We start from the raw sequence: 288358 nt of genomic DNA, 5'->3' as shown, positions 1-288358 counted from the left end.
TGCGATGATCTATTCCATGATTCAACATACTTTTGTAAAACATTGAGCCACACATGAGTAATCAGGAGAGGTGACTGACATAACTTGCCTTGTTGGTGTTCAAACTAGCAAGCAGCACTCTCCAACTTCACTTTTTTGTCATTGACTTAAATTAGTGCAGGAGAAAGTGAGGACTGCAGATGCTGGAGATCAGAGCTGAAAAATGTGTTACTGGAAAAGCGCAGCAGGTCAGGCAGCATCCAAGGAGCAGGAGGATCGACGTTTCGGGCATGAGCCCTTCAAGAATGAGGACAATGTGTCCAGCAGGCTGAGATAAAAGGTAGGGAGGAGGGACTTGGAGGAGAGGCGTTGGAAATGCGATAGGCGGAAGGAGGTCAAGGTGAGGGTTATAGGCCGGAGTGGGGGTGGGGGTGGAGAGGTCAGGAAGAAGATTGTAGGTTAGGAAGGTGGTGCTGAGTTCGAGGAATTTGACTGAGACAAGGTGGGGGGAGGGGAAATGAGGAAACTGGAGAAATCTGAGTTCATCCCTTGTGGTTGGAGGGTTCCTAGGTGGAAGGTTTCAGAACGTTTGCGGAACGTTTCAGAGAACACCTCTGGGACACCTGGACTAACCAACCCAACCACCCCGTGGCTCAACACTTCAACTCCCCCTCCCACTCCACCAAGGACATGCAGGTCCTTGGACTCCTCCGTCGCCAGACCATAGTAACACGGCGTGGAGGAAGAGTACCCCAATTTCCGCCTAGGAACTCCAACCACAAGGGATGAACTCAGATTTCTCCAGTTTCTTCATTTTCCCCTCCCCCCACCTTGTCTCAGTCAAATCCCTCAAACTCAGCACCGCCTTCCTAACCTGCAATCTTCTTCCTGACCTCTCCGCCCCCACCCCCATTCCGGCCTATCACTCTCACCTTGATCTCCTTCCACCTATCGCATTTCCAACGCCCCTCCCCCAAGTCCCTCCTCCCTACCTTTTATCTTAGCCTGCTGGACACACTTTCCTCATTCCTGAAGAAGGGCTCACGCTCGAAACGTCGATTCTCCTGTTCCTTGGATGCTGCCTGACCTGCTGCGCTTTTCCAGCAACACATTTTCAGCTTAAATTAGTGCAGCCCATGTTCACCCTATTGCAAACATTAATCAGTATAAAGGCAGGTTACTCCAGTTTTCTCCTCTTTCATTTTACAGAAATCTGAAATAACTCAGCACACCATAATAATTCAACTGCTTGTATAATAATCTTGGTCCTTCAGACAATACTAGTAAAGGGGAATGAGGAGAATTTTTCAACCCCCTGAACAACAAAGCAAAGACAAGGAAAGTCAGGCAAATCTATTAAAATAGATAAATCCGTTTCTCGATGATAGAAATATTCCAATTATCCCCCTGGGTTTAAACACGTTAAACATGAATCTCGTTAGTGAGTGGTAACTACCTTACTACTTTCTATGCATTTGTATATTATATTAGCTAATCTCGACTAATTTCAATAAAATTCCCAATTCTCCTCCCCTTCCCCAAGAAATGTCAATATTCACTTCACTTCTGGGATGTGGGTATTGCTTGGCTGGGCCAACATTTATTGCCCATCTCTAGTTTCCCTTCAGAAGATGGTGGTGAGCTTCCTTCTTGAATCACTGCAACCCAAGTGCTGTAGGTAGACCCACAATGTCCTTAGAGAGGGAATTCCTGGATTTTGACTCAGTGAAAGAATGGCATTATATTTCCAAGCCAGCATGGTGAGTGGTTTGGAGGGGAACTTTGCATATTCCCATGTATCTGCTCCCCTTGTCCTTCTAAATGGTAGTGCTCATGGGTTTGGAAGGTACTGAGTGCCAATGGTGGAGGGTTTGAATGTAGATGTGGTGCCAATCAAGCCGGCTGTGTTATCCTGAATGGTGTCAAGTTTCTTGTGTTGTTGGAGTTGCACTCATTCAGTCAATTCCATCACATTCCTGAGTCGTGCCTTGCAGATGGTGGATAGGCTTTGGTGAGTCAGGAGGTGAGTTTCTTCTGCTAGCTTCTGACCTGCTCTTGGAGGCACGGTGTTTATGTGGTGAACCCAAATGAGTTTCTGGTCAATGGTAATCTCCAGGGTGTTGATAGTCAGGGATTCAGTGGTTATACCATTGAATGTAAAGGAATGGAGGTTAGTTCATCTCTTACTGGAGATTTGTGTGGTGTGAAATAGCTTGCCAATTGTCAGCCCAAGTCTAGATATTGCCCAGATCTTGTTGCATTTGAACATGGACTGCTTCAGTGTCTGTGGAGTTATGAATGGTGCTGAACATTGTCCAATCATCAGTGAATATCCCCACTTCTGACCTTATGATGGAGGGAAGGTTATTGATGAAGCAGCTGAAGACAGTTAGACCTCAGACACTAACCAGACGAACACTTGGAGCTGAGATGACTGACTTCCAACAACCACAACCATCTTCCTATGTACCAGGTATGACTCCAATCTTGGAGAATTTGCCCTTGATACTCATTGATTCCAGTATTTCTTGGGCTCCTTGATGCCACACTCAGCTGAATTGGCTTTGATATCAAGGGCTATTACTCCCACCTCACCTCTGGAATTTGTCCATGTTTGAACCAAGGCTGTAATAAGATCAGCAGCTGAATGGCCCTAGTGGAAGCCAAACTGGGCATCACTGAGCAGATTACTGCTGAGCAGGTGCTGCTTGGGAGCACCGTTGATAACACCTTCCATCACTTTCCTGATGATCAAGTTGATAATGTGGGAATTGGCTGTATTGGATTTGTCTTGTGTACAGGACATATTGAGTAGTGGAGCAGGCTCAGAGTTGAATGGCCCACTCCTGATCGTATTCTTTGTTTCTATGTGATAATAAGGGCATCAAAGAGAATATTTGCATAATTAAGGACATGGAGTGATGAAGATTTGTGTGAGAAAAGTCATTATGGGTTACTGTGGACTAGGGCCCATGAATCTCCCTAAAAAAAAACCACATGGCCAAAATAATAAAATAGGAAAAATTCAGTTTAACGTTTTTAAAATCATAACAAACTAAGAGTGCCGTTAAAATGCAATTCTGATTATCTATTTTCCCCTACAATAGCTCCTGCTTTAGCTGACTATTTGTGACAGACAAAACATCAGTAAGTAGTCACATTCCAATATCCAAGAGTTTGAGTCAAGGTGCCCAAGTTTGAGTAGAATGTGGAACTAGGGAATAGACCACCTAATTTTGTATTGATGTTTGGAAAGTCACATTTGCTTGTCTTTTTACCTGCAGCTTTTTTTTTTCTTAATTGTCACAGCTTAGAGCAGAGTATGGGAAAATTAAGGCAAAATAGTGCAGATGCTGCAAGTCTGAAACAATCAAATGCTGGAGAAACTCTGCATCTATGGAGACAGAAATAGATTTAACTTTTCTACATGACTCTGAGAGTCAAACCTTAACTCTTTCTCTCTCCACAGATTCCGCCAGACTTGCTGAGTTTCTCCAGAATTCTGAGTCTGTTATGGAAACGTTAAGATCTTAAACAAATCAAACAAGTATATTTTAGAGTGTGTTATTTTAACAGATTTTTAAAATTTTTAAATGCATTGCACACATAAACAACCATTGTTCCTTCTTACATCTTCATTTTTTCAAACAACTGAGGAAGGATGAACACGATATAGAAAAACATGTTGGTTGATTCTTAAGCACACACTGCCATAGGCCATACCCTAAAATTGAATTTTCAGCCAGCAAATTGTCAATGTACACTGTAAAAATACTTGTGAAATAAATCTAGGTTATATTTTAACTAAATTCTGTGATAAGCATGTGGACCAAAAGGGGTGAAAAAGCACAGCCGATCAAACAACAAACAAGGTGCAGGAGAGTCGACGTTTCGAGCATAATATCTTCATCCTGATAAGCATGTGGGTCAGAGTAATGTCAACAACGGGTTAGATTCCATTCTGGTTGAGGTTAGACAAGTTGGGGCCAACTAACCTCCCCAACCCAGTCAGTAGAAAGCAAGGCCGAGCAACCAATATTTCTTAAACAAAATGCCAACTAGTACAGCTCACGACAGAGCTGCACAATGAAGCCAACAAATTAATATAAATTCTTCCAGTCAGAGAGCGGCAGAGCAGGGTTTCTTATCCCAAGGTTCATCTGCTCCATCCACTTTTCTCTTTTCTTGTTTCTCTCTTTTATTTTACTTACTTACCTGTTGAAGAACTTGGTTATGGCGATGACCTCAAAGGCAGCAAATGAGCCTAGCTCGGGACCTGAGTGGGCTCAGCAGCATCGTCGAACCCGTGGCAGCGGCGTCGGTGGTGGGTTTGGATTCCTGGTGGCAACTGTGTCTGGCACAGCTTCATGGAGACAGCAGCGGAGGCAGATTTGGGCCCAGTATGAGACCCAGCAACATCAGGAGAAGCTGCATTGGCAAGGTGGGCCCGAAGTGGATTTATGGCGACAGTAGAGCTGAGTTTGGGCCAGTGTGGTATCTGGCAGCATCGGTAGTGCTTGCATTGGTGAGGTGAGATGGCGCTGAAGAGTGGGTGACTTTCATTCCAGCAGCGATGGCATGGCAACGGGGACTCGTGCCTGGCCACCAGGCCCATGGTGGAGCATTTAACAAGAAGGACTGTAAAACTGAACACTTTTTCTGCCTTTATAATCAATGTTTTGGTTTATTTATCCATTTTAAGAAGGTGCCTGAGAATGGTGGCACTATACAAAACTTTGCACTTATATTTTGTAAGGAAATATATGTGATAATCAATAAATCAAATCATCAGGAACCTATCTTGACGCTAATTTGGTTCAACATTCTCATTTTAACATTTCCTGTGTAACTAGCAGCAATGTACCTGTACTAGCACTGTAAATATTTATTCAGTCAATGTTTTATATTATTCTTCTAACTTGCTTCAGGATAGCAAAAGGCTGGCTGTGAATTAACGTCCAGACCCACTCATGGAAGCAGAAGGAAGAATGGAAGCTCTAACTGAATATCTTGTAGCTGCCTTCACCAAAGAAAACAATGTTGCCAAAGTCACAGTGAAAAAGAGTGGTGGTTGGGCTAAATAGTAACAAAGAGGAGGGCCAAGGGTGCTTTTGAAGTTGCTAAATCTCTGGAATGGTATAGGTTGTGCCAAAATAGCTCCGTTGACATTGCATAAAAACAGGAATTGCTGGAAAAGCTCAACAGTCTGGCAGAGAAATCGGGATCTAGTGACCCTTTACTCAGTTGAGCTTTTCCAGCAATTTCTGTTTTTATTTCTGATTCACCAACATCGGTCTTTATTCAGTTGGGAGTGTGTTAGACTGATGGGTCTAAAGTTTCCTGGTTCAATTCTGGGTTCTGACAGCAAATGCATTTAAACAGTATGTTTTTCCAATACAGTGGTAGGGCCCCCATCATTGGACCAAGAGACTTGGGTTCAAATACCACCTGCTCCTGCTATGTGTAATGACATCTCTGAACATCTCTGAACATGTCGCTGGGAAAAATAGGTTAAACAAAGTTTTTTTTAAAAAAAACAAAATATAGGATGTGCCCAAGAATGCTGATGGAAGAACAGCTGAAAGTTACAGATGTATGGGCTGCAATTTCCCAAACTTCTTAATTAATAGGAAGGTTCCAGAAGATTGAAGAATTGCAAGTATTCACAGCTTTTGTTCAGATGATGTATGAGCTGGTTAGTGAACAGGCTTCAAGCAGAATTGTAGGAATGGGAAGGTGCATAAAACAGGCATTTTATTAATGGAAAGTGGGGACGAAGAATGAGAAGTAACAATACAAAATAATGGTCAGAATTCTAGAGGGATGCATGAATTACTGAACTGAATTTATTGTCATGTGTACTGAGGCACTGTGAAAAACTTTGTCTTGCGAGCAATACAGGTAGATCACATACTTACTTATCTATGCTAGTTAATTAATAGATAAACAGCAGTAAAAACAAAAACACAGGTACAGAGGTAAGAGTTTATAAGTCCATTCAGTATTCTAACAACAGAGTAGAAACTGTTTCGAAACCGGCTGGTGCGTGTGTTCAGGCTTCTGTACCTTCTCCCCATTTGGTAGAGGTTGTAGAAAAACATTCCCAGGGTGGGATGGCTCTTTGAGAATGCTGGCGGCCTTTCCTTGACAGCGGGCCTGGCAGATGGATTCTATAGATGGGAGGTTAGCCTTTGTGATTGTCCGGACAGAATTCACCACTGTCTGTAGGTGAAGGTGGCAGGCAAGGTCAGAAAGTGGTTCAGAAGGTAAATGTGGTCCTGAGGTTAATAAGGAATACATGAACATGGAAATTATAAAACCCTATTCGGCCCTTCCTGAAGTATCGTGTCTAATTCTGTCCACCACACGTGGTACTAGGGATCAGTACTTAAAGTTACTTGAATAGATTGGAGAGGTTGATGCTGTTCTCCTTAGAGAAGGATGGGGGAAAACTTTGAAAGAAAAGTTTGATGTTTCAAAAATCACAGCCAGAGCTAATGGAAAGAGAGAATTCTAATTGACAGAATTGAGAGAATTCTCATTGTCAGAGAACCAGAGGACACAAGTCACACTGAATGGCAAAACAGCCAAAGGTACAAGAATATTTTACAGAGTGAATGATGATAATCTGGATAGCACGACTTGAAAGTGCTTCAGAGGCAGATTGAATCATAGCTTTCCAGAACAAGTTCAAGACAAAGAGAGAGAGCAGCTAAATTGCTCAAATAGGGAGCAAATATCACTTGGTAGGTCAACTAGCCTCTTCCTTCTGTACTGTAACTACACAATGGATTCTATAATAAAATGAGAATATCTGTGTTTATAATCTGTACAATGCAGGTCTTACCCCACCCCCTTCTGAGACTGAGATTAACAGAAGTAGTTGAGTTAGTTGGTTCCCTGATGGCTGGGGTGAGGTCAGTTCCGGAGCAGGGGAGGTCAAGCCCTTGTGAGGACTGTGAGCCCAGTATGGCCGGGTGCTTATGAACTGTGGTGTTAAACAATTAACGTCGCCTCTTTTCCACCTTTTAGCAAGAAGGACTGTAATGTTCAGCTTCTTAACTTTGTTTTCCTTTCATTCATTTTTAAAATTACATATAAATACACACACAGACACAGACAGACACACAATATATATAGACTGTGTCACAGTCACAAATGCAGTTCAGTTCTGTGCATGTGATGCAAATATGTTTTTTTGAGGAATTAAGCCATATGTTTAGAGGTAAAGGTTCAGTTTTGACCCACATCATATTTCCTGGCATTTGAGCTGTCACAAACTTCAAACTGGAATGCAAACCATTGTAGACAGCAAGAAAAGTTAGGACCAGAATCCAATCAGAATGCACTCGAAATAAATGGCAAGGAATCGCAATTTAATGAGCTTGTTAAAATAAAACAACAGGATTACAATTTTTGAAATACATTTTCTTCTATATTTGCTGTTTGCTTGCAATTACATCTGTAGAGTTATGATTTATTTTTAAAATTTATTCATGGAATACCAGCATTACTGGCTAGCCCATTTTTTTTTGCCCAACCCTTGTTGCTCTAGAGAATCACAGAATCACCAGAGTCCATACTGATCCACTGAAGAACATCTCTTTTTTTTCCCCCCAGATTCATTCCCCATCTTATCCCTGTAATCCTGTAGTCCCTATGCCTAATCCACCTAGACTGCATATCCCTGGACAATTTAGCTTGGCCAATTTATCTAAGGTGCACATTTTTGGACTGTGGGTGGAAACCCACGCAGACACCAGGCGAATGTATAAATTCCACATAGACAGTCGCTCGAGGCTGGAATCAAACATGGGTCCCTAGCACTGTGAGGCAGCAGTGCTAACCACTGAGCCACTGTGCCAACCAGAAGGTGATGGTCATCGAATCCCTACAGTGTGGAAACAGGCCATTTGGCCCAACAAGTCCACACCGACCCTCCGAACAGTGTCCCACCCAAAAAGACACCCTGTTTACATTGTCTCTGGCTGATGCACCTAACCTGCACATCTTTGGACTGTGTGAGGAAACCGGAGCACCTGCAGGAAACCCATGCAGACACAAGGAGGACATGCAAACTCCACACTGACAGTTGCCTGAGGGTGAAATTGAACCTGGGTGCCTGGCATTGTGAGGTAGCGGTGCTAACCACTGAGCCACCATGCCATCCAGTAGAAGGTGAGCTATCTTCTTAAACCACTTTAGCTGCCTCTCTACGGTACGTGGGCTGTAGTGCTGTTGGTGAGGGAGGTCCAGGATTTTGATCCGGCGACAATAAAGGATCAGCGATATAATTTCAAATCAGGATGACTGTACCTTGGAGGGAAACTTGCAGGTGACGGTGCAACCGTGTATTTGCTGCCCTTGTCCTTCTAAGTACTACAGGCTCTTGAAGGAGTCTTGATGAGTTTCTGCAGTGTGCCATGTAGATGGCATAGAGCTGTCACAGGGCACAGATACTGGAGGAAGTGAATGTTGAAAGTGGTGGATGAACTTTGAGCCTTTTTCTGAATAGTGCTGATCTTCTTCATTATTGTTGGAGCCACACTAATCCCAGAGAGATCTTCCTCACATTCCTGACTTGTGCCTTGCAGATTATGCCTATACAACACTTCTCACTGTATTTTGGAACAATAATACACATGACAATAAATAAATCAAGTAACATTCTAAACTAATTTTATACCTCGCAGTCGTAACACTTTCATCAAGAAGACATTTTTAATTCTGACTGTATAGAAGCACAAAGAAAGCACTTTAATCTCAGCACATACTTTGTAAAAGAAGCAAAATAAACTCACAGACAATGACAGAGAAATGCTAGAAATGTTGTGGAACTGCTTTGCCTTGGATTTTACTCAGTCGCTACAAAATGGATCCTTCATGAGAGGCTGAGTTTATAAAGAATATCAATACAGCTCTAAGTCAAAGCTGCTCAATTGATTGAAATCTCTTTCCACCAGTGACACACTGTGGCAACAGTGTGTATTACATACGACATGCACTGTAGGAAATCATCAAATCATCTTATATAGCAATGACCTCCACCACTTAGAAGGACAAGGTGAGCTGAATGTTGGGCTCACAACTCGAGGAGGGGTAGGGGGTGAGACCCCCTCCAAGCCATTCATTATACTGTCTTGGGACTACATTGTTTCACTGGCGCTGGGATCAAATTCCTTGCAGACACTTTCTAACAGCACCTACACTAAATGGGCGGCAGTGATTCAAGGCAGTGGCTCACCACGACCTTTTCAAGGGCAATTTTAGATGAAAAACAAATGCTGGCCCAGCCAACAACACATCTCGTCAACAAATTTTTAATAATACTCCTTTTGAGACAGAGAGTAACCTTAAGAAATTCAATAATTAGACAATAGGTTAGGTGAATTGGCCGTGCTAAATTGCCCGTAGTGTTAGGTGAAGGGATAAATGTAGGGGAATGGGTCTGGGTGGGTTGCGCTTCGGTGGGTTGGTGTGGACTTGTTGGGCCAAAGGGCCTGTTTCCACACTGTAAGTAATCTAATCTAAACATAATCTATTCTTTGCAAGTTCATGGCACAATGTTCTTTGACCAGCTTATACAGTTTGAGTGCTTAGTTATTGTAATTTAATTATAAATTCAAGTATCTTCCCCACGGCTAATGTTAATTGTTGTTTACGTTAGAGGTCTGGAGTTCTCTGGAATCCCCTCATGCATGACAGCAAGTCACTGCAATCTATCTTGGAATATGTGATTACAGGTTTCCCCCACTATGCGAAAGTATTCTTATGAAATATTCCGTAAGCCAAAATGGTGTAAAGTGAAGAAGCGTTCATTTACATGGGAAAAACTTTGCTGTTTTTCACAAAAGCAAAAATCCTCTTCGGATTTGTGAAAACAGGTACTAACGTAGGTCTTTCATAAAAGCAAAATGGCATAATGCGAACTTTTGAAAAACGGGGGATATCTGTTTGTCTGCCAAATACAGTTCAGGTTGAGAGAATTCTGAAGCTAACATTGCCAGGGACTGCTTATGTAGGGGAACCAGGAAATCAGCAGCTAGTGTTTCACAATAGGCTATCACAGAAGAACACTTGCAGCTTGAGAGATAGATACGCCTTGCCCTTCATCATCTTCCATCAGTTCCTCAATGGTTTCGGTGTTTCTAGTTGGTAAAGTTGCGGAACAAAAATTGTGGCAAAAAATAATCTTGCCCGCTCCCTTGAAGTTGCACTACAGGAAATCTTCACCAGCAACTTGTTAATTATTAATCACTTTGTCTACATGGATGATTTAGTTGTATTGAGCTAAAACTGAGAATATTTGCATCTCTAGAACAAACTCCTCAATCACCCACAAGGAGATAATTTGGTCATACGTTTGGCTAAATGTGGATTTTTGCCAAAGCAAAGGTGACTTATTTTGGCCACACTGTAGGACAGGGCAAAGTAACAGATGGAGAAGTAGGAAGAAGAGCTACTTTGAATTTTACCTTACATGAGAAGACTCAAATTTCTGCGATATATTGACATGAGTCGATTGCACCAGAAGCTTATTCTGGATTTCAACACTGCAGTGGTTCCTTTTAAAAATTTATTGAAAAATAGCAAAAATAAAAATGTGAATGGACATAGGACCAACCGATTACCCTCCACAAACTTGAAAGCTGTGCTGAGTCACACTGGGTTTACCATCACCAAATCATTCAGACAGGCTGTTGATGCCAGTGAAACTGGTGGTGGGTGCCTTTTTACATTTGAGACAAAATGGAGATTAAATAGACTGTCAGTTATTTTGCGAAGAAACTGAATGCCTGTCAACAGAAATTATCAACAGTTGGAAGAGACAGTGAATCTTGTGTTGATACAGTTACTTTGCAAATTAAATCTCCAACAACTGTGAAGAAGCTGCTATTCATACATAATTTCACTTTATTAGAAAGGTTCAGGGCAAATACTTAGTTGTTTTGTTGCAGTTTAATATTCTAGCCACACTATTTTTAAAAATATTCATTTACCTGGAAAAGGTGAATGTGTAGCAGATATTTTGTTATGATGACATGTGAATTAAGGTGAATAGCATTAATCAAATAGATTTATGTAAAATGAAGTTACAACAAAACTTATTGTGCATTAAAGTAAATATATAATTGTTGTTAATCTAATATAGAAATAGTGTTAAGAAGAACTCTTTAATGGGAATTTAAAATGCCTCTTAAGGATACGGGTGGCACGGTGGCACAGTGGTTAGTACTGCTGCCTCACAGCGCCAGAGACCCGGGTTCAATTCCCGCCTCAGGTGACTGACTGTGTGGAGTTTGCACATTCTCCCCGTGTCTGCGTGGGTTTCCTCCGGGTGCTCCGGTTTCCTCCCACAGTCCAAAGATGTGCAGGTCAGGTGAATTGGCCATGCTAAATTGCCCGTAGTGTTAGGTAAGGAGTCAATGTCGATGTAGATGTAGGGGTATGGGTGGGTTACGCTTCGGCGGGGCGGTGTCGACTTGTTGGGCCGAAGGGCCTGTTTCCGCACTGTAAGTAATCTAATGATACACTTCTGTTTTTCTTGGGGATGGTGAAAGGAAATGCAAATTTATTTATACATATATATGATAATAACATTTTTGGAAATGGATTTTAAAATAAAAATAGATGAGTGACAGTTATTTCTGTGAAGGGTGTTCTTTACAAATAACTAGGTCAGAAATGCCTTCCCGGATTATGGTTGAAATCTAACGTGTGTTCAGTGAGTAAGTAATTGCAGATGCCAGTGGTGTTAATAGAAAGATACTGTTAGATTTTTAACTGCGAGAGTAAATATTTGAATCCAGGACGAAACAAGTTTACAAATAGAATCGAGAAGACACTAGTGTGGAGGCCATAATTGAGGTTAATTTCTCTTTTAGAAAAGATTCATGGTAGTTATACCGTAAGATGCAGGCGCAGAATTTGGGCATTAGGCCCATCAAAACTCTGCCTTTCCCCATAAACTATGATTCCCTTGCTGATAAAAGGATCTATCTCAGCCTTGAATATACTTAACCCATACTCAACAGCCCTCTGCAGTACAGAACTTTACAGATTCACTCCCCTCTACCACTTCTGCACTGCAAACATTCACTAAAGAAACTTAGACAGCACCTTCCAAACTCATGACCACTTCCATCGAGAAGGACACAGGCAGCAGATCTGTGGGAACACCACTACAATCAAGTTCCCCTCCAACTCATTCATCACCTTGACTTGAAAATATATTGTTTCGTCACAGTCATTGGGGCAAACTCCTGGAGTTCCCTCCCGAAGGGTCAATCTACAGCATCGTGGACTGCGGCAGTTAAAGATGGCAGCTCACTACCAACTTCTCAAGGGCAATGAGGGATGGGCACTAAATGCAGGTCTGCCAGCGATGGTCCCGTCCCATGAGTGACTGAAAAGGAAATTCCTCCCCATCTCTGTCGTAAATGGGCATCCGTACTCTCAGATAACACACTCTGGTTCTAGAACTCTCCCACAAGAGGAAATAATCTCTCTGCATTTACTCTGTCAAGCACACTAAGAATCTTAACATGTTTCAATAAGGTCACCTCTCATTCTTTTAAACTTCAATGGGCATAAGCCAACTTATTCAACCTGGAACCGTTAACCTACTCACAGCAAGGAGATGAATGGTAGGACCCTGGGAAGTACTGATGATTGGAGTAAATGTACACTAGCCCATTAAGGTATCAGGATTAATGGCTAAAGTGATTAAGAAGGCATATAGTACATAAACCTTTATTAGCTGAGGCATAGAGTTTAAAAGCAGGGAGGTTATGCTGTAACTGTCTAAAACGTTGGTTAGGCTTTAACTATAGTACTGCATGTAGTTCTGGAATCCACATTATAGGAGGGATGTGAGGAGATTTACCAGAACGTTGTTTGGACTGGAGTATTTTAGTTATGAAGAGAGATTGGACACACTTAGTTTCTGAAAGCAGAGGGGACACGATTGAGATGCATACAATTATATGGGGCATAGATAGGGTAGACAGGAGTAAACTTCTCTCCCCTTGATGGAGGGATCAATGAACAGGGGCATAGATTTAAGGTCAGGGGCAGAAGTTTAAGTGAAGAGATAACAACAAACTTTTTCACCCAAGAGGGTGGCGGGAATTTGGAACTCACTGCCTATAAGGGTGGGAGAGGTAGAAACCTTCATGACATTTGAGAAGTATTTGGATGTACACTTGGGATGCCAGGGCATACAAGGCTATGGCCAAGTGTTGAACAATGAAATTAGAATAGCTAGGGGGTTGTTTTGACAGTGTGGATGCAATGGGCCTTTTTCTGTGCTGTAAATCTCTTTGACTTTATAACCTCCCCTTCTAAGACAGTACCTTCATACCTGGAATCTGCCTTGTTAACTCTCTCTGAACTGTTAGTATATCTTTCATTAAGTAAGGAACCCCAAAAAAGGAACACTTCATAAGGCTTTTGATTGCCTGCAGTGCCAGTATATCTTTTAGAACATAGAACAGTATAGCACAGTACAGGCCCTTCGGCCCTCTGTTGTGCTGACTTTTTATCCTACTCGAAAATCAAACTAACCTACATATCCTTCCTTTTACTATTATCCATGTGCCTATGCAAGAGTGGCTTAAATGTCCCTAACGTATCTGACTCTACTCCCACTGCTGCCAGTGCATTCCACACACCCACCACTCTCTGTGTAAAAACTCTACCTCTGATATCTTCCTTAAACCTTCCTTCAATCACCTTAAAATTATGCCCCCTCGTGATTGCCATTTCCATCCTGGGGAAAAAGTCTCTGGTTATCCACTCTATGTAGCTTAACATCGTGTACATCTCTATCAAGTTACCTCTCATCCTTCTTCGCTTCAATGAGAAAAGCCCTAGCTCCCTCAACCTGTCTTCCTAAGACATGCCCTCCAGTTCAGGCAGCATCCTGGTAAATCTTCTCTGCACCCTCTCTAAAGCTTCCACATCCTTCCTACAATGAAGCGACCAGAACCAAACACAATATTCCAAGTGTGGTCTAACTAGGGCTCTATAGAGCTGTAACATAACCTCACAGCTCTTAAACTCAATTCCTCTGCTAATGGAAAGCCAACACACCATACTCCTTCATTACAACCCTATCAACTTGGGGGGTAACTTTGAGGGATCTATGGACGTGGACCCCAGGATCCCTCTGTTTCTCCACGCTGCCAAGAATCCTGCCTTTAACCCTGTATTCTGCATTCAAATTTGACCTTCCAAAGTGAATCACTTCACACTTTTCCAGGTTGAACTCCATCCGTGACATCTCAGCCTAACTCCTGCATCCTGTCAATATCCTGTTGCAGTCAAGATTAGAGTGGTGCTGGAAAAGCACAGCAGGTCAGGCAGAGCCGAGGAGCAGGAAAATCAATGTTCCGGGCAGACTCATTCCTGATGAAGAGCTCCTGCCCGAAACGTCGATTTTCCTGCTCCTCAGATGCTGCCTGACCTGCTGTGCTTTTCCAGCACCACTCTAATCTTGACTCTGATCTCCAGCCATCTGCAGTCTTCACTTTCGCCTAATGTCCTGTTGCAACCTACAACAGCCCTCCACGATTTCCTCAACTCCACCAACCTTCATGCCATCAGCAAATTTAGTAACCCACCCTTCCACTTCCTCATCTAAGTCATTTACACATATCACAAAGAGCAGAGGTTCCAGAACATATCACTGTAGAACACCACTGGTCACCAAGCTCTAGGCTGAATACTTTCCATAAACTACAACCTTAGCTAACAGGACCAAAACTGTTCACTGTATTGTAAATCTTGTCTAAATAGTCTTCTACATTTTTAGCAGAACTCTCCTATTTATATACTGCTTTCTTTAAACTAAAGCTGAATATGCCATTGGCTTGCTCTATTATCTGCTGAACTTGGATGCTAGCCTTTTCTGATTGGTGCACATGGACTTCTAAATCCTGACGTGCTATAGCTTTCTGCAGTCTTGCTCCATTTAAATAAGATCTCATTCCTGCCAAAGTGCTTAACCTCACATTTTCCCATATTATATGCTATCTGCCAAGTTCTTGCCCATTCACTTAACCCATCTATATCCCTCCATTGAATCTTTGTGTTAGCCTCATCATCTGTCTTCTCATCTATTGTTGTATCATCTGCAAACTTGGTGCATTAATTTCCTTTATCCAAGTCATTAATAGAACATAGAAAAATACAGCGCAGTACAGGCCCTTTGGCCCTCGTTGCGCTGATCCAAGCCCACCTAACCTACACTAGCCCACTATCCTCCATGTGCCTATCCAATGCCCGTTTAAATGCCCATAAAGAGGGAGAGTCCACCACTGCTACTGGCAAGGCATTCCATAAACTCACGAGTCGCTGAGTAAAGAATCTACCCCTAACATCTGTCCTATACCTACCACCCCTTAATTTAAAGCTATGCCCCCTCGTAATAGCTGACTCCATACATGGAAAAAGGTTCTTATGGTCAACCCTATCTAAACCCCTAATGTAAATAGAAAGCAAATAAATATGGGCCTGTGCCACCCCACTAATTACAGATTGCCATCCTGATAATTCTCCCACTTCTCCTAAATCTTGGCTTCTATTTGTTAGGCAATCTTATGTCCATGGTAATATAATACCATAAGGTCAGAGTTTAAAATGCAATATCTTATCAAGCAACATTTGGAAATCCAAATATATTGCATCCATTGGTTTCCCATTATCTATCCTATTTCTTACCACCTCAAATAATTCTAATGAATTTGTCAGGCATGATTTCCCCCTTCATGTAGCTATGCTAACTCTACTGGATTATTTTATGTATTTATAAATGCTGTGCTCTTAGATCCTTTATAATATATACAAATATTTCCCAGGATAGGTGTTAATCAAACTGGCCAATAATTATCTGTTGTTTTTTTCTTGCTCATTTTTAAAAAATATATCAGCATTACATTAACATTATCAAATCTTCAGGGATTTCCCCAGAATAAAATGGATTCACTATTTTGATGTGTATTTCATTAATATCCTCTGGATTCAACTCAACAGACCCAGAGGGCTTATCTGCCTTTAGCCCCTTTAGTTTCCATAATACTTCTTCTTTAGTGATATTCATCTACGTTCACTGTAATTTTTGTTCCCACTGTGTAGACATCCATGTGCAGCAATAACTTCTGCAACTGGGTGCCGATGTCTTGACATGCACAGGACCTCCACATTGCCATATAGCTTAGCAGGATAAGTGGATATTGCATTTATTCCCCCTCCCACTTTTGACCCTTGATTAAGTATTTTTGGAATGTCAGGAGTGCTCTTCTACTGTGAAGACTGATGGAAAGTACTTATTCAACTCCTCTGCCATCTTCAGGTTCTGCACCTCATTCTCCAAGGGGCCTCTGCTCACTTAAGCCTCTCTTCACTCCCTCCCTGTCTACATAGGAGCTCTTGGTGTTCATTTTGACATTACTTCCTCATTTACCCTCAAAGTTTTTTTTTTGGGGGGGGGGGGGGCATCTTTGTTGCTTTTAAAACTTGCCCAATCCTCTGTATTACTCCTATATATATGCTTGTCACAATATATGCTTGTTCTTTCAACTGATTGCATTTTCCTTGGTTTGGCTTCTCTCCTTAGAATCTTTCTTTCTCACTGGATATATCGTGCTGTGAACAATTAACGTTTTGCTTTAAATTTGTCACATGTTCCTCAACTGCTTTTTTTGCTAAACTTTTTCAACTCTTAAACCATTCCAGTCGAGGTAATCACTTATAAAGACTATCAAATAATTCAGAAATAGCATATTTCTGAACTACTCGAAATAGCCCTACAAACCTTAAACCTTATTTAGTTGAGCATTAATTATCTAAGATGCAGTTGTGACAGAAACCTATGAAATTCAATCCTGACAGTGACAGGCAGGCAGATAACCACTTGGATATCCACAAGGAGATTGAACGATAGAAAACCTGCAGGTGGAACAGGTGCTGATTTTAGGAAATAAAGAGATGTACAAAAATGAATAAAGCAAAAAAGGTTAGAAACAAAAAAAAGGCTTCCACTGCAATAAGACCAAACATACCAAAGCCCATTGCTGCATGCGCAATGTTCAAGGAATCCTCAGGGGAAAAAAAAAGGACAGAAGAAAGGGAATAGGAATTGAAACTGCAACTATTTTACAAAAAGAACGTATTTACTTTTGAAAAGTGAGAAATTTCTCAAGACAACAAAGAAAATCCCTCCAGAAGTAATGAGAATCAGATCACTACAGGTTCAGAATATTTTATTTCAAGAGGAGAGGTATTTTTATGTGCTTCAACTCAAGGAAGTGCACCAATAAAGTTATGGAGAAACATTGGAGCAGGTTAGTCACGAATGCTGACTGGTAATACTACATCGCCAGGAGGAGTTAGGATGAAATAATAATGAGGTATATTTGGAGATTACAAATCAACCCCATTGTACAGAGTTGGACTACAGAGTGACGTAGTAAACAGAATTGTAACAGGAATAGTTAAACAAACCTTTATAAAAGGAATTGAGTTTATTTGTGGAATTGGTCTTGCTGGTTCAAAACTCAGCTTCAGTAGGTGGTGTTAAAAATAAGTGGAGGTGAAAGAAACTGATGTCACATTCTGGAACATTTGGATTATTTATTGACTGTGTTCCATAGAATTAGACAGGAAAAGGAGCTAAAGTTACAGCACAGGGGAATGCAGATGCTTCAGCCAAAGTAAGCAGCAACAGGAAAAGAAAAACGCAAAGCTACACTCTTCCAAGATAGATGGTACAAATAGAAATAAATTAACATAATTTGATAGCTATTACATACAAGTGGTTTAAGGGTTACCAAGTCTGGGAATTCAAAGATCATTGATGTACTGGAGGAATAGGCAAAAAGGTAAAGGAGTCAGGGTGGTTTAGTTAATAAAGGGTGCTATTGGTACAGCAGTGAGTAGTGATATAGGTGTAGGAGATTGTGACGTGAAACCAGAACAGGGAAAGGGTTAGTATTGATGGGGAAAAGGCAAGAAAGTAGAATAAAGGATTAACGGACCAGGCATGATCTCAGTGAATGGAGAAGACTCAATGAGCTGAATAGCCCCTACTTCTGTTCCTACCTCTTATGGTCTTATACTTTGGGTGGAAATAAGGAACAGCAAAGTAAACGAGTCACAGGTGGTAGTCACCTTTCGGCCAAAGAGTTGCCTCACAAAGTATAATTGGGAAATAATGCAAGTGTATGAAAAGGGCACTGTAATTCTCATGGGCTACTTTCATCTTCACAGTGACTGGACAAATCAGATTGTCAAGGGCAACATGGAAGATGAACATGTAGAGTCGACTATGGATTATTTTTTAGAAGCAATTTGTTACAGAATCTATGCATTTCTGGCGATTTTAGATCTAGTAAATGTTTAAATGATATAGGATTCATAAAAGATCTCACAGTTAAGGATCATCTGGGGTAAGTGATCATAAGGTAGAATTTCAAATTCAGTTGGTGAGAAAAATCAACGGTCTCAACTTTTAAATTAGGGCAATTAGTTCTTAAAATCGAAACAGACCGCTTGGTCAAACAAGTCCACGCTGAACATAATCCCAAACTAAACTAGTCCCAACTACCTCCTCTTGGCCCATATCCCTCCAAACCTCACCTATTCATATATCCATCCAAACGTATTAAACGTTGTAATTGTACCTATATCCACCACTTCCTCAGGAAGCTCATTCCACATTTGAACCACCCTCTGTATAAAAAAAAACTTGTCTTTGGTGTCATTTTAAATCTCTCGCCCTCACCTTAAAAATGTGCCCTGACTCTTTGAATCTGAGAAAGAATAGTCTAAGATGGGCTGCAAAAATAGACTAAGGGGAAAGTCAGTGGATGAGCAGTGACAAACATTTATACAGTTATTTTGTCACACTCAGCAAAAATCTATTCTGGTCAAAAAGGATTCGAGGAGAAGATGAACTATCTGTGATTAACAAGAATAGTCAAGAGCATCCAATTAAAAGCTAAGGTTATACAAAGCAGTGAAAATTAGTGGGAGGCCAGAGAATTGGGAACATTTTAGAAATCAGCAGTGGATGACTAAAAGTTACAAATGGAGCAGAAAGTAGAGTATGAAATTAAACTGGCAAAAAACAGAAACAAGAGTTTCTACAGGTACATAAAGAGAATACTAAACTAAATGTGGGACCCTGTAGGATGCAACCAGGAAATCACAGATCTTAAACCAATTTTTTGTACTGATCTTGATATTTGAAGACACTATAAATATTCTAAAGATAACAGATAAGCAAGATGCTATTAGAAAGAGTCTTTATCACGAGGGACAATGTATTTGATAAACTAATGAGACTAAAGACAGGCAAATTGCCAAGACCTAATAATCTGTATCTATGAGTTTTAAAGGAATTGGTTCAGAGACAATAGTCATTGTTTAAAATATTCCTGAACTCAATGGATTCCAGGAATGTTCCAGCACTTTGGAAAACTGTTAAGATGATACTTCTGTTCAGCAAGGGGATGGAGACAGACTCTAGCCAGTTAACATCTATCATTGAGAAAATGCTAAAGCTCAGCAGAATTCTCACTCCTCATTCTTATGTTCTAATGGTCGTGTTCAGCCAATCTGGGAAAAGTGTTTGCAACACTTCACTGAACGTTTTGATAGGCCATTTAAAAACAGTCATAATTTGGTTAAAATCAATTTGTCAACGTGAAAGCGACTAATTGCAGGGCAAAACAAAATAGCAAATTAGCCCACATCTAAGACAAGATTCTGTGATATAATTTTTTTTTGGGGGGGGGGGGGGGGTGGAGAGGAAGGAGGAAGAGAGAAAGAGAGGAAAGTAAAGACATGACGTATATGTATCAGTTATGTACCATACATGTTTTAATATCACTTTTGGAATTTGTATTTCAAAATATAAGCTGGTGGATGTTGGGTTATGACTTTAAAAATTCTGGTCAAACAGCAATACCAGGACAATGATTGAAATCAAATATTTCATTAGAAAGCAGGTAACTGCAGAAACCAATTAATAGAAAGACATATACACTTAGATTTACAACAGCTTTTCAAACGCACAAGGCCATTTGATTTGTTTTCAGAATCTAAAGCTGAACAAGTTTTCTTTGTAGGCTTAGTTCAGAAGACACCAGTGTCGAGTTTAAAAGGTTTAGTTTATCTCCTAGGAATAGGATTTAGGGTAATACATGAGCAAGTTACCTCAACAGAAATCTTTGTGGTATGTCTAATCCAAGAGAGTTTCATTAGAAACAGAAAACATTCAGAATCTCAGATTTGTGAAAAGTTATCAGCCGATTTGGAAGACTCATTCACGTTCTCCAGCAATAAATTGTCAGTTAAGCAGAACACAACCGGAGCTCTGAATAAGTCATAACAGACTTTACAGCATCTCTCTCCAAATGTCCCAATGTGCCCTTGCACTTTTTAAAATTTCAGATTTCACATATCTGCAGTGCTTTGCTTTTATATGTTCTATCAAGCTAGATTTCATTTTGGGATTGGAGTTGGTTAATTATTAGTGTCATCAGTGGGAATCAAAAATAAATAAGGGATAACTTGAGCACTCTAATTTAATTGAGATGGGGAACTGAAAAATGGCTTATCAGGATTATTGCACTAAGAGGTTCAGAGGGAAAAAATCTTCCTTTATTGACTAACATTTATTGACAGGTTAACAGAGAGAGTAAACACAGAAATGCAGTAGATGTAATTTATGTAGATTTTCACAAGACCTTTAAGATGTCCCATAATATCCTAAAGACTAAGGTCAGAGAAAATTAGTGATTAAATGTCAAGATTGCCATGTCTTAATGACAGCCAGCAATGTAAAGGGTGGGAGTTCAGAATATTTAAAGTGGATGTAGGTTTGCTCGCTAAGCTGGAAAGTTTGTTTTCAGACGTTTTGTCACCATACTAGGTAACTTCATCAGTGAGCCTCTGGATGAAGTGCTGGTGGCGTGGCCCACTTTCTATATGCTTAGGTTTCCTTGGGTTGGTGACATAATTTTCTGTGGTGACGTCATTTCCTGTTCTTTTCTCAGGGGGTAGTAAATGGGATCCAAGTCAATGTGTTTGTTGATAGAGTTCCGGTTGGAATGCCATGCATCTAGGAATTCTCACGTATGTCTCTGCTTAGCTTGTCCACTAGATTGACAATATTGTCCTTGATGTTTGGTGTATGAGTCTTTAGGTCTTTTAATAGTGTAGTCAAGTGTTTATTAGAAGAACCAATGATACATACACCAAACACCACTAACTTCATCACCAAGGACAATATTGTCAATCTAGTGGAACTATGCCTAATCACCCACTGGGAGCTCTGATATCAGGGTTCTTAGCAGAGGCAATAATGCAGAGACTCTAACAAACAGCTCTGCCAAACATCCAAACCAAACTCTGGGTCCGCTATGTGGATGACACCTTTGGCATTCTAAACAAAACAAATTAGAGGAAACCTTCAAGACCATCAATAATACCCTTACTGGCATAAAATTCACTAAAGAGGAGGGAAACAACAACAAACTGCCATTCCTAGATGTCGCAGTAGAGCGAACAGCCAATGGGGATCTTCAAACCAACGTCTACAGGAAAACAACACATATGGACCAAATACTGAACTACAGAAGCAATCATCCCAAACCCACAAACGAAGCTGCATTAGAACATTATTTCAACGAGCCACCACACACTGTAGCACAGATGAACTACCAAGAGCAGAGGAAAATCACTTATACTGTGTATTCAAAAAGAACAGGTACCCAATGAACACAGTCCGTCGATTTCTCAGCAACAAATCCAAACAAGCAGACAAAACATGTCCACAAACCCTGGCCACTCTCCTCTACATCAAAGGCATCTCGGAATGACTGCCAGACTATTTAGACCCCTTGGCATCATGGTAGCCTACAAACCCACCAACACACTAAATGATGTGTGAACTTGAAAGAACCTATACAGATAACAAGCTAAACTAATGTCATTTACAAAATACCTTTCAAGAACTATAACAAACACTACACATTGGACAACCAGGCAGAAAGCTAGCTACCAGGATACATGAACATCAACTAGCCACAAAAAGACATGACCCACTCTTACTAGTATCCTTACATACAGATGAGGAAGGACACCACGTTGACTGGGATAATACGTCCATCCTAGGACAAGCCCAAACATAAACACTCACGAGAATTCCCAGAAGAATGGCATTCGATCCTGAACTCTATCAACAACCACATTGATTTGGATCCCACTCACCACCGAGAAAAAGAACAGGAAATGACATCATCAACCCAAGGAAACCTAAACACAAATAGAAAGCGGGCTATACCACCAGTACTTCATCTGGAGGCTCACTGATGAAGTTACCCAGTATGGTGACGGAACGTCTGAAAATGAACCTTCCAGCTCAGCAAGCAAACCTCATCCAGAACCTTAACCTGAGCTACAAATCTTGAGGGTTCTCAAAACTTGCTAACAATGATCAGTGCTAGTACCACCGCTTTCACAAGCTATCACAACCATTTGGACTCTGAAACGAAAGCACCATTTCTAACATTCTGAATTACACCAATTTGGGAAAACTGAATGAGGGCTCAACTAGATAGTGATGGACATTAATAAACTTAGAGAATGGATAAATAATTGGTAAATTAAGTTCAATACTGATAAGTGACAGGCATTAAGCTCTGGTTAGAAAAGGCGAAGTCACAGGTTGTATGGTCTAAATAATTTGTGTGATGGGGTAGAAAGGATTCAGGGTACAAACTGACCAATCCCTAAAATGATGCACCACATGTTAACAAGGCCATTTATGACAGATTGGACAGACTGGGGTTATTTGCCTTGGAACAGCTGACACTGAGGGGGGACATGATAGAGATGTATAAAACGGGGGAGGGAGGCATAAATAGGGTAAACAGGAAAAGGCCTTTCCCCTTATTGGAGGGATCAATGGCCAAGTGGCACAGATTTAAGGAGTACGAAGTTTACAGGGGATATATACTGCAACAGTCATAACATTAAATAGTATTTAGATGTGCATTTGCAATGTCAACTCGGTAAAAACAATGACTGCAGATGCTGGAAACTAGATTCCAGATTAGAGTGGTGCTGGAAAAGCACAGCAGTTCAGGCAGCATTCGAGGGAGCGGTGGTGAAGGAGGCCCAGGACCTCCATGTCCTCGGCAGAGTGGGAGGGGGAGTTGAAATTTTGGGCCATAGGGCGGTGTGGTTGATTGGTGCGTGTGTCCCAGAGATGTCCCCTAAAGCACTCTGTTAGGAGGCGTCCAGTCTCCCCAATGTAGAGGAGATCGCATCGGGAGCGACAGATACAATAAATGATATTGGTGCATGTGCAGGTAAAACTTTGATGGATGTGGAAGGCTCCTTTAGGGCCTTGGATGGAGGTGAGGGAGGTGGTGTGGGCGCAGGTTTTGCAATTCCTGCGGTGGCTGGGGAAGGTGCCAGGTTGGGAGGGTGGGTTGTAGGGGGGCGTGGACCTGACCAGGTAGTCACAGAGGGAACGGTCTTTGCGGAAGGCGGAAAGGGGTGGGGAGGGAAATATATCCCTGGTGGTGGGGTCCGTTTGGAGGTGGCGGAAATGTCGGCGGATGATTTGGTTTATGCGAAGGTTGGTAGGGTGGAAGGTGAGCACCAGGGGCGTCCAAGGCATGCAAAGCAATGGGCCAAGTGTTGGAAAGTAGGATCAGAACAGTTGAAGGGTGAATCTGTGCGGTAGACCTCTATAGCTCCATAAAACCAAGTGCTACGTTTCATTTACACAGGGACAGAATTGAAATTACTAATTATATACTAAACCTGTGCCAAACATTAATTAAATCACATTTAGCATATTGTGTACAGCTCTGGCCAGCAGATTATAAAAACAAAAAGGTAGAGGGACACTGGACAGTGTGAAGAAAAACTTTATTGGAGCGTACCAGAAATGGCATGGGTATACAGACCAGGAAAATAATAAACAAACTATGTGTATATCCTCTTGGAAAATAAAAAGGGGGGAAGCGAAGGTTCTTTTTAAAAAAACATCCTGGAAGGTTTGAGAACAGTGGATGGAGGGAATGTTTCCTCTTGTGGTGAATAGCACAACTTGAGGCGATTGTCAAAAAGTCACCAAGAAACTGAATTTCTTTGCCCAGAATGCCAAAGAGTATTGAACTTGTAAATAGAATAGACACATTTAAGAGACTGGACAAGTACAAGAACTCCAATTATGCACTGGATGCTTAAAAAGACCTTTTTTTGTAAAGTTAGAATTATTCCTTCTAGTCTTTTATCAAGACTAGCATTTGAACTTGGCACCTTTACTGTTCTGTACACCCAGCTTCCCACTGCTATTATCATTTAGAAACTACAAGCAAGTGTGTGCCTTATGCAGGGCCACTTATGAACAGGTTTCTAGGGAAGAGAACAAGAATTGAACAGCAGATCAATATCTTTCCAGAAAAACATGCAACAAAATTCTTGTGTACATATGCTGCTGACAAAAATGTTCAAAATATAAATAGGATTGGATACAAGTCACATTAGTGCATGGGAATAGCAGAGTAGTGCAAGGTTGAAACTAAAAACACAAGCAGAATGGAATTAAATGAATTAGTTGAAGAACCCTTTCATAAACAAGAGGATTGACAAAGTTAAACAAACTTAAACTCGGAAAAAGATGTGATTCAAACTCATAAATAAGCATTTTTAATTGCTCTCTACCCCACGAACATTGGAGTATTCCACACTCAGATATAGTTAAATGAAATCAACTCAAATTAAATATTCCTCTATGTTTCAGAAATCTGCACTGACATCAGCACATCGTATGCAGCACTGGTGTGAAGCTTCTGTTGGCAAATCTGAAATAGTGACAAATAACAGTGTAATTGTCATTTGACAAATTTCTAAGGATGTGAATTCAAATCAAAGCCACAACCAAACTCCAAAACTTTTATTCTATAGTTTTGGTAACTGCGAAGTGATTTAGCTTCACTAAACACTCCCTCTAAACCAAAAGAAAGGTTGTATTGACAACTGGCGCTAAAGCAATTCGGAACTTGAAGGATGATCAAGTTTTGCTCCTTGGGGATTCAGATCTTCTGTCACAAGTCGGTCTCATTCTTAAGAAAAACTGAATAAAAAATGCAACTGAACAAAGTCCTAAAGACACTGCAAAACAAGGATTATACTCCTTGCTTTGTATCCTGAAGCAAATTCACAAAGCAATTCCAGTGTGCTAGATTGATAGCAGGCATTATTCTACTTTGGAATAGCCTTAAGTCTGACATTTTCAGATATTTTCAAACTGTTTGAATAATTTTATAATATTGAGGCAAGAGTGACATTAACCATTTCCCTTTATTGTTGATGAGAACATAACTTTCACCAAGGGCTTTTTTTTAAAAAAAGGAAAAATGACATTTTTTTTCATCATTCTCAGTATGGAAAATGAAACTGGAATTTTTTTATTGACGTATACAAAGGATGGATTGTTGGAAGAAAATGCATTTCACTATATAACTTTGGAAACGTGTCAAAAAAAAACAAATTGCATGTAGGTTTTATTGATTATTAATGCAATAAGAGCTACTTCCTCTTAATTACTTTCACTAATCAAATCAATTCCATCCTATAAACTTGTTAAAAGTAAAACCTAAAACACAAAAAGCTCACATTTCTAGAGTATGTCAATGAACAAAACCTTGTAAAATAAAACACCAGACCTGTAATGTCTTAAAATTGATATGCACCACAATAAAATGCTGTTAAAATTACCAAATGTTTTTGAACTTGCTTCTACTGTAAGTAGCACAGTAGAATCTGCAATAGTAATTCTATGGTTCTGGCCGCTGATCCTGAACATGCAACAAAATAATTTTACAACTAAAAGCCTTATAAGCATTAGATAACAAATAAAATGCTACCTAGGTTGGAATGCTCTATTTTTACAGTTCATAAATAAAGTCATACTAAATAGTGACATTCAAATGGATTACAATTCATGTTTGCTGCCATTCTATTACATTTAACATTGCATTTAGTCTAGGAATTATGTGCTGCTGGCAGATCCAAGTTATACAGCAAGTTGCATTTTGCTGTGGGTTACACTGAGCCAGGCTCAACTGGTTAAACTTTAATATTGGAAGAGTGTTGACAACAGCTTGGCTTTTTTGATAATTAATGGGATTTTAAATGAATTTATGAAATGTCAGCAAACTGAGGCCATTTCAAATTTGATATGAACAAGGTAAATTAAATTTGATGTGCCCTGGGGTACTTTAACCTTCAGAAGTTAAACATCACATCACAAGAAATGCAAGTGCTATTGTTCTCCTCTCCCTGACTCCCAACTCACATGCATTGATAGCCTGACTTATGTTATCATTCTTGTCACAATACTCACTAGAAACAACCTCAAAGTGATGCAAAAGGATGGTGTAAAAGCAGACTCTGGGGATAACTAGTGTTGATCTCAACTAAAAACTTATTTTAATGGATCAAATGATAATTGTTTTATTTGCAGAAATGTTTATGCCTCAAGAATTATGCATACCCAAACAAACTTAATTGAATTGTTCCTAACAAATTGGACCTCAAAGCAAGTTCACTATCTTTTTGTCTTCAAACTTCAATTGTTGCAAGATTATTGGTCGATGAAAATATTCAGAACCAGGACATGCCAATTAGATTTTAGATTTATGAAGTTCATTTCCCAAAATTATCAAAAGTTTCTTTAAATGAGCATGACGACCAGGAAAATAAACAGGATTTTTGATCACTCCTGGTCTGTTGCAATTTAGGCATAAGAATTGCAGAAAGCCTGAAAGACAGCATAACACTTGTCGTTTCAATAATTCTTCCACTGAAATTGCAACAATCAAGGTGAATTCTTGCTGAAATCAAGGCCTTTATGTAGTCAGGTACCCAGTTACAAAATCCACATACCCCACTGGAGAGACAAATATACAGAGGAAGTTTTGTTAGAGGGTGTTAACTAAACTGCTGAAAGGTACTTACTTAGAAAAGTCTAAAGTTGCTTTGTTCCATGCTAGTTCAAAAGATAACAAATTTAAAAGAAACCATTTGGACTCACTTGTTTTAATATTCATAAATAAACTGAACCAAGTGAAAGGCTGTAACACTACAGGAAAACAATATATATCGGCAGCTATGGAAATCTAATATTTTCTCTGCCAATGAGAAGTTTTTAAATGGCAGAAATCATATATAACATGGGAAAATTCAAAGACGACTGTAAGAATGTTTTCAGGTTTAGAGCTTTACATTAACTATTTAGTTCAGTCATTAATTCAAATTTCACCAGCTTCCCTTTCTTCTGGACTTGTTGCATTAAATTCTGACTTCCCATTTGTACTCTCATGTTTCCTTTCTGAAGAACTCTTCTCCTTTCGATCCTTATCTCTTGATTTTCCCCTAGGAGATCGATCCCTTGAAGACCTTGAAAAACAACACTATTATTTAATACAAACCACCAGCATTTCAGCTTCCAAAACGACCCATAAGGTAAATTCTCCAACATGTGAAGTATGGAGCTACATTAGACGACTCCAGATTCAATTCCAATGCAATCCAGCATCAGTCTAAGTGCTTCTGGGTCCACAGATTAATGATTAAAAAGTGACTCCTGTGTAAGTTTATCAAGGAAGTGGTGAAAAATGCTTGTGGATGTTGGTTAAGTGATTGACTTGGCTTTCATGCCTTATCCACTCATCTTCAGATGGTTGAACAATCTGCCAATACACCACAGGAAAGAAAGGCTCAGAAATAGTATTGATTGGAATAATTAGGGCAAATACCATAAAATTAAAATTTGAAATAAAGAGAGAAGAAAAATGTTTGGAGAGGGGAAAATAAAGTTGACAGAGGGACTGTTCAAGACTGGTTTTAAAGTAAAAATTGTGTTTTTATTTGTTTTAACTCCATGCAGAATATTATTGTAATAAAGCTACTCTCAACATTGATATGGTTATCTATTACACTAAAAACAGCGAGTGGTCCTGGATTTAAAAGGAACTGCACGAGTTAACAGTTTCTAAACAAGGAATGCCCACAGAGGATGTTTTTTTAACCTCTTCAGTGCACTTTGAAAAGATTCAGAAATCCCTCCCTATAAAAAACCGTTGAGACATTGCAAAGCATTGAATAAGCAATTGCTCCCCAACTTGCGTTATTTCTTGCTTGAACACCTTGATTTTGATAGTGAAATAGTGACTCTTTGAGTAGTGCAATTGTTGATGAAGACCTACAGAGTAATGAATACCTGAGTCTGATTACTGAATGGTAGCTTCTGAAAATGCTTAAACTGCACAAAGAGCAGTGAATATAGCTTGAACTCGCTCCCAAACCCTTGCCGCCTCACTACTTCGCTCTACTTGCCTGGTCACCTTTTCTGTATTGCCCTCCAATTAGATTCTTTGACCTCTGTATACATTACCTACGCTCTGGGTCCTCCCCTCTCCCTTCCTATTTTCTCCCCACATCACCTATTCCCCAACTACTCCACTCCTGCTTCTCATTTTCCTTGCCATCTCCTGACTTTTTCCTTTTTCCTCCTTCCATACCACCCTCTTGATTCTTTGCCACCTTTCCTCCATCTCCATCCATTATACCCCATTGTTTGATCTGGGGGGGAAAATAAAAGCCCTCTTCTACTAGTTTGCAAGGCCAATGTTATACCCCAAAATTGATAAAATACAATACCCAAAAGTTACTGTGTCCTGAGCATCCAAGGAACACAATGCAACACCTGGGAAGAATTTTAAATCTATGTCTCATAAAGGAAGATTCTTCTCAATGGAATGTAAGCGCTGAAGCATATCATGGACCAAAGACAACTTGCAATGAAAATCTTGACAAATGAAGTTGAGATCAAAGAGCTAGGCAATCTAATCAGTTTATAAACACATTTGCTTGCTTTAAGTATTGCTGGGCCTCACCCCTTTTTTTTCTCTAAGGAAAATAAACTACCAGTCACCAAACTGTATTCAAGCATTTTAGCACAAGCATCAAGTCTGCCATTTTGAAAAGGTAAGTTTTTCTTGTAAATAATGTTTAGAGACAAGTACAGCTAAATACAAAATATTTCTCAATCACAATAGCCTAATTTAAAACGACCTGTGCTTGTGATAAAACTTTACCCATATTTCTGTAATTACATTTCTTGTAGGCAAGGTTAAAAAAAGACAATCAAAAACGCATGACAATACAAACAAAACCACCACTGTAACATTTTGGCTCTCAGGGGAAAGGAAATTGATTCAAAATACTGCTTTACAATTCCAGGAGTATAGATAGTGTAGTGGAACAGCTGAAGCATTGCAAGAATTACAAATCTCCAAGTGGAAAATACAATGCATCACACATTAAAGATGATCGAACTGATCAGTCTTTCAACTACTTAGATCAGAACAACAATTTTGCCAACATTTTACATATAAAACCAGTGTTCAGGTTCACTGTGTACAGACTCCCAATCTCAACAATAGAAATGAATTCAAATGAACCTGTACCTGTCTGTACAGGTCATAGCAATTTAAAAAAAAGGTGATAACCACTGCAGTCTCAACAGGAGAATTACTAAATTACTATTATAATGATTTATAACAATATTCCAGAAATTTAGTTTGATTCAAAAATTTCACCAGTCTTACTTATGCTTTGAACTCCTCTCCCTGCTTTTGTCTCTTGAGCTGCGACAGTGTCCTCTGCTGCGGCTATGTGAACGGGACCTATGTCTTCGGCGCCTATCACGGTCTCTGGATCTGGATCTTGATTTGCGCCGCTCGTGACTGGGGGAGCCTGAACGTTTCCGCCTATGATCACGTGATCTTGATCTGTGAGCATTTTGAAAGTATAAATTAACTAATAGTTAATTGGTAATGTGGAGACATATGAAAACATTTCCAGCATCACTAGAAGTGATCTTCATTTGTGTAGAGAACAGAAAAACACAACAATAGTGACAAACAGTAAATAGCATTGGGTATCCTCGTACATGAAACAACAATAAAAGTGCAGGTACAACCATTAGAAAGACAAGTGGTGTATCAATCTTTACTACAACGTTAGTCTACAAAATTGCGGAAATCTTTCCGCAATGCAGGATTTTGATCAAACTATGTCTAAAGAAAAGTGCACGTAATTTTGATCTCCATACCTAAAAGGGATGAAGATTCGTTAGATTAATTCCTGGGACGAGGGATGCGGGTACTTTTGTGCGTGTGGCAGTTGGAATGGAGGGGATAGAGACACAAAAATCCAACGAAAGGTGGAGTAGGATAGCTCTCCTTCTCTTCACTTGGATTTCGATGAACAAGCCAACAAGACACACAAGATTCTGACACCGAGTGGATCTGGTAAATGTAGAGTTAGAGTACATAGTTTCAGCCCATTGGCTGTTTCCAGCTGAGCCACGGAGAAACTTCTTCATTTGGTTTAGTATCTTTGGAATTGTCCACTCCAGAGCACAGTGGTCAGGGAAATTATTCAAGACAGGGATCAATAAATTTCTGGACTCAAAAGAAGTAAAGGGACATAGGAATTAAACATGAAAATGAAGATAAAATTGCCAGTAAGGATCTGACTGAAGCGAGGAGCAGATTTGAATGGCCACTTGGTTTGCTCCTATTTCTTTAAGTAGGACAGCTGAACTTGAACTGCAATGTGCTGAGTGTATACTCTAGTATTAAAACTGAATTTGGATCTACACAGTGCTTTCAGATGCAGGAATTTGATGAAGTCTTAATCAAACAAACATCAGATATTAGCTTTTTGCTTTGAAAGAGGAGCTGTAATTATTGAATTCTCAGTGAGACAGTGCGATGGGGTAGGCAGTTGCATAGTGATATTGTCACTGGACTAGGAATCCAAAAAAGACAGGCTAATGTACTGTGGATGCAGGTTTGAACCCCTCCACAGCGGGTTGTGAAATTTCAATTTTAAAAAATTCTGGAATTAAAAACATCTAATGATGCCCGTGAAAATCCATCTGGTTCATTATGTTCTATAGGGATGGAAAAGAGCCACCTTTACTCGGTCAATTACCAGCGTCAGTCAATCCTCGATCATCATTAAGAATAGCGTTAGAAAGTGTCATCAACAGTGCTATCAAGCAACACTCGATTATCAACAATTTGCTCACTGACACTCAGTTTGGCTTTTACCTTGATCACCTGACTGTATAAATAAAACAGCTGAATTTGAGGTGAGGTGAGTGTGATTGTCTGTAACGTCAGGGCCACATTTGATGGAGCAGAGCTTCAAGGAACTCAAGCAAAACTAAAGTCGGGGGAATCAAGGGAAACATTGTGATAGTTGGGAGTCATACCAAGCACAAAAGGAAGATAGTTGTAGTTGCCTGAAGGCGGTCATCTCTGCAGGAATTAATCTAGATCCAATTATCTCAGCTACTTCAATAATGACCAATCCTCCAACATAATTTCAGAGCAGAGATGTTTGCTGATGACTATAAAACATTTACCACTAATCATGACTCCTCAAATGCTGAAGCAGTCCATGTTCAAATGCAACAGGACCAGAACAATGAGAGATTTGGCTGACAAGTAACATTCATACCATACAAGTGTCAGACAATGACAATCTCCAAAGAGAGAATGTAAGCAGAACCTGTTGACATTCAATGGCATTACCAATAATGAATTTCCCACTAACATCACCGTGGGCAGCATGGTGACACAGTGGTGAGCACAGCTGCCTCACAGCGCCAGAGACCCGGGTTCAATTCCCGCCTCAGGCGACTGACTGTGGAGTTTGCACATTCTCCCCATGTCTGCATGGGTTTCGTCCGGGTGCTCCGGTTTCCTCCCACAGTCCAAAGATGTACAGGTCAGGTGAATTGGCCATGCTAAATTGCCTGTAGTGTTAGGTAAGAGGTAGATGGTATGGGTGGGTTGCGCTTCGGTGGGGCGGTGTGGATTTGTTGGGCCAAAGGGCCTGTTTCCACACTAAGTAATCTAATCTAATCTAATTTAGTATGGACCTGAAACACATCTGGACTTGTCATATAAATACTATGGGCACAAAGGGAAGTTCGAGCCTAGAGACCAGAGAGTAACTCACTTCCTCACTCCTCCAGTCCTGGCCATCTTCTACAGAAGGCCAAGTCAGGAGTATCACTGAATACTCCCCAGTAGTCTGGATGAATGCAGCTCCAAAAACAAACAGGAAGCTTCACACCATTCAGGACAAAGTGGCCCACTTCATTGATTCAAATTCAAAGCTGGCAGTTTTGAGACAGTAATGTCAAAGAATACAATTTCCAATATATGTAATCTTTAGGGATACTGGCATTCACTTCAGATCACAGAGCTTGTTTAAAAAATACAGTGCACACCATGAACATGAGATACCTTAAAGAGTTTTACAAGTACATACTTTGAAAAGTAGTTGCTTCCTTAAAATAAGAAACGTGACAGGCAATTCACATATAGCATGTTCTAAGCAATGTGATATGAAAATCATGATAATGTATCACTGTGTCAATTAAGGGATACATATTAGCTAGGACGTTGGAGTTAACTCCTCTGTTCTTTTCCAAGGGTATCAATGGGATTCTTTTTTCTACTTGACGCTAAAGCTGGGCTGTGGTTTAACATTCCATTGATAAAAAAGCACCCCTGACAATACACCACTTGCTCAACACCGCTCTGGAGCGTCAGCATAGATTGTTGAGCTTAAGACTTGCAATGGGACTTGAACACAGCCTTCTCAAAAATTTCACATTACTCCATAAATGCCAATACCATATAATAGACATACCTCCTGCGATCCCTGCTACGTGATCTGGACCTGTAAGGCAATGTTTAATACTTCAATTAGAGAACAATACTGGGCAGTGTAGACAGCCGAATACTTTGCATTGCTTTAGAAAACCATTTCAGAGCGACTGATAATAAGGATTAATCATAGTAAAATCAATGTTTCTTCCATAAAGCATTTTAGCTGTGAACCAAGTGAAGAGCATCCAAAAATGCTTCCCATGTTTAATTCCTATCACAAATCGTAAACAAGTCAGATTTGCATTTCAAATTTAAATGCAATTTAACCTACTTCCTTTTCATCCTTTCTTCTTTTTCCCTTTCTTCTCGCCTCCTTAAGCGTTCCTGATTTCTTTTCTCTTGCTTCTCTGCAACAATTTTCTACAATTGCAAACAAAGGAGGCAATGAGAATCCCAAAATATTTACCTGGTTGGAATTATTATAAAGATAAATGCATCCATATAATGATGATATATGGAAACTTTCTTCAAGCGAAGTAAATAATTACATTACATTACATACTACATTACTACTTTTTGACTTAAAATAAATCACAGATATTGAAGAGAAAATTGCTTTGTTAACGTACATCCCAAAAATACAATTATGCATTTCTACACTTTCCAGCACAAAAAGGGTCTCAAAATTACCTTCAAATGATCTAATTTCTCTCGGATTTGAATAAACCCCAAGTGCAGTTTGCCTCCAAAGTGATCAGCAAGCCGACGATCGTTATCATGAAGACCCAGATATGCAGAACAAATTTCACACACGCGCAATTTCTGTTGCTGGAAGCTAGAAGCAGGCATTGAATTCCTATATTCATCCTACACAAAACAAGAAATAAGGAAAACTTGAATCTGTCCAAACATTTGAAAAAGACCTGTGCCACTGCTCTTCTGAATTTTTAAAAATGTGTTGCCCAAGATGAGAGAAACACCAGCCTGCAACTTTTGGGGAAAAACCAAAAAGCAACCATTTACAGGAACTTTGAAGGAGCACAGCCAAACAATATCCTATTTTACAAAATCACGTTCTTTTAATTGTTGAAACATTCATAGGACAAAAGATTAATTCTGGAAAAATGAATGCCAGTGTCATTTTTTGCAACAAATTACTGATTTTCCAGATTTCTTCTAATAAAAAGTATGTGTGGCTTTACATTGAATTATTTCCAAGTGCAATTTGTGGTTTGTATGGTAAAGCATTACATAAAAGTAAGTAATTTAATGATTTACAATTTAAAATCAAGTGAAAATGCAAAGTCATTTAAAAAGATTTTAAAAATCCTCAGGTACTGAGGGAAGCAGGAGAGGAAATAGGCTTTAACAGATTATCTTTGCAGCATCCTTGACAGGAGAATTGCTAATGTTGTCCCCTTGCTTAAGGAGGGTAACAGGGATACTCCAGATAATTATAGACTGGTAAGCCTGACGTCAGTGATAGGGAAGCTGCTGGAGAAGATACTGAGGGATAGGATCTATTCCCATTTGGAAGAAAATGGGCAAAATAGTTTAATGTAGGGAAGGTCATGTCTTACAAACCTAATAGAATTCTTTGAGGAGGTGACAAAGTTGATTGATGGGGCAAGGGCTGTAGATGTCATATCCATGGACTTTAGGAAGGCTTTTAATAAGGTTCCTCTTGCTAGGGTGATGGAGAAGGTGAAGCCGCACGGGATCCACGGTGTTCTACCTAGATGGATAGAAAACTGGCTGGGCAACAGGAGACAGAGTAGTAGTGGAAGGGAGTTTCTCAAAATGGAGACCTGTGACCAGTGGTGTTCCACAGGGATCTGTGCAAGGACCACTGTTGTTTGTGATAGATATAAATGATTAGGGGGAAGGTATCAGTTGCCCAATTAGCAAGTTTGCAGATGACAGCAAGATTGGTGGAGAAGCAGATAGAGAAGGGGACTGTCAGAGAATACAGCAAAACACAGATAGATTGGAGAGATGGGCAGAGGAGTGGCAGATGGAGTTCAATCCGAGCAAATGTGAGGTGATGCATTTTGGAAGATCCGATTCAAGAGCAAACTATGCAGAAATTGAAAAAGTCCTGGGGAACATTGATGTACAGAGAGATCTGGGTGTTCAGGTTCATTGTTCCCTGAAAGTGCCAATGCAGGTCAATAAAGTGGTCAAGACGGCATATGGCATGCATTCCTCTATTGGACAGGGTATTGAGTACAAGAGTTGGCAGGTCATATAACAGTTGTATAGGACTTTGTTTCGGCCGTATTTGGAATACTGCGTACAGTTCTCGTCGCTACATTACCAAAAGGATGTGGATGCTTTGGAGAGGGTGAAGAGGAGATTCACCAGGATGTTGCCTTGTATGGAGGACATTAGCTATGAAGAGAGGTTGAATAGATACGGATTATTTTCATTAGAAACAGAGAGGTTGAAGGTGGAACCTGATTGAGGTCTACAAAATCATAAGGGGTATAGACAGGGTAGATAGCAAGAAGCTTTTCCCCCCAGACTGTGAAATTCAACTACCAGAGGTCACAAGTTCAAAGTGAGTGGGGGCCTGGAACGTGTTGCCAGTAGAAGTGGGAGAGGCGTATTTGATAGCGTCATTTACGATGTATCTACACAGATACATGAATGAGCAGGGAGCAAAGGGATACAGACCCTTAGAAACTAGGTGGCAAGTTTAGATAGAGGACCTCGATCAGTGGAGGACCGAAGGGTCTGACCAAGTGTTGCAATTTTCTTTGTTCTAAGATGGCGTTTCCATACAACTGGTATTCTGTACAATTAACTTCTAAGTGTTGTAAATGAAAGCACAAAATTACAAAGAGAAATTGACAGATTAAGTGAATGGATGAGAGCATGACAAATAGATTTTGATGCAGGCAAATGATTAGCTTTCCACTTTAGAGCTAAAAAGGATGAAATGGGATACCTTTGGAATGGTGGAAAGCAAGAAACAATACAGGTCGAGAGACACTTGGAGATGGAGTAGATGGGTTAAAATCGGTTAAACAGAATCAGAAAATGATCTAAAATATTAATAGACATTATCCTTTCCAATTAAAGCATCTGTACATCGGGATGTATGAAACTTTGATTAGAGCACACTTGGAGGGAGCATTTCTGGTCACTGCAGCTTAATGCACTAGTTGCTCTGCAACAAAGTGAATCAAAGGTTTACTAGAACAACATCTGGAGTGTATGGGTTCATTATGAGGAGAGGTTGAGCAAACTAGCAATTTAGAAGGTTAAAAGGTGACTTGATAAAAAAACTTCTCTCTGCTACTTGGGTGTACTTGACTAGAAGCACAACCTAAAAAATCAGAAGTCAAACCTTGCTGAGGTAAAGTTAGGAAATACTTCATGCACAAAAGATAGCACAAGCTTCTAATATTTTGACAGTTGTAAAATATTAAACAGGAGATTGATATATTGATAATTATTGAAGGATAGGCTATTCAATTCCAGATCAAATGACATGTTTGAAGGTTTGAAGGACTGTATAGCTTACTTGGAATCCTGAGTTCTAATAGACACAAGCTTAGTTTAAAAATAACTCTAAATTCAGAAAAAAAACTATAAACATACAATTGATTAATTTAAAATCAAACCATTAATCAACTTTGATATAAACCAAACCAACAGACTAAGAAAAAGAAAATCAAATCTTTTTAAAACTAAATCTTTTGTATTTGTCATTTTCTTCAAAATTACATCTTTCATAATCCTCAAAAGTCATGATTCTGAAGGTGCAAATTTATTCTGTTCACGTTTACATAAAAAATTGCCAGTATTAACTTTATCACAAAAATGACAAAAAAAGGACCACAAATTTTCAAGTTCCATAATTTGTTTTGGTCCTGCTGGTGCTGATGTTTATCATAGAATCCACATGAGCATCCTCACCTTCCTATTGTAACTATCTATTCTCTTGCCATTCACATGTCAGTCTAGTTTCCCCTTAAATACTACTGAAATGAATAGTTATACAGATGTTAGTACACTGGTAGGGTGGCCCCAAGCTCTAATCAACACCAATGCAAGTTTTCCACAAGTTCCTTACTTTTCAAGTCTCTCATGCTGGATTTACTTTTTTTTCTGCAAGTGACCTTGCTAACTTGTTCTGCAACTTTTACATTATTTATGCATTTATGTTGCAAAATCCTTTGTTCATTTGCCAAACTAAAGACTTGTGCATGTTCAATAAGTTACTGCCCTGCTCTTCTAGCCCAAGATATATTACTTCATTAATCTGTTTAACTTCATTTGCCAATTTTGATCATCAACTAATTTCATTATTGATTATGCCAGCCCAATTTGATCTCATCTGTAAATTGAGATTTGCACAAAAATTAAGAGTTTGATAGACAAAAAAACAACAATGGGAGTATAAACATCGGCAGTTCTTCAATGCACGAATCCAGACAATCAGGAAGAAATACAGAAGAGAGAATACACATCCCCAACACCAGTTGCAATACAGTAGATTAACTCTCAGCTATCCATTAACAGATCTTTTTAAAGTATTGCGAAATAGTACTTACCTCTGCTTCCCTTTTTTTTGTGCGTACTCTTTCTACTTCTTGCATGACCTTCTGAGATTCTTCCACATTTCCTTCAGCTCCAAGTTGTTCAGCTTTAGCCAAAAGCTTTCCTATTTCTTCATTGAGTTCATGCACTCTTTCTGCCTGTAAAACAAATTCAAAATTCTAGAACTTCAGGCCTTACACTATGGACAAAAGATAGGAGATCATTTGCAACAGCACCTCAAGGCCACATTTTGTGTATAGTTTTATGAAGAAATTTGAAATCTGTGGCTGAATACTTTGAGGAGATTCATGGCAGTTGCTGAACACTGCCTCTTAATGAAGTGCAGTAGCTTGTTGGCTTAAGGTAATGATGAACAAAAATTAAACATGTATTTATTCTACTGCAAGCTCCTTCGGTTTTCAGAGCAGCAACAAATTGAGCAGTGCCAACCTTAAGCACATTGGTTTCAATTTACACAAACTTTTACCAAGTGTATAAGTTTTATATCTGGAACAGATTATACCAAATATGAATAAATGTGCTCGTAATTAAACATTTTGAAGGTATCATAGCCAAATTCTTTTAACATAATTTTGAGTTTACATTTCAACTAACATATTTGGTCCAATATTTAATTTATATTGCACTTTACAGAATGCAAAATTAAGGATAGCCCATGCATGTTACTTGCTCAGCTACACTCTGAGAAACCTTCAACACAAGTGTGCGTACTTTACTTGATGATGTCCAGTTGCTGGACATCTGGAAATTTTCTTAACACAGCTTCACATTCAAACAATATCAGGAAAGGTGAAATTGTGTCTCAGAGATGGTTAAGTCTTTACAGGGAACTTTCTTCTACAGCAGCCGCAGCAAGTACCAGTGACCACAAAATCTCAGCTTTCATGTTTGGCAACATCAGCAATCTTAATGCTTGGAAATAAAACCCTGCCCAGAAAATAGTGGTTGATATTCATAGAATGCTTACACAGTGGCTATAGCACATACAGCCCACCTGATGGCTATGAGGAAAAGCACAAATTCTGCAGAGCTGAGCCAGAGGTTTTAAAAAAAAAACAGTTGAAAGGTACCACAGGAGAGACAAGGAGTGACAAGTAATACCTAGATTATTTTTCTGGGACAGGACAAACCTCAGGAGGTCTTTTGGACACAGCAGGCATTTATTTGTAGCAACTAGAAATGGGCTCTGATTTTAAAATTATTCTCGTTTGGTTCAGGTGAGAGTATGGATCATCCGTATCGATGCAGAGAAATAGATAGCACATCTGCGAAATAAAAATTCTGTTGGCTGCTCTTTTTTTTAAATTGTGGAAATTGGTAGGTAGTAGAAAAATTCATCTTGCAGTATTAAGAACCCCCAGCTTAAACAGATTAAGGAAATCCTATGTAGTTGCAAAATTATGTTTTGAACATGAGAAGTATAACAATTGAACCAGTATGTTATCTTCAGCCACCGAGTTATAGCAATTTTGCACTGTGAAACCATGTTCATTGAGTACTGAGTTAATATATTCCATATAAAACTACAAGTGCATTTTGCCTCACAGCATTTCAGCAGGTACTACAGGACACTCAATTTCTTCATATGTATGTGTGGACACACTAAAGAAAATAGAAAGTTAACTTCAAAATGAGGCAAAGAAAAGTAAGAGATTTTAATCCCATTAGTCAGATGGATTAAAGTTCAAATACAAAAGAGTTGAAACAAAGTACATAGCACACTCCAGTCTCCCATACTAATTTACTAATCAAATCGCACAGGTGAGCATGGAAATACCTATTCAAGTGGAAGCAAATTGGAATATACCTTAGCAGCTACTTCAGCACTTATTTCTTCTTGTGTTTCTGTCAAACGCTTCTTTGCAATGTCTGTTCTTCTGTCACAATCAACGATAAAACTTTCAAGATGTTCCATGGCCTTGGGATTGAAAAAACATTATTTGAACCTATGCAGAGGTCAATACAAAAGCATTTTTATTTTTAGGTTTTGGCATGTAATCCATTCATTACTGAAAGAGTGTATCCCAATGAATACAAATAATAGCAAGAAATATTTAGCAGTCTATCAATGATAACTCAAAATCTCAAAAGTGGATCTGGAACCAGGGTTTCAGGAGCTATGAAAAGAAATAAATTAAACAAGGGATTGTAATTTTGGTCTAACCTTTTGATTTTTGAGAGTTCGAATATTTGAAAATATTTCTGGTCAGACTTGTTGCCTCATTGAAATACCAAAATTAATTAATATCAGCAATAATTAGTGCATACAAGTAAATGAGGACATGGCTTTTTAGTTCATCTTTAGGTTCAAATAGCTGACAAAAACAAAGAAAATTGGACATTCCGACTTTAAGCATCAGGATAGCAAGCTACCAACACAAAAATAAAAACATGTAATGCTCTATATTCAAAAGCGGAGAAATAAATATGGTCCATTTATTATTAGCATTCCTTACACAGCACCTTACGTGGTAGAAAAGCCTAATGTTATGGCACTGGACTTTAAACCTGAAGGTCACAAATAAACTGAACCATTGTAAATTGTGAAACTGAATTCAATAAATTTGATAACTCGTGGGCTGGAAACATGGGCACCCAACTGATTTGCAAATATCCAGAGAAGGAAACCTTTCAGTTCACTTGATCCAGCTTACTTACTGCTCTCAGAACACTTGCTTTTTTAATTCAATTCTCCTTTCCCAATCAGTCCTTTAAAGAGCTGAGGCTGAAGTTTCACAAATTTGGATTTTCAAGGGACAATGAGACAGATTAAAATATCTGAGTGTAGAAGGGCTGCCATTGTGTGTATGGAATTGCTGTCCTGTGGTTGGATTTGTTTCTACAGGGCAATCTGAATTTTCGTTTTTGCACACATTCCTATCTTTGCATTTATGGAGGTCATGCATTTTATTGTGTTGGGGAAATCTTACTTGCAGATGGTGCTGCTCACACAAAATAACAATGCAATTAGTTCCAATTCCCAAGTCTTTCACGATATCTCTGCAAGGTTTTCTTTTAAAAGTGTTTATCAGATTTCATTTTAAAATATATTACTGTTAAGATGGTGGAACCAAATCAGGCAATGCCATTCCAAATCCTAACTACTCATTGCAAAGCAAAGATTTTTTTATCATGTTGCTCTGATTCTCCGGTCAATCACCTCGGAGTTACTATTCCCTCAGTCAGTAGAAACAGTTTATTCTTATTTGTGTTAGTAGAATCCATAACAATTTTAATAATTTCAAACAGATATCCTCCTAGGGCCTTGCTTTCTCCATTCTCTCTGCATAGAAATGATTCCATCACCCAGCACTGTTCGAGCAAATCCATCATCAAAGCTCCAAAGCTTTTTTCCATTCTTTCTGGTGTACAGTGCCCAGAATTAAACAAATCCCTAGCAGGGGCTAAACTACTGCTCTCATGATTTAAGCACAACTTCGTAGTTTTGTAATCTATCTTTATTTATAATGCCCAGAATTGCAGTTATTAACACAAGTAGTGTATTAACCTGCTCAACTACCTTCAAAAGTTTATATTGAAACACCACTAGATATTCCTGTTCTTTCACTCCCTTTGAAATTGCACCATTCAACTTGATTTGCTCTTCGTTATCCTTCCTACCAAAATGCATTACCTCTGTTGGTGCTGAATTGCACCTTCCCACCTGCTCGAAACATGTAATTTTATATTTATTGAGCAGTATTAAATGGAAATAAAAAGAATAGAAAGCTTTATTACTGTAGCTTTTCCCATAGCATTTCAGTTCTAAGGAGTGACTGTTTCAAAGGGTGCTACATCACAGAAGTGTTATGGCTTCCTTCCAAGCCATGTAGTGATCATGTCTGCACCAGCTCTCCAAAGGAACATGACTTAGCACTGTATTACAGCCTTTTACCCCAACACCTTGGCATATCACTTCAACCGAGCAATCATGTTGCAGATCTGCAGTCACACAGGCTGCAAGGGCAGCAGACTCACTCTCATAAGTCATTTGCTTACCAGCGACACTTTCAACAGCCTTAAGGTCATCATTAATGATACAATTTTTATATTCAATATTTAATTAAGCTGAAATAAAATTCACAACAGAAATGAGATTTGAACACATATCTGTAAATTGTTAATCTAGTAGATTGATTCTTTAGTCCCTTTGTAATTCTTTAGATTAAGAGTTCAGTGATTTAAACGTTACACTACCCTGTTAGAAGAAAAGGCGCAGGCTTATAAATTTAAGGTGACCATATTGTTAACGTTATGTTCTGTTTCAGAGATATTTGGTAAAGATGGAAAGGTGCAATATTACTTTTTAAAAACGTATCTCCTGATGGAATTTGGGCCATTCAGCACAGTTGACACATGGTTTAGTGTAGCATGGGTGTGATTCCCATTCTAGGCGGAGGATTCTAGATTCAATACATTCTTCGTCTCCCCAAGTAGGGAAGGCAATGCCAAACCACTAGTGAAAAAATCTATCGAGGAAAAAGGTTAAAGTCGCAGCACCAACAGCCAGTGAGCCAAGGACCTGGCTTCTTGATATTAGTTACAAAACAAAAATGCCAAAATAGAGGGCCAGTGAGGATAGAATTATTCCCATATTGCACAAAAATATTCTGCAATTTTCATGTCTTTGTTAAAATACAGATTCAGTGCTTGCCATTACATCAGAAAAAGCTTAATTAATTCAGAGTCAAATATTTGGTAACTCACATCCAACTCAAAAAATAAATCTCTTTCCTTTGCAGCAATTTCATAATCGGCTCTCAGTGCGAGGTCGTGAATCTTTGTGCATTCTCCCAGGTCCATGCGCTAGGAAACAGAGAATTCTAAAATTAACTATAATGTTTAAAATTCAAGTCCTATGTGTTTACATACAAATGTACAAGGTACGGTACTTTGTAACACTTAATGTAATGCTTGCTATTACAGCATTTATACAATAATCAAAACACCAATTCCACAGACTTCACTAAAATTTCCATATCACATTTTTGTAAGCTTGCTCATTTACAACAAAATGTTCAACATTATACAGTTTGCATAATTTCAACAATTCTTTAAAAAATATTAAGAACAAGCGAGCCGTTTGTAAAAAGAAATGAATATTCTTATTGTAGACTTGTGATGTTATCTATTGAAAATCCATTTAAGAACACCCTATTGCCTGTCCACAATTAGCATTTATATAGACACCTGACAGAAGTATAAATCAGACCAAAATTAACAACCGCCAGAGGAGGGATACGTTCTGAGTGGCAATCAAAGTTTTGGTGAAAGATGCAAACACAACACAAGGGATGAGAATGAGAGCAAGTAGAAAATGTAGAGGTTTGTTGGGGGAATTCCAGAGTTTAAGGCAGCTATAAGTGTAAATTCCAAAATGACACAAAAGAAATGGGTGATTCAAAAAAATCAGAGTTGGTAGAATACCAAGTACTCAGAGGATTCTGGAAATTGAGGCGGCTCGGATTTGGAAACAAGAATAAGTCATTGAGACCCTCAAACCGATATTACAATTCAAGTGGATAATAGATGACCTCCACCTACCAGACCTGGAACTATATCTCTCTAAACCTTTCCACAACCAAAACTCAATGAATGATAGCATTTCAATTTTTTGTTCAGCTAACCAGAATTGCTTTGGAGGGAGATAATAAGGGTAAAGATCATGAAGGAGTGTGAGAATTTTTAAACAGAGGCACATGTGTACTGTGAGACAATGGCATGTCAACAAACAGACATAACAAATAGTCCCTATATGAGCAAGGGCATAGACAGTGCTTGGATGTGCTCGAACTGGTGAAAAGTGAAGCTCAGGTAGGACACCAACAAAATCACTGAATCTGCCGTAACTAAAGCAAGGCAGTGACATATATCACAGAAGTGGAAGTATTTTGTAGGAGATTAGGGCTTAAAACCTCAACTCAGAGTCAAAGGAAAAGCACAATTTTACTCTTAATTGACAATATTCCAATTTTGATGTTAGAGACAAACTGCTTTCATCCTAAATAACTGTACACGTATTACAACTGCAATGTTGCAATATTAGATTCAGCGACTGAAATTATAATGGGGTTAAAAAATAAAGCACCACACATAAAACAAAGCTATTATTTCCATCTTCAAAATTGAAGACACAAAACACATTCCTGAATAATGAGGCAAAAAAGGTCTTATGAGAATGTCTAATGGGATACTAATTTATGAGATTTGATGACTTGTACATAGGATTTAAAACAAAAAGGTCACTGCAGAAGCAATGAGTCCAATGGTTTTGATCTTTCAGAATGACGTTACTTTTTAGAACAGTTTCCAAGGTTTGGAAGGGAACAGACATAATCTGTTGAAAGGAGGTTGGAATTAATATAGGAGAATGAATCAAAGATTGATAAATTAGGCTGAACATAGAATATAAATTGAAGGTTATAGTCTACAATCCTACAAATAAGGGATTATTCATTCATTTCTGGGACATTAATGTTTCTCTTAAGGCCAGTATTTACAATGCATCCCCAAATACCCTCGAGATAGCAGTGGTGGACTGCTGCAGTCAATGTAGGGCGAGGACATCTGCAATGGTGTTGGCATGTTCCAGGATTCGAGTCAGTGACAATGAGCAATGGGAACATAGTATCAAATGGTGATCTGAAGGGGAATTTACGCCTGCCATTGTCATGTGCCTGCTATCTTTATAGGCGGTAAAGTTGAAATTTGAATGATACAGCCAAAGAACTTGGCAGTGGAACATTAAGTTGGTGGGCGGAGTGTTGATCAAGCAGGCAGCTTCATCCTGGTTAGTGTCAAGCTTGAGATGCACTCATCCAGGCAAGTACACAGGATTTCATCACAATATTTGTGCTTTGTGGACAGACTTTGGAATGTCAGAAGGACAATTAAATCACAATAGAATTCCCAATTCTAATGTGTTTTCATACTGCAAGGATCTATTATTTGACCTCAAATGATTCACAATCTGTAATAATGACTTACTTGAGGGGACTGAGTAAAATATATCCAGATTTGCTGACGATAAAAATTTAACTGGGAAGGTAAGTGGTGAGAAGGATTGAGAATGACTACAGAAGAATACAAGACAGTTAGGGAGAGTGAGCACACAACTAGCAGATGACATCTACTGTAGCAGAGCATTACGCTATCCACTTCCTGAGGCAAGTATCAAAAAACAGTTTTTTGAACAGTAGTAGAGAAACGCTTACACTCAAGAAGTCTGTGTGTCATGAATCATGGAAATTACACAAAGGTAGAGCATTTAGTTAGGAGGACAAATGGAAATGTTGCTTTTTTGTTACAAAGGACTTGATAACAAAGTAAAGTTGTCTTACGACATCTATATCCAATTCTTATTATTCATAGGGGATTGGGGCACTTGGTTCCCACAGACAGCAAAACCATGGGTTGCCCCAAAATAGGAATCCTTCATCTACACCGATGAACCCAAAAGTACTGCACAAGTCTGTTGAAACCTGTCCACTGCAGAGAAAAGAAGGAGGAAGAAGAGGAGGAGGAGGAGAATCACATCGGAGAGTACACAGATCAGCAGATTGCAAAGATCAAGTGTATACAGGGCAGTGGTGAGGCCACATCATAAGTAAGTACTGTGCCCACTTCTGGTCTTCTCATGTCAGTCTCAGCATGGAGGGATTGGCCATTAGGACAAGGATGAAGAGAAATTCCTCCAAGAACAGTAAAGCTTTGGAATCTACCCCAAAGAGCTGCAACGTCTCAGTCACTGAGCGTATTCAATTCAGAGGTCAGGAGATTTTGGGTTACTAAGGGCAATGAAAGGACACAAGATACTGAAGATGGAATTGAACAGGGGTGCAAGCTCAAAGGTCCAAATGGTCAACTCCAGCTTCTAATTCTTCTGACTTTATTAAAGATAAAAAAATTACAAGAACATTAGCACATAGCGAGGCATAAATCTGATGGTTAAAACCATTGAGCAGTTATTGGACATTTAATGTAAGTACTTTAGCTCAATTAAACTAGCAAATACTTCCTCCAATGATAGTAATACCACAGCAACATTCAACAGGGATGCCACACTAATTTTGCTTAAAACATACCATTGAAAAGTTGTTAACTGGATGTCAGGGCAGTGATATAACAGCGGTCCCACTGACCTTAAAGGAAACTGCTCACAAAGATTAAGTTATTGCCGCACTGAGAAATTCTATTTTCCTAATGTTAGAAAGCTAACATTCTTAGAGCTGGGAGCAGAAGGAAACCATACACCAGAAGTACTAGATTAAACAGAAACTGCGTATCAAAATATTGCATTATCCACGCTTTTTTGCATTCATCCAAAACAGTAAGAATAATAAGCAAAACTACATACCGTTCCAGAAAGAATATCATGTGGACAGCAACCAAGAAGATGACTCTTGCAAACTCTATCATCTGAGAATTTCACACGCTGTCGTGTTGCATCTCCTGAAACAAGGCAGTTTAAAGTTGATGAGCTCAAGATTGAACAGAAGGGTTTTTGAATAAATGGACTTATCACCAGGCTGCTTTACAGCCAACTTACTGTGCTAATGCCTTCTTGTGTGCAATCATGTGACTACCTCTCCATCTTTACTGCAGAACAGGAACATTCTTCACAGAACATACACAGAATTCATTAAGCATCACCTTGCGAATGTACTCTTCTTAAATCTTGGACCTCTGGAACGTTATACTCTGATCAGACCACACAGAAAATGCCGTAACAGGCATACAATTGTTTCTTCTAAAAACCGCAAAAAAAAATGCCTAAACAGGTTTCAGCACTCTAAGAGAATGATGGGCAGCTTGCTTTACTGACAGCACATAGCAAGCTCAACACTTTCAGAAAAAGAACTCAGGTTAGGGTTTGTATACACACTGTGAGCATCCATAAGGTAGCACCCAGCATCTTCAATCTTTGTGCCTCATCTGCAGAGATTCTGACTGGCTGGAAAAAATTTAAAAGGGGAAGGTTTTCTGGGCCACACCTGTAGTAAGGTAGTTACAGGAATGATACAAAGAATAAAAGTAAAGTTTAACTGTTACGTGACAATTTAATGCCATTGTGTATATAAATGTGTAATATTCAAATATCATTCCTTTATCCTTGCAAGTATTCCAATACCATTGTAGTGTTTCCCACTGTATGCAGTTTATATTTAGTCTCAACTATGTTGTTTATATTAATTACTTCTGAAAGCAAACACTTTTTTGATATTCATAACAGCTTTAAAAATTATTCATGACTCACGGCTCGATGAACATGAGGCTTTTCTGCAACTCCCTTGCAGATTGATGTAGGCAGGCAAAGATACATTGAACCTTTATAAATAAAACAAGGGGCCACAATTGTTCAGTTTGTATGAACAGAGATATGGGAAGCAAATTTCAAATGCAACTAAATCAAACATAACTGAGTTTCCTGCAAGAAAACTGAAGTTAGGTGCAAACCACAAATTTGCACTCAATTGTTTAAAATCAAAAAAAAACCTAAGCAGGAACATACAGGTAACAGCTAGTGACTTTTCAATTTAGAACAGGAAACAGAGGACAAAAGCAAGCACTTTGATATTATGCTTTTGTTTCTTCTACCAAGTAAGAAAACACCATTGTACCTTAAAAACTATTTAAAACAGAATGTTTTGAAAGGAGCTGCAATCTCATTTACCAGAGGTTCAAAATCTACCATGGACCATCCAGCCCACCCGAATATAATTTGCTGAATAAATCTTGCTCTTCTGAGAAGTTCAGTTTTTAAAATTAATCACATAAGTTAGCTATTCTAAGATTGTTTAAAGAAAAACTCAACATTAGACAAAAAAATTTGATCAGTGGATTACAATGGATGGATGTGGTGAAAATAAATCAACAGTACCCAAGTGTAACCATCACTGAGATAAAATTAGTACTAAAATAGGGCTCCTGCATTTTTTGGGGGGATGGGGGAACAGATACAAAAAGCCAACGTGAATTTGTTTGGAAAGGGGTTTCTCCTAACAACTTAAATCAGCTTACTAATTCTTCACTTCTAACGTCAAAAGAACATTCATCAATGGAATCCTCTAGAAGCTGAAACTATAGTGAATCAGTCACATATTGGATTCACAAAAGATGCAACAAACATTCAAACTTCAAAAGGTGACTTTTTATTTTAAAAATGTTATAATTGACAAGGACCATTGGAGTAACTCTTCCTTTCCATGGGAAAATGCAGCATAGAACCAGACATTATAGATCTGTTGTACAGCTTCAAGCTCCGAAGGGTTATACTGGATCTTTCTGCCTGTGTAATACGTATAAGTGTGGGAGTAGGATAGGAAGTTACAGAAATAAACACATTTTGCAAACGTTGAAACTACGCAACCTAATGATATAATACATGAATGTACAACTCAAAAAATTAAATCAGTCTTTCAGAAGCTTAAAAGCACAAAGATTTCAATGCAATCATGTAAAGGACTATGAAATTGATAGGCACAAAACGGTATTGACCCAATAACATCTATCTCAAACAGCTTTCATAGAATCTCTTTTGCACTTCAATTTGTGTTTTCTAGCCCCATTACATTACTCCATCATCTCTTCACTTCATTTATTTTATTGGTTAGAAATAAAGGGAAACATTTTCCAGTCTTGCTGAATACAAGAACTACCAAACACATGGACATCACATAGTGTAAGTGCATTCTCCTTCTTATTGATTCAATTCCATAAAAATGGTATTGCAGCACTTTTAGAATCTATTTAAAATGTTTGGCAAGGAGAAAATCAAACTATAAATGAGCTTTCTCCTTAAAGAGATATAAGCATGAAGCATGACTCACCTCATTGGAACAGATTGCAAGAGGTATTAATTTTCTTCAACCATATTTATGTTTGTTTGCAATTTTTTCCAACAGTAATGCTACTCTTTAGTGAGGAAACAAAAGATCTTGTAAATCAACTAAAACAGAAACTAAAACCTGACTTAACTTTTACTCAGTAGCAACACTCCACGTTTAGAGCAGGTTACTGTGGACCTTATGTAAGCAACTCTGTAGATGTGTGTTACTTTCAATTTTAGTCTGTAGGTGAGCTGGGATGGTGACACTCCAGCTGAATGCCCCAATACTGGGCAGTGTATGAGGCCTACAATGATCCATGTGGCCTAGCCTGGACTGGATTAGTTCCCCCTTTCACAGTGAACCACACCTTGGGTACTATTGCATTTTCTTTTCTTTCGGGTTAGCGGCGAATGGGTGGCTTTGTTAACGAAAACTGATTTCAAAATGAGAACTCGCTCTGGAAAACAGAGGCGACAGGCACCGAAAACATTAAAGACGCACTTACCGTCCCTGGAGGTGCCCATTAACTGGTCCAACATCGCTCTCATTTGAGCCTGAGCAGACATAGTGGTTTGTTTTAAGATCGCAGCTTGCGTTTGGTGATAAATTTTGAAACAAACTATGTCATAGAGATAAGTGACGGAAGACACTCCAGCAAAACCCTGAGGCCTAACTCGGCGCTCTCCCTCAGCAACGCACGGAACTTCCGGTGCCCAGAACCCGCCAGCGCGGTACACGCCGGGAGCTGTAGTCCGAACCTCTTGTTTATTCCGCTATGGAAGGCAATGAAGGACTACAATACCCAGAGAGCATCGCGCCCGGCTCTGCGGCATACTGGGAGGTATAGTCCATGTCTCCTGCTTATCCCGCCATGGAAGGCGGTAGTAGCGTACAATACCCAGAGGGCACCGCGTCTAGCACTTGGGCATTATGGGAGATGTAGTCCATTACCTCCAGTTTATCCCGCTATGGAAGGAGATGAAGGACTACAATACCGAGAGTGCACCGCGCCTAGCGCTCGCGCATAGAGGGAGGTGTAGTCCGTTTCCCAAGTTCATCTCGCTTTGGAAGGCGTGGGCGGACTACAGTACCCAGAGAGCAGAGCGGGGCTCCGCACGAATGCGTCTTTAGCCGGTCGTGAGGCGGCCATGACGATGTGCTGGGTCGGTGTGTGTGTGAGTGAGTGAAGCTAAGAGGAGTTTGTGACTATCTTTCTCTCTCTCTGTGTGGGTTTCTGTCTGATGGTTTTACAACGGCTGCCAATTGTAAGAATTACGTTTCCTGACGTTTATTTTCCATATGTTTTTGTGACTGTTATGTGAACTGGTTGTTTCTATTCGAGGACTCTCTTGTTTACAGCCTGTTTCCATGGGGGCTAAGCTTGTTCTGTATTATTTTGGCTGATCCTCTGTAATTAGATTTATTCCTCAGATGGTCGGGCAGTGAACACTTCCAGCCGCGTAGGTTAAACACCAAGGTATGTCCTGACTGTGCTGATCTCTCCTTGTTCTCACAGGTGAAGTAAGTGCTCACATTGAGGCAGGATTGTGAAATAGACCTGAGAGAGAAGTTGTCAAATGAAACTGGGGCTGTTCTTCAAAAGTTTATTTCGGTCCAAATTTATTTCAGTCGCAGACAAAGTTCTCTGGAATGCAGCACCGATGATCACCTTGATATACTCATTAGCCACTGCCTGTAGGATATGGCAAAAGCTACCAAATGTGCCTACAAGTTTCTTCAGTCGCCTCATGTGGTGTCCATGTTCAGAAATATTGAAATAATAACTTCCTGGTCTCTAAATCTTTGTGTCCAACTCAGAGATACCTGTCTGATATATTTGCCACTACAGGTCTGGGGAAAAATAATTATTTGGAGCAGTTAACCATGCTCACTTGAAAACATTTAAATGCTGTTTCAAAAGTTATACTGAGAGAGAGGGAACAGAAGCTTTAGGTTCCCGGTTTATGCAGGTGAGATTCGGATAGGTGGAGGGTTATGCTACTTAATGTGATGGATAAGAGGCATTGGTGGAAGATAGAGTTACTTTGGTGGGACTGATAAATAAAGGGATGCTCACCTTATTAGGATTGTATTATAGTGCCTCCTATTTGGAAAGACAAGGACTGATTATGGATAGTCAGCATAGCTTTGTGCATGAAATCATATCTCACTAACTTGATTGTCATTTCTTCAACAAACTCAGGAGTGAAGAAAGCAAAGCAGTGGATATTGTTTATATGGACTTCAGTAAGGTGTTTGACAAGGTTTCTCACAGTAGACTGGTTAACAAGGTTATATCTAGGAAGAACTAGCCATTTGTTTTATAAACTTGGCTTGAAGTTAGAAGACAGATGATGGTGGTGTAACATTGCTTTTCAGACTGGAGGCCTGTTAACAGTGGTGTGCCGCAAGGATCAGTGCTGGGTCTACTGCTGTTTGTCACTTATATAATTGATTCTATGTGAAAATAGTATGGTTAGTAAGTTTGGAGGTGTAGTGGGCAGTGAAGAAGGTTACCTCAAGTGAAAAGTGACATTATTGGATGAAGGATGAAGGAAAGGAGGCAGGAGAGAACAGTTCCGGAGGGTCAACTGAAGAAAACAAAATCCCTCTGTTGTACTAGTGTAAGATGAGCTGCAGGGGAATGGGTAAACCACTTGGAGAAACCAGGCATTCCATCAGTTATCAATGTTCCCCAAGGCATGCCGAGTCTTGCCAATATATAGTAACACTATATAGAGTCATGTTAGATTATTGCTGTGACAATTGTGCTATTATGTTTTGTAATATAATATTCTTGTAAAGTCCCAAGACTCACTTTAATCTACTTTGACGTTGACATCAAACATGCTGATCACTGTTTTCTTCCTATAGAGTAATTTCATTTTTCTTCTGCTGCCTATCCTACTAATTGTAGTTACTGTGGGTTGAGTAATTCTATCCCACAGAAGCTCTTTGTTAAGGTGAACACAAGGATGTGAAAATAGCAGATTCCAGTTGCAGCAATTTAGAAATGTTTTTAACTAAACATTCAAAATAACAAAAAGCTTTGTATATTTTGATTTTAAACTATATCCTTAACCTTGCAGGAAGGATAAAGGCATTGATGAAAGAAGAGAGAAGACAGTTTATAAAAGAATTTGTGTCCCCATTGTGATGTAGATTGGGAATATGACGGAAAACCAAGATTCAGAGGGAGAGATACATCCTCTGAAAAATGATGAGGTCAGAAATCAAGACACGAATGACATTTCTAACAGGCACAAAGGAACCAAAATCAAGAAATTTACCAAGTTTGGACAGCTTTCCCATTGGAGAACTGCTGCTTTCTTTGTAGCATTATTTTTATGTCTGATTGTGGTGTTTGCATTTTCCTTCATAATTCCCTGTCCAGTGAGGCCTGTATCACAGAGGGCCTGGAACAAAACATTTGAAAATGCAGGTAATGTTTAATTGAGTAAAGTATGTTCCATGTAATGCAGGCGTCTTTTGTATAATTGAAAGGAAACATGATAATGCAAGCATCCTAATTTTGGTGGCTTTCATTTTAATTCGGGCTCTTTGTTCTGCATTTATTTCAGCATAAATTTTAATTGTTAGCTTCTTGGATAAAGCCATTGTTTACTTCACTATTCAAAGTTATACTAAAAACACTTAAGCTATGACTTGTTTGAGTTCTAAATGTGTTTGATAATTTAATAGGCACAAAGAATTCTCACGAAGTTAATGAAACAGAAGTAACTATATTTGAAACATTGTTAATCTACTGGTATTGTGTAATTTGTTTGTTACAGTGAGTTACCCTTTTTTCACTCTGTGGGATATGAACAGAGACAAAGTTAGTGATGTGATATTTGCGTTGAAGTACTCCAATAACACGATAGTTAATGGATCATGTGCAGCTGAGGGTGAGTGACTGTTACAATCACAAAGGACCTTTTTCTCATTTTTATCCCAATGTTGTTCAGACTCTTGTATTTCATTACCTCACTGTTACATTACCTTCATAACATAACAGTTTTTCAGATCGTGATTCAACAAAGCTTTTAGAATTATATCAATGAATGGCGGTGTCTTAATTATGTATCTCTGAATGGACAGTTCCTTCAATTTTATTGGTACTGACTTCAACGCTGTTCTCTTTCTGTGACAATGTTGCCACTGAAAAGCCTCGCATTCTTAGTTTAACTCCATTCACAGTTTGCAAATTTACTAGTGATCAATATATAGTTTCCCAATGTTGATGAGGAGAAGAAAAATAACCCTTAAGATCGTTGAGACACTTTAACACTGTTTTTTGCAAAATGCTGTGTATTATAAGCTACCACTTATTGCTGTGTAATTTACAATTTTAGAAAATAAGTTTTCATGTTCCTATTGCAAACTTTCCACCAACAATTTCTCCTCACCTTTAGTATATGGAACAGATGGATCAAAATCATGTCAGTACAAGTTAAATTACAGACTAGACAATATGATTTACTGTATCCAGACAAAGAAAAATATTAGTGTGAAAACGTGTATGTAAAGACAGAAACAATGAAGCTACACATAAGGTGCAAGTGTAATCTGAGGGAAATATCTGAGCAAGGAAAAGTGTTGCTGATCATTTTTTCAGATTTGTTTTCACAAGGCATTGCATGTGGTCTCTGTTCATCTCTATGCCGATCACACAGTGCTGAACTCAAGCAGCAAGGAAGTAATTTTTCATACATGCCAAACCATTTAACTTGTCCAACAACATTGTGTCTTTATTCATTAATTTATTTTGCATCCTTTCTTTTTAAGGCCTTACATTTCCCTGTGCCTATGTTACGGTGCTGTCAGGAACAAATGGCAGTCTTCTATGGCAGCGGGCTTTAGCAGAGGATGTTCAGCATGTGCAGTGTGGAATTGAACATCTCAGCGGTAGGGAGACTTCAGGATGCCTCATCATTGGAACCCCTTACCTTCTCACTGCAATCAGTTCTTCAGGTATACATTATCTTTCGGATAGCATTCTCCTAAGACCTTTATTCTCGTAAAGGTTTTAGTCATTTGGAAAGGCAGCACCATAGGTTAGGTGTTTGAGGTGGCATATGAATTTAATGAGAAAGCAAAGTGAGAGACAAGGAGAAGAAGATTAGGTCCCAATGTTGTCGATTTTCAGCTGAAAGTAGCCTAGCAAGCCACTCTGTATTCAAGAATGTGTGTCACCCCCACCTCCTCAAGAGGCAATTCAGAATGGACAATGAATGTTGGCCTTGTTAGTGATGCCAAAATTTCATGAATTAATAAAAAGTTGACTAGGATTTTTTTGTTGCCAGTTGAAATTAGACTAGAAAATCTAGTGAACCTTTGCATTTATGAAATTGGGAGAGTTGGTGCTCATATGAACTTAATTTGCTAAAAATGGTGCTCTGAGGACAACGAATCTGTAGTTTGATCACAGGCTTACTGCCAAACCCCATTCAAGACGAAGAACTGAGAGCCTTGGTCTCCACTTCCTTTAGTTAGAATGGAAGAGAAAGCAGATATCTATGCCGTTGTAAAGTGTTGTGCATTGTTCTAGGCTGAGCAAAGTTAGTGGACAATGTTTCAGGCTGCTGGTACCTTATTAAAATTTGTCTGCGCTGCATCTGAGTGAGCAGTTGTCGAGGCTTAATTGTCTCAAATCCACAGCTAGAGTGTTATCAACAGTCAGTGCATCTGACTGATGGGCCTTTAGGGTCTTGTTTTAGTGCCAATCGTCTGTCTGGGTGTCGAGCTAGTAGTTACAATGCAGGAGGTCATGAGATGCTGTTAGAAGCAGTTTAAGTCCAAAGTCATGCCAGAAAAACTTCAGTCAGTCCATGAAAGAGACAGTATGTCTGGTTTACTAATTCCTTATTTATAAATAAGTGAGAGTGACTCGATAAAGTGTGGTTTACTTTGGCTGTCATTTGTTGTCTGTAAAGCAGCATTATAATGGTTTGCATTCTACCTTGATACTCTGAAATGTTTCTCAACAGCTTCCTGAAACATGCTCTTGCTATTTTGGATTAAGAAAACAAGTGGGTCCTATTGTTAGACTTTCACATTGTGCTGTGATATAGTTGGCAGTTTGGGCACACTGCTAAGAGTCAAATGTTCATACTGCTTGTGGGAGTGTAATTTGAGTGTGCTGAAGACATAATACTGCTTGGGGTTGGCAATGTAAATTGTGGTGAAGAGGAGAAAGGGTAAAATATTTGCATTCTATCATACTTTTCTCAATAGCCAGTCTTCTCAACGTGCTTCCCAGTCACTGAAGCGTAGGCAATTTGTGCAAAGTAATCTTCCACCAACAGTACTGAGAAGACCAGAAGATTTGTTTCTTTGAGATCTCGATTGAGGATTAAATATTGCCCAGGATATTGAGGGGAACTCCCTTGTTCTTAGTCATAGAGTCATAGAGATGTACAGCATGGAAACAGACCCTTCGGTCCAACCTGTCCATGCCGACCAGATATCCCAGTCCAATCTAGTCCCACCTGCCAGCACCCGGCCCATATCCCTTCAAACCCTTCCTATTCATATACCCGTCCAAATGCCTCTTAAATGTTGCAATTGTACCAGCCTCCACCACATTCTCTAGCAGCTCATTCCATACACGTACCACCCTCTGTATGAAAAAGTTGCCCCTTAGATCTCTTTTATATCTTGCCCCTCTCAACCTAAACCTATGCCCTCTAGTTCTGAACTCCCCAACCCCAGGGAAAAGACTTTGCCTATTTATCCTGTCCATGCCCCTCATAATTTTGTAAACCTCTAAGGTCACCCCTCAGCCTCTGATGCTCCAGGGAAAACAGCCCCAGCCTGTTCAGCCTCTCCCTGTAGCTCACATACTCCAACCCTGGCAACATCCTTGTAAATCTTCTCTGAACCCTTTCAAGTATCACAGCATCTTTCCGATAGGAAGGAGACCAGAAGTGTATGCAATACTCCAACAGTGGCCTAACCGATATCCTGTACAGCTGCAACGTGACCTCCGTATTCCTGTACTCAATACTGTGACCAATAAAGGAAAGCATACCAAACGCCGCCTTCACTATCCTATCTACCTGCGACTCCACTTTCAAGGAGCTATGAACCAGCACTCCAAGGTCTCTTTGTTCAGCAACACTCCCTAGAACCTTACCATTAAGTGTATAAGTCCTGCTAAGATTTGCTTTCCCAAAATGCTGCACCGCGCGTTAATATAATACCACAGGATCCTTTACATCCATCAAAACAGGTAAATGAGGGTCTCAATTTAAAGTCTCATCTGAAAGACAGCACCTCCAACAGCATGACCTTCCTTTGGTATTGCATTGGATTGTGAGCCTGGATTTTTCTGGTTGGAGATGTGCCACCCTGGATTAGCTTTTGTGTACGTAATGAGAGACACTCCCAGATGCAGAACACATCTTTCTGTTAGACGAGAGGTGGGGGTGGGGAGCGAGCGAAGGAATTGGGATCAGGAGACAGTGGGAGTGTTCAGCTTCTGGTGGGAGGGAGGAGTAAGTTTGGAGGTGCATTGGTGGTAGTGGGGCTGGCGGAGGTCACTTGCCTGGCAGAGGAATTGGAAAGATGACCCCAATCATGAGCAAGAGCAAGGAGAGGGTATGAGGGTGTAGAAGGCAAAAGGAGTGTCAGAGGCTGAGGGCTGACCTCAAACAGGTTCACTGAATTATGAGGGGCATGGATAGGATAAATAGACAAAGTCTTTTCCCTGGGGTGGGGGGAGCCCAGAACTAGAGTGGCATAGATTTAGGGTGAGAGGAGAAAGATATAAAAGAGACCTAAGGGGCAATTTTTTCACGCAGAGTGTGGTACGTGTATGGAATGAGCTGCAGAGGAAGTGGTGGAGGCTGGTACAATTGCAACATTTAACAGGCATTTGAAAGGGTTTGGAGGGATATGGGCCGGGTACTGGCAAGTGGGACTAGATTGGGTTGGGATATCTGGTCGACATGGACAAGTTGGACCGAAGGGTATGTTTCTGTGCTGTGCATCTCTATGACTCTCTAACTGCTGAGCCAGGCATGCCATACCAGGAGGCAACTGTACAGATACTGTTGGATCTGTCAAGCCCTCTATTGACTGTAGCTTTTGGAAAGTTAAAGTGGAAGAGCTTAGTGGCACTGAAGCTTGCAGTAAGGAACAAGCTACCTGTTTATTGTGGATTAGCCACTTGCTAAACTTGCCGCCTAAGTCAAAGCCATAGGTAAATTAGATAGGCCTTTCCAACAATCAGTTAGTTTCTTGATCACACTGCTGTAAGCAAGTGGATGTTTCTTTGCCTGGGAAGTAAAGCTTGGAGAGATATAGGGAACCAAAACAAAAATTTTGAACAATAAATTAATTGGTGGGAAAGATCAACGACTTGATTATAAATAGCTGAGGAAATGATTGCAATATATCTTGACAATTTTAGATGATAAAACAGTAATTATTAGAAGGTTGCTGATAATACAAAGCTCGATGGAAGGGTAAGCTGTTGGAAGGACTCAGACTGCATAGAGGTGAGAACAACGCATGGAACATGATGGCAAAGGGAGCATAATGTAGCAAAGTACAAAGTTACTCACTTTGATCGAAAGAATAGAAAAGCAGGATTTTTTTTAAAGGTGAAACTTGTAAATCTTGATTTTCAGAGAGAATTGGATGTGTTCAGACAAGGAATGCAGCGTACATCAAACAGTTAGGAAAGCAAATGCACATTAGCCTTTCTTGCCAGGCGATTTGAGAATGGCAGTAAACAAGTCTTGGTCCCGTTGCATAGGGCTTTGATGAGATCACATTTGCAATGCTGTATGTAGGTTGGGTCTCTGTATTTAAGGAAGACAGTTAGCTCAGTTGGCTGATTGGCTGGTTTGTGATACACAATAATGACGATAGTGGAGTTCACTTCCCGTACTGGCTGAGGTCACCATGAAGGTCCCACCTTCTCAACCTTTCCCTTCACCTGAGGCTTGTGACCCTCAGGTTAAAGCAACACCATTTATCTCTGTAATGAGAGAACAGCCTATGGTCCTCTGGGACTATGGTGACTCTACCTTTACCTTTATTTGAGGAAGGCAGTATTTTCATTGGTGGCCATACAACAAGAGTTCACTGAATTGGTCCTTGGGATGTGGAAGTTGTCTTTTAGTGAGAGAATGAGTCCATTGAGTTTATATTGTTTTGAGTTGAAAAGGAGGAGAGGTGATTTTATTGAAGTACACAAGATTCTTATGATCTTGATTTAATGTTTAGACCCAGGTTGATAGAAAGCAAGGACCAATACCCTACATTTACCAACAATCATTCTTTATAATCAGATTAAACTAAGTGAAGTCTGCAAATTAAAACTTCAAACCCCTTATAAACTCCTCCTTACACGCAGATAACAGAAACCAGAAAAAAAAGGGTGAAAGGGCAACAGTTCTGTAAGCTTTGTTCCAAGAACGTTTGGGTTTTTGTTTTGCTGAATTGACTGTTCCTTGTTGTGGTTCTGTTCGCCGAGCTGGGAATTTGTCTTGCAAACGTTTCGTCCCCTGTCTAGGTGACATCCTCAGTGCTTGGGAGCCTCCTGTGAAGCGCTTCTGTGCTGTTTCCTCCGGCATTTATAGTGGCCTGTCTCTGCCGCTTCCGGTTGCCAGTTTGAGCTGTCCGCTGTAGTGGCCGGTATATTGGGTACAGGTCGATGTGTTTGTTGATAGAGTCTGTGGATGAGTGCCATGCCTCTAGGAATTCCCTGGCTGTTCTCTGTTCTACAAACACATCGACCTGGACCCAATATACCAGCCACTACAGCGGACAGCTTGAACTGACAACCGGAAGCGGCAGGGACAGGCCACTACAAATACCGGAGAAAACCGCACAGAAGCGCTTCACAGGAGGCTCCCAAGCACTGAGGATGTCACCTAGACAGGGGACGAAACGTTTGCAAGACAAATTCCCAGCTCGGCGAACAGAACCACAACGAGCACCCGAGCTACAAATCTTCTACCAAACTTTGACTGTTCCTCCTTGAGATAGCTTTCACAGGATGTTTGTTTCACTCAAGAGAAGTCTGTGACCTATTAAATACAAGTCACAACTAGCAGCATCTGTTGAAGTAAAGATAAGCTGGCTTTCTTCTGCTTTAAAATGGATTGTGTAGAGAACTGAGAGTTTGTTTGTTTGCCTGTTGAAACTATGCTGACTCCTGTCCTGGTCTGAACTTCTGTCTACTTTGCTCGCAAACAATCTTTTGTTGGCAGACAGAGGGCCTTTTGTCATTTGGTTTGTGAACTAGGGACCAAATATTAATCAGAATTTTCATTGGTAAACAACCCTTTGACTCTAGTTTGTCTGCAAATTGCTGGAACCCACAATAAACAGAAATGAGTATCAAGTTGATTTTTAAAAACAAAAATCCTATTCTTTACGATCAAAACATTCAGTCATCCTTGTAAATATTTGGGTTTCAAAACAGCTCTTTTTCAATTCAATCCACATTTTCAAAAAAAGGTACACAAATGAAAAGACACGATCTTTACAGCACCTACACGTAATTATAGGAACAGTAATGCTGGCTATGAGTGGCTTGTTTGTCTCCATTTCCCAAATGGAGATGTTAGGGATGTCAGGTAATATAAAGAGATATAATTTAAACTGTAAAATAAAATAAAGAACTGCAGTTACTGGAGATCTGAAATAAACTGGTTGATTAATTCCGAGATAAACTGAAGTTGGGGGTTTAGAAAATGCCTCATTAGTCTTTCTACTTGGTTACATGGTCCATGTGGTTCGGGTTGCTATGGAAGTTATCATTTGAGAGGTGAAAGACAATAGGAAGTTTCATAAATCTACTAAAATTTACTAAAATACTACAACTTCACAGACTGAAAATGCTGACCCTTGAACAAAACACAGGAGGACCTCACCCTCCGATTGAAGAAACAAATTCAAAGGAGGCTGGATGATTTGCCTGCCTTAAGCTAGAGTGAAAGAATTTCCTGTGTAATTTTACAGGTCGTTCTGCTATAAGGTGACAGTTGTGTACCTCTGTAACCTCATGCTATAGAAAATCGTGCTGCATTATCCAAACAGCATCCACAATTCTTCATTCTCGTTCTAGCCAATTTGCACTGACAAAACGCGCATTATAGCAGAGCAACCTGTACTTAGCTGAGAAAGAGCAAAGTAAGTATCTGTTAAGGAGTTTGTTAGTTCCAGAAGAATAAAATGGCCATTTAACAGAAAATGTCCCGTATAACTGTGATGAAGGATTTTTTTTGTTTGTTTTCAAAGTTAGAGAAAATATTTTCTGTAATTTTAAGTATGTTACCTACAAGAATACGGTTGTGTCAATAATGCTTGTCGTTTTCGCAAATTTTAAGAGAAGTCTTAAAAGTTGATATCTTGCTCGCGGGCATTCAGTATTCTTTTTAAAGGTTACTGGTCTTCCTGGGGATTGTAACGTTGCTTCTACTATATTTCCTTTTTTTTTTGCTTCAAATCAGAATCAAATCGTTTGACTGGTAATGTCAAAAGAATGAATAACCCAGAAATCTGAAGCGTTCAAATGTGTCGATTTCTGTCAATATTCTTTGGGTAACGCTGTAGACTTTTGTGGGCACTAAAAATGTCTGGTGTTATTTTTCAGGAGATACGCTGTGGATACTTAATGCTAGTTTTGCAGTGAATCTTTCTGTGATTGGACCTGCATTGATACTTCCAGATCTAGATGGTGATGGTGTTGGAGACCTTTTGATGTTTTTTACACCTAATCAGGTATGGAAAAGAGAGTTTTTCTCCTATTGATCATGTGATTAGTTGTGTTAGTGATTTTAAGGTGAGAGTATTTTTGCTTTCCTGTAATTAAGGCTGGCTATTATGATGCATATTCCTCAGAGGAATACAGAGTCATGCTAATTAGATAGGTCTTTCAGAGTTGGCACTGATACAGTGGATGAAATGGCCTCCTTGACTCCTGTAATTGGATATTGTTATTGCTGTTGTTCAGAAGTCCTAAATGGAAGGATATTGAGACCTGAATTTTATACTCTGTTATTGTCTTTTACAACACAATTGCGCCTCTCATTATGAAAGATAGTAGATTCTAAGCACAAACTAATCATACTTAGCAGGATGAAAAATTACAGTTGGCAATTTATGCTTGTTTCCAAGCACTAAAGAAGGCTTCTGAAAGACTAAGCTGGAAGGTTTGGTTGAAACAACAATAATTGTTTAGTCTCTACACGTTTACATTTGTGATTCTTCTGGGGCCCCAGTAGCACTTCAACAATTTCTTCACTGCTTCACGATGGGCATCCAATCCCTGTACAACTCCATCCTCCATCAGTTTAGTCAGAGGCCTGACCAGTCTCCTCCACTGCTCCCTCAGGCAGAACTTTGATCCCTCATTGAACAATTTCTCCTTTAACTTGTTTCACAAAGCAAAGCAATGCAGATGTAGGCACCTGGATAGGCCCCAGTTATTCCTGTCTTTTGTGGAGTTGGTGCAAGATTCCTTGTTCCAGTTCTACTCCAGGACCTCTCCCACAACTCTCCTTCTGTTACGTTCACTGTATAAGTGGTACAGGTAGTTCTTCTATAACATGATGGTTGCATTCTTGAGGAATCCTGCATTATAGAATAATCACGCTGTAGAAACAGCGCTTAAAGTGTTGGCGAAGGAATCGCATTACAGCCAACACATGTTTCAAAAATTTGCACTTTAGAAATAGTGTCCCCAATTCGTCAATCACATTACAGCGAATTTATGTTAACGAAATGCGCAATTTAGCAGAATGTGTATTCTCTGACTCTTTGCTTCCTTTCCTTGACTTCTGTTTTCAATTCTAATGATCACCTCTCTACCAATAGTCATTATAAACCCATTAACACCTATTGCCGTGACTACACTTTCATGTACCCTGCTCACTTTAAGGACTCCATTCCACTCTTCCAGGTTTTTATAGAATCATAGAGTCCTTACAGTGGGGAAAGAGGCCATTTGGCCTATTGAGTCTGCACTGACCCTCCCAGAGACCCAGCACTCCCCGTGCCCCCATCCTACCCCCAGAACCATGGCTAACCCACTAACCTGTGCATCGTTCGACTGTGGCTGCAGCACACTTCAGAAACCCATGCGAGCAACATGCAAACTTCACACGGATAGTCATTCAAGTCTTACAATGATTCCATGATCCATTTTCTGTCACCCCAACACCTACTTCATTCACCTCAAATAATAACTTCCCTTGCAGCTGCAGGAAATGTAACACTTGGCTATTTGTCTCTTCCTTCCTCACTGTCTGAGGTCCTAACACTATTTCCAGGTCAAGCAACAATTGACTTGAACTTCTTTGAATCTAACCCACTGTATGCACAGTTCACAACATGGCCTTCTCTATGTGGGGGCGGGACCGAACACAAACTGAGGGACTGCTTTGTGGAACCGTCCCCCTCATACAGCAAGTATGACCCCTACTTTCCTGTCGCTCATCTTTTTAGTATAGGGTGGTGCTCTGACACTCACATTTTTACCCTGATCTCCTGCAGTGCTCCACTGAAGCCAAAATCAATCTGGTTATGCATTTTATAGCCTTGTGGATTCAATGTTTAAGTTAAATGACTTCAGAACTCGAGCTCTGAGCCCTGAGTTCTTCTCCATTTTGTGTCTGTTTTTTAATCAAGATTTTCCATTTTGAAATGCATGTGGACTATTTTTAAATATGTTTCTCATTTTATATATTCTATTTTCTTCTTTAGTTCATATTCCATTATTCTACCTATTATGGATATTAAGCTGGTAATATATAATTGCCTAGACCTGTTCTGAATATTTTTCTAAACATTTAAAATACATTATCCATCTTCCAGTCCTCTGACACAACCCATTTTTCTAATAAATTAATAAATATGAATTGAATGCCTTTGCTCTCAGTTTTCTAGCTCTTCTGAAATGCCTTTGTTTATTATTCATTCATGGGATGAGGGCATTGGCTAGGCAGCATTTATTGCCCATCCCTAAATGCCCAGAGGGCAGTTTAGAGTCAACAATGTTGCTGTGTGTCAGGAGTCACATGTAGGCCAGACCAGGTAAGGATGGCAGTTTCCATCCCTGAAGTGAACCAGATGGGACTCTTAATTCCAGATTTTTGAATTCAAATTCCACCATCTGCTGAGGCAGGATTCGAACCCAGGTCCTCAGAACATTAGCTGGGTCTCTGGATTAATAGTCAAGTGATAATACCACCAAGCCATTACTTCCCCAAAGAGGTAAGGGGTTTAGATTTAGGTTCTATCCTTTTTCTAGTTTTTTCAAAGCATCACTTTTGTATTTTGAATGCATTTATATAATTATTCATCATTCAATGTCATGTCTTCCTGTTCCTCTATCATGTCCTGTACCAAAGCAACATAATTATTTAACAAATTTGCCATCCTTCTGATGTTCCTTATCATTATCTTATCTGTCTCCAAGTGATCTTATTTCTATTACAGTCTTCTATTTATTGATGTGCTGTAAAATATTTTAGCTTTTTCATAGTCTTTGATAATTTTTTTTGTTCTACTTTGACTTCTTAATTTTTATCTCTCTCTCCTAATTCTTCTTAATCTGTCTAAGTACAGTGTATATACTTTATGAACAGCTTAGTTGTGTCTTTGTCTTCAGCAATAGGGTGTTTAGTTTAATCTTTCCCTTTTTAATGAAAAATATTTTCCTGTACTTTACCCAATTCTATTCCCACTTTCTAATTTTCCATTATCATTGCCCATTTTATTTTGCTATGTACTATTTTCTGTCCTCACAAAATCAGCTGTTCTCTAGTCTGTTCATGTGGTTTAGATCAAACTCTGTCTCTTTCTTAATCTTAATGTTCACTTCTCTTATTTGAACTGAGTCATAATTATAGAGATGTACAGCACGGAAACAGACCCTTTGGTTTAACTCTTCCATGTCGACCAGATACCCAACCTCATCTAGTCTTCTTTGCCAGCACTTGGCGGCTTCACAAGCATTGAGTTAGAAAAGAGTCCTATACACATTACAGGGACTTCATTCCCATTGCTCTTTACAAACCTATTTGTCCGATTAATATGAAGTAGTTAAACTCCATCATTAATATTATGTTTACTCAATTTGCTAATCTTATTCAAATCTTTCCTTTCACTTTACTTCCAATAAAAGGCAATCTGTGGATTACACCCATTAAAGTGATGGCTCCTCTGGTTTATCTCTGTAGATACTATTTTTGTAAGACTTAGTTTCTCATTTACAATTCTCCCCAGTCAAATCCTTTGTTTCCATTCAGAAAATGTCCTAATTAGGTATGTTGCCATGGGTGATCAGTGTCGTGACGTAAACCTGGATTTGGCAGGCCAAACGTACCCAGCTGACACTTAAATATAAGTAATAAAGGCAACATCATTGTGCTGTCTGTGTCTTCATGCAAGCTCTCTCGCGCTCGCTCTCTCTCTTCACAAGCGCTCTCCCCCTCAATCTGTGTACGAGCTCACTCCCTCCCTCAGTCTGTGCGAGCTCGCGCTCTCTCCCTCTCTCTTTCTCTCCCTTTCTTTTTCTCTTGGTGCAAACTTTCTTTCTCTATCTGTTTTTGCGAGCGCTCTCACTCTGTGTGAGCGCTCTCTCGCTCACTGTGTGTCTCCCTCCAAGCTGTTGCTGTGAAGACGCCTGTGTTCTCTGTCCTCTGTTCTCACACTCAACATTCTTTTGGTTTTGTTTCTCTTGGTCCCTGTACTTTTCGCTATTCTTTTAGACCACAGCACCATTTTGGAAAGGTCCTATTACTTTTATGTACATAACTTCTGCTTCTAAACGTTAGTTTTCTGTGAGCACAGGGAAACAGAGCTAATTTAGCAGCACATGGAACAGGAAAGGGTGTTTTAGCACTTTATAATTATAAGAACTATAAATGTTGGCATTTGATTGATCAAAATTTATGTTTCGAAAACATCTGTTCAAGTCCACATAACCCAGAACACACAAGCACAGATAACAGAGCAGTCTCAAGCTTTGTGGTCATGCTTAAAAGAAGTTTTTTTTTGTTTGGAGATGTCTCTGTCTGTGGTGATATATTGTTTAAGACAATAGCCCACGCCTTGTTCATATGTTTGATCAGAGCTGGAAAAGAAAAGAAAGATTTGCATTTGTATTTCACTGTTCACAACACTGGCTGTCCTGAAATGCTTTACAGCTGATTGATTGGGTGCCTTCATATCGTGTCACTGCAATTATACTGGAGGCATCATTAAAAATCACATGACACCAACTTATAGTCCAACAGGTTTATTTGGAAGTACAAGCTTTTGGAGCGCAACTCCTTCATCAGGTAGCTAATGGAGTAGGATCCTAGGACACAGAATTTATAACAAAAGATCATTGTGTCATACACTGGAATATATCGAACAAACCTACATTGCTGTTAAGTCGTTCACCTTTTAGAAGGGGCTGCAGGTCTCAATTCATTAGTATGTAAATCCCAGAACTTCTTTTAAGTCACATTCCTGAGATAACTTGAGGTTTTATTAAAAAAAAGTGACATCTCCGCTCAGACAATGCATTAAAGGTGTGAGGTTAGAGTCTGTATGTATCATGGCAGCCAATTTGCATGAGTTTTTAATGTTTGCCAAGGCACCAGAGATAACCTACCTGTTTCTTCAAAAAAACGTTTACATCTAGGTGAGCAGGCAGGTTAGAATGTGGTTTAACATTTCATCCTAAAGTTGTTACCTCTGACAGTGCAGCATTCCCTCTGTACTGCATTGGAATGTCAGCCTAGATGTTTGTGCTCCTGTCTTGGAGTGGAATACAGACTTGGTACCTTCCAGTCATTGGTGTTATCAACAGAGTCACTGTAAACACTTTCAGTGTTAGTCAGCTGTTAGGCACAAGGAGGGGAAATATGGCATTTCTTTCTCTCTCTCCATGATCCAGTCCTTAACGAATGTGAGATGAAATATAGAGCTGCCATAATCTTTGCTAAGATTAACATATAACCAGGACTCAAGCGTGGGTTTTTTTATTCAAAATAATTGAGGCCATTTTATCCCTTGAACTAATAGCCTGTTCCCAAAATTGTTAGACACTTGATACTTCTGTATTACTGTTGTTCCAAGCAATTAAAATATTTTTGTCTTATGGAAGATTGTAGTACTTAGTTATGTAAACTAAAACATTGTATGTTTTAACATATTGTACATTTTCTATCAGGTTAGCCCTGTCAGCAAGTTGATTTTGCGACTGTTGTCTGGAAAGAGTGGAGATCCCATTGGTCAAGCGGTGTACCACAACGTTACTGAAAACTTTGAACCTTTAAGCCCATTGATTCATATTACCAACACTGGTGCCTACTACGTTCTCTTTATTGAAGGTAACTGAATAGCAAGTTAATCTCTAGGTTTTTTTGCCCTCTTAAATTCCCCCTCTTCCAAACCTACTTTCTTTACAAGCCTCATTACTGGATATAACCTTAACCTAATCGCCATTCTTCACGTGAGTGGTGTTTGTGAATTATTTTGCAATAATGCCACAGTTGTGAAGCACAGGCAGCCTAGTCGTTGTAATGGATGAAACAAATTAACAACAGTGAGTATAGGGGAAAGTGAGCTCACAAAAAACACATGCAAACTGTATTTTGTAACAGTTTTAAAGCAGCAAAAACTAAAGTGTTCTGTTTGGTTCTTTTCCACATTCCCAATGAAGCGTTACATTTATATATGACATATTGGGGCTGAAAACCTTGGATTAGGGATGTCAGATAGATTTTAATGAAGGAAACCTTGCTTCGATCTAAATTTGATTTAAATTTCCTGGCAAGTATTTAGTACCTAAACTAGGATAATCCTGTATGAAAAGGTCTATAGGTAATATAAAAGGAAATAGGGAAAGGTTTCATAAGAAATATTGCTAGTTAAATAACTAATTGTAGAATGTACAGCCTCTCAAAGAAGAGGATGGAGTAAGGTCATCTGATTTAAAAAGGATGATGGAAAAAAGCTTTATCAACTGTTATGACAGTTTTGAAAGTTCAAGTGAGAATGTGGAGAACATTCTTAAGTAGTTGTGGTAAAGGAATTGGTTCTGATGAAAAGTTGAGTTTAGTGTCTTGTGTGCTGATTTTCATCCTGGTGTTTTAAATGAGAGATGAATGCTTTATCCATCCATAAATATGTAAAATGTACCAGGGTGAATGATTAATAATGTAACATATCTCTATTTGGACAGAGAAGAATGTCAAATAAATCAGTTTGGTTAATGTCAGTGGTAGGGGAATATCCTAAAATCAATAAAATTACTGAGCGCGTAAAAGGCTGTGGGATAATCGATAACAGGCAAAATACCTCCAGTTTCTGTAGCACAATGAAATGTAAGTTCTGTTTGTGAAACTTTAAAAAAATATATAGGGAAGTGTATCACATCATCGATTACTTAATTTTATAAATTTCACTGGATCAACCCTACAAAATCTTTGCATCTCTAAGGTAAGCAGATCAAGGTGTTTGAGCCTAATCTTACAACTGTGATTATTTAAGCTTGGAATTACTCTTGTAGCCTTCTAGGTCTCTAGATCCTTTTCCAAGATTGTTCTATCACCATCATGTGAAGTGCCCACAGCCAGGCACACTGTTATAATCTGTTCAGCAACCTGTATAATGTTCCATGACCAGAAACAGGCCAATTGGCCCAACCAGTGCATGCCTGTGTTTATATGCCATTACTCCACTCATCACTTCTCCTCGAAGTTTATCATCATATCTCTCTGTATCCTTCCCCCAAATAGGCTTGTCTTGCTTCCCTTTGAATTGCATTAATCTTCATTAATCACTTCAGCCACTCCTTATGATAGTGAGTTCCACATTCTAGCTGCTGTTTGATAAAGATGTTTCTTCTGAAATCCTTGCTGATCCTATTGAAAAGATCATGAGTGTACTTAACAGACTGAATGCTGAAATGATGCCCTGGTAGAAGAGACTAGTACGAGGGAATGCACTTTTGAAAATATAGGAATTTCTCATTCTTCTAAACTGTAATGTTTCCAAGTTCACACTGGTCAACCTTCTCTCGTAAGATGACCAGTTCTTGGGAAGGAGACTGTTAAATGGATCTTCCACAAACTGTTTCTAACATATTTACATATTTTCTTAAAGGAGACCAAAACAGTACACAATGCTCCAGATGTGCCCTCAACAGTGTTCTTTATAACTGTTGCAAAGCATCCTATCATTATAACCCATTTCCTGGGTAATAAACACCATTGTTCCATTTGCTTCTATCTATGTTAATATGTTAGCCCCAACACCATGTATTCAAACTATTTGAAGTAACCTTTGATGTGACACCTTCTGGAAATTCAAGTACTGTACACCCATCAGTCCCCCTTTTTTACTGTGTTGCTACTTCTTCAAAAAACTCTGATTGAAATAGTCCGATATTTCCATGTCACAGAACCATGTTGTCTCTGCCTGATTGCTTTAAGATCTCCGAAGTGCCCTGCTATAACCTCATTAATAATAGATTCCAGCATTTTCCTATCACAGACTAAACTCTTTGTAGTTTCCTACATTCAATCACCCTTCTGGAATAAAGGATTTGCTTTTCGAGCTGATAGATCTTTCCAGAGTCGAGGAAATTTTGTAAGAATAGAACCAATGCATTTTCTGTCTGCACAGACAGTTTTTTTTTTATGCTTGCAGCTCAACAAAATAGATTAACACTCACTCTTGATTTGTACAGTAAGTTGTGGGTTCAAACCCACTCCAAAGTACATAATCTTGTCAGTTCTCACAACTTAATTTAAAGCTGATAGCCTTCCTTCAACTCCCATCACTAATATGAATTGAATGGCTGTTTATGTTACTGTTGTTTGCAAAACATTACTTCGACATAAGTGTCAGGCAATGACCATCTCCTGTTGACAGTAAATACATGATCTGTGGTAAATCCACCACTATTAACTTCCTGCAATATAGGGTTAGGCTTGTTATCACTGAATAACTGTTTAGTAACTGAAGTGAGCAAGCTCTATCAGCAGAATGCTGGGAAGTCTGAGTTGATCGGTTCGTCTCCTAATTTCCCAAATCCCCTCCATTGTTGAAGTCAGGAGTGTGATGGAATAATCTCCATGTGTTTGGATGAATGGGGCTTTGACAACACTCCACATACTCAACACCATCCACTTGATCAGAAGCCCACCCACCAACTTAAATATTCCCTTCCTCCACCATCATTGTGCAGCGGTAGCAGTGTGTACTGTTTGCAAGACCCACAGCAGCACTTCAAGGTTCTTTTGATAGCACCTTCCAAATCCTCATCTTGTGCTGCATGTCCTCCTGACTTGGAATAGTATCTTCATTCCTTCACAGTCACAGAATCAGCATTCTGGAACTCCAACCTCAACAGCATTATTGTTTATGCAAACATTGAGAGTTTGAAGTGTTTGGCATGGAGCATGAATAAGAGGGTCATACATTCTTTGAAAGAAAGAGAAGGTAAAATTATGAAGCAATATCTGGAAAGGGCATGGTGATTGGCTGAATGGCTTTTTAAATGATGAATGTATTTATGACAATATTTGAAACTGGTATTTTTTATTTCAGCTCATAGAGATGTACAGCGCAGAAACAGACCCTTTGATCCAACTCGTCCATGCAGACTAGATATCCTAAATTAATCTAGTCTTATTTGCCAGCATTTGGCCCCTATCCCTCTTGAACCCTTCCTATTTATATACCCATCCAGATGCCTTTTAAATATTGTAATTGTACCAGTCTCCACCACTTCCTCTAGCAGCTCATTCCATATACGCACTACCCTTTGCATGAAAATGTTGCCCTTTATGTCCCTTTTAAATCTTTCCTGTTTCACCCAAAACCTATGCAGTCTAGTTCTGGATTCCCCCAAGCCAGCAAAAAGACCTTGCCTATTCACCCAATCTATGCCCCTCGTGATTTTATAAACCTCTGTAAGGTCACCCCTCAACCTCCGATGCTCCAGCCTATTCAGCCTCTCCCATATCTCAAATTCTCCAACCCTGGCAACATCCTTGTAAATCTTTTCTGAACTCTTTTAAGTTTCATAATGTCCTACCAAGAGGAGGGAGACCAGAGTTGCACACTATATTCCAAAAGTGGCCTAACCAATGTTCTGTATCGCTGCAACATGATCTCTCAAATCCTATACTCAATGCTCTGACCAATCAAGAAAAGCATACGAAACACCTACATTATCCTATCTACCTGAGATTCTACTGTCAAGGAGCTACTGCACTCCAAGGTCTCTTTGTTCTGCAACATTCCCCAGGACCTTGCCATTAAGTGTATAAGTCCTGCCCTGATTTGCTTTCCCAAAATGCAGTACCTCACATTTATCTAAATTAAACTCCATCTGCCACTCCTCAGCCCATTGGCCCATCTAATCAAAATCTCGTACTGTGAGCTATCCTCTTCACTGTCCACTATTCCTCCAATTTTGGTGTCATCTGCAAATTTATTAACGATGCCTCCTACGTTCAAATCCAAATCATTTATGTAAATGACGAAAAGTAGTGGACCCAGCATCGATCCTTGTGGCACTCCACTGGTCACAGGCCTCCAGTCTGAAAGGCAGCCCTCCCACCACCACCCACTGTCTTCCACCTTCGAGTCAGTTCTGTATTCAAATGGCTAGTTCTTCCTGTATTCCATGTGCTCTAACCTTGCTAACCAGTCTCCCATGAGGAACCTTGTCGAATGCCTTACTGAAGTCCATATAGATCATGTCCACTGCTCTGCCCTCATCAATCCTCTTTGTTACTTCAAAAAACTCAAGTGACTCATTGAAAGAAGTGGACAACTTACTCTTTGGCATGCTTTTGGTTTCTATGCAGGTAAAGGTCCAATATGGAAAATATAGTAAATAAAATTATTTTCTGAAATCACAGGAACCGTGCAAGGAGTGGCACTGAAAGATATTTATTTGCAAGCCACTGGAATGTTGCAGACAGCAGACAAACTAAATGCAGATGTTCTCAAATCAGATTCTGAGTGGGAGAAAAAGACTGATCCAGTGTTGAAAAAAATTCAAATCCATAAGTAAGTTTGCCTGTATATTTCTCTCATTAAATGACTACATACCTTTTTAAAAAAAATTAAACCTTGAATTTATATCATCAGTTTTTGTTGTGGTTCTGTTCGCCGAGCTGGGAATTTGTGTTGCAGACGTTTCATCCCCTGTCTAGGTGACATCTTCAGTGCTTGGGAGCCTCCTGTGAAGCGCTTCTGTGATCTTCCCTCCCGGCATTTGTAGTGGTTTGACATTTGTAGTGGTTTCACATTGTAGGAATTGATAATATTGGTTAGTAAAATCCAGGGAGGGGGTAGAGAGCACAAAATAGTCTGATTTGTTAATCTTCTGTAATTTTTTTCTCTTGTTATTTCTCCCATGCAGTTCCAGAACAGCTAAATATCTTCAGGTGGTTCATGCACAAGGAGAGAAGGCTGGAAAACTGTTAATCAGCACGGAGGACAGGGTTGAGCTTTTGGATGGTCAAAGCCTGCAGACATATTGGCTCCATAATATATCTCACCTTCAAGGGTGAGATATTATTAAATCATTATCATTATCATTTAATCATTATTAAATCTATGGCTGGGGCAATATTACTTCCTATCTACAGAATTACGAGACACTTAGGGTCAGTAATCTATTCAACTACTATAGGTAGGGCCTTGTCACCTCAAAATCATTGGTATTGTTAAGGGCTCCATGGTTAGCACTGCTGCCTTGCCGAGCCAGGGACCCAGGTTCAATTCTGTCCTCGGGCGACTGTCTGTGTGGACTTTGCACGTTCTCCCTGTGTGGGGCTCCTCCCATAATCCAAAATTGTGCAGGTTAGGTTGATTGGCCATGCTGAATTGCCCATAGTGTTCAGAATGCGCAGGCTAGGTGGATTAGCCATGGGAAATGAAGGGTTACAGGGATACAGTAGTGGGGTGGGTCTGGGTGGGATGCACTTGGTGGGTTGGTGACGACTTGATGGCCAAATGGCCTGCCTCCACACTGTAGTGATTCTGTGATCTTCTATTCAGTGGGCAGCATACACTTTCTGCAAAGAGTAATTTCGTTTCGCAATGGAGATAGGAAGAATATGCGGTTCTTGAGCCTGCACCACCATTCACCTGGCTGGTTCTTGTCTGATCTTCTACCTCAGTCCCATTTTACTGCACTAATATTGAGGAATCTATCAATCTCTGTGTTGAATGGGTTCAATGTTTGAGAATCCACAATTTCTAGGATAGAGAATTCCAAAGATTTAGAACACTTTGTAAAGAAATTCCTCATGGCCTGAGACTGCTTCTCTAGATTCTAGGTCCCGTAACCAGGGCAGCCATTCTTTTGGACTCTATTTTGTTGGTCCCTGTAAGAGTTTTGTACGTTTCATTGTATGGTCCAACAGGTCGTTCTGCTATTGTGTGCGTTTCATTAACGCAAATTTGTTATAATGCGCTTGATGAACTGGGGACACTGTTTCTAAAGTGCGAGCTTTTAAAACGTGTGTTGGCTATAACATGATTACATCGCTAACACTTGAAGTGCTGTTTCTAAAGCATGATTTTTCTACAATGTGGGCTCGCACAAAAATGCAACCATCACGTTATAGAAAAACTACTTGTATACAATGACATAAGACGGGCAAGTATGAGCCTGATAGGCTTGTAAGACAAGACAAAGGTCCTATATTATCTAATTTACCTTCTACCATGCTTCTGGTCACAGATTTAATTCTTCAATGGGATATGAGTGTTGCCAGTAAGGCTAGCATTTGTGACCCAATACAGCTTGCTGTTGCAATTGAATGGTTTAGTAGGCTATTTCAGAGGGCCCACCGTTCAAAGGTATTACCCACCTTCCTTCACACCATTTAAATAAAAATTTTGTTAAAAAAAACACACCCTGCCTATTCTCACCTGTGCCAACTCTTTTATGGTATAAGCGGAGTATTGAGCTCACTTGACCCTTAATTACTTGTTTTCGTCAGCAGCTGATTTTGGCGATTGCCCTCCCTCTAATATGGGATGCGCTCAAGGGAAGGTGGTGAGCTAGTCACCTAACCTATTGTAATATTCAGCTCAAACTTTCAGTTCCAGATTTGATTAATCACATTTACATTCCACAAACTGCCATTGTGCAATCTGAACCCCTGGCCACAGAGCATTAGTTTCAACTCTGGGTTACTAGTCCTGTGACATGTCGTTATACCACCACTTTGGGCTATCCCCACTTGCCCCTGTAATTTCTTTGAAACAGGAATGAGTAAACACATAACGAATTGCTAAGCTGCTTTAGTTCACGATGGGTTAACATACAGAGCAATCATTATCATGAGACATACTCAATGCAACATGTATATCCATATTTGTTATATTTTATGTAAGCTAGCACCTAGCATTCTTCTGATCCTGGTTAAAGTTTGACTTCTCCAGTTTCTGTTTACAAACTCATTTCTTCTTCCTATATTCGTATCGCCATTTACGTCAGTCACCCACTTTGCAATGGCCATGAATAGCAGCCTATCACGATGGCTGGAAGATGTTCACTGATTGCTTTCAACATTCTTTTTTACTGTCTTTGAGAAAGTATCTAATATTAGTTTTATTTGTATTTTAGCTACCCTTTGAATGGTGCATATTTTTCAAAAGGCTATGGATTAATATAAAACCTTTACCCAAACGTTTTTTTGTGTGGAAAATGATACAGTTGTAATTACGTATTATTTTTTATTTTTGTTGAGCTTTCTTGGATTTACTCAAGTAATGAAAATGGGTTGGTTTTACTGAAAATAATTTTAATGTGCAACATTTATTACAATTTTTAAAAAATGTACACGCTGTAACTTTAATTTCAGAGCGCCAGTGTCTGGTTACTTCAACGCTGATGATGTTTTTGATTTCCTAATTGAAGACTTCATTGAAAAGAACAGGAAGAAGGTTTGGTGTCACCAATACTTCTATACAATATCATTTAATTATTTGAATGAATAGACTACTTAATTTGGAATGCAACTGCATATATAAAGTAAACTTATTTTGTCTTGGGAACGCCAAGTAGTTTGATATAAATTGACTCTTCAATGGGTTCTCTGGATGGGCCCTAGGTTTTACCCTATATTGACATATATGAATAAAAGTCAACTGAGCCACAGAGTTACAACTCAACCTGACTGAGTCATGTAGCCATGGCTTGAGAGCGGGTGGTTTACCTTCTGTCTTATTTGAGGAACAAAAATGGATGATACTATGAATTTTAGATGAGAAACTTTATATTTGTTTTCTGAAAAGTAAAGGAACTTATTGGAAAACAGCTACTAGGTAAAATGTATAAGTAATTAATTCAGTGTTAATCTTGTTTCAATCCCATCTGGAGGTAATAATAGACAACGCAAATTCCGTAGTGAAATCTGGCTTGATACATCATAAATTTAATCTTTGCACTGGATTACTGTCTTGGTTAGTTACAGAATGTATTCATAAAAGGCTGCCAGAGTTCTTTAAAAACAAATCACAAAAAAAGGGAAAAGTCAGAAAAGAGTTTAGGAAGAATTTAACATAAACAGCAAAACATAATTTCAAACATTTTCTTAGCAAGATCCTTTATGCCACTCAATCCAAGTGAAGTGGCACTCCTATCTTTACTTTTTTGTTTCTTTCTTAATTGACTCTGTCCGATTTTGATGGCATAGAAACCTCCTTTCTGGTTCTGATGAAATTGATTCCTTTTAACTCTGATAGCTTGAAAAGTTTCAGTTGAAAAGTGTGGTGCTGGAAAAGCACAGCTGGTCAGGCAGCATCTGAGGAACAGGAGAGTCGACGTTTCAGACACAAGCCCTTCATTAGGATGGGCTTGTACCGAAACGTTGATTCTCCTGCTCTTCGGATGCTGCCTCACTGGCTGTGCTTTTTCAGCGCCACACTTTTCAACTCTGACCTCCAGCATCTACTGTCCTCACTTTCTCCAGAACCTCATTTCAGTTTGACAGTTTAAAACCCTTTGCACAATCTCTCACCGTTCAGATACTTCACAACCTAACCTGCCTTTCAGCTGGGTGAAATTATTCTTTTGAGTTGCAACCTGATTCAGAACTGAATTTTTAAAAAGAATCTAGTCTATTCTGCTGAATATTCTCGACTTTGTGAAGACTTCCTCAGTGAATAGATAGCCAGCTTTAAGCACAAGTCATGTGCCTTGTAGATTCATACAGCACAGAAACAGACCCTTAGGCCCTGCTGGAAGTTATGTATTTAGTTCACTATTTCAAATGACTTTCTGACCTCTTTAAAATAAAATATGTTCTTTCTAGAACTGAAGCCACAAATTTATTTTGCCACTACTTTTAAAAAAAAACAAATTTCAGATGATGTACACCTTTTATCACAATGTAAGACCACTTTAACTCAGATTTGTTTTACGCTTTTGCTGTGAATCATAAAAATCTGACACTGATTTGCTCTATAGATTACTATTGTGGATGGTAAAACTGGCAAGATTCTATGGGAAGAGGATTTAATATGCAGAAAAGACTGTCCCAAACCATCCTCTATCAACACTGTATCCCGAACAGCTTTCCTTTTCTGGGGTGAACTTCCAACACATACCAATGGCTCTGTAAGTCCGTTATTCCATAGTAGTAAAAGGAGTATTTATGTGAAGTTTGGATTTATTGCTAAAGCAAAGAATAAATTCAAAGACTTATTAAATGAGTGCTAATGTTGTGAACGGTACAAATTAACACGGCGTTGTTACCCATGATGCTTTTAGTCAAATTTTTAGATACAAATCTGCTGGTGAAATGTTTAAACTAGTTGGCAAGTGTACGTTTTTAATGGAATTGTTGATAGAACATTACTACATAAAGTGTTGCATCAAAGTGCAGTCTTCTGTCTGACCCTTTAGCAAAATGTGTTTCTCATTTAGAGCAGTCTTAGAAAATGGAGACTGAAATAACAAGTCAGCTAGAAATTTCTCATTGTAGAATAACTATTAAGATCAGAATTTATTTCTTGTACTGTATGTGTTTATCATTGGTAATACTTTATTTTATTGGGCACATTACATATAGAATCAGTAATAGTACCAGAAGCTAATATGGTGAATAGTATTCTATGTGAAATGAGCAATATATAAGTAAAGAAACAAAAGAGAAGAAAGAGTTCTCTTTGTTTATTTGTATGTGGGATGTGGGTGTCTCCAACCAGGCCGTTTTATTACCCATCTTTAACTACCTTGTAGAAGGTGAGCTAACTCCTTGAACCATTGAGGTGTTAGTACATCTGCAGTGCTGTGAGGAATTCTCAGCCTCCGACTTGCTCGAGGTGCCACAGTATTTATATGGCCAGTCCGGTTCCATTTCTGGTCAGTGGTGATGCTGCAGGCGGTTGACAATCGTGTGGGGATCATCTGGTGATTATCTAGTGTCAATGCTATTTGTAACTTAGCAGTCCAAACTTGAATATTGACCAGGTCTTGTTGCATATGGGCATCAGCTGCTTCAGTGCTAAACCAATTCTGACCTTATAGTGGCGGGAAGGTTACTGATGAAGCAGCTGAGCACCCATGATCAGATAAGCATCTAATGTCTTCATGAACTGTTTTCACTTTGAGAGCAATTCTTTAGGTTATCCTGCCCTTGTTTAACTTTAGTTTAGACTTTTTAGAGGCATATTTTTTCATCTACTGATGCTTTATATCTAGTACTGACACAGAAACCCCATTGTGTAGATGAGTGCAGCTCCAACAATATACAAGAAGCTTGACACCACCCAGGACATAACAGCTCACTTGACTGGCACCATACCCACAAATATTCGCTCCCTTTGTCACCAATACTCAGTAGCTGCAGTGTGTACTATCTGCACAATGCGCTGCAAACATTCACCAAGTGTCCTTAGACACGGTTTTTCAAAGCCACGATCACTACCATCTAGAAGGACAGATGCAGTAGACACATGGAAAAACCACCATCTGCAACTTACCTTCTAAGCTACTGACCTGCCAAACATGAAAATGTATCACCATTCCTTCATTGTCACTGGGTCCAAATCCTGAAACTCCCTCCTTAACAGCATTGTAGGTCTACCCTTACCAAGTAGACCGCAGCGGTTCATGAAGACAGCTCACCCTCCACTCTTTGTTCTGGAACAGCAGCGAAAACATGAAGCTAATTGGGGATTCTTGGTGGAGTGGGGAATCGACAGGCCTGCACCGTAATATAAATGAGATCACATCTGTAAGACTGACATTGTGGAGGAGAGCTCCTAAATAAAACAGTGCTCTGGCACCTGTGCTTTTGGGAGAGGGGTAATTTAAGGAGGACATCAGCATACCAGCTTCTGCTGGGAACCTGGCTCTAGTCAATGGCCTGGCATAGGATTCACCCCTACTGGAGTGGGAAAATTTCACCAGATTTGTGCTGATGCTTTTCTTCAAATGGGCCACCTGGTCTGCCCTCTCCTTTTCCATATTGATATCTCTCTCAAAATACTTTATGGATGCTGTATGTTTTAATCATTTTTGTATTACTCAGGTGCCAGAAGATTTAACTGAGAATAGACATTATCTCTACATGGCTCATCCATCGCATCCATATGTAATGCTGGAGCTAAAAAACACCACTGAAAATGTGCTTTCCTTTACTAGTAAGTTCTTACACCATATATTGAATAAAATTGCTTACAAGATTGAGTTACAGTTATTTGATATATTATGCGTTTTGTTTGATAACTTATAAAGACCAAGAATAAATAGGATGTGGTCCTAGTGAAGATTGCTTAATCCATATATTAATGTATGTCCTCCAACATATAGTGACTTGACAGTTCCCACAGGAACTACATAGGTAAAGGCATAGCTGAGGTATAACAAACTGAAAGTGTCTGACCAGTTGTCAAAATAATTGAACAGATTAAGCCATAAAAGCAGCAGGAACCATACTATTACCTGCAGTACTTCAAACTAGACAGGAATAAATCTAGTTCCTGTTCCTGATTGCATTCCATTAATATTTACAGTGAAGATCCATATCAGAGGGTCTTTAATATTGTCTGGAGAATGTTTCAAGGTGCTTATATAAATAAAATATAGGATAGTTGGGAGCAATAAGTAGTACTGATACAAGTCAGCATATGAAATCCAGTTCATTTAAATGTTCCCCTTACCCTACAGAATCACATTGGTCAAGTGGAAGAAGTTATAACTCCATCCATTCCTCAAGACATTTTTGTTTCCCCGTACGACCTCTTTGACATTTGTCTATATTTGACCAACTCTGTTCCATGTTCTGGCACAAACAGGCACTGTCCTGTCTGAAAGATTGATTCCAGATCTATTCATTTACTTTAAGCAGAAATGGAAATTGCTGGAGCAATTCAGCAGGTCTGGCAGCATCTGGGGTTCGAAACCAAAGTTAACTAATGCAGTTAACTGGAGTTCTGAAGAAATGTTGATGCTGAGTTTCTCTAGCAATTTCTGTTTTTTGTTTCAAATTTCCAGCATCTGCAGTTCTTTGTTTTGTCACCCATTTACCTTCCCCCTTATGGGATTTGATTGCTGCATTCTCATTTCTGGTGAATGGTGAACATAGTTACAGTCAGTTCCAGGCAAGGTTTTCTAATTTGTTTTGATTTCAGACTGTACACAGCAAGTTGTTAAGCTCCTGAGCGAGGAGGCAGGAACTGATACCCTTCTTTGTTCATTTGCCCCCTCAGTTGGATACAACAAGGTTGATTTATAAAGGGACCCGTCAATTCTCCAAACCTTTCTGAGAGGCAACCTTAGAGAAGTTTATAAAATAATGAGGTGTATAGACACGGTTAATGGTAGTTGTCTTTTCTTGAGGTTAGGGGATTTCAAGACTAGGGGACACATTTTAAGATTAGAGGAGGGAGATTTAAAAATTCATGAGGGACAAATTTTTCACACAGGGTGGTTAGTGTGTGGAATGAACTTCCTGAGGAAATAATGGATGTGGGTACAATTCCAATGTTTAAATGGCATTTAAATGACTAGGAAAAGCTTGGAGGAATATGGGCCCGGTGCAGGCAGGTAGGACCAGTTTAGTTTGGGATTATGTTCGGCATGAACTGGTTGGACCAAAGGATCTGCTTCTATGCTATATCACTCTGAATTGTTTTACCAGGTTTTCTTGAGGTAACAATTGAGTGAGTTTTTAGTTACTAAATACAGGAAGAAATAAAAAACATTCAACCACATTGCAGACTATAGCTCGTTAACTGATAAGAGGGAGTCTCTTCAATCCACCTTAGTCTGAACTTTCACAGGAATACAGTTGTATCCCATATGGCTGTATATTTAAAACGGTATTTTGATGTTTGGTAGGTAGCTGCACTTTTGAAATGGCTTCCTGCTAAGATGGGGAATAGGTGGTTAGCCCCTATTTCCTACTTCCTTTTTTAGGTTTTTCTGTTTGGAGTTTCCTAACTCTATACAAGTGTGACAACAACCATACACACACACGACTTAAGAGTGAGTGTAACCGCTCTGAAGTTCTGCATAATACAACTGTGACTTCCGATTCCGGAAGTTGTTGCTGAATGGAGGTCGATTCAGAAGCAAAACAAAAATTAGCGGGAACGCTGGGCATGACAATCCATGGGTCCACACAGGACTTTATCAGATGGTCACTGAATTTATATCCAAAGTCATCATTTGGTTGTAAGAGTCATTTTTCTTTTAATATGCAAGTGCAATATGTCTGCAAATATTTCAACATCCTGATACCCTATCATGACAACAGTTTGTCTTGTTCAATTTATAAATTGACTTAAAATAACTTCTATACATCAGTGAGTTTGCTTGCCAGAATTCTCTTCACAGTTATGAACAACCTGCTTCTACCTATCTTTTTGTCGGCCAGATGTGTGGCAGTGAATGTCAGTTTGCCAATTTCTGTATCTGTTTTAATACCCTTGTTACTATATTGTCCATGAATGCAAACAAGTCTACAAATAATTGTTGCTCTGTTCAGGTTCAATATCACCTTTTCTGTTTATTTAATGATCAGTGCAACCCAAGAACCTGTTTTCCTTGTTAATCATACATGTTTCAACAAATCACTTCTTGCTTTTTGACAATTCAGTTTTTTCATGAATTGTATCTTCACCAGCTTTTGCAGAGCTCAGCTATCTTACTGTTTCCATTGCAGTTAATCTAATGTTAGCTCAATTGAAACCTGTTTGATGTGTTTTCTTTTTACTGTGAGACTTGACATTTGATTATTGACTTGCATCTGCCAGTTGTGAAACTCTCCTTACTGACGAAATTGAGAACCTGTATAGGAACAGTGTAGAAACCTTCTCATATAATAGAAGGCCCTGATTGAATTTTCTGACTAACATTGATTATATTGCATTCACCTATCATTCATGAGATTTGCCATTGTGAGGGCTGGACCAACAATAAATTTGATTATTAACCCATGAATGTTGTTCAGTTCTTCCCTTGTTAGTGGATGTGACATGTATGTCCAGTAGGGCTGTGAATTGTCTGCCATCCAATGTCCTTGAATGTGAGTTTATGGGAATTCTTGAACTGCCATTTAGGATATTTAAAAGTTTAAATTGAAGAAGGACATTTAAGAGAGCAAAAATAAACAAAGTCTTCCATTTCTTCTTGATATAGTTGCAAATATGATGTATATCAAATGTCTAGTTACAATGATACAAGTCAGAAAGTGGAACAGTCTTGTACATACCTTTTCAGTCTGCCTCCCTTAGCCAACACCCCTTCCCCCGAAACAATCCTCCTTTCTTTTACCATCCTTCCCCAACTTCATTTCTCTCACCTCTCCTCTGTCAGTTTTGAGGTGTCATTGTTACACAGCCCAAACCCTTAAGACTGTTAAAATAACCATTACGAAGGGCGAGGGTTACTTTGCCTTGCTTAAGGGTTAATCCTGGCCTGCAGAAATGTAGAGGGTAGTTCCAATCATGAAACACCTAGAGGGAAGTATTGTAAAACGGAAATCTGCACTTCTTCTGAAGCCAGGTGAGGTTAAAATAACCCTCATGCCTTCTGTCAGCTGCGTTCTGCTGATAATAGATCAGGGAAAAGTCTTTAAAAATAGGATGATAAATCGAGTGAATCTCAACATTCTAAAATGGGACAAAAGGGTGGAGAAATGTGTGAATTTGAAGTAAATGTAATTATCACATGTCTGCCATTGACAACTGTTACTTCAGTGTTATTTTGATAGCACCGAATTATTATTAATGTTCCTGATATAAAAATAAAGCCATATGCTATGTTTTATTTCAGCCGCCTTATTTGAATCAAGTAGACATGCTTGCAATGTCCTGCTGTTAGGGCAGCCTGTAGGAAGCAAACAAGGACCATTGACGATCATCAAACAAAAACTCAAAGAAAGCATCTCTTTCAGCACAGTCAGACGCCTAAACAAGGGGCACGATGTCTTCAGTGATGCTGAAATCAAGGAATACTACTATAGAATAAGATACAGGAACTAATGGTAAATGAAAAACAAATCAATGAAGAAATGCCCTGCTGTCTCATTGCTAGATATATTTATGTACTTTGTTTTGTTCTTCTTGCTGGCAAATAAAAATTTGCCTGCAAAATATTATGTACTTTTAAGATCCATTCATAATGAAGCCTTCTGGTTTCAGAGTTTCATTGGATATTTCGCTTTCAAAAGGTGAAAGTCAAAATTAAATCCTAAAACAAGGTTGTAATTCATAGGCAATTAGGGTAACTGTAATGCCGGTACTCAGTGATGTGTTTCATCAGCTTACTTTTTTAAGAAAATTCTTTGGGGGGATGTGCATGTTACGACAAGGCCTTCCTTAAGTATCCTCGAACTGAATGGCTTGCTAGACCATATGAAAGGGCAGGGAAGTACCAGCTACATTGCGGTCGGTCTGATGTCACCAAAAGAAAGGCCATGAGGCAGATGCAGTGGTATGGCAGTAATGTCACTGGAGCAGTCACTTCAGATTAGTGTTCTGATGACATGGATCCAAATCCCTCCAGAAAATAAAATTTCAATTCAATAAAAATCTGGAATAACAAGCTAGCCTAATAGTGGCCATGTAACCACTGTCAATTGTTATTAAAATCCATGTCATATGCTGTTGCCCTTTCGGGGTGGACATCTGCTGCGCTTGCATACATGTAACTCCAGACCCATTGCAATATGGTTGACTCTTAAATTCCCAATAAGCAGTTAGGGATGGGCAGTAAACCTAGGCTTAGCCCATGACACCCACGTACCTTGGATGAATAGAGAGGTTTTTTCTGAGAATCAATTATTGCTAAAAATGTTAGTGTACTGATTCGCATAAATATAGGGGAAAAAATGACCATATTCTACAATAGTGCAACTTTAAAAGGCTGACTACTGTTTTTTTTTGTATATTCTCAGGTCTATTTAAAAATGCAGGTATTAATTACGATATTGGAACCTGAGTGCAATACTTTAATTAGTGCATCAGCATGAGTCTGGGCGTTCTTTGTCTATAGTCTAAAATCAGTCTAAAATGTTTTTGTCACAGGAACGACACATTGAAGAAAGCCTGAGTACTCCTCTCCTAAGAATGAATAAGTTATTTATTAATGGGCTGCCAAATTACATGCCTCCATTCCAGTCCATGCCTCATCACTGTGCTCAACAGGCTTTTGGCAAGTTCCTCAATTGTGTCCGTTTCCCATTTCTTGCTTTTCTGTTCTCAGCTCTTCCTCTCCTTCCCAACAAAGACAACATTCCCCTTGTCCTCATTTTCAATTATATCAGCTTTTGCATCAAAAAAAAACCCCGGCCTCTGTTGTTTCTGCTATCTCCAGCACAATGATCCACAATCATGGCATTTGGTCATGTAGTCACAGACAGTATGAAGCCTTTTGTTCACATCTTCTCTTACTCTGTCTAACGCCCCAAGCTCTCCTTCCAAGGGAAGCAACAGCTTCACTCAGTTCAGACAACTGCATTTGCTTCTCACAGTGCAGTTCACAATGGCAGGAGTAATCTCCAACTGGGCTGATCATATTGCAGAGCACTTGTTCCTTAAACGTGATCCTGAGCTTCCATAATGGATGCTGACCATTTATCTCACTACTCGCTCCACACAAGTTTGTCCTTGGCCTGCTTCAGTGACACAGTGAAACTTGGTAGAACCTCGAGGGACGGCACCTCATTCTCCACTTAGGAACTTCTGCACACGACATTGAGTTCTGTGATTTCAGACTATTATCTTTGATTCTATTCTTCTGCTACGTGTCATAGAGCCAAAGAGATGCACAGCACTGAAATAGACTGTTCAGTCCAACTCCTCCATGCCGACCAGATATCCTCTAATCTAGTTCCATTTGCCAGCACTTGGCCCAAATCCCTGTAAACCCTTCCTATCCATATACCCATCCAGATACCTTTTAACTGTTGTATTGTACCCGCCTCCACCACTTCCTCTGGCAGCTCATTCCATACACGCACCACCTTCTGTGTGAAAAGTTGCCCCTTAGGCCCTTCTCGCCCTAAACCTAGGTCCTCTAGTTCTGGACTTTCCCACCCCAGGGAAAAGACCTTAACTATTTACCCTATCCATACCGCTTATGGTTTTATAAACCTCTATAAGGTTACCCTTCAACTTCCGATGCTCCAGGGAAAACAGCACCAATCTATACAGCCTCTCCCTATAGCTCAAACCTCCAACCCTTGCAATATCCTTGTCAGTGTGAATCTTTTCATGTTATTGTTTACAAACAGAACTATCCATTATTCTGGAATTTAAACTTACTTTGGACAACTTTTTTTGTTGCCTTCATGTCATTTCCTATGCCTTCTGCTCCACCGCATCTTTGGTATTTAATCTTTCCCAGCCCCGACTCTATGCCAGTCATTCCCTTTTGATCTTCCACCTCCTTCGCTCCTTTCAACGGCATAAATTCCATCACACTTCTACTTGCTGTCAGTTCTAAAGGACGCTCCTATTCACCTCAAAGCATTAACTCTGTTTCTGTGTTCACAAATGCTTCTGGACCTACCAAGTATTTCTAGCATTTATTTATCTTATTTCAGATTTCCAGCGTTTCTTTGGTTTTTTGCTTGATGGGAATTCGATCAATTGTTTGTCTTTCACAATCCTGACTGCCAAATGCTGGGAGCCAAAAGAGTTGCAAAGTTTACAAATGTAGCTTTTTGTTAACATGGGAATACCTTGTATGTTTCTTTGGGGAATCTAGAATGGGCATTGGTAGAAATTGTGAAGTCTGTTGCAGCAACTACAGTAGCGCCTCGACTTACGAACTTAATCCGTTCCGGGACCCAGTTCACGAACCGAAAAGTTTGCGAACTGAATCAATTTTTCCCATTTGAATTAATGTAATTCCAGTTGATCCGTTTCGCCATGTCGCACTGCTTAGCGGGATCAGAAACGTGAGCACCATTCTCCTGTTTAGCTATTATTTCCTTCTTCGTTTCCACAGTAATACGTTTAGGCTTCTTAACACCACTATCGCTACCACTTTTCACTTTCTGGGAGCCATAGTGAGGGCTAATTTAATGCAAAAAACAAAAAAAAAGTGTAAGAATGCTTGGACATAGCAATGAACGATGTTCACAGCGCGCGCACCAAGACGAACTGAATGAGATCACGCGGAACCCGAGAGCTTTTGCGTTCAAAGCGCGCGTAGCAAAGCAGAACAATGAAACCAAAAAACCACAGGCTTTTTGCATTCGTACCTTGAATTTTGTACGTACGATGAAGCAAAATTTTATGTACAATCCTGTACGTAAACAGATTTGTTCGTGAACGGGGTCGTTCGTATGTCGAGGCTCTACTGTCTTTAAGTCTTCCATAGCTGTCGTACAAATGGTTTAAATTGGTCCTCCCTTCAATACTGCAGTTTCTGCTGCTATGCTGGTGGGAAAGCATATCATTTAATCTCCATATGTGAATTATACCAGGCATAACTGATTAAACAAATATGCTGGCATAATTTAGTGATAGCTAATACAAAGACGGATTAGGGGAGGCTTATTTTTTTCACTGCTTCCATATATTCCCACTGCTTGACTGTTCAAAAAATGAATTGATTGAGTGTAAATTAGAAGGATAGAGGGGGAAGCCAAACTTCCGGGGAAGTGGAAGTGCCATTGAATTTAGCTTAATTCTATTTCTTGCGTGACAAGTGGCAGAATTCAGCTGTGGACCACTGGGGCTGCGTGACAGTAAGAAAAGATTGTGAGTTGGAAAGGGAGGTGAGAATTAGACCAACAGTCTGGATGGAGAGAAGAAGGGATTGTGGATCTAACAATGCGGGAGAGGGGCCCTTAAATTGAGGCCAATGGGTGACAGGTCAGTGGAGTCCAACACATCGCAGCAGCAAGGAAAAACTAATTGAAATGTTTTCTTGTGGATCTCTCTTGACTCAAGCAGTGTTCAACAAAACACTGAACTGTAGCGCCAGCTATTTTGATCTCCAGTTAGCTGTGGGGTTTTTTTAACTCCAGGAGCCTTGATCAGCAAAGCCTTTACTAAATTAATCCAAATTTGCAGTGCACCCCTGATGTAAGTATTAGAGTTCTCAACTCTCTAAGACTGCTCAGAACTGACAGTTGTAGAAGCAGCAAGTTGAAATCACATCTTGCAACTTCTCATTTTTAATATTGCCCTCAATCAAGATGGTAGCTGGTATATAAAGACATTTAAAAAGAAATCTATACTTTTTCCCTTTGGCTGTTGGAATTGAAACATAATAAAGATCTTGTGCTAATTAGAATGTCTTTAAATGTTTGTTACCACATTACAATGTGGTTTTGCAGTATATAAGAATGAATGTAAAATAAATGATTTACAATTTTTTTTTGTGTGTACGCTGCACTGGAGAGAGTTCACATTGCACGAATACGTTAACTAAAGGCCTTGTTTTATGAAGCTGTGCCAGAATATTTGCCATGTGCCAATTTTGATCCGTTAACCAGAATTCTACTCGAAATAGTTCAGGAAAACATGCTGTTAGATAAAATGTTGCAATTTATCTTGTACTTGTATGATAAATATTTACGGTCAGTTTGAATTAACCAAAACTGTACAATGTAATTGACCCTGATTTCTTAAAACAATTAAATTTGATCATCGCAAACTTGAAAATAATTGAAATGCAAGTTAATGTAAATACTTTCAACATTCTTTATTGTTTTTGCATTTTTTCAATATTGAGTTTTCTCTCAAAATAATTAATGTTTGTTTATAGTAAGAGTTAATCTTCTCGAGTATTCACTCAATTAACTTTATTCAAAACATTGTGATTGCTGTTGATAGCTGGTTGATGGGCACTGTGCACCTTATTCTGAATCTAATAATGTATTTAGTGCACTGATTAAAATTAAACTTCCTACGACGTAAAATGCAATAGTTCAGTACTGTATTGCTGTTAAATTTTCTTAGGAGAAATGGCTGAAGAATTAAGTGCATTACCAAGTCTGCAAAGTTTTCAAGAGATGGTGAAGTAAAGTAGATAATAATGGGTAGACGAAACTAAGGCTTGTCCTGTTGTACAGAGGGGAAGACTGAAGTAGCTCAGGAGGAGTTCAGATTCCTGAGGTCTTTCTACCTTTTTTGATTATGGCAGACTCAGCTCAACAGTTGAGGTTCTCTTACCAAAAAAATGTGCTGAACAACCTTCAGAAATTTGGTCACTGGTTTCAAACCATTCTAAGAGAATGGAATGGTAACCTATAGTACATAACTGCACTGTATATTGGGCAAACTGGATTAAATAAGAAACTACTTAACTAACTTAATAAATTACTGATTAGCTTAATTAAATTAATTAATTTTAATTAAAATAACTTATTTATAGTGAATAGAACTAACAACTTTCAGAAGCAGTGTGCAGTAAGTTGTCAGCTTTGACTCGGTTGTGCTTTTTCCTCTGAGTCTGCACATAGTCGGTTCAAATCCTATTGCAGAGATGGGAGCAATTTCATTCATGCTGTGACATATCGGTGCAGTGTCACAGGAATCTTGCACGACTAAACTAGCTTTTGGATGACAAGTTAAACCAAGACCCTATCTGTTCTCTCAAGCAATATTTCAAAATTCTCTAGCACTCCTCAAAGAAGAGCTGGGTGGCTCTTCCCAGTAGACTAATTAATATTAATCTTTCAACCAACAGAAGTTGAAAATGCTATGAATACTCAGCAAGCCAGGCAGCAACTATACAGAGGCAAGCTAAGTTAATGTTTTAGGTCGATAACCCTTCTTCAGATTCTGATTCTGGTGAAAGTTCGTTGACCTAAAATATTAACTCTCTTTCATTTTCCACAGATGCCGGAGGTAGTGAGCATTTTGGTGTTCTCTGTTTTTATTTCGGATCTCTGGCTTTTGCAGTGTTTTTGTTGGGATGGCTTAAGATCCCATGGTGATCCGTTTGTGAGCCGTTTGAGGGAAGTTGCTGCATGAAAATGTAACTTTTGTACGTCCTTGACTACAGCAGTAATCACATTTCTAAAGTACTTATTGACTCTAAAGCACTTGAGGCTGTTCTGAAATCACAAAAGGTGCTAAAGAAATGTAAGTATTTGTCTTTTTTAGGAGGGAACGGAATTGAAATTTATGTGGGAAGAATGGAAAGATTGCTTTTGAGGTCATTGAAGAGTGAATTGTTTCTGACTGCTTGAACTTTATGGCAATGATTTCATGTTAATAAATTTTATTTTATCTAAGCTTGGAATTTTATTTGTCTTCAAACAGAAACCAAGGACAAGAGTGTTCATATATTTCTTAAACTTCTCTTAATGTAGTTGGATACTGAGCTTTACGCAACTTATTAAAAATTACATTTTGATAAAACAGTATTTATCTTTACAAGATTGATAGAAATTGCTAAATTTAGGAATTCTCAAGATTTCAGCTTTCTATTTGCCTCACTAAATAAAGCTTGCCAAAAATCAAGTGAAAAAATGAATTAAACCTTATTGTGGAGCAGAGGAATATTAATATATAAAAATAGCAAACCAATTTGAAATTTGTAATATAATTAACATTAATGAACTGCCAAAAATAATTTCCTATTGTATTCTTTGTAGGGGATTTTATATGTAAACACAGTATCAATTGCTTTCGCTGTGTAACTATATTAAATTCTTGGTTTCATGTTTGCTTCAATGTATGTATGTGAAAATATCGGCCTGATTCTAAAGTGAAATATTCCATTTGTTATCAGTACATTTCACAATCAATTTAATAGTTTAATGATGTGCTGACTCTTTAGGTGCCTTGCATTTATAAGATCATGTGTTTATTTGTACAAGTAGTTTGTCATTTTCTTATACTGTACACTGTTTTTCCAACATTTCCAAAGAAGCTTTGTTCAAAAGTTGAATGCAGTAGGAAGTGCTTTGCATGTGGTTGTCATATGACTTATAATAAATACTTCTGTTCCATCGTGCAAAATAATCTGTTGTTTGCTGATGTAACCATGAAGAGATTAAACTTGCTTTGTGTTGTGATTGTGTGGATTTGTGTATGAGTTCAACCTGTATGTAAATAACTAGACTTGCATGGTTCGAGTATAGAGAAACCAATCATCAATTGTGGCTACAAATGTATACCATGAAAGCATGCATATTTATGTTTTATTATCCAAGGTTTAATTACAGAGTAATGACAAAAGCAGGAAGCTGTGGAAATATGAAGTAGAATAGCTTTGGTACTTTGACAGTATCTTCCAACTGCATGACCTCTACCACCTAGAAAGACTAGGGCAGCTGATGCCTGGAATGACATGACTGCAGGTTTCCCCACCAGACCACATAACATCTTGACCTTTGAAATTTTTTTTAGATTACTTAGTGTGGAAACAGGCCCTTCCACCAAACAGGTCCATGCCGACCTTATGAAACGCAACCCACCCAGACCCATTCCCCTACACATAACACTATGGGCAAATTTAGCATGGCCAATTCACCTGACCTGCACACCTTTGGACTGTGGGAGGAAACCAGAGCACCCAGAGGAAACTCACACAGACACGGGCAGAATGTGCAAACTCCACACAGTCAGTCGCCTGAGGTGGGAATTGAACCTGGTTCTCTGGCGCTGTGAGGCCGCAGTGCTAACGACTGCCATCATGCCACCAGTATATACCTAACATACTCGAGTCACAGTTATTTTTGGCCAAATAATCTGGAATTTTCCATAATCTCATGTAAAGATCAACCCTAGTTCTTCACAGATCAACATTTGAATCAGTTTGCCAGCTGTCATGTCCCGCTCCAGTCTGAGAGTTGTTCCACTCCTGTATTCCAGTCCACTGGCTGTTGAGTTCCGCTCCGGCTTTCCAGAATTACCATAACTTTTTTTTCCCTTTATTCATTTAGACATCAGTTGGGCTTCTGTTAATGATATGGTATGAACTTTGACGGGCATGAATTTCAGCCACTCAAAGGTAGCATTCATGTTGTAGTCAATCCCATAAATTTAACCTTAAAAATTAGTCAAAAAAATTAGACTATTACTTGAGTATATGCGGTATCACAATTCTTTCGCTTGCAATGGTCAAAATCTTAGAACTCCACGCCAATGACAGTAGTGGTTCGAGAAGGCAGCACACTGTCACCTTGCAATATGTCTTGGCCAAACCAGGGATGCCATGATCCTTGATTGATTTAGAAAATACAATATATGTAAAGCTACAAGGAAAGAACAGGGGACTGTGGGTGTTTGATAATTGTTTCAAAGAATTTGCACAGACAAAATGACCTTCCTGTGTACTGTAATTTTTTTTCCCACAGTTCTCTCCATTACTTTTTTAAAACAATTTCCATAAAATTAATACATAAATAAAAGATTGCAAAATATCTTGTTTTCCTTTAAGTGTTGGGGAACTAAGTATTCACAAGGTTTCACAGCCAGACCTACGTATTCCGAATTAAGGAACTCGAGAAGGATATTTGAGATGGTTTTCAGAATATGACACATGCAGTATAATACTTGAGGACTGGAAGATAGTTCTACTTCTCCAGAATGGAGAGAAAAGGAATTGAGAGCTGGTTATTTAACACACATACTGGCAATAACATTTACATGTATCTAATTGAATAACATTCATATTGAGCCACGTTGTTTGACAGAATAAGGTTTTAGAACTATTAGTTCTAGGAATGGTGATAACTAGCCACTGTTATAACCATAATGGACCAAAGTTGTCCCTCTGTTAGGATAGGCAAGTAATGATTTAGCATTTTGCACCAATTGTGGGCTAGGCAGGTCTCTCTCAACTGCCATATCGAGTTTGAGGATTCAACCCTCCTCATCGGTATCATTCCACATCACATTTGATCATTTGAACAAGTGAACTAGCCAGCTTTACAGTGTCCACTTTAAACATAAGCAGAAAATAGTGCTCAAATTAGCATTGGTCAGGTTGCAGTGCCGCCAAATTTTAAGTGCACATTTGATTATTGTTGTCATGATGAATAATTGTAACCATTAGGGTAGAAGTTCATCTCGAGCACTGATGTAAAATAAGCCTGAGACCAGCCACTTAGACACTGCTCTGGATATTTAATTCCAGTGGTGTTAACTGGTCAGATACTTCATAAATTCAACCTTTTTAGATTTGAACACATTATTAGAACCTGCCTGTGAGTTTCTATGTATCTAAAAACTATTAAAAATCATATCTCAAAGCAGTGTAGTTGGCAGAATATATCACAATTTTCACCTGAGGCTGCCACCAAATTAATGCATGAGAGACGATTCAACCAAATTGAACCCTGAAAGGTTGTGTGAAATGGTTTTAGTTTTAATTGTCAATGCTTAGAATTTCACATTGGATCTGCAAATTCCTCTCAGTGGTTAGCACTGCTGCCTCACAGCACCAGGGACCTGTGTTTGAATCTAGCCTCATGTGACCGTTTGGGTGGAGTTTGCACATTCTCCCTGTATTTGCGAGTGTTTCCCCTAGCTGCTCTGATTTACCCTCACAGACCAAAGATGTGCAAGTTAGGTGGCTTGGTCATGCTAAATTAGTGATGTGCAGGCTGGGTGGATTAGCCATGGGAAATGTAGGGTTACAGAGATAGGGTAGAGGTGGGGTGGGTCTGGGCGGGACACCCATCAGAGGTTCGGTATGAACTTGATGGACTGAATGGCCTGCTTCTACACTGTAGAGATTCTATGATTCCAACAGCAGAAACTAACATCCCACAAGCATGTCTTATAACCCCAGGGGCTTCTTTGGTGCTCTGGCAGTGTCCTGACCTTTGAGGCAACTGACCTGTGTTCAAGTCCCACCTCCTCTAGAGGTATGTAATTACATTTCCCAGGTTGATTGGGGGAAGAACATCTAGTTTATTGACAGTTTGTAATTCTCTGCAAAGGTAATTAAGTTGCATTTCATATGGACTTACAAAGTGTTTGATAAAGGTTCTGAAGTGAGATTAATAAAGTTGAGTGATCAGATCAGATGGAACAAGAGATGTACATTAATGTCATTAAACTTTTGATGGCATGGAACTCTAGGATTGGAAGGTAAAGAAAGACTGAAATAATTCACAGATGCTGAAGCACAAAGTGAAATATCTAAACAAAAGGGTGACAATAAACAGGGAAGGGTTTTATTAAATAAATGAATCATGAATATGTTAAGATTTGAACTGGAGAGCTATTCTACTGAGTCACCCAGGAAGCAATGAGCTGACCGGTTAATAAATGAAAATAATTTAGCAATTATTATTAATACACTCGTAGACTCTGGTAGGTGGGCACCCAGTCATACTGAGTTCTGCATACATTGGAATAGAAATGAAAATGTTTTACTGATGATGGTTAATGTACTTTTAGAATATCGCATGGTCAACCTCAAACAAAAGATGCAAATGATGAGAAAGGATGGTGACCATTTCATGTCTTGGAGACTAAAGTCAGAGGAAAGGCTCAAGGAGCTAACATTAAGTGGTGAACAAATGTGATTTTTTTAATTACACCCACAGCCAGAGATAAAAATCAAACACTCTGTGATTGTTTTCTTCTTTACCAAAAATATGTAACCCTTGATATTAAAATGTCCATGTTCTTTCTTTTGTCCAGTCTCTTTGTCCCTATTTGTCCTACAATAAACAGCATTAAAACGGATAATTTAACCTTATTTCCAAGCTTTCATTATTTTTAAATAGAATAATTTAAATAAAAACATGCTGCTCTGCACCTTAAAGATGATAAGTCACCAGGACCAGATGAGATGCACTGAAGAGACTGGGTGATGCAAATTAGTAAAGTACTGGCTGCAATCTTACAATCCTCCTGTATTCCAGAGGGTGGTGGAGATCACTGGAGAATGGCAAAAATTACACACCCTGTTCAAAATAAAATGCTCAAAAATACACCCAGCAACAACATGATGGACTTTGGTGATGGGAAAGCTTTCAAAAATGATAATCTTAGAGAAAATTGACAGGACATAAACAAGTTCAAGAAAACTAGTATAGTCTTGTTAAAGACAAATCATGTTTAACTAATTTGAGTTTTCAATAAAATAACAGATGGTTGATGAAGGACAGATTGGGGTTATCAACCTTGTAGCTGAGGAGATTGAGAGGAGACATGATTGAGATGTTAAAAATTTTGGGAGGCATACTGAGAGTAGGTAAGAAAACTGTTTCCCCTTCATGGAGGGATCAATGACCAAGGCATAAACTTAAGATAAGAAGTGAAATGTTTAGCAGAGACGTGAGTAAAAACGCTTTCACCTGTAGGGTAGTGGGAATGTAGAACTTACTGCCTGTAAGTGTGGTAAAAGCTGAAACCCTCATAACATTTCAGGCGTATTTAGATGTGCACTTGGGATGCTGAGACTATGGGCCAAGTGCTGGAAAATGGAATTAAAATAGTTAGGTAGTTCCTTTTGACTACTAGGGAATCAATGGACTGAGGGGCCTATTTTTTCTGTTCTGTAGACCTCTATGGCTCTACCATGTGATGCAAGTGGTGTATGTGGGATCTAAAGCCATTTAATAAAGTGCCACTTAACAGGCTTCTCATAAAAGCAAAAGCTTATGAAATAAAAAGGACAGTGACAGCGTGGCCATCTCAGGGAATGGTTGTGAATATTTGTTCTTCTGAATGGGGTGGGAATGACTAGTAAGGTTCCCTATGGTCTGTATTGGGTCCACTGCTTTTCCTGATCTATTTTACAGCTTAGATTTGTGGGGGTGCAAGGTATAATTTCTATAACCCAGATGAAATAAAATTTGGAAGTATTATGAACTGTGAAAAGAATAGCCATAACCTTCCATAAAATGTCGGCAAAGGTAATGGGTATGTAGCCAATGAAATTTAACGCAGAGAGGACTCAACTCATCATTATGGTAAGAGGAACAAGAAAAGGCAGTCTTAAATAGAATACCAAAGCGGGTGGGGACAAAGGAGCCTAGAGGTAGCAAAGGCAGCAAAGTATCTTGAGAATCTGGTTAATGAAGACATGCAGGATCCTGGGTTTTATAATTGGGGGTGTAGATTATAAAAGGATGGAAACTATGATGAACCTTAACAAAATACAGTTTTGGCCTTGAACAAGTTATTGTGTCATCTCCTTTAGGAAGGATGTGAAGTCATTGCTGGAGAGGTGCAGAAAAAGGATTTATGAGAATGGTTTTTGGGAAGAAATACTTTGCAAAGCATTACAAAGCTGGGGCTGTTTTCATTTGAGAAGAGAACATTGAGGGGAGATTTAATGGTTATGTTCAAAACCATGAGGAGACTAGACAGGTAAGCAGAAACTGTTTCCATTGGCAGAGGATGCACAGGTTAGATGGATTAGCTGTGCTCAATTGCCCCATAGTGTCCAGAGATGTGCAGGTTAGGTGGACTGGCCATGCAAAATTGCCCTGTAGTGTCCAGGGATGTGTAGATTATGTAGATTGACCATGGTTAATGCAGGTTTATAGAGAGAGAGGGTGGGGCTGGATCTGAGTGGAATATTTTTTGAAGGGTTAGTGTGGACTTGATGGACCAAGTGGTCTTTTTCCACAACGTAGGGATTCTGTGATTCCAGAAGAGGTGACAAGCAGAAGACACTGATTTAAGCTGATTGGCAAAAGAACCACAGATGACACAGGAAAATCTTTATTATTGTTCAAAAAGGGACATGTTGAAGCTTTTCCTCATCATCAGGACAAAACACAAGAATACCACATTTCAAACAATCACAATAATTTAGACTGTGGAAAGAAAAATGGACAAAAAGAAAACAAAGAATTGTGGATGCTGGAAATCAGAATCAAGAACAGAACTTGCCGGGATAACTCAGCAGGCCTGGCAGCGTCTGTGGAGAGAAAGCAGAGTTTACATTTCAAGTTTGGAAAGTCAACCCTCATTGGTTGAGGTGATGCCAAGATGGAAACTAAGGTGAAACTACAGATTCCTCAAACTCCTGGGGAATTGAAAAAAAATGCAAACTATTTCCTTAGTTTGAACCAAAAACAGAAGTTGCTGGAAAAGCTCAGCAGGTCAGGATGCACCAGTGGAGAGAAATCAGAGTTAATGTTTCAGGTCCAGTGACTGTTCAGGTCCAGTGACTGTTCCTCAAAACAGGAACCTGAAACATTAACTCTGCTTTCTCTCCACAGTTGCTGCCAGACCTGCTGAGCTTTTCCAGCAATTTCTGTTTTTAGTTCTGATTTGGATAAATGTGAGGTTATTCACTTTGGAAGCAAAAACAAGAAGGCAGATTGGCTGTAAAATGGGAGAGGGGAGTGTGCAATGGGACCAGGTGTCCTTGCGCACCACTCACTGAAAGTTGGTATCCAGGTGCAGCAGGTGATAAGGAAGGCAAATGGTATAGGAGGAAGTGAGGATCGCAGATGCAGCAGGAAGTTAGAGTCGACAGTGTGGTGCTAGAAAAGCACAGCCAGTCAGGCAGCATCCAATGAGCAGGAGAATCGACATTTCTGACAAAAACCCTTCATCAGGAAAGGGGTTGGGAGCCTAGGGGCTGGAGAGATAAATGGGAGAGGGGTGAGGCTGTGGGGGAGGGTAGTTGAGAGTGCAATTGGTGGATGGAGGTGGGGCTAAAGGTGATAAGTCAAAGGGGACGGTGGAGCAGATAGGTGGGAAGGAAGATAGACAGGTAAGACAGGTCAAGAGGGCAGTGTTGAGCTGGAAGGTTGGAAGCGGGATAAGGTGGGAGGAGGGGAAATGAGGAAACTGGTGAAATCCACATTGTTGCTATGAGTTTGGAGGGTCCTGAGGTGGAAGATGAGACGTTCTTCTTCCAGGTGTCGGGTGGTAAAGGAGTGACGATGGAGGAGGCCCAGGACCTGCATGTCCTCAGCAGAGTGGGAGGGGGAGTTAAGTGTTCAGCCACGGGATGGTGGAGTTGGTTGGTGCAGGTGTCCTGGAGATGTTGTCTGAAGCGCTCTGTGAATAGGCGTCTTATCTCCCCAATGTAGAGGACACTGCATCAGGAGCAACGGATACAGTAAATGACATGTGTGGAAGTGCAGGTGAAACTTTGATGGATGTGGAAGGCTCCTTTGGGACCTTGGATGGAGGTGAGGGGGGAGGTGTGGGCATACGTTTTGCAATTCCTGTGGTGGCAGGGGAAGGTGCCAGGACGGGAGGATGGGTTGGTTGGGGGGAGGGAGGATGTGTGTGGACCTGATATGGAAGTCGTGGAAAGAATAGTCTTTACAGAAAGCAGGTAGACGTGGGGAGAGAAATATATATCTCTGGTGGAAGGGTCGTGGAAATGGCAGAGGATGATGTGATGTATATGGAGGTTGGTGGGGTGGAAGGTGAGGACCGGGGGTGGGGGGAGGGGGGGGTGGGTTCTGTCCTTGTTGCGGTTGGAGGGGTAGGATTCCAGGGTGGAGATACGGGAAGTGTTGAAAGGCATCATCAACCACTTGGGAAGGGAAATTGCAGTCTTTAAAGAAGGAGGCCATCTGGTGTGTTCTGTGGTGGAACTGGTATGTGACCTTCATTGCGAGAGGTTTCGAGTACAGGAGTGGGGATGTGTTGTTACATTATACAGATCCCTGGTGAGGCCACACCTAGAATATTGTGCGCAGTTTTGATCTCCTTTTCTTGAGGAAGGATACTCTTGCTCTCGAGGATTCCAGGGATGGTGGGACTGACATAGGAGGAGAGATTGAGTGACTGGGTCAGGATTGTTTTCGCTGGAGTTCAGAGGAATGAGGGAGGATCTCATAGAGACTTTAAAAATTCTAACAGAATGACACAGGGTAGATGCAAGGAGGATGTTCCCAGTGGTGGGTATGTCCAGAACCAGGGATCACTGTCTGATGATTCGGGGTGAGCATTTAGGATGGAGATGAGGAGACATTTCTTCACCCAAAGAGGGGTGGGCCTGTGGAACTCATTACCACAGCAGGTGGCTGATGCCAAAACATCTAATGTATTGAAGAGACGGCTAGATGTAGCACTTGGGAGAAAGCAGAATTAGACTACTGAGTTGGATGATCAGCCATGATGGTGATGAATGGCGGAGCAGGCTCGAAGGGCCGAATGGCCTCCTCCTGCTCCTATCATCAAGGTGTCTATGTTACAACATCTTTCGGGTTTTCTTTAGTTTGAACAGTGGGTCTCTGAATTGACAAAATGATCTCTCATTTGAAGCTTGTTAATTTTGTATTAATATGGTGTCAATCTGCATGCATAAGGACATCTCTAACCAGGCAAGTGCCAAGAATTGTATAAACAATTAAATGTGGTTAATCATTAATCTTTTTCTTGAACTAACGCTCACACTCTTTAGTGAATAGTTGAAATCCTGCGTTCACACATCTGTTTTAACATTCTCCTGTATGTTGCAATCTTGCTTGCAAAGTTCCCTTACATTAATTAACTTGCTGCTTCCCCTCTCTCTAAGTTCCTGTTCCGGGTAAACGCACTTCATTGACGTTCAAATAAAACGTGTTTAAAACGTACAACTGTAGGTTTGTTTCAGGCTACTATCACGTCGGTAAGCGTCTCGATCAGAAATGGCTTATTAAATTAGTGAGTTCTGTAGGAGTGGGGACTGGTGGAATTGGGAGGGTGTTGAATTTCTGCTGTAATGCGCCATGCAGCATTTGTGAGTAGACACAGACCTTATAGTGTCTGAGTCACCGTGTAACTAACACGGAAGTGGAGTGGAGCTGTTTTCTTGTACATTTCACTATCGCTTTGGACTGCAGGTAAGATATGACTTCTCCGCTATAATGGAGCAAGTCAGTCTCAGCGAAGCGGCGATGTGAAACATTAGCAGCCAATTCGGAAAGGCTCCTTGTCTTTTCAAGGTTGCATTGTTTCTGAGTGGATGAGGGAGACTGCTTTCCGTTTGAGGTTGTAATGAGCGCCGAGGCGAGGCGGTTCTCTGCATTGAGCGGGGTTAATGTTGTTTCAGACTCCGAACTCGCTCGCAGTGAAATTTCATACAGAACCACCATTACAGCTCAGCGCCCGCAGCTCATTCGAGACTCGTTAGTAAATTATAGAGGGAATTTGCATCACTATAAAGTGGACCCTGGCTTGCCCTTCTCAATGTCACTGCAGGCCTGGATAGGATTGACCTTGTGAGGGGAGAGGATGGTGTCAGAGGTGAACTATGGGAGCTGTAGGCACTGAGGGGTGGGGAGTTAAGATTGAAACAGAGACTGTGACTCCAACCCAGAATGGGAATTTAAATATGAGCATCGACCTTGCTTCATTTCTGCTATTTCTTCACAGCACAGTTCCTGTTGAGTGTTTTTTGAATTGTTTTTAACTAAAACAGTGCTGAATGGCCTTGCTTAACCAGCTGTGTGCAGAAGGAACTTGTCCTTTGCTGGATCAGAATGGATTAGGATATCTGTCTGGTTAGGCCTTGGCTCCTGTGCTTATTTTCAGCTAGCCTGCCCATCTCTGGAGCAGGTGGCACTAGAACTGACTCCAGGTTAAAGGGTAAAGTCTCCATAGCCTTACCAGACCATCATTAGAGAGAGATGATGGGGTGTGGTTTAACCAAAGGGTCACCGTGCCTCTGGTGAAAGGAAGAGGTTGAAAAGGAAAATCCTTTATAGTAACCTCAGGCTGGTTGGTGTCACTGCATTGCAAACCAGCCATCCAGCCTACTGAGCTTTCTGGCTCAGATGCTACCAGTACACCATAAGAACCTTCATGGGTTCTATTGCACAGTGTCTTTATCTGTTTGCTTTGGCTACAATACAGCTGATGAAGTGTCTGTTTCTGGGCTGTACATCTCTATGAATCAAGTGATGAGTTTGAGATGGCAATCCATGGTTGAGAGACTGGTATGAATGAAGGGACAATAGTGATGAATAGTAATGAACTGTAGACTGGTCATAATGTCATAGAGATGTAATAGTACGGAAACACCCTCTGTCCAACTCTTCCATACCTATCAGATATCCTAGATTAATCTAATCTCATTTGGCCCATATCCCTCGCAACATTTCCTATTCATATACCCATCCAGATGCCTTTTAAATGTTGAAATTGTACCAGCCTCCTCCACTTCCTCTGGCAGCTCATTCTATACACTCACCACTCTCTGTGAAAAAGTTGCTCCGTAGGTCCCCTTTAAATCTTTCCCCTCTCACCTTAAACCTTTAAGTTTAAACATCACACAACATTAGGTCATACTCTGGCATTGAGTTTTAACTTCGTCTAGCCCAGTCCAACACTGACACCTCCACACCTAAACCTTTAGTTTTGGACTCCCCCCACCCTAGGGAAAGACCTTGTCTATTCACCCTATCCATGTCCCTCATGATTTTATAAACCTCTATAAGGTCACCCTTCAGCCTCTGACATTCCAGGGAAATCAGCTCCAGCCTATTTAGCCTCTCCCACCAACCCTAGCAACATCCTTGTAAATGTCTTGTGAACCCTTTCAAGTTTCACAACATCCTCCCTTCAGGAGGGAGACCAGAATTGCATACAGTATTCCAAAAGTGGCCTAATCAATGTCCTGTATAGCTGCAATATAACCTTTCTCTTCAGTGCATCTCATCTGGTCCTGGTGACTTATCATCTTTAAGTGCAGAGCAGCAGTTTTTAATTTAAATTATTCTATTTAAAAATAATGAAAGCTTGTAAATAAGGTATCCATGTACTTGCAGCAGGAATACTGAGTGAAAGATTTGGAGGTGGATGTAGGCCTGGACTTCCATTTAGCGTTTAAGTCTGAGCTGTTTAGGTTTCTCAGCATACAGTGTTGATCCTGATCACATTGAGCCAACATTTTAATCAGTTAAATAAAATAAAGTGTTTAATAGTACCCATATTTAAATAGGGTTGAACTTTCTCAAGTTTTGATGTTACTGGGACAGCGATACCCAATGCAGACTGGGTGACTGTTCAGTTAATAAGCATGGCATGAACCTCTGGCCACTGCTCATTTTAATACAGCACTTCACTCTCCTGCTCCTGTTTCTATCTAGTTGTGCTGCAGTTCCAGTGAAACATGAAACAAGCTGGAGGAACAGCACCTCCTTTTTTCCTTTTGGCTATTTTATAGCCTCTGGATTCACCATCGAGTACAACAACTTCTGATGCTGAACATGTTTCCCCCCTCCATTTTGATTTCTCCCAAACAACTGGTTTTCTGCTTTTAGCAAAACTGAGCTATATTCTACCATTAACACTCACCCAGCACCTCACTCTCTTCTCTACAACCAATACCATATCAATTGCCTTTTGTTCTATGACACCTGTGAACTCTAATCTCACTTGTCCTCTAACCTTCCCCCTTTCCCCCTCCCATGACTTTCCTGTTTGGTCCACTTGCTCTCAGACTTCTTCTCCTAAGATAAAATCCATCACCTTTTTTGTCTCTCTTGAGTTCAAAAGGAATGGGACAGATTTGAAACATGAACTCTGTTTCTCTCTCCACAGATGCAGCCAGACCTGCTGAATTTCTCCAGCACTGCATTTTATACTTCAGATTTCCAGCATCTGCAGTATTTTCCTTTTGTGTTACTACAATGCAATGTTACTCAAAAGCAGGAGTTTAAGTGGAATTAGATTCAAAGTGTGTTTAATACCCTTTTTAATTGCAGTGTTCAGATATTTTATACCAGTGACAGTGAAATTAAGTTTAAAATAAAAAAAAATCTGTATGTGTTTTTTCTTTATTTGTGGGAAGTGGATATTGCTGGCTAGGTTAGCATTTATTTTGTATCTCTAATTGCACTGGAAAAGGTGGTAATGAACCACCTTCATTCAGACCTTGGACTATAGTTACACTATTGTTCGGGAGGATGTTCCAGGAATTTGTATCAGTAACACTGAAGGGACAGTGATACAGTTCCAAGAGAGAATACTGTGTAACTTGGAGGAGAAACTGTTCCCTTTGCTTGCTGTCTTTGATCTTCTAGCTGAAGATATTGTGGGTTTAGAAGGGGCTACTGAGTTACTGCAGGCACATCTTGTAGATGGTATACACAGCTACCGCTGTGTCATCAGTGAAGGGTGAATGCGGTGCCAGTCAAGTGGGCTGCACTATCCTGGTTGGTGTCAAGCTTCTTGCCCATATTTGGAGCTGCACCCACCCAGGCAGGCGAAGAGTATTCCATCTTATTCCTGATTTTTGCCTTGTAGCAGAATTCTATGCTGTTGTTGCCTTCGGTATTGTACATAGTGAGTCCACGTCAGTTTCCGGTCAGTGGAAACACATAGGATGTTGATAGTGTGGGATTCAGTGATGATTATTGAAAGTTGTGGTGCGATTCTGTTGTTGGAGATGTTCATTGCGTGGCCTCTGTATGGCAGGAATGTTAGTTGGTCAGCCGATACCTGGGAATTGTGCAGCACTGGCTGCATAGCGGCATGGACTGCTGCAATATCTGAAGAGTTACCAATGCTGCTGAATGTTGTTCAATCATTGGTGAATGTCCCCAGTGCAGATCTTATGACTGGCAGTCATTGATGGTTTAGGTGATGATTTTGTACCTTGGATAATGTCCTGAGGAGATCTTGTAGTATTGTCCTTAGACTGAGATGACTGACTCCAAAGTGACCCTAACCTTTGTCAGGTATGCATTCAAATGGTAGAGGCATTTTCCCTGAGCTGCAGTTTTGCTAGGGTTCCTTGTTGCTCCAGTCAGTCCAGTGTTGACTTGAGCTCCAGTCTCTCTTATCTCATCTCTGGAATTCAGTTCTTTTGTTCATGTTTGGACCAAAGCTGTATTAAGGTCAGGAGCTGAGTGATCCTGGTGGGACATGAACTGAGCAGGTTATTGCTGAATAAGTGTTGCCTGATAGCACTCTCGATTAATTCCATTGTTTTATTGATGATTGACCAGTTGACTGAGCACTACACAGTGGATTTATTTAGATTTTTTTTAATGGGTAGGAGTAATCATGGGTGATTTTTCCACATTGATGGATAGATGCCAATGTTGTAGCCTGGGGTAACAACTTGACTCGTTCTGGAGCTCACATCTTCAGTACTATTGCTGGAATGTTGTCATTCAGCTTGTGAGTGCTTCTCATTCTGCTGTTGATGTTTGTCCATGGCACCCCATGGGTTGCTGGATCTGAATAGGAGTCCATCCTATTCAGGCACGTAACACGACAGAGACTATCCTCCATGTGAAGCCAGGAATTCAGCTCCACACAAAAAAAAACCTGTTGGAGTTAGTGCTGACACTGTCATGGAGTGATTGGTGAGGATGAGTTTATTCAAGTCATTTTTCCCCACTTGTTTGGTTCTGCAGCTCTGTCTACCAGCACGGTGCCAGACTGCTCCATATTGGTATTATAGAGGCAGTCAAGGTCATTGATATGGAATTATGCCCGTGTAATCCCTCTGTGTTTCCTCCATTTGGTGTTCATCCTGAAGGAGTGCTGATTCATCAGCAGAACGGGGTGTGGTACATGCTAATCCTTACTCGGGTTTGACTTGATGCTGTGAGATCTCATGGGGGTCCAGAATCAATCTAGGATGACTGCCTTCTGGGCCTATTCTGGAATGAGACGTACCCAGGCTTGGTGATGATGGTGACTGGAACATGATCTGTAATTTACGATTCTTGATTATGACCATGCCACGCTTTTGATGATCCACTCATCGGGACAGATCTTTCAGTTTTGGCATGGGCTCCCATACATTATTAAGAAAAACTTTTCAAGGTCACTGGGTTGGCTATGGGCTTATTTTTGATGCAGTCCATCCAGCTCTGCTACTTTCAGACTTTGCAGCAGTTTTGATGCAACTGAATGGTTTTCTAGGCCATATCAGAAGGTAGTTAAGAGTCACTGACATTGCTATGGGTTTGTAGGCCAGACCAGGTAAGGACAGCAGATTTCCTTCCCTGAAGAACATCAGTGAATCAGACTTCTTTGTAAAACAAATCAGTTCGTGATCACTAGCTTTTACTTTACAGGTTTACTAATTGAATTCAAATTTCATCATCATGTTTCCTGAGCATTAACTAGAGTCTCTGGATTAAGTTCCAATGATATTACTATCCCCTCCCCTACACTTCTCGTATTAATCGATTTAGAAGCAAAAACAGCTTGTGTTTTTGTATTGTTTTAATAATTGTATCATTTTAATAATCCTATCGTTTCATAAGATTTTAGTATAATTTTGTCTTGCAAGAAGGATGTTAAACATCAGGACAAAACAACTCAATTGATTAACACCACATCCACAAACACTCACTCCTCAGCAGCGTGTACTAACTCCAAGATGTACTACAGAAATTCACCAAAGATCCTTAGACAACACCTTCCAAAACCATGACCACTACCATCTAGAATGACAAGGGCAGCAGCTATATAGGAATCACCTGCAAGTTATCCTCCAAGCCACTCCTCATCCTGACTTGGAAATATAGGGCGAACCCTGTATCCGTGGAATTGTTTTCCGCAGTTTCAGTTCCTGCACCTCGAACATATTATAGGTGACCAGGAGACGACCGGGAAGGTATATTTCCCATTGAAATTAACGGGTTTGCTTTTATCCGTGGTAGGTCCTGGAATATATTCCCTGCGGGTATGGGGGCGGTTGAGGGGGGGGAACTACTGTATATCACTGTTCTTTCACTGTCACTGGGTCAAAATCCTGCAGTGTCTCTCTAAGGGTATTCTGGGTCTGCCTACAGCTCATGGACTGCAGAGATTCAAGAAAGCAGTTTACCATACCTTCTCCAGGGCAACTAGAGATGAGCAATAAATGCTGGCCCAACCAGCAACATCCACATCCCAGAAATGAGTAACCGAATCACTAACCATAGGTACAGTGATGTCTTTGCCATTTGCAGTTGAGAATTATTGGACATTTCACTTAATTGAGAAACATGTTGAAGTACAATGCCTATGGAGGATTGTAGTTCTGCATAACAAAGATTTTGAGCCCACTACATATATTTAAATGATTACTGTGGAAAGTGATTACCAGAAAAAAACTTATTGAAGCATTTCACGTTGCATTTGGCAGTCATGCCAACTCGAGGGGGAACAAGAGCGGTTCTGTGCTAACAAATGATTAAATGTGGAAATTGACATACTTTCATCAACTGATTTGTGTTTCCATTCTTAGTCCCTAGGTTTCACATTTAAACATACAGCAAAGATCAGGGGAAACTCTGCTGCTTGGAGCTGGTTTTCTGTTTTGGTAACTCATTATTGAACTTTAAGAGTTTCGTGAGTTCAGACTCCATTTTTTGTCTCATTCTGTCTAAGACATTGTTTTTATATTTGTGCTTGTTCCTCAGACACGATGGCAGAGGATATCCAGACCAAGTTGAAGAATTACAAGACGGCACCTTTTGATGCCAGGTTTCCCAACCAAAATCAAACCAGGAACTGCTTTCAAAATTACTTAGGTGAGGAATTATTGTGAGGAGAATTCTCCTTTTGGGCAGAAGCAGAAAACATGGCTCGTAATTTAACCTGGAATTGCTTTGTAGAGTGATAAACCCCCTACAATACTTTAAAAATTGATATTTTCCTTTCAAGGAATGGCAACATTTCTGTGATTATTTTAGTTTTCTCAAATTTGCCGCTTTTTGCTGGAAGTAAATGGGATGTAACCTGTTCACAGAAGGTTTCAAACAGATAAATGAAGCTTAATTCCAATGCCAGCAAGATACTGAAATGTACAGAATCTAATTAAAATGCAGTTGTGAAAGTGGTAATCATACTTGGCTTTTACAGTGATTAAACAAGCAGCTTCCAGCACTTTTTTATTCAAGCAGAATTGACAATAATTTATACCATGGAGAAAGTGAGGACTGCAGATGGTGGAGATCAGAGTAGAGAGTGTGTGGTGCTGGAAAAGCACAGCAAGTCAGGCAGCATCCGAGGAGCAGGAGAATTGACGTTTTGGGCAGGAGCCCTTCATTAGGAATGCCCAAAACGTTGATTCTCCTGCTCCTCTGCTGCATGACCTCCTGTGCTTTCCCAGCACCACACACTCGACAGTAATTTCTACCAAGCATTGGAACAGAATATCCAGCTAATTTTTGTTTAACTGTGATCAGTAGTTTTTGGTTTCATTTGACTGGTGTTGGAGAATGGAACTATTTTCTCCTGTATCAGAAATCACCGCCGTTGTGCTGCATTTGTAATGGCCTGGATGTAAATCAATTTCTGGAGTCAGCGCTGACTTGGAATAAAATGCAAGTTCATAAATCATTGAATCCCTCTACCATGGAAGCAGGGCATTAGGCCCCTTGAGTCCACAGTGACCCTCTGAAGAGCATCGAATGCAGACCCACTCTATTCTCCGTAACCCTGCATTCCATGAATGATCCACCTAGCCTGGACACTACGGGCAATCTAGCATGGCCAACCCACCTAAGTCTCTCAGACACGAGAATGTACAAGCTCCACAAAGACCGAGGCTAGAATCGAACCACTGTACCCGGTGCTCTGAGGCAGTAGTGCTAACCACAGCGCCTCAGTCCTGGTCAGTTAGTGCCAAACAGTGAGGTTTTCTAAATGATTTTAAGAAGGTGTTTCAGTTTGTTGCATCCATTATGACGTCAAACCTTGGTTGTAAAGTGTTTCCTCAAAATGGTCTGGCTGCTGGCTCGAGTAATTATCAAGACTGTGAGATAGACAGTTCTTTTTCTTTTTTCAGCAATTAATGCTATAAAATATCACCAGGTGCTTCATAGGACTTTGAAAAAAAAACAAAATTTGAAATTGTCCCATTATTGGACTTTTGGCTGGTGATTAAAAGATTGATCAGAGAGGTGAAGATTGAAGAAAATGAGGTGATGAAATTTAGGGAAGGCATTCCACAGCACAGTTGTCACTGGTGGAGTGAGCAACTAAAACAGAGCGATACATGGCTAGAAGTGAAGGAATTATTTCTGAGGGTTGTGTGCTGGAGATTAGTGATAGGGAGGAATGCAATTAAGAAAAGGACCAGAACTTTCAATTTGGAGCATTGCTTAACTGAGCCAGAATAGGTCACAGGAGCAATAGGTGAATAGGGCTTTGTTGAGGTCAGGATATGGGAGTCAGGGTTTTGGGTGAGCTGAAGTTTATGAAAATGGAATGTGGGGCATGCACTAAAATTGATAAGGAACTGAGATGCACCAATACCTTATCAATAGTTCTAGTTATGCAGGGAAGAGGCAATGGCTTAGTGATAGTTTAGCAAAAATATCAGTCCAAAAACTCAATGTTCTGGGGATCTGGATTCAAATTCGTGGCAGATGGTGGAATTTGAATTCAGTAAAATCTAGAATGGAGTCTAATGACTGTGAATCCATTATCAATTGTTGGAAAAACCCATCTGGTTCATTAATGTCTTTTTCAAGAAGGAAACTGCCATCCTTACTCCAGAACCACAGTAATGTGGTTGACTCTCTGGGTAATTAGGGTTGGGCAATAAATGCTGGCCTAGCCAGTGGTCCACATCAGTGAGTGAATATATAAAAATTGCCAGAGGACTGGTCTAAGCCTAGTTTAGGTGGAACTAAGTAGAACAACTGCAACCAGTAAAGGTGCCAGTAATTCATTGATATGACAGTGTGGCTTTGATTCAGTGAGCACTCTCCTGAATATTTAATCATCTAAATGGTTCATTGCTATTGCACTCCTGTACATACTAGAGATGGGCCTGAAATCGGTTAACCCCCAGTTGCACTAATAATGAATCATCAGCTTTATACTGCAGTGATTTTCTCTTTAGTTTGAGTGCAGTATATTTGTGGATGGTATTATAATACTGTCCTCCTTGTGATTGTCTTACAGACTTCCATCGTTGTACTAAAGCACTGACTGCAAAAGGAGCTGATACTTCTCCATGTGAGTGGTATCACAGGGTCGCGAAATCAATCTGCCCAATCTCCTGGGTATGTAATGGCACAATGTATAATACTAAAGTTTTTTTTTAGAATAGGTTGTGCTTTTTAAAGTCAAATGTTGATCATCTAAGCTATTTATTTTGGAAGTCTGAACTAACATTGGTTTTGTTTTCCTTTTGTTACATTAACTACAATACAATGTTGCATTGCACTTTATATTAGGAGAAAGTGAGGACTGCAGATGCTGGAGATCAGAGCTGAAAAACGTGTTGCTGGAAAAGCGCAGCAGGTCAGGCAGCATCCAAGGAACAGGAGAATCGATGTTTCGGGCATAAGCCCTTCTTCCAGCAACACATTTTTCAGCTCTTGCATTTTTATATCATTTGTTATATAAGCAAATGAACTGCAATAATCATTCAGGTAGTTTGAAATCTGAAATTCTGCTGATTGTATCATCGTATAACTAAATATTTATTTTCCATCTTAGATAAACAAATGGAATGACCAGTTGGCTGAAGGCACCTTCCCTGGAAAAATCTAAGTTGTGAATGCAACCTGATTGATCGAAACACTTACAATGTTTCCAAAGCTTCCAGCCTTCACCAAAATAAATACTGAATATTAAACTGGTTACTTTCTTACCTTTTTTGTCCTTTTTTATGTTGTGTAAGTCAGGGGTACATGTAGAGTAATGGGGAGGGGAAGGGTCTGCAGGGTGTGGGGGGGTGTGGCATGGCGTGGTGTTACTCTTTGGAGGGTTAGTGTGGACTTGGATCAAAAGGCCTGTTTCCACACTGTAGGGATCTTTTATGTTGTGTGATTCTAATAACAAGGGATGCAATAATTCCACAATCTGTGACTGGGGGAGGTTTCACATGGATGGAAATAATCATGAAAGAATTAGATTAGATTAGATTACTTCCAGTGTGGAAACAGGCCCTTCGGCCCAACAAGTCCACACCGCCCCGCCGAAGCACAACCCACCCATACCCATACATTTACCCCTTACCTAACACTATGGGCAATTTAGCATGGCCAATTCACCTGACCTGCACATCTTTGGACTGTGGGAGGAAACCGGAGCACCCGGAGGAAACCCACGCAGACACAGGGAGAATGTGCAAACTCCACACAGTTAGTCGCCTGAGGCGGGAATTGAACCCGGATCTCTGGCGCTGTGAGGCAGCAGTGCTAACCACTGAGCCACCGCGCCGCCCACTCGCTCTGCAATAGTTTGCAAACCTGTAGAGAAATTTCATTATCTTTCCTGGCTGCACTGACTGGCCAGAAATCCCAGGGCCGTCCCATTGTCACCGTTTCTGCTGAATCTTACCAGAGCTCCCATTGATTCAGGAACCGCTGGCCAAACAAAGGATTAGCTGCTTGATCATACCCAACAGGATGACTGAGGGAAGGCAGAGGCCGCTGCTGCTACAGCAGAAGCTAGAGCAGAGGCAGGTATCTCCTTGCATAATATCTTATTGGTGGGGAGCGGTTCTCTTGAGGGTGACCTCCTGACCCCAATTCCAGGCACTTAGCTTCTTGAGGCGGGGGTGGTGGTGGGGATGCAAATATAGTGAACGTGTACCCTGCCACTTGTAGGATATCAGAGCAAGTGGGATGAAGCCTTTTAAAGGTAACCATTTAACAGTTATCATTAAGGTAGAAGGTTGAAAGGCAATCTGATAAAAGTTTATAAAATAATGAGGGGTATAAAGAGAGTTAATGGTGGTTGTCTCCTCCCCCAGAATGGGGGATTTCAGGACTGGGGAGCATGTTTTTAAGGTGAGAGGAGAGAGACTATATTTTAAAATAAAGACACTAGGAGCAGCATTTGTTTTACAGAGAGGGTGATTTGCCTGTGGAATGAACTTCCTGAGAAAGTGGTGGACGTGGGTACAATTACAATGTTTAAAAGACATTTTGGGTTGATATGTGAACAGGAGAGGTTTGGAGGGATATGGGCCAGGAGCAGGCAGGTGAGACTAGTTTGGGATTCTGGTTGGGCCAAAGAGTCTGTTTCTATGCTGTATGATTATGACTTCAGGCCAATAAGGCTGTCTTCAACCATTCTTACCAACAGCTGTGGATCCACATGCTCCTGTGGAGGAACTAAACTCCATACTAGTTTTGCCTATGGTCCTACAGAGATACATAGCACATCTGCAGTTTCCATCTAGTGATCTTGCTGAATGAGTACATTGAAAGCAAGGAAAGTAAATGGTGGGGTTGCAGTTGTGAGAACTTCTCACTGATCAAGAGGTTGGAACATAGTATTTTATCAATGGGCCTGAGTAAAATTGCAGTCAGTGGGTATGGGGAAATCTATCATCTCTGCAGGAATTTCTCTGGGTAGTGTCTGAGGCCCAACCATCTTCAACTGCTTCCTCAATCCCTTTTCCCTCCATCACAAGGTCAGAAATTTGCTGCTGATTGTACAACATTCAGCACCATCTGTGACTTTAATACTGAAGCAGTCCAAGTTCAAATGGAGCAAGACAATATACAGGTTTTGGCATGTTAATTGGTAATGCACATTTGCATCACAAGGGTCAGGCAACGACCAACTCAATGAGAGAAAGTAAACATTTTCCCAATGCGTTACCATCACTGCATGTCCCACTAACAATATCCTGGTGATCATCATTGATCAGAAACTGAATTAGTCCAGCAATATAAAATACTGTGGTTACAAAACAGGTCACGTACTAGGAATTGTGACTCCCAAAGTCTGTCCATTATCCAAGAGGCACAGCTCAAGATACAAGGGAATTTCTCTGCTTGACTGGCACTCCAATCACCACTTTCAACATTCACTCCCTTCATTACTAACTCTCAGTGACAACACAGTGCAATCTACAAGCAACACTGCAACAGCTCACCGAGAGTACTACCTTTCAAACCTATGACCTCTATCACCTAGAAAGACAGGGGTAGCAAATACATGGGAACCCCATGACCTACAAGTTCCCTGTCAAGGCTCTCACCATCCTTACTTGGAAATATATCTGTTCCTTCAGTGTGGCTGGATCAGAATCCTAGAACTCTTTACCTAAGAACATTGTGGATGCTCCTCTACGACTGTGGCAGTTCATGGCAGCTCACCACCACCTTCACGAGGAGCATTAGAGATGAACAATCAGCAATACCCACATCTTGTCAAAGAATATATTAAATCGAGAATGTAGTGCTGGGAAAGCACAAGTCAGGCAGCATCTCTGTTCAGGAGCAGGAGAATCGACGTTTCAGACATAAGCCTTTCATCAGGAATGAGGCTTGTGGGTTGGGGCTGAGATAAATGGGAGGGGGTTGGGGTTAGGGGAAGGTAGCTGGGAAAGTGATAGGTGGATGAAGGTGAGGGAGAAGGTGATAGGTCAGAGGGGGCAGTGATGGCAAAACTTAATAGTGCTATCAATTTTATGGATACAGAGGTAAGTTCAGCCTTATAACTTGGGTTTATATGGATTAGGAACAAGTCGACTATAGAACACCTCATGCACGGTCCTCCACTGAATGGCTGTTCATTAGCTTCAACTCAATTCTTCTGCCAAACCCTAATATATTTTGACCCCCTGAGACAAAAGAAACTCTCAGCTTTAAATAGATTCCACGATGGGGCATCCACAGCTTCTGAGGTAGAGAATTCCAAAGATTCATAACCTTTAACTAAAGAAATGTATCCCTATCGCAGACTGTGCCCCATTTTCTAGATTTCCCAGTCAGGTGAAACAACTCCTCTGTGTCTGCCCTGTCAATCCGCTTCACAAACGGGCTCTTGTTGCCTGTTGTCTGTGATATAGTAGGTCACGAATGAGCTTAAACCTGAGTGCAGACTCTTAACACATATTTCCTGTGACATTACAGTGCTGTCCTGACAGAATGTTGTCCTCTTGGAAGTGCTGTTTTTCGGATGAGATAGTTCAACTTTGTCCTACCCATTGGGTTGGAAGAGTCTGGTAAAAGATTTCAAAATCTTGGAAAAAATACTGTAAATATCTGAGTTCATGTTCAAGCCAAAACTCCACTGATCTTAAACACCATCTCCTCTGCAGTTGAGTGTTTTGAACTGGCTGGAAGGACATCGGTCATTCGTTGCCTCTCAGTGAAGTTCTCGCAGACATGTGCAAACACTAGGGCAAAATATACTTCTAAAACACTGCAATGGGTTTTCTCCAGTGTTACACACGTAGTGTTCAGGGAATTCCAGGTCAATCCTGGAGTTTGGCTAATCCTATTCTGGAGGTGCAGATGCATTACACCCATTGTTATTGACCTGGACTTAAAGTTAAAAACAAAACCAAACACTGACAGATACGCTGAATAGACTTCAGGTTTTTCATGTGATACTGGACTCCCTCCAACTTGCCTCCCAGCTCAGATCAGAGCTAGTGATTCCCGAACTTCACTTCAGTTCCCTGACTCCGAAAGAATGTTTTGCAGAGGAACTGTTTGAATAGTGTTTGTGGAACACAATACAACTCATTAATATCTGTTTTCTTCTTAACAGTTTCATAACACAGTCTTATAACACACAGAGAGGGTGATATCATGTGCGGCTGCTAGCCAGGGTGGACAATCTACTCAAAGTTTAAAACGGGTGATACTTTCCTCCCTTAAATTAGCTTTGTAAAACTTTTCATTCACTTCAGCTCTTCTCAAGCTAAAAACAACATAAAGCTGTTGAGAAAACAGTAGCAAACCTACTTCTGGAAGAATCACACTGACAGTTTTATTGGAATTTATCCAGTCCCTTTCATGACCTCAGTGCACCTGAAAAGGTTTTTTACGACAAACTAATTATAAACCTTTTGTAATGTAAGAAATACTTACATAGTTATCACCGACTGAAATCCACTCTCATCATGACAGGTTGGAGATGTGAACTGAATTCACCAGATTTCTTAACTTGAAACAATAAATGTTGCATATGGTATATTTTTGCTATCATCAAGGGCCTTATTGTACAGCTATGTTTTAAGAAAAGCTATTAAAACTACAAGCAGGTTTTTCAGAAGGACTATTTTTGCACTATGCCAAAACAGCGAAGTACATGATTGAGAAGGAGGAGGGGCAATGAGTAGACTAAGAGATACTTTAAAAATAGAAATATTTCATTAAATAATTCCTAATAAATCAAATTCAATCGATATATTTAGCATTTTACCAACCTTCTTCCTTCACAAAAGAATGCTCAAGTTTCTTCCCCAAACATTTCCTCTGGTCACGTTGCAATATAACGCTGTACACAGTAAATTCAATATGACGAAGAGTATATTTTGTTTGTTGCACTAACGTCAGAAACGTGGAGCAGAAAGTTGGGTCAATTGACATCTGGGATGCTATGAACGCATGCAGGGCTCTAAGATTTCACCTGTGATGTGTGCATAGTCTGTGGTGTAAATTGTGCTGGGTCTCATATTGGTGAAAGCTTCCGTGCAGTCAGAGTGAACACCTGCCAGAAGAATGCAGACAAGGCAAAGTGTGACATCAGTGAGCATGCAGCAGTGATTTGATGCCAGTGTTGCTATTTTGGAACCTTTCAGAATTTTAGAATTCCAGTTAATGCTCTCACTTAACCTCTGAATATCTGAGCAAAGGTCCAGTTGTCTGATACCACCCCTGCAAGAGTTATTTCAAACTACTTACAGCTTGGTTGTTGTTATTTTCCAATGTTTTTGCTACAGTTTTACAGATAATTATTGTTTCATCCAGGCAATTTGGTTATGACAGAAAGGTTCACATTAGAAACACATTACACACATTAGGAATTCTACTGAGAATAACGCAACATGTGAATGTAATTCTCATAAATGTACCTTTTTCAAATAATGGATTCATAATTAGTTTGCTGCATTAAAATTGTTAAGTTATGGAGGAAAATAGATTTCATTATAATATATATTTGTTGCTTAGAAGTTGATATTCATTTAAACCGGAACATTAAAGCTACTTAAATTGCTCTTTATATTTGAAAATTTTTTATTAATAAGTATTGTCATTCTTTACATATCACATACATATGTACAATTATTACATGGAAAACATTAGAAAGAATAAAGTCTGATATGTGTCCAAGTACAAGACAGTATGGGTATGTTATATATTTCTTCAATGCTACAAAAATTGTCACAGAGTTCGTGAGACATCAGCACTGGTTTTGTGCAATGCATTTAATCACGTTTTGGAGTTAGATTGTATTTGCATTTTGCAATAGTTGTGTTTCCAAGTGAGGCATTACTAAGAGTTCTCAATGTGAGAAGAAGCCATTTTGACTCAGCATAGCTGATGAATATACATAGTTGTATGTTGCTTTTTCATTACTCCACAGAATTGCTGGAAGGGTAGACTCATCAGATTACTTGATAAATAAATTCTTCGGTAGAATATTAGCAGTCAGTTGCTTAAAGGTTATTTAGTGCTCCTTGAGTTTAAAAAGAAATTACTTATTGAAGTAGTGATAATTTGTTTGGATTGATACTGATTATATTCTCATTACAGGAATACAGTTTAACAAAACAGGCACTGGAACTAACAAGTTCAAAAACCTCTTGGAACAGAGTATGCATAATAAACAAACTACAGAATTTCTTAACAAAAATATTCAGCATAGGACTTTTGTCTCAACTGAGCTTGAGTACAGCATGTTGCAAGTGATTGAATATTTGTTTAAACATAACTGTCATTGATTTTATCAAATTGGAGGCAATTTACTTGACAGAGGCACAGACAGATGCATTTAATCTTGACTACATTTCAAAACATTGACTTTTGTCAAATTCCAACCAAATTAAAAAGATGGGACTAATAATTACTTGCTATTTTGTTAAAATTCAATCTTGCAAGGACACAGTTTAATGGCAACAATGTGCAAATAGGCACAAATGTTTGGTAAGACAGGCACACCAAAGCAAGATAGGGGTGGGGAGGGTGCATATATTACTCTTATTAGCTCATTCTGCCACTTCAATTTCTTTCCAGCGGATATTGTGCAGACAGCCCTTGTCAATACAGTAAAGCAGGTTCACTGTGTACTTGACTCGAAGGTGCTGAAATATAATCGTGGGTGACCTAGCACCTTCTTTCCATCTGTTAACAGACTAAACTGCCAAGAAAACGCAAAGGAGAAAATAATCAAATGTATGGGTATTTAAACCAGTGTCAGGTAAATAGTGTTTAAGTTTGGTTAATCTGTAGTTGCTTTGAAGACAAAGTCCTGTCCGCTTTTGTAAAAAGAAAGCAAAACTATGTTTCAAACATAGACAGCACAATCCAAACCAAAAGCAATAATTTGCAGATAATTCACCATGATGAGATCTTTATAAAAACCTTCTTCTCCCAAATGATCCTCTGTCAGTCATACATGTCTTTGGACGTAGAGCTAAAAGAAAACCAAAGATAGAATCTATTGGTAAACAGAGTTTACAAAGAGTAATTGTTAAATTAACATTAACAAAAAGGAAGCTTAAAATCAACTGCTTCCTTGCAATGTTTTTTTTAAATAGAGACTGAAAATATTTCTTTAAATAAAACCCCCAGTAAATGCCATTGCATAAAACGTACAGCACGGAGAAACAATTCAGCCTAACCGGTCTGTCTGTTTACCCCCCATTCTGCAAATCATCCAAAATACATTAACACATGTCTCTTGATTGCATTTTCCCTCATCTACCTATCAAATTCTAATCTCAAACAACTAAACAGATTCTGCCTAGACCAGTAAGTGAATTCTACAGCTTAATAATTGTATGCAAAATGAGCTTTATATGCTCTGCTCCAGACCCTTAACGTCTTGAACCATCTTCTATCGAAGCTGCTCTGTCGATTCACAGTTGTAAACACTTCCACCTTGACAGTATACTGCATTTTCTGTTATCCAGGGCTCCCTGATTGGACCTGATTAACAGCCACAATCAGAGAACTCATATTTTATGAGGTCCACCCAGCTGACCTTGTCACAGTCATTACAGTCACCTCTTCAAAAATCTCAATCAAGCTGGTGAGACACAATTTCTCACACAGAAAGTCATATTGACTATCCCTAACTAGTCCTTGCCTTTATAAGTGCACACAAATCCCGTCCCTCAGATTCCCCTCTATCAACTTACCCACCACTGATGTAAGGCTCGTAAGGTTCAAAAGGCTCACCAGTCTATAGTTCTCTGGCTTTTCCTTAAAGCCTTTCTTAAATAATGCTACCACATTAATCAATATCCAACGTCCTGGTACATCACCCATGGCTGTCAATGATACAAGTATCTAATCAAGGGGCCCAACAATCACTTCTCTAGCTTAATATTTGTTCATGTGATATCAGCCTCATGACGAAGGCCAGCATTGTTGCAGGCCCTCACTGCCTTTGAGACGTTGGTGAGCCACAGTCCGCTTTTGGTGCAAATTTTTCCCAACTGCAAGGGAGGAGAGCCTGCAGTTGGTGGTGTTCCCATGTATCTGCTGCTCGTGTGATATAGATGGTAGAGGTCACAGGTTTGGAAGATGATCTTAGAGGAGCCTGGGTGAGTTGCTGCAGTGTACCCTGTAAAAAGTATACTACGTACGACTTTTGAGAAGATTTGTAGCTCAGGTTGAGGTTGTAAGTTTACTCACTGAGTTCTCAGATGTTTCGTCACCATGCTAGGTAACATCATCAGCGAGTCTCCGTTGAAGCGCTGGTGTTCTGTCCAGCTTTCTATTTATGTGTCTGTTAAGGTGAATGATATCATTTCTGGTCCTTTTTCTCAGAGGTTGGTAAGTGGGAATCAAATCAAGACACATAAATAGCAAGTGGGACAGAACACCAGTGCTTCGATGGAGACTCACTGATGATGTTACCTAGTATGGTGATGAAACGTCTGAGAACAAGTCTACCAGCTCAGTTAGCAAACTTACAATTAGTACATACAATTGCCACTTATGTCAGCGGTGCAGTGAGTGAATGCTTGAAGGTGATGGATGGGTGATGGTCAATTGGACTGTATTCCATTACACCCCTGACTTGTACCGCAGATTGAATGCAGACCAGGGGGAATCAGGAGGCAAGCTACCTGGGGCAGAATTCCCATCCTCTGATCTGCTCTCAGTATAGTATTTATCTGACTAGTCCAGATAAACGTTTTGGAGAAGTCAAAATACAAACGAAAACTGACATTATTTCACACAATGTCCTTGAGGAAAAGCAGATAGAGAATGTTTGGTGGATTGTAAAAGATACTTCCTTTGGAAAGTGCAGAAGACAAGCAAATTGCAAATGATCCTCTGGCCGCATTTTTATAGATCAGATAGAACAAGAATCCGATGAATACAGTACACTCTAATGTCTGTGACCTCTGGTTATCGGCAATGTGGAGGAGCCAGTGTTGGACTGGGGTGGACAAAGTTAGAAATCACACAACACCAGGTTATAGTCGAACAGGTTTATAAGGAAGCGCTAGATCCTTCATCAGGTGGTTGTGGAGTATAAGATCATAAGACACAGAATTAATAGCAAAAGATTACAGTGTCACACATATATTGTATATCTCTGTAATCTGTTGTTCTAAATTCTGTGTCTTATGATCTTATACTCCACAACCACCTGATGAAGGAGCAGCGCTCCAAAAGCTAGTACTTCCAAATAAACCTGTTGGACTACAAACTAGTGTTGTGTGATTTTTAACTTGGTTATCGACCAGTCACACCACTGGCAAGAGTTTCTCCTTATTTACTCCAGTTAAATGATTTGTGATTGTAAACATCTCACTCAAATTTCATCATCTTAGTTCTAAGAAAAATAAATTCAGGTTAATTCAATCCATGACTATAATCTTTATCTGAGGAGCCAGAGTAAACATCTCATCTGTACCTTCACCAATGTCTTCATACTGAGTGTTGCCCAGTTCTTTTTATTGTTGAGCACAAAAGCAGTCAATGACAAAATCCAGAGCATTTTTTTGGCAAAGAATGCTGATACCATACACAATAAACTTAGTGATAATTATAATAGACAAAAATAACACTAGTAGAATTACAACTCAGTGGTGAAATGTATGCTTTCTGATTATAGTTTTCTACTGTCAGCAGAGGTATTGTTCTCTATAATATATACTTACTATATTTAACTCAACTTTTCAACAGTATGTGGAAGGGCCAATTTAAACCTAACAATGGGGCGGGCCAAATTGCATGTTTAAACACTGTAATCTGATATAGGAAATATAAATCTCTTTGGTAGTGATAGGAAAGTTTTGTTCTCAATGATTACCTTCAGCAAACAAACACAAATCTCAAGAAATTAACAATAAAGTAGCACATTTAAAAACCTGACAACCCAAAACTGGATTAGCCAGATGGACCAAACTGATCATTTTGAGCCTCTGGATTTTATGACATTTCTAAATATCACCAAGTCCAAATAAAACAGGGACCAACAGGAAAGAATAGGTTAATGGAAGTAAACTAAAACTGGGTACCACTGGTAGAAAATTAATTTCACCCTTTGGATTACTTGCATTGTGAGTTTCAATAATGATCTCTGAAATAAAATGATGGAACAATTGCTCAAATCTTTTGTTGCATCCTTCCACTCATTGGACATGAAATATAAGTGAGATATTTTTCAGTATTAATTTTATTATAACCATGTACACCAAAAACCAGGACCACTATTCATAAAAAAAAGCATTTTTAAACAAAAGTCTTCATCAGCGAGATGGGAGCATCTCTGCCATTTATTGCCCAGAGGACAGTCAGGGGCCAACCACATTACTGAGAGTCTGGGGTCATGTTTAGACCAGTAAACTGGGCAAGGATAGATTTCCTTCCCTAGTGAACCAGACGGGTTCTTACAGCATGTTCACTCGCGGTCTATTTCAGATATTTTAAAAAATTCAATTCAAAATTCACCGTCTGCCATGGTGGGACTGGAACCCACACCCCCGAACATTAGGCTGGGGTTCTTGATTGAACGTCCAGTGAAATTACCACTATGCCACTGCCTCCCTGCATGTTGTCTACATTGTAATTCTTCTCCCCACTTTGACATTTTGTTGGACACAAGTGGCCAGAGTACATGTGCATGTTACATAAGCTATCATCGAATCCAGCTGTCTAACCCAACTATGCCTCACGAGCAAACTCTAATCACCTTCTTCAGTCTGTACCTCTTGATAAGCACCTACTAATGCTCAACGTTGAATTACCTGTTTCTGTCAAAGGAGCAGCGCAGAACCCATTGTGAATTTTTATAGCTCTATCTGCTGCATTTTGATAAGATGCGTCAGAGCTTCGCAGTGTGAGTTAATCAGAGTATGGGTGAATGTAGGTGTTTAAGTGGCAAGGGAAGAGGGTGAAAGCTGGGTAGAGTTAAAGCTGCAAAAGCCTGGCAGGGTGGTACCTGATATCAACTGGCTGCTGTGATTTCGGAAGGGGTACGGGGATTGGAGGGTTGGGAGGGCAGTGTCAGCAGGAAGACAAAGATAGAGTTGGGAGGGTGTCAGTTGTATCATCAACTAGGAGTTAGATCTGACAGGAGGAGAGGTTACATCACAGCTTTTAAATTCTCTACCCCTATTTGACTGTAAATACAATCCTTGCAGTGTGGAAGCAGGCCATTTGGCCAAAGAGCATCCCACCCAGACCCACCATCTCAGACCTACGTCCCTACCGTATTCCTCTGTAACACTGCATTGTCCATGGCTAATCCAGGAGAAAACGAGGACTGAGGATGCTGGAGATCGCAGTCGAAAAGTGGTGCTGGAAATGCTCAGCAGGTCAGGCAGTATCCGAGGAGCAAGAGAATCGACGTTTTGGGCATACGTTCTTCCTCAGGCTTACATCTGAAAATGCGATTCTCCTGCTCCTCAGATGCTGCCTGCTGTGCTTTTACAGCGCCACACTTTTCGACCATGGCTAATCCACTCAACCTACTCATCCCTGGGCTCTTTGGACAGTAAGAGGAAACCGGAGCACCAGGAGTAAACTCACGCAGACACAGGGAGCATGTGCAGGCTCCACACAACACCCAGGAATTGAACCCAGCTCCCTGGCACTGTGAGGTAGCAGTACTAACCACTGAGCCACCACACCTCTCTGTTGAGGCTGAGATAGATTTGTGATCTCAGGGAATCAAGGTACAGAGGGGAAAATGCAGCTGGAGGTGAAGATCAGTTATGAACGCATTGGGTGTTAATACAGGCTCAAAGGCTTGTTTGGTTCACTGCTGTCCCTGTTTCTTATGTACTCTCCAAACTCCAGTAAGAACTTGGAGCCTGTGTGCACTGGATAACTTTAAGGTTCCCACCCACTTCCAAATGCAGCTATACAAACCAAGTTATAACTCAGGAACTATCACTGATGTTATGATGCCAACTGATAACAACATTGGACAAGTCAAATCCCAGAGTGAAACTTGGCTCGATAGTTTATATGTTTAATTTTTGTAGTTAGTTGCTACCATGGTTAGTTACTGAATATATTCACACAAAGCTGTCAATGTGATTTTTTCTGAAATAAACATGCTTATTACACAAAAGAAAACCAGACACAAATGTAGAAAGGTTTACAGAAATCATAGTTTAACCTTTGCAGATACTAGATCCACTGAAGTATGACTCTGATTTTAACTCCTCAATGTCTTATCTGGCTCTTTTTAGTTTTGTTGCCCTAAGCCTCTTTTTAGTTCTGCAGGTTTGAACACCTATCCCACGCACAGCTTGAAGACTTGGCAAACCCTCACTATCTGGATATTCAAATTAAATTCTCCCAGTCTGGAGATTTCCACACAATGAACAGATTTTCCTTCTGCTGGATATAAACTAATCTCTGAACTAGGCTCAAATCACGAATGGTTGCTGGTCTTTTTTTCCCTGTATGTCATAAAAGTTCCATTTTGTAAAGACAATCAATTAAGCTCCAGGGGGACGTCATAGCCTAGAGGTATTGGCATTAGACTAATAATCCAGAGATCCAGGCAATGTTTTTGAGACCTGGATTTGAATTCCATCACATCAGATGGACGCACTGCCCCACCATGCTCAGCTGATGTATCAGTATCATGTTGAACACACTGAGTGTGAAAACAGCTTAGAATATACTATGGTGGGAACTTCAATGTCCACTACCAATAGTGGCTCAGCAGCTGCACTACTGACTGAGCTGGTTGAATCCTAAAGGACATAGCTAGCAGACTGGTCTGTGGTAGGTGATGGGAAGCCAAGAGGGGAAAACATACTTGACTTCAATCTTCCCAACCTGTCAGATTCAAATGCACCTGTCCATGACAGTATTGATTAGAATGACTTCCACACAGTTCTTGTGAAGATGAAGTCCCATATCTCATTGAGAATATGCTCCATTGTGTTGTGCAGCACAATCACTGTGCTAGACTTCAAACAGCTCCAGCAACTCAAGAATGGATGTCCATAAAGTGCTATAGGTCATTAGCAAGCAGCAGAATTGTACTCTAACACACTTGTAACCTTATGGTAAGGTGTATCCTTCACTCTACCACTACCATCAAGATGGGGGAATCAACTCTGTTGTAATGTAGAGTGCAGGAGACATTCCCAGGAGCAGCACCAGAACCAAAACCGATGGATCAGATCTAAGCTCTGCAGTCCTGCCACATCCAGTCGTGGATGGTGGAAGACAATTAAACAATTCACTGGAGGAGAGGGTTTCACAAATCTCCCCATCAGTGCAAAAGGCCAAACCAATTGCAGCTTGAGGTACCAAGTGGATAATCCTTCTCAGTCTCCACCAGAGGTCACCAGCATTATACATATCAGTCTTCAGCCAATTCAATTTTCTCCATTTGATATCAACAAAAGCTGGCTACTGTAAAAGCTATGGGTCCTAACAATATTCAGGAAATAGTAATGAAGTGCTTCAGAACAGCCACAACATAGCCAACATGGAAAATTGCCCAGGTTTTTCCGAACAGTACAAATCCAAACTAGCCAATTATTGTCCCATCAGTCTATTTATGATCATCAGTCAAAAGTACTATCAACATGGGTTCAAACATTAATAACAGAGCTGACTTTCAGAGATGAAATGGGAATGACTGCCCTTGACACTTAGGCTGCATTTGTGAGAGTATGGCATTAAGGAGTCAGAGCAAAACTGGACTCAATGCAAATCTGGGGAAAACTATCTGCTGGCTAGTCATACTTGACACATAAGAAGATGGTTGTGAATTGTGGAAGTCAGTCATCTAAATCAGACATCGCTGCAGGAGTTCCTTGGGGTAGTGCCGTAGGCCCAGCTATCTTTAGCAGCTTCAGTGATCACCTTCCCTCCAACATAAGGTCAGAAGTGGGGATGTTTGCTGATGATTGCACAATGTTTAGCACCATTCGTGACTCCTCAGATACCGAAGCAGTCCAGGACTAAATGCAGTAGGACCTGAACACAATCCAGGTTTGGGATGACATGTGATATTGTCAAGACACACAAATGCCCAGGCAATGAGCATCTATAACTAGAGACAATCGAGCCATTACCCCTTGACATTCCAGTGGCATTAACACTGTTGAATCCCCAATTATCAGCATCTTGGGGGTTACCATTAGCCAGAAACTGAACTGAATTAACCGTGTAGATACAAGAGCAAGTCAGAGTCCAGGAATCCTGCAGTGAGTAACTCACCTCCTGATTCTGCAAAGTCTGTTCACCATCTACTAGGCATAAAGAAGAGTGATTGAATACTCTCCACTCTCCAACTACACTCAAAATCCAAATCAATTTCCAGGATAAAGTGGGCCACTTGATTGGCCCAAGTTCCCTTCAGGCCTCTCACCGCTTTGACTGGCAAACATAAATGCTGCCTACATCAACTGGACTACAGTGGTTCAAATTAGCTTATCTCTACCACCCTCTTAAGGGCAACTGGGGATAGACAATAAATGCTGACCCAGCCAGTAAATCACACATCCCATGATAAAAAAAGAAATCCTGCAGGCACTTAGCTGAAATCACAACTTTCTTCGAACTGATGCATTAACTTTGCCGTTCCAAATGACTTTCTGAAAAGAAACATTTATATTGACAGAACTGAAAACAAAATCTGCGTCCATTTTAAAAATCTAAATTGTCAAATGATAATGTAGATACTTTGTGCTTTTACCAGAGGAGGCCAGACATCACTGATGGTAAGAAATACATCAAATGTGTCTGATCTCCCCAGTGAGCTCGAGATCTTTTTTCAAATTTGCCTCCAAATTCCTAGAATCTTAGGTCATTGAGACTGCACTTCTACAATGGATCACACGAGATTAAACCAGAAAATTCAAGTGTTACATTGCTGATCTACTTTGAGGCTCATAGATTAAGTAACTTCGATAGGGTTACAGCCCTTCTCCCATCACTGCTGAGTCTGTGACTCTCCAGCTAAATCTGGTTTTCAGACCAGGCCCCAAAATCTCAATAAGTTTCACGGGCCTTGAGAAAGGTGCCTGATGTAGATTGCTGTGGCCTGCTCCTCTCTGAATGGATCATGGAGACAGAGTTGGTTTGGTGCAAATTAGCTGCTGCATGACCAGAGTGGAAATGACCTAAGTTTAGAAAAGTCACTACATAAACCAAGTCTTTCTCTTTCCTTAACCTCCCTTTAACTCGTTGAAACAGAGAAAAGGGTGAAAATCTAACCTGGGTCAGCCGCTTGCTTCTTCTTGGCTCGTTGAATAATTTGGTTTTCATTGGTCATCTTCACATCCTGATCTTCCACTTGGTTACTGTGCAAGAATAATTAAATAAAACATCAATAAACATGTTCAATCGTGTAAGGGAGGTATGCTGCTTTTTGAACTGAAAAATGCTGGAGATCACAGTGGGTCAGGCAGCATCCATGGAGACAGAGCAAGCTAACATTTTGAGTCTAGCTGATTCTTCATCAGAGCTTTCTCAGCTTATGCTAATTTTCACTTGATCTCTTCATAAAAGCCTAAACATATCCAATTGTTGGCATCATAATTGGCACAGAGCCTCAATTTTTAAACAAAATTACAAGGGTCACAGTAGCACCTCATTTTATTTCCCTTTTCATGCAAAGTGAAGTATAAAATCTCTCTGCATATACAACAAATACATACACACATTTAAAACGGGGAAGTATACCTTTGGGATTGTTACAATATCAGGAGATAATGGCTATCCTAAATAAAATAGCTGCCAGCAAATGACTCAGGTTACCAAAAATACTCAAGGTACTGTCAGAACTTTACTGATGAATATTACGCATTTTAATATTTTGCACCTTTTTAAAGATGTGGCATGTACTGCCTGAAAGGGTGATAGAAGCCAATTCTGAAAGAAACTGCATAAATATTTGAAAATGAAAATCTTTACAGGGCTATGGGCAAAGTATACCGGAATTGGTAAAATTGGATAGCTCATTCAAAGATATAGCACAGGCATGATGAGCCAAATCACCTTCAATGTTGTAATATTCTATAAATTTTCAATCTCCCACTGCATGGAATAGATGTTTAGCCAACAAAACAAGAAAAAAAAAGTTTTACCAGTTCGCTTGGCACCTGTTAATGGTTACTAACTATAACCTTCAGGTCTCAGTAATGAGTTTCATCATTTTACAGCATGAACACTTTCTTCCATGTTTATTACCCATCCCTACACCCACGATAGGTCTCGACAGGAGTTGCTTTCAGCATAGCCAACCCACTTACACACATTCATAGCCTCCATATCCAGCTGCTTTTCTTCCCTGGCTTACGATCTCAATGCCTTCGTTTGTCTAACTTTTTTTTCCTCTTTCTCTCTTCACCAAGCTGCTCAGTCCTTCCTCCCCACCTTCCCGATTCCCACACCATCATCATCATACTACCTTCTCCTAGCTGCTCCCTGAAAAAGGATCACTGGACTTGAAACAAACTCTGCTTTCTCTCCACAGATGCTACCAGACCTGCTGAGTTTATGTTTTTTTAAAATATTCTTTTGGGATCAGATAGTCTATGCTAGTGATTTAAAAAAAATTATTCACAGGTTGTCGACATGACTGGCTAGACCAGCATTTATTGCCAGTCCCTATTTGTCCAGGGGACAGTTAAGAGTCAACCACATTGTTGTAGGTCTGGAGTCATTTGTAAGCCAGACCAGGTAAAGATGGCAGTTTCTTTCCTGACAGGACATCAGTGAACCAGATGGATTTTTCCAACAACTGATAATGGATTCATGATTGCCATTAGAGTCTTAATTCCAGTTTTTTTATTGAATTTAAATTCCACCATCTGCTGAGGCAGGATGAAACCCAGGTGCCTAGAACATTACCTGGGTCTCTGGATTAACAGTCCAGCAGTAATACCATTAGACCGTTGCTTACAGCTGAGATACGAGATATCAATGGATGGAAGACTGTGTTAACCAAGTTTGATTTGAAAGTGACATCACCTCATATCAATTCAAACTGGGGCTATGAATTTCAATGAATGGAAAACAAAAGACATGTTGTTTAGTAAAATAAAGCACGAGGTAGCCAACATATTCATGGTATCTAGAGAACAAACTAGTTATCTTTGATGACAATGATAGGATTGAAACACTACAAAAAAAACACAATTAGTTTACGACATACTCAATTGTCTTTATTGTTTTGTGGCTTTAGATTAAAGAAGCAAACATTAATTTTAAGAAGATTGTACTGACAGCTAAAACAATTCATAAGGTCCCCCGAAAATGGCTCTTCCCTTGCAAAGTTTATTAGTTGGCAGTTAATGTAAAAAAGTCTCCTCAGCATTGTTCATTGCACTGTTGAAGTTTTTGCAAAGAATAATTCACTTCCTTCTCTTGTTACTCAAGATACACAGCATTTTCAAAACCCACCCTCTGGTGTTTAGACTCTACTCCCAAAGAATTGCAACTGATTGAATTCCTTTCCCTTAATATAGTGGCTGACTTTCATTAGTCACAATCCCAAATCCTTTAAAAGCAGATGCTATCATCAATTTCTATAAAACTAACCATTGAGCCTTCTGCCATTGAAAACCACTGTTCTCAGTCCTAATTGCCTTTAATAAAAATCGGAAGAACTGCGGATGCTGTAAATCAGAAACCAAAACAAATATTGCTGGGAAGGCTCAGCAGGTCTGGTAGCATCTGTGCAGAGAAATCAGAATTACCATTTCGGCGTCCAGTGACCTTTCCTCAGAACTGATGGTAGATAGGAAATGTCAGTTTATTTGTAGAAGGTGGGGTAGGAGGGGGAGGGGTGAGGAGTAAACGATAGGTGTGTTTAGAGCCCAAAGACAGAGAAGAACAGTTGTACAGGCAAAGGAGTGGTTAGCGATCTGGCTATGAGGGTGAATTGCTATTAATGGAGACAGTTAGTGGCTGACATTGGGTCGTGTATATTCGCAGACTATGTGATTACAAGGTCTGATGTGTGGGGCTTGGAGTAAGGACATGGGAGAGTTCAAGCCTAAAGTTGTTGAACTCGAGAGAGTTCAGAAGGCTGCAAGATCTCCAAACGGATCTTTCCAGCTTGCACTGAGCTTTGCTGCAGCACTGCAGCATGCTTGAGACAGAGATGTTGGCCAGGGAACAGGGTTCCATGTTAAAGTGGCCGGCAACTGAAATTTCCCTTACCTGTCCACCGAGCATTGTTGCTTTAAAATTTATTCTGATTATTTCAATTTGAATCTCACCAATCACGTATTTGTCCAGTCTTAGCGCTACAGCCAAACAGATAATCTACACCTTCAATGACCATGACCACAGTACATTATTTCCCTTGTTCACTCTGCAGTCACAAATTTCTTCCAAACTTTCTCCGCCATTATCTATCAAAGCAGGACTATATTCAATTGATTCCACAAATATGAGGCACAGAAACTTTATTTAGCAACAAAAAATAATCTATTTGATTTGATGTACCTTATAACAGTATTTCTCTCTCTATGTGTAATCCTCTCATCATTGGTGAAAAGGATAGTATGATATGGGATAATAGGTTCACAAGTTGGCAGGATACCACGGGCCACAGGACTCACAATATCTAGGATTCCATTGTAGACTAATAAATCATCAACAAGTAGCTGTGAAACAACAGAATATGAAGTAATCATACAAGTAACACTAAACACCAAATTAATTTTACTTTTTGCATCAATAGATCACAGAAATTATGCTAATGTAAAACTTAAAAAAAACTGTTTCATTATATTTCTAAATGATTCCCAAGTCTTTATAATTCATTTAATTCTATTTTAAAAAGGTATGGCTGCAGATCAAAATTCACTAGTTATATTTACCAGTTATAGCATCAACAATAATGCACTTACAATCTTTTCTTAGCAAACATAGGCTGCAAAACAATGGCAGGCTACAGTGAAATTCCTGAAAAGGTATGATTATGTTATATAAATTAGATAATTATGCTGATGGCATGTGTGGATCCAGTATAACCGTTGGCTACTAAGAAGCATACAAGTAATAACTTAATTACTTTGATGCATTTATGATGACATACCCCAAATTCTTTCACCCCTCTTTGAGGGGTTTTTGAATAATTCCAGAGTTTAATCATTGAAACTGCAACAGGTTGATCAAAAATGATATAAACCCGATTTACCTACAACAGAAAAGAGTAATTTATATTCAAAAACTCTCATAACATTCACAACAGCATATGGATTTGTGCAAGTTGTTCTTACTGCAGTGATGAAAATGACAAGCTCTTTATCGCTATTAACATAGTTTACTACAGCATTACCCTTTATTATCTATTCATAGTTGTCCAGTTTCACAAAATGAACAAAACTAAAGACAATTAAAAAGCAACAACAAGTGCACATAATTAATCAGATCCTATTCTCTTCAAAATAGAGCAACTACTGGACAGAAATTGTGCTTCTTACCAATCCAGGAAGAATAGGAGCTAACCACATGTGTCTCCCATCATTTGTGTCATTTATTCCATCAATTAATTTGTCTGGGGTTCGAACATCCCCCAAAACACTTTCTAAAACATTCACACTATCTGGAAAAGCAGAAATGTCTGATAATGGAGAGTTAAGAACATTCTGGACAATAAATTTATTTGATCAAATTTTAACAACAACAATCATTTTTCTTTATATTGCAACAGATGACTGTAGATGTAGATTGCTTAGCTACATTTAATCAACAGCAAGTATGAAACTGCAATATATCACTGATTTAGCACATTAAATTAAAAACATTATGAATTTTGGCTGCATCCAAATGAATGATAAGTATTGCAGTACTAAGACTGATATCCCTGTGCTCCTGTGCCCCGACCGATATCTTTGCTTTATACACACAATGTGTACCCTTTTCATATTGTTTTGAAGATGTGGTGTACTGTACCTTTAAGAAAGTTAAAAGCTAGTAGAACTACTTGACAGCACCAAGTGTTCTGAAAGAAAAATAATGTAACACTTGATTGAACAACTTGATTAGCTGGTTGTCTGGAGTCAAAAACAAATTTGAATCTGGCCAATCAATTTAAATTATACCCCAAAATACCAACCTCTAACCAAGTTTGAATTGAGGACATTGACAATCTTAAAAGCGAATGACACAATCCAATGCTTTGGGGTTATAAGGCCAGGGAAAATTGAACAGTTGGGAGAACTGCCAAGCGACCAGCATGTAAAGACTGCCTGAAAAATAACTCTCTTAAAGGTACCTTTATCAATTGGTAACCTGTGAAGCAGAATCCCCAAGATGAAGAAAAGACGACAGGAATATAGAGAAGAACCAAAAACTGCCTGGTTTTGAGATAAAAAGCTTTGTTTTGTAAATCTTAATTGGGGGGCTTTATCGGACTAGTATTAAAGAAGAGAAGATAAGAGATAGGTTACAGGAAGGAGTTGTACATAGTTGTTAGGTAATTATTCTCTGTTATGCTTTAAGAAATAAAGTTGTTCATTTTTATTTTAAATAGTTCTTGGCCTCTTGAATTTTGACCGATTACTACATGGGATAAATTTGCTCTGAGTTGTTGTTTTAAATTAAGCAAGACGGTTTACCCCGTGTTGTAACAATATGGGATAAGATGTTAATACAACTAGTCGTGTCAATAATTCATTCCCCTTAATCAAGATCTGCAATTCCAAAAGATGAATAGTGACTGTAGGGGAACAGAGGACAGGGAGTAGATGGGTCATTAGCAGAGAGGAAAGAATGCATTCAAGTGTAGTCTGAACAAATTGTTTTAGGTTGCGAAGTTGATTGGTGAGTAACTAAAAAGCAAACATACCAAAAATACTTTCAGTAAAAACACAAAATAAGATTTACAAATCCAGAATCTGAAGATTTAAACTAGCTACTTTTTGAAGTCACTTTTACAGTTTTATATTAATTCACTTACAGTAAAACATTCAGAAAAAAAGACTTGTAGTTCTTCGTCCAATTCATTCTGGCCCTGGAGTTGGAGTTGTCAGAGTTTGGAAACTCAATTGCCTCTAGTTTTGTTAAACCTTCTGGTAGGTCCTCTTTAATTTTCAGCTCTTTTGTTATAGGAACAGGAGGCCATTTACAGAGTCACACTGCACAAAAACAGACCCTTCAGTCCAACTCATCCGCACTGACTAGACATCCCAATATGACCTAGTCCCATTTGCCAGCATTTGGCTAAACCCTTCTTTATCATATATCAATCCAGATGCCTTTTAAATGTAATTGTACCGCCTCCACCATTTCCTCTGAGATCTTGTTCTGTACATACACCACCCCCGTGTAAAAAAGTTACCCTTGAGGTCCTTTTTAAAACCTTTCCCTCTCACCTTAAATCTATGTCCTCTAGTTTTGGACTCCCCCACCTGATGAAAAAGACCTTGGCCATTTATCCTATCCATGCCCCTCATGATTTCATAAACTTCGATAAAATGACCCCTCAGCCAAGGAAAATAGCCTCAGCTTATTCAGCCTCTCCTTATAAATCAAATCCTCCAGTCCCGGCAAGATCTTTGTAAACCTTTTTGCACCTTCGCAAGTTTAAAACGGCCTTCCTATACAAGAGCGACCAGAATTGTATGCAGTAATCTAAAAATGGCCTCACAATGACCTGTGTGGCCACAACATGATATCCCAACTCCTATACTCAATGCTTTGACCAATGAACACAAGTGTGTCAAATGTCTTCTTCACCACTCTGTCTACCTGCGACTCCACTTGCAAGGAACTATGCACCTGTACCCCAAGATCTCTTTGTTCGGCAACACTACCCAAGGCCCTACCATTAACTGTATAAGTCCTGCCCTGGTTTGCCTTATCAAAATGCAATATCTTACATTTATCTAAATTAAACTGCATCTGCCACTCCTTGGCTCATTGGCCTGTCTGCTAAAGATCCCATTGTACTCTGGGATAATCTTCTTCAATGTCCACTACATCACCTATTTTGGGTCACCTGCAAACTTACTAAACATACTACCTATATTCACATCCAAATCATTTATATATATGATGAAAAGCAGTGAACCCAGCACCAATTCTTCTGGCACACCATTAGTCACAGGCATCCAGTTGAAAAAAACAACCCTCCACCAACACCCTCTATCTTCTATCTTCAAGCCAATTTAGTATGCAATTGGCGAGCTCCAACCGGATCCCATGTGATCTAACCTTATGAACCAAACTACCGTGTGGAACCTCCTCAAATGCTTTGCTGAGATCCACATAGACAACATCTACCACGCAGCTTTCATCAAACCTCTTTGTCATCTCTTCAAAAAACTCAATTCAAGTTAGTTAGACAGAATTTCTAACACAAAGTCATGTTGACTATCCCTAATCAGTCCTTGCCTTTCCAAATCTTGTTTGTCAGAATCTCCTCCAAAAACATACCCACCACTGATGTAAGGCTCAACGATCTATAGTTCCTTGGATTTTCCTTGTTGACTTTCTTAAATAATGGCACCGCATTAGCCAACCTTCAGTCTTCCAGCTCCTCATCCATGGCTATGGATGATCAAATATTTCAGAAAGCTAGCAATCTCTTCCCTAACTTTCCACAAAGTTCTGGGAAATACCTCATCAGGTCCCAGGGATTTATCTACCTTATGTATTTTAAGACACTTCCTCTTCTGTAACATGAATTATTTTCAAGACATCACTATTTCCCCAAGCACTCTAACTTCCATGTTCTTCCCAAAAGTAACTAATGACACAAGATATTCATCTTCTACCTCACCCATCTCCTGCGGTTCCACATATAGACAGCTACATTGAACTTTAAGGGGCACTATTCTCTCCCTAGTTATTCTTTTGCCCTCAATGTACTTATAGAATCTCTTTGGATTATCCTTAACCCTATTTGCCAAAGCTCTCTCATGTCCACATTTTGCACTCCTGATTTCCGTCTCAAGTATACTCCTACTGCCCTTAAAATCCTCGCGGGATTCACTCAATCCCAGCTGTCTATACCTTATATATGCCTCCTTCTTTCTCTTGAGTTGAGTCTCAAGTTCTTGTCACCGTGCATTTCATGCAGTTACCTCCCTTGCCCTTCACTCTCATAGAAACATACTGATTCTGGACTCTCAATGGGATGCTTTCCACTTCCCAATCGTCCCTTTACCTGTGAATACCTCTCCAAATCAACTTTTTAAACTTCCTGTCTAATACCGTCAAAATTGGCCTTACTCAATTAATGATGATCACTTGCAGCAAAGCGTTCCCTCACTGACAGCCCCATAACGTGCCCTGCCTTATTTCCCAACAGGTCAAGTATTAGTGAGTTTTGAAAAGTATTACTTCTTCTCGAGTAGGCACATCCACATATTGATTAAGAAATCTTTCTTGTGCATACTTAACATGATTTACATGACACTCCCCATCCCTTAACACCATGACAGTCCAAGTCTATGTTTGGAACCTTGAGCAATTAGTAGGCTGATCCAAGGCCTAACTCCATGTCAGCCTTTGCCCCATACACCTTAATGCCTTTGGATAACAAACAATTGTGAAAAAATTGCTACTAATTTAGCATCAAATGACACGTGAAGTAGATTTCCAAACTTGTCCCAAAAAGGAGTAGAGGGAAAAGGAGGCAAGGACGAATGTAGTGTGTTGGGAACAGATATAGGGGATATACAAGGCAGGAGTCAGTAGAATAGAAAGTGCGTGCAAAGTGTCAGTCTTGAATGATTGAAGAGAAATTGGAAGAGTATATAGAAATTCAACCACAATCAATTCTTCAGAAAGTCGAGTTGTTCCTTTCATATTGATAATTCAAAATATTTGCACTATAAAGAGGTTAGGCAACAGATTAAACAGTGACCTCAGCATTCTTAAAAGACAGCAGTACTGGAATACGATTTTTCTATTTTAAATATTATTCAGAAGACTATTCAATAATTTGACTTTTTCATTTTGCAAAGGATACTATTCTCTGTTAGAAGAATCTTTTCCCCATTGTCGCCATAGAATTCTAGTCCATTAAGACCGATGTAGTAAGGATCTCCCCAGCTTGTCAGCAGCTGCAGCTGGAAAATAACTGGCAGAAGCTAGGTCAAGGAAAGTAAACTAGCCATAAGCACGAAAAAATCTCAGATTAATCTTACTAGTATTAACAAAAATATTTCTGGTTAATGTTCAAATGCCAACATAATATTTAACAACAGAATTTATTTAAAACAAATGGTAAATGATCTACTCTCATGTAAACGCAAAGATTTTGTGAAGAATTATTTTTGGTACCCTGGATTATAAATCACTTCACTAAAGCACTGGAATTTAAATACCTCCAAACTTACTACTAATACTGCCCATCTTTACAAGGTATTAGCTCATAAAACTTTTACTTGAAACTGTTAATTCAACAAAGTACTTTAAACAAGGTTATGCTGGTATTAAAATAGTAATTAGAGGACTGTCACACAAATATAATATTTGTATGTTTGTTAACATTATCAAGGTAATTCCAATTTTACACAAGTTAACCAATGATATTTTAAGGAAGGAGAAAAAATCTTGCATATCTAAAACAGACAGCTTGCATGAATTAAAGTTTTATTGTTGAAGCAAACTGTGTATTAGAACATGAAACATACTGGACTTGCATCTCTAATGACACATTCATTTTACTTGCATTGATTTGCACGTTATCAAATTTACACATGTCATAACAGCACTGCATACATTTCAAGATAAACAGTCTGCTGGCCAAGCATAATATGGGATTCATAACAGGTAAACAACTTATTTTAAAGTTAAAAATCACGCAGGTTTTAGTCCACCAAATTTATGTGGAAGCACTAGCTTTTGGAGTGCTGCTCCTTCATCAAAAGCAGGATCATAAGACACCGAATTTATAGCAAATGATTACAGTGTCATGAATAAATCTAAATTGTTGTTTAGTCTTTCACCTTTTAGAATGGATTGCAGGTTTCAGTTCATTGACATGTAAACCTATGGGGTGAATTTGCATTTGCAAAATTATACTTATAGATACATTCGATTTTGTTCAAAACGTTCACAATCTGAAGGCAGTCAATCCATGTAATATTTTATAAATTCCTACTTTGGAAACAGAACCAGTCTGACTCAAGAGTGGGATATAGACAGACTCTAACCTCACACCTTTAATGCATTGTCTGAGCTGAGATGTAACCGTTTTTTGTAAGACCTTAAGTTATTTCGAGAATGTGACTTAAAAGACGTTCTGGGATTTACATATTATAGAGTCATAGAGATGTACAGCACGGAAGCAGACCCTTCGGTCCAGCCCATCCATGCTGATCAGATATCCCAACCAATCTAGTCCCACCTGCCAGCACCCGGCCCATATCCCCCCAAACCTTCCTATTCATATACCCATCCAAATGCCTTTTAAATGTTGCAGTTGTACCAGCCTCCACCACTTTCTCTTGCAGCTCATTCCATACACGTACCGCCCTTTGCGTGAAAATGTTGCCCATCAGGTCTCTCTTTATCTGGAGTAGTGTGTATAATATTGGTCACGTCATTTAAGGAAGGATGTAAATACATTGGAAGCAGTTCAGAGCAAGTTTACTAGTATAATACCTGGAATGAATGGGTTTTGTTATGAGTAAAAGATGGACACATGAGGCTTGTGTCCACTGGAGTCTCGAAGAGCAAGCGACTTGATCAAAAAATCTAGGATCCTGCGAAGTCTATACAGGATAGATGTGGAAAGGATGTTTCCTTTTTTGGGGGAATATAGTACTATTAACAGATTTAACAGCAATCTAGGTTTGTTCAATGTATCAGTTCAGTTGCATGACATTGTAATCTTATGCTATAAATTCTGTGTCTTATGATCCTGCTCCACGGGTACCTGATGAAGGAGTAGCACTCTGAAAGCTAGTGCTTCCAATTAAATCTGTTGGACTATAACCTGGTGTTGTGAGATTTTTAACTTTGTCCACCTCAGTTCAACACTGGCTCCTCAACATCATAACTTACTTTAAAAGCTACTTCTGCTCATATAAAACATGGCCATTAGTCATTTAAAGCAATTCAGCAAGATGACCTAAAATAAGAACTCATTTTGAGAAGGGAGAAGAGTTTCATCTGTTAAACATCACAGATCATACCAATCGGTAAAATGTATCCGAACCGTGCTTCACAATGTGCCTGATTTGCCGAAGTGGAGAGATGTCTACATTTCAGTTCAAACTTATTTTATCTTTTGAAAAAGCAATGTGTTCAGGCTTAGGTCTGGAGCATGGGGAATGTGAACCCAGGCCCTCTGCTCCAGCAGTTAGTGGAGGCTCAAATGCAAAATCTCATTGAAATCAGCATACCCAAACAGTGCTATTGATCATAACTGATTACTTAGCAGCATGTGGTTAATAGAGCCTCATATATTGTATTCACTGATTTTCCTCTCTGGGGTGGGCCTTGAACCTGCGACCGTGCAACTCAGAATAATAGAATCCCAACAGTGTAAAACTAGGCCATTCAGCCCATTGAACCCACACCACTCCTCTGAAGAGCATCGCACCCAGACCCTTGCCAGACCCCTGACTCTATCCTAGCCCTCTGACCCTGCATTCCCCATGGCTAATCTACCTAGCTTGCACATCCCTGGACACTATGGGCAATTTAGCATGGTCAATCCACCCTAACCTACACATCTTTGGACTGTGGGACGAAACTGGAGCACCTGGAGGAAACCCACGCAGACACGGGGAGAATCTGGAAACGCCACATAGACAGTCGCCTGAAGATGGAATCGAACCTGGGTCCCTGGTGGTGTGAGGAGGCACCACAAACCAATGAACCACCACACTGCCACCAGAGGCAAGACTGCCTGCAAACGGAGGCACTTATTTTTGTCTTATTGAAGGTTTATTCGGGGATAGGCATTTATATTTAAACTGAACTTAAGCAATTGCTGCAGCTGTACAATTACGTCAATTTATTGGCTCAGTTAATTGGTCACTGGTTTTAAGTATCAAGGATAGATAAATTCACTGAATTTAAACTAATTAAACTGAAGATAAAGTAATTATAGATTAGTATGAGAAACAGATCCAAGCGAGGCTGCAATTGATTTCTAGTTACTGCAGCTACATATAACTAATGAAGGATCAACATGGGTGGCACGGTGGCTCAGTAGTTAGCACTGCTGCCTCACAGTACCAGGGTCCCAGGGGCGATTCCAGCCTTGGGCGACTGTCTGTGTGGAGTTTGCACATTCTCCCCGTGTCTGCGTGATTTTCCTCTGGGTGCTCTGGTTTCCTCCCACAGTCCAAAGATGTGCAGGTCAGGTGAATTGGCTATGCTAAATTGCCCATAGTGCTAGGTGCATTAGTCAGAGGGAAATGGGTCTGGGTGGGTTACTCTTCGGAGAGTCGGTGTAGACTGGTTGGGCCGAAGGGCCTGTTTCCGCACTGTAGGGAATCTCATCTAATTATAGATGAACAGTCACCCATAATGAATGCTCCCAATGGGCACAAATGGAATAAACTTGAAGTCATGGTCAGCCTTAGTTACAGGGGTCATGAGGGCCCTTGCAGCATAGTGGTAAAGTCTCTACCTATATGGGTTAAAGTCCCTTCTGCTCCTGACATGTGTCACGACAGGTTGATTAAAAATATCGACACTTGAAATAGAACAACAGATTATGGAAACTCCAGCTTAAAGGGCACAAACTCATGATAACATCCAACAGTCATTTTGCTTATTTAATTTCATTCTGTTCCCAGAGTGAAAGTTATGAGGAAATTATAAACCCATACACTATTAGGATAAGGGTAATACTCTTCTGGTAGCAGACTTCCTGAAGTTAAAGGATACAGCCACATGGCATCAAAGGAGATTCATAATCCATACTAGCCTGTTCCACGTTCCTAAGACAGTTCCTATCAAAAATACTATGCGCAATTCAGAAGTGTACAGAAATTACTTTGTATATTAGGATACAGGAAACATCATAGATGGTCATCAATACATTCTTATCTCCTATTGGGTACTAATGATGCTGAGAGATTGATTACAGCTTCCAGTTGCATTTTTACTAACTATACAAAGTGTTTTAAATCAACAAACCAACTTTTGTAAAGCTACAATTCTATAACAATGAATAGTTGGAAACTTGTCATTTATTCTTAAAAAGCTTAAAAGAAATAATTCATATATCTTCATAATATTTGTATAGTTGCAAATGTAACTAAATTAACACAAACAAGTCTAATCTAAAGACTGTTACCTTAGATTTCATGTGTTTGCAGTTAAAAAAGCTTAAACATTTGCTGTTAAGAATTACCATATAACTTTTAGCATTTATCAATTTTATATTTTAATGTTATTGGAGCTGTAAGAAATTCAGAATTGTCTTGGCTTGTTTAAGCTCGTTTAAAACAATCCCAAGAATAATGTACAACCAAATATATTTACCCAGTTTGCTGTTTTGCTGCTACTTTGCTGTTCCTGTGAAGATAATCTACAAAGAGAATTTCTTGGGCAAAGTCAAAATGGCATAAGCCTGGCCCTTTTCGGAGGAGGAAGCCCTCTGGTGGTGAAATACAATATCCATCAAGGGTAACGTGGACAACTTTTGCCTAGGTAAGATTTAAAGGATATACCAGTTTACCAAACACGCACTTTCTCTTTTTTTGCCCTGATTTATGTTAGACTGCTGGTGAAAATCAGATAAGGAAATGACAGATGTAAACATAGCATTAAATGTCAGTCACATTCTTTTCTTCGAACAATGTCCATAAATTTTATTCAGAAGTGAAAAAGCTTTTACTTAAATGTTACAATTATTCACTAATTATGGATTACAAATTGTGCAGAAAAATGTAAAGTATTATATATGGAATGCTAGGAAAGTGACATGGATACTTTATAAACAGTGTTGAAATTCATAAAATTATACATAGCAAGTAGGAGGAGTAGGTCATTTGACCCTCGAACCTGATCTGCCATACATAATGATCATGACTGATTGAGTTCAATACCCTCATCCTGCCCTTCCCTCTCATATTCTTTGATCCACTTAATCATGTGAACTAGATCCACCTCCTTCTTGAAAACACAATGTTTTGGCGTCAACCACTTTTGCTGGTAGCAAATTCCACAGGCTCACTATTCCCTTGAGTAAAAAAAAAATTTCATCATCTCAGCCCTAAAAGGGTTGCCTCTTAAACTATGACTGCTGGTTCCGGACTCCCCCTTCATCGGCAGCATCTTTCTTGAATCAAATGTGTCCCACTAGAATTTTCGTGGTTTCTATGAGAATACCCCCTCATTCTTCTAAATTTCAGTGAACACAATCCTAACCAACTCAATCTTTCCTCAAACATTAGATCTGCCATCCCAGGAATTAATGTGGGAAATCTTTGTTATACTCCCTCTACATCAAGAGCATCCTTCCTCAGATAAGGATGCCAAAACTGCACCCAATATTCCAAGTGTGGCCTCACCAATACACTTATAACTGCAGCAAGACATCCTGTTCTGTATTCAAATCCTCTCAGTCTGACGGCAGACCATATGATTTGTCTTCTTCATTGCCTGCTGCACCTGCGCACTTGCTTTCAAACCCCTCTCTCAATTTACAGCCATTCAAACAATAATTTGCCTTCTGAATTTTGCTACCAAAGTTGATATCTCACATTTATCCACATTATAAGATATCTTTTATGCATTTGCCCACTCACTCAAATCACACTGCAACATATTTGCATCCTTTTCACACTCACCCTTCCACGCAACTTTTGTCATCTGCAAATTTTGAGCTATTACATTTATTTCTCTCATCTAAATCATTAACAGGTAATGTAAATAGCTGGGACCCTGGTATCCAGGAGTACCCCAACTGTTACTGCCTGCCACTCAGAAAAAAAGAGCCATTTATTCTTACGGTTTGTTTCTGGTCTAACCATCTCAATACACAATCCCCAATCCCACACATTTTAATTTTACATATTAATCTCATATTTGGGACTTTGACAAAACCTTTGAGAGTTCAAATAAACAACATCCACTGGCTCCCCCCATCTGCTAGTTACATTCTCAAAGAATTCCAGTAGATTTATCAAGCATGGTCTCATAGAACATGGACCAATACAGCGCAGAACAGGCCCTTCAGCCCTCCATTTTGTGTCGATCTGTGAACTAATCTAAGCCCATCCCATCATCATCTACATGCATATCCAAGGACTGTTTAAATGCCCTAATGTGGTTGAGTTAACTACACTTGCAGGCAGGGCATTCCACTCCCTTATCACTCTGAGTAAAGAACCTTCCTCTGACATCTATCACCCCTCAATTTGCAGCTATGCCCCTCGTACAATCCAACGTCGTCATCCTAGGAAAAAGATTCTCACTGTCCACCCTAACTAATCCTCTGATCATCTTGTATGTCTCTATAAAAATCTCCTCTTAGCCTACTTCTCTCCAATAAGAATAGACACAAGTCCCTCAGCTTTTCCTCATAAGACCTTCTCTCCACGCCAGGCAACATCCTGGTAAATCCCCTCTGCACCTTTTCCAATGCTTCCACATCCTTCCTGTAATGGGGTGACCAGAACTGTACACAACATTCCAAGTGAGGCCGCACTAGTGTTTTGTATAGTTGCAGCATGATATCATGGCTCCGGAACTCAATCCCTCTACCAATAAAACCTAACACACCATATCCTTTCTTTTTTTTAAATCAACATTTTTATTAGAAATTTAACATTTTTACAAGTTTACAAAAATAAACAAAACTCTCAAGTGCAAACATTGATATACAATTAAATCTTAAATATTTAATAACCACAATTTAACAAAAGAAAAATACAGAGTAAGAAAAAAAAACAAAACTCAACTAACTACTAATCTAACCTACAACTAACCAGAGTGTATATTTAAGTCTCTTCCATTATTCAAATAAGAGAAAGAGAAAAAAAAACGGATAACATAGAAATTGGGTAGTGAGATACATGCTCAGAATGTGTTAACATCAAATGTAACAAAACCTGTATTCGTGCAGGATTCCTCTCCCAAGGGGCCCTGGACCAGCCAGGTTCATAATCTCAATTAAATAAAAGCCCTTGTTAGGATAGCCAAAATATCTATATTCATATAATTCAAGAAGGGCTGCCATATTTTATAAAATAATTCGGTCTTTTGGTCCACCATATTTGTAAGGAAGTCAAGGGAAATACATTCCATAATTAATCTGTGCCAATTTGAAAGTCCGGGGGGCCCTCAGCCACCCAGTTTACCAAAATATTTTTCCTTGCACAGAAAGGGAGAATAGAAAATAGTCTCTTCCCGTATGTGTCCAGGGAGGGAAAGTTCGAAAAGCCCAAACGGAGAGATACAGGGTCCACTTTAATTTCCGTTCCTAAAATTTCTGTCAGGGTACTTGCTATTTTAGTCCAATATCTATGGATCTTATGACAGGTCCATAGGCAATGTACAAGAGTGCCCACCTCTGTTTTACATTTGGGACACATTGGAGATGCCCCTGCCTTAAATTTTGCCAATCGAACCGATGCTATATGGGTCCTATGAAGTATCTTCAGCTGGATAGCCTGAGTTCTGTTACAGATGGTGATTCTTCTGGCGTTTTCCCAAATGTCATTGCATGTTTCTATAGCAATTTCTAGTCCCAATTCCTGACCCCATGTTTTAAGCAGATTGTCCATATCTCCCGATACTTCATCATGTAGTAAAGGATAAATAGTACTGATGGAGGATACCCCCACTGGTCATAGTACTCTACATTATCTGATTTATAAAGACTATCTAATAACGTAGTCTTCTTCTGTATATAATCTCAAATTTGGAAGTATCGATAGAGGTCTCCATTAGGTAATCCGAATTTCTGACGCAGCTGTTCAAAAGACATCAGGACCCCATCTTTAAATAGGTCCCCTAGACATGAGATACCCCTGGATCTCCAGGGTTTAAAAGTGGCGTCTGTAAACCCCGGTTGGAATCCCCATGCTCCCACTATCGGCACATAGGGGGATGTTTTATGTGAGTTGCCCTCATTTTGCCGCATTATATTCCAAGTTTTAATTGTGTTTAGTATTATAGGGTTTTTACAGTGATCCGTAATGATTTTCCTCTTGTCCAAAACTAAAAGGTTAATAAGTGGGTATTTTACTTGAGAAGCCTCGTTGTCCAGTCAGATTGATTGTGGGTCAGACAAGACCCAATCAGCTATGTAACTTAATAGGGAACTTAACTGATATTTCCTAAAATCTGGGAAGTCCAATCCTCCCCTTGCCCGTGGCAGCTGTAGCTTCTTCAGCTTGATGAGGGGCCGTCTATGATTCCAGATAAAGGAACCCAACCAGCCATATAATTTACGTAGAGCCAGCCTCGGCAGCATCACCGGAAGCATTCTCATAGGGTATAGGAGATGGGGCAGGACATTCATTTTAATTAGTGCTATTCTACCTAGCCAGGAAATTGGAAGGTCTCCCCATCGCTGGAGGTCCTGCCTTATCCTCTCCAGTAAATAAATGCACAAAGTTAGCTTTGTATAACTGACCAAATACTGGGGTAATAAAAATGCCTAAATATAAGAAACCCTCCAGGGACCAATGAAAGGGAAAATGGGATCTGTCCACTAAGTGGGGTATCATAGCAAGGCCACCCATTGGCATAGCCTTAGATTTTGAGAAATTAATTTTATAGCCCGAGAATGCACTAAATGTATTAATAACTTGGATTAAGCGAGGTACGGACATCAGAGGATTACTGAGGAATAGAAGAACATCATCTGCATAAAGGGTAATTTTATGTTTACCTGTACCAATCCTCGGGGCCGTTATATTAGGATCAGCCCATATAGCTTCTGCTAGTGGTTCAATTATTAGCGTAAATAACAATGGCGAGAGAGGACATCCCTGACGGCAGCCCCTCCCCACACTGAAGCTATCCGAACCTAATCCATTGGTAACCACAACTGCTTTGGGATCATTGAGACCAATTTGGTAAACAGCTTTCCAACGCCAAACCTTTCCAATGTGTAAAACAAATATGACCATTCAACCCTATCAAATGCCTTTTCCGCGTCTAATGAAACTACTACTCCTGGTATCTTTCCCTGATGGCAGGCTTGAATCATATTCAAAACCCTTCTAATATTATTGGATGATCTACGGCCCTTAATAAACCTCGTCTGATCCTCCTTTATGATACGTGGCAGTACCCTTTCTAGTCTCAATGCTAACGTTTTAGGGAGGATTTAAAAATCTACATTTAGCAAGGATATTGGTCTGTATGACACACAATCTTCTGGATCCTTTCCTTTTTTAAGGATAAGAGAGATATTTACCTCTTTCAGCGAAGGCGGGAGACAGCCCTGACTATATGCATAGTTGGACCAGCCAATATTTCTGTATATTCTTTATAGAATTCAGCTTGAAAGCCATCTGGGCCAGGTGCCATACGCTCTGAAGTTGCCTAATTGCGTCAAGTACTTCTTGGACTGTTAGGGGAGCATTTAAGCTCTTGGACTGTTAGGGGAGCATACCTGTTCCGGAGTTAGGCCCGGAAAGGTCAAATTTTTAAAAAATGATTACATCCTCCTAGTCCTATCTTCACAATCCTGTGATTTATATAAATCAGAATAAAATTTTAATTGCATTAATCCTTTTATGATCATGAGTGAAAATACCCATACTTTCCTTGATAGACGTGATAGTTTGAGGGGCCTTTTCTTTCTTTGCAAGAAATGCTAAATATCTACCCAGTTTATCGCCAAATTCATATAACCTTTGTTTTGCAAATAATATTTCCCTCTTAGCCGTTTGGGTAAGCGTAGTGTTTAGAGCTGTCCTACAGGATGATATGGAATTTTTAAAAATCGAGGGGTCAAAAAATCCTTTGCAATTTGATAATAGAAGATCCATCAGCGTATGCTGTTTCAGCTGCTTTTACGCGAGCTTCGAGTAGGCGCTGTTGTTCTCCCTTTAATTCTTTCTGGGTCGCTGAGTAGGAGATGATCAAACCTCGCGTGTAAGCTTTGATGGTCTCCCACATCATTGATGGGTCACTAGCCGTACCTGAATTAATTTCTAAAAACGTTTTAAATTCTTGAGAGAAGCACTTTACAAATTTACTATCTTTCATTAGGAAGGGGTCCATACGCCAATGCCGAGGGGATGTCCCATTGTTCCTCGCCTTGATTTCCATATTTACAGCAGCGTGGTCAGAAATTGCTATACTACCTATTTTACAGGATAATATGGAATTTAAAAAAATTGAGGGGGCAAAAAACATATCAATTCTGGTATGACATTTATGTGGATTGGAATAAAAAGAAAAATCTCTGCCCTGTGGATGAAGACATCTCCATACAGCTACTAATCCTAATTCTTTGTTCAGATCCACCAATTGTCTACATCTGGGAGATACTCCTGCAGTACTCTTGGGAATCCTATCTTTTTCCGGATCCATAATACAATTAAAGTCTCCCCCTATAATTGTATGACGGGCACCAAGAGCCATCAATTTTGAGAAGGCTTCCATTATAAATTTAAAGGGGCGTGCCGGGGGGGGGGGGGCGGGGGCAGTACAAATTTAAAATCCCACATTCCTCTCCATTTATAAGGGCTTTAATCAGAATATATCGTCCAGATTTGTCTTTTATCTGATTTAGGATTTTGAAAGGGAAATTCTTCAGAATAAGAATAACAACTCCCCTACTTTTTGAGCTAAAAGAAGAAAAAAAGGCCTGATCAAATCCACCCTGTCATAATTTCAAGTGTTCTTTATCCAACAGGTGTGTCTCCTGTAGAAGAGCTATATCAACTTTTTCTTTCTTGAGATTTGATAATATTTTCTTCCTTTTGACTGGCAAATTACTCCCCTGGACATTCCAGGTGCACCACTTAACTGACTGATCAACCATAATCGTCTGGGCAAATCCGAGACCCCTCAGGAGGGGAAACCCTATCCAAAACATCCCGAGCATAGAGTATATAAAATTCACAAAAATAAAGGCTCTCTAATACACTCACAACAGTATAATAAAAAACTATTTCTAAATAATAAAAAAAAACATATTTAAATGGAGATTTTCCCCCTTGCTACCAGGGGGCGTCACTTCCTTTCCAAAGGTCCATCGTATCCTCTCCCAACCAATGCCCCACCCATGACCCAGGCGCTCCTCAATAGGATGAGGAGAATTCAGATATAATACAAAGCTAGAGTTAACAGTGAGCACCCTACCCCCACCCATACCAACACCTGGATATATTTGGTAATGTTAATACCATGTATAAACATATATAACTATAAAATTACAACCTCAACAAATAATAATTAAATATAATAATACAAAATAACAAGGGAAGACAACCCCGCTCCTAGAGACAGAGGTAAATTAAAATAAGGTAACCACCTCCCCCCACCAACATTAACTAAATTCCCCAGCTTATATATATATATATATATCTACACACATACATACATAGAATAATAATAAAAACCTGGGGGGGGGGGGGGGAGAAAATCGTTAAATAGAGAACAAATAAATAAGTCCCTCTCCCCACCCCCCAGGATAATATTAAACAGTAAGGTAAGAAAAAAGAAAAAAAGGGGGGGGATATAAACCGGAGTTGGGGGGGGGGGGGGGGGGGAGGCAAACCAACATCCATTATCTCTTACAATTTATCTAAGAGAGTCCAAAAATTCCTTAGCCTTTTCCGGTGATCCGAAGTTATACACGGATCCTTCATGGTTAAAGCATAGTGTCGCTGGGTAGCGTAAGGAGTAGCGAAAGAAAAAGTTGATATTTAAGTCCTTTAAACACTTCTTCGCCTCATCGAATGCCTTCCTCTTTTGGACCAGAGCTGGGGAAAAGTCCTGGAATAACATGATCTTGGATCCTTTATAGATCATGGCTTGGGAATCTTTTCCAAGATTTCTAGAGGCTTCTAGGAGTATCTGCCTCTCCTTGTAGCTCTGCAGCCAGAACAGGACTGGGCAGGGACGCTGGTTCGAGCATATTGCGACCAAGTAGGCCCATTCTACCCTTACCTGGCCTGATCCAGCTTCCAGATTTAAAAGCTGTGGCAGCCACTGCTCGAGAAACGCTGTAAGCTGGCCTTCCTCTTCCCGTTCGGGAAGGCCCAGCAAACGAATATTTTTTCGACGACCTCGATTATCGAGGTCATCAATATGATTCTCTAAGGTCCGGACTTGCTGTTTGAGAGTCCGGACCTGATCCACGGCCGATTGCGCTGTGGTTTCAGAGGTCGCGGCCTTTAGCTCTGCCCCTCCGACTCGGCGCGCGATTTCTTTAATGTCTCGGTTGTGCTTTTGCAGCGCGGCCGAGAGTGAGTCCCATCGGCTACGGGATTCTTCAATAAAAGCGTTGATAATCGCATCCAGTTTAGAGATCATTTCCACAAGGCTCTCCAATGTAGGTAAACCCCCCGGGGCGGCTGCGGATACCTCTGCTGCAGCTGGAGAGGGTGGGGGAGGGGTTCCTGCTTGCTGAGAACTGCGGCCTCCCTTCCCTTTAGTCATTTTTAGTAAAGATTAGATTGTTTAAATTTAATACTAAGCAACTAATTAAACAGCTATTTTAAATGATTTGGTGAGTATGGTGGGGGTGGGTGGCCCACTTTGCCCAAGTCTTGGGAGGAGCACTATAGACTCAGACTTGCTGGGTCGCCGCCATCTTGGATCCCCCCCGTTTGCTTTCTTAACAGCACTCAACCTGGGTGGCAACTTTCAGGGATCTATGTACATGGATACCAAGATCCCTCTGCACATCCACACTACCAAGAATCTTTCCATTGACCCAGTATACTGCCTTTCTGTTATTCCTCCCAAAAGTGAATCATCTCATATTTATCTGCATTGAACTCCATTTGCCACCTCTCAGCCCAATTATGCAGTTTATCCAAGTCACCCTGCAACCTGCAACATTCTTCCACACTGTCCACTATTCCACCGACTTTAATATCATCTACAAACTTACTAAACCATCCACCTATGTCTGCGTCCAAGTCATTTATAAAAATGACAACAGCAGTGGTCCCAACACAGATCCTTGTGGCACACCACTAGTAACTGGAATCCAGGCTGAATATTTTCCATCAATCACCACTCATTGCTTTCTTACAGAAAGCCTTTTTGTAAATCCATGTCATATCTTATTCTACTGCTGTTTTCTAAGTGCTCTACTATGAATAGCTGATAATGGACTCCTGCATCTTGCCCATTATTGATGGCATTCTCACTGTCCCTAACTCCCTTAAATAGTGGGACTATATTAGCTACCCTTCAATCTCTAGGAACTGTTCCAGGATCGAAGGAATCTTGGAAGATAACCACTAATGCACCCACTATTTCTAGGGTCATTTCCTTATGTATGTTGTGATGTATATTAGCAGGCTCTGGGTATTTAGTAGCCTTCACTCTCATCAATTTCTCCAACATCATTTCTCTACTAATACATATTTGCTTCAGTTCCTGCCTCTCACTAAACCTTACGCTCTCCAACATTTCTGCTACATTATTCATGTCCTTCATGGAGACAGAAGTATGAATTCAGTTCGTCAGCCATTTCTTTGTTCTGCATTACAAATTTTCCCGTTTTAGACTATAAAGGACCGACTGTTTTAGGACTTAGTTTTTAACTACTCTTTTTACTAAGATAAAAGGCCTTGGTGTCAGTAAACTCAAACTGGCAATCGACTGTGGCGCAGAAATCAGATAAGCTAATCACATGTTGATTTAGAAAAGTCAAGACAAGTTGGAGAAAGTTGTCATCAAACTGCTCTGGTCAGATCATTATTTGAACACTGTGACCAGTTTTAGTCTTGAATAAACAAGCACAGAAGACAGTGCAGGGAAGAGACAAAATTTACCCCTAGTGTCAGGAGTCCGACTTATCAGAAAAATCAAGATGACTTGGGCTTTTCAGTCTTGGAAGAAAGCAAGTTAGAGGCAATCTTCCTGAGACGCACAAGGAAGCAAACAACATAGAATGGATTAATACTTTCAACTGAATCATGGAAGAAGGGAACATCACTGAAAGCAAATAAAGTAATAATAACTGTATCATGAAAAATGTGACTAACACTTAGTTCAGCTTTTTGGGTGAAATGAAATGCTCAAAAGATCCCAAAGAAACCCTTCTACCAGCACCCCCTGAGACAGGCAGTTTTATTTGGGAGCATCCTTTTAACATGATATCGCCTTCCACTTCCTGAAGTTAAATTGACACCCAAATTTCTTATGAAAATTGCAGTGAGTATAATATAACAATGGAAATATAAGTACAGCATGTCTCTTAGGAAGCACCGTATTTTGGCAGTTCAAAGTGCTATATTTATGAAAAAGATCTGCATTTGATTCCACTATATATTTTTATTGCAGATCACATCTTGAAGAATGTAATGATAAACTGGGGATGATTTTATCCAAGAGTAGCACAGCATACAAGGATAGATTAGATTACTTACAGTGTGGAAACAGGCCCTTCGGCCCAACAAGTCCACACCGACCCGCCGAAGCGCAACCCACCCATACCCCTACATTTACTCCTTACCTAACACTATGGGCAATTTAGCATGGCCAATTCACCTGACCTGCACATCTTTGGACTGTGGGAGGAAACCGGAGAATCCAGAGGAAACCCACGCAGACATGGGGAGAATGTGCAAACTCCACACAGTCAGTCGCCTGAGGCGGGAATTGAACCCAGGTCTCTGGCGCTGTGAGGCAGCAGTGCTAACCACTGTGCCACCGTGCCGCCCACAAAGGATAAGGGAAACAATTCTGCACTTTGCAGCATAGAACTTAGGAGATTCTGACTTCCATGCCATATCAGCTTACTGTCACTCTCTAATGGGATTCCTGAAGAAGGGCTGATGCCCGAAACGTCGATTCTCCTGTTCCTTGGATGCTGCCTGACCTGCTGCGCTTTTCCAGCAACACATTTTCAGCTCTGTCATCCTCTAATCCCAAATTCATGAGGGGGTTGGCAGCCATGAGCAGGATATTAGAGGCAGGAGCCACCGAAGTAAACTCACCCTTTTGGGTACCCTTTGGTGTGATATCGCTTTCTGATAGGCTTTGCCTGGCAGGAAAGTTACAATATCTTCCTCATTCAGGTCTGAGGCCATTCCTGAGTTTGGTACTGGGGCACATGGACTTCAATGGTTCAAGAAGGCAGCTCATCACTAACATCTTGAGAGCAACGAGAGACAGGAAATAAATACTGGCCAGCGAGCAATGCCCAAATCTAACGAGAGAATTAAAAAAAAAAGCCTGGTCTGCACACTTAAAGGGGGAAGCAGCTTCCAAAGTTATGGACATGAGACTCTTCCTTATGTTATCTGTTGATCAGAATCATTGCCTCCAACTAATTCTAGGCATGGCACTACATTTCAATAGCTTTTCTTCATAAAATGAATGTGGTTTGGACGTTTGAGGCAGAGCAAGAGCTAAAAAGGTATTGTGTATATATTTTTAATGCGCATTTACAAAATTGATTCCAAAACTTTAGTTATGGCATTAATATTGATCACTTTTTTTTGATGTCCACCATAGTCCCACGATACTATTAAAAGAAAAGTAGAGAATTCTCAAGACAAGTTGCCTAATGATTTACTGAGTGTTTCAAACTGTTTTGCTTCGACTCATTACATGCTGTTGTGGAGCCATACTGTGGTTGGTTGTTGCATTTGGCTACATAACGATATAACTTCAAAAGTAACCTATTGGGTTTTCATGAGTTCTAAGACACCCTAAGTAGGTATGAGATAATTTCAAGACAGGCAACAAACTAACTATATGTAACTATGATAAAACACCAAGGTTTATCCCTCGTGATGACAACATATGCTTTATCTAAATTTAAGTATAACTAGGGAATTACATTATCACTGCCGAATTATATCACTGTTAACCATGTAAATTAAAGTAAAATCTGTCTTTCGTGATCTCCCAGATCCCATTTGAAAACCCATTCCAAAGACTTACCCCTCTGTATGTATCTTCTGGTGACTTGTTATAGTTCCAGAAGCGAAGTCCAATGACAGTCTGTTGTTTATTGAAATTGATTGTGAGGATGTGATTCTCTCCATAGGTAAAAGGAATCAGCCACATGTGCTCATCCTCTGAAGTGATATTAATCCCATCAATTAACCTTAAACAAATAAGTACCAGGCATCAATTAGTCCTTTAAAGCTGTGGTTAGGTTGAATTTTTATTTTGCATCTAAGCTGTCTCCTTGATCGTCCAGTCGATGGACACTTAATCCCTCGCTCCTTTCAATTTCATTGTGATTCATTTTCCATTTCAATTTTATCCCCAATCATTGTAAAACAGCAAATAGAATCTGACGGGGTACAAAGGATGGGAGATTCAAGGTGGCATTGGAGTAGGTTGAGAAATATAAAAGTTGCTCCTACTTTGTTTTTTAAAAGAATATTTGTTTTTGTTAATTTTAGGTGGTTGAGAAGGACACATGGAGAAGAAGAAAGAGAGCAGAGTTAGAGACAAAGAACGGAAAGTACAGGGTTAACACATGCAAGGTGACATAAACTGGTTGGAGGAAATCAAGATATAGGGGGTACATCCATAAACAGAGAGATTAACAGAGTGGTAGAATGTGGAGGGTGGGGGGGTTATGAAGGAATAAGAAAGATTGAGAATAAATCAGCAGGAATTAATCAGATGCTGACAGCAAAACAGCAGGAAGTGACTCAAACGGGATGCATGTACTGTGAGAACTGAATGAGATTATGTGCGAGAGACAGACTGCAAAAGGAGGATAATAAAGAACAGAGGTAGAGATGGGAAAAGAAGGAAACAAGAACTTGATGGTGAAAAAGGCTTAATCAGCTGGGATAGAATTAACAGAAATTGACCCTTCTTCAGAAATGTTAACTCTGATTTCTCTCCATAGATGCTGCCAGACTTGCTGAGCTTTTCCAGCAATTTCTGTTTTTGTTTCTGATTTACAGCATCTGCAGTTCTTTCAGTTTTAATTGGGATAGGGCTAACCTCACATTAGGGATTAGGTTTATGTAGCTGGTAATCTTCCAGCCAAGCAGGTACTGTAACAACTTGGCTAGATGTAATAGATAGCTGTAGTCAAAAAGTGTGGTGCTGGAAAAACACAGCAAGTCAGGCAGCATCCGAGGAGCAGCAGAGTCGATGTATCGGGCATAAGCTCTTCATCAGGAATATGGAGGGGAGGCCCAAGATATAAATAGGAGAAGGGTGGGGCTGGGGGAAGGTAGCTAGGAAGGCGGTAGGTAGATGAAGGTGAGGGGTGATGGTGATAGGTTGTACTGGAAGGTGGAACAGATAGGTGGAAAAGAAGATGGACAGGTAGGACAGTTCAACAGAGTGGTGCTGAGTTGGAGGGTTGGATCTGGGATAAGGATGAAAGTGGCTGCTCCTATGATGCTGCCTGATCTGCTGTGCTTTTCTAGCGTCACACTTTTTGACTCTGATCTCCAGCATCTGCAATCCTCACTTTCCCCTCGATAGCTATGGTACACATTTCCTTTGGTACTACACCTAGGATGTGACCACCACCCATTACCAATGCTATGCCCAAGCAAATTAAGATACCTGCTCATGTCACATGGACTCTTCTAAATTAACCTTTCTGATTAAATAGAGTATTAACATTCAAGATTCAAGAACAGACAAAACCATCAGACTTGTCTCTTGCACTAATGCACTGAGCTTTATCAGAGTTGAGGAAATTGATGCTCATTGAATCTCGGACTCCTAGTGTTTGCCATTTTTCATAACCAGCAGTAGGCTTTTCTGGCTTTTAAAAATGTTGGAATTTTATAATACTATTTATCACTCGTCACACTCATTCATAAACGGATTGGAGCTTTGGTCTTCTCTCTCCCAAACAATATCAACTAGTAAAAACACTGCTATTGAAAACAATTTTTTCTCATGTTGATTAATTTGCTATATATTCAAAACCATTGATTTAATAGTTGCTATGATGTGCTTTTGTTAATCTGCCTTTCTGATTCCTTAAATGCATATTATGAATTCACCTTAACCACACAAGTTTAAATAGCAGGTCTCACTAATTGCTACTGGAAGATATGGACAGAAACAAATTTTAGCTAACTGCAATTTTGTTTTTTCAGTATAGCACCTCTTATGACCATTGGACATTTCAAAGTATTCTAAAGCCAAATAAGTATGTTTGAAGTGTAGTCACTATTATAATGTACAAAACACATCAGTTAAGTAGATATACCAAGCTCCCACAAACAGCAGTGCAATAATGACCAGATAATCAGTTTTGTTTTAATTCAGAGCTAAATATTGGCCAGCTTGCTGGAAATAACTCCCTGCTCTTCTTTGTAATATTGCCGTGAGTTCTTTCACATCCACCCACGCAGGCAGATGGAACTTTGGACAGTGGCAGCACTCCCTCAGGACTACACTGGAGTGTCAACCTTGACTTTGTGCTTCAAGCCCTGGAGTGGGACCTGCTGCAAAATGTCTACTTAAGATGCAAAGATACAGGGAACACTATTTTCTAAGATCAACAAGTATGCCTGAAAAAGAAACTAAAATGAAACTTAGATATCTGGACCACTTGAAAGAGATGGCAATGATCAGAGGTGAAACATGTTTAGGTTTTGGCATGTGTATATGATTTTTGAAGACATGAGCAGATACTTTAAATAATAATCTAATCATTGAATTGTTTTTCTTGTTGAGTTAATGAATAAGATATACTTGTCTAATGTCCTACTGTCTTCATTATACTCTGGCAATTCATTTAGATCTCTTGGTGAAGCTTCAATATCATCCATTGTGACAGGTAGTGCCTGACCATCTTTGCCTACAACTTCCAGTCCAGTCAACCCAAGGTAGTGAGAGTCTCCCCAAGTCAAAGTGAAATTTAGCTGTACACCTGGAATGCAAGGAGAGAAACTTTAAGTCTATATGACAAAATGTTAATGTTCAATTATACAAACATACATAGTTTGTAAACAAGAAGATGTACACACAATCTCATGTAAGTTCAACACAACATTTTAAAGCTACGATGAGTTAAAGTCAGATAATCTGGAACTCCAGTGTGTCAAAATTGTCAGTCATTCCTGGAAGCAAAATAGGAAATACTAAAGGAGGATGTCCTGATAAACTGAAATTTCAGACTGACAATTCTGGATTCGCAGCAGCTTGTCAAGTGACCACACCAACCAAAATACAATGAAATTTTATTAAGATTCATTAGAACTCTTGAAGACCATGAATCAACTTCAAAGTTAACCTTGATGCAACTTTGCTCTGTCTACATACACTTACATTTCCCAGTATACTCCGCTCGCATCTGACTGGCTGTTCCACCCAACAGGAATGGAGTTTGTTCTTGCACCTGCAAATACAGACTTTAAGTAGTTAAGAGATGACATACTGTTATTTTAAATGGTTATATTACATTTGTGATTGTTTGAGGCCACTTCTAACATCACCATTATCACTATTATTAGCTACATTTCCATTAGATTGTTTTATTTGCAACAGTGATATTTTACTAACAGATTAAGCTAAATACAAATTATGATGATGTTTACCCCAGATACATCAAGTATTAAAAAAAACCTTGCTTTTTGTATTAAAAAATTGGAATATTGTTATGTTGACCATCCTGTCTGGCCATGCTGTGATTATTAAATCTGCTGATTATATCACCATCAATGCATTGGCTATTTCCCTGCAATATTGGTTCAAGTGACTTCTTAGTAAACCCAATATGCTTTCAATAATCAATCATAACTTAGGCTTTCTCCTACTGTGATACTACATTAAACATGCTTAACAATCTTCTAAAAAGATATTTTGTGAGCTACAATTGGCATGAGTTTTTATCACCCAGACTCAAACTGAGTGGTAACATTCCATTAGTAGCGTCCCCTTTAAGTGATGAATTTAAATGTGAATTAATTAATTTATAGTGTAGTTGCCTTACCTACACTTCCTACAATACATCATCAATACTTGATACAGAAGACGTTTAGAGGACACAGTCACATTACATATCTATTGGCTATATCTGTGCTAGGAGGGGAGCATGACGACCTAAGAGTCTTTCTCTATTTTCTATCTCTCAGTATTCTATTTTGTTTTGACGTTGCAACATGGGTATGGTATTGCTGGTGTAATACTATTAGCTACACACAAGCAAATTCGTCCACAATGACTGTTAACGCCTGTGGCTGTAAATTTATCACAACAGTGGTTCTAAGATGAAATGCATCTCAACCTCCAGCCCCTTGCCTGAAACCTACTTTTCAACTCTGGAGCCCAATTCCTCAGGACCAATACTAAGTGTTTCTTTTGCCTATCAAAGGATATGAGTGCCCAAATCTGCTGCTATTACTCCTTTCAAGAAACACAAGATGGAATTGGAGAAAAACAGAAAGAGAAAGGATATCACTGAAACAGATTACCTGCTTATTAAAACTGTAATGTAGGAAATGCAGCAGCCAATGTGTACAAAGAAAACTCCTGCAAGCAACAATGTGATAATGACAACATAATCTGCTTTAATGATTTTGGCTGCAGAAGAAATATTGTCCAGGACTAAGGAGTAGACAGTTTATCTCGTCTTGTCACCCATTTTCAAGCTTTCATCCCTTGATGATGCCTATCTAGTTAATCACCTCTACACCTTAAGGAAGACTTTCCCCAAGTGTGCTTCCCAGAATTGAGCACAATTTAAACTGGTCCTAACCAATTCATTTTATTATAAATATATTAACATAAATCCTTCATTTTTATACTCTATGGGCAGGATTTTGCCAGTGCTACAACCACTCTGACAGTGCATCCTTAATCACCACTGCCCCACAATCATTTAATGAATGTTTATTTGCTGGAATTGGGATTTCACCCTCACTCAGGAGAAAGGCCCACCTCAGAGCTGCCAGCCAACTGACATCCAGCACCTGCTGTCCCCATTAGCAGCAGTGGCCAAGACTGGGACTATACGCAGTATCTGGATTCGAAGTCTCAGAGTCCAGAACCCAGGTAATTGCAGCTAGTCTCATGGCAAACAGGGCAAGTGTGACAGTGAGAGACAAGAGAGGGATTGGGCTTATTAGTGGGGAGGATTCACAGAGGAAAGGAGTTGACCTTGTGCAGGAGGCTTGTTGTGGAAAAGGGACATTTGAGGAAGGTGTCCCCACCCCTCTCAAGTCCCAAGCTGGATAACCTGTCTGCTCCATCACTGAACTCCTTCTACCAGGCTCAGCAATGGTCTAGTGATATTATCCTCGACGATTAACCCAAAAATATTCTGGGGACCTGTGTTTGAAACCCACCCTGGCAGATGGTGAAGCTTGAATTCAATTTAAAAAATTGAATCAAGAATCTACTTGTAAAGCCAAGCATCCTTTACTTTTCAAATAGCCTTCTCAAAGTCCTCTGCAACTGTCAATGTGTACATTCCCAAGAGTTGGAGATGCCGGTGTTGGACTGGGGTGTACAAAGTTAAAAATCACACAACACCAGGTTATAGTCCAACTGGTTTAATTGGAAGCACACTAGCTTTCGGAGCGATGCTCCTTCATCAGATGGCCACTACCACCTGATGAAGGAACGTCGCTCCGAAAGCTAGTGTGCTTCCAATTAAACCGGTTGGACTATAACCTGGTGTTGTGTGATTTTTAACTTTGTATATTCCCCAGGCTTGTTTCTCCAGCCGTTGATAATTATTCTTTTTAGTTTACACTCCAACTTCTCATTCTTCTACCAAATTTAATCATGACACCTGCCTGCATTAATTTTCATCCAGTGCCCGTCTCCCCTGTTTTGCCAGTCTATCTATGCCCTCCTGAAGATGCTTACCATCCTTCTGTCTATGCATAATATTTACAAGTTGTATTCGATTAGATTAGATTCCCTACAATGTGGAAACAGGCCCTTTGACCCAACCAGTCCACACCAACCCTCCGAAGAGTAACCCACCCAAGACCCATTTCCCTCTGACGAATGCACCTAACACTATGGGCAATTTAGCATGGCCAATTCACCTGACCTGCACATCTTTGGACTCTGGGAGGAAACCAGAGCACCCGGAGGAAACCCACAGACAGTGCAAACTCCACACAGACAGTTTCCAGAGGCTGGAACCAAATTTGGGACCCTGGTGCTGTGAGGCAACAGTGCCAACCACTTAGACATCGTGCTGCTCCATGTCATCTGCATCTTATGTAAGTCCAGCTCATTAATAGTTTAGGTGAATTGGCCATGCTAAACTGCCCCTAGTGTTCAGGGATGTGTAGGTTCGGTGCATTAGTCAGGGATAAATATAGGAAAATAGGATAGGGAAATGGGTCTAGGCGGGTTACTCTTCGCAGGGTCAATGTGAACTTGTTGGGCCAAAGGGTCTGTTATATATACACTGAAAAAAAAGAGAACTCCCATCACCATCGCTGGAGGATACAACAACATACTTTTCTCTAGCCAGACAAACACCACATTTCTAAGGCACGCAGAACTTTGCATCCATGCAGTCACTGCCACTTTAATCCAAAGGCCTTCACTTTTTCAAACAGGCCTGTTTTGTGGTATTAAAACCAGAGTGTTTTTCTGGAAGTGAAAGTATTTAGGGTGCTGAAGGCAGCACCTATAGACTTACCTGTTCACCCTCTGTTCTAAAGCCAGCCTGTGTGAATGGCCTCTCCTCTCCTTCACCATCTGCAGTACTAGGTCTATTGAGCTCTTCCTCAAATGTGAGTGGCTGAGTATAATCAATATTAGCTGTGAACGTCTCATCGTACTGGGACATTGCATCCAGAATCTCATCATCTGTCGTGAAAAGTATAGTATCTCCAAACTGTTCCAGAGCTGAAACAAAGAACACAAACACATGGGTTCAAAAGAAATATTTCCTGATTAGAAACAAATTAAAATTGCTACAAAGTTAACAAAAATAAATCCCTGCAGGTTAAAAAAGACTCTGAACATAAATACAAGGTATGGAAAGTCTAGTAGAATCACATTTTCACTGTTTTATTTCTTCGTCCTACAAAAACAATTTTTTCACATACAGGCCAACCACTGTCCACGCAGGTCTGGTCTCCACTGCTTCAGTTACCCGCAGTTTACTGTGGGCTGAACATATAACAGGGAACATTCCAGAACCAGGGACCAGGGGGCTGCCAGGAAGGTAAATTTCCCATTTAAATGAATGGCTTCGCGACTATCGGCAGTTTATGGCTTCCGCTGTACCTCTTGGAATGTATCCCCCACGCTTATGGGGGGAGCTACTATATAAAGTTATGAAAACAATTAAATCAATCCCCCTCCAATGCATCAGGATAAGGCAGAGCTTTCTCTATACTACACAAAAGGCCAACCCAGATGACTTGAAGCCTCCAGAGTGGACTTCAACCTTCAGAGACTTCTGTAGAGAGTTGAAAAGCAGATAGGACTGTGGTTAAAAATGCATTCTGTCAAATTTTCTATCCTGCACTCATCAAGATAATTCACAAGATGGTTCCCAGCTGGTGGAAGAGTTGAAGGACCGCGTGTGTGTTCTTGCCTGGGACTCATCGATTTCATCTACTTTCTTTGTTTTTTATTCTTTTTATTTCTGTTCTTTTCTTATATATTTTTCCTTATGTTTTTCCTTTCTTTAGCAGGTTATTCAACAGTATCGGTATAGCAATGAGAGTGGGCCGTATGTAGAGTGGCAGCAGCCTCCTGGCGGTCAGAGGTGGCGGCAGCAGACACTGCTCCTCCCAGCAACTGGACGGACATCCTCCCAGTGTTCGGGGCCAGTCACAGTGACGGCAAACCTCCTCCAGCAACCTGAGGCTGCAGCGGACTCTTCAAGAGTCGACATCCTGGAGGGCGGTCAGAGTGGGATTCCGGTCGTGGTGAAGCCAGGGACCCATGGTGGGTTCTGCTGGCATTGGCAAGTTGGCCACTGCAGCAGCGGCACCATGGTACGCCTGGAGTGGGAACAATTGGCGTCATCGAGGCAGCAGCACAGCCAGGGACTCTAGGTTGTGGTAAGTCTGGAGCAGGATGCCCTGGTTATTGGTGAGGTGGCAGCAGCGGAGGAACCTGGGGCTCCTGGTTTCGGGGCAAGTGTGGGTTCAGCCTGGAACGTAGAGGAGAGAAGACACCTAAAGAGTGACAACGCTTATGTTAGTGGGTCCGGCACAGACGGTAAAGGACAGTGGTGGCATAGGTGTCACTGGTAAGCCAGCTCAGATAGTTCTCACCTTCCACCCTACCAATTTCCAGACACAACGCATCATCTTCCACCATTTTTGTCACCTACAGTCAGGCCCACCACCAGAGATATATTTCCCTCCCCACCCAATCTGTGTTGTGCAGAGACCATTCCCTCCACGACTCCCTCGTTAGGTCCACCCTCCGCTCCCAGCACCTTTTCCTGCCACCGCAAGAGGTATAAAACCTGCACCCACACCTCCCCCGTCACCTCCATCTAAGGCCCCAAAGGATCCTTCTACATCCGGCAGAGATTTTCCTGCACATCCAAACATCTCATCAACTGATTCTATTGCTCTCGATGTGGTCTCCTCTACACTGGGGAGACAGGACGCCAACTTGCAGAACATTTCAGAGAACATCTCTGGGACACACACTGACACCAAAAAAACCCTACCATCCTGTGGCCAATTACTTCAACTCCTCCTCCCATTCAGCCAAGGACATGAAAGTCCTGGGCCATCTCCACCATTAAATCCTAGCCACCCGACACCTAGACGAAAAACGCCTCATCTTCCGGTTTGGGACCATCCAACCACACAGTATCAATGTTGACTTCACCAGTTTCCTCATCTCTCCTCCCACCCCCACTTCAAATCTTAGATCCAACTCTCTAAATGGACACCGCTCTCTTGAACTGTCCATCTTTCTGCCCACATATCTGCTCCACCCTCCGCTCTGATATATCACCATCACCCCCCACCGATATCTATCTATCACCTTCCAAGCTACCTTCCACCCCAACCTCACCCAGTCTTCCTCCATTTATCTCTCAGCCCCCTCCCCCTCCCCACATTCCTGATGAAGGGCTTATGCCCAAAACATCAACTCTCCTCCTCCTCAGATGCTGCTTGATCTGCTGTGCTTTTCCAGCGCCACACTTTTCGACTCTGATCTCCAGCATCTGCTGTCCTCACTTTCTCCTATACAAAATGCCTGATTGGGGTGATAGTTGAAGTACTTTGCTGTATTATTCAATGTAAAACACAAGTGACCATAATCATGCAATTCAAAAAATATTAAATTAATGTGTAAACAACCTCTTTATACTTTGAGATAAAATATTGACCACCAAGTCAGAAATGATGATCTTGATTAGCTCATTTTGTGCTGTATATCAAACAAACTCATGAACCAGGTTTTACCTTTGGTTTAACAAGTGCTAGTCTACCTCAGAATAAATCACCTGAAGAAGTTTAAGAAACAGGAAAAGCTAGCTGTTTCACGTTGCTACTTTGTAGAAGCAATGCCAGTGGTCAGTCTGTTGCCACCACGCCAAAACGTTATCCTGGCATTCTATCAAATGATTACTAGGTTACATGAACTTCAGTATACCATTGTGATGCCAGATATATAGGGTGTAGTTCCCAAAGACTGTAGGATATAGCAAATCCCTTCAGCTGTTTGCAACACTGCCCAAAGGCCTGTAGTAAGGCAATAAAACAGAGGAATGGACTTAGACCATTCAGCCCATCGAGTCTGCTCTGTTGTTTGATTATGGTGAAATGTTCCAACTACATTCTCCTGTTTTCCCTGAAATCTTTGATTCTGCTACTAATCAAGAATCTATCCATCCCTGTCTTAATTACTCTCAATGATGGCTTCCACAGCCTTGCCACAGAGTCACCACCCTCTGGCTGAAGAAATTCCTCCTCATTTCAGTTCTAAAGAGTTGTTCCTTCACTCTGAAGTTGTGCACTCCGGCCCTAGTCTCTGCTACTTGTGGAAACATAGAGTCCAGGCCTCTCAGTATTCTGTAAGTTTCGATTAGATTGCATCCCCCATCCTTCTAAACTTCAAATACAGACCCAGAGTCCTCAACTGCTCCTCATCCCAGGATCATCCTTCCTCCCGACCCTCAACAAGGCCTGCACATTCATCCTTAGATACAGGACCCAAAACTGCTTTCAATATTCCAAATGTGGCCTGACCGAACCTATACAGCCTCAGCAGTATATCCTAGCTCGTTTTGTAGCCATCACGAAAAGACATTACATTGCATTGCCTTCCTAACTGCCATTGAACCTGCAAGCTAACCTGAAGAATCCCGAAGTAGGTCTTTTTTTGTGCTTCAGATAACTGAAGCCTTTCCCATTTAGAAAATAGTCTATGTCTCTATTTTTCCTACCGAAGTGCATCATCTCACACTTTTCCACTCCGCATTTCATCTGCCACTTCTTTGCCCACTCTCCTAGGTTATTACTGTGGCACCTCCTCCCCCCCCCACTCCTCCCACCTCCCCCCCCACCCCGAGCTCAACACTACTTGTCCCTCTACATGTCTTTATGGCATCTGCAAATTTAACAACAATGTCCTCAGTTCCTTCCTCCAGATCTTCAATATATAATATGAATAATTCTGGTCCAAATTCTGATCCCTGTGGAACCCCACTAGACATTGGCGGCCATCCTGAAAAAGATTCTTTTATTCCCATTCTCTGCTTTCTGCCAGTCAGCCAATCTTCTAACCACGCCCGCATCTTGACCCAAACACTATGGGTTCTTATCTTATTTAGCAGCCTCCTGTGCAGCACCTTGTCAAAGGCCTTTTGGAAATCCAAATAGATCACATTCACTGGCTCCCTTTTGTCTAACTTGCTCGTTACCTCCTCAAAGAATTCTAACAAACTTTTCAGACGTGATCTTCCTTGACGAAGTCTTGTTGAGAATTTTACCACAAACTTCCAAATTCTCTGCAATATCATCTTTAATAATAGATTCTAAAATTTTACCAATGACGGAGATCAGGCTGATCAGCCTACAAATTTCCACATCTACCACATCTTCTTAAACAGGGGTGTTACATGAGCTATGTTCCAATTCTCTGGAACCCTTCCTGACTCCAGTGATTCATGAAAGATCACCACCAATGCCTGTACAATTTCTTCAGCTATCTCCTTCAAAATCCTGGGGTGTTGTCAATTTAATCCAGGTAATTTATCTGTCTTCAGCCTCTTCAGCTTCTCCAGTACCTTCTCCTCAGTAATGGCCACTACACCTACCCCTGCCCACTGACTCTCTTGTACAAAACCCAAATGCGCAGGGCTAAGTCTTGTTAAATTTTGGCTGTTAATTTTGTTGAGTTTCATGGAGTGTTTCTTTCTGTGATGCTCTGTGAGATTTCTTGCCATACCATTCCACTCCAAGATTTCTCACCACAGCCCACGTCATTCAGGGATCCATAATATTCCACCCTCAGTATGCAATACAATTTGTGATTCTACGATTGGACCTTATTTGCTAAATAATCCAGAGAGTACCAAGATATACACTGACAAACAATTTAAGATTGTCAGACTCATAGTATGCTGCACTTGTATGTGCTGAGCGCTACACATGTTAATACACAGGGCTTGTTCTTGCAGACAGAAAGACCACATGCACATATTACACTTGTTTCAACCTAAGAAAACAGGCAACAGCCTTCTCTGGTCACTTAGAGCAATACCATAATCAATTCACTCACTATAAAACTGAACAAAGCTTTCAGTTAACTGCAATTAGCTAACAGTTGCATTCTCCAACGAAACATCGTTATCATTCAAAATGTACCTTTCAATCAATCCAAGCTCAACCTTTTTATACAGAAGAAAGGTTACTTTCCCTTTACGTTGGTCTTTCTTGTGATTTGCCTTCATGAGTACAAGTGAGAAACGTGAACATAATGTTAATTTTTTCAGCAATATCCAATAGTGTTTTTCCTCATGCCTACTTAAAAAGTACTTATTTTCTTGTAACATTCCCTCAAAAGATTTTCCTTTCGAAAGATCTAACAGATCTAAACGTTTATGAATAGGTTTTATTGGATAAACAACAAGAAAATGTTTCAGTTTTCATGAATCTAAAATAAAGGCTATAAATAAATAGTGGTCACCAACGAATATATAAAAGGAATTCAGGGGAACCTTACTGCCTGGGGAGTGGTTAGAATGTGGAACGCATTATCACAAAGGGAGTAACTAGCTCAGATATACTTCAAATAAAGAGATAAGGAAGATAGGAATTGAAGAATATGAGGATGTTGTTGAAAGAATAAGAGTGTAAAGAAAATTTAGCTTTAAATGTTGCATGAGTGATATAGTTAGTAATGACTATTTTAGCCAAATGTAATGCTAAATAATTGACTGAATAATTGTTTACTTGATGCAAACAAGACAAAATAAGGAAACATTATTTTACTTGCTGTGCCAACTCAAATTAAACATAGTACAGAAAAAACAGGATTAGAACATAATTTACCTCCATTTAAAGTTCCTGATGCTTTGGCTATTTCTCCTCTAAAGATCAGTTTCCCATCCAGTAAGATTTCAACATCTTTAATACCACGGAAAGAATGTATTCTCGATTTGTTGTAATTCCAAATTCGAATCATTGCCACGTGACAGTGAGCAACAAAGTCAATATAGATGAAATGGGATCGTCCTGGAGTGAAAGGTGCAAGCCAGAGATGCATATCATCTTGCGTCCTGTTTACACCATCAATCAAATTTGAAACAACCCTTGGATCTTTGCCATAAGCAGGTAATATGTTAATATCTGCTGGATCTGCTCTTATTTGTACTATTTGTACAGGTTCTCCGCTTGAACTGAATATTTCTATTCCATTAAGTCCAACATAATGTCTATCACCCCAAGTAGATGTAATATTAATAATTAAACGACAGCCAAAAGGCAAAACTGGAATTTCAAAATCATCACTCCCGTCATCATCTCTTTCAAGGTCAGTTGTATGTTCTTCCTTTCCCTCTTCAACTTCATGCATTGATTCTTGGTACAAGGATTTCAATCCTGTTTCTCTTCCAATTCTTTGCTCTTGCAAAAACTCATCAAAAACGTCTCCCTCAAAATCCAAGTTGGCTATCCGACCTCGCTGTGACCTGTTAAACTTTAATAAAGAATCCCATGATTCCATCAGTGTGTCATCCTGCTCATTTTGCCACTTTGGTCTTGTAGACCCTGATGTCTTTGAAGTTTTCTGATTTTCTGAAAAAGCCAATATAAAAGGTGAATGACATAGAATGGGTTCCAATTCTTACAAGTTCACTTTGCAACTTAAACAGGGAACAACACTAATAAAACAGCAAAATATTATGACTGTTGGAGATTCTAAACAAAAACAGAAAATTTTGGAAATCCTCAGCAAGTCCAACAGCATGGATAGAAAGACAAACAGAATTAATGTAGATTACTTTTGTCAGAACCAGGGGAACTTAGCTAAAACATTTTTTAAGTAAGGCATGGGTGAACTAAGCAAAAGGAAGTTCAATGAAAAAGTGGAAGATATGCAAATAATTTGCAAATTAAGTTCAACATAGATAAAAGTATTATATATTATATATTACTGACACACAAAAGAATGAGAGAAATTCCATCAGCAATGCCTGTACTACATTTTCTGGATTCAAAAGAGAATGGTCAAACAAATGCCAAAACTTCTCTTAAAGCCACCTCCAAAAGTATTCAGACACTATTCCTGCAAAACCAACACTGATGGACTGGATACACTTCAAATGGACAAAACTATCTTACCTGTGAGGTCCCATTTTCTCAACTCTCAACTAGTCAGCTTTCCAGAAAAGGGAAAAGAAAATGCTACAAATATACTTTGAAACTCTCCTTGAAGAGTGGCACCATCGACATTAAAATGCTGGGAGGGTGCTTGCTACTAATAATTGAAAGTTTCAGAACAGGAGGGAAAGGAGAGACATTGAAACCAAACAGAAGTAGGGAATAAAGGATACCTTAAATAATTACACACTCACTCAATGTGATATTTTACATAAAATAGAGGATTGTAATGTTGACTATACTGCTCTGAAGTATATGGAGATGACTATCTAATAGCAGTGAATAAATAATGCCTGATGTCAGCAGAATAAATGTTTGATCCAGTATATTTAGGATTATGGAATCCTAACTCATGGCTTAAACAATACTTTACAGCATGAAATTGAAAATTTTGATCACTAAAATAATGTACCAGATTGTACAATGTAAAGTCATATCAATTCAAAATTAAATATTGGCACAAATATTCTAACGACCAAAGAATCACTGGAGCAGCACAGACTGAAGTTATGTGTTGGCACCATGTGAAATCTCTGACCTTGCTGATTCTGTAGAAATTGCCCAGGAATTGAAATCCTCTGATGGAAAATCCACTGTGTTTGGAACCCTATGTAAGAGTCCACTAAAATCAGAGAATTCACTGATTCTGACTTGCTTAAAAATTAATAATGACCCTGAAAATGTTAAGGTCAAAAACCTACTCAACTTCAGAATAACTGAATGTCCAGCTTGAATGACCCCCAACCACACGTTCTCAACCCCTAACACCCCAGACCTGAACCTTCCAGGTCAACCTGACTGGTCTCAAATCCCCTCCCTTACCACCAGCCCAACACAACTGAGATATGCCTGAACCTGCTGGACCAAATATGCCCTTGGCTGACCTATTCTAAGGATCCTACACTCTCCATCCACCTTGCACCGTAACTCCAACCCATTCACTTACCTGTCTGCCACCTCATCCCCTCACTTATTTTTCCTCAGCTGCTATAAAAGTGCCTTTGGGACCTTAAATTCCTGAAATTCCAGCAGCAAGTATTGCAAAAAAAAGGGGAACACTACTCATGTGCTGAATGAATTACTCCCTGATTTCCTCTGATGGACGCATTTGGGAGAGGTCAACCTTGGATTCTTAACCACAAAAATTGCAGACAGATAAGTGGGTAATATTAAAGGGGTCTTCAATTGGCTGATTCTGTTCGGATTGCAATTAAAATATCTTGCCCAATACTATGGATCTTAAAAACTCTAGATTTTAATTAACTTTAGATTCCACATCTGATAACATAGACACAGTATATCTTAATCCATTCCATTTACTAATTAAAAAATGTACATCCATTTTACAATAAAGCTAATTAAACTGTAGTAGAATAGGTTTTAAAATGACTTCTAAGAAAAAAATTATACAATGACAGATGATTAAACCACTGTACCTATTTTAAGCAGTTCTTCAGTTTCACTAACATTAAAAAGTTCTTTATGTCTGGCACTCTTCATAGAGCTTCTCCTTCCACTAACAGGAAAGTCAGTTCTTTGATTCTCCTCACCCTGTGACGAGGGTACATAACAGTCACTTTCATTGAAGTCGTCCAGAAAATCTAAATAATTTTTGTCAGGAAGTACTTTGCCCTTGTCATGAGAGTTGACTAACTTTTTCTTATTACATTTTAAAATCTTGTCAGTTGGACCAATTGAGTTTTTGTAACTATTGTCAGGGTCAGATAGATCAGGCCAATTACAATTTGCCTCATCAGATTTAGCTGAATTGTTGTCAACTTTTAAATCTATCGGTGTCTCATTATTGAGCCATGGAGGCTTTTTCCATTTACTTTGCTTAGGTTTTTCTTTCTCTGGTGATTTTAGCCATGATGGTATTTTTGAAGCTGATGGCATATCTGTTATTTTCTTTGCTGATATTTTCTCCTGCTGGTCTTTCATGACTGGCTCTTCATCAGAATAAATCTCTTCTTCCCTATTGGTTTCTGAAATATTTACCCGCTGGAGCAATGTCTCGACTGAAACCGGAGCTGTTAACATTATGTCTTCCTCCACAGCAGAAATTCTGCACTTCGGTGAATCAATCGAATAAATGAATGCGTTCTTCTTATTTTCTAAATTAGCATTTAAAAAGAATGAGGAACTTGCTTGATGTGGAGAACCAATATTAAGGTTTGTTTTTGAGTTCTCAATTACATTAGCTTGATCTTCTGTATCACTCCCACTGAAAGCATCAATTGTATCTCTCTCCTCTAACCTTGAATTTAGAAAGAACGAGGAAGTTGCTTGCGCTGGATGCTCAATGCTTGGGTCTCTTTCTGAGCTCACCCTTTCTTCAGTTTGTTCTTCCATATCACTCCCACTGGAAGTATCAAATGTAGCTTTGCTTTTGTTGGTTCTCAAGTCAATGGTTGTACTGTAATCAAACACTTGGTTTCCACAGCCTTTTTCAAGTTTTTCTTCATATACAAGATTACCGTCCACATAAATCCTCACATCCTTTGCTCCAACATCAAGCTCCTAAAGAAGGAATTTAAGCAATGAAGCAATTTACAATGTTATAAATGCATTAAATTAAAAAAAAAGTAGAATGACTTTTAATGTGATTTGTTACTTATAGATATAACAAGAAAACAGGCCATTTAACTCTTTCAATCCCACTTCAGCTTTATCATACATTCAAATAAATAGCTTGAATAACATTCTACTCTCCTATCACAGTATCCACTTTTCTCTTCTACACTTATTCAAGTCAATTCTAAAAACTCAGGTCGTCAAAGCGTGTAAAGAATTTTCATTTTCTTTTCAAAATATCTTACATTTAGCATGCATGGTTAATCCCCAATTCCTGACTGATCCATTGCTGGAAACAATCTGCTTCTGGTCAGTTATTGCTATTCTTCATTGCTTTAAGCACTACCATCATATTGTCCCATCTTCATTTAATATGTCATAATCAGATTAATAGCTACAATTAAGACACATTTTATCACCTTTCTTTATTTACATTTTCTGAAAGCAACTGAAAACTTAAAATAAATTCTTCACCCTACTCAACACTTTAGTATGGTTGAGAATTTGACTCTGTTCTAAATTTAGACAGGACAGGTTGGCTCCTCGTCACCTGACTACAAGTTTTCGTATTCTACCTGACTCTCATTAAGATCAGGAATTCATTGCACTGAATATGTATTCAATTTTGTAAATGTTTACATAAATATCTAGAAGAGAAAAGTTTGGAAGCCACAAAATTGACTTGAGATCTTTTTTATTACAAATATTAATTTGTACTGAGTTCATTAATAGCAACAAGATATGAACTGCAATATAACTTTATTTAAGCACTTAATATATTCTCAATTACTTTTATGAATTGTATTTTGTGTTTAGAGATAAAAACAATATCTAAGTTTATTTGTATTTTTAAAGTGTAATTCACTCCTATGCCTATTAATGTATAACTTCTTGAAGCCACAGAAAATAGCATAAAGAAATGTTCAATTCTTTTTACAATTTATTTTATAAAAGAAACTTAAATATTCTAATAAGTAACAAAAGCAAGTCAGAGACTTAACACCGTTAGGTTTAAACTTTGTTCTAATCTACAGTACATACCACGATTATTTGACTTAATTTCTTAAATATCTTTTGTAGACTCTTAACATTTGTCTCTCAACATAGCACAAAGACACCAATAAGCTGTACATGTTATTTTGCACACGAGTTCCTTGGATCAGGATAAGCAATATCATATTCTATTGCTATTATTGGTGGAGTGCAAGTAAAGTAAGGATAAGCTTAATAATCCACTGCATTAATCTCCCGGCGTTCTACATTCTACTCATTTATGTATCCTGTCAATCGGCTGAACTTCAATGCCTTATGAGATTTTCTATTATCTATTCCATAGTAAGGCAAACAGTGTCAAAATTCTCATTACTCCATTACACAGTAGACTGGAAACAAAGACTTTACGGTGGGACAGTTGATGAGTAGTGGAGGACTTTCAAAGCAATTTTTCAAAGTGCTCAGCAGAAGTATATTGCAGTGAAAAGAAAGAATAATAAGAAAATCATAATCTGTCAAGGGTGTCTAAGGAAGTAAGGGAGGCTTTCAAATTGAAAGAGAAGGCATACAGAGTGGCCTAAAAACATGAAGAAACTAGAAGATTGGGAAAACTTTGAAGGTCAACAGGAAGCCACAAAAAGAGCTATAACGAAAAGTAAAATAGAACATGAGAAAAAAACTAGCACAGAATATAAAGACAGATAGCAAAATTTCTATAAATATATAAAACGAAAAAGAGTGGCTAAAGTAAATATTGGTCCTTTAGAGGATGAGAAGGGGCATCTTGTTATGGGATATGATGAAATGACTGATGCACTGAATAAGTATTTTGTCCTTCACAGTGGAGGACACTAATAACACATTAGATTAGACTAGACTAGACTAGACTACATTACAGTGTGGAAACAGGCCCTTCGGCCTAACAAGTCCACACCGACCCGCCGAAGCACAACCCACCCATACCCCTACATTTAACCCTTACCTAACATTACGGGCAATTTAGCATGGCCAATTCACCTGACCTGCACATCTTTGGACTGTGGGAGGAAACCGGAGCACCCGGAGGAAACCCACGCAGACACGGGGAAAACGTGCAAACTCCACACAGTCCGTCGTCTGAGGCAGGAATTGAACCCGGGTCTCTGGCGCTGTGAGGCAGCAGTGCTAACCACTGTGCTACCGTGCCGCCCACAAACAACATGCAGGTAATTGACAAAAAGACGAAGGGAAGTGAGGATCTGGAAACAATCATTATTATGGAAGAGGCAGTGTTGGGCAAGCTAACGGAGCTAAGGAGAGACAAGTCTCCTGGCCCTGATGGAATGCATCCCAGGGTCCTAAAAGAGATGGTGGGAGAAATAGCAACTGCACTTGTAGTTATTTTCCAAAATTCGCTGGATTCTGGGGCTGTTCCAGCAGATTGGAAAACAGCAAATGTAACGCTACTGTTTAAAAAGCGAGGTAGACAAAAGATGGGGAGTTATAGACCAGTTAACTTAACTTCTGTAGTGGGGAAGATGCTTAGTCTATTATCAAGGAAAAAGTAGCAAGGCATCTAGATAGAAATTGTCCCATTAGGCAGATGCAGCACAGGTTCATGAAGGGCAGGTCATGCTTAATTAATCTTTTGGAATTTTATGAAGAAATTCAGAGCAAGGTGAACAATGGGGACAAAGTAGATGTGGTGTTCCTAGATTTCCAAAAGGCTTTTGACAAGGTGCTGCAGAAGAGGCTCCTGCATAAGACAAAGATGCTTAAAGTATTAGCATGGATAGAGGATTGGTTAACCAACAGGAAGCAAAGAGTAGGGACAAGTGAATGCTGTTCTGGTTGGTAATCAGTAACTATTGACGTGCCTCATGGATCAGTGTTGGGGCTGAAATTATTCACAATTTATAGAGATGATTTGGAGTTGGGGACCATGTGTAGTGTGTCAAAGTTTGCAGATGACACTAAGATGAGTGACAGAGCAAAGTGTGCAGAGGACTGTGAAACTTTGCAAAGGAACATAGATATATTGAGTGAGTGGGCAAATGTCTGGCAGATGGAATACAATGTTAATAAATATGAAGTCAGGAGTAACAGTAAAAAGGATTTGAATGGTAAAAAGTCGCAGCATGCTACTATGCAGAGGGACCTGGGTGTCCTTGTGCATGAATCACAGAGGGTTAGTCTGCAGGTACAACAAGCAATTAGGAAGGCAAATGGAATTTTCCCCAACATTGCTAAAGGAATCAAGTTTAAAAGCAGGGAGGTTATGTTGCAGCTGTACAAGGCCACACCTGGAGTACTGCATGCAGTCTTGGTCTCCTTACTTGAGAAAGGATGTAATGGCACTAGAGGGGTTGCAGAGGAGGCTCAATCGGTTAATTCCAGAGTTGAGGGAATTGGTTTATGAGGAGGGACTGAGTAGATTGGGATTATATTCATTGGAATTCAAAAGAATGAGGGGGGATCTTATAGAAACATACAAAATTATGAAGGGAATAGATAAGATAGCAGTAGAGAGGATGTTTCCACTAACAGGTGAAACAAGGACAAGAGGGCATAGCCTCAAAATTAGGGGGAGCAGATTTAAGACTTAATTAAGAAGGAACTTCTTCGCCCAGAGGGTTGTTAATCTATGGAATTCCCTGCCCAGTTGACGCTACTTCAGTAAGCATTTTTAAAGGTAAGATAGCTTTTTTTAAACAATAAAGGAATTAAGGATTATGGTGACAGAGTGGGTAAGTGGAGCTGATTCCATGAAAAGATGGCATTCATGATCCTATTGAATGGCAGAGCAGGCTTGAAGGGACAGATGACCTACTCCTGCTCCTAGTTCTCATGTCCTAATTACATGTTTTAAAGATTACAGAATTTGTTCACCTCCCCAAACAAACACCTGATACTAATTATTTTCAGTGGGATGTTACTCATACCCCCCTATACATTAATAGCTCAGAGGTGGAATGAGTGGAGAGTGTCAAGCTCCTGAGAGTGGTCATCCACAATAAGCTTTCTTGGACTCTTCATGTGGATGCACTGGTTACAAAGGCCCAACAATGTCTCTTCTTCCTCAGGCAGCTGAGAAAATGTGGCAAGATGGCGAATGCCCTTGCCAACTTTTATAGGTGCGTCATTGAGAGCGTTCTGTCTGGATGTATCATTATCTGGTATGGCTACTGTACCATTCAAGATCGGAGACGGTTACAAAGAGTGGTGAACTCGGCCCGGACAATCACATAGGCCAACCTCCTATCTACTGAATCCATCTACTGGGGCCACTGTCAAGGAAAGGCCGCCAGCATTCTCAAAGAGCCATCCCACCCTGGCAATGCTTTTCTAAAACCTCTACCATCGGGGAGAAGGTACTGAAGCCTGAACACACACACCAGCCAGTTTTGAAACAGTTTCTACCCTACTGTTGTTATAACACTGAATGGACTCTCAAACTCTTAACATTCACCTGTACCTGTATTTTTGTTTTTGCCGCTGTTTACCTATTATTTAGTTACCTATGCTATTTAACTACCTGTATTGCTCGCAAGACAAAGCTTTTCACTGTGCCTTGGTACATGTGACAATAAATTCAATTCAATTCAATTCAATTTTAGGAAAACCCATATATTCTTCTTAATTGGTAAATCTTATATAAAGGTTTACCTTCTAGGACATACCTTGTTATAATCTGCATAAAAATAGGAAAACACAAAAGCAACTCACATTGAGGCTTCTATTATAATTCCAAATCTTGATCTTAGAAATACCGAAGACACACAATTTGATTGGGCTACGTACAACAAAATATAATTGAACAGGTGGATGGAAGGGGCACGTCCACATGTGACGCTCCTTTGTGGTCTGTGGAAAGAGGAAAGGTTAGATCTTAATAATATCATTGAGTTAAGCTTTTCTTAATTGCCACAGAGGGAAGAACAGATTTTTTTTTAGAATATCAATATAATTAAATGAAAAACAAAAAAAATTAAGAAATGTAGAAACCAATACAGAATGTCAACAGGCAATTACTTCAATGGGACATTGCTGTCATAAAAACGACATCTTAATTCTATGATTCTACCTTGTAATTTGAATATTGCTAAAGCCTAGTCTGCATTTTAAATTGCTCAGAACAGGTTAATATTTATCGAAGACAACTAAAACAGTACTTTACCAAACATATTTCCTATTGTTGTGAATCAATTTAATACCTATTAGTTCTGACCAAAACTAGAGAAAATATAAAAGAAAACAGCTCTCTCAACCTTTGGACACCTTTGTTTGAACCTGCCTGTTAGGCTAAGCTTTTAATCCTTCTACTAATATCTCCTTCTTTGGTGTGGGCAGCTTCAGACAAGTTAAATATAGGCTTTTAAGAGTAATGGAACCTTCTAGAATTTGTTTCTTTCTTTTGGATCTTAAAATGGGATTTAGAAACATTAAAGTTTAAGAAACTGCACTATAGTTAATAGGTGATAGATTAAGGTGACAGCCTTATTTAAGATTTGGAAATGCTGGTGTTGGACTGGGGTGTACAAATTAAAAATCACACAACACCAGGAGGTAGTCCAACAGGTTTAAATAGAAGCACTAGCTTTCGGAGTGCTTCCAATTAAACCTGCTGGACTATAACCTGGTGTTGTGTGTTTTTTTTAGCCTTATTTAAGACCTCATTTTTGTCACCTAGGCCTATGCTTAGGATTATAACCCATGACCGATGCCAAGACCAGCAAATATTGGTTGTGATGATGGAAAATCTAGAAACTTTAAGGGATAATGACTTTGCAGATGGAGGATCGTTCAGGAAGAGAGACAGTTTTTCTTTTAAGCACTTGACACAGAGGGAAAAGTCTCTAGTACTCTTTGCCCTAGTTATACTGCTCATTGAAATTGAAAATGGGAGGATATGAGCAACTATGTAGAAAAGGTCAGGAACGTGAGACATGGAGAAATGAACAGAGGACCTGCTTTTGGGCTGACCACCACTAGAGAGGTGAAGGACATTATGAACCGCAGATCAGATGCGTACTAATTAATAGCCTTAAGTAGAAATATTCTTATTTTTATGGAGTATGCATGACTAATGAATAAAAAGATCATGTACTGCCAGATCTCCTGAACTGGAAATATTCTATTGACAGTATAGGGATACACTTTATAATTCACTTCTCATTTTGTTTGTATTTATTTAATTATTTATTTATTCATTCCTTTGTAAGATGTTGGCATCACTTGCTGGGCCAGCATTAATTGCCCTTGCCTATTCTCCCATGAGGTGGTGGTGAACTGCCTATTTGAACCACCACAGTCCATATGGTGTACAGACATCCACAGTTAAGAAGGGAGTTCCAAGATTATGACCCAGTGATAGCAGAGGAATGGCAACATAGTTCCAAACCAGGGTCGTATATGGTTTGGAGGTGGTGGTGTTCCCTTTCATTGCCTGCTCTTTGTGGTTCTAGATGTGAGAGGTCAGATGTTTGGAAGGTGCTGTCAAAGTTTCTTAGTGAGATACTTTATTGCATCTAATGCTGTAGCCACCACGTATCGATGGTGAAGGCAGTAAAAACTGAGAGTGGTGGATCAAGTTCTACTCCAGCAGGTGGATCTGATCTGAATGGTGATGAGCTTCTTCAGTGTTGTTTCAGCTGCATCCACCCAGACAAGAAGTGAGCATTCTGTTACATTTACTGAAAAACCAAATATTGTACATTGAAAGCCATGAGACTCCACAACAGACAGGAAGTGAAACAATTTCTTGTGGAGGCTGGTATTCTATTGTCTGATACATGTGGAGCAGCCAGTTATTTAAAATGTATTTCACTTCACTTTTTATTTAATCTACGGATTGTTAACATGTAATTCAATTTGGAAGTGAGAAAACAACACATTTTAACCATGAAAATCTAATTTGACATTTAGGTTTAGCTTTTCAACATATGTAAATGAGCAGTTATTTATATCGTTGGAATTAAAGATAATTTATTTACATAATATAGTTAGAAAGCAACTTTCTCACGGAACACCTTTGTGTTTACAGATCAACTTAGCTTACCTTTGTCTTTCCATTCACTAAACGATTCAAATTCCCAGGACTGTGAGCATTTCTGACATCAACATCATGTGGAGAAACAAAAATCTTCTGATGTTTTAGATCAAAAAATTGTACTTCTGTTAAGCCGACTTTGTCAACGTTGCCCCAGTTTGACAAAATTTCCAGTGTGACATAAATTATATCCTTCACCAATGTATTGCCCGACGTGCCATTACTCTGTTGAGTCTATTAAAAAGTTGAAGTTGCGTATGTTAAAAATTAAAAATTATGGTACTCTATCAGATTTTGGACATTTACAAATTTTCCGTATATAGAAAAGAGAAAAAAAACTGTTTGGATTATTGCAAATCTGGAAACTAGAGAACAGCTGTTCATATCCATTTTTGTTTTACTACAATATTTATTTCTTGGTCTCTGGACTGACACTTCAGTGCAGTTCTGAGAGAGGATTGCATTATTGAAAGGAGTGCCATTCAGATGGGGCTTTAACTATTTAGGTGGGCATAAAATATTTTTGGTGTTATTCAAAGAGGAGCAGGGCGATTCATCCAATGTTCTGAAATATTTATTTCTCGACCGATATCATCAAGAGAGTTGTTTGTTGAATCCTGCCGCATGAAAATTGATGATGACGTCTGCCCGGAGTACAATAGTGAACACACTTCAAAAAGTAAAAGTAATCGGCTTTGCATTTCCAAGCTTCTAAATGGTGAGTTATAAATGTAAGTTCTTTTCTAGTTGCACTTTGTGAAGAAAATATATATAAATATTTGCTGTCGCCTAGTTTAAAATATTAACAGCTATAAAGATTGTGGCAGTAAAAGGATGTTCATCTAAATTTAACAATGTTCTCCATATGTTTTCAATTCAAATGTCTGGAATTGGACTACATCAAAGTTAAGGGATGGGGTGGAGAAATCTGATATGTAGGAGAATCTCAAATAGAGTTCAAACCAGAAAAATGTGAATTAATGTTTTGGGGGAGGCCAAACAAAAAAAGGGAGTACACAAAATACTGAAGTGTTTTGAAGTGTAAAAGGACAGGGGAGTCTTGGAATACATGTCTACAGATCGTAAAAGGCAGCAGGACAGCTTGGCAGATTGGTCAAGAAGACTTTTATACATGATCTTATTATCTGCCTTTGTCATGCACAACCTAGATTTCGCCTTTGTGCCTAAAAGGATCAAGGAATATAGGAGGAGGATGGGATTAGGGAACTGAGCTTTATGATCAGCCTTCATGGTATTGATTGGCGGGGCAAGCTTGAGGGGTTGAATGGCCCAACTCCTGCTCCATCTTCTATGTTTCTGTGCAATGTCCCCAGGTTCACTGAAAAGACTCATGTTGGGTGGGAGAGAAAGCTTTGGCTTCAGCCAAAGAGGCTGTAAATAGACATGGGCAGGTTTACTGAGTGTGTAAGCCATTTGCAGACAGAATATAATGTGGAGATTTGTCTATTTGGGTAAAAATTTCCAAACTAACTCAGTGACATGTCAAAATCTGCTTACTATCCAGTCCACACTTTCAGACCCTCCTGAGGGAGGGCAGTTTTCTTACTGCATATCATAACATTGCAACATAAAACTACTTAATACAACAAAGTCTGTATCATCCCACCCTATTGTATACTTTGCTGTCTATATCATGTGAATTATATTTAAAACATTGGCAAATGGAATATAATATGATGTAATACAATGCAAGTTTGTAAGAAGAATAGAAAAAAAACAATGTTCCAGTTGAAAATGGTGAGAAATTACCAAACATTACTGTTAGGGAGTTTGTGTGATTTTGCACACAAATATCAGAAAGTTCACATGATGAGAGGACAATAAGAGGACAAATGATACATTGCCAGTTATGTTGAGGTTGTACGGGATGTTGGTGAGGCCTCTTCTAGGTACTATGTCCAGTTCTGGTTGCCCTGCTTTAGGAAGAATATTATTAAGCTGGAGAGGGCTCAGAAGAGATTTATTGAGAAGTTGCCGGGAATGGAGGGCTTGAGTTATACAGAGAGACTGGGACTTTTTTCACTGGAGGGTAGGAGGTTGAGGGGTGACCTTATAGGGGTTTCATGAGAGGTATAGGTAAGGTGAATAGCAGGCGTTTTCTCCCCCCAGAGGGTAGTGAATTTCAAAATTAGGGGGCATACTTTTAAGGTGAGAGGAGAAAGATTTTAAAAATAGATGAGCACCAATTTTGTTTTAATTTGCGCGTGGAATGAACTTCCAGAGGAAGTGGTGGATGTGGGTACTGTGACAATATTTAAAAGACATTTGGATAAGTACATGAATAAGAAATATTTGGTGGGATATAGGCCAAGCTTATGCAGGTGGTACTCGTTTAGTTTTGGATTGTGGTTGGCATGGACTGGTTGGACAGAAGGGTCTGTTCCTTGGTGTATGATTCCATGACTTGAAAAGAAATTCCTTTTTTAAAGGGGTTTCAAAGCATTATTCTAAAGAATTCCAATGTCATATTGCTACGTAGTATCAGAATCACTTAATAAATTTCAAATACATAAACTAACAGTAACGAGTGAGTGAATGTTGGCTATTATTTAGTTAACTTTCCAAGCTGGTACATAAACTGGGCTCTGTGGCTCAGTTGTAGTGTCCTGACATCTGATAGGGGAGGGGAGGGAAATATATCCCTGGTGGTGGGGTTCGTTTGGAGGTGGCGGAAATGACGATGGATGATGCGATGTATATGGAAGTTGGTGGGGTGGTAGGTGAGGACCAGTGGGGTTCTGTCCTGCTGGCGACTGGAGAGGCGGGGCTCAAGGGCAGAGGAGCGGGAAGTGGAGGAGATGTGGTGGAGAGCATCGCCAATCACGTCTGGGGGGAAACTGCAGTCTTTGAAGAAGGAGGCCATCTGCACATTCCGAGAGAGAGAGGTTGGAGTGGGGTGGAGAGGTTGAGGCGGTTAATGTCGCGGCGGGAGTTGGCTATGAAGAGATCGAGGGTAGGTAAGAGGCCAGCACAGGGTGTCCAGGTGGATGGGGTGTGTTGGAGGCGGGAGAAGGGGTCGTCAGAGGGTGGGCGAGAATCCTGGTTGAAGAAGTAGGCGCGGAGGCGAAGGTGGCGGAAGAATTGTTCGATGTCATGCCGCGTGCAGCCCTCGGAACGTGCAGCCCTCCACTCCCTCCGTTCCAACCCCAACCTCACCATCAAACCGGCAGACAAGGGAGGCGCGGTAGTAGTTTGGCGCACCGACCTTTACACAGTTGAGGCTAAATGCCAGCTCGCAGAAACTCCTCCTACTGCCCCCTTGACCATGAACCCACCTCCAACTACCAAACCAGCATCTCCCAGAACATCCATAACCTCATCACCTCAGGGGATCTCCCATCCACCGCCTCCAACCTCATAGTCCCACAACCCCGCACCGCCCGTTTCTATCTCCTGCCCAAAATCCACAAACCTGACTGCCCTGGCCGACCCATTGTCTCAGCCTGCTCCTACCCCACCGGACTCATCTCTGCATACCTCGACACGGTCCTGTCCCCCTTAGTCCAAGAACTCCCCACCTACGTTCGGGACACCACCCACACCTTCCACCTCCTCCATGATTTTCGCTTCCCCGGTCCCCAATGCCTTATCTTCACCATGGACATCCAGTCCCTGTACACCTCCATCCCCCAGCATGAAGGACTCAAAGCCCCCCGCTTCTTCCTTTCCCGCCATACCAACCAGTACCCTTCCACTGACACCCTCCTTCGATTGACTGAACTGGTCCTCACTCTGAACAACCTCTCTTTCCAATCCTCCCACTTCCTCCAAACCAAAGGAGTAGCCATGGGCACCTGCATGGGCCCCAGCTATGCCTGCCTCTTCGAAGGATATATGGAACAATCCATCTTCCGCAGCTACACTGGCCCCACCCACCACCTTTTCCTCCGCTACATCGAAGACTGTATTGGCGCTGCCTCGTGCTCCCACGAGGAGGTTGAACAGTTCACCCACTTTACCAACACCTTCCACCCCGACCTCAAATTCACCTGGACCATTTCAGACTCCTCCCTCCCCTTCCTAGACCTTTTCATTTCTATCTCGGGCGACCGAATCAACACGGACATTTACTATAAACCGACCGACTCCCACAGCTACCTAGACTACACCTCCTCCCACCCTGCCCCCTGTAAAAACGCCATCCTATAATCCCAATTCCTTCGTCTCCACTGCATCTGCTCCCAGGAGGACCAGTTCCAAAACCGAACAACTCAGATGGCCTCCTTCTTCAAAGACCGCAATTTCCACCCAGATATGATCGACGATGCCCTCCACCGCATTTCCTCCACTTCCCGCTCCTCCGCCCTTGAGCCCCGCCCCTCCAATCGCCACCAGGACAGAGCCCCACTGGTCCTCACCTACCACCCCACCAACCTCCATATACATCGTATCATCCATCGTCATTTCCACCACCTCCAAACGGACCCCACCACCAGGGATATATTTCCCTCCCCTCCCCTATCAGCGTTCCGAAAAGACCACTCCCTCCGTGACTCCCTCGTCAGGTCCACACCCCCCAACAACCCAACCTCCACTCCTGGCACCTTCCCCTGCAACCCGCAAGAAATGCAAAACTTGTGCCCACACCTCCCCCCTTACCCCCAAGGGATCCTTCCATATCCACCACGAATTCACCTGCACCTCCACACACATCATTTATTTCATCCGCTGCACCCGATGTGGCCTCCTCTATATTGGGGAGACAGGCTGCCTACTTGCGGAACGTTTCAGAGAACACCTCTGGGACACCCGGACCAACCAACCCAACCACCCCGTGACTCAACACTTCAACTCCCCCTCCCACTCCACCAAGGACATGCAGGTCCTTGGACTCCTCCATCGCCAGACCATAGCAACACGACGGTTGGAGGAAGAGCGCCTCATCTCCCGCCTAGGAACCCTCCAACCACAAGGGATGAACTCAGATTTCTCCAGTTTCCTCATGTCCCCTCCCCCCACCTTGTCTCAGTCAAATCCCTCTAACTCAGCACCGCCTTCCTGCAATCTGCAATCTTCTTCCTGACCTCTCCGCCCCCACCCCCACTCCAGCCTATCACCATCACCTGGACCTCCTTCCACCTATCGCATTTCCAATGCCCCTCCCCCAAGTCTCTCCTCCCTACCTTTTATCTTAGCCTGCTGGACACACTTTCCTCATTCCTGAAGAAGGGCTCATGCCCGAAACGTCGATTCTCCTGCTCCTTGGATGCTGCCTGACCTGCTGTGCTTTTCCAGCAACCCATTTTTAGCTCTGATCTCCAGCATCTGTAGTCCTCACTTTCTCCTCGAAGATCCTAACTAAAGTCCTATACGACTGATGAAATGACCTGCCAACTCTTCTACTCAATTTACCGTCTGATGAAGGAAAGTATGTCGTATGCCTTCTTGACCACTTTACTGACCTGAGTTGCCACCTTCAGGAAACAACAGACCTGAACATTCATATCTCTCTGTACATCAATTTTCTCTAGGGGTTTTCCACTTACTGTTTAGCTTGGTCTTGAACTGGATCTTCCAAAATACATCACCTCGCATTTGCCCGGATTGAACTCCATCTGCCATTTTTCTGTCCAACTCTCCAATCTATCTATATTCTCTGACAGTCCCCTTCACTAGCTGCTACTCCACCAATCTTAGTGTCATCTGCAAACTTGCTAATCAGACCACCTATACCTTCCTCCAGATTATTTACATAAATTACAAACGACAGTGGTCCCAGCACGGATCCCTGTGGAACACCACCGGTCACAGGTCTCCATTTTGTGGAACTCCCTTCCACTCCTACTCTCTGCCTCCTGTTGCCCTGTTAGTTCTTTATCCATCTAGCAAGTATACCCTAACCCCATGCGACTTCAACTTCCCCATCAGCCTACCATGGGGAACCTTATCAAACGCCTTACTGAAGTCCATGTATATGATGTCTACATCCCTTCCCTTATTAATCAACTTTGTCACTTCCTCAAAGAATTCTATTAAGTTGTTAAGACATGACCTTTCTGCACAAAACCATGTTGACTATCACTGATAAGCCCATTTTCTTCCAAATGGGGATAGATCCTATCAGTCAGTATCTTCTCCAGCAGCTTCCCTACCACTGATGTCAGGCTCACCAGTCTATAATTACGTGGATTATCCCTGCTACCCTCCTTAAACAAGGGGACATTAGCAATTCTCCAACCCTCCGGGACTTCATCCATGTTCAAGGATGCTGCAAAGATGTAAGAACAACGAACAAACAAAATTTACAGCCCAGGAACAGGCCCTTCGGCCCTCCAAGCCTGAGCTGATTCAAATCCACTGTCTAAACATATCGCCCAATTGCTAAGGATCTGTACCCCTTTGTTCCCCATCTACACATGCATCTGTCCAGACGCACCTTAAATGAATCTACTGTGCCTGCCTCTACCACCTCTGCTGGCAATGTGTTCCAGGCTGAAAATGTGTTGCTGGAAAAGCGCAGCAGGTCAGGCAGCATCCAAGGAACAGGAGAATCGACGTTTCGGGCATAAGCCCATCTTCAGCTTATGCCCGAAACGACGATTCTCCTGTTCCTTGGATGCTGCCTGACCTGCTGCGCTTTTCCAGCAACCCATTTTCAGCTCTGATCTCCAGCATCTGCAGTCCTCACTTTCTCCTTGAATGTGTTCCAGGCACCTACCACCCTCTATGTAAAGTACTTCCCTTGTGTATTCCCCTTAAACGTTTTGCCTGTCACCTTGAATGTGTGACCTCTCATTATTGAATCCTTCACCCTGGGAAAAAGCTTATTTCTATCTACCTTGTCTATACCGTTCATGATTTTGTAAACCTCAATCAGGTCCCCCCTTCAATCTCCTTTTTTCTAATGAAAACAATCCTAACCTACTCAACCTCTCTTCATAGCTAGCACCTTCCATACCAGGCAACATCCTCGTAAACCTTCTCCGCACCCTCTCCAAAGCGTCCACATTCTTTTGGTAATGTGGCAACCAGAACTGTACACAGTATTCTAAATGTGGCCGAACCAATGTCTTGTACAATTTTAACATGACCTTCCAACTCTTATGCTCAATACCCCATCCAATGAAGGCAAGCATACTATATGCCTTCTTGACCACTCTATCTACCTGTGCAGCCACCTTCAGGGTATAATGGACCTGAACTCCTAGATCTCTCTGCTCATCAACTTTTCCCAAGGCTCTTCCTTATACAGTATAGTTCGCTCTACAATTAGACTTCCCAAAATGCATCATCTCACATTTGCCTGGATTGAACTCCATCTGCTACTTCTCCATCCAACTCTCCAGTCTATCTAAATGCTCCTGTATTCTTTGACAGTCCCCTATCCTTTTTGCTAAGGCCCCAGTTATTTCCTCCATCGCTTCCCTCAGTAACCTGGGATAGATCTCATTCGGACATGGGGACTTGTCCACCTTAATGCCTTTTAGAACACCCAACACTTCCTCCCTTCTTATGCCGACTTGAGCAAGAGTAATCAAACATCTATCCCGAACCTCAACATTCGTCATGTCCCTCTCTCTCTGACTCCACGCATAACTTTCCTTCTTTGTCCTTGAATGGGCCAACCCTTTCTCTAGTTACCCTCTTGCTCCTTATAAACAAATAAAAGGCTTTCGGATTTTCCTTAACGCTGTTTGCTAAAGATATCACAGACCCCTTTTAGCCCTTTTAATTCCTCGTTTCAGAATGGTTCTACATTCCCGATATTCTTCCAAAGCTTTGTCTGTCTTCAGTCACCTAGACCTTATGTATGCTTCCTTTTTCCTCTTTGCTCTTCTCACAATTTCACATGGTTCCATAATCTTCCCATTTCTATCCCTCATTTTCACAGGAACATATATCTCCTGAACTCTAATAAACTTCTCTTTAAAAGCCTCCCACATATCGAATGTGGATTTACTTTCAAACAGCTGCTCCCAATCTATATTCTCCAGCTCCTGCTGAATTTTGGTATAGTTGGCCTTCCCCCAGTTTATCCCTCTTCCTTTAGGACTACACTCGTCTTTGTCCATGAGTATTCTGAAACTTACGGAATTGTGATCACTATTCCCAAAGTAATCCCCTACTGAAACTACAACCACCTGGCCGGGCTCATTCCCCAACACCAGGTCTCGTAAGGCTCCTTCCCGTGTTGGACTATTTACATACTGCTCTAGAAATCCCTCCTGACTGCTCCTTATAAATTCTGCTATATCTAGACATTTAACACTAAGTGAATTCCAGTCAATGTTGGGAAAATTAAAATCTCCTATCACCACCACGCTGTTGCTCCTACATCTTTCCATAATCTGTTTACATATTTGTATCTTTATCTCATTCTCGCTGTTGGGAGACCTGTAGCACAGCCTCAACATTGTTACCGCACCCTTCCTATTTCTGAGCTCTGCCCATTTGCCTCACTGCTCAAGTCCTCCATAGTTCCCTCCTTCAGCACAGCTGTGATATCCTCTCTGATCAGTAATGCAACTCCTCCATCCCTTCTACCTCCCCCTCTATCCCAACTGAAGCATCGATATCCTGGAATATTTAGTTGCCAATCAAGCTGTTCCCTCAATCAAGTCTCAGTAACAGCAATAACATCGTACTCCCAGGTACTAATCCAAGCCCTAAGTACATCTGCCTTACCTACTACATTCCAACAAATTGTATTCAAACAAATGCACCTCAGACCACCAGTTCCTTTGTGTTCATCATCTGTTCCCTGCCTACTTTCCCCCTTAGTCACGCTAATTTAATTATCCAGATCTTTACAGGCTTTAGTTACTACCTCCTTCCTGTCCACGAACCATTTGGTTCCCATACCCCTGCCACATTAGTTTAAACCCTTAGCGAGTTTTGAGAAGATTTGTACCTCAGGTTGAGGTTCTGGATGTAGGTTTGCTCACTGAGCTAAAAGGTTCACTTCCAGATGTTTCGTCACCCTACTAGATAACATCTTCAATGGGCCTTAGGCGAAGCACTGCTGATAATTTCTGCTTTCTATTTATATCTTTGGGTTGGTGATGTCATTTCCCATGGTGAAGTCACTTCCTGTTCTTTTTCTATGGGGATGATAGGAATGCCATGCTTTTAGGAATTCTCGTGTGTGTATCTTTGTTTGGCTTGTCCTAGGATGGATGTGTTGTGCCAGTTGAAGCGGTGTCCTTTCTTGTCTGTTATGTAAGGATACTAGTGAGAGAGGATCATATTGTTTTGTGACTAGTTGGTGTTCATGTATCCTAATTTTCTGCCTGTTTGTCCAATGTAGTGTTTGTTACAGTCCTTGCATGGTATTTTGTAAATGACATTAGTTTCGCTTGTCGTCTGTATAGGGTCTTTCAAAACAACAACAAACTGCCATTCCTCGATGTCACAGTTGAGCCAACAGCCAACAGGAAACTTCAAACCAGCGTCTACAGGAAAACAACACATATGGACCATATTGAACTACAGAAGCAATCATGCCAACATTCACATATGAAGCTACCTCAGAAATTTACTTCAACAAGCTAACACACACTGCAGCACAGAGGAACTACGCAGACCAGAGGAAAATCACCTTTCCTGTGTATTCAAAAAGATCCCAAGGAACATAGTCCACCAATTTCTCAGCAACAAACCCAAATAAGCAGACACCCTAGCCACTCTCCCCTACATCAAAGACATCCACATTTGAGATGTGGGAGGATTTCAAAGATAGGTTAACGGCAGTGCAGGATAGGTATGTCCCGTTGAAGGCAAAGGATAGGAAGGGCAAGATTCGTGAACCGTGGATGACAGGAGAAATTGTATCATTAGCCAAGAGGAAAAGGGAAGCGTACATAAGGTCGAGGCAGCTGAGAACAGAACAGGCCCTGGAGGAATATCGGAAGAGTAGGAAAATCATAAACAAGGAATCAAGCGGGCTAAAAGGGGTCATGAAATAGCTTTAGCTAGCAGAATTGAGGAAAATTCCAAAGCATTTTATTCTTATATAAGAAGCAAGCGGGTAACTAGAGAAAGGATTGGTCCACTAAAAGATAATGAAGGCAGGCTGTGTGCCGAACCTGAGAGAATGGGTGAGATTCTGAATGAGTACTTTGCATCAGTGTTCACTGAGGAGAGGAACATGATGAATCTTGAGATTAGAGATTGAAGTTTGATTAGTCTGGATCACGTTGGCATAAGTAGGGAAGATGTGTTGGGTATGCTAGAGGTTATTAAGGTGGACAAATCCCCAGCACCGGGTGGGATCTATCCCAGGTTGCTGAGGGTGGTGAGAGAGGAAATAGCTGGGGCTCTGACAGATATCTTTGTGGCATCCTTAGTATCCTTACATACAGATAAGGAAAGACACCACTTCGACTGGGACAACGCATCCATTCTAGGACAAGCCAAACAAAGACACACACGAGAATTCCTAGAAGCATGGCATTCCAATGGAATTCTATCAACATCACATCGAATTAGATCCCATCTACCATCCCCTGAGAAAAAGAACAGGAAGTGACTTCACCACAGGAAATGACATCACCAATCCAAAGAACCCAAACATATAAATAGAAAGCAGGAATTGTCAGCAGTGCTTCGCCTGAGGCCCACTGAAGATGTTAATGAGTAGGTTGACGAAACTCTGGAAATGAGCCTTTCAGCTTAACGAGGATACCTACATCCAGAGTTTAAACCCTTCTCAACAGCATTAGCAAAAGCACCCTCAAGGACATTGGTTCCAGTCCTTCCCAGGTGTAGACTTTCCAACTTGTAATAGTCCCACCTCTCCCAGACTTGGTCCCAATGTCGCAAACATTTGAACCCCTCCCTCCTGCACCATCTCTCAAGCCACGCATTCATCCTACCTACTCTTTCATTTCTACTCTGACCACCACATGGCACTGGTAGCAATCCTGTGATTACCACCGCTGAGGTCCTACTTTTTAACGTGGTTTCTAACTCCCTAAGTTCTGCTTGTAGGACCTCAGCCCATTTTTTACCTATATCATCAGTGCCTATATGCATCATGACAGCTGGCTGTTCACCCTCCCTCTTCAGTATGTTCTGCAGCCGATTTGAGACAACCCTGACCTGTGTACCTGGGAGGCAACAAACCATTCGAGAGTCTTGCTTTTGACCACAGAACCGCCTATCTACTCCCCTTACAATTGAATCTCCTATCACTATAGCCCTTCCACTCTTTTTCTGCCCTTCTGTGCAGCAGAGCCAACCACAGTGCCATGAACCTGGCTACTGCTGCCTTCTCCTGTGAGCCACCTCACCCAACAGTATCCAAAACTGTATACCTGTTTTAGAGGGAGATGACCATAGGGGACATCTGCACTGCCCTCCTGCTCTTTCTCTGCCTTTTGGTCACCCACTGCCTTTCTCCCTCAAAAATCAGAATCTGCGGTGTGACCAATTTGCTGAACGTGCTATCCACAACCCCCTCAGCATCGTGTATGCTCCATAAGTGAGTCCATCACAGCTCCAGAGCTGTGATGTGGTCTAACAAAAACTGCAGCTGGACACATTTCCTGCACGTGAAGTAGTCAGGTACATCAGCTACATAAACCTAGAAGTCTGTTATAACATCTCTAAATAGGTTGGTCAGAAGACTTTTTTTAAACTATGGTGCACAAGAAGGGCTACTGTGATGTACTGGTAATGACACTACCTCTGGCCAGAAGGTCTGGCTTCAAGTCCCACTTACCTTGGAGATGTGTCATAATTTGTCCAGTTAGTCCGCTATCCCAGCCAACCCACAAACTTTCTCCACTTAAGAAAACAAGCGCTCTTGTGATGCAATGATAGCTTCCCAATTTGTGGACGAGGAGGTCTGGATTCTAGGTTGATTAAAATAACTAAGTCACACAGTGATAATGTCCCTGCCTTTGGAAAAGGTGTCCTCCAAGGTTCCACCAAAGGTGTGTCATAACATATCTGAACAGGTTGATTAAGAAAAGAGAGTTCTGAAGAGTTTGGTTGTAAAGTGGTAGTATTTTTCCTTCTGAGCCAGAAGATTAGGGCTAAAGTCCCACCTGTCCAGATGTGTGTCATTGTGTGTCCAAATTGGTTGATTAAAATAATTATTAGCATTTACACAAGGGGGGTTTTCTGGAGTGGTGGTAGTGTCAGAAGATCCAGGTTCAAGTCCAACTTGCCAGGGCAGTGTATCATAACACATCCAAACAGCTGATTTAAACAAATACTAAGGGGTAAGGGGTAATAACTCCCATCTCCAGGCCAGGATATCTGGAGTCAACTCCCAACTGCTTCACAAAGTAAGTTTTAAAGAAGGGCTAACCTGGAGGAGAGTCGGAGTGTTATTGAATGGAGCAGTAAGTTCTGTGTGCAGCAATAAAGAAATTCCTCCAAAGTATTTGGGTTTCAGAGTAAACATCACAAATAGCTTTAAAGTCTCTCTACAAACCACTTTCAGGCAATAAGTTACGAATTACATCTTTCAATGAGATTCTGATTTAGTCAGGTATTTCCTGGCAAAGAACAATATCTACATAATTCAAAGTCCCGTTTCTAGTTCACGAGTGAGGGGATCGTCTAAGAAGTCCTATCTCAAAAAATATTCTCTCAACAATAAGACTCAGAATGCTTCAATTATTCATAATCAGAAACAACCTACTAATTTAAAAAAAACATCAAAATATACTTCTACTCATCAGACAGCCAAGGAAAATTAATTAAATTAATTCATGAACTTACCTAAATTTAGTTTTGTTCAAAGCTGTAGTTCCACAACATGTAATAATTAATCAGATGCCTGAACATTTCTTTTCTCCAAATGATTGAGAATATGTAGGTTGAATTTTCCTACCTTTGCACCTGGGGCAGGAACAAGATTCGCTGATTTGCAAGCCCAGTCTTGGATCTTGTACAGGGCAAACTAAATACCATCTGCTTCTGAGTTCCCAGGCCAATTGAGGAGGCTGGGGGCGGTGTTATACATCCAACACGGCAATTAACGATTTCTTAAAGGGACCATGGTGGTAATTCAAATAGCAACGCCAGTCAGAGAACAACATTGGGAAGCGGGGGGTGGCGGGGAAGCATGAATGCAAGATAGGGAATAGGAGACCTTAGCCCAGTTCTCAGACTCTTCCTCAAGCAGTGAGGATGGTAACAGGAGGCCTGTCAGTTTCACAAAACTACCTCGCTTCAATTTGCTGAGCCTGTCAGTAGCCAGATTGCAATGTCCAGGAACCAGCTTCAGTGCCAGAAAAGATCAATGATCTCAAGGAGATCTGACAAAATGAATATTCTTCAATTCTCAGCTGCCTGCCATCGCTCTCTCACCTCCCTAGTGTTCTCCTGCACAGCACCCTCTGACTGCCTGTCACGATTGTGCAGTTATGATCTGACAGTTTTTAGGTAATGCACTGTTTTAATGGCTACTGTTTTTGAAATAATGTTACTTTAATTGGAATTGGACACAAGAAGCTAAAATAATGGCAGTGACAAATCACTTGATGGCTTGATGGTAGGAAGCAGAGGGTAATAATGGAAGAATGCTTGTCAGACTGGAGGCCTTGTGACTAGTGGAGTACCTTAGGGGTCATTGCTGAGGTGATCACACTGTAAACTTTTGCTATAAATTCTGTGTCTTACGACCTTATACTCCACAAACATCTGATGAAGGAGCAGTGCTCTGAAAGCTAGTGCTTTCAAATAAACCTGTCGGACTATAACCTGGTGTTGTGTGATTTTTAACTTTGGACAAACTAGGACCTCTTTCTTTACAGCATAGGACACTGAGGGGGGATCTTATAGAAGCGTATAAGATCATGGGAAGCATCGATAGGGTAAATGCACTCAGTGTTTTTCCCAAGGTCGGTGAATCGAGGACTAGAGGGCAACAGTTTAAGGTTAGAAGAGAAAGAATTAAAGGGAACCTGAGGGGCAACGTTTTCACACAGGGGGTGGTACGCATATGGAATGAGCTGCCAGCAGAAGTGGTTGAGGCAGGTATATCAACAACATTTAAAAGGCATTTGGACAAATACATGGATAGGAAAGGATTAGAAGGATATGGGCCAAGTAGAGGGAAATGGGGTCGGCATTTTGGTCGGCATGGACCAGTTCGTCCCAAAAGGCCTGCCCTTGTGCTGTAGGACTCTATGACCTGACTATACAACTGCAAGCTTAAAGTAGTTAGCAAAGAGACAGACTCAGACATGTAATGACTCACTGGGAGATAACAATGATTGCCTGATAATGGCTTGTGAGTACATAAATTAGGCAAAGCACCGACCAGAGCAAAAATCAAGAGTCACAGATGGAGCAAGGAGTATTTTCTAGAATGTCAATACCTGACATAGAACAAGACTTGGCTTTTTGCAAGGTAACCTGGTAATAGTGGCCATCTGAGCTTGTCATCTAAGTAAAAAGGGAAGTTGCATACAAAATGAGAAATTCTACCTTGAAATAAATTTCTCTCCAGTGATGGTAAGAGGGATGGACACTCCTCATAACAGTTAATAATCTGTAGAAAGTCACTTGGCAGCTAAAGGTGTTGCTACCTGCAGGAACAGAAGCCAGGGGCTGCAGCATAGAGTGCCTTGTCAGAGTGGTGCAGGAGATTCTATGCTCTGTTCAGCTAGGCAAAGATATTGAGCCTTACAAATCATGCATCAACATGTGAAGCTGCAACATTGAATGTGTGGTCATCTGTCAACATTTCCAAAGACAGTATACATCTCTAGAAAAAGTGCAATGTCATAATTCCTAGCCTATTGGGTTGGTGGCCATCTGCTTTGAGAAAATGGCCAACCTCACAGATGGTCAGGCGTGGCATGCTGAGTGCATACTGGTCCTGATTAATGGCCTGGCTGCCTTGGCTACACATCATTGATTGAAGTCTTGGGTCTGAAGGCCACACTTACATGCAATTAATCAATTGTCTCTCGTACTCAATTACCTGGTAAATGCAGATGGATCCCAAGGGGAAAGATAGAGGGAGGGATGATGGTATTAGGAGAATCTCCTCATCTTGCCTATACTTCATGACCTTTGGCCTTACACTGACAGAGTTATGAATACTGTGCCCTGCCGTTTATCAGAGATTCCTGCACCCCGCAAGTCTAGCCCATATCAATAGCTTGCTTCGTTAACATCCTGATATTAAGATAGTTCTGGTTTTACCTCCCTGGTGCCTCTGTAGTCAGGTGCTTCACTATGGTCACCAGCCAGGTCTAGATTGGGAATGCCTTATCCTCCAGGAATGAAAATTGAAGCTATATGGCTAAGAGAAGACCTCAGAAACGCAAAGCAGCCAAAAGATGAGCAAGTGATGGCAGCTCCCTCGATGTTTGATGAACGTGGTCACATACCAGAGTGGAATTTCTCCCATTGACAAAACAGAAACCTGGCTACTTTGATGGCAACTTCCTTGCTACATGAGTGTGCCTGTAACTTTCTGGACCTGAAGAAACACAGCAGAACACTGTCCTCTGGGGTTGCTTAGCATCGTCCACCTCAAAGTGAACATAGTTGGAAGCCATTATAAAAAGGCATTGGTCACCTGGCTGATGAAGTATCTGTTGTAGATTACAATACCCTATCTGACAGTAACTGAGCCCTGGAAAGACAGACACAACCATTGTTGCTTACATATTGCTCTGGATGGTGGTTTTCTTTAAAGAGACTGCAGAGGTCTGCAAACACCTCAGTGTCAGCCTCTTGAGGTACAGTTAGTTGATGAAATTGACCCTTTTCCCACACAGCTTTGGGCAGAGGGTTTCTACTTCCTTGAAGTGTAACCTTGTGCCACCTCCTCTGTTCTCTCCAGCTGCAGGTGGCTGTGTAGAAGACAGTTAGTGTTGGCGTTCTGCTGCTGTTGCTGTAGTTGTTGATCAGAAAGATGCTGCAATGTATCCTCAGAGTTCCTGTCGTCTTCAAAATATATCGACCGCATATTAAAGGGAAGTCTCACTGGTGCTAAATCAGAATAAGGGATTGCCGATTTGAGTTGAAGAGAATTCCTTCTTTCAGAGGGTAGTGAATCTGTGGACTTCCTTACCACAGCCGGCTGTTGAGACTGGGACATCAAGCACATTCAAGACTGAGGCAGACAGATTCATTTTAAATCCTCAAGGAAATGAAGGGTCATGTGAAAAAGGCAGAAAAGTGAGGTTGGAATTAGCAAAATTAAGAAACGTACTGTGGATGCTGGAAATCAGAAAGAAAAAATATTGTTGGAAAAACTCAGCAGGTCTGGCAGCATTGGTGGACAGAAAGTAGAATTAACATTTTGGGTCCAGTGACCCTTCTTCAGAACTGACTGTAGCTGGAAAAAGACAGGTATATATGCTAAAGGGTTGGGTTGGCGGAATAGGGGCAAGAATAAACAATAGGTGGAGATGGAGCCCACAGAGAGAGAAAACCAATTGGGCAAAGGTATGGTAAAGGTCAGCCTGAGAGAATGAATAGCTGCTAATGGGGACCATAACTGCTATTGATGGCTGGCAACAGGTTGTTTGTGGCAGCAGCCCATGTGATAACAAGTCCCTGGGTGTGGGGTTTGGGGTAAGGATATGGGCGAAGGTATTCAAGCCCTAAAATTATCAAATTTGATACTGAGTACTGAAGGCTGAAGAGCCCCCAAGCGGAAGATGAGATGCTATCATTCCAGCTTGCACTGAGCTTCGCTGGAGCACTGCAGTAACTCCGAAACAGCGAGATTGGCCAAGGGACATGGTGGTGTGTTGAAATAGCAGGCAATCAGAAGCTCAAGGTAATTTTTTCAGACAGAGCAGAATTAGCAGATCCACCATGATCCTAATGAATGACAGAGGATATGCAATGGGCAGAATGGCTAACTTCTATTCCTACTCCTTGTGGTCTTCTATTTCCAACTTCCATTTCTCTTGCAAAGTTTGAAATTATCTTCTGTATTAAGTTGTTAATATACATCAAGGCAGTAGCAAACCCCAATACTGAACCTTATGAAAACATAATTTTGTTCATGAAAACAGCTACTTGCCCCAACTCTGTTTTCTAATCCTTTGCAATGTAAAGTTTTGAAACCATCGTACTGACTGAATCTGATATGAATAGTAGCTGTACATCAGTGATACAGAATTAGCGCACCTTCCTAAGCACAGGAAATCTTACAGCACAAAAGGTTGTTCTTCAGCAGAATGCTCATGTTGATTGATGAAGAACTATCCACCCCAAACCTACCATCTCGATCTTGGTCTGTTCCCTGAAGGTTATACCACTTCAAGTGAATATGCAAATACTTTTTAAATGAAAATTTCTGCTGCCACCACCCTATCCAGGTAGTAACTCCTAGACCCAACATCCTTTGGGAGAAAGCATTTCTAATCTCCTCTCTAATTCTTCTAGCAACACTTTAAATCTATGTCACCTGACTACTGACCTCTCTGCTAACAGAAATAGGCCCATAATTTTATATACGTTAGCTAAATTGCCTCTCAGTCTTGCCTCTTGAAAGAAAACACTCCAACTTGTCATTCCACAGACATTCATGGCAAAATATCTCTGCACCTTCTCTAGTGCAATCACATCAGTGGGCGGCACTGCCTCACAGCGCCAGAGACCCGGGTTCAATTCCCGCCTCAGGCAACTGTCTGTGTGGAGTTTGCACATTCTCCCGGTGTCTGCGTGGGCTTCCTCCGGGTGCTCCAGTTTCCTCCCACATTCCAAAAATGTGCAGGTTAGGTGAATTGGCCAAGCTAAATTGCCTGTAGTGTTAGGTGAAGGGGTAAATGTAGGGAAATGCATCTGGGTGGGTTGCGCTTCGGCGGGTCGGTGTGGACTTGTTGGGCCGAAGGGCCTGTTTCCACACTGTAAGTAATCTAATCTAATCATTCTTGTAATGCGATGCCCAGACTGGGTTAAATTGGATTTTATATAATGAGTCATAGAGTCACATGGCCAAGGGTGCGCTACTGTAAAAGCACAGCATGTCAGGCAGCATCAGAGAAACTTTAATCCAACCAGTCCATGTCAAACATAATCCCAAATAAATTAGTCCCACCTGCCTGCTCCTGGCTCATATCCCTCCAAATCTTTCCTATTCATGTACTTGTGTCACAAGTATGTATGGACCATTTCCTTTGGCACTGCATTCCACACATGAATCACTCTGCATTAAAAAAAATCCCTTTTTTAAACATCTTTCTGCTCTCATCTTAAAAACCTCCCACTCAGTATTGAAATCCCCCATCTTAGGGAAAAGTCACCTGCCATTCACCTTATCTGTACCCTTATTTATTTTATAAACCTCTAGAAGGTCATCTCTCAACCTCCTATACTCCAGTGAAAAAAGTCCCAGCCTATCTAGCCTTTCCTTATAACCCAAATCTTCCATTCCTGGCAAAATCCTGGTACAACTCTTTGAACTCTCTCCCCTGCTCTTGACTTCAATACCTTCTGTAATGAGGGAAATATCTGATGTCTTAGTGGGCACTTTGTCAACCTGGCCGGTTGCCTTTAGGGATCTGTAAACATGTATTCCAAAACTTTGTTGTCCTTTTACACGTTAAAATGTTTTGCCTCAGCTGTCCTTCACATTTCTCTGATTTGAATTCTGAGATCTTCCTACATGCCTTACTACTCTACTGACAATCTGGGGTGTGGAGCATTCCAGTGTGGGCAGGATGAATTAAAAAATCTGGGTATTGAGATGCCGGCAAAATATTTTAAGATGCTCACGAATGTTTTTTGCAGTAAGGATTGCTGTGCATCCACTAAATCAAATTGCTCACTACAGTAAACAATTGTGTTAAATAATGCATTGCAGCATTATTAACACAGATCCTAACTTATTACTGACATAGGTGCCTTTAGGTTAACTTTTCTTTTCAAGTTTTTATTGAATTCAAATTTCACAATCTGCCACGGTGGGCTTTGAACCCATGATTTCAGAACATTAGCTCAGGGTTCTGGCTTGCTACATTTCCATTATACCACTGCCTCCCAGTGTGATTGCACGTTAATAAATGATACATTTCAATGGGTAAAACTTGAAGCTTGCTCACCTCAGTAGTCACTGTTTTACTTGCTTTCATGGTGCTGCTATTTGACCTATCATTAGAAGGCACTTCAATTTTCTCCAACAGCTTTAGAAGTTTCTTTTGTTGACTGTAAAACAGAAGGTGGTAAGTAAAATAAACTAAAAAGCAAAAATGCCAAGTAGAACAAAATCTGCAATCACTGTATCCCAAAATGTCATTTTACACTTAATCTCCATCCAAAACCTTCTGAAAAATGCAAATCTACTGCACACCTTGTTTCAAAAGTTTGCCGATGGGACCAGATGAAATTTTAAAAAAAAATCTCAAACATATATGTCACCCATATATGGCAACAAATGTTAAATGGTAACTTTCCCATCCACACCCTATTGTCCCAAACTATTCAAGTCAATGTTGGTTCTGTATCAGCAGAAACATGACAAATCATCAGGGCAAGACAAAGATGGGTGTTGAGCCAGCACCCTCATCTTGTAAAAATTAATCATTAGCAAATCCAGGCAAAGGAATATTAGACCTCCTAAGCATGTAAGATATGATTGGAATGATAACACAATACTAAAACCATCAACAAAACTGGCACTGAAACACGTGAACACTCTTATTGAGATGATGTCCGAAATGTTGTGAGAGATGAGAACTTGTCAACTTGATTTTCACTGTACAAGGCTTAAATTACATACTTAAAACAGAAGATAATCAGAAGACTAATATGACTAAGGTATACAAGGCAATTAACACCATCACAAAATAGTATTGGAGAAACTCAAGTGACTGAGAACTAACAAACCCACAGGTCCTAATGGTTTTGTCCTTTTGTACAATACTTTAAAAATGTAGCTGCAAATATTCTGGATGTTATGATTTGGATTTTCCAAAACTCTTTCTGTTCATGAGGGTTCCAGTGGATTGGAAGTTAACAAATATAAAAGTGCTATTCAAGGAGGGAGGGAAAAGACAGGCAACTAACTACAGGTTACATACCCTGATGTGTGTTGTTTGGAATGTGCTGTAATCTATTACAAAAAAGTTTTAACTAGATACTTGCATATAAATTACCATACACAAAGATTTATGGAGTTAGTGATAATATTTAAGATTCAATGGAGGACTGGGTAATGGGCAGGAAGCAGAGATGTTAGGCTGCAATTAGTGAAGGATTGATCTAGCTATTTAAAATCTATGTTATTGTCTTAGGCAAAGAGACTGAGAATATTGTGTATAAATTTGCTGATGATACAAATTTGACAGGGATATAAAATTAAAAATCACACAACACCAGGTTATAGTCCAACAGGTTTATTTGGAAGCACTAGCTTTCAGAGCGCTGCACCTTCATCAGGTGGTTGTGAAGCACACAATTGTAAGACACAGAATTTATAGCAAAAGTTTACAGTGTGATGCAACTGACATTATACATTGAAAAATAACCTGATAGTTTGTTAAGTCTCTCATCTGTTAGAATTACCACATTAGTTTCACATCACACTGTAAACTTTTGCTATAAATTCTGTGCCTTACAATTGTGTACTTCACAACCAACTGATGAAGGAGCAGTGCTCTGAAAGCTAGTGCTTCCAATTAAATTGTTGGACTATAACCTGGTGTTGTTGTGATTTTTAACTTTGTACAACCCAGACCAACACTGGCAGCTCCAAATCATGATGGAAATATCAGCTGTGAGGAGGCTGCAAAGAGACATCGACAGGTTAAATTAATGAGTAATTAAGGTGGCAGATGAAGTGTATTATGAGGAAATATGGTTAACAAGAATAGAAAAGCCATTTTTTAAAATAGGATGCGAAAGGTGTAGATGTTGATGTTCTTGGATATAATCATACAAAGATCTTAAAATTAGCATGCAGGCTCTGAGGAGGTTGACAGCGTAGATGCTACATGTTTGCTTTTTCTGGGAGTAACTTGAATGGGGAGGCACAGTTTCCCACTTAAGACAGGGAGGAGGATGAGTGTTTTCTCTCAGAGGGTTGTCAGTCTTTGGTATTCTCCTTCACAGAAAGCAGTGCAATCTGAATCACTGAATAGCTTCAAGGCTGACTGAAACAGAATTTTGATTTAAAAGGGAATCAATGGTTAAAGAAAGCAGTCCCAAGAGGGGAGTTAATGGAACAATTGGATTAGCCATGATTTACTGAATGCTGAAGCAGTCTCAATGAGCCATGGAAGTGATCCCTTCCTTCCTCCATTTCCCCGGTGAATAAGGAAGTGATGTACATAAATAACAAATAACTGAGATAAAGAAACATGCTCCTGAAGAAGAGGGGAGGGGGCAGAGGATGATGAATACTGTGCGACATGCTGATGTTCAACTGTAATGTGATGTTCAACTAATCCGATTAATGTTTAAGAACTGCTATGAAGTTTATTTGCACTAACTAAAGTTTAATTCAATTTTAACTACTAATGTTGGGCCTCTGGATTCCAAGCCTGTAAGATGATTAACGTGTTGTCACTCTGCTCTGGTTAAACAAACCTAATGGACAAAAACCTGCAAGCTGCTGCTCTATGTAAGATTAAGTATTAAACTGAAAAGGTTAAAGTTATTATTAAATCTGTAAAACAAGTGTGCCATATGGGCTGATTGCTGGAAATCTAGAATTTGGTGAAGAGATTACCGTGTTTTGAGAGAAAAAAAAGTCATAAATCATCAAAGCATTTGATACCAGTGATAGCCTTGCAACTGGAACACTGTTCCAGCCATTCATCTCTAGATAGCATCTCTCTTCATAGCGAGAAGGACCCACGAGATTATCTATCCTCTGTTGAAAGCGCATTTTAATGTTTTCTCACCTCTTCTCTAATTACATGATGTAGAAGTCAGAAGTAGTCCTAAAAGTTTCACTGTCTCAGCTGTGGGCATTTCCCTTGAGTTTAAAGACTGTACCTTATAGACTATAGACTTCTCTAACAAACTTGAGGCCCCATAATTTACCAGACTGGGTCACACACAATCAAAAATAAATTAAAGTCCATTAGTACACAAAATCCATTCACTCTATAGCCAGACTTCAAAAATGTTTTCAAGAAGTCATTATGAGGGAGTTACAGAAATAATTGCAAGTTAATTATCAACTTCAGATACACAAAAAAAAGGTTGCTAACTCAAACCGGAAATCCAAGTGGCTCAGTGGTTCGCACAGCACCAAGAACCCAGGTTTGATTCCAGCTTCGGGCAACTGTGTGGAGTTTGCATATTCTCCTGTGTCTATGTGGGTTTCCTCTGGGTGCTCCAGTTTCCTCCCACAGCCCAAAAACGTACAGCTCGGGAGAATTGGCCATGTTAAATCACCCATAGTGTAAGGTGCATTAGTCAGAAGGAAATGGGTCTGGGTGGGTTACTCTTTGGAGGGTCAGTGTGGACTTGTTGGGCCGAAGGCCCTGTTTCCATACTTTAGGCAATCTAATCTAAAATAAAACTAACATTAAAAGTTATTTTATATACACATACATCCACAGTTTACATCACACTCATGGAATTAAGAAAAAATTCTCAATGCAGTTTATAGGACTGATCTGATGCACTCTGGGAAATGCACAATTTCAGAGGCAAATGAGTTAAGGTGTTTCATGATACGTTTAAATATTGTTGTGGTTCTGTTCGCCGAGCTGGGAATTTGTCTTGCAAACGTTTCGTCCCCTGTCTGGGTGACATCCTCAGTGCTTGGGAGCCTCCTGTGAAGCGCTTCTGTGCTGTTTCCTCCGGCATTTATAGTGGCCTGTCTCTGCCGCTTCCGGTTGTTCCGGCAGAGACAGGCCACTATAAATGCCGGAGGAAACAGCACAGAAGCGCTTCACAGGAGGCTCCCAAGCACTGAGGATGTCACCTAGACAGGGGACGAAACGTTTGCAAGACAAATTCCCAGCTCGGCGAACAGAACCACAATAACGAGCACCCGAGCTACAAATCTTCTCCCAAACTTTGAATGTCTAAACATGTTTTGAACACTTCAGTTACTGAGGGAAGAGATAATTTTTAAAAATTTCAAAATGGTTTTGAAGCTTTGTGCAAAAACAGTGTATGCAGAATATGTTTTCCTGTGGACAGATTGTACAGAGTGATGTGTTTAATAGGAAGTCGTTATAGGAGTCGATATAAAAATGAAAAAGTACGATGGTTGAACAGCTAATAGTTCAAATGGAAATGCATACAGATTTACATTTTTAATTCCAAAAAGACATTCTAATATAAGAACTTAGAAACCTGAAGTTACCTTGGTTCCAAATAGCTGATTCGTTCAATAGCTTTATTGATCATATTGTGCTTTACTGGTACAGGTGAACACTGTAGTGTGCCATTTATTGCTGGTTCTGAAGGTGAAAGCTGAATAATGCAACAGTTGGATAACTGAAACAGTAGTTTTTGAACAAATAAAATGCTTGATCAAATATCATAATTTAAATTATGCAAAACTCAACACTTCTTTCTCACTCTCTTTCAAATTGCTTTTGATTAGTTTTGACCAAGAAATGACTAAGAATGCTTTTCCTGGAAACCAAAATGATCACTTTCAATCAACGCAATGTATATTCATATAAATTGCTTAACGCGTGCCTCAGAATAGGAAACCCTATTGCATGCACATTTTCCTATGGTATGCTGACACTCAAATATAAATAAATTCATGATATTCAATCGGTTATCTGGATCCTCAATCTCGTTAAGAAATACATACAGTAGGAAACTTGAAAACCGCATAACTATTTACCCTGAGGTAAGATCAGTTTCTTCTTTTATAATGCCTGTAGATTCAGAATTTCCCTTTGTGATACACCAGATTAGAATGGTAATGCATGAAACTCTGTAGCACTTTGAAGCAGAAAAAACTTAAAGAATTTCTACTAGGATGCGAAGAAACAACTTTAATCCATCCCATTACAACATTCTCAAGACTGCATACCGTTTGCCAACATATGGGCGTTTTTGTTATTATTCTCTGCTTATCTACACTTTTCAACATATCTTCATTTTCTTTCTGCATGGCTTGAAATACACTCGAAGCTGATAATTCTGGATCCTTCCCCTGGCATATATTCCTTCTTGCAGCAGAAAGTACCCTCTCTTGACGACTTTCTTGAGCTAAACAAATGAATAGTATACGTTACTATTACTGACTATACTGAAATTAAACACATAAAAATACAGCCAAACTCCATTTAAAGAAAAACATAATGTTAAGCAAGAACTTTATGCTGATATTAAAAAATCAGGACACAAGATCTAGAATTTAAAAGATAATCTATTTAATGTTTTGGGGGTTTGTATTACAGGGTTAAAGAATATTGACCAATCACTCCCTATGGTGTCTATGATGAGTCAGAATTGATTGAGCACTTTTGATTAAATTTTGCCGGTCATGTTGCTAGAAGTGTCAGCTGCCAACGAAACACTGCATTTTGAGGTTACTTTGGATATATGTCACCCACAAAATATAATGTACAATTTGAAACACCTATGCAGCTCTGTACACTTCAAGCTGAAATAACTTGCTAACTATAAAACAAACTCATCATATAATACTATTAGAATGCAGATAGCGCAGTCATTAGACTTTCGATGCAGTAATGGTGTCTCTACTTCTACACCAGAAGGTCTGGGTTCAAGCCCTACTTACCCCACATCTGAAAAGACTGAATATAAAATATCTACAGTAAGGTTTGACTGACCCAGTATCATCTAGTGACAAACAATGACTCATGTAGGTATCTGGTGAAATCTGAGGACTATGTTCACTGAGCAATCTCCGCCACTAGATGGAGGCTAGGACTTTCCTGTGATTCAGAACAAGTGAAGTCAGAAGAACAACTGACCCCAGGACTCCAGAGAACAGAGAACAGGAGGCAAGGCTGAGGCAAGGAGCAACCACAGGGAGTGAGGGCAGCAAACAATGCTGGTGGGAAGCAAGGCTTGGGAAGCAGGAAATTTATTTCCAGGAGCAAGAGGGACTGATGGCGAGAGTGGCAATGCTTTGGGAAAGTCTTGTGAGCACTGGAACTATTAGTTGTGAATTGTTTAAATGGATGCACTAACTCAGACTTAACATTCTTTTAATTTATGTTAAACAAGGATTACTGTACTGTCCAAAGCTTGACCACCTTCAACACTTCATGAATGACTTCCCATTAATATAAGGTCAGAAGTGGGGGTGTTCACTGGTGATTGTGTGATATTCAGCATCACTTGCAATTCCTCAAAAAACGAAGCAATCTACATCATATGTGGCAGGATTTGGACACTAATAAGTGGCACTCATGAATATTTAATTTTAAAAAAAGACATTCTCAGCACAAAAGTGCCAGGCAACAACCATTTCCAATAAGGGAGAATCTAAACACTATCACTTGATGTTTAATTGCATTACCTTCACTGAATCCTCCACTAGTAACATTCTGGTTTCTAGAGACCAGAAACTGAATCAGACCAGCCATATGTAAACTGTGGCCATGAGAGCAGACCAGAGGCTGCAAATTGGTTCAGTTGAAGAAGTGGTTCATCACCACCTGCTCAAGGGCAAACTGGGATGAACAATAAGTGCCTTTGCCACATCCTATAAACAAATACAAAATTATATGCTTTGTACTCCAGTGTAACATCAGTACTAAATGGGACAGAAAACAAACGCTTAAAAAAATCAAACATTTCTTTCAAAAATTAATGCTAAACAACAAACCCACAGTACTCCATGTGCTGGGTGGAAACACAATGGAATTTTTCCAATTAGTTGTTCAGCTGTTTGGATATTTGTCCGAAAAAGATTTACAATTCCTCGTGCTTACAGTCCTATCTTCTCACAAGTCGACAGAATGTCAGTTCTAAAGACAAAACTTGAAACTTCATACTCCCACCATCAGAAAGAAACCTTACTTGAAATCAGGTCCACTCCATCTTGATTAGAAGAAGAGGTGAATCTGTCAAAAGATTTACTTTTCACCAGACTGGGTTTCAAGGGAATGTAAGATTCCACATCATTTTTCCTAGCTGCTGTCAGAGCTTGCTCTTTTCGACTGCCTGCAAATGATGCATTAATAAATAATCTATTTTTAATTAAAATCTACCTTACGCTGTTAACACATACTCTAACACTTCAAAATTGTACAATTTGAATAATTGTATTTAGCTCTTAATATTCTCCTTTCACACATTTACTTTCTGAAGGAAGAGCACAGCATGCTAAAATACTGCATCATAAAATCAGACAATATAAAAGGGACTAATTCAGGCCTGTAATGGCTTTAATTGAACGACTGTCCAATTTGGCCCAAACCTACAGTCTTCTCCCACTGCCCTGCCAGTTTCTTTGTATCATTTATATTACATATTTATATTATAAGGAGCAGTGCACTCTTAAATCCCATCTGTCAACTGGGCGGAAAGCAATGATAGATTTTTAAAGTCTTCAGCCAAGATTTCAACTAGAGCCTTTCTGTCAATATGACTCAATGACTCACATTATTAAGTTATCTATTGTGTGCTAAGAAGATGGATTATTTTTATATTAATGTCTTATAAGACTATAGGATGTAGGACCAGAAATAGGCTATTCAGCCCTGAGTGCTCTCTACTATTTAATAAGATCATGGCTGATTTGCAAATCCTCAACTCCACTTTTCTGCTACTTTTCCCACAGCTCTTGATTCCTTTACTGATTAAAGAATTACCTATTACAGCCTTGAGTATATTTAATGACACAGCCCTCTGCAGTAAAGAATTCCACAGATTCACCACCCTCAGAGAAGAAACTCCTCCTTCATTTCTGTCTGAAATGGGTGACCCATCAGAAATCATGTCTTCTTCTCCTGGTATTTCCCACAAGGGGAGACCTCTTGGCATCTTCTTTGTCATGCTACCTAAGAACCTTGTTTCAATAAGGTTGCTTCTCTTTCTTCTAAACTCCAATGAGTGTAGTCCCAACTTATTCAACCTCTCCTTGTCAGGGTGCCCCTCCATATCCAGGATCAACCCAGTGAACCTTCTCGGACTGCCTCTAATCTTTCCTTAGATAAGGGACTGTTCACATTATTCCAGATATGATCCAGCTAGAACTTTGTAAAACTTTAGCAAGACTTTCCTAATGTTATTCACAATTCCCTTCAAAATAAAGGTCAACTTTCCACTTGCCTTACCCATTACCTGCTAAACTTGTACACTAGCTTTTTGTGATTTATGCACTAGGATTCCCAAATCCTTTGTCCTGTAGCTCTCTGCAGTTTTTCTCCATTTAAATAATATTTAGCTCCTTCATTTCTCCTGGCAAAGTGCACAACCTCACATTTTCCCACATTATGTTCCATCTGCTAAATTCTTGCCTACTTGCTTAGCCTGTCTCTAACCCTCTGCAGGTTCTATTGTCCTAATTCTGGTCAGAAATAGTAATTCAAGCACTATGGCAAATACAATCCAAGGATAGACTGGAAGTGTAGGAATCTTTTAAGTGCATGGTAATGGTTATTCTTTTTGATTTAGCATTTGAAAAGAATAGAAATATATTTAAGTTGTCACAGTAACTTAATGGAAGAAGGAAAAATAGTAATACAGCCTTGACAACAGTCATTTCATCCAACTCTGCTCTATATGTTTCCTATGCCTTCTGACAAAAAAAAATGAGCTAAGGTTATGAAAGTTCCTCCGATTGTACTCATCGATTGTGGTATAACCTTGCCATTTTTCTCATCACTTCCTCCATTTTCTGGCCTTTTACATTAACCTCCAGGATAAACACTGTTGGGACATCTGTACATTGGAGACGTTACATGGACTGGATTCCAATGTAGACAATGAACCATCTGATCGCTTTTCCTGTGTGCCTACATTGGATTTTTCCTTCCTTTCTTCGATTCAGAAGAGCCAATGTCTCGAGGAAGAGAAGGTTATCAATTTCCAATGAACTCCTCATATCCTGCTAAATATTCTGACCGTTACTCTATTTTCACCAAGTGAATGTACTCTAACGCTCATTATTTGTGCACACAGAATACGGTGCAGAAGTATAATTTAATGCCTGGATACTATTGGAAAAGAATGAAATTGTAAGCAGCGACTAATATCATAGAAGTAGAATGGCATAGACGATGGCTAGTTAGCTCATTGCATCAGCATCTGTTCTTTACTCTTTCCAGTTTTATGCTGGAGCTAATCCCATTACCCTGCTCTTGGGAAGTATCACAGGCAGTTGGACTTAAAGCAATCATATAGATGAAGATAAATCCTTGCATTTGTAAAACAAAGCAACGTTTGAAATCGTGTGTGTTTTAGTATTACCATGCCACATTGTTTCTAAAGCAAAGGCAGTAAAAACGGTTGATTTGATAAAGAAATCTTAAAGTTCCATTCCAATAAAGCTGCATAATCCAAATTTTAAATAGTAACATGAACTTCTGTGAATTGTGAAATGCATTACATTTCTTAAATCTTACCAGACTTACTTTTTGTTCCAGGACCAAATTCAAGTACAATCAGATCTCCAGGATGCAAGGCACAGTGGCTAGCCTCTGGGCCACACTGGAAAGGTTGCTTATTCAGCTGTAGGTTCTCCAGACTGTCTGTTGATTCTCGAGTTTCAATCTGCTCTCCAATTTTCTCGTCCTCTAGAGAATCAGAGTCCTCACTGCCAGTGCTCTTTTCATCACTAAGCTGGAGGTCAGCAGTCTGCTGCAAGCTTCTTCTCAACATCTAACAAAAGAAGTAATGCATTAAGTAGTGGGTTAACAATATGACAATCAGAACGCTACTTCAATGTTGGTTTTAGGATTGTTGCAGTGTCGATGGTGGCTTAGATGGGTGTGCTCTCACCTGAGTCACAAGTTTCAAGTGTTAGTCTAGGGCTTGAGCACAGAAATCAAAGTTGACAATGCAGTGCAGCACTTCGAGGGTGCTGGAGTTAGAAGGGCTTTTTTTTCAGAACCAAACACCACACACACCTACTTCCCTCTTGCCCCAGCTACACTCTGTGGGGACATTTAAAATCCCATGGCACTGTTTGAGAAAAGACTAAGAGTTATCCCAGGAGATTTGACCAATCCCTCATCCTAACATCACAAGAAAGATTATATGATTAATGCTTTGCTGTTTTGTCAGAGTTTGCTGTGTACAAAATGGTTGCTTCATTTCATACATGATATGTCTGTTAGCAATTTATTTATATTGGGTGATACAGAGGAACCTTGATGATCCGGATGAGATGGGCAGGCACTATTTTGTTCTGTTAATTGATTATTCGGTTAATTGATTCAATGCCTCTCCTCTGGGGCGGGGAGTTTTCAGAAGTTTCCTTTTTCCTCGCTCTGCCTGCCTTGTTCCCACTCTCTGTCTCAGGGTTTGTTTCTGAGCAGACATACACATACAGTGTAAGGGACCTGCAGCATTGCTGATGCCACTCCCCATCAGTTTAATGGGATTGGCACAGTGAGCACTTGCTAAGTCCGCTCCCCGTTCGGGAGACTAAGCAGCTATATACCACGTGCCAGCAGCCCCTCACCCCACCACCATTCAACCCCACCAACCCCATCCCCTTTCCGACCCCCAATTCTGACCAACCCTGCCCCCATCCCGCCCCCACCCCGCCCCCAACTCCTTCCAACCACACTGCCCCATTCGCCTCTGCCTCCACCTCCAACTCTGTTTGACGCACCCCCATCGTTTGACCCCCTACCCCATCTCTAACCGACCACTCAAACCGGCCACCCCATCCGACACCCCCCCCCCCCCCCCAAACCTGTCCAACCCTGATAACTCCGACCCCTTTCTGACACTCAACCCTGTCCAAACCCACCCTGACTTGCCCCCAGCCCTGTTCAACCACACCGCCCCATCTGCCTCTGCTCCGTCCACCCCACCCACCAACCGCACCCAACCCCTTCCAATGCCACTACCCATCTGTCCCAACCCCACATTCTATGCCCCCACGGATTGGGACCATTCGGCACAGTCATTTTGGTGTGAACGATTCGGCGCAGACCAATTTTGGCACAGAACTGTTTTGTAGTTATTCAGTAGTTTGTAGTTATTATTAAAATAAAATATAACCCATTAAAATGCCATCAACAATTTTGTTGTCAAAACGTGGAAAGGAAAAGTGATCATACGACAGCTATATATACATATTTGATAGATATGTTGCTGATAAGATAACAAAGTTTTGGAGATGTGAGAAGAAGGACATTTGCAAAGCTTGAATTCACGTTATAAATGGTGACCTAGTGAAATAAACTAATAAACATTCGCATGCAGCTTCGGCATCTAAGGTGGAAAGAGATACCGTCATTTCAAAGATAAAAGTACGAGCTGCTGAAACTGCAGAGGGAAGTGTTTTATTTTTATTTTCTTTTTAACATTTTTACTAAAGAGGATAAACATTATTTTTCTTTTTATTGCTTTCATTAATGCTTTTAATTAAGCCTGAAAAGGAGTAAATATGAGCTGCGCTGAAACAGTTCTGCGCCGAATTGGGTTTGCGCCAAAATGGGCTGCGCCAAATTGGCCGCGCCGAATGGTCCTACACCCACGCCCCCATCCGACCCGTCTGCAGCCTTACTCCCCCCCCCCCAACTCAGGGCAGCCAGACTGGACACCAACAGTAAGACTGCTGGTGCCTTTGGGGGTGGGGGTGGGGGTGGGGGGTGAGTCTGCAAACAGCACGTGTGACACACCCACCCACACACCCCCTTTTACTGCAACTTTTTGTCAAGTTCCACTTTTGCCCTGAACAGGAAAATGTTGGAGAGATTATCTGGGCAAAGGGGATTCAGGGTACACACCTGTGTAGAACTCCAGGGAAAGTGCGGGGAGAGAGAGAGGGAGGGAGGGAGGTTAGTCATTTGGAGACGGTGCCTGGGCTCCCATCGATGTCCAGGACTGTTCCCGGCAGCATTTCTGTAAGCTGAGTTCATTTTTAATCATTGTAAACAAATGGCGCAATCAGTGTTGGAAACACCTCTTTGATGTTATGTTTCCATTGGGACCTCAAGATCTCTTTCAGATAATCCCGATATTCAAATAATTGATATTCAGATAATCGAGGTTCCTCTGTACATGGCTGTGGATTTATTAGGCATTGTAGAATATCTGTGGTCATATACAGAGTTCTATCTGTGAGAGTACTAGGATATTACATCAATTAAATTACAATTCGTCCAATTAGTTTGGGAAACTGAGTCGGAATGGACGAGTTGGGCTGAAGGGTGTGTTTCTGTGTTCTTTGACTCTGTGATTCCATTACAACAGTGACTGCATTTCAAAAAGCACTTCAATGACTGAAAAGTGTTTTGAGGCATCTAATTAATGGTATGGCATTTAAGTACAAGTCCCCCTTCTGTTCCTTTTTGATCAAATAGTGATGTCCTTCAGGATATGCTCCACAAATGACTCCATTACATGGCTGACATGGACAGCTAGGGATGGGCAAGAAATCTTATATATAAACTACTTATCAGATTTAAAGTATCCTGTATTATTTATACCCAATCATGGGAAATTAACTATTCTCCATTTGAATTCATTAAGGATTTGCTGCTAGTGCATACCTTAACTTCGTGTATGCTCAGGAGTATTTTTTCATTGTCATCAGAGCCGATGTTATCTGCAATCCTTCCAGGTTTTATGAAGGAAGAATTGGAAGGAAAACAAGAGTTGTTTCTGATCCTGGTAGAATCATCAGCGAGAATCTGCAAGTAATTGAGAAAACAAAAAAAACAATTAATGGCATGAAGGAACAAGTCCCTGTATTTTGCCTGAAAGCACGGGCAATGAGGCTTAATACCTTAGAATTACCTTCACTCTTCCCTTTCCCTTCCCCAAACCCCACCGTCCACATTCACTAACCAAAACCCAACCCCACGCCTCTTTCCTGAAGCCCTCATCCCTTCACCAAAACTCTCTACTTTCAACACATCCGAAAACCCACTGCCTCACCCCTGCCCCGTACATTCCCCACAACAGTCTGTCCTCGCCCACTCTACACTTGGGCTCCTTTAAAACCACAATTTCTTTAAAGGCACTACGAAAATTCAAGTTTCAGTTGTTGTAGGACATGCCCCAATCTTAAGCAGCTAGTTTCTTAAACTCTCTCTGAAAGAAGACAAAATTTTTCTTCTATTAATGGGGTTTCCCCATCTATGACCGTATCCGGAACAATATTGAAGCATTTGCAACAGGAATATAATTGTAGAACCACAGAATCTAGGGGCAGGAATGGCCACATAAGAAATTAAGATAATGTAAATAATATGGCACTCTCAATTAAGGTATGCGTAATAAAACCAGTTGCTGATTCTTTATTTAAAATGTCAGAAGCATGAATATCTTGAAGTACATGCAAATGTTTAGCACAAGGTCAAGCTGAGCTGTTTAAATTTAAGCATGCAACAAACAAGACTATTGACAAAATATAAAAGAAAGTGGAAGACTTAAAACTTCATTAAAAACAGAAATAGAAGGCAAATGAATAAACGGCAGTAAAAAGAAATGAGAAAAGGAGATTAGCTGCAAAACCAAAGAACATGAGCAACATCTCCCAACTTCCAAAACCATCAGACTGTATCACTGAGTATGTCACATGCAAGAAAACTTTACAAGGACCATGCCTTAAATACTTGTGCATGAATCACAGTCCTTATTCAACAAATAAACTAGTTCATGAATGGACATCATTACTGAGCACAATCAAAGACACTTCCAGAGCTTTCTCATGTTTATCTAGACTCCTTTAAAGGCATTGATGCGATTTACTACAACTATCTTCCGAGAGTGGAAACCAGGGGACTATCGGGAAAGTAAGTTCTCCATTTAAAAACTTACCTCATGGGAGGAGCAGCCTTCATTTCGGTCGAATTGCAGTTTGGGAAGGCGACTGAATTGATATATTTGGGCAGCGGTTGATCCTGAGACACTACATGTTTAGTGTCTCCCGCCCACCCTCTTCCTCTAACCAAAAAAAAAACTCTGTGGTGTGTTGATAAAATAAGGCTTTTCTATTTCTTCTGTATCATGTGTTTGAGTAAAAGTTTACTTTTTTAAAATTTATCTATTAATTGGTTATTTAAAAAAAGACCATAGCAAAGAAGTATTAGAAATTATTTAACTCATAAATTTATATAAAGTAAGACAGTAATTAACTAAGTAGAGATGGCTGGGCAGATGATGTGCTGCAGCTGTATGATGTGGGAGCTGGCTGATTCCGTTGTGAATGGCAGTGACCACATCTGCAGCAAGTGTTGATTGCTGGAGGAACTCCAGCTCAGAGTTGATGATCTGGAATCTGAGCTTCAAACGCTGCGGCATATCTGGGAGGGGGAGAGTTACCTGGACGTTTTGTTTCAGGAGGCAGTCACACCTGGTGGGTTAAGTAATTCAAATTCAGTTAGTGATCAGGGACAACACTGTGTAATTACAAGTGAGGTAGGTAGGGGGATCCTGAGTTAAGGAGTGGAGGAGAATTAGTTTTTGACCTTATCAAACAGGTATGAGATGCTTGCTCCCTGTGTGGATGAGGAAGAGGGCTGCGGGGAGGATGAGCCAGCTGATCACAGCACCATGGTGCAGAAGGCCACTCGAGAGGGGAGAGCAAAAAGACAAGTGGTACTTACAGGGGATTCTATCATTTGGAAGATAAGTGGTATCCTTTGCAAGCCGGATCGGGGGTCCCGCATGGTGTGTTACCTGCCCAGTGCCAGGGTGCTAGACATCTCTGACCGGCTTGAAAGGATATTGGAGCGGGAGGGGGAGGGTCCAGATGTTGTGATCCACGTTGGGACTAAGAATATAGGCAAGGCTAGGAAGGAGGACCGGTTTGGGGATTATCAAGCACTAGGACCGAAATTAAGGAATGGGTTCTTGAGGGTCATAACCTCCGGATTACTGCCCCAGCCATGTGCGAATTTGCTTAGGGATAAGAGAATTATGGAAGTGAACACGTGACTGAGGGAATGGTGTGGGAAAGAGGGGTTCCATTTCATGGGGCATTAGAATCAGTTTTAGAACCGGAGTTGGGGGGGGCATCTATACCGATGAGATGGTCTCCACCTGAACTGATCTAAAACCAGTGTTCTAGTGAAAAGGATAATTAGGGTGGTCACTCGGACTTTAAACTACTGAGTCAGGGGAAGGGAAAGGGAAAACGACAGGAAGTATGATGATACATAAAAAGGTAAGCAGCAGGTTAGCATGTGTGCAGGAAGGTTTAAGTTCAAGGCAGACTATGAAAGAAGTAAAAAGGAAGGATAACTCAGGAGATATGATCAGAGATATTGCATATCATGCGGGAAAGAAAGCAAGCATAAAGGCACTTTACCTGAATGTTCGTAGCATTTATAACAAGGTTGATGAGTTAACGGCACAAATCATTGCAAATGCATGTGATTTAGTAGCCGTTGTGGAGACGTGGTTACAGGATGTTCATGACTGGGAGTTAAATATCCAGGGGTATCAGACTATTTGGAAGGACAAACAGGAAAGTGAGGGAGGTGGTGTAGCTCTGATATTCAAGGATGACATCAGGGCAGTGATGAAGGATGATATAGGTTCTATTGAGAATAAGGTTGAATCCATTTGGGTGGAAATTAGAAATGCTAAGAAGAAAATGTCACTGAAAGGTGTAGTCTATCGGCTACCGAATAATATCACATTAGCATGGGCAATAAACAAAACAAAACTAATGCCTGAAAAAATGGTATGGTAATTATCATGGGGGGATTTTAATCTATATGTAGATTGGTTGAACCAGCTCGGTCAGGGTAGCCTTGAGGAGGAGTTCGTTGAGTGTATCCATGATAGTTTTCTTGAACAGTATGTAATGGAATGATGAGGAGCAAGCTATCCTAGATCTGGTCCTGTGTAATGAGAGTTAATGACCTCATAGTTAGGGATCCTCTTGGTAGGAGCGACCACAGTATAGTTGAATTTAGAATACAAATGGAGAGTGCGAAGGTAAAATTCAATACCAGAGTCCTGTGCTTAAACAAGAGAGACTACAATAGAATGAGGGAGGACTTGGCTAAAGTAGACTGGAAACAAAGATTTTATGGTGGGACAGTTGACGAACAGTGGAGGACTTTCAAAGCAATTTTTCAAAGTGCTCAGCAAAAGTATATTCCAGTGAAAAGGAAAAACTGTAATAAAAGGGGGTATCTGCCATGGGTGACTAAGGAAATAAGTGAGACGGCATTCAAAGTGGCCAAAACAGCATGAAACTAGAAGACTGTGAAAACTTCAAAGGTCAACAGGAAGCCACAAAAAGACTTATAAAGAAAAGTAAAATAGACCATGAGAAAAAACATGAGAAAAAACACAACATAAAGACAAAGAGCAAAAGTTTCTAAAAATATATAAAACGAAAAAGAATGGCTAAAGTAAACACGTTCCTTTCAAGGACGAGAAGGGGCATTTAGTTATGGGATATGATGAAATGGACCAGGCATTGAATAGGTATTTTGTATCAGTCTTCACAGTGGAGGACATTAATAACATGCCAGTAATTGGCAAACAGACGAAGGTAGGTGAGGACCTGGAAACAATCATTATTATGGAAGAGGCAGTTTTGGGCAAGCTAATGGAGCTAAGGAGAGACAAGTCTCCTGGCCCTGATGGAATATATCCCAGGGTCCTAAAAGAGATGGCAGGAGAAATAGCGAGTGTGCTGGCGGTAATTTTCCAAAATTCACTGAACTGTAGGGCAGTCCCAACAGACTGGAAAACAGCAAATGTGATACCATTGTTTAAAAAAGGAAGTAGACAAAAGATGGGGAATTATAGACTGGTTAGCTTAAGCATCATTCCCACAACAGAAGTTAAGTCTATTATCAAGCAAGAAATAGCAAGGCATCTCGATAGAAACTGTCCCTTTGGGCAGACGCTACATGGGTTCATGAAGGGCAGTTCATGTTTAATTAATCTTTTGGAATTCTATGAAGATGTTATGACCAAGGTGGACAACAGGGACACAGTGGCTGTGGTGTTCCTAGATTTCCAAAAGGCGTTCAACAAAGTGCTGCAGCTGCATAAGGAAGCATGGCGTCACGGGTAAAGTATGAGCATGGAGAGAGGATTGGTTGACTTACAGGAAGCAAAGAGTAGGGATAAATAGTGCTATTCTTGCTGGCAATCAGTGACATGTGGTATGTCTCAGGGATCGGTGTTGGGACTGTAATTACTTACAATTTATATGGACAATTTGGAGTTGGGAAACACATGTAGGGTGTCAAAGTTTGCAGATGACTCTAAGACAAGTGGCAGAGCAAAGTGGGTACAGGACTGTGACATTTTGCAGAGGAACAGAGATACATTAAGTGAGTGGGCAAAGGTCTATCAGATGGAATACAATGTAAATAACTGTGAAGTCATCCATTTTGGTAGGAGTAACAGTAAAAATGATTACTACTTGAATGGTAAAAAGTTGCCGCATGCTGCTAAGCAGAGGGACTTGGGTGTCCTTGTCCATGAATTACAGAAGGTTGGTCTGCAGGTACAAGTAATTAAGAAGGCAAATAGAAATTTGTCCTTCACTGCTAAAGGGATTGAGTTTAAAAGCAGAGAGGTTTTGTTGCAGTTGTCCAAGGTGCTGGTGAGACCACACCTGGAGTACTGTGTGCAGTTTTGGTCTCTTATTTGAGAAAGAACATACTGGGACTGGAGGGGCTGCAGAGGAGGTTCACTACGCTGGTTCCGGAATTGAGGGGGTTGCCTTATGAGGAGAGACTAAGTAGACTGGGATTACATTCATTGGAATTCAAAAGAATGAGGGGGGAATATATAGAAAGACATAAAGTTATGAAGGGAATAGAAAACATAGAAGTAGAGAGGATGTTTCCACTGGAAGGTAAAGCTAGGACAAGACAGCATAGCCTCAAGATTAGAGGGAGCAAATTTAGGATTGAATTGAGGAGGAACGTCTTCACCCAGAGGGTTATTAACCTACAGAATTACTTGCCCCGGGAAAGTAGTTGACACTGCTTCAATAAATATGTTTAAAGCTAAGGTAGGTTTTTTTTGGAACAATAAAGGAATTAAGGGATATGGTGAGAGTGCAGGTAAGTGGATCTGAGTCCACAAGATGGTCAGCCATGATCATATTGGATGATGGAGTAGGCTCAAAGGGCCAGATGGCCTACTCCTGCTCCTGGTTTTTGCATTCTTATGCTCTTATCTTTGCAGCAGCAAGTCCCACATTCCTTATTTAATTGAATTTTACCCCAAGATGAGGACCAACTCTACGAGTGGAAATACAATCAATATGGTTACCCTGGAAACCCTCTCTATAATGTTAAAGGCCACAATTAGAAAGACCACAATCTAAGAGGGCATGACAGGGTGGATAGCGACAGGACATTGCCAATGTCTAGTAACTGCAGAACCAAGGAATCTTCTCAGGATGAAGGGTAAGCATTTAATGAATGAGGAGGAATTCCTTCTCTCAGAGTGTGATGAGTCTATGGAGTTTTCTACACAGAGGTCAATCAGTGAGTTGGTTCAAGTCAGAAATCGGTAGAACCATGGAAACTAATGACCGTAAAGGCTATGGACACAGAGCAGGCAAATAACACTGAAGAGATTATCAGTCATAATCTAGAAAGGTGGGAAAGGCTTGAAGGGCTGAATGGCCTACTCCTATTCTTAGGGTCTAATGGCGATGGCTTGCAGGTGATTAAGGGATTAGAGTGATAAAGGGTAACATGGAAAGAGGTAATCAAAGTAGGAGGAAGCTCTTTTAGAGTACGTACACCAGTTGGGTTAAGTATGCTGAATATATAGAAAGCAGAGAAACAAGTTAATATCTAAAGAAATGTAGATCCTATTGGCCTGTGATCACTTTGTAAGACAACCTAGTGCAGTAAATAAAAACTTCATCTACTGAGTGAAGTTGTTAAAATACTATAACAGATAAAACTTTTCATTATTGTTGTCTTCTGTTTAAAATTACCTTAGAACAACTAGATGGTATATCCTCTGTCTCCATATCAACACTTTCATAAGCTTCAAAATCATCGGAGTAATCTACAGGTGGACCAAGGTGCAACTGTGTTCCTTTTTCTGTCTTAATATTGACAGAACTCTGTAATAATATGGAAGTGTTATTTGCATCAGAAATTAATATACCTTAGCAAACACAAAATCTGAACTGAAAATTGTACTCAAATCTCAGTGGTACAAAACAGTCCACCTCGCAATCTATGTCTTTCAGGATTTACCAGTTTTCAGTGTACAGAGGAAGATAAAGGCATAGTGATATTGTCACTGGATGAATAATCCGGAGCCCCAAATTAATGTGCTGGGGACATGGCTTCGATTGACAAAATTTAAATCCAATTTTAAACAAAAATCTGCTTTAGAAGCCAGTCTAATTGTGGCCTTATAACCATTGACAATTGTTGTAAGTAACCATCTGGTTCATTGACGGCCTTTAGGAAAGGAAATCTACCTAGTTGGGCATACATGTGGCTCCAGATCCACAGAAAAGTGATTGACTTTTAAAATGGCCCAGTAGGCAACTCAGTCCAAGGACAATTAGGGATGGACAACACATACCAGCCTTGCCAGCCACTCCAACAACCCATGAAGAAACGTACTGTGGCGTGAGAGGGAAAAGAATAGAAGTGAATCTGTCTGACAAGGGACATCAGAACTGGAACTGTGTTCAACTGGATATTTCTAAATCTTGCATAAAAATTCAAACAGAGACCAAATAGATGAAAGGGTCACATTGAAACATTTACTGACAATATTTTCTGTACTTGAAGAATGAGCAGGACAAACACTTTTGGGCCAACGTTTGGGCTACTTAGGGTACTGTGGTCATGAATCAAAAGGTGTAGGTTATTCAAGTCCAATTTGCTCAATAAGCAACAGCTTTTGAATGATGTAGGCTGGTGCTCCATGTGGATGATATTTGCCTCGTTTACTAAGAACCTGGATTCTTTAATTGTTTAAAATGAACTGATCTTGTACTGTCGATACAGGTTCAAAAATGGACAACTGAAAAAAAAGGAGGGATGCGTTGTATAGTTCTTTGCATTGCAAAAATTAATTCTGAACTGTCTCATGACAACTTGACTAAAATTTCTTTAAATATAATATCCAATTATGCTCTTAACTACAAATTAATTTTACCAAAAGTCCAGTTCACAACTGATTCCAGTTAAACATAACACAATATGTTCTGAAAAGAATGTTCCTAAATTTCATGTAGTAAATCATGAAGGGGAAACAATAGCAAAAAGAAATGAGACTTATTGAGCTGACCTTAAATAACTTATAAAAAACTTGAATTTATAATTGATAGGGATGTCCTGAAAGCATTACTCAAGAGATCAACATTTCCATTGATTTATTGGAGTCCATGACTTGTGGCTAACTAAAATGGTAAAGGCTCATGCGAGAAGGCAACAAACATAGACAGACTTTGTCAAGAGCATACAGAGGCTATTAAGACATCGGGGGCAGCACACAAATTTCCAACACCATTGCCCCACATGCAACATTGTCTGCAGCTCACTCATTGTACTTATCAGCCATTTCAAAACCCATTGAATCATAGTGAAATTAAATATTCTTGATCCTAAGGGACTGCTTAAGAGAAGATAATTTGCGTACTCTAATCTCTTCACAAATGGCAATAACTTAGTTATATTGCTCGCCAGTAAACTACTGACAATGGGAAGAGGTCTGCCACAACAAATTTGAAATATACTGAGAGCACAACAAGACCTGCTTAAAAGTTTGGGAAATACACAAGAAGTCCAGCCACTTAAACACTTTTAGCTTGACTAGTATTAGTACAAAGATTTTCAGGTTAGGTGGATTGGCCATGCTAAATTGCCTATTATGCCCAGGGACGTGCAGACTAGGTGGACTATGGGAAATGCAGGATTAAAGGGATAGGAGAGGGGAATGGGTCTGGGTGGGATGGTCTTCGGAGGATCGGTGTGGACTCGATGGGCTGAATGGCCTGCTTGCACACTGTAGGGATTCTGTGATTATTTATCAAACCAAAACAATGTGGGATTGCTTCTTCCAAGTCGGGAAAGGGAGTGGTATTGCAACACTTTTAATATTCAAAGCATCGACTCCACAATGCTGTTGTCAGCTTCACGTTGTCATAAACTGAAACTTCTGCCATGCAGAATAAGCAGGTAGACTCTGCCCTTAAAATTCTCTGTCAGCAGCAAAGATTTAAAACAGCTCATATTGTGGGATCAATCATACTTTGTCCTTACCTGCACCCAACCTTTACGATGAACTTTGCCCGGTGCAGTTTGAGTTCTACGCTTTATTTCATCTAATTCTTGTAGCTTTTCAGCGTGCAATGCTGTTCTTGCAGCAGAATCTGAAATTAATTTTGCATGAATAATTTTAATATACGGACTTAACATAAACAAAGCTTTTGGTTTAGTTCATAAAATATGAAATAAACAATTGAAGAGAATAATAAAAGTAAAAAAATTGTGGGTAATGGCCTTTTAAAAAGGTGAATCGAAAAGCATTCCCACTGCCTACCCAAGAGATCGCCAAGGTTTGGGTATGTTTGGAATTTTTTAACTATGCAAAAACGCTTTAGATGCTGGTTGGAGCAGATAATCTAAACACGGATGAATTCACCTTGTGATTAAAAAAAAGGTACGAATAAGGTTTGGAATGGCTTCTGTATCATGTTGCCACCCTTCCCAAATTTCACACCCTTGTACTCCGCTTCCTAATGAAGGGCTTTTGCCTGAAACGTCAATTTTTCCTGCTCCTCGGATGCTGCCTGACCTGTTGTGCTTTTCCAGCACCACTTTAATCTTGACTCTAATCTCTAACATCTGCAGTACCCACTTCTACCTTATATAGTCTGCAGACTCACCGATGTAAGAAAGGTAGGAGAAAGTGAGGACTGCAGATGCTGAAGATCAGAGTCAAAAAGTGTGGCACTGGAAAAGCACAGCTGGTCAGGCACATCATTCCTGATGAAGAGCTTATGCTCAAAAACTCAGATTTAACAATGATGATAAGGAAAAGTGAGGGAACTATAGATTGGCAAGCCTGACATCAGTGGTGGTTAAGTTGTTGGAGGGGATTCTGAGGGACAGGATTTATATACATTTGAAAGGGCAAGGACCCAATTAGAGACAGTCAACATGGCTTTGCACTTGGGAAATCTTGTGTCACTAACTTTTTTCAAAGAAGTGACGAAGATGATGAAGGCAGTGTTGTCTATATGAACTTCAGCAAGGCATTTGACGAGGTGCCACATGGTGGACTGGTTAGCAAGATTGAATCTCATGAAATCCAAGGGGAGATAGCCAACGGGATACAAAGTTGGCTTGAAGATAGAAGAGAGACGAGGGTTATAGAAGGTTGTTTTTAGGACTGGAGGTCTGTCACTAGTAGTGTGCCACAAGGATGAGTACTGGGTCCACTGCTTTTAATTTGTGATCAGTCTACCAGGTGGGATTCTACAAAAGCTTTGTTAAAATCTTTTTAAGCCATAACAAATACAAAATGGCCATTTAATCTCCTTTTACCTCTTCAAAAGAAAGTGCAGCTATATTGGTCAGACATGATATCTCTTAACAAGTCCATGTTGATTCACTCTGATTTATCCCATCATTCCCTCCCTAACTGCATTATTGATCTAGCTACAGCACATGGATTGCAGTGGTTCAGATAGGTAGCTCACCACAAACTTCTCAGGAGCAACTAGGGACAGCCACGCCCATGTCCCAGGAATCCGGTATCCCTAATAATTCCTCCCCCCGCCCCCGGATGTTATACCGATTAGCCTATAATTTTGCAGTCTAGACTACTGTTTAAAAAATGGTAATGGGATAATGTTCTCCAGAGGACAGTGGAAAATAATAATCAGAGACTCTACTTTTTCTTATCTTGTTTTCAGCAGCTTAGGATACATTTTATCCAGGCCAGGGAGTTATCCACTTCCAAAAATCTTAAACCCTTTTTTCTTTTTCAATATGTTACCTGCATCTAATATTTCATACTCTTCTTCTCTAATTTGAATGGCTCTATGTTGTGAAAACAGATGCAAAATGATCATTAAGGACCATACACCCCTTGATAGACAAGGGTGTCCAGGGCACTGCAAAGCAGACAACAATGAGGAGCTGGGACCACGACCAGATATAATTTTATTAAATTTGATCAAATGATCAAATAACTTATGCCTTTTCTAGGTGCTATGTTCATACCAATGTTCCTCACCTCCAAATATAGGTTACCCATGTGGTACCTAATAAGCCCTCGTCTTTTTAAGTTTTACTTTTGCTTTTTATGTTGTAATAAAACAAAACTTCAGGTATTCTTTGATTTAACTGGACAAATTTTTTCATGCCTGCTCTTTTGTTTCCTTTCTTTTAAACTCCAGATATAAACATACATACTCTTCCAAGGTGTCATAAGCTTCCCTCTTTTCTTTAATGTCTCCTCGAGTCCTTGATATTCAGGGATCTCTGGTCTGATAGTCCCACCTGTATTACGTAAGGGAATGTACTTACTCTGGATCCTCACTTCTTTAGTTTTGCTAGTGTTCAGTGCTTTCTCCTTGCATGACATATTCAGATGTTAAATTATGAGTAGTATTTTTCGAATGCTGCAATGCTTCAGTATTTTTGAAACAAAATGATAAACTTTATACAACATGAAGATAGAATATGTCCAGGGAACTATAAACTAGTCAACAATATCAGAGGCAAGAAAATTGATGAGCTTCTACTAAAAAAAGTAGAAAAAAAAGCATCTAGGATCAAATTGTGTGATAATGAAGGATTTCAAAAGGGGGAATCTTGCTTGACCAAATTCCAGAGAATAATAGAATCATACAGTACAGAAGAGGCTCTTCAGCCCATCAAGTCTGTACCACCAAAAATGTATTACTACCTACACTAGTCCTACTTTCCTGCAGTAGGCCCATAGCCTTGAATGCTATGCACTTCAAGTGTTCATCCAAGTACTTTTTAAAAGACTGTGAGGTTACCTGTTTCAACTGTCCCCTCCCAAGCAGTCTATTCTAGATTCTCACCATGTTCTGGGTGAGAAAGGTTTTCCTCAAATACCCTCTAAACCTCCTGCCTTTCACTTTAAAATTATGCACCCTTGTTAATGACCCTTTGATTAAGGGGAACAGCTGCTTTCTGTTCACACTCCTCATAAACCTATGCACCTCTTTCAGATCCCCCCTCAGTCTTCTCTGCTCCAAAGATAACAATCCAAGCTCATCCAGCCTCTCATCATAGATGAAATGCTCCTTCGAGGAGAAAGTGAGGACTGCAGATGCTGGAGATCAGAGCTGAAAATGTGTTGCTGGAAAAGCGCAGCAGGTCAGGCAGCATCCAAGGAACAGGAGAATCGAAGTTTCGGGCCCGAAACGTCGATTCTCCTGTTCCTTGGATGCTGCCTGACCTGCTGCGCTTTTCATGAAATGCTCCTTCCCAGGTAACGTCCTAGTGAATCTCTCTTGTACCCCTTCCAGTGCAATCACATCCTTCCTAGATAATGTGGTGAGCAGAACTTAGTGAACTTTTTAAAAGATTGACAGAAAGAAATGTAAAGTCTCCATTGACCTACAGGACCATAGAGCTACTCTCTCATTAGTCACCAGGCCTCAGGGAGTGGTCGAGAAGGAGAATCCTTCGTGGTAACTTCAGCCAGTGCAGGAATTGAACCCACACTGTTAGCATTCTTCTGCATTGCAAACCAGCTGAGCTAACCAACTCCCTTGATAAGAGGCATCAGTAACATAGATATAACTTACTGAGATTTTTAGAAGTGCTTCAGCAAGGTGCCCCATCATGTTTTAAAAAAAAAGTTCATTTATGGGATATGGATGTTGTTGGCTGGCCGGTATTTATTGCCCACCCCTAGTTGCTATAGTCCACCTGCTGTTGGTTGACCCACAATGCCCTTAGGGAAGGAATACCAGGATTTTGACCCAGTGACAGTGAAGGAACTGTGATATATTTCCAAGTCAGGATGGTGAGTGGCTTGGAGGGGAACTTGAAGGTGGTGGTGTTCCCGCATATCTGCCATCCTTGTCCTTATAGTAATCGTGGGTTTGAAAGGTGTTGGCTGAGGATCTTTAGTGAATTTCTGCCTTGCATCTTATAGATAGTACACACTGCTGCAACTGAGCATCGCTGGTGAAGGAAGTGGATGCTTGGGGACGTAGCGTCAATCAAGCGGGCTGCTTTGTCTTGGATGGTGTCAAGCTTCTTGAGCGTTGTTGGAGCTGCACTCATCCAGGCAAGTGGGGAGAATTCCATCACACTCCTGACTTGTGCCTAGTAGATGGTGGACAGGCTTTGGGGAGTCAGGAGGTGAGTTACATCCACTGTGTTTATGTGATGAATTCAATTGAGTTTTGGTCAATGATAACTCCCAGGATATTGCTAATGGGGGATTCAGTGATGGGAACACCATTGAATGCCATGGGGTGGTGGTTAGATTGTCTCTTACTGGTGATGGTATATCCTGGCATTCATGTGGCATGAATGTTACTTGCCACTTGACAGCCCAAGCCTGGATATTGTCTAGATCTTGTTGCATTTGAACATGGACTACTGTAGTATCTGAGGAGTTGAGAACATGCTGAACATTGTGCAATCATTGGCGAACATCCCTACTTCTGACCTTATAACGAAGTAAAAGTCACTGATAAAGCAGCTGAAGATGGTTAGGTCAAGGACACTACCCTGAGGAATTCCTGCAGCAATGTTCTGGAGCTGAGATGACTGAACCTCCAACAACTATGACCATTTTTCTATGACCCAGGTATGATTCTAGCCACCAGAGAGTTTGTCCCCTGATACCCATTGATTCTAGTTTTATTAGGGCTCCGTGATGCCACAATTGGTCAAATGCAGCCTTGGAGTCAAGGGCTGTCACTCTCACCTTCCCTCTGGAATTCGGCTCTTTTGTCTATGTTTGAACCAAGGCTGTAATGAAGTCCAGAGCTGAGTGGCCCTGGTGGAACCCAAACTGGGCATCACTGAGCAGGTGCTGCTTGATAGCAGTGTTGATGACACCTTCCATAACTTTACTGATGACCGAGAGTAGACTAATGGGGTGGTAATTAGCTAATAGTAGACTAATGAAAACGGTCAGCGAATATGAAATCAGGACAAGTGGCAGAATAGATAGCTTGTGTTAAGACAGAAAGTAGATATGGTAGCAAAGGGTGGTTCTTCAGTGGTGAAAGATGGGTCAGTGGTAAAAGGTAGGGACTGTCATTCCATAGGGATGAGTTCTGGGACTACTTCTGGTCACAACTAACATTAATTTCTAAATTTATACGTGAAACAAAATTTAGGGTAGTGGTCAACATTGAGGATGACTTAAATAAGTTAATTAGTGAATTTACAGAATGGGAAAATAATCGGTCAACAAAGTTCAACTGACTTGTGAGATAGTAGATATTATCAGGAAGAGTAGGGATGTTGTTCCTTAATTAGGTGGTCTGAGTCTGGATAGGTTAGTGGGACGAAGAGATTTTGTGAGTACAAATACATTGATCATGAAATATTGTGTCATAAATCAACAAAGACACATTAAAAACAAAACTCCACCATTATCTATTTATATAATTATAGAATATAATTGAAAAGGAGGAGGTTATTATAGACCTTTCAGTTTATGCCACAGGTTGCATCTTCCAGAGCTATTCACTATATTATTAACAGAATATTGAGGTGCTGGAAGGGGTGCATAAGAATATTTATGAGGATGATGTCAGAAATGTGTGTTTATACCTGATAGGGAAGGATAAACATACTGGACCTCTTTATTCTTAAAAGAAAATTAATATAAGATGACTTATCAAGGTCTTTAAAATTATGAAAGGTTTTGATAATAGATAGCGAGAGAATATTTCTTTTTGTGAGAAAGAGCATAACTAGATGCTATCGCTAGAAGATAGTTACCAAGGCATCCAAAGGGAATTCAGAGGAACCTTTTTTTTAAATCCAAAGAGAAGGGAGAACATGAAATAAATAAGAAGGCATCTATGTTTATATCTTAAGACTGAAGCTTCTTTCTTAATGACAAAGGATGATATTCTACTTTATTCTGCAAAGATAACAGAATGATATCACTTTTGTTGCTGAAAGAATCTATTTTTCTCCCTTGGTCAACACAACAACCTATTGTTCTTTTTTGGCCAATACGCACCAGCTGTCCGCACTGATCTTGAAGTTGCTTCAAATCTTGGTTGCCTCTTTAATTCAGAGTTGGCGCCATTTACATAGATGGAAAATCCTTGCTCTAACCGCTCTAGTTGTATCTTTTTAGGATCTTTTGCCTTTAATCTTTTCAATACCCTAAATAAAATTAGCACTCTGGTTAATATTAATTTGGAAAATTAACTGTTTTACTGGTCATGCCTCATAAGTACATAAGTCAGATAATATTAGAGTCAGAAATAATTATATTTTGAATACTTTTCACAGTATTGAGCTGTATCTAACCAAAATGTATAATGGGTTTACGGTAAAATTCCAATACATTATTCACAAGATTACTGGACTAGGAAATACAAACCAATACCTAAGTATTTTAATCTTTTCATCCTGTAACTGAAGACATAATTAAATCTGCACATCAATTCAGAGAAGGCATAATTTTCCAAATAGACAGAGCAACATCATAATATTTTGCTTCAACAAATAAGGTTGCTTATAATTAACCTGAATTGCAGATATGAAAATGGTTCAACACCAATGAATCCCAAAATTATTTTAGTGTTGGGTATATGGGTCCTCTTATTAGGATTATTGCTTAATTAGAAAATACTTCTGTTGGAATCTCAAGAATATCTATATAAATGTTTATTTTTACTTTTATCATCACTAAAGAAACAAGTGTGCAGCACAGACGTGGATAGCATTAGGAGCAGTCAGAAAGTTAAACTTGCATTTATACTGCATTTTTCATGATCAGCAGACATTGTAAAATATTTTAAATTCAGTATGTACTTCTGAAGTATAGTAATTGCTTTAACTCAAGTGCAATGAGATACTTGGGTAATGGTTATATGGGTTTTTGATTAAAATTTATACACAATAAATATAAGAATGGAAAGGAGAGATAACGGCATTCCCATGGTAATACAGACCTAAACTGGAATGTGTGAAGAAATAAGGGAGGATTGGTTCAAGACAAGATGCTTATGGGGCAGGGAGGAAGAGGTGGGAGAGTCATCATTTGCTAAAATCATTCAAAACTATCAAGGCTGGTTTAAAAATGCCACTCTGTATTGATACAACTACACTGATAACAATTTCAGCAAATATATTAAACAATTTATGTACATACTAGCCCTATGACTGAACATAAAGGTAATGACTGTATGTCAATCAGTAGTCTCATAAAATTCTGTGAAAACAGGATCTAAACAGAAAGAAAGTGTAGATGACTTCAAGAGACATTATGGATGAACTGGGGTTCAAGTCAGGGGATAAAGACACTTGTTACTGTGAATACTATGCAAATCACAAGTAGGCAATATAACTCACAATTATACAATGTGAACTACTGTTCAAATACTGTACAGTCCTGCCAAAGTGCATAACCTCGCTTTTCATTTGCCACTGATCACTCATCTGATCAGCCCGGCTATATTCCCCTGTAATCTAAGGTCATCCTCCTCACTATTTACCACCCCCACCAATTTTTATACTATCTAGTATAACCTACTGATCATTTTCAACACATTTACACCACTTACAATATACTTCAGCATTTTCACATGCTTTGTGGGTTCCTATGAGTCAGATTGTCAGAAATTGCAGATGGTTTTCTGCTTTGGGTCTGTGCCAATTTGAGATGGAGTAAAATTTTCTCTTTTTCCTATTTAGCTAGTCATCAATCTGCCTTTTTTTGCTGCCTCAGAATCTACATCTGTTGTGTTAGTGATTAAATGTTATTTAATGTATGTGAGGCAAGGGGATACATGATGAATAGTAGGACCCTGGGAAACACTGTGGATCAGAGGGACCTTGGCATGCACATACAATGGTTCCTTAAGTTAGCAGGACAGGTCGATAAAGTGGTTAAGGTGGCATATGGTATACTTGCCTTTTATTAGCCAAGGCACAGAGTTGAAGAGGAGGGAGGTTATACTGGAAATTTTAAAATCATCAGTTAGGCCACAGCTAGAATGTTGTATGCAGTGCTAAAATCCACATTTTAACCCTGGAAAGGGTCAGAGGAGATTTACCAGGATATTATCTGGCCTGGAGAATTTCAGTTTTGAAGATAAATTGGACAGACTGGAATTGTTTTCCTTCAAGGAGATTGAGAGGAGACATAAATGTAATGATGGGCATAGATATGGTAGATAGGAAGGTAGGATTTTGGAAGGAACTTTCCCGATCGATGAAGTGATCAATGAACACAGGGCATAGATTGAAGGTTTACAGGAGATATGAGGAAATCCTTTTGCACCCCAGAGGGTTCTGGGAATCTGGAACTTACTGCCTGTAAAGGTGGTATAGGAAGAAATCCTCATAACATTTAAGAAGTATTTAGACATGCACTTGTGACGTCAAAGCATACAGTGCGAGATGCCAAGTGCTGGAAAATAGGATTAGATTAGTTAGGAGATTGCTATTGACTGGTGCAGACGCAACAGGCCAAGGGCCTTTTTCTGTGCAATTTCTATGACTTTATGTAGAGAAAACTATCTTCTTTTCTGCTCCGAACTGCACTCAATTGGAAGGAAATTAATTTCAATGACAAGGATCAGAGTGGAACTAAGAGGGCAAGATAAACAGTGAGTCACTGATAGATCAGAATTGCAGGTCATGGTTTTTGCCATAACGACCTTCAGGAATGGAGAAAAAGATTGCAACGGTGAAACCTGTCAATTTGGATCAATCAATTAATTAACTATTTTTTGATTAAAAAGTAACCCATTAAGGTAGGTCATGGCACCAATGAGGTCAGAAGTTGAAACTTTGGGGTCATGAGCTCTGAGGCAGATATGGCTGCCACAGAGCACTGACCAAGTGAGAACAATTGCATGGGGCCTTCAAATCACCACAGACTTGTTTAATTGTGGCTGTGGTCCAGCCTGCTAATCATTGAGGCCTGACTGTTGTCTTGTAAAACCTACGAACAATAGGTGCTTTATATTTAATTCCTGTAGACTAACCAGGAACCACCCCATCGCCAAACTCCACTCTCTCACATCCTATCATACCCACCACACATCACCCCTCCTGATTCCATCCCTCTGTACTCACAGGTCTCAAAATCTCCCCTACTTGTTTCACCCACCACCACTCTCAGCAAAATGGCGTCACAATTGGAAAAGGTTTGGAAAGGACTACTTTTAAGACCTGTTCTAAGGAAGGGTTACTGAATTCAAATTAATAACTTTGATTTCGCTCACATCCTGCCAGATCTGCTGAGCTTTTCTGTTTTTGTTTCTGATTTCCAGCGCCCACAGTTCTTTTGGTTTTTACTTCAAGACTACTATTAGATAGCTGCATAGTGACCAATATATGTGCAAGTAAAATTTAAATCTTTATTCTTCATTTCAAAGTCGAAAATTGCTAGTAATTTTGTTTTTATTTTTTATTTCAATGCCAATATTTTGCTTTATTTTCTGAAAATATCAACCTTTAAAGAGATATGAATAGCAAAATATATTAGCACATTAGATAATGTAATCAAATGTGTTAAGAAAATGCTAGAATGCTAGATCTAAAATTAATTGTGGAGCTGTCTCATACAGTAAAAATTATAACTCAAAACAGTTATCCCTCCCTTGTACTTAAAATAGGGGGAAAAAAAAACATCAGTGTCACATTTACAATTACTTCAGCCAAATTTCATGAAAAAGTTGAACTACAAGAAAAGTATAATCAAATACCATTGACAATAAGTTTGAGGATTCTGCCCCTGTGATTAAGGATGTAGCACAATCTCATTGCCAACATTCAGTACCTGCTTAAAATAAATGACTGCAAACAAAGTGACATCTTCATATTCAACAGTGGAATTCTATTTATCTAATGGATTCAAATACCCAAATGCATTTAAGAAAATGAGGAAGTTAGGATGAAAAACACCCGCATTACCTGTTTCTGCATTGAAGGAATATCAGATATTGATCATGTTTTTCATCAAAGTCCATTAACACATTTTGGTCGGTTTTGTTTAAACCAACTACCTACAAAACAAATAAGCTAATTGAGCAACAGATTTGGTAAGACATTTTATTTTGTTGTTAAAAAGATACAATTCTGAATCCCTGGTATATTTTGGTAAAATGTTGCCTGTGAGAGGAGCACTTTGACACTTTAAACTTTTTTGATTTGATTTATTGTTGTCACATGTACTGAGATACAGTGAAAAGTGTTGTTTTGCGTGCTATGCAGGCAGATCATCCCAAACTGCATGAATGTAGTAAAACAGAGTGCAGAATACAGTGTTACAGCTGTAGAGAAGGTGCAGTGAGAGATCAGCATTAACATTTGAAAGGCCCATTCAAAAACCTGTTAAAGCAGGGAAGAAGCTGTTTTTGAATCTGTTTGTACGTGTATTCAAACCTTTATAATCTTCTCCCTGATGGAAGAGAGTGTAACCATGGTGGGAGGGGCCTTTGATTATGTTGGTTGCTTTCTCTAGGCAGTAGGAAGTATGGATGGAGTCAATGGTTAGAACGAGGTAAAAACAATGACTGCAGATGCTGGAAACCAGATTCTGGATTAGTGGTGCTGGAAGAGCACAGCAGTTCAGGCAGCATCCAAGGAGCTTTGAAATCGACGTTTTGGGCAAAAGCCCTTCATCAGGAATAAAGGCAGTGAGCCTGAAGCGTGGAGAGATAGGCTAGAGGAGGGTGGGGGTGGGGAGAAAGTAGCATAGAGTACAATGGGTGAGTGGGGGAGAGGATGAAGGTGATAGGTCAAGGAGGAGAGGGTGGAGTGGATAGGTGGAAAAGAAGATAGGCAGGTTCGACAAGTCCGGACAAGTCATGGGAACAGTTACTGAGCTGGAAGTTTAGAACTAGGGTGAGGTGGGGGAAGGGGAAATGAGGAAACTGTTGAAGTCCACATTGATGCCCTGGGGTTGAAGTGTTCCAAGGTGGAAGATGAGGTGTTCTTCCTCCAGGCGTCTGGTGGTGAGGGAGCGGCAGTGAAGGAGGCCCAGGACCTCCATGTCCTCGGCAGAGTGGGAGGGGGAGTTGAAATGTTGGGCCACGGGGCGGTGTGGTTGATTGGTGCGGGTGTCCTGGAAATGTTCCCTAAAGCGTTCTGTAAGGAGGCGCCCAGTCTCCCCAATGTAGAGGAGACCGCAACGGGAGCAACGGATACAATAAATGATATGAGTGGGTGTGCAAGTAAAACTTTGATGGATGTGGAAGGCCTCTTTAGGGCCTTGGATAGAGGTGAGGGAGGAGGTGTGGGTGCAGGTTTTACAGTTCCTGCGGTGGCAGGGGAAAGTGCCAGGATGGGAGGTTGGGTTGTTTGGGGGCGTGGACCTGACCAGGTAGTCGCGGAGGGAACGGTCTTTGCAGAAGGCGGAATGGGGTGGGGAGGGAAATATATCCCTGGTAGTGAGGTCTGTTTGGAGGTGGCGGAAATGTCGGCGGATGATTTGGTTTATGCGAAGGTTGGTAGGGTGGAAGGTGAGCACCAGGGGCGTTCTGTCCTTGTTACGGTTGGAGGGGTGGGGTCTGAGGGCGGAGGTGCGGGATGTAGACGAGATGCGTTGGAGGGCATCTTTAACCACGTGGGAAGGGAAATTGCGGTCTCTAAAGAAGGAGGCCATCTGGTGTGTTCTGTGGTGGAACTAGTCCTCCTGGGAGCAGATCCGGCGGAGGCAGAGGAATTGGGAATACGGGATGGCATTTTTGCAAGAGGTAGGGTGGGAAGAGGTGTAATTCAGGTAGCTGTGGGAGTCGGTGGTTTTGTAAAAAATGTCAGTGTCAAGTTGGTCGTCATTAATGGAGATGGAGAGGTCCAGGAAGGGGAGGGAGGTGTCAGAGATGGTCCAAGTAAATTTAAGGTCAGGGTGGAATGTGTTGGTGAAGTTGATGAATTGCTCAATCTCCTCGCGGGAGCACGAGGTGGCGCCAATGCAGTCATCAACGTAGCGGAGGAAGAGGTGGGGGGGTGGTGCCGGTGTAATTACGGAAGATCAACTGCTCTACGTAGCCAGCAAAGAGATAGGCATAGCTGGGGCCTATATGTGTGCCCATGGCTACCCCTTTGGTCTGGAGGAAGTGGGAGGATTCAAAGGAGAAATTGTTAAGGGTGAGGACCAGTTCGGCCAAACAAATGAGAGTGTCGGTGGAAGGGTACTGTTGGGGACGTCTGGAGAGGAAAAAACGGAGGGCTTGGAGGCCCTGGTCATGGCGGATGGAGGTGTAGAGGGATTGGATATCCATGGTGAAGATGAGGCATTGGGGGCCAGGGAAATGGACTTGTCCTACCTGCCTATCTCCTTTTCCACCTATCCACTCCACCCTCTCCTCCCTGACCTATCACCTTCATCCCCTCCCCCACTCACCCATTGTACTCTATGCTACTTTCTCCCCACCCCCACCCTCCTCTAGCTTATCTCTCCACGCTTCAGGCTCACTGCCTTTATTCCTGATGAAGGGCTTTTGCCAGAAACGTCGATTTCGAAGCTACTTGGATGCTGCCTGAACTGCTGTGCTCTTCCAGCACCACTAATCCAGAATCAATGGTTAGAAGGCTGGTTTGTGAGATGGTCTGGATGGTGCTCTTGACTCTGTAGCTTGTTAATTTGATAAGCAATTGCCATATCATGCTGATATAGCTGCATTTGTAAACAGATTTTTAGCCCTAATAGTAATACAGCAGGTCCAAATATTTGCTTCTGTTAATGTAGTGTCCCTGGTCTGCAGATAAACTATGACCAGATTTATTTCTCTTTGGAGAAACTATCATTTGGATCCTGCTGTTTGAAGTAGCTCACAGCAATACATCCAAGAACACTCAATATTTATTCCCAGGCCAAGAACAATTTCTTTAGGTTGAGAGATGTTTAACTGGAGATTCAGTTGTATAGTCATTCCTCCGTATATGCGAGAGTTTTGTTTGTGAGAAACCTCACGACTGATGAAAATTCACAACTGCAGAGCCCATTAAAAAATACAGGCTAAAAACTGTGAGTTTTACCACGGATGTTGAACTTAATTACTTACTTTTTGATGTGGATAGGCAAATCCACAAGTCATGATAAAGAAGACTTATTGTGTATTTAATGTAAAATCAGTAGCTGGACACACCTTTTTATGATTAGCAACAAGAGCTGAGCTAGCCCATGTGCTTTAAGACCAGTGTTCACACATCAGTGAGCAGTCTCAAAAAGCACAGGACTAGGCCTTCCAAAATTGTGGTCACTTGCGGTCCTGAGCCTTCCAAGAACACTGCTTAGAGAGAATAAAGAAAGGACCTTGACCAAGTGAAAGAGGATAGCTCACAACCCATGCTTGGTATAACCTGTGTGGATAACTTAAAATATCTTGTCACTTCAATTGTGGTCATTCTAGTCAATTGTTCAAACAGTTGTGGGATCATGTTTAAGTTTTTATATTGATAATAATGCTTTCAGCAACATGTATTCAGATAAAACACCATGGTTGCCATCATAGAGGATAGAGTATATGATTTTTGTTAGCCCATAGTTCTGCTGTGACTGGATAGAAACCTGACAGGAAGGACAGAAAGGGAGGCAAGACAGGAGGTGGAGTGGCGTTTTTGATAAGGGATTGCATTACAGCTGTACTGAGGGAGGATATTCCTGGAAATACATCCAGGAAAGTTATTTGTGTGGAACTGAGAAATAAGAAAGGGATGATCACCTCGTTGGGATTATATTATAGACCTCCTAATAGTCGGAGGGAAATTGAGAAACAAACTTGTAAGGAGCTCTCAGTTATCTGTAAGAATAATAGGGTGGTTATGTAGGGGATTTTAACTTTCCAAACATAGACTGGGACTGCCATAGTGTTAAGGGTTTAGATGGAGAGCAATTTGTTAAGTGTGTACAAGAAAACTTTCTGATTCAGTATGTGGGTGTACCTACTAGAGAAGGTACAAAACTTAACTATTCCTGGGAAATAAAGCAGGGCAGATGACTGAGGTGTCAGTGGGGGAGCTCTTTGGGGCCAGTGACCATAATTCTATTAGTTTTAAAATAGTGATGGAAAAGGATAGACTGGATATCAAAGTTGAAGTTCTAAATTGGAGAAAGGCCAATTTTGACGGTATTAGGCAAGAACTTTCAAAAGCTGATCGAGGCAGATGGTTGCAGGTAAAGGGACGGCTGGAAAATGGTAAGCCTTTAGAAATGAGGTAATAAGAATCCAGAGACAGTATATTCCTGTAAGGGTGAAAGGAAAGGTTGGTAGGTATAGAAAATGCAGGATGACTAAAGAAATTGAGGGTTTGATTAAGAAAAAGAATGAAGTATATGTCAGGTATAGACAAGAGGGATGGAATGAATCCTTAGAAGAGTATAAAGGCAGTAGGAGTATACTTAAGAGGGAAATGAGGAGGGCAAAAAGGGGACATGAGACAGCTTTGGCAAATAGGGTTAAGGAGAATCCAAAAGGGTTTTTACAAATACATTAGGGACAAAAGGAAATTAGGGAGAGAATAGGGCCCCTCAAAGATCAGCAAGGTGGCCTTTGTGTGGAGCCGCAGGGGATGGGGAGATACTAAATGATTATTTTGCATCAGTATTTATTGTGGAAAAGGACATGGAAGATATAGAATGTACGGAAATAGATGGCGACATCTTGAAAAATGTCCATATTACAGAGGAGGAAGTACTGGATGTTTTGAGATGCATAAAAGTGGATAAATCCCCAGGACCTGATCAGGTGTACCCTAGATCTCTGGGAAGCTTGGGAAATGATTGCTGGATCTCTTGCTGAGATATGTGTATCATCAATAGTCACAGGTGAGGTGCCAGAAGACTGGAAGTTGGCGAATGTAGTCGCACTGTTTAAGAAAGGTGGTAAGGAAAAGCCAGGGAACTATAGACTAATCAGCCTGACGTCGGTGGTGGACAAGTTGTTGGAGGGAATCCTGAGGGACAGGACGTACATGGATGTGGGAAGGTAAGGACTGATCAGGGATAGTCAACATGGGAAATTATGTCTCACAAACTTGATTGAGTTTTTTGAAGAATAACAAAAAGGACTGATGAGGGCAGAGTGGTGGACGTGACCGATATGGACTTCAGTAAGGCATTTGACAACGTTCCCCATGAAGACTGGTTAGCAAAGTTAGATCTCATGGAATACAGGGAGAACTAGCCATTTGGAAACAGAACTGGCTCAAAGGTAGAAGACAGAGGGTGGTGGTGGAGGGTTGTTTTTCAGACTGAAGGCCTGTGACCAGTGGAGTGCCACAAGGATCGGTGCTGGGTTCACTATTTTTCGTCATTTATATAAATGATTTGGATGCGAGCAGAAGAGGTATAATTAGTAAGTTTGCAGATGACACCAAAATTGGAGGTGTAGTGGACAGAGAAGAAGGTTACCTCAGATTACAACAGGATCTTGACTAGATGGGCCAATGGGTTCAGAAGTGGCAGATGGCATTTAATATAGATAAATGCGAGGTGCTGCATTTTGGGAAAGCAAATCAGAGCAGGACTTACGCACTTAATGGTAAGGTCCTAGGGAGTGTTGCTGAACAAAGAGACCTTGGAGTGCAGGTTCATAGTTCCTTGAAAGCAGAATCACAGGTAGATAAGATAGTGAAGGTGGCGTTTGGTATGCTTTCATTTATTGATCAGAGTATTGAGCACTGGAGTTGAGAGGTCATGTTGCGGCTGTACAGAATATTGGTTAGGCAACTTTTGGAATATTGCGTGCAATTCTGGTCTCCTTCCTATCGGAAAGATGTTATGAAACTTGAAAGGGTTCAGACAAGGAAGTTGCCAGGGTTGGAGGATTTGAGCTATAGGGAGAGGTTGAATAGGCTAGGGCTGTTTTCCTTGCAGCATCGGAGGCTGATGGGTGACCTTATAAAGGTTTATAAATCATGAGGAGCATGGATAGGATAAATAAACAAAGTCTTTTCCCTGGGGTGGGGGAGTCCATAAATAGAGGGCACAGGTTTAGGGTGAGAGGGGAAAGATACAAAAGAGACCTAAGGGGCAACTTTTTCACAAAGAGAGTGGGACGTCTATGGATTGAGCTGCCAGAGGAAGTGGTGGAGGCTGGTACAATTGCAACATTTAAAAGGCATCTGGATGGGTATATGAATAGGAAGGGTTTGGAGGGATATGGACCAAGTGCTGGCAGGTGAGACTGGATTGGGTTGGCATGGATGAGTCAGACTGAAGGGTCTGTTTCCATGCTGTACATCTCTATGACTCTAATCATATGGAGTTATGTGAATTAGTATAAGGGATAATCACATATTTTGGACAGCAAAATATAAATGATTTTAGAAAGCACAGGGAAACTAGAAATTGGTGACAGTTTTAAGCAGAGAAGGGCCAGGGCAGCACATTTTTGAAGAAATAGATGACAACTGCAGCTGTGAGAAGATTAGAGGCAGCAATGAGGTAAGGGATCAATTTACATTGTCAGCCAGACCCAAAGTTCAGTGGTTAGCAGTTTAATGGAATGGGATCAATGGAGCAGTAATTTGGATCCATCAGTTTGATGACCTCGAGGACAGGAGGGGAGAAAACCTGTGGATATATAGATTTATAGCTTTTCGCAAGTGCAAGCTGGTGTTTTTTTTGGTAGGTCATTGGAAAGGATGGAAGCATAAGAGACAGGTGAACAGATAGTCTCAATGTTTACAAACAAGTTCACAAGCTCCTACAATTTGTTCAAAGCAAAAGCATTTAAGGAGCAAGATTCTGAGGAAGGGTCACCAGACCCAAAACATTAACTCTGATTTCTCTTCACAGATGCTGCCAGTCCTGCTGAGCTTTTCCAGCACCTCATGTTTTTGTTAAGGAGCAGTAACTCCTGCCACTGGCTGGAAATGTGCGAGAAAGAATTGCACATGCCTGCATTGCAGCTGCCAGCCTATATGCAACTGATCCTGACTTCTTTTTGCTCAGCAGCAGGAGCATCCGTGGTGTTGGCTGTCTGCAGGGCATCAAATCTTATTTCAGTGTCTGCTTTATGACCAGGATAAACCTGTAGAATTTGCAATGCATCACAGGCATATAGATGGCAATAGTAATTTCATGAAATTTTATGCAGTTTTAATTAACACCACTGAGCAAGTTGGATAGACTTTGTGGAGGCAATTCCTACCTCAATTATTTGGTCGTTAAGTGTGTTTTGGAATCCAACACGGGCTGAAGATTTTTAAAAGTAAAGCTGTTTATCTCTTAACTCTTTGATTCATAAAAGCATATAGCATAGAAGGGGCTATTGAGCCAAATCTGTCCCACCAAAAATACACTACGACCTACACTCGGCCCAGAGCCTTGAATGTTATGATATTAAGTGCTCATCCAAGTGCTTCTTAAAGGTTGTAATGCTTTCTATTTCAACTACCCTCCCAGGCAGTGCATTCCAGATCGCCATCACTCTCTGTGTGAAAAAGGTTCACCTCAAAATCCCTCTAAACCTCCTGTCTTCTACTTTAAAACTACATCCCTTGTTATTAATCCTTCAACTATTAATTTATTTAATATTCAAAATACCCAAAGAACTAGAGTGAATAAAAGCCACTGTAATAGGAATATTGCTAAGTGTGCAGAGGCTTCATGCGAATCCAAATAACACATTAATTGAGAGAAAATTGTGAAAATTAATGAAGACGGAGGAAATCCATACATTTAGGTGCTCCTCAAAGTCTTTTTGACAGAGTCTGCAATAAGTCCTATTAAAACCAGACCGGATATATTTCTAATGAGAATTTTAATAACAATGATTGACGTATGAACAGAACACTTGAGGTAAGGGTCAATCCCAAAATGATTCTGTTTTAATTTACTTGTTAGTTCAGTTTTTATCTGAAAACTTAACTTTGAATGTCTGTCTAGTTGCAAATAAATTAAAAAGGCATCGCTCACTCAAGCAATCCTGGATTGATTAACTGAGAGTAACACTACTTCTGAACATGTGTAGGGAGTGTGCTCCCTCGTGCTGCAGTTCAAATATTTAGCCAGGAAATAGTTGGGTAGTGCAAAGAATGAGGGAAGATGCTTCACAGAGACACATGTATAGATCCAGAGATGGGTTAAACCAATTTTGCACAATGGAGGTTAGCATGCACATTTATACCTTAGAACGTAGGTGATGACAAGAAGAAAAAAATTGTTTACTTTACAGTTAAGTAGATAAGACTGGAATGTTACGGTGAAGCTAGCATCAAAGTCGAACATAGAATAACAATATTCATTCTCTTATCTTCATTTCATATTTGTTAACTATGACAAAATGAAAATAACCATGCAGCAGACCAGAGACTGAAGTAAGAAAAAAAAAATCCATAATTCACTTTGTACAGATATAGAACATAGTAAAATGTTATTCAGAGACTGCAAATCAGTATAGGCTGTCCATCAATATCTATTATAAGCACACTGACTTGTACTATACAATCTACCTTGATTACACTTCCACCCACCCTGCTTTCTGTAAGTGTTCTATTCCATTCTCCTAATTTATCCACATCAAGCATATCCATTTTAATATTTGACCTTACTGCTTCAATTTTCCCAAAAAATTCTCTTGCACTTGATGAATCAGACTGTGTTCATTCAATTTATCCTATATTGAAACCCTTACTCCTTCTGTCTACCTTGCAAAATGACAATAGATTCTCCTTGCCCTCATCGCACACTCCATCACCATCTTCATTTAACTAACCTTTTTAAACACCAAGATTCACAGCAATGTCACAATCTTCACCTCCCCATCTTTTAAGCACTGTTCAGGCACCATTCCCTCCAAAGCATCCTAAATTCTTCTTCAATCACTCCAATATTCATTCTGCTTTCTCAGTACCATTTCATGCAAAACCAGGAGATTCATGACCAGAATGCTGCTGGTCACTTGCTGCTTGCATTCTTTATCCCATTTTGGCCTCTAATGTTGTTTCAATTAAACTCAATACAGCCTGGAGGAAGGGTATCAATCTTTCGTTGAGACACTTTACCTACCATCTTCAACAATGAGTTCAAAAACTTCAGCTCAGAATTACAACTTCCATTTTTTTCAAATACTACCTGCCCGTGGGGTTCAATAATACCCTTGTGTTCTCACCCTACCCACAACCACTTGTCTGCTTATAAACTGTTATATCCCCAACTTCTTCCTGTTCTAATGAGAGATTATTGACCTGAAATGCTAGCTCAGTTTTTTTCTCCCATCCAACGCTGCCTGACCTGCAAAGATTTTCCAGCACTTTGCTTTTAAGTATAGAAGATTGAAATATACTGGGACCCCCTCACATATGATGGCTTTGGGCATTACAGCATCTGCAAGAGACAGAAAGAAATGCAAAGGTAAACCACTCACACTAGAGAAATCAAACTCACAATACAATTAAAAGAGATGGACCGCAAACACACCAACATTTTAATTTTACAGTTAAAATGTCTTCCAAATGTGCTAGCTTAAACTGTCAGTATTCCATTCAGGAGTAAACTGCTGTTCAGATAAACAATCCTAAAATACAAGTCGCCATTTAATCACCTGCTTTGATTTCAATTTAGATGAGCTGTCATTTCGCTTCGAAGGAAGATTATTTATTTGAACCAACCTTAATGCAAAATAAAAACTATAATAATGTACTGAAGGAGACAGCTGCAAGGAGATATTGAGAGATGGGCAAAATTCCTAAATCATCGAAATCTTGATACAGTTAAATGACAAACAACTTCTTCGAGATATTTTAATCTTACCTCACCCCATTCCCTTAAGCTGTCCTTGTCTGTTTTCACTTGGGCAGACTGTCTGTGTAAGCAGTGGCCTTTGGAGAAAAAAGAAAGGTCACATGTGTTTAAAAATATACTTTAAATATAACTATAAAATTTACAATAAGAATAAGGACTACAATTATTAGAAAAAACACATTTCTGAAATGGATTGATACTCATTTTTATTTAAAATTCCAAACAGAAACTAATTAACTGACTGACATGCAGAGCAAGTTAAATACAGGAAATGAAATATACTACCAATCTAGAAACTGTGATTTATCATTTCTAAATCCTACTCTTCTCTCCTGTCTCTTTCTTAAGTTTGCAACAAGGCAAAATAATAGATAAAAGTCTTTCCTGACCCCTCAGCATCCAGATATATTCTGCTACAATAGAAGATACAAAAAAATCAGGGATTCAGACAGATTCGCTGACAAGTGACTATAGGTCCAGCAGGTAAAGGTCACATGTGCATTTCAAGGATGACACACAATGTAAAAGTGGGGTTTGGGGTGTAGATTTCAGAGTGTCAGGTATAAAGTAGCTAGCAACGCAGTCATCCAATGTGTATCAAATGCAAAGATGCTCAAAAGATCAGAGTCAGAAGAGCAACAATTCCTTGCAGGATTTCAGGGCTAGAGGAAGTAATAGACGTAAATAATACCAAGCCTTCTGAAATCTAAAATGTTAAGGGAAACATTTTCAAATGGAGACCAGAAGCCAAAGTAGATAGTAAAGAGATGGAATGATAAATGAGATGATGCAAGTTAGGGTCCAGGGAGTGAAATTTTGGATCAATTAGAAGTTTCTCCAAGGAGAAAGGTGTGAGGATGATAATGGATAGTCAAGTCTGGAAGTCATAAAGGGGCAAATGTAGGTTTCATCAAATGAGACCAGGAAATTGACATGAACACAATTAGAAGTAGGCAAACTTCGTGATGGATGGATATGGGAGTCAGAAATTGGAAATGATACATAAATACAGACATTCACAAATGTAATTAAGTCTAAGATCAAAAGAATCAGACACAAGCGAATAAACTTCAATCAACCTACAAAAAGATGAAATAATTAGAATTAATAATGCTGGAACCTAGATGAGAACTACTTTGTAGTGGGAATACCAGAAACATAGCTAAATCCAGAAGATAGAATTAACTTCCAGACTCATCGTGGGTAGAAAAAGCAAAGGTGTAACCTTGCATGCCAAAGTACTGGGAAGTTAAATGTACTTCAGCCTGTGCAAGGTGAGAAGCTACAAAGTTAACCACATTGGTTAGACAAGTGAAGCATGAAAAAAAATCACACGGACACTAGGGCATGCTACAGATGAATATATTTAAGGAATTGGATTTATTGAAGAAATAAAATACTATGCAAGAACAAGAGATTACAGGTCAACTAAATATTAACAGGAAAAACCCAACACCATAGAGTCAGAGTTGGTAAATGCAATGTGTGACTGCTTCATGACTTAACGAGTCAAGATACCAGGAGAAGCGACTCTCTTTTAACCTTGTTATTTATGAATGATCTTAAAAACCAGCATGAAATAGAGAGTTACAAGAGGTTTAGATTTAAAAAGGAGAAAAGCCAAATACAAGTCTAAATTTACTGAAATGAGGAGCATTTCAGTGTGAAATCAATGAAATCAGAAGTGAAGTAAATGGATTGGAGAAGGGTATTCAATATCACTTCAGCTGTAGTGAAATAACATTAATGGATAATGTTGAAAATGCAGACAAAATATATGCTTCAAATCAGCAAGATCAGATTAGACCAGCATGAATCTTAAATAGATTAACAAAGAGTGAAATTGAGAGAAAAAATGTAATTTGCAAATGCTTCTAGGTGAAAGGATTCCTTGGGACAAATACAAAAATATCTTAAAACAAAGATAATTAGGTGGCAAGGGCACCTAGAAAACAAAATAAAAGTACATTTATGGTGTCACAGCTAGGATTTTGAGACTATGTCTCCTGTCAAGAATATGTCTCCAACATGTGTAATGTTATAATGCATTTTGAGCAGATTCTAGTTCAAGAAATGATCTGCTATTCCAGAATCCCAGTCCAGCAGTATTGTAAATGGAGATTGACACATGCTTTGCACAGCTTCTAAACAATTAAAAAGAAAACAAAGCCCTACATTTATATAGCACTTTTCAAAACCTAAGGATACATCAGGCCACTTCAAAGTCAATGTAGATACTTTTGAAATGAAGTCATTGTTGAACGTAAGAATATTTTGGATGTAGGTCTGCTTGCTGAGCTGGAAGGTTTATTTCCAGATGTTTCGTCACCCTACTAGGTAACATTTCAGTGGGCCTCTGGGCGAAGCACTGATGATTTCTGCTTTCTATTTATATGTTTGGGTTTCTTTGGGTTGGTGATGTCATTTCCTATGGTGATGTCATCTCCTGACCTTTTTCTCAGGGGGTGGTAGATGAGGTCTAACTCAATGTGTTTGTTGATAGAGTTCCAGTTGGAAATCCCATGCTTCGAGGAATTATCGTGCGTGTCTCTGTTTGGCTTGTCCTAGGATGGATGTGTTGTCCCAGTCGAAGTTGTATCCTTCCTTATCTGTATGTAAGAATACTAGTGAGAGAGGGTCACTCTGATCTCCAGCATCTGGAGTCCTCACTTTTGCCTGGGAATGGAACCCAGTCAAACCTGGGGACCTCTAGCATTGAAAAACAAAATTCTAATAGAATTCTAGACCAAAAACTATTAGTTATGCTGAAGGCAGCAAGAATTTCGCATAAATTTTGGGAATGGATAAGAAAGAGGTAAAGGGTAGAAAACATTAAGTATTTTCAGTCATTAAAAACAGCAGACAAAACCTGTGCAGTGTTTAATGCCCCAATATTAGATATCGAGAAGTGTTTCTAATTTACATCAATAACCTGGATCCAGAAGGAATCAATGGAACTGGTATATTGGTAAATAAAACCACATGAAAATTAGTTGTTAAATTGAAGCTGGAAAAAAATTCAGGCAATATGTATGCAGATAAAATAATAGATTACAATTGCTTGCATTACATTTATAGTACATTAAAGACTGGAAAAACAGGAACACCTACCATGAATGGCATTGAAATTGCAAAACATTAAAATAAAAGATTTCAGATTAGTTTACTGAATATTTAAATGCAGAACTGTATTCAAAAAATAAATATGGGTGCAAAAGAAAAGCCTGAAGAAATCACAACTATTTTCAGCACGGAATAGAGTGGATGAACCAGACTGGCCACCTCCTGACATCCCCACCATCACAGAAGCAAATCCTCGGTCAATTATATTTCCTCATTGTGATATAAAATAACTATCATGAGTATTGATTGCCATAGAAGCTATGAACCCTGATAAATCCTGATGTAGTAGTGAAGACACATCCTCTAGAACTAGCTGCCCCCTCATCAAGCTTTTCCAATGCAGTATAATACTGGCATCAACCAACAAGGATGGAATTTTCCCAGGTATGCCATGTCTTCAAAAAAGCAGGACAATAGACAATAGGTGCAGGAGTAGGCCATTCTGCCCTTCAATATGATCATGGCTGATCATCCTTAATCAGTATCCTGTTCCTATCTTATCTCTATTACTCTTGATTCCACTATCCTTGAGAGGTCTATCCAACTCTTTCTTAAATGAATCCAGAGACTCTGTGGGGCAGAGCAGTCCATACAGCCACCACTCTCTGGGTGAAGAAGTTTCTCCTCATTTCTGTCCTAAATGGTCTACCCCGTATTTTAAAGTTGTGTCCTCTAGTTCGGCACTCACGCATCAGTGGAAACATGTTTCCTGCCTCCAGAGTGTCCAATCAAACTCAGCCAGTCACCACATCTTCAGTCTACCCTTCTCATCAAAATATTGGAAGGTTTTGTTGACACCTATCAAGCAGAACTTACACAACAATAACCAGTTCACTGATGCTCTGTTTGGGTTCCATGAGAAACATTCAGCTTCTGACCTCACAACCACATTGATTCAAATCTAGAAAGAGCTAAATTCTAGGGATGAGACAACAGTGACTGGTCTTTGTATCAAAGCAGTACTTAAGTGCAATATTTAGGATCCTAAGTCAAATTTTAAACAACAATCAGGGGAATAGAGTCCTAGACATTTCCAGCACAGGACAGTGTGTTTCTACCCATCGTGTCCGAATCAGTCAAAGATCTGACTACTTTAATTCCATTTTCCAGCTTTTGGTCCATAGCCTTGGAGGCTGTGGCAACACAAGTGAATATTGAACTATTGTTTAAATGTTACAAGAGTTTCTGGCTCAACCACCCTTTCAGACAGGAGTTCAAGATTCCCAACACCCTCTGAGTGAAAACATTCTCAGCTCTCCCCTTAGTCTTCTACTTCTTACTGTGCCCCTGGTTATTGACCCCTTTACTAATGGAAGAAGTGCCTTCCTATCCATCCTATTTTTGCCTCTCATAGCTTATATACTTCTGTCAGTCCCCTCTCAACCTTTGCCGCTCCATGGAAAACTACCCAGATAGTCCAATCTTTCTTCCTAGTTCAGACAGCATTCTGATAAATCTCCTCTGAAATCAGATCCTTCCTATAATGTAGTGACCAGAACTGCACATAGTACTTCAATTGTGCTAATCAGTGTTTCATACAGTTCCAGCATAACCTCCTTGCAATTGTGTTCTATGCTTTGGCTCATAAAGATAAGTATCCCACATGCCTTCTTAACCATCTTATCATCTGTCCTGTTACTGCAGTGATGTGTGGATATGCACACTAAGACTGCTTTGATCTTCAATACTTTCCAGGTTTCTATTATTCATAGGGTAATCCCTTGCTTTGTTAGTCCTTTAAAGTGCATTGTCACATATTTCCAGGTTGAACTTTATTTGTCACTGCTCTAGCCAGCTGACCAGTTCATTGACATTTGTGCACATTACTGCTGGACATTAGATGAGCATACTACCCCTTTTCAAACAGAGCATTGTTAGGCCGCTTCCAGATAGGTTACTGAGCACACCGAGCAAGTGTAACAGGGTAGTAGATGTAGAGGAAAGGATAGCAAAGATGATTCTGGATAGGAGCGATAGTAACAGGGTAGCTGTTATCAGGGCCTTTAGTATTTCCAATCACTATTTGGAAAGTTATAGAGTACTTGACATGTGTCAGTTTTTGTCCAATGTGTGCGGGTGGGGGTGTTTCCTGACACAGTATGTAGACAGGCCAACAAGGGACGAGGCCATATTAGATGTGATACTGGGTAACGAACCTGGCCAGGTATTACGATTTGGAGGTAAATGAACACTTTGGTGATAGAAACCACAATTTGGTTATGTTTACTTGAGTGATGGAAAGGGATAGGTATATAACACAGGGCAAGGGTTATTACTGGGGGAAAGGCAATTATGATGTGATTAGGCAAGATTTAGGATGCATGGGATGGGGAAGGAAACTGCAGGGGATGGCCACAATTGAAATGTGGAGCTAATTCAAGGAACAGCTACTGTGTGTCCTTGATAAGTATGTACCTGTCAGACAGGGAGGAAGTGGTCAAGAGAAGGAGCTGAGGTTTACTAAAGAAGTTGAATCTCTTGTCAAGAGGAAAAAGAAGGCTTATGTTAGGATGAAACGTGAAGGCTCAATTAGGGAAGTGGTGAGTTACAAGTTGGCCAGGAAAGACTGAAAGAGAGAGCTAAGAAGAGCCAGGAGGGAATATGAGAAGTCATTCACAGGTAGGAACAAGGAAAATGCTAATTAAACGATAAACGATTCCCACAATAAAGTGGGAAGTTGTGCGTGGAGTCAGAGGAGATAGGGGAAGCACTGAATGAATACTCCCACTGGAAACAGACAATGCTGTTGAGCAGAATACTGAGATACAGGCTACTAAACTAGATGGCACTGAGGTTCACAAGGAGGAGGTGTTATCAATTCTGGAAAGTGTGAAAACAGGTAAGTCCCCTGGGCCAGATGGGATTTATCCTAGGATTCTCTGGGAAGCCAGGGAGGAGATTGCACAGCCTTTGGGGATTTGATCTTTGTGTCGTCATTGTCTATAGGAATAGTGCCAGAAGACTGGAAATTAGCAAATATTGTTCACTTGTACAAGAAGGGGAGTAGAGACAACCCTGGTAATTATAGACCAGTAAGCCTTACTTCGGTAGTAGGTAAAGTGTTGGAAAAGGTTATAAGAGATAGGATTTATCATCATCTCGAGATTAGGGATAGTCACCACGTTTTTGTGAAGGGTAGGTCATACCTCACCAACCTTATTGAGTTCTCTGAGATGGTGACCAAACAGGTGGATGAGGGTAAAGCCGTCGATATGGTGCATACGGATTTCAGTAAGGCATTTGATAAGGTTCCCCATGGTAGGCTAGTGCACTAAATACAGAGGCATGGGATTGAAGGTGATTTAGCAGTTTGGTTCAGAATTTGGTTGGCTGAAAGAAGACAGAGGCTGGTTGATGATGGGAAATGTTCATCCTGGAGTTCAGTTACTAGTGCGTACCGCAAGGACCTATTTTGGGGCCTTTGTTGTTTGTCATTTTTATAAATGACCTAGATGAAGGCATAGAAGGATGGTTAGTAAATTTGCAGATGACACCAAGGTCGGTGGAGTTGTGAATAGTGCTGAAGGATGTTGCAGGTTACAGAGGGACATAGATAAGCTGCAGAGCTGGGCATGAGAGGTGGCAAATGGAACTTAATGGAAAAGTGTAAGGTGATTCACTTTGGAAGGATTAACAGGAATGCGGAGTACTGGGCTAATGGTAAGATTTTTGGTAGTGTAGATGAGCAGAGAGATCTCTGTGTCCACGTACATAGATCCATCAAAGGTGCCACCCAGGTTGATAGGGCTGTTAAGGCGGCATATGGTGTGTTATTTTTTATTAGTAGAGGGGTCAAGTTTTGGAGCCATGACGTCATGCTGCAGCTGTACAAGACTCTGGTGCAGCTGCACTTGGAGTATTGCATACAGTTCTGGTCACCACATTATAGGAAGGATGTGGAGACTTTGGAAAGTGTTAAGAGGAGATTTACTCGGATGTTGCCTGGTATAGAAGGAAGGTTTTACGAGGAAAGGCTGAGGGACTTGAGGCTATTTTTGTTAGAGAGAAGGAGGTTCAAAGGTGACTTAATTGAGACATATAAGATAAACAGAGGGTTAGATCAGGTGGACAGCCATCACCATCCTTTTTCCTTGGATGGTGATGGCTAACACGAGGGGGCATAGCTTTAAATTGAGGGGTGATAGATATAGGACAGATGTCAGAGGTAGTTTCTTTACTCAGAGAGGAGTAGGTGCATGGAATGGCCTGCCTGCAATAGTTGTAGACTTGCCAACTTTACAGGCATTTAAATGGTCATTGGATAGGCAGATAGATGAAAATGGAATTGTGTAGGTTAGATGGGCTTGTACTGAGCTGTAATGTTCTATGTTCTAAAGAAAAATTCTCCTCATTTTGGACCTAAGTGGCATTTCCCTTATTTTTAGATACCCCAATCAAAGGAATCATCTTATCTGTATTTACCCTGTCTATCTCTTCAAGTATTTTGTACACTGAAATGAGATCACCTCTCACTCCTAGAAACTTGTGAATACAGGCCCAGTTTGCCCAGTCTTTCGTACAACAATATGCCATTCCAAGAACAAATCTGGTGAACCTTGTTGCACACTATCTATAGAAAACAATTATCTTTCCTGAGATAAGGAGACCAAAACTGTGCATAGTACTTCAGTTGCAATCTAACCAAGCTCCTATACAATTGAAACAAGGCTTCACTACTACTTCACTCAAATCCTCTTACAATAAAGGCCAACATTCCATTAGCCTTCTTAGTAGCTTGTTGCACTTGCATGTTAGCCTTCAGTAACTTATGACAAGAATATAATGGAGGGGTTATTTGGGGGAACTGAGAAGTAGGAAAGAGATGACCATCTTTTTGGGATTGTACTATAGATCCCCCCAATAGTCAGTGGAAATTGAGAAACAAATTTGTAAGGTGATCTCAGTTATTTGTGAGAATAATAGGGTAGTTGTGGCAGGGGATTTCAACTTTCCAAACATAGACTGGGACTGCCATAGTGTTAAGGGCTTGGATGGAGAGGAATTTGCTAAGTGCATACAGGAAAATTTTCTGATTCAGGATATAGCTACTAGACAAGGTGCAGAACCTGACCTACTCTTGGGAAATAAGGCAAGGAAGGTGACTGAGTGTCAGTGGGGGAGCACTTTCAGGCCACTGACCATAATTGTATTCATTTTAAAATAGTGATGGAAAAGGCTAGACCAGATCTAAAAGTTAAAGTTCCAAATTGGAGGAAGGCCAATTTTGACAGTATTAGGAATGAACTTTCAAAAGTTGATTGGGGGCGGATGTTCGCAGGTAAAGGGATGGCTAGAAAATGAGAAGCCCTCAAAAATGAGATAACAAAAGTCTAGAAACAGTATATTCCTGCTAGGGTGAAGGGCAAGGCTCGTAGGTGTAGGGAGTGCTGGAGGACTAGAGAAATTGAAGTTTTGGTTAAGAATAAAAAGGAAGCATATGTCTGGTACAAACAATCGAGACCAAGTGAACCCTTAGAGTATAAAGGCAGTAGGAATATACACTTAAGGAGGAGATCAGGAGGGCAAAAATGGGACATGAGATAGCTTTGGCAATTAGGGTTAAGGAGAAAATCCAAAAGGATTCTCCGAATATGTTAAGGACGAAAGGATAACTAGGGAGAGAATCTGACCCCTCAAAGATCAGCAAGGCCACCTATGTGTGGGACCACAGGAGATGGGGAAGATACTACATGAGTATTTTGCATCAGTGTTTACTGTGGGAATAAGGAAGGCAGAGAACATGGGGAAATAAATAGCAACATCTTGAAAAATGTCCATATTGTAGAGGTGATGGTGCTGGACATCTTAAAACACATTAAGGTGGATAAATTGCCAGGACTTTTGAGGTGTACCCTCGAACTCTGTGGGAAGCTCGGGAAGTGATTGCTGGGCTCCTTGCTGAGATACTTGTATTATAAATAGCCACTGGCGAGGTGCGAGAAGGCTGGGGTTTGTGAACTTGGTGCCAGTATTTCAAAAATGTGGTAAGGAAAAGTGAGGGAACTATCGTCTGGTCAGCCTGACATTGTTGGTGGCAAGTTATTAGAAAGAATCCTGAGGGACAGGATTTACATATATTTGGAAACGCAAGGACTCATAATGGATCATCAACATAGCTTGTGTGTGGGGGAAATCAGGTCTCACTAAATTAATTATGTTTTTTGAAGAAATAATGAAGAAAATTTATGAGGGCACAGCGATGGATTGATTGATATGGACTTCAGTAATACGTTTGACAAGGTTCCGCGTGGTAGACTGGTTAGCAAGGTTAGATCACACGGAATACAGGGAGAACCTAACTTGATACAGAACTGGCTCAAAGATAGAAGACAGAGGGTGGTGGTGAAGGTGTGCTTTGCGAACTGGAGTCCTGTAACTAGTGGTGTGCCACAAGGATCAGTGCTGGGCCCACTGCTTTTCATCATTTATATAAATGATTTGGATGTGGACAAAAGAGGTATGGTTACACCAAAATTGGAGATATAGGAGACATAGAAGAAGGTTACCCCAGAGTACAATGGGACCTTGATCAGATGGGCCAATGGGCGGAGGAGTGGCAGATGGAGTTTATTTCAGGTAATTGTGAGGCGCCGCATTTTGGAAAGGCAGATCAGGACAGGACTTCTACACTTAATGGTAATGTCCTGGGAAGTGTTACTGAACAAAGAGACCTTGGAATGCCTTCTTTGAATGTGGAGCCTCAGGGAGATAGGATAGTGAAGAAGGTGTTTGGTATGCTTACCTTTATTGGTCAGTGAATTGAGTTTGGGAGTTGGGAGATCGTGTTGAGGCTGTACAGGATATTGGTATGGCCACTGGTGGAATACAGCGTGGAATTCTGATCTCTTTGCTTTGGAAGTATGTTGTGTTCAGAAAAGATTTACAAGGATGTTGTCAGGGTTGAAGGATTTGAACTATAGGGAGGGGCTGAATAGACTGGGCCTATTTTCCATGGAGAATCAGAGGCTGAGGGCATCACCCCATAGAGGTCTATAAAATCATGAGGGGGCATGGATAGGGTAAATAGTGTTTTGGACCAGACCAGACACACTGTAAACATTTTAAGAAGGCAGCCCAAGCCCTATTTTTGTTTTAGGCAGATATAAAGTGGATATTCCAGGAGTGATGCAGTTGGTTAAATCTCTCAGCTTTAAACAAAACAGAATTTATATGGATGAAACACAAGCAAAAGAAAACAAAATTTAAAATAACTTATTTGATAACCCAACCAACTCTATCACAATTTAACAAAGCTGTTCCAGTCCCATAAACAAACCACTTGGCAATAGGTAAATTCAAACACAGGTTCTCACAGGCAGGAGAGATTTCAGACAGAAAGTCCACCAAGACCCCTGTTGAAGCATGGAACTTCCTTTCACTTTAGCTGCTTCTCTAGGTCCCCAGCAGTTTTTGCGTGACTGGTAAAACTAAATCAAACAACTAGAATAAACCTGAACTGGGAGAACTGGCCACTCCTCTTTCATTGTACGACTGACTTAAAAAAAACCTAAAGGTCTCCTCTGATTGTTGACTTAAGGCAGTGCCTGTTAGCCACTTCAGCACCACTGATTTTACAATTCCTCTTGGGAAAAAAAACAAGGACAACATAACCTCATTAAGGGGGCAACAACGTCACAATAGACAAGATTTTCTACCCTGGGGTGAGAGTGTCCAAAACAAGAGGGCATAGGTTTAAGGTGAGAACAGAAAGATTTAAAAGGGACCTCAGGGACCTCAAGCCTTCTTAAAATCCAAGTATACTACAACCATCGACTCTCCTTTATCAATATAAGCAACATATAAAAAAATTCCAACAAGTTCCTGCAAAGGGCAATGTATGCAATGACCTCCTACAGGAAGTAGTGGGGGCTGGTACAATTATAGCATTTAAAAGGCATCTGCATGGGTATATGAATAGGAAGGATTTAGAGGGATATATGGGCCAAATGCTGGTAAATGGGACTAGATTTTTTAACATATCTGATCAGGGTGGACGAGTTGGACTGAAGGGTCTGTTTCTGTACCACTCTATGACTCTATGCCACTCTCTACCACTCTATGACTCTTCATCACAATCTCTCCCTCACCTGAGGTGTGCTGACCCTCAGGTTACACCACCCCAGTCATCTCTCTCTCTCTCTGAGAGCAGGGCTATGGCAATTTTACTTTATTGACACGGACCTAGGTTCCCCCATACATTTAAATTTTCTAACCTCTGATCACTTAAGTATTATTCTGCATATCGGTTTCTGTTCACATTTCTTCACATTCTATTCCATCTCCCAAGTCCTTGCCCCATTCACAAATCCTCTTGAAATCACTTTACGTCTTCCTTACAACACAACCTCATAGCTTTGTACCATCCATAAATTTGGAATTATGATGTTTGGTCCCCACCTTCAAATCATATCTATGAACTGTGAACATCTACAATCCAAGTACTGATGTTTGTTGTACCCCACTAGTCAAAACCTGGCAGTGCGAAAATGACCCATTTATTCATCCTAGAGAAAACAATCAGTACCTCCTATTATACTTGTTTCAATTTCTCTAACCAGCCTCCTGTGGGGGAATTTTATCAAATGCCTTCATAAAATCAAAGTATACGACAACCATCGACTCTCCTTTATCAATATAAGCAACATATAAAAAATTCCAACAAGTTCATCAAACACAATTTCCATTTCACAAATACATGCTGACTATGCTCAATCAGATCATTATCAACAGGTATTTATTTCTCCCATCCTTTATGATAGATTCTAACATTGTCCCCATTACTTATGTATAGCTAACATGTCTGTTACATCCTGTACATCTCTGTTTTCTCTTTCACTAACTTCATAGTGTGCTGCCTTCTAATCTGCAGCAATCATTCCAGCATCTATAGAATTCTGGAAGATAATCACCAAACCACCAACTATCTTAAGAGCCACCTCCTTTTCTGGAATGAAGATCTAATCCTAGGAATTAAGGAACTTTCACCCTCACTATTATATCCAGTAAAATCTCTTACTAACACGAATTTCATTCAAACCCTTATTCTCTCTGGCAACCCGGATTGCTAGTTCTGGGAGATTTCTGGTATCTTCCTCAGTGAAACAGATGTAAAGTGATCATTTAGCTTCTTTGCCATTTCTATTTTCACTATTATAAATTCTCCAGACTGTCAGGAATAGACCAACATTCATTTTCGTCAAAAGCTTCTTTTTCATGTTCCAATAAAAGCTTATAGACTCCGTTTTTATATTTTTGTTTGATTGCATTCATGGTCTATTCTCCATTTCTTAAAATGTTTTTGTCAGCCACAGCTGACTGACCTTTTCCTGGTTTTTGCACCTTGAAAGAATGTTTTGTTCTTTAAATAGTTCTTTAAAGCATATCTCTTGTCGATGTACAGTTATATCTTTTAATATATTTTCCCAACACACCTCAGTCAATTTGCACCTCATGTCGTCAACTTCCCTAATTAAAATTTAACATCTTTGTTTCAGATTGAATCACCTTACTTTTAAATATAGTTTAAAATGATATCACATTGTGAGCACTCATCCCTAAAGGTTCTTTAACAACAAGATTGTCAATTATCCCTTTTTCATGATACGGTGCTCAACCTAAAATAGCACATCCTCTAGCTGGCTGAACATACAACTATGGAAGAGGATCTCCAATTCCAGAAAGATATCCACCACAGCTTCTATGCTCAGTGTTTACCTGGTCTATATGCAGATTAGAGACACTCATGATAACTCGGTTGCCTATGAAACATGCTTCTCTCATCTCCTGAATAATTCCATGCCCTGCATTGCCACTAGAATTTGGTGGCCAAGAAATAACTCCAAACAATGTCTGCTGCTCTTTGCCATTTCTTAGCTCCACACGGACATACTCCACACATTTGTCTGCCAAACTTATTAACGTACTGATCTCATCTCTTATTATCAGAGCACGTCCACCTTGTTTAGCTGCTTGCCTGTCCTTCCTAAACATTGAATATTCTTAGAACATAGAACAGTACAGCTCAGTATAGGGCCTTCGTGTTGTGCCTTCATGGTTTATCCTACTCTAAAATCAAACTAACCTACATACCCTTCACTTTACTGTCATCCATGTGCCTATCCAAGAGTCGCTTAAATGTCCCGAATGTATCTGACTCTACTACCACTGCTGGCAGTGCATTTCATGCACCCACCACTCTAAAGAATCAACCTCTGACACAGCCCCCCAAAACCTTCCTCCAATCACCTTAAAATTATGCCCCCTTATGATAGCCATTTCTGCCTTGGGAAAAAGTCTCTATCTATTCTATCCATACCTCTCATCATCTTGTACATCCCAATGAAGTCGCTTCTCACCCTTCTTCGCTCTAATGAGGAAAGCCTTAGCTCCCTCAACCTTTCTTCATAAGACATGCCCTCCTTTCCAGGCAGCATCCTGGTAAACCTCATCTGCACCCTCTCTAATATGTTCACATCCTTCGTATAATAAGACAACCAGAGGTGAACACAATATTCCACGTGCGGTCTAACCGCGGCTCCATAGAGCTGCAGCATAACCTTGTGGCTCTTAAACTCAATCTCCTGCAAATGAAAGCCAAACACCATATGCCTTCTTAACAACCCTGTCAACTTGGGTGGCAATGGACCCCAAAATTCCTCTGTTCCTCCACACTGCCAAGAATCTTGCCATTAACACTGTTGTTGTTGTATCACCATAGTCTTACCAGAACATAGGGGCTGCTTTCTCATTAGAGAGAAGCGGCTGGTGGCGACTTAACCTGCGGGCCACCAGACCTCAGGCAAGAGAAGAGGGTGAGAAGGAGAGTCCATCAACATAACCTTAAACCAGTGATTGGAATTGAAGCCACGCTGTTGGCACCACACTGCTCTGCAAACCAACTGTCCAGCCAAGTGAGCTAAACCGATCTCCCTTTAACACTGTATTCTGCATTCAAATTTAACTTTCCACACTTTGAGGTTGAACTCTATCTGCCACTTACCAGCCCAGTTCTGCATCCTGTCAAAGTCCCATTGCAATCTGTAACAGCCTTCACACTATCCACAACTCCACAAACCTTTGTGTAATCGGCAAACTTATTAATCCACCTGTCCACTTCCTCATCCAAGTCATTGATAAAAATCACAAAGAATAGAGGTCCCAGAACAAATCCCTGCGGAACACCACTGGGTACTGAGCTCCAGGCTGAATACTTTCCATCTACTAACACCCTCTGTCTTCTATGGGCCAGCCAATTCCGTGTCCAGACAGCCAAACATTCCTTCCTACTTTCTGAATGAGCCTACCATGGGGAACCTTATCAAACATCTTGCTAAAATCCATGTACACCCACATTCATTGCTCTACCTTCATCAATGTGTTTTGTCACATCGTCAAAGAATTCAATAAGGCTTGTGAGATATGACCTGTCCCTCACAAAGTCATGCTGACTATCTCTACTCCAACTATGGTTTTCCAAATAATCATAAATCTTGCCTCTCAGAATCCTCTGCAATAATTTGCCCACCACAAACACAAGACCAACTGGTCTGTAATTCCCAGGATTATCCCCATTCCTTTTCTTGAACAAGGCAATAACATTTGCCACCCTTCAATCATCTGTCACTACTCCAGTGGATAGTGAGGAAGCAAAGATGCAGCAGTCTCTTCTCTCACTTCCTGTAGTAACATTGGGTATATTGTATCTGGCCCAGGGACTTACCTATCCTCATGTTTATCGAAATTTTCAGAACATCCTCCTTCTTAACATCAACCTGTTTGCGCATATCCGCCTGTTTCATGCTTCCTCAGAAATGACAAGGTCCCTCTCAGGAGTGAATAGTGATGCAAAGTGTCAATTAAGGACTTCCCCTACTTCCTCCGACTCCAGGTACAAGTTCCCTCCACTATTCCTAATCGGCCCTACCCTCACTCTGGCCATTGTCTTGTTCCTCACTAAAGTGTAGAACACCTTAGGGCATTCCTTAATCTTACCCGCTAAAGCTTTTCCATGTCCTCTTCTAGCTCTCCTCATTCCATTCTTCAAGTTTCTTCCTGGCTGCCTTGTATCCCTCTAGGACCCTATTTGACACTTGCTCCCTTTAACTTACATAAACTTCCTTCTTCCTCTTGATTAGTGTTCTACATCCCTTGTCACCCAAGGTTCCTTCACCCTACCAATGCTTCCTTGCCTCAGTGGGGCAAACATGTCCAGTACTATCAGCAAGCACTTCCTAAGCAAACTCTACATTTCTGTCGTGCACTTTCCTGAGAACATCTGTTCCCAATTTAGGCTCCCCAGTTCCTGCCTAATGGCATTTAAATCCCCCTCCCCCAATTAAATACTTTCCCATACCGTGTGCTCCTATCCCTCTCCATGAGTATAGTAAAGGTCAGGGGGTTGTGATCACTATCACCGAAATGATCTCCCACCGAGACACCTGACAACTGACTTGGTTTGTTGCTAAACACCAAATCCAATATGGCTTCCTCTGTAGTTGGCCTATCTATATATTGAGTCAGGAATCCTTCCTGGATACACCTGACAAAAACTGCTCCATCCAAACTACTTAAACTAAGGAGGTCCCAAACAATATTAAGCAAGTTAAGGTCACCCATTAAAACAGCCCTGTTACTTCTGCACTTTCCAAAATCTGCCTCCCAATCTGCTTCTCCATGTCTCTACTGGTAGAAAACTCCCAATAAAGTGACTGCTCCTTTCCCGTTTCTGACTTTCACTCAGACTGAAAAACAAACCTTTCTTGATGACCTCCCTTTCTGTGATACTATCCCTGATTAACACCACTCCCTCACCTCTTACCTGCACCCCCCCCCTGCCATTCCTTTAAAAACATCTAAACCCTGGAACATCCAACAACCAATTCTGCCCCTGTGATATCCAAGACTCTGTAATGGCCACAACATCATAGTTCCAACTACTGATCCGTGCTCTTGAATATTCAGTTCCCAGTTCTGGTCACTGTGCAGCCATTCTTCCATAATGGCAATTAGATCATGCCCACGTATCTTTCTTTGTGCTTTTAGATCAACTACCTTGTTGTGAATGCTGCTTGCATTCAGCTAGAGTGCCCTTTTTGATGTCTTTTTGACATCATTTTGCTTTTGATGTGTACTAGATGCTTGACTTTGTTTCACTTGTCTCCCTGACAGCTTTTTGACTTTCTGTTACTAACTTCACCTCCATCCAGCTGAGGTTACCCCACAGGTTCCCACCTCCCTGTCAAGCTAATGTAGTTCCAAGCCATCAGCATTTGGCAAATGTCAGTGAGGATCTCAGTCGCAGTCTCATTAAGATATAATCTGACTAGCATGTACAGATCTCACCTTCCCAGAACTAGTCCCAGTTCCTTGGAAATGTGATGCCCTCCCTCCAAGCACCAGTTCTCCAACCACAGATTCAATCAATCCTCCTGTACTTAGGTTAACGAGTCAAAAAAATTCACACGACTCTGGGTTACAGTCCAGGTTTATTTGAAACCGCAAGCAAGCAGGGGCTTCTAAACGTGCTGGACTATAACCTAGTGTCGTGTCATTTTTGACTTTGTCCACCCCAGTCCAACACTGACACCTCCACCTCACTAGCACATAGCACTTGGAATAATCCGGAGATTACTAACCCTGAGGTCCTGCTTTTTAATTTCCTTCCTAAATCCCTGAAATCTGCTCTTCATCTTTACCATCAAAAAGTGGTAATATACAAACGCAAGTCTTTGCTCCATATCTTTAGCAGGTGACAAGCTGTTCAAATACAAGATCCCAAATAAATGAATTTGCCCGAAAGACTGGCAGATTGAAATAGAATTTACTGACAGCGGTAGCACTGAACGATGAAGGGCTCGGCCTGGATGAGAAGTGAGCGAGATTTTTCTTTTATTAAACGCCAGCGACATAAAGACAGTTCTTTTCCTGAAACTAGTTGAGAGTTTGTGAGGAAGGGTCACAACGTTAAAACTCTCGACTTCTCTGCAGAGAGGCTGCCCGGACCCGCTGAGGTTTTGGAGCAGCTTGTGTTTTTGTTAGTGGAGGTTTGTGATTCCGGCTGTAAATGCCACAGTGTAATTGCTGTGGGGTCGGTCAGGGGAGCGGGTTTACTCCGGCAGCATAGCAACAGGGGCAGCACAGGGAGCCTGGTGCGGGTCCCACCCCCCGGGCCTCGGTACCTCCCTCCCCCGGGCCGTCAGTGTCTCCCCCCGGGGTTACTCACCCTCCATTGACTCGGGCTCTCCCCGCCCCACTCTGCAGGCCGGGCTCCGGGCTCTCTCTCTCTCTCTCTGTCTCCCCGGGCCTTGGGCCGGGCTCGGTGTCGGTTGCCCCGGCAACAGCCGCTCACGCTGCACTTCCGCTCGCCGCTGCTCACATCCGCCGCCCAGGAGAGGAGCACTCATGGAGGGTAGACACCATCATAACCCACCCCACAACTCCCCCAACCCCATACCCACGACACCCCCCCCAAACAATCCACCCACACCCCATCTCCTTTCTCCCTCTCACCACATCTACCCCTCACCTCTGGATCTCCCTTACCCCCAAACACCCCATAACCCCTCACCCCCCCCACCTCAACATCCCACACACACACCCCTCACTCACTGTACTCTCCCACCATCACCCTTCACCCCAATATCTCCTCACCCACCATTCACCCCCCACCAACCCTCACCCCACATCCCCATACACCCCCCCACACCCCTAACGTCCACACCCTCCTCACACACCATATCCCCCTCACCTTCCACCAATCTCCACACCCCCTCACCTCCCAATAACTCACCCCACACAGCCCCATACATCCCCTCACCCCCATACACACCTCACCCCCCACCAACCCTCACCCCACATCCCCATACACCCCCACATACCCCTCACCCCCATACACCCCTCACCCCACATCCTCAAACACCCCCACACACCCCTAACCCCATATACTCTTCACCCTTACATCCCCCTCACCAATAACCTTCCCTCATCCCACCTCACCTACTAACAACTGTCACTCCTGTATCCCCGTCACCACCACCAACCCTCACACTGACATCCCTCACCTTCCACCTACCCTCACCCCTTTACCTACCTCACCCTCACCTACCTTCATCCCCATATCTCCCTCACCTCCTGCTAACCCTCACCCTGATACCTCCCTCACCCCCAACCACCTTCACCCCATGTCACCCTTCTCCACACTCCGATACCTACCTATGCCCCAACCCTCACCCCGATACCCCCCTTATCCCCACAACCTTTACCCTGATACCCACCCACCCCCCAACCTTCATCTCAATACCTCCCACACCCCAATATCCCATTCCCACAACCCTCACCACAATACCCCCCTCCCCATCTAACCCTCACCCTGATAACCCACTCATACACCATCCTCAGGCCTGTAACTCTTGGTCTCTCCCCTCCACCTGACCTCAGAACTTTTGCCAGCCCTGATCTTATATCACAACTAACACTTGCCCCTGACCATCCCTCACTGACCCGTGGGCCATATTCAACCCCCTGACCCCCCCCTTCCACATCCACCCTACCCCAATCACATCCACCTCAACCACATTCACCTTGCATCAGCCATCCGTATTCACACCCCATTCACATATTTCCCCCAACCATATTCACCCCCCCCACCCCATGCCCACATACTCACTGTTGACCACATCCACCTCCATGCTCCCTGAACACATCCACTTCCACCTCCTTGACCACATCCACTCCCCACACCTTCCTCCTACCATTCCCTCCTCTCTCCATCCCATTCACTCCTCCATATCCCACCTCCATCCCCCATATCTATCTCCCTTGAGAGTGTGTTGCTGGAATAGCACAGCAGGTCAGGCAGCATCCGAGGAGCAGGAAAAGTGATGTTTCGGGCCGCAGCCCTTTCTCAGGAATATCCATCTCCCACCTATTCTCTCTCCCAGGACCTCCAAAATATTGCAGGACTAGACCAGCAGGTTTTATCTCTTAATTGCCAAATTTTAGAAGATGCCCAAGGTCTTCATACTATTAACCACCGTATATATAGCAGAACAACATACACCTGGCATGATCTCAGTGAATATTAGAGCTGGCTAAATTGCCGACTGCAGCTCCCTATTTCTGACATTCAGCAACCAACTTTATTTCCCTGGATGTGAATGTGGTTCCATCCCCAGAAGCAGGAGTAGGCCATTTGGCCCATCGAGCCTGCTCTGCCATTTATTAAGCTCATGGCTGATTTATCCATTGCCTCAGCTCTTCCTACCTGTATAATCCCTATTACCCTTAATTCCCCTACCATGCAAAAAATAATCCAACTGAATATATTTAAAGAAGCTGTCTTTACTGCTTCCTTGGGCAGAGAATTCATTGGATTCACTAGAGTCATAGAGATGTACAGCATGGAAACAGACCCTTCGTCCAACTTGTCCATCCCGACCAGATATCCCAAATCAATCTAGTCCCACCTGCCAGCACCCAGCCCATATCCCTCCAAACCTTTCTGATTCATATATCCATACAGATGTCTTTTAATTGTACTAGCCTCAGGCAGCTCATTCCATTTACGTACCGCCCTCTGTGTGAAAAGGTTGCTCCTTGGTTCTCTTTTATATCTTTCACCTTTCACCCTAAAGTTATGTCCTCTAGTTCTGGACTTCCCCACTCCAGGGAAGAGACTTTAACTATTTATCCTATCCATGCCCCTCATGATTTTATATGCCTTACTGAAGTCCATATAGATCACTTTCACCGCTCTGCCCTCATCAATTCTCTTTGTTACTTCTTCAAAACATTTAGTCAAGTTTGAGAGACATGATTTCCCACGCACAAAGCCATGTTGACTATTCCTGATCAGTCCTTGCCTTTCCAAGTACACATACATCCTGTCCCTCAGGATTCCCCCCAACAGCTTGCCCACTACTCTCTGCGAAAAGCAGCTCCTCCTCATCCTTGCCCTAGATCTACTCCCTCTAATCTTGAGGCAATGTCCTTTAGTCCTAGTCTCACCCACCCATAGAAACAATTTGCATGCCTCTACCTTAATGTTTCTATAAGACCCCCTCTCACTCTTTGACAGTACAGTCCCAGGCAGCTCAATCTCTCCTCATAGGGTAACCCCCTCATTGCCGGAATCAATCTGATGAACCTCCTCTGCACAGCCTCCAAAGCTGCTATATTCTTCCTCAGGTAAGGAGACCAGATCTGTGCACAATACTCCAGGCGCAGCCTCACCAACACCTTGTACAACTGCAGCAGAACCTCCCTGCTCTTAAATTCAATTCCTCTAGAAATGAAAGCCAATATTCTGCTTGCCTTCCTGACTACCTGTTGCACCAGCAAATCAGCTGTTTGCGATTCATGTATGACAGCACAACAGCGTGCTGCAATCTTTCACAATTTAAATAATCCTCTGACCTACTACTTTTACTTCCAAAATGGATAACCTCACTTTACCAACATTGTATTCCATCGGCCAGACCCTTGCTCACTCACTTAACCTATTTAAATCTCTCTGCAGACCCTCCACATCCTCTGTACAGTTTGCCTTTCCACTCAATTTAGTGTCATCAGCAAACTTGGATATGTTACACTTGGTCCTCCTTCTAAATCTATATCATGAACAGTTGCGGGCCCAACGCTGATGCCTGTGGCATCCCACTCACCATTGGTCTCCAACCAGAAAAGCACCCATTTATACCAACTCTCTGCTTTCTATTGGTTAACCAGTCCTCTATCCATGCTAGGTCAGGCAGCATCCGAGAGCAGGAGAATCAACGTTTTGATTATAAGCTCTTCACCATTCCTGCCGAAGATTCTCCTCCTCAGATGCTGCCTGACTGGCTATACTTTTCCAGCTCCATGCTCTTCGACTCTGATCTCCAGCATCTGCATGCTCACTTTCTCCTCTATCCATGCTTGTACATTCCTCACAACGCCATGCATTCTTAGCTTATGGATGAATCTTCTATGTGGCATCTTATCGAACACCTTCTGGAAATCAATGGCAGTTTCATTTCAATTCCAGGATTGAAATTCCAATTTAAATTTCACCAGATGGAGTGGTGGGATTTGATTCATTGTCCTCAATATTTAGCTTGAGCTTATGCACACTAGTCTCCTAACATTGCCACAATGCTGCCTTCATGATCTAACTGAATAGTGGCTTGAATACTGAATATTTCTATTCCCATGTTCATTGTCGATTAGGGTACCCTGAAAGCAGCTTTATTAATTTGGTTTAGTAGTTTCTCTAGCATCGCATTCAACAATGCATTTGTGATTAATCTCTCTCAAGCCACCTAGCAACTTTAGCCTCAAAGCAAGTTACACCATTGTTCTATTCTTTCATCTATTGGAAGGATGGACAAAGACAGTAATGATAATGGTGATAAACCAGGGCCTGTCACTGTCTGAGGTCTGCAGCCTTTTAACATTTGCTGCAAACATGGAGCCAGGAATTTCTAATTTGAGTCTAGTGCTCCACACAGGTGTTCATAAAACTTCCCAATCCACACTGACTCATTATTTTTCTTCCAGTCTGTGCTGTTTCTCTCCTCTTTCTCCCCCACAAGATGGTGGCGGAATAGGTCTTCTGAGTCTGGTGTACCTGGACAGGTCTTAGCCCACTCAGGGGAGAGTGAGCCATCTACGGGAAGCCCAGCCTGGAGCATCTGCAGACTTATGGCTCAAGAAAAGACTGTAATGTTTGATATTTCACCTTAATTTCTTTATTTTTCTACTTTATGCTAAGAAGACAGTAGAGCTGAACTTTTTAACTTATTTATTTATTTCTCTATTTCTGCAACTAAGATATTTTGCATAAGATGGCGCCGTGTGTGGTGACATTGACCACTTTTCAGTGTACTCTTGTACCCTGTACACGTGACAATAAAATCTAAATCTAAGATAAAAATTGTGTTAAAGTGTTTGTCAGAAGAGTAGCTGTGGAATGAGGTAGTGTGTTCTTGCACTCGTGTGCTGAATATATTGGACGAAATGAAGTAAGCAAGCCATTGGAGGTCCTCAGATCTTTGGAAAACCTAAATGGAAATTTGGAGTTCCATTACAGTGTAATTCATTCCAGCGTTCTTATTGAATAACAATAAGCTCTGTCCAGCTAGTCATCTGCTGCCAGCTTCCAGAAGATGGCACTCTTGATTCAAACAAAAATAATGCTTTCACGTAATTTAAAATGTTATCACCACCCACAAGGAAATAATATTTAACAAAAAAGGACAGGAACATGGAATCTTCATAAACATATAATATAAATATTTCAAAGATTTTATCTGTCAATACTAACTTTGAAGGACTTAGTTTAGCCTGGAGTGTAGCAGTAATAAACATATAATGTTTGTGTTATTTTTCTAAATTAGCATTTTATTTGAGGCATTAACCTCTTCCTTTCAAGCAGGTGTCTTCCTTAAAGTAGTTTTGAAATGCTGTACAATCATCCTAAGTGGTCTCCTTTTGATTTTGCTTTGGTTGGATCAGTGGCACATGCTAATGCCCATATTCCACCAACATTTATGTGTTTAGCACCAGCCGATCCAGATGTAACCTGCTGAGATGCTAACCATGATAATGAAAAGCTTGTAAATGGAATTAATCTAAGGATAGCTCTTGAAGATTTCAAGTGATCAGGCTATGACCATTTCTTTTAGCAGCAAGAACTTTCTTTGGGAGAAATGGCTATTGATTTCTTGCAAACAAGTGGTCTTTGTAGTTTGTGTAGACGGCTACATCATGTTTTGTTATGACTGGAAAGCACCATTTTTTTTTCTGTCAATTCCTATCAGCCCCGTTCCATATTTAAGAAAACAGTGTTGATCTATTTTTCTTCCTCCCTTGCTGATTCCCATTCCAAACATTTAAATAGGAATGTAATTTGTTTTTTTATTTATTCATTTGTGGGGTGTGGGCATCACTGGCTGGCCAGCATTTTATTGCCCATCCCTAGTTTCCCTTGAGAAGGTGGTAGTGAGCTGCCTTCTTGAATCACTGCAATCCACCTGCTGTGGGTAAACCCACGGTGCTGTGTGGGAGGGAATTCCAGGATTTTGACCCAGCAACAATGAAGGAATGGCGATTTATTTCCAAGTCAGGATGGTAATTGGCTTGGAGGGGAACTTGAAAGTCATAGTGTTCGCATGTATCTGCTGCCTTTGACCTTCTAGATGGAAGTGGTTGTGGGATTGGAAGGTGCTGTCTGAGTATCTTTAGTGAACTTCTGCAGTGCATCTTGTAGATAGTGCACACTGCTGCAACTGAGCATTGGTGGTTGAGGGAGTGGATGTTTGTGGGTGTGGTGCCAATCAAGTGTTTGCTTTGTCGTGGATAGTGTCAAGCTTCTTGGGTATTGTTGGAGCTGCACTCATCCAGACAATTGGGCAGTAATCCATTACACTCCTGACTTGTGCCTTGTAAATGGTGGATAGGCTTTAGAGACTCAGGAGGTGACTTTATCGCTGCTGTATTCCTAGCCTCTGACCTGCCCTTATATCTCTAATATTGGTGTATTTCCCATTCTGTTTTGTGCATGAATTGTGTGCAACATGCTTCAATCTTATTTATATCTATCACTACATGAATATCTGACCTGCAGTTCATGTACTTCAGTACTGGATGAACAAATGTGCTGCAAACTATAACTCTGATTTTTTGTGGCAGTTCTCAAGACTGCTTCTCAGAAATCCAAGAGTCTTGTCAGCTTTGGACATAATCTGTTGAATTTTGGATGAAAATGTGGATGGGGCATATTCACTAAGGGCATCTGTCAAGGCATTCAGCAGTTTGTCCCATTTTCTATGCATTGACAGTTCATTTTGTAAAGATTTATTTCCAGGCTTTGAGTTCACGTATCACTAAGTGGCAAACAGAAACCTTATGCTATTTTTCCAGAATAAAAACCTCATTAAAATGTTGATTTTAATGTTGGTAGACTTCACGACACCGTTGATTGTGGTCAACATGATTAAAAGGAACAAAATGGGTTTCTGGTTAAGAATGACTGGAAGGATTGTGACTAATTTGGGAGTAGAGTATATTGATAATTTTTATGAGATATTATGATGGTGCTGATCCTATTTGGCATTCAGTGTTATTGAGAAGTAAATTGAACAAGACATGCAACTAAATGCAGAAGCTGGGAAAATGCTGTCTGAGTTCCATTGCTGTTTCAGAGACTGTGCTGTAACAATCTCTCATAAATATTTGACATGGACATATATGGAAAGGCTTGAAATAAAAAAGAAAATTTCAGAAATACTTACCGGGTCTGCTAGTATCTATGAAGAGAGACACAGAGTTAACGTTTCAGCTCTGTTGCATTTCATCAGCAATGGTGATTTTCAAATATAAGATTTAAGTAAGTGAAAACATGGAAAGGTCATTAAAAGGAAGGCCCTATAGTGAAAACAAAACTTCTGGAAATCACAGCAGGTCAGGCAGCATCCGTGGAGAGAGAGCGGGCTGAATGTTTCAAGTCTAGATGACTCTTCATCAGATTAATTGAGAAAAGGTTTCATACTGCGAGATGAAGTAGTAATGGCACAAGTTAAAAGAAACAAAACTTGTGTCTAGAGAACGTTTAAATAACAGTGCCATCTGAATGCACAGTCAAGGAAAGAGAGAAACTAAATAAAAGTAAACCAGGAGAAAAACCCCAAAATAAAATGGGCCAGTGAATATGATCGGAAGTTGTTGAATTCAAATTTAAGTCTGGAGGCTTTAAAATATTGAGTTAAAATAGCACTGAGCATCATAGGAAGACTGTAGCAGTTCAAAACCAGAGAGATCAGAGTGGAAACAAGATAGAGAATTAGAATTGCGGGTGATTGCACGCTTTTGAGGTAACGTTTACAGACTGAAAAATATCACCCAATTTGCAGTTAGACTGCCTAATGTAGAGAAGATCATATCCTCTGTCCCCATTTCATTTCAAATTCCTCCACTATTTTTAATCAGGTTTTCTCTTATTTCACTCACATCTCTTCTTGGCATGTTTTGTTTCTCAGCTGTACCATTATGATCTACCTTTAGCCCTGCAGCATGAAATCGCACCTGGCCTGATCACAGATCAACCCTTTTGTTCTTTCCTCATCTTTTTACTTGATTAAAACTGAGAATATTTCTAGCTTTTCTCAGCTTAGACAAAATGGCACCTACTTTTTTCACATCCCCATCTCTCCCTCTCGCTCCACAAATGCTGCCAGGTGTGATAAGAATGTTTAGCATTTTCTGCTTTGTTTCAGATTTCTCGTATCTGCAATGTTTACTGATGTGGAAACACATGAAATTGGAGTACTTGGAAAGTCATATGGTTATTACAGCGCAAATGGAGGCCATTCAGAATACCTGGTCCATGCCAGCTCTCTGTAGAGCAATTCGTTCATTTCCATTCCTCTTTATGGTGCTTGTAGCACTTGAAGGTTATTTCCCTCAAGCCTAATCCAATTTTCTTTTGAAATCATTGATTGTTTCCACTTCTGTGTCATTATCACATGCTGCATAAAAACATTCTTGATCACATTGCCCCTCTGTAACATTTGCTCAAAATCTTAAATTACATGGTCCTTGTGCCAGGCATCCAAGTTGACCTCTCAAATTTTAAATTTAATGTTGATCTCATTCTTTGTGCACCTTCCCTGCAGCTGTAAAATTGTATACCTCACTCGGTTCGATTATCCTAATCCACTTTGTATGGTATGATCCTCCACTCAAAGCAAAACGTTTCACTGCACCTAAGTACACATGACAATAATAAATCAAATCAAAATCAGCTAATAGGAACAGCTTTATTTGTTATAACCTTCCTAACTGCTATCAACTCTCTCACCAGCCTCCTTTTCTCCAAGGAGAGCAACCCCAGCCTTCCTAACATAACATCTCAACCCCTGGAAACTTTCTGGTAAACCTCGTCTGCATGCTTTCAATAACCTCACATCTTAAGTGAAGTACGGTGATCAGAAATGTTTGGAATATTGAATTGTGGCCTAACCAGAGCTAATAAAGGCTCAGTACAACATGCTCATGGTTCTCAAAGCCTGTATTTTGAATCCAAGATCACGTAGGCTTAAAGCTTTATTAGAACGTGTTATGGACCAGACCAGGCCAGACCCCCTCAAATACTTTAAAAATGTAGCCTAGACCCTAACTTTTCTTATTTTAAAAAAGCAAATGTGAACTGCCTGTTCCGGATGCAATGTGACTGGTCAAACTACTCGACATTAAGCAAAATACAATTTATTTAAATACTGAGGTTAAAATATGACCGACAAAAGAGGAATTTAGAATAACTTTATTGGAAAAATTAACATAATAGTAGATACAGTAACTATTACTAATTAACTGTTCCAATATAGCAATATCCCATAAACACACTCATAAGATAAAGGAAAATTGAGACACTGGCTCTCACATGCAGTTCTCCCATCCAGAAGGAAAAAATATCAAGAGAAAATTCAGAGAGAGTAGCAGCCAGGAGACATTCACTGAAGCTTCCACAATTGTTGAGATCTCAATAGCTTCTGCTGAAAACTCAGGAATCCTGAGCTGTGAGAGCAGGCCATATGCATTCAGATTGTTCAGAAAAAAAAACACTCAAGGCCTCCCAAACTGTTTATTCAAGTGGTCTCAATTAGCCAGCTCAGCATCTTTGCAAACTCGCTTCAAAAAAAAATCCAAGACGAAATAACTTCTTAAAGTCATGTCATCGTCACAATGGTTAGGCAGTCCAATGTCAGTAAAAGTTAATTATTCACAGATCCTTTCTCAGTTTCACTAGTAGGTTAGTGGGAGTACTTTGTATGAGAAAATATTTGGAGAATTTTGAGTTGTTCACTTCGAAAACCGATGATAGATGCTGTAGGAGCTGCTTTCACTTGAACTGAGAAGAATAAGGACAACTGCAGTGAGGCTGCACTATGGAGAGAGCTATAGGTGGCCAAGAGAGAAGAGAACATCAGATGGATCAGGATTACAGGAGGCCCCAAACATAGCCTATTGACTGCAAACCAAGAATCTGTGACCTTTTGGAGCAACAGTGCTTCTGATGGTTGAGATTGTCATAGCCAGTGGACACAGGATATGGATCCTTCTAGATTTGGCAAACACACTGTCAATGGGTATGAAAGTCAACCCTTGTCTCAATATATTTGCCTCTGGCTGCTTCCTGTTAGCTAGTGGAAACATATTGACAGTGAGGGAGGTATGTTTGATGACAATGGCATGAATGAACCTAGACTTGAATCCATGTCTGTCACTCGCTTCCAAAGACCTAAACATGCCTTGTCATGCAGGAGCGTTTATCAACTGCATGGAGTTCAATTCCATCAACATGCAGCTGAAATGAAACCACAAAACTGATGATAAATTCTCTCAGCTTTCATGGACTCCAACATCTCCAACCTGTTCCATACTCGCCCAAATGTTGTGGGTCATCACTAGGTTGTGAAGAATAACTGCTTCAAACCTGGTTGGTGGCACACTGAGGAAATGCTAGGAGCATTACAAATGCAGCCATTTGACAGCCAGATGTTGACATACATAAGCTCTGCTTTAGATGTTTGGACCAGTCCAAAATGCCGTGTATATTGGAGTGATTGTAACGAGGTCAGCCAAATGGACCTCATGGAATATGAGTTCCTGATTGAGGCTGTTAATCTGATCCAATCAGGGAGACCTGGCTGACAGATATAAACAGGAGTGTTAGGGCCGACTGCCTGCCCCTCTTCCGGGGTTACGTTAGAGCCCGGGTGTTCTTGGAGAAGGAGCACACGGTGTCCACCCACACCCTGGAGTTGTTCAGGGAGAGGTGGGCGCCGCAGGGAGTGGAGTGTATTATTTCCCCGTCCAACTCTATTTTGATTTAGTCCTTACCCTCCCCTCCACTGTTTTGATCACACAGCATTGCCCTGTGGTTTGAAGGGCAGTGCTCGTCACTGGCCACCCGGGTGTTTTTCCTATCTTCCTGGTGGTGGAAATTGAATAAAGATTTGTGCACTTTGTGTCTTTCACTGTGTCTCACACCTGCACACACGCACTATGGGTGCAGGGGATAAAAATAAGCACTACCGCACTTAGGTGGTAGTGTGGGGGTTAAGGGAAAAAAAAACAGATCAACCATTGCACAGATCAACAAAAAAAAACAAAAAAACAGGAGTGTTAGGGCCGACTGCCTGCCCCTCTTCCGGGGTTACGTTAGAGCCCGGGTGTTCTTGGAGAAGGAGCACACGGTGTCCACCCACACCCTGGAGTTGTTCAGGGAGAGGTGGGCGCCGCAGGGAGTGGAGTGTATTATTTCCCCGTCCAACTCTATTTTGATTTAGTCCTTACCCTCCCCTCCACTGTTTTGATCACACAGCATTGCCCTGTGGTTTGAAGGGCAGTGCTTGTCACTGGCCACTTGGGTGTTTTTCCTATCTTCCTGGTGGTGGAAATTGAATAAAGATTCGTACACTTTGTGTCTTTCACTGTGTCTCACACCTGCAAAGAAAAAAAAAGATAAACAGGAGTGTTAGGGCCGACTGCCTGCCCCTCTTCCGGGGTTACGTTAGAGCCCGGGTGTTCTTGGAGAAGGAGCACACGGTGTCCACCCACACCCTGGAGTTGTTCAGGGAGAGGTGGGCGCCGCGGGGAGTGGGGTGTATTATTTCCCCGTCCAACTCTATTTTGATTTAGTCCTTACCCTCCCCTCCACTGTTTTGATCACACAGCATTGCCCTGTGGTTTGAAGGGCAGTGCTTGTCACTGGCCACTTGGGTGTTTTTCCTATCTTCCTGGTGGTGGAAATTGAATAAAGATTCGTACACTTTGTGTCTTTCACTGTGTCTCACACCTGCAAAGAAAAAAAAAAAAGATAAACAGGAGTGTTAGGGCCGACTGCCTGCCCCTCTTCCGGGGTTACGTTAGAGCCCGGGTGTCCTTGGAGAAGGAGCACACGGTGTCCACCAACACCCTGGAGTTGTTCAGGGAGAGGTGGGCGCCGCAGGGAGTGGAGTGTATTATTTCCCTGTCCAACTCTATTTTGATTTAATCCATACCCTCCCCTTCACTTTTTTGATCACACAGCGTTGCCCTTTGATGTGAAGGGCAGTACTTGTCACTGGCCACTTGGGTGTTTTTCATATCTTCCTGGTGGTGGAAATTGAATAAAGATTCGTGCATCTTGTGTTTCTCACTGTGTCTCACACCTGCACACACGCACACCATGGGTGCTGGGGAAAAATAAGCACTACCGCAGTTAGGCGGTAGTGTGGGGGTTAAAAAAAGAAAAAAAGTAAAAAAGAAACAAAAAAAAGGAGCCCTTCCGCGGTTACAAAAAAAAAATAAATATACAGGAGTGTCACAGTTCTGTTCACTCTGGGAGCTGGCTCAGAGTGAACCGGACCTGTGTCAAGTCCTATGCACATATAAATAAAGGGTGACTTGGTGATGAGATATCAGCCTCTGCAGAGTTATGACCTGTATGAGTTGCTGAAGGTCTGAAAGAGCTAACGAGGGAAATGCCACCCATTATGATGATGTCACAAGGACTTGGGTAGGGTAAAAAGAAACTCATAGGAGACAGACCTGGGGCTAATGTGTTCCAATCACTCTCTGTACCTTGAAAATTGGTGCTGGTCATCACTACTCACTAAATTGTGGCATCAGTCAACCATTGTCATCACTCAACTACTCACTGTGCAGTGTGTGTGTGTTCCTTCAAGATCCAAGTGGCCTCATGTGGACGAAAACTGCCTTTCTGATCTGACTAGAATAGCCTTATTTAGTGGACAATATGAAGTTTATTGCATTACTGCAGCTGCATTTTTAAATGGTGCCTATTAAGAAAAATAGGCACCGGGCTTCAAAGGTTTGGAAGAGACATGGGCTAGTGACCCAGAAGGTTTCAAACTGAACAGATACTGCTGATGACAGTGAGCTCCTCAAACCTCATGGCAATTATCGACCTGGAAAAATCTTTAAGAGAACGACGCAGACCATTCAGACCTGATAGAGACCTGCAAGAACGTAAGAAATCTGCTGCTCCCAACCTTAACCCTAACCCTATCGCAGGCTATGTCGCAAGGCAGTGGTCTGCAGAAGTGGTCCTGAATTGAACCGTAAATGAAGGACTGCATGAATTAAAGCAAAAATCTACGTATGAAAGAGGAAATCTGAATCAATGCAGTTATTCGGGGTGAAAGGAAAGTAATTTTAAAAAAGTTTTAGCTCTTATCAGATATTGATACTATGGACCACAGATACCAGGAGGGAGGGCTGGAAAAGGAAATTAAGAAGGCCTCAATAGAAAATTCATATATTGCAAGAGCCAGGGAAATTGCTCAGCAAGCTACTTAAAGTAGGTAAACAATTGGGAATTTTAAAAAGTACTCAATTCTGGACTAATTTTTCAGGGAACAAATTTCCATCACAGCAACAAATGGTAGGAAGCTTTGAATACATCCAGAAGGGACAGGGGAACTTTGATTACAGTCACATCTGGTGAGAAAGAAGAGATGGAGAATCCAAATCAAGACCAGTCATGAATGGGAATGCCAGGGCCATCTGATACCTTGTAAATTTGGTGAATATTGGACTCCAATAACCTCACTCACCATCCATAACGCAAACAGTCCTGTGACCATTTACACTGAGACCAAAATAATGAAAAGCTAAATGCACATTGGCTACTGAAGACTGGCACTAATTAATGCACTTTAGATGATACTAACTGGAATAACAAATATCAAAGTATGCTCAAGTGCTTCCATTGATGTAGTTTAAAGTGTTTCCTTGCCCCTCTCTGTCACTACTTCCCACTTTTTCAAATTTTCATTTATGGGATATACTCAGTACTGGCTGGGTCAGTGGTCATTGTCCAGTGCAGGTTGCTCTTCAGAAGGCATGGGCTGACCCTGTGTCTTAGGCAACGGTAACGTAAGGCATCTCTGCTCCCTTACTCTGTTCTTGAATTGTTTGCGCTGAAAACCTTATAAATGTTGCAGTCCAGAATGTCACTGTCCATGGCTGCAGCACCCGAGAGACTGGGTCATCAGTTGGGGAGGCAATATGCTAGGTACACGGGTACTGGGGGTGAGACAGAGTGGAAGAATGGCTGAGATATGCAAATTAAAAGTGCACACCCCATACCCATTTTATCATTATTTTCAATCGATTAGACCAGTGGGGAGCATTCCTGCTTCCTCACAGGACAACAGCCCGAACCTAATATATCTGCCAGCATGTTGGAAGCCAGTAGAAATGTAAAGCTTTACCTACAGGGTCTCAATTGCACTGATACAGCTCAGGTGGCCACACTTTCACTGGGGCATTACTGATTGAAGAGCTCCAAGTCATTATTCTATAAATGTTGGAACTGGACTCTTCCATCTTTTGTGCCCTCATCAAGAGCACTTGTTAGAACTCCATACCTCAGATTCAGGATCTCTGTCCAGCCTGGGATTCAGGAACTCTCTCCATACCCTAGATTCAGGATCTCTGTCCAGCCCCAGATTCAGGACCTCTGTCCAGTCTCAGATTCTTGACCTCAGTCCAGTCCTGGATTCAGGTGCCAGTAACATAAGTGACCTGTGATGGTGTGTCCTCGGTAAGACTGAGCTCCTTTGAATTGTCCATGTTGTCTCTAACGAAGGGACCATTTTCTTTGTGTAAAAGCCATAGAATGGAGAAGATGCGAGTAGGATTTTGTTATTGACCTTCAAAACTGTTGAAAAATGCATGATGCGCTGATATCATCTCAAGGTGATTTATCTTATAGAAGATGTGAGTCTGAGAGGTTAATTTTGACATCTTGCTCCAATGGACAATCAATCTCACTATCTCCAATGCTTCTTTTTCCAGGTAACACTATCCATGCTGTGGGGCTTTGACCTTGTGCTCTTTTCTCCTGTAAACGTGCCTCTGAGGCAAGCATGCCTCTGATGGGGGAAGGGTATTTCACAGAGGGAGACAGCAGATGCATGCCCAATATCTCTGGCAGTATTGGAAGGATGTGTTGATGCTGTTGCCTGAGGATATGTGCTGAGGGCTGGAGGAGTTGAATGAGCTGGTTTCAGGTAATGTGCGAATTGGAGGAAGTGGCAGTGATGGATCATGGAAGTAGAGTGATGATATAAGGGGAATAGGTGTTGCTGAATTTGATATTCTTGGCCAAGTGTTTTGATCTCAAGGACTTGAACACAGCTTCATACAGAATATGACATAACATTAATTTCCTCTATTAACACAAGCATTTATTCTACTTATGCTGCAAGCATTTCCTTGCTTCTTCATGTTCCATCTAATATTGTTCTTTGATATGAATGTAGATGCGGCCTTTGCTTTCTAAAAAATGTATTCCTTGCTTTTCACCTTTCTCTAAATTTCAATATCTGTTGCATCTTTGAACTGGGCCTTTGAATAGCTATGCTGCTAAATTGCACTATATGGATGCAGGTTACTCTTCACAAGGATTAGAAGCAAGAAACCTGGAATTAAAATGATAATGATGTATTTCTATTGAAATTGTGCATTCCCAACCATCCCATGATGTTCCTCATTCTTGTCAACAACTAAGTTCCTAACACAGTGGTAAGATCAGAACTACATTTGAACTACATTACATTACTCTTTCCTTTCTATTTAAAAAAAAACAATCACAGGATGTGGGTGATGCTAGTTAGACTGGGCATTTATTGCCCATCCCTAATTGTCCAGGGGGCAGTTGAAGGCCAACCACATTGCTGTGGGTCTGGAGTCACATGTTGGCCAGACCAGATAAGGGCAGCAGTTTCCTTCCTTAAAGCACATTGGTGAACCAGATAGGTTTTTCCTGACAATCAACAATGGAGTAATGTCATTATTAGATTCTTAATTCCAGCTATCATTATTGTCAATCTCCTCTGTACTCTCTGCAGAATATTTCTGTGCTTTCTATAATCCAGTGGCCAGAACTGATGACAAAATTCCAGCAGTGAGCTAGCCAGCTTTTTTTAGACAGTTTCAGCATTGATTCCTGTTTTTGCATTCTAAATCTCATGAAATAAAGGAAAGCATTCCATGTGCTTTCTTTGCAACTTTCTCTACATGTCCAGGTACCTCAGGAAACCTGCACTCCAAAGTCTATTATTACTTCCTTTCCCAGTCAATAAACTCCCATTTATTGTGTTTTCCCTAGCATTGTTTGCCCTGCACAAAAGTACTACCTCACACTCCCCCACACCAAATTCCATTTGCCACTCATCCAAACCATTGATACAATTCTAGAGTTGACGGCTATCCTGTTTATTGTTAACTATTCAGTCAACTTTTGTGTCTTCTGCAATTCCAGCTTTCTATTATCAGGGTTTCTGTATTAATATTCTAGCAATAATCCCATGAGGTCATCACCTCCCCTTTCCCGTGGTTCCACCTCCCGCCATTGTTTCCAAGTTCCATTCAACTACTCCTATTCAACCCTAAATCTGGTCCATTATCTCCCTTTGTTTCAATCCCACAATGAAATTTGATGGAATTTGAATTCAATAGATAGCTGTTGCAAAAAGAGTTTGAAAATTGCGTTCATGCAGAAAGATTGGTTGTGCTACGATTGTACTCCTTAGAATAGAGGATGCTGTGGGGCAACTTAATTGAGGTGTATAAAACAATGAGGGGCCTTGATAGAGCAAACAGGAAAGACCTGTTACGCCTAAAGGAGAGGTCAAATACAAGGGGACACTACTTTAAGTTGCTTTGTAGTAGAATTAGAGTGGACATGAAAAACCTTTTCACCCAGAGGGTTGTGGGCATTGTCGAGTCTGGTGGTGGATGCGGAAATCTGCAGTATGTTTTCAAGAGTACCTGGATCTCCACTTATTGTGTTGTAACCTTCAGGATGACAGATCAGCTGCTGGAATATTGGATAAGAAAGGGCAGGCAATTTTATTCAACCAATGGGTCCTCCACTAACAAATTAAATCAAAAACAAGTGAAGAGGGCATTTAAGTGAGTGCATATCTCTGCCACACTGTGTTAACTCAATGTTATTACAATGAAGCCACACTTCCTTAAGGCTTCTCCTTACCTGGTTGATGTTCTGTGATGGTAAAGTTTAAAAAGGAAAGGAAATATTTTTTATTAAGTGTTTCCGTCTCACTGAAGAGGTTTCAGGAATAATCCTGGAAATTAGAGGCCTTATGTCAGTGGTAGAGAAATTATTGGAGAAGATTCTTAAGGACAGGATTTCTTCACTTTTGGAAAAATATGGACTTATCAGCAATAGGCACTGTGGTTTTCCGTGGGGAAGGTCATGTCTGACAAAGTTGATTGGGTTCTTTGAGGAAGTGACAAAGCTGTTTCATGAGAGCAGGGTGTTGGATGTTGTCTATATCACTTTTAGCAACGCCTTTGACATGGCAGGCTGCTACAAAAGCTGAAGTCACATGGGATTGGCAGTGAGCTGGTAAGACGGATACAGAACTGGCTTAGTCATAAGAGACAGAAAGAAGCGGAGGGAGGGTGTTTTTGTGACTGGAGATCTGTGACTAGTAGAGTTCTGCAGGGATCAGTGCTGGGACCCTGTTGCTTGTCATATATATAAATGATTCGGAGGATAATTGAAATGGCCTGATTAGTAAGTTGGCAGACAACTCAAAAGTTGGAGGAGCTGAGGACAATGAGGAGGATTGCCAGAGGATACAGCAGGATATAGATAAGGTGGAGGCTTGGGCAGAGAAATTGCAGATGGAGTATAATCCGGTCAAATGTGAGGTAATACATGTTGGAAGATCTTATGCAGGTGGGAAGTAAATGGCTAAATATACAGGGGGATTTAAGTGTAAAGATCCCTGAAAATCACGACACAAGTGAATAAAGTGGTCAAGAAGGCATATGGTATGTTTGCCTTCTTTGGTTGGGGCAAGTCATGTTGCAGCTGTATAGAACTTTAGTTAGGCAACATTTGGAATTTTGTGTACAGTTCTAGTTATCACACTACCAGGAGGACGTGGAGGCTGTGGAGAGGGTACAGAAACAGTTTACAGAATATTGCCTGGTTTGGATGGTATTAGCTATGAGGAGAAATTGGACAAACTTGTTTTTTTTTTCATTTGTATGTTGAAAGATGAGGGGGCGAACTGATAGAGATTTACAAAATTATGAGAGACATGGATAAAATGGATAGTTGGAGTCTTTTTCCCAGATAGAAATGTCGGTTACTAGGGTCATAGGTTTAAGGTAAAAAGAGGTAAGTTTAAAAGAGATGTGACAGATGAGTTTTTTATAGAGAGGATGGTAAGTGCCTAGAATGCACTGCCAGAGGAGGTAGTGGAGGTGCGTACAAAAGTAATATTTAAGAGGAATCTTGACAGATATATGAATAAGCAGGGAATAGAGGGATATGGGCTGCATAGGAGCAAAAGATTTTTAGTTCAGAAAGATGTTATGTGTCAGTACAGTCTTGGTGAGTTGAAAGGCCTGTTACTGTGTTGTAATGTTCTTTGTTCCAAAGCAACCTGCTTTAAAGCCTCTACGCATATTTTTTCAGCTGTGACAATTTCCATCACTGAGACAATATTCTAAAACAATTAACAACATTTGAAGTAAAGCAACCCAATATATTCCAAAAGAATCAACTCAACCATCTTCCAATGTGAATCGATTAATATTCACATTTTCACAAAAAAACAATCGGTTCTCAAGTGTGATATTCCCACAGGTACCTAGGAATCACCAGCCCAAAACTGTGCAAAATGGAGGAGGAGCATCCCGGAAGGTGTTGAGCACCTCGAGACTTGCCGTCGGGAATAATGGAAGCCAGGTGGAAACACCATAAAGAAGCGTGTTGCCACACCAATGCCCCACCCACACTTTCCTATGACTACCACCTGCCCAAGTGTAACAGAGCCTGTGGAAGCCACATTGGTATGTACAGCCACCTCCACTCTCACCCTGAGAGTGGGAGAGAGTCAACCTTGTCTGTGAGGGATTGCCGATAATAATGATAATGATGGTGATGACCCCATGCAACCATGTTTTGCTGCAATCCATCCATTAATTTTTCAGATATATGATTCAAAAACAAACAGCCTAATCACAGGGTGAAAACATTACCAACACTACTGGAATTGGGAAGAGGTGATGAATTTTGTTTGAAATACATGGTTAACTGCGTTATTTATCATCAAGTATTCGGGATCCTGAGGACTTTCTTCATGAAGGTAAGTTATATTATCCATTTTCTGGGCTATTTGATTTACTTTGTTAGACTTAAATGCATTTTGATCCTTTCTAATGGTATTCCATTCTTTTAGATCATCCTGGAATAAATCAGGTTTGATTTCTGGTCTGAAAAAGTTAATTTAAAACAAGATAAAAATAGATTGAGCATTATGAGTCTTGTTTTTAATTGGCATCAAACCATAACAAACACTATCCTAAATGCAGAACCTCAGGCACCAAGTATAGAGGTCCCACATTATCACTGCTTTATCTTATGTGATACGTAGTGATAGGGTGGGATAGTTCTCTTCTGCCACTTGTTGTGGACCAGTCCAGACCACCTCAAAATATTAACGTGTTCTTATTTTAAATGTATATGTGAAGTGCATTTTCCCAATGTGATGCAACTTGTCAAATCACTTGACATTAAGCAAAACAATTTATTTAAACACTATAGTTAAATTAAAAGCAAAAGAAAGAGGAATCCCTGTTGGAAAACATAATTGGATGATAAACACAATAGCTATTACTAATTAACTGTTTCAATATAGTAACATCACATGAACACATCTCTTGGCAAAAAGGTAAATTCAGACACAAATTCTTACAGGCAATTCTGCAATCCAGGAGGAAACACGTCAAGAGAGATTTCAGATAATGTAGCAACTCGAAATCATTTTACCGAATCTCCAACTCTTCTGGGACTCAAACAGGTTCTGGCTGCTACAGCCAGAACAACTCGAAAGTCTGATCTGTGAGAGCTGGTCACTCCCCTTCCATTGTTCACAACTATTAAAAAAACCTAACGACCCTCTTGGATTGCTGACTCTGGCCGTCTCCTGCAGCCACTTTGGTGCCTCTATCTTTACAACCTCTCTTCAAAACATAGCCCAGGACAAAATAACCTTTTTAAAGTGACAGCGTTGCCTCACACTTCTAAGCTTGCAGTGAGGCTATTTCTGAGTTAGTTAACACTGCAATCTCAATCATACCTTGCACTAAGTCAAGGAAGCAAATGTGTTTAATCCTTAAATGCTTGGTTCAGAATTGCAAGGGTCACAATTCACAATCTCCAATATTGATTATCTTGAACTTTCAGTGTAATAGCATGTTGTTAGGTTAATAGCTAAATTAATATGAAAATAATACAACTAAAATTGAAGGCAATTTTTTTTAGAATTTCCATTAAATTTCATTACCATACAGGCTGCACTATAAATGGTAAATATTGTATCACACAACTAGGTCTCTTGTCATATCACAATAGTTAGAACTGTCTTTCAAAAATGATGCACATGAGAATACATTTCAGGATTGTGCCTTTGGAGCTCTCCCTCTGTTACGGTCAACTAGTAATTCCAGTTCCTGGCCTGCATCATGAATATTTTCCTTGTTCACTCCTCTAATTTGCCTTCTAATGTGGAAATCGCTGAGGTGATTTTCCAGCTCCTCAAGGAAAGATTTTCTATCAAGAGAAATTGTAAAGTATCTTTGTTATCAGCTAATTGACCAACAGAAAATGCTCATTCCTTGAATATTAATATGCTAGCAAAATCAGAAAATTTGGACAGATAAGGCGCATTAGACTATTTTAATTTCAGAATACGTAGTTGAATAATCCTTGAAGTCTTCCTTTTAGCTTGTTCAATTTTATCACTTGATTTTATTGACCAGATTATTTAGCCAAACTAGGCATCAACATTTCAAAATTAAAATCCTAATTGAATCCTTATATTTACCTTGAAGAAGATACAAATTGATGTACCTGTTAGGTTTCAGTGTGGGAGATCTGTGATGCAATCTAGTATGCCTTCAATCATACAAGAACTAAATTATTGTAGACACAGACATTAAACCATGAGATACTAGCATATGAATACTAATGCCTTCATCTGGAATTCAACTCTCTACCATTTTAGACATGGAATTGATTAAAATGAATAGGTTAATGCCTCCAATAAGACATTGTAGAACACACTACAAAACGGACAGATCAGTATACAAATTCTGACATCCCACAGGGACATTTTGAGACTAAATTAAATTAAGTGTATTTTTGTGTTTTTATCATACTGTGAGAATACAGTGCATCTCCGTTACTTCTTCATATCAATCATATAGTCATCATTTCTTCCACTCCACACTCGTGCTGGTGTTTCCAATCTATTTTTGTCGATTTCCTTTCAGTTGCATTATATCTCAACATCTCGTCTGCCACAGAGTTGGAGAGTCATAGAATCCTAAACTGTGGAGACAGCACCCCCCTTCAGCCCAAGCTGGTCCATGCCAACCAAAATGTCCATCCACACTAGCCCCATTTCCTGCATTTGGCCCATATCCTTTTGACCTTTCCTATCCATGTTCCTTTTAAATGTTGTTAATGTTCTTTTCTCAACCACCCTTGCTGGTAGTGCATTCTGTATGCTTACCACCCTCTGTGTTAAATAGTTGCCCCTCAAGTTCCTATTTATTCTTTCCCCTCTTACCTTAAATTGATGCCCTCTAGTCCTCAATTCCCCAGCCCTGGGGGAATGAGTGCATTCACCCCATCCATGCCTCTCATGATCTTATAGACTTCCATAAAATCCCCCTTCAGTTCCAATGCTCTAAAGAAAAAATCCTAGCCGGTCCAACTTCTCCCTATAACTCAGGCCCTTAAGTCCTGGCAACATCCTTGTACATTTCTTCTGCACTCTTTCCAGTTTAATAGTAGCAAGGTGACCAAAACTGAACACAATACTCCAAGTGCAGCCTCACCAACATCCATTACAGCTGCAACATAACTTCTCAACTTCTGTACTCAAAGCCCTGACTGATGAAGGTCAATGTGCCAAAAACCTTCTTCACTGCCCTGTCTACCTGTGGCTCCACATTCAAAGAAACGTGTACCTGAACTGCAAGGTCCCTCTGTTCCACTATACTCCCTAAGACCCTACCATTCACCATGAAACTCTTACCTTGATTTGGCTTTCCAAAATGCAACACCTCACACTTATCTATATTAAACTCTATTTGCCATTTTTAGGTCCACTTCCCCAGCTGATCAAAGTCCTGCAGCAATTTCTGATAACTTTTCTCACTGTCCACGATATCACCTATTTTAGTGTCATCTGCAAACTTACTAATCATGCCTTGTACATTCTCATCCAAATCATTGATACAGGAAACAACCAGCAATGGGCCCAGCACCGACCCTGAGGCACTCCACTAGTTACAGGGCCTCCAGTCCGACAAGCATCCTTCCACTATTACCCTCTGCTTCTTACCATCAAGCCAATTTATCCAACATATCAGCTCCTCCTAGATTCCATTCAATCTAAACTTCCAGAGCAGTCTACCATTTGGAATCTTATCAAAGGCCTTACTGAAATCCGTGTAGACAACATTTACAGCCCTGCCCTCATCATCCTATCGGAAAGTTGTGACACTTGAAAAGGCTCAGAAAAGATTTACAGGGATGTTGCCAGGGTTGGAGGATTTGAGCTATAGGGAGAGGTTGAATAGGCTGGGGCTGTTTTCTCTGGAGTGTTGGAGGCTGAGGGGTGACCTTATATAGGTTTATCAAATCACTGTGGCTAATGACGATGCAAAAATATCAGCCACGGCCCCCGTAATTTCTTCTCTAGCATCTTGCAGGGTTCCTTGGATATATCTGATCAGGATGAGTAGATTTATTCACCTTCATATATTCTAATATGTCTAACACCCCCTCTTCTGTGATGTGGACAGTTCCCAAGAAATCACCACTAACTTCCCCATGTTCCCAATCTTCATGTCTTTCTCCACCGTAAACACAGAGGACCTCGCCCATCTCCTGCAGTTCCACACATCCATGTCCACTTTAGCCCTTGAGGGGTCCTATTCTCTCTCTAGTTATTGTTTTTCCTCTAATATAGTTAAAGAATCTGTTTGGATTTACCCTAATATTCTCAGCCAAAGCTATCTCATGGTCCCTTTTTGCCCTCTTGATTTCCTTCTTCAGTAAACTATGTATCCCCTATAAACCTCCAGGGATTCCCTTGATCCCAGCTGCCTGTACCTGAGCCATACCTCCTTATTTTCTGGTCAAAGCCTCAATACCTCTTATCATCCAGGGTTCACCATTCCTGTCAACCTCACCCTTCACTCTAACAGGAACATGTAAGACTTTGAATTCTACCTATCTCACTTTTAAAGGCCTCCCTCTTTGCCTGCAAACAAACTACTCCAATCAACCCCTGCAAGCTCCTGTCTAATTCCATCACCTTGCCCCAGTTTAGCACTTGAACCTGTGGACCAGCTTTGTCTCTCTCCATAACTATTTTAAAGTTGGTAGAACCACAGTCACTGGTCCCAAAGTGCTCCCACACGATCACCTTTAGACACCTGTCCTGCCCTATTTCCCAAGAATATTTCCCAAGTAGGATCCTCTGTATGCGACTTGAAGAAACTTTCCTGAACACTAATCTAAGCCCTTAACGCTATTGCAGTCCCAGTCTATGTTTGGAAGATTAAAATCCCCTACTATGACAACCCTTTTGCTAATACAAGTCTCCACAATATCCCTGCACATTTGTTCCTCTCATTCCTATTGACAATTTGGGAGCCTCTAGTATACCCCAATAATGTCACCATCTCCTTCTTATTTCCTAGCTCCACCCACAAAGCCTCATTGGATGATCCCTCTGTTACTTACTCTCTGACTATTGCTGGGATACTCGCTTTAATCAAAAATGCACCTCCCCTTCCCCTCTTGCCTTCACCTCTGTCCTGCCTAAAGCACCCATACCCTGACATGTTAAGCTGCCAGTCCTGTGCCTCCCTTCACCATGTTTCTGTAATGGCTATAACATCCTAGTCCCATGTACCTTGAAGGGCTTTTGCCCGAAACGTCGATTTCGCTGCTCGTTGGATGCTGCCTGAACTGCTGTGCTCTTCCAGCACCATTAATCCAGTACCTACCCACGCCCGAGTTCATTGGCCTTACCCGTCAGCCCTCTTGCATTGAAATAGATGCTATTTAATTGAAACTGGCATTCCTCAGTCCCTGTCATGTTCCAGCTTGACCCGTCTCTTCAACTTGCTATTTCTGATTACTGTATCTCCTCCCAGCCTTGCGCTTGCCTCCCTTGCTGTTGGGGATCCCACTCCGCTTCCTTGGAAGAGAGAAGAAGATTACATGCTAATTGATTTCAGTTAGCTCTTGCTGTGCTGGAGATTTAACTGGACAGTATAAAGTTACAAGGGGTAGACAGAGTGGATGTGAAGGACATAATTTCCTGAACTGAGGAGTCAATAATCATGGGGCATCGATTTAAATAATTGACAGAAGGATTTTCATTTAGAGAGAGGTGTGTGTCTGGAAGTCATTGCCTGAAAGTTTGATGGACACAAAAGTCCTTATTGCATCTTAGAAAAGAACAGAGAGATGCATTTAAAGTGCTGTATCTTATAGTGTTACAGTCCCAGAGCTGAATGGCGCTTTTTCAACTCACACAGACGCAGTGGGCTAAATGACCTTTTTCTGTTCCATAAAGTTTCTAAGAGCAGCCTTTGAACGACATGGGCAATAGAAAGTCAGCTGTGAATACATGGCGAGATTTGAAAGATGAGATTCTCGAGGTCAAGAAAACAAAAGTCTGATTGTTTTGATGGAGGGATGAGAACCTTGCTGATGGATGGTCAAGGGCCGAATTGCATAGATTTACATCTCATTGTTACTGATACATGTTTCATTAATATACAATTTAGCGTCATAGAGATGTACAGTATGGAAACAGACCATTCAGTCCAACTCATCCATGCTGACCAGATATCCGAACCTAATCTAGTCCAATCTGCCAGCACTGGGCCCATATCCCTCTAAACCTTTCCTATTCATATACCCATCCCTATGATTTTCATATCATAGAAGAATCATAGAATCCCTACACTGTGGAAACAGATCATTTAGCCCAATATGTTCACACCGATCCTCCAAAGAATAACCCACCCTGACCCTATTACTCTACATTTCCCCCTGACTAGTGCGCCTAAACTACACATCGGTGAACACTATGGGCAAGTTAGCATGGCCAATTCACCTAACGTGCACATCTTTGGATTGTGGGAGGAAACCGGAGCACCCAGAGGAAACCCACACAGACACGATGGCAATGTGCAAATTCCACACAGACAGTTGCCTGAGGCTGGAATCAAACCCGGCTCCCTGGTGCTGTGAGGCAGCAGTGCTAACCACTGGTGCTGCAAAAAGTCTTAAGATGTGAAATCTTGCACCCAGTTTTCTAATCAACCTGTTCAGAGGCGTTATTGCATACCACTGGAGCAGGTGGGACTTGAACCCAGTCCTGCTCTGGTCTAAGTGTAAGGACACTACCATTGCATCACATTGTCCCACCTGCCTGCGTTTGGCCCAAATCCCTCCAAACATTTCTTATTTGTGTACTTACCTAAATGTCTTTTAAACATTGTAACTGTACCCACATACATTCCACACACGATCATCCTCTGCGTAAAAAAGTTATCCCTCTTGTCTTTTAAGATTTTCTCTTCTCACCCTCAAAGTATGCCCTCTAGTCTTGAAATCCCCCACACTAGGGAAAATAATCTTGCCATTCACCTTACCTATACCCCTCATGATTTTATAACCTCTATAAGGTCACCCTTCATCCTCCTACACTCCAGTGAAAAGGTTCCTAGCCAATCCAGTCTCGCCTTATAAGTCAAGCCCTCCATTCCCACAACATCCTGGTAAATCTCTTCTGAACCCGGTCCATATCCTTCCTAAAACAGTCCTGGTTCTATTCACTGCAAGTCCAGACTGATTATCAGGGTCCACTGCTTTGGTGGACAAGTTGAAGAAGTCTGTTGTGGGGATTGGAAGCAGCATTCAGAGCAGATAATAGTTGTGATGAGGCCAATTCAACATATAAGGATGGGAGGGCATGGGTTACTGCAGTGAGTGATTGGCGATCAATGTAACTCTTTCTTTGGTCCAGAGGGGGAGAGGTGAATGGTTAGCATGTCTAAGCTGTAAGCTCAGGCCTCAGGGGATAATGTGGGGAGAAGACTTGATTGGGAAGTGAAGAAACTCTGAACTAATGAGCTCGACAGGGAGTTCGAGGAAGAAAGGAACATAATGGTTTGTGGGTCATATAGGTTACCATGCTGAGCATGTGAGTCACTTTGTGAAGAGTGACCTGTGTTTCCTTTCGTCCATATCTGAATTGCAAATGTACCATGTCAATGAAAAATTAAATGAACCAGGAACCTGAGTATTCTCAATGATATAGGCATCATGGCAGTCCCAGAATACTTTGCCTAGACTTCTAAGATATGTAACAATTGTAACCAGGTCAACCAGCTAGACCTCCTAGAATATGAGCTCCCTGATTGGGGCTGTTAATCTAGTCCAATCAAGAAGCCCTGGCTGACAGACAAAAATGGGGAGTGTCAGAGATACTAACATTTTGAGAGCTGACTCTGAATGAGGTAGTACAAGAGTCAAGGACTGTAAAGCGTGACTTGGTGATTAGATACCACCCTATGTGGAGTTATTTCAATGATCAGAGATGATTTATGCATCTACTGAATAGAATCCTTGTCTGTTGATAAAGTCATTTGCATTGTGAACTGGCACGCTGAACAAAATGTGCACAAAGTCTTTAGCACACTGTACCTGGAGGTAGCCAGGATTTTGGTGAGTGAGTAGAAAAAGTGTTTTTTTCTTAACCATCTGACGATCTGAGTTCTATTTGCGAGTAATATGAAGCCCTTCAAGGGGCAATTATATTAAGAAGCACTTACACAGACCAGGGTGAAGACATCAGTAATCGTAGTACCATGCATGTGGAATACATGCAGTGGCTAGCTCTGTAAAAGACAAATCCTAGGCACAAGCAATCTTGACCGTGTTGGTGGTTATTGCTGGTTGCTCATAGCCATCTCTGTGAAGCAGAAGTGTTACAAGCAACTTTAAGAGTGTCACCGGTGAGCCACGATTCATAAAGACAACCCCAGATCTCATTATCTATATAAAGGCCCAGAGATAACCTTCACCTGTAATTATTCACCACATGCAATGCTGCCATTATTGGGTGATGTGAGGAGATGGGTGTCGTGAAGATTTCTGTAAACTTGCTGCAATTACAATCTCCTACTGTATTTGCATGACATGGGAGGTGATGGCCTTGTGGTATTATCGCTAGACTGTTAATCCAGAGACCCAGGTCATGTTGTGGGGACCCAGGTTTGAATCCCACCATGGCAGACTGTGGAATTTGATCTCAATAAATATCTGGAATTAACATCCTAATAATGTGAAGTCATTGTCGATTGTCAGGAAAAAAAACATTTGGTTCACTACTGTCCTTTAAGGAAAGGAACTGTCATCCTTACCTGACCTGGCCTACATGTGACTCCAGACCCACAACAATATGGTTGACTCTTAACTGCACTGTGGGCAATTAGGAATGGGCAATAAATGCTGGCCTAGCCAGGAATGCCCTCATCTATTGGATGAATAAAGAATGAATTAAAGAAACACAAGATTTTGTATATGCTGCATATATCAAGATAAGGTCCACTTTGTTAAATGTTCATATAGAGGCAGTCCATGTCAGAGTCCTCCATGTCCCCGTATTTTGAGGACTATGCTGAACCATCACTTGTGTGTGATGAGAATGTTGACTGCTCATATTACTAAGGACCTGTTCTATTCTATGGATATTCTCCACCAAGGATTATTGGAACCTTGATCAATGAATCCAACCACAACAAGAGTTATCACTGCTGTAGCTGTGGAGCAACAAAGCCCTGGCCCTGCAGCAAATTCCAGATGATGCCAAATAGCCTTCACAGGAAGAGCTGACAGCTGAAGTTCTCCTCGCTATGGAGAGGAGCTCCAGGAGGCCTATAGCTTATTGTTTCCAGTGTCATTTCCTCCAGATATCTTGGGAGACCACACACTGAGGTTGTTCTGGGACACTGCCTCAAGACTGGCTCATGCTCTGCAGTGGAACCCTGCGACCTGATGGCACGGGGTGCCCAATCCCACCCAGTGGCTATCGGGTTGACAGCTGCACTCACCTTTTAAGCAGTTGGCTCCTTTCAACGATCCACTGGGGACCTTGTGTGAGATCTCTCAGTCTTCAACCCCCAATTGTATCCAGGTTGTTATTGATGCCGTTTGTGCCAGATCACACTGTTTGACCTCATTTCCCCAAGGTGAGGTCAGTGCTGTAGCTTTGGCAGTAGGCTTTGCCAACATACCTGGCTTCCTCCAGATGCAGGGTGCGAAAGACTATGTATAGATTGTGTTGAGTGCAACATTTGGTAATGCAACTGACTTCGTTACGGACTGGAATTACTCCATTCAGTAGATGTACAAATCATCTGTGATCATCGGTAACAAACCTTAGAAGTCTATGCCCAACCCATAGGAGCTGCCATAATGCCAATGTCATTGAGAACACTCAGGTTCCTGGTTTGTTTCAACGGTCAAATGCCTGACAAACATGGCTACTAGGAGACAAGGACAAGTGGCTGAGGGCTGCATTATACAAAGCAGTGATTGAGGTGAAGTGTCCATTTAATTCAGCCCTTTTTTCCATCATGGCTATTATGGAACAGATTACCTGAAGGTCAGATTCTGATGTTTAGATAGATCTTGGGGAGGTCCTTACAGTATAGTCCAGGCAGAGTGTGCTGCGTAATTGTTGCATACTGTGCCCTACACTACTGCAACAGGAAAAGAGGTGGTATGGTGGACACTGAGGAGTTGGGAGAGCAGCAGCAATCTGAAAAGCAAGGACACTGAGCAGGAGGAAGATCACCTTCAGCATGCTAGGGCAGTGCAGAGTCAGGCACAGCAAACTAGTCAGGATTTAATTGGCACCCAGTTCAATAGATGTGAGCTGATCACTCATTGACTGTAAATTTGTTGTTGCGTCTATTCTCAGAAGCCATTGCAGACTTTGTTTTGCTTGACTATCCATTGTTTTTCCTATTTTCGATTGCTTGAAGACTTTCCAACACATGGTGCTTTCACATTGAACAATTGCAAGGTGTTGCACTGTTATTGAATTAGGGAAAGCGTTACTGGCAGCAGTTACTGTGACAGGCAATCGGACAGATCTTAATTTAGAATCCTTGCAGTGTCGAAAGAGGCCATTCAGCCCATTGAATCTGCACCACCCTCTGAAGAGGATCCCACCCATGATATTTAAATTGCCCACGTCGTAGTCTTTCATAGTAACATATTGGGGCTTGTGCCCAATTTGTGTGAGCTGTCCCCATGAATTAGCAACATATTGACATAACCATGCACACTGAGTCATCCCTGAATCAGACTCCTTTATCATCACCATTGGGTATATTCTGGCCCACCGAACATTCCCGAAATGAGGTTCCAATTCAAGCTACAATATGAGACAATACACATGCTAACATCAGAGCAGTCTGCGGTAGGCAGAGCAGATTGTTCCCACAATGAAGAGATTAGATCAAAACTCAGCCATTGATTGCTGCCCAATTGATCAATTAACTGGAGGAGGAGGTTCCAAAGGTGATGGCACAACCCATCCTCGGCACCAACATATCAGTGCAAAAAACAAAGTAGAAATGTTTGCATGCTGTCTTCAACCTGAAGTGGATGATCCATTATGACATCTTATTGAGGTTTCCTGCATCATGGATGCTAGTCTTGAGCTAATTTGATTCACTCCATGTGATATCAAGAAATGGCTGATGTCACAGGTGAGGTCTATCGCCCTGACGATATCCAGGTAGTAGCACTGAAAACTTGCCTCCCTGTTCAAGTGCATTTCTAGTCAAGCTGTTCCAATACTGTTATAACACTGGCATTTACCTGACAATGTGGAAAATTGGCCAGGTGTATCCTGTTCTCAGGAAGCAGGACAGATCCAACTGACCCATTATCATTCTGCCGGTCCACTCGCAATCATCAGCACATGATGACAAGTATTATTGGTACCACATACTGGATTAGTGGTGCTGGAAGAGCACAGCAGTTCAGGCAGCATCTAACGAGCAGCGAAATCGACGTTTTGGACAAAAGCCCTTCATCAGGAAGGGCCTTTTTACCTTATTGGTACCACAGTCAAGCGGCCATGTCAAGTCAGCAATAACCTCCACATTCAGGCTCAGGTTGGGCTCTGTCAAAACCACTTGGCTTTTGACCTTATCATAGTCTTAGTCCAAGCATGGATAAAAGAGTTGAGTTTAAGAGGTGAGGTCAGAGTGACTGTCTTGACATCAAGGCAGCATTTTACTGAGCCTGGCATCAAACTGAAGACATTTGGAACCCGGGAAAGTTCTGCTTTGATTGGAGTCATACCAAGAACAAAGATAAATGGTTATGGTGTTGATGGCTAGCCATCACAGCCCTTAAGCATAAGTGCACATGTTCCTCAGAGTGGCAGACTAGGACCAAGCATCAATCTCACTATCTTAAGTTGAAAAGTACTGTTGTTTGATGATGATTGCTCAACGTTAAGTACCTTTTGCAGGCTCGATATACAACAGGATCTAGACAACAATCAGGCTTGGACTAATGTCAAGTGACATTCACACCATGCAAGTGACAAACTATTAACCATTTTCATCAAGAGAGAATCCAACCATCTCCCCATGGAGATGGCATTGCCATCACTGGATCCCCCACTGCCCATAGGAAAGATTTTATTAAGCTGGAGAGGGTTCAGATGGGATTTACCGGGATGTTGGAAGGTTTGAGTTATAAAGAAAGACTGAATAAGCTGGGACTTTTCTCACTGGAGTGTAGGAGGTTGAGAGGAGACTTTATAGAGGTTTATAAAATAATGAGTGATATGCATAGGGTTAATAGTAATTGTCTTTTTCCTAGGATGGGGGACTTCAAGACTATGGGGTACAGTTTTAAGGTGAGAGGAGAAAGATTTAAAAAAGAGGAGCAAATTTTTTACACAGAGGGTGGTCTGCATGTGGAATGAACTTCCTGAGGAAGTGATGGATGTGGGTATAATTACAATGTTTAAAAGATATTTGGATAAGTACATGAAGAGGAAAGGTTTGGAGGGATTTGGGCCAGGAGCAGGCAGGTGGGACTAGTTTAGTTTGGGATTATGTTTGGCACAGCCTGGTTGGACCAAAGCGTCTCTTTCTGTGCTTTGTGACTATGACTTTATTAAAAGTCTGGCAATTAACCTTAACTAGAAATTGAACTTGACCATAAGTAGAACAGACTTGGGAATGGGAATTCTGTGGTGAGCAACTCGCCAAAATCTATCCATCATCTACAAGGCACATATCAGGAGTGTGATGGAATACTACACCACTTGCCTGGATGGGTGCACCCCAAAAACACTCAAGAAGCTTGACATCATCCAGGTACAAAATCCAGAAAGATCCAGCCCCTCCATCAGCACTCTCAGTAGCAGAGGTTTGCACCATCTACAAGATATTCAGTATTAATTTTGAAATGTTGTCAGAGAAAAAGCATTTTCACAACCTGTTCGTTTTACAAGTGTCACAGATTTTCCTTTTAGTAGTATATTTCACCATTTCATGTGCAACCAAGATATTGACCATAAAGAATTTATTTTAGAGATATTTGGATCAGTTTATTGGAGTAATTTCATTTCACTTTTTGTTATTAGCTGTCTTAACCACTTGATCTATTTAAATTTTTATAGATAGTCTTTGCCTAATTTATGTCAAAGTCCTGAGTACTACCACTGATTCTAGAGTGATTAGTCTATTATCTCTCCTGTATTCTTGTCTGGAAGATATGAACTAAAACTCATTTTTGAAAGCACTAATCTTTATTGTAAACTTTATTATCTTGATTTTTGTGATGTGATTAATGTTCGCTTGAAATGTTCCAATGACTGACTGAAAGCAAAGGACAAGGTTTCATGTTTTAAGACTTTTAATGTGACAAATTAAAATCAACATATACCAAATACTTAATGTGCAGCTCATTCATTGAAATAAAGAAAAATGTTATTTCCCATTAAGTAACTGATGCATAAAAAATGCAGTTTATAATCCCCTTCATGTGCACCACATTTCTGCCAGTTATAAAGATTCTTGCATATTAATTAACTAATGCATAAAAGATGCACCTTGTAATTCTTTTCATGTGCACCACATTTCTGCCAGTTATATTGAGTTCCTCCATGTTATTCCTAGTTTTTCAGCAGATTTCTCCTTGCCATGCCTGAATGCAATTTGCAACGTCCTTCAAATGTCATCCACTCAGCCTAAACTTCCTAGATCTGTCTTCCAACAGAAAAGCACATCTCAGAAGCTCCTGTTTCCTTAAGATACAAAAGTGCCATTTGGTTCCAATCTTTTTGCAGAGATGAGAGCAAACGCTAACCAGCACCCTGCTTGGACATGAATACAAAGATTGTTTTTCACTGCTCTTCATAACAGACCTATTCTCTCTATTGTAATCATTACTGTTGCAATGTTGGGAGATGTAACAGACAAATTCATCCATGGCTAGATCCCAGAATGGCAATTATACAAATTACCAATGATAACCTCGTGGGTTGAGTGGTAAAACTGCAAGTGATAAAACATATTTTTAAGCAGTGTTATGATGGGAGTTGATGGTAACACTAGATGAATAAGATCCCAGAATGAAACCTGACTTGAGAGATCATGTATTTCATTTTTGCAGTTGGTTGATGTGGTGGTTGGTCGTTGAAACCTATTCGCATGAGCTGCAGATTTTTTTTTAACAACAGAACTTAAACATATTGTACAAAAGAAGAGAAAACAAATAAAGCCAAATGTGTACACTGCTAGAAAGGTCTTAATGCAAACATCAAAAAAGTTTCAACCTGTTTCCAACACCAGTTGCCACAGAGACTCAGTCCTAAAGCAAATCACTTCTACCTCAGCTTTCCAAATTATGACTTAACTGGCACTTTCCAATTTCTTTCCCTTAGATTGCTAGTCTAGCCATGTTCATTAACCTGGCCCTGCCTGTTCTTCCCATGAGACTTACTTAACTTAATGTCATCTTCTCATCAATCACTTCACATGCTTTGGTTGCCTCAATAGTTTAAACACTTCTGGAAGGCATTAGCAGACTTCCCTGGGAAGATATTACCTCCCGTTTAGCTGCAACCTTATCTTTCTTGTACAGGTCCCACTTGCTCTGCAGGAGGGCCCAATGATCCAGATATCTGAAGCCCTCCCTTCTACACCAGCTCTTTAGCTATGCATTCAGCATTAATTTCCTATTTCTACCCTCACTGGCAGGAAGTAATCCTGAAATTACAACCTGAAAGATCCTACTTTTCAATTTTCAACCTAACTCCTTAAATTCCCTTTGCAGGACCTCATCTCTTCCTGCCTATGTTGTTACTATCAATATGACCACACTGTCTGGCTGGTCACCCTCCCCTTTCAGAATTTCTTGTGCCCATTCAGACATCTTTGACCCTGGCACCAGGGAGAAAATGCACCATCCTGGAGTATCACCTGTGGGCATAGAAATGCATATTTGTGTCCCTAACTATTAATTTGCCTGTCTTTACTGCTCATTTACACTTCAACCCCTCTGCTGTACAACAGTGTCAGTCATGGTGTTACTACCTACCTGCTGCTACATTCTCCTGAGAGGCCATATACCCCAAAAGTATCCAAAATGGTGTACACAACAATCTCAATGAGCAGACAGAGACGGGCGGGGAGTATTTTATTCGGATAACTGATTGTTCGGATAACTGATTGTTCAGATAACTGATTGTTCAGGTAACTGATCTGATCGCAAACAAAGGAAACTACACTGAATATACTTACATAAACAAGCATGTTTACAGAGTTTTTATTTCATTCGATCAATAAAATGTATACAAACACTGGATGTTGCTTAAAAATTCACAATATTTTACAAGTAAAATCACTTTTTGTGTTTATTCACTCTGTCATGCATCATTGCAAATGGTGTGTAACTCTGAGGTAAACAGAAATTCAAAAACGGCAAGTGGAATCAATAACCTCTTGTGAAAGTGAATGTAACGAGTTTTGACAAATTCCTTCCTGCTTGAGTGAGAGTTGGGAAAGATAAAGCAATTCCCGAAATTAGATGCAGCTTGTAACAATTTGCTGACAAATGTGCCACCTAGTGGCTTGCAGAGACATTTCCCTTTCCATGAGGGCAAATGACAAAGTTGGAGAGGACTGAAATTCGGAGACATTGAATGGTAGTTTTATGAACGCATGTTCACAGCATGGAGAACCAACTACTAGGAATATACATTCAGAATTGAGGAGCAAAGATCAATGAGCCTGGTCAGATTTATCCATCACCGATTTGATGTAACATTTTTACGGGACCTTTAATCCGAAATCTGGATAATTGATGTCTGGATAACCGAGGTTGTTCTGTACTTGTTTGAGAGGGGGGTGGCCACAGGAGATTCCTGCGCTGCCTTCCCCCACTTACTCATCTTCTTGGTGGTCACCCAATATCTATATAACCATGACTTGGACAGCTCTCACTGGTGACGTGACCAACTCACTAAAGTGCTGTTTACCACGTTCTCAGCCTCATGGGTTGGTTCATAGTGAGTCCATCCACAGCTCTGGGCTCTCCAGCAGGTAAATCAGGAGCTGCAGCTGAACACACTTCCTGCATTAACAGTCACCGTGGACATTAGAAGTATCCCTGATTTCCCACATTTTGCAGGAGGAGTATTCCATGGGGCTGGTTTCTTCAGCCATTGTGAACCATACCAATGACAAACAATAAATGAGTAACCGATTACACAACCCAACCCACGACTCACCATTCTCGTTTCTATTCTTAACAAAACTACAAACTACAAAAATAAGGCGTTCATGCTTTATCTTTTCCCGGACATGACTCACTCAGTCTCCAGACCTGGTTGCTGAGCAGCCAATCCCATGTTGCTTCTTGAGTTGTGATGTCATGTCTGGAGCTCCACCTCTGGACTCTGCTGTTCACCCCCAGGTTCAGCCCTCAGCCCCACCCCTCATTCACTCCCTCGTTCACTCCCCTCTCTCTCTCCCCCTCCCCTCATGCACCGCCTCGTTCACTCCTCTCCGTCTCTCTCACTCTCTTCTGCTGTTCACACCCAGATTCACACTTCTTTTCTCTATCCCTCTCCCTCTGTTCACCCCCAGGTTCACTCCATTCCCTCTCCCTCTCCTTCTCTCCCCCCACCATGTTAACTCCTCTCCCTCTCCTTCATTCACCCCCTTGTTCTCTACTCTCCCTCTCCCCTCATTCAGCCCCTCGTTCAATCCTCTCCCTCTTCCACTCACTCGTCCTCTCCCTCTGTTCATGCCCAGGTTCACTCCTCTCCCTGTCTTCTGCGTCTTTCTCTCCGTCTCCCCCTCTGACTCCCACTCCCAATTCCTCTCCCTCTCCCTCTCCCTCTCGCACTTCCACTCCATCTCCCTCTCCCACTCCCTCTCACACTCCCACTCCCATTCCATTGCCTTCTTCCTCTCACTCTCGCATTCTCTCATCCTCCTCTCCCCCTCTTCCACTCCCATTCCCTTTCCCACTACCACTCCCACTCCATTGCCTTCTCCCTCTCCAACTCCCACTCCCCCACTCTCTCCCCCTCTCCCTCCCCCTCTCCCTCTCCCTCTCCCACTCCCACTCCATTGCCTTCTCCCTCTCCCTCACCCTTTCCCTCTCCCAGTCCCATTCCCTCCGTTCACTGCTACTCCAACTGAGTTATACTTTCCTTATCCCCGAATTCAATTTTTTTCATCAAAGTTGGCCTCGTAATATGATGAATGGAAAATTCAGCATTCCAAAGAAGTTCCACTGAGGATGTTGGTTTCATTGATTATTGATAAAAAATACAGGTATCTTTAAGTAAACAGATATTGTTTGTGAAAACCTAATATAATGCGAATGCACAGATGGTGTGAAATGTTTGTCATAATTTATATTATTTTATCCCAGCTGTTACAGCTTGTGTTAAATTGAGCATGTAAGATTACCTGGCATGAAGTTACTATTATAGCATTTTGGACTCATTTATGGAGACTAGAATCTTCTCTTCACAATAGCATAAAATTGATACTGTAGTTATTATTTTCAGTAGGTGTGTGTGTATATATATATCTCCTGAGGGGGCATTAGCTATTGTATAGAGGAAGGCTTTCATTATCATCTGATTACTTTAAACAAGAAAGATAAGTGAGTTTAATGAGAGTCCCTGTTAGTTCCTTGTCAGGTATTAATGGAAATTCTCCAAGGGTTACGGTCTTTGAAATTTTCTTAGAAGGTTATCAGCACTTTGTGGAGAGCTAGGTGATCAGGATGATTATTTTCCAAATCTTAAGTAAAAGGTTTTTGTTTTTATTGTGATGTGGGAATTGAGTGTGAAGCCAGCTTTTATTTTCCACCCCGCTTGTTTCAGACCCTGGGGCACTGCTCAATTTTTATTTTCCAAAAGGCTTCCCTTGAGGGCCACGTTTTGGGGGATACTTTGTCATTCTCTCATTTTTTAATACAGTGATGAAATAGTATGGTAATATTACTTTCTTCAGTTACTCTGTCTGATCTTTTAGCCTCTCTATCTCTCCCCCACCCACTTTGTGGTCATCCCCTCCACCTTTCTCTTTCTCGCTTACAATTCTGGCCACTCCTGCTCATTCCCACTCCAATTCTCACTCCCACTCCCACCCTCGCTCTCATTCCCACTCCCACTCTCAGTCTCACTCTCATTCCCATTCCCACTCTCATTCCCACTTCAACTCCCACTCCCACTCCCCCTCTTACTCTCACTCTCATTCCCACTCCAACTCCCAATCCCATTCCAACTCCCACTCTCACTCCCACTGTCATTCCCACTCCTACTCTCATTCTCACTCTCTCTCACCCTTTTCCACTCTGCTGTATTCCACCTCCACCAATTTGGATGGGATGGTGGCTTAGTGGTTAGAGTTACTACTTCACAACGCTGCGAACCTGGGTTCAATTCCACACTCAGGTGATTGTCTGTATGGAGTTTGTATGTTCTCGCTGTGGTTGCTCTGTTTTCCTTCACAGTTCTGAGTTGTGCAGGTAAGGTGGATTGGCCATGCTAAATTGCCCCATAGTGTCCAGAGACGCGTGAGTTAGCCATGGGAGACACAGAATTATAGGGTAGGGAGGTGGATCGGGGTGGGATGCTCTTTGGAGAGTTGGTGTGGACTTGATGGGCCGAATGGCCTCTTCCAAGACACTTGTGTGGCTTTCCTGTCTCTCCCACTGTCCTGCAGCTTCCATTCACCTGGATGGATATTTGCCTCAGCAAAGCAGGCAGCTCCCAAATCTACCTCCTGGTTCTGGGTCCCAACCCTTGATTCCCAATCATGGACCCTGGCTCCCAGTTCCTCTCTATCAGCTACAGGAATCGACCGTGTGCATTATTGAGCATGGCCTTGGGGGCGTAGATGTTTTCATAATGCTGTTTGGAAAGGAATTCCAGGATTCTGACCCAAGAACTGCAATATTTTTCCAAATCAAGGTGGTGAATGGCTTGGAGGGAAATCTGGTGGTGTTGTCATACATCTGCTGCTTTTGTCCATCTTGGTGCTAGAGGTTGTGGGTTTTGTACTGTTTTATAGAAGAAGCTTCAACACTGGGTTTGATTCCACCCTTGGTCTGGTCATCCAAGGGTTACTGCAGTGCATCTTGTACGCACTGTTTCCAATGTGCATTGATACTGATGGCAGTGAACATCATGATTGGGTGCCAAATAAGCTGGCTGCTTTATCCTGGATGGCACTGAGATTCTTGAGAGTTGTTGGAGCTGCACCCATCCAGGCAAGTGTAAAGTATTCTATGACACTCCTGACTTGTAGATCTTGGGCAGGCTTTGTCATTGGAAGGAGGTGAGGGGCTCCTTCAAACCTCTGACCATCTCTTGTGGTCATCTGATTTATATTGCCAATACATAAGACCATAATACCATGAAACATAGCAACAGAAGTAAGCCATTCAGCCCATCAAGTCTGTGTTGCCATTCGATCATTGCTGATATGTTGTTCAACCCTGTTTTCCTGCCTTCTGTTTGTAACCTTTGATCCTTTTACTCCTCAAGAAGACAGCTTGCATGCACTCAAAGACTTAACGTTCACAGCCCTCTGTGGCAATGAGCTCCACAGATCCACCACCCTCTGGCTGAAGAAATCTCTCTTCATCTCAGTTCTAAAGGATCATCCCCTCACTCTGAGTTGGGTCCTGATCTCTCCTACCTGTGGAAACTTGTCTCCACATCCACTCCATCCAGACTTCTCTGTATTCCGTAAGTTTCAATCAGATCCCTTCTCATCCTTCTAAACCTCATTCCAGTACAGACCCAGAGTTCTCAACTGCTTCTCATATAACAAACGTTTCATGCTCGGGATCTTCCTTTGAAACTTCCTCTGCATCCGCTGCAGCATCATCACACCCTTCCTTGGATATGGAGCCTAAAACCTCTCACAAGATTCCAAAGGTAGTCTGATACAGCCTCAGCAGTACATCTCTATTCTTGTATTCAATCCCTCTTGAAATGAATGCTAACACTGCATTTACCTTCCTACCTGCCAACTGAACCTGCATGTTAACCTTTAGGGAACTCAGACTCCCAAGTCCTTTTGTGCTTTAGGTTTCCTAAGGCTTTCCCCATTTAGAAAATCATCTATGCCTCTGTTCTTCCTCCTGCATAATCCCACATTTTCCCCAATGTATTTCATTTGCCACTTCTTTGCCCACTCTCCTCGCCTGTCCAAGTACTTCTGCAGCCTCCCCACTACCTGTCCCTTCACCTATCTTTGTGTCATTGGCAAACTTTGCAACCAGGTTGCCAATTCCTTCGTCCAGACCATTAATATATAAGGTGAATTGTTGTGGGCCCAACACTGACCCCTGAGAAACTCCACTAGCTATTGGCTGTCAAAGATCACTGTCTCCTCATTCCCTGTCTTCTACCAGTCAACCAAACCTCTATGCATGCCAATAACTTGCTCAAAACACCATAGAATCACAGAACCCTACAGTGTGGAAACAGACTCTTTGGCCCAAAACATCAACCCTCCAAAGAGTAACCCACCCAGACATATTCACCCCTAAATAATGCACATCCCTGGGCACTATTTAACATGGCCAATTCACCTGACCTGCACATCTTTGGATTATGGGAGGTACTTGGAGGTAACAGACACAGGAAGAATGTGCAAACTCAAGACAGACAGTTGCCCAAGCTGGAATCAAGCCCAGGTCCATGGTGCTGTGAGGGAGCAGTGGAACCACTGAGCCACCATCCCACACCATGGGCTCTTATCTTGTTCAGCAGCCTCCTGTGCAGCACTTTGTCAAAGGGGCTTGGAAATCTAAATAGACCACATTCATTGGCTCTCCTTTGGCCAACATGCTCATTATCTCCTCAAAGAATTCAAACAGATTTGTCAGATTTAAATTCCCCTTGATGAAACCACGCTGCCAAGGCCCCATTTCACCATGTGCTTCCAATCTTGTTCTTAAAAATAAACTCAAAATCTTATTAATGACAGAGGTCAGTATAGCCAGCCTATAGGTTTCTGTCTTCCACTTCCCTCTTTTCTTAAAAGGGCACTACATTAACCATTTTCCAGTCCTCTGAGACTCTCCCAGACTCCAATGATTCCTGAAAGATCACCAGCAATGCCTCCACAATCTCCTCAGCTATCTCTTCAGAACCTTGGGCTGCAGTCCATCTGATCTGGGTGATTTACCTACCTTCAACCCTTTCACTTTCCCAATACATTCTCCTTAGCAACAGGCACTGCACTCACCTCTCTCCCCTGACTCTCTTGAAGTCCTGGTATGCTTCTGGTGTCTTTCACCACGAAGACTAATGCAAAGTACCTGATCAGTTCCTCTGCCAATTCTTAGTTCACCATTATTACTTCTCCAGCTTCGTTTTCCAACAGTCCAATGTCCACTCTTGTCTGTCTCGTGTCTTTTACATATCCCCAAAGAGACTCTTGCAATCTTCTTTTATATTACTAGCTAGCTCTCATCTGCTACCCACTTTGCTGCTTTTTTAACTGTGCTCTGCTGATTTTTAAAGGCTTCCCAATCTTCTGTCTTCCCACTAATGTTCTCTACATTGTAATCCAGGACAAACCTCTGGACGTTGAGATTGGGGTATTCAGTGATAGTAATGCCATTGAACCTCAAAGGGACCTGGTTAGATTCTCTGTTGTTGGAGATGGTCATTTCCTGATACTTGGGTGACTAGAATGTTCCTTGCCACGTTATTTAAATGATTTTGTTGTGAATGTGGGAGGTATAGTTAGTAAGTTTGCAGGTGAGACCAAAACTGGAGGTGTAGTGGACAGTGAAGAAGGTTACCTCAGAGTTCAATGGGATCTTGATCAGATGGGCCGAGGAGTGGCAGATGGAGTTTAATTTAAAGGTGAGGAGCTGCATTTCGAAAAAGCAAATTAGAGCAGGATTTATATACTTAACGGTAAGGTCCTTGGGAGTGTTGCTGAACAAAAAGACCTTGGAGTGCAAGCTCATAGTTCCTTGAAAGTGGAGTCTCAGGTAGATAGCTTAGTGAAGAAGGTATTTAGTATGCTTTCCTTTATTGGTCAGAGCACTGAGTATAGGAGTTGAGAGGTCATGTTATGGCTGTACAGGACATTGCTTAGCCCACCTTTGGAATATTTTGTGCAATTCTGGTCTCCCCCCTATCAGAAGGATGTTGTGAAACTTGAAAGGGTTCAGAAATGATTTACAAGGATGTTACCAGTGTTGGAGGGTTTGAGTTATAGGGAGAGGCTGAATAAGCTGGGGCTGTTTTTCCTGGAGCATTGGAGGCTGAGGTGTGATCTTACAGAGGTTTATAAAATCATGAGGGGCATGGATAGGGTAAATAGACAAGGTCTTTTCCTTGGGGTGCCGGAGTCCAGAACTAAAGGGCTTGGTTTTGGGTGAGAGGGGCAAGATTTAGATTAGATTAGATTAGATTAGATTACTTACAGTGTGGAAACAGGCCCTTCGGCCCAACAAGTCCACACCGAGCCGCCGAAGCGCAACCCACCCAGACCCATTCCTCTACATTTACCCCCTCACCTAACACTACGGGTAATTTAGCATGGCCAACTCACCTAACCTGCACATTTTTGGATTGTGGGAGGAAACCGGAGCACCTGGAGGAAACCCACACAGATACGGGGAGAATGTGCAAACTCCACACAGGAACTGAGGGGCAACTTTTTCACACTGAGGGTGGTGTGTGTATGGAATGAGCTGCCAGAGGAAGTGGTGGAGGTTGGAACAATTGCGACATTTAAAAGACATCTGGATGGATATGTGAATAAGAAGGGTTTAGAGGGAAATGGGCCAAGTGCTAGCAAATGGAACATTAATTGAAGATATCTGGTGGGAATGGACGAGTTGGACAGAAAGGGTCTGTACATCTCTATGACTCTATGTCAGCACAATCCGAAATGTTATCCAGGTCGTACGACTTACAAACCCAGGCTGCTTCAGTGCCTCAATAGTCATGAATGATGCTCAATATATCCAATCATCAGCAGGTGTCTCCACTTATGACTTCATGAGAGAGGGAAAGGCTTAAACTGAGACCTGGTAGAAAGAGTTTCCTACACTGCACTTTCACCAAACTGAAAATTCAATTTTTGGGTAACCTTCAGTTCACGTTACTAAGGAACCTTAAAACATGACCTCATGCACACAGGTGAAGTCAATTTACTGCTTTCTAACAAGCTGGAATTAGAGCTTTTCTAAATCACTGTAAGTATGTAGGTTTTTTTTCACATGCTCGTTGTATCATTAACTAGGAGAAAATGATAACTGCCAATGCTGGAGATTAGAGTCGAAGAGTGTGGTGCTGGAAAACCACAGCATCTGAGGAGCAGGAGAGTTGATGTTTTAGACGTAAGCCTGGTGAAGGGCTTATGCCTGAAACATCGGCTCTCCTGCTCCTCAGATGCTGCCTGACTGGCTGTGCTTTTCCAGCACCACACTCTT

General features: G+C 40.7%; 4 protein-coding genes and 1 long non-coding RNA gene across 19 annotated transcripts; 2 read left to right on the top strand and 3 right to left on the bottom strand.

Moving 5' to 3' along the window:
- Nucleotides 1-7338: 7338 nt before the first annotated feature.
- LOC140464409 (uncharacterized) lies at nt 7339-16476 on the bottom strand. Its single transcript, XR_011954922.1, has 2 exons — nt 8781-16476; nt 7339-8597 (listed from the first exon to the last, which is right to left on the bottom strand). It is a non-coding gene; the product is annotated as an uncharacterized lncRNA (long non-coding RNA).
- A 7435-nt stretch (nt 16477-23911) lies between these two features.
- On the bottom strand, nt 23912-48880 carry luc7l (LUC7-like (S. cerevisiae)). 3 transcript variants are annotated; one of them, XM_072559427.1, is made up of 11 exons: nt 48669-48787; nt 46591-46661; nt 45691-45785; nt 42042-42140; nt 39142-39252; nt 37328-37471; nt 33456-33632; nt 33097-33185; nt 32806-32835; nt 29679-29861; nt 23912-27465 (listed from the first exon to the last, which is right to left on the bottom strand). In XM_072559427.1, the coding sequence occupies exons 4-11, from the start codon at nt 42135-42137 to the stop codon at nt 27318-27320; spliced, it is 978 nt and encodes a 325-aa protein (XP_072415528.1). In that variant the 5' UTR covers nt 42138-42140; nt 45691-45785; nt 46591-46661; nt 48669-48787; the 3' UTR covers nt 23912-27317. The 3 variants fall into 3 exon arrangements, with proteins under 3 accessions (XP_072415528.1, XP_072415525.1, XP_072415527.1); XM_072559424.1 differs by lacking the exon at nt 46591-46661 and having other exon boundaries at nt 48669-48880; XM_072559426.1 differs by lacking the exons at nt 46591-46661; nt 48669-48787 and adding an exon at nt 45883-46551.
- A 393-nt stretch (nt 48881-49273) lies between these two features.
- Nucleotides 49274-87657, top strand: fam234a (family with sequence similarity 234 member A). 3 transcript variants are annotated; one of them, XM_072559423.1, is made up of 12 exons: nt 49274-49338; nt 51253-51605; nt 51958-52071; nt 52952-53137; nt 59778-59905; nt 65352-65511; nt 70060-70210; nt 70566-70712; nt 73024-73105; nt 74631-74780; nt 76699-76810; nt 80448-87657. In XM_072559423.1, exons 2-12 carry the CDS (start codon nt 51335-51337, stop codon nt 80654-80656), a joined length of 1710 nt encoding a protein of 569 aa, XP_072415524.1. In that variant the 5' UTR covers nt 49274-49338; nt 51253-51334; the 3' UTR covers nt 80657-87657. The 3 variants fall into 3 exon arrangements, with proteins under 3 accessions (XP_072415524.1, XP_072415522.1, XP_072415523.1); XM_072559421.1 differs by having other exon boundaries at nt 49294-49428; XM_072559422.1 differs by lacking the exon at nt 49274-49338 and adding an exon at nt 49595-49640.
- Nucleotides 87658-96023: 8366 nt separating this feature from the next.
- LOC140464406 (cytochrome c oxidase subunit 6B1-like) lies at nt 96024-106064 on the top strand. 4 transcript variants are annotated; one of them, XM_072559417.1, is made up of 5 exons: nt 96024-96134; nt 102702-102776; nt 102877-102987; nt 105371-105471; nt 105911-106064. In XM_072559417.1, the coding sequence occupies exons 3-5, from the start codon at nt 102882-102884 to the stop codon at nt 105962-105964; spliced, it is 261 nt and encodes an 86-aa protein (XP_072415518.1). In that variant the 5' UTR covers nt 96024-96134; nt 102702-102776; nt 102877-102881; the 3' UTR covers nt 105965-106064. The 4 variants fall into 4 exon arrangements, with proteins under 4 accessions (XP_072415518.1, XP_072415520.1, XP_072415519.1 ...); XM_072559418.1 differs by lacking the exon at nt 96024-96134 and adding an exon at nt 96177-96348; XM_072559419.1 differs by lacking the exon at nt 102702-102776 and having other exon boundaries at nt 96033-96134.
- A 5343-nt stretch (nt 106065-111407) lies between these two features.
- Nucleotides 111408-246529, bottom strand: katnip (katanin interacting protein). Of its 8 annotated transcripts, none has more exons than XM_072559411.1 (29): nt 246413-246517; nt 229078-229145; nt 228513-228651; nt 219288-219379; nt 215374-215522; nt 209433-209542; nt 207140-207271; nt 200751-200891; nt 197646-197901; nt 195097-195240; nt 193133-193311; nt 192446-192555; nt 188223-188325; nt 169240-169464; nt 166908-167045; nt 161072-162155; nt 158307-159050; nt 152465-152673; nt 149128-149197; nt 148552-148729; nt 145804-145969; nt 134245-134408; nt 133645-133721; nt 129764-129874; nt 125268-125407; nt 124880-124981; nt 124285-124445; nt 121045-121130; nt 111408-112801 (listed from the first exon to the last, which is right to left on the bottom strand). In XM_072559411.1, the coding sequence occupies exons 4-29, from the start codon at nt 219341-219343 to the stop codon at nt 112740-112742; spliced, it is 5097 nt and encodes a 1698-aa protein (XP_072415512.1). In that variant the 5' UTR covers nt 219344-219379; nt 228513-228651; nt 229078-229145; nt 246413-246517; the 3' UTR covers nt 111408-112739. The 8 variants fall into 8 exon arrangements, with proteins under 8 accessions (XP_072415512.1, XP_072415510.1, XP_072415513.1 ...); XM_072559409.1 differs by having other exon boundaries at nt 228559-228651; XM_072559412.1 differs by having other exon boundaries at nt 228559-228651; nt 229083-229145; nt 246413-246486.
- Nucleotides 246530-288358: the final 41829 nt, after the last annotated feature.

This window comes from Chiloscyllium punctatum, chromosome 40 (genome assembly GCF_047496795.1).
Source record: "Chiloscyllium punctatum isolate Juve2018m chromosome 40, sChiPun1.3, whole genome shotgun sequence".
NCBI classification, from domain to species: domain Eukaryota; kingdom Metazoa; phylum Chordata; class Chondrichthyes; order Orectolobiformes; family Hemiscylliidae; genus Chiloscyllium; species Chiloscyllium punctatum.
Note: the sequence above shows the minus strand (reverse complement) of the source record. Positions and strands in the feature narration are given on the sequence as shown.

What these genes read in the sequence shown, in the direction of transcription:
- luc7l (XM_072559424.1), bottom strand. Translation starts at nt 48,729, where the DNA reads ATGTCTGCTCAGGCTCAAATGAGAGCGATGTTGGACCAGTTAATGGGC. An exon ending in ATGATATTCTTTCTGGAACG is followed by an intron (nt 42,141 to 45,690) that starts GTATGTAGTTTT and finishes TCTGTTTCCTAG; the next exon opens with CGCATGGACCTGGGAGAATG. An exon ending in ATTTATTTTTTGAGTTGGAT is followed by an intron (nt 39,253 to 42,041) that starts GTGAGTTACCAA and finishes TTCAATCCCAAG; the next exon opens with GCCATGGAACATCTTGAAAG.
- fam234a (XM_072559423.1), top strand. Translation starts at nt 51,335, where the DNA reads ATGACGGAAAACCAAGATTCAGAGGGAGAGATACATCCTCTGAAAAAT. An exon ending in TGTTTTTTACACCTAATCAG is followed by an intron (nt 59,906 to 65,351) that starts GTATGGAAAAGA and finishes ATTTTCTATCAG; the next exon opens with GTTAGCCCTGTCAGCAAGTT. An exon ending in TTGAAAAGAACAGGAAGAAG is followed by an intron (nt 73,106 to 74,630) that starts GTTTGGTGTCAC and finishes TTTGCTCTATAG; the next exon opens with ATTACTATTGTGGATGGTAA.
- LOC140464406 (XM_072559417.1), top strand. Translation starts at nt 102,882, where the DNA reads ATGGCAGAGGATATCCAGACCAAGTTGAAGAATTACAAGACGGCACCT. An exon ending in CTGCTTTCAAAATTACTTAG is followed by an intron (nt 102,988 to 105,370) that starts GTGAGGAATTAT and finishes ATTGTCTTACAG; the next exon opens with ACTTCCATCGTTGTACTAAA. An exon ending in CAATCTGCCCAATCTCCTGG is followed by an intron (nt 105,472 to 105,910) that starts GTATGTAATGGC and finishes TTTCCATCTTAG; the next exon opens with ATAAACAAATGGAATGACCA.
- katnip (XM_072559407.1), bottom strand. An exon ending in TTCCTTCAATGCAGAAACAG is followed by an intron (nt 215,523 to 219,287) that starts GTAATGCGGGTG and finishes AATTTTATTTAG; the next exon opens with GGTATTGAAAAGATTAAAGG. An exon ending in TGGAACAAAAAGTAAGTCTG is followed by an intron (nt 195,241 to 197,645) that starts GTAAGATTTAAG and finishes CATCATTTGCAG; the next exon opens with GCAGTCGAAAAGAGCAAGCT.